Genomic DNA, 236825 nt, shown 5'->3' with positions numbered 1-236825 from the left:
TTGGTTATTTTTTTTAAAACACTGGACCATGTAAAACAGTTGAATCATACCTTCAAATACAACACAGTCAAATTCACTTAGAGCTTTCCAAGTTTTATTTCAAGTTTTAATTCCAAAATCTTAACATTAACTTAATGACTGCAGGGCAGCCAATAGAGGAAATAAATAAAAATGTGCCCTATTATTGTATAGCCCCTGTCAACTGCACACAAACTGACAGATTAAGAAATGTATGCCACTTAGGCTACTTTTAAACAATAAATAAAAGGTAAATTAAATAGAATGAATAAAAGTTTACTTAAAATATAAACTTTGAAATAAACAAAAAGTAGGCTAGGCTTCACTGTTGTTTGCATGTAGGCTATGCAAAGCTAGTGCTTGGGTATGTTTAGGGTCAACATGCTCTGGGGTGAGGTTGCTCCTCTGGGCAGTAACGACGCCCCCTGCAGTAGAGAACACGCGTCCGGCAGACACACTTGTCTTTGAATTCCTACCTAGCTACTACGTGTGAAGCTGCGCTTCTAGCCGGAAGGAAATCATGAACGAATAGATTGCATTGCGCCATCTGTAGGATTATAAGCGGCAACGTTTTTTTCCGCCCTGAATAACATAATTAAAAGTAGGCTACAGACAAAATATCGATTTGGGAGGCAGCGTGGCGATTTAAAAATCGTCACACACAAGAATTGTGAATTACGAATCGTTTTTTCCCCCCATCCCTACTGTGGAGTCTGATGACTTTGTATCATTCCGTCCTCCCTTTGTGCCTTTTAACCCTGCATCAGTTCTGCAACATTACAGCATGTGACAATTTAACATGAGCTATACTAGTCAGTTTAGTCAATTACCGACTTAATGTTGGGTACTTTGGGGAGTAGGCTCATTTTGGTGACACATGCTGTCAGCAGGTTTTCAGTCCAGCAGGTGATTTTACCATTATAAGTTTTTCCCTTCTTTAAAAGGGCACCAAGGCTCTCCATCGTGCTCGGTTGGACACCCGTGCCGTTAATTATGTTACTGACTGTTAGAAGAGAGGTTTAGTTGTGTGGCTTTGAATGTGAGGAGCATCAGAGAAAACACAGTAAAAGAGGAGCTGTTTGTTAAGTATTATAACTTTACTGAAAATTGTTGTCAGTGTATCAAAATGTGATATATTTTGTCCCTCTGCCATAGAGCCTCATTAAAAAACATCAATGACCCACACTGTTGCACTAGGTGACATGTTCATTCATTACCATGAACACACACACTGTCATGTATTTTGACTTAATCCCACATTCACCGTCCTGCTGCCACAAATACTCACTGAATTAATCTGCCGCCCAACAAAAAAACATTTCCTACTGTTTTAGTAACATTTGATCCAAAAAATGAAAATAAAAAACTACAGTGACCAGCTGTTTTAAGTATTTGCTTTTAAAAGTGAAACAATTTATTTGTGAGCTGACAGAGTAGGGAAGTCATAAAGTGTACCTACTTCCTTATACAGTAATCAGCCAGTTGGCTTTTACCAACTTGAGGTAGCAGAAAAGTTCACATCCAACATGAAAGCTTTACAGCTTGACCTCTAATCTCAATCTTTCAGATGGAACAGCTGGTTTAAATTCGGGAAAGGCTCAGTTTCTCAACGTACACTTTGATTCTGTAAGCTGCAGCTACTTCAGTGGAGTCTAATGAACTAAGTCTTTATATCACAGACTGTTGTTCGGTTTCCAAGTTAAAAGCTCAAAGAATCAGGATTTTCTGGATAAATCAGTTCAATACTGTAGTAAAAAAGTTAAAAGGCAAGAAGGAATGAGAAAGAGAATGCTTTGGACTCTTGTGTGTGTAATAAGTAATAAGATTGTTTACTTAAGTAAAAGTACAACAATGTACAAATACTCCATTACAAGTCCTGCATTCCAAATCCGTAAAGGAACAAAATAACTATCACCAAAATGTACTTAAATATCAAAAGAAAAAGTAATTGTTAATACTGATGCATCAATGCTACTTTATACACCGTTAGATAGTTCAGTCGAGTAGCTCCCAACTTTGGGGTCGGGCACCTCAAATGGGTAACCAGATAAATCTGTGGGGTCTGGTCCGGAAAAAATGAAGTGAGAAGAAACTAAGGGCTATCGCAATATACCAGTATTGACTGAAAAGACAGAACTCATAATAAACAAAGTTAAAGAGGAATTTGACAGTTAGAATAATAATAATTTAATTTGTTATCACAATAATTTTGTTACAGTGAATTATTTTGGCCCAGATAATTGCATAGTGAAACTCTATTCCTCTCATGTGTTCATATGTGTTTTTTTGGTACTTTTCTGTATATTCAAACTTTATCCTTTTTTAGCATGTTTGTTTGTCTCAGTGACTAATGACTAATTTCTCTTTTCCATAATGTTGTCAGACTTATAATAACAATCCGAGCCTGTCAGTGGAGAAAACAAGTAGTTTTAGTCGATGTACTGACGGTGAGGAGTTGCCCTGAGCGATTACCTTACAGCCTGTTAAGTGTCCGTCGGCTGCTGCATTCTCACTCAATATCGGACCGATTTCAGAAATTGTTGTCTCCTTTAGTCACTGTGACACAAAAACATGATCTAGGTTGAAAAAAAAAAAAAAAAAAAAAAGAGTGCAATATATTTCCCTCTGAAAATACACTGGAGTAAAAGTAGAACGTAGCAGTAAATACAAATACTCAAGTAACTCAAAATTGTACCTGTTTGAATGCTCTGAGTTACTTTCTATTCATCAGGGACAATCGTGATCAGTGCACCTTTTGTCTGGAATATAAAAGAAAAAGCATTGCTCTGTCAGATAGATAGCACACCGTTTTATTAGTATATTTAGCTTTGTGACATACAGCTTGGGAGAAAAAAAAAGAAAACAAACCAAATTGTCACAATTTTTTTAAGTCCAGAAACATTTCAGCCTTAGCAGTGACATCACACAAAAGAAAGCTCAGTTTTTCGATCATTGGTTTCTTTGTCATGGACCAGAGTGATATGTTCTCGTTGTTGGGCTAAAACAAACACACCCGTACCGCTCCAACGTAGTCAACAAACAAAAATAATAACCCTACATTTCTTTTATCAATTTTTTTTCCTCGATCGTTTAAGTTGCTTCACATTATCAACACTTTTCTAAAGAATCAAAATATATAGCCACAGGTACTGGAAAAAAGGTATCCACTGTTATATATAATAATAAACACAATAAATATAAAAAGAATTTTTGATATAATTTATATGGTATCAAAGAGAGAGGGAAATGGGCCTTCAGTTGGACGTGTTTCTACAAAAGTGATGTCCTTTTTTTTTTTCTTCCTGAGGTTGAGTTTTGTCTTCTGCAGTTTAAAGTTTTGCTAAATATACTAATAGACTAAGAGACCCGACACGCTGGGTCTGTAATGGCTTATCATTCACTGAGGAATCACCCCACCGGATCCTGGTCACATCAGTGGAGGTCATTGTGGCCCCTCTGGGATTTTGTGTGCTGTGGAGTTAGCCGAGAGGTCAAAGGTCACCCACCTCTGAGCCAAACAAACACACAGCTTGATCCCCCCACCCCCTCCCAAACAATCGGTTTCTTCACGGGGAAGCTTGCTTTTCAATTTCAGCCGTTTGACATTTCTTCACCAAAACACCAAAACAAAATTCTCCACTGTTTCCACTCAGTGAACTGATTATCACACACAAACTAGCTGTTGCATTTGTCAATGAAACATAGGTGCATCTTTAGCATAAATGCTAACTGAATGCTGACAAGGCATTTCTAAAAGGATGCTAGAAAAACTAAAAATCTAATCATGAGTCTGGTGAAGAAAAGTGACGACTGAAATTCAAAACGTCCGCGTGTCCCCTCATGTGATAGGCTTATGTGTTAAATGGTGATAATTGTGTTTGGACGCAGTCCCATTTCCCTTCAGTGTGTAAGGAAGGAGTCAGATAAACTGAAAACAGGGATGGGGGGGATAATAATAGAGAGATGAGAGGAAACAAAACAGAAACAAAACCCGAAAGAATCGCAAAAATCTGTACATGTAAACATCACACTTCCACTGAGTCAAATCATGAGGAGAATACAGGTTTCACATTGGTATTACTGGAGGTAAAAAGCCCCGGCAGAGGAAATCAAGACAATCAAGAGTCCAGTACAAAGTCAGGTGAAGACAGAAAGAGAAAAGACACAAATCAAATATCCTTCAAAAATTTGAAAATGAAGGAATCTAAAGCACCACTGTAAAGAAAGAGAAAAAAATTACAGTAAAACAAATCGGCCCAGAAAGCCATTTTTTGATTTTGACAGGTGCTGTACTGCCCTGATTAAAAAAAATTAAAAAAGGTACATTTATTTTCTAAATATGTGTGTGTTGAGCTATACATCTGACTGGACAGGCTCAAGAAGTGTGTGTGAACTTTAGGGACCTGACCGGCATCACAGCTCATCGGATGGTTTGAATCTAGAATCTTCCCTGCAGCACTTTCTGATTCCTCTCAATGGCTTTAAAAACTCTGCTGCATCAAAATTAGTCTGAAACTATGATATACAACTATGTATTCGGAAACTTAAAAAAATATGTAGCTACCATAGAGGATACTGAGGTTATATTTGTTTAAAATAATAGTTTGACATTCTGGGAAATGTGCTTATTTTATTTTCTACTAAATTTAGATGAGATGATCAATTATTGTTCTTCTCATTTAATGCTCGGCAAGTATGTGAGAATATGCGTATTTCCCCCTCCCTCCAATAATTCCATCATGTAGGGATGGAATCTAAGAAAATGAAACCAAACAGTTAAATTAATAAAATATAAAGTAACAGTCTATTTGGACTCCTGGGCTCAGTTACTGCGACGCTCATGGTAGTTAGAAATGAATGTCATTGTCCATTATTAAAGAGATCAGCTTCCTAGAATTGGTTTTAATATGTAAAAAAAAATCTCCAACAAAAGAACCTTCTTCAGGTCAATTTTCTTTGAAGGTTGTGGAGGTCATTTTGAGCAAAAACTATTTAATTTCAAGGCTCCACCTGGACAGACAAGCCAGTTTTTAGGACTTCAACTTGTCTTCAAAATGCACTGTTTTCCACTGAAGACGAAAAGCTCCACAGTCAACGCGCAGCAGGTTTTACAGAAGCGTTATATCAAAGCTTATCACAGCAGCTTGGGCCTTAAATTTAGAGCTGTTGTTAGAAAGGTGACATTTGCTCTCTTCTCAGCTGGAGCATCCTTGTGAAGTCTGAGAGGTCAGGAAGTCGCTGTGACCTTTTATCAAAGCTCTTTCTCAAGCCTAAAAAGATTTTGTCCTTTTTACGGAAGATCGCTGACGGATCGCAATCTTTAAACCACGTCGGTGTGTAAACATAACCTTTAAGGGACATTACACTCACTGAGGAGTGTGGTTGTTGGATAGTAAAGGTCAACATGTAGCTTGAATTCTTAAATCTTTCATAAAGCTGTTGCAGATTAAGACTTGACAGCTGAAAAAATATTGTTTTGTGGTGATGGCGGTCAGGTCCCTTGTTGGTTGACATCCATGTTTGGAATGTGCAGTATAGGCATACAGAAGTGAAGGTGTTGGAATATTGTAAAAAATCTTTTTTCATAAAAGACCACTTTACTTGCACTACAAAATATAGGTATAAAATAAAATTAAGAAGAATCAGAACATTGATAATATTAATAATAATATTTGTGTAAATCCAAAAAATTGAAATCAAATGTGTTGGCCATTTGCTCAGCCAGTGACGTTCACAACAAGAGGAGTTTTGGAGTATGAATGCTCTGATTACGGTTAAAGGTTAATCTCCCAGTCTGTCTGGATACAGCAGACAGACAAAGAGAATGGAAATCACACAGTGAGCAAATTACACCTGTCTAAAGATTGTCATTTGCCTTTTTTTTTTGTACAGTTTTTTTGTGGTGCTGTTCTGCAGCTGTCTGGCTTTGAAGTAAACTGGTACTCGTAGAAAACCTTAAGAACGTCTTTTTTGAGGCTGATGGAGAATTCTGACACTGAGGTAAAAGTCCCAAACACCCCCCCACCTGGGCGCCCAAAGTGACTGCTTGATTATCAGTCCAAATACTCTAAAATCAGTGAAGCAGTGTTTGCTACAACCTGACCAAGACTTTAACTCGGGCACTTTGTCTTGTGTCTTTTTTGGATGATCTCAGTGGTTCAGTTGCGTTTGTTAAAATGATTTATTCCTAAAAAAAATCCCAGATGCTATGTAAAATAAGCCGCTTTTCCCGGGGAAAGTTTTAAATGACAGTATCATAATTAAAGTCTAAGGAGGGTGGAGGTGGATGAACTGCTTCTTCGTTGTTTACACAGCATCTTAAACTGCTCTTATTTTTCATGACATGGAGACTTAACAGAATAAAACTATGTTTTTTTTTGTTAAGTTGTGTTGAATATTAAACCCAACTGTGGCTCTATTCCTTTTTTATTATGTTAAGTTTGATGTCATCCTGCAGATAATAAATCCACATTTGTCACTTTTAAAAGTGGTTGCCAGGCTGCCCACTCCCCAAGGTATCAGCTTTTGTTTGCCATAACAGAAAATATTGTTGCCCATTTTAAGTCACCTTGTATTTAAGTAATTAGGATATTATGCTGTTATAAGTCAAATTAATAATATAAATGTGATGTAATGTATATATGTCATGTTTTTGTTGTACATGCTTTGCAGTATAATTTTCCATCCAGCTCAAAGATGCCGTGATACTTCCCAAGATTTCACATTTCCTTTTTGCTTTTGGTCCAGATTCAGTTTTAAATGAGAGAAAATTTGAGAAAAACATTGGTTGTACCTCAGTGAATCTCACAACATGTTATATTGTGGGTTTTCCTCTATTTCAAAAGGCAAATTATCTTCGTCTAATGTGACTTTACCTCTAGGAGCATCGGTTAAAGGTTGTGGACATCAGTTTTGCTTCCTTCTCTCCTCCTCATCTAGTTGGGTCTTTTTGCATATTTCTCTCGTGTCATTTAGCGATCAGCACACTTCAAACAAGGATACCAGTTTTGTGAAAAGGAACAAAACAAGGAAAAACTTTTTCAATTCTACATCTACTCTGCCATAAATTAAATAATTTACATTTTAAACATTTCAAACTAATCTAAAATTGACGTGGTGGTTCCGACATTGCACGCAAATGTAAACCATTGAAAGTTTGGATGGAGGTTTTGTGTTAGTGAAAGGCTTTCACATGTCCTCTGCTCTGTGGCCCTGCAGCGCTCATCATCCAGCGCATGTGATACAGATTTTAACCGTCTGACCATCGCTGTGGGCCGCCAACACAAACCATCACCAGCGAATGCTATGATTATCAACTGCATTGCAAAAAACACACACCACATCTCTTTTACTGCTCTCGTCTGACTTCAGCAGTGCAAGTGGGGCTGGCAAACATGCATACATGCACAGAGAACCTCCCCCCTTCAAATCACAGATGACTGTTGCTTCGCTCAGTGTGCAAAAAAAGGAGCAAATCTCTGTGACATGACAGTCGAACTGAGAAGAAACCACAGTAGAAGCACAGTACACAGAGCAAAGCCTCGGGAGGATATAAGTCACGTTTGTCGTTTGTTAATTGTTGTTAACAATGTTCTGTCAAACAGGTGTTAATGGATAAACCAGAAGCTCTGGGCAACTCAAATCAGACAATTTTCCTTTTTTTGTTAGCAACTGTACCGAGAGACAAATCTGGTAAACAAAAAAAAGGAAACAATGTTTGGATGGTACGTATAGCTGGAACCAGGAGATGGTTAGAGTAGCTTAGCAAACAGACTGGAAACAGGGAAACCGCTAGCCTGGCTGTGTCCAAATGTAACAAAATCTGCCTACCAGCACCTTTAACGCTCACTCATTAACACATTATATATTGCTTGTTTAATTTTTAAAAGAGTTGTAAGTGTAAAATGACATGTTGTAATTGTATGGGGAGTTATGTGCTTCAATAACCTCAAAATAACTCCAAGAAGAAACTCCTCAGAGCCCAAAAATAGTTCTGTAAAAAACGTCCGTCAATCAATATTTTTTGTATGAATTAAAAAGTCGAGAAATAAGTTGTTGTTCAGTGAGCCTGATTAGTGCTAGTAGGTGGAATTTCTAAGTGATTGTACAGAGACAGGTAGCCGTATTTCTAAGTTTCCACTCATTAGCTAAAACGACTGCTCTCTCAAGCTTCAAATTTAAAATTCACATAAGAGGGTAGTATCCAATTCTCATCTAACTCTTGGACAAGGAACAACAAAGAGACTGTGGCTGAACACTGAGCAGGAAAACAGGTTCCCTGGAATATCATATAACTATAATGTTCAGCATGTACAACAGAAACAACCTTCATAAGGTGTAATATCAAAATAGCTGAAAGCCAAAAGATGAAGGATTTACTTTCTCTTTCAAAAGGTATCTGCAGAAATTGAGTGCCATCTCTTCTTTTTTTCCTTCAGAATCAAATTACCATTAATCGTAAAACAAATCAGTGTTACAAAATGGACTATTTTGTCCGTTGAGGGGTCTAAGTGTGTAATTGTTGGCCTGATATAGAGTACCACAGTGAAGGTGCAAGGCTCCACTAATACGTCCCTCCCCGTTTCCTCCAGAAGGTAAAAATATGGGAAGAAACTGAAAGAAACAAGTTTCTAAAGTATTCACAGTTAGAAAGTCACAAAACACAACATGAATCAAGCCCTATGAAGCACAAACAAAGAAACCAACCAACCGGTCTGAGACAGGACGGTGAGCGGATGAAGGTAGGAGTGTTTTCACGAAGTCCTCCTGTGAGTCTTTGTGTTGTTTTTGCTTTGTTGTGATCGAGTTGCAGTCGAGGTCGCAGGAGGTCGGTCGGGTTTTCACGGGGCACTGCGGCTAGCTAACGCCCGGCTTTGTTGAGGTTTCAGGTCTATGGCAGAAGGTCCGGTTTTTGTTTAGCAGCAGCAACATGAAAGTTCATCTTTATAATCAGAATAACAATAACAATAATAATAACAATGGCCATCTCAGAGTTTAACAGACAAACACAGTAAGAAACCTGGACCAGACCAGCGAGGGGAGGAGGAAGTGTATAGGTCCACGAAGAAGAGGTGAAGAGTAGGTCCAATGGAGAGAAGAAGAAGAAGAAGAAGAAGAAGAAGAAGAAGAAGAAGAAGAAGAAGAAGAAGAAGAAGAAGAAGAAGAAGAAGAGAGGGAGGCAAGGATTTTTAAACAGAATGATGCTGAGGTTTCGTTGGCGTTACAACTACATTTGTAAAAAAAAAAGTAGAAGCGGGAGGTAAAATTGCCACCAGTGTTCAACATTTAACCCCCCTTACATTTAAGAAAACCCCTCCCCTCCCTTCCACACACACTCCTCCCCTTTAAGGAGTAAGTCACCTCCCGGAGTAACACACTCCACTCAACTCGGATTCTTCTCAAGTTTCAAAGATGAACTAATTATTTACAGCAGCACACAAATAAACCTGCACAGATGAAAAGAAAAAAATTCAAAGATTTCAGTGTTTGTTTACGTCAGTTCTTGAAATGCTTCATCGTTTTTCCATATCGCAGGTCTTTTGAGCAATATAGTTTGATTCTCGCCCCAAAATATATAATCCTTGAAGACATCAGGTGGTCAAGTAGAAGTAAACTGGCTTCTGGTGGGAATGTTACCATTCATTTGCAGAGTGTGTGTGTGTGTATATGTGTTTGTGTATGTGTGTGTGAGGAACTGAAAATGGAATTGGCAGGTCTGATCTGAGGTATTTCCTGGTAGTCCACATGGCGTCTTGGATGCATAAGTAGCAAGTTGCTCCCTGGGTAAAAGGGGTGAGGAGAATGGGGGGGTTCAGGGTGAGGTTTTAGGTGAGGAAAAAGTGCTATAGGACAAAGAGAGCTTATATACAAGCGAGCACAAAAAGTTTCTCTCCTCCTTTTTTTTTTTTTTTAAGCAAAACATCTACTTTTTTTCTTTTGCAGTTTCCATCCTGTCACCCCTCAGGAGTCTTTTCCGTCTTTAGTGCTTTCTGTCAAGATAAGTCAAACCGCTTTGCTTTCTTTCAGTCACTTGGGAAGAGTAAAAAACAAAAACAACAATTAACCAAAAAATGCTAACTGGACTCCAAAAGAAAGAAAAAAAAAAATCATAAACACTCGTCATATGACAAACAGCTTCAGTAGTACTAATTTAGGGAGTCAATATTTATTATTTTTTAAAATTGTTATGATCGACGGCGTTGGCCATGAGGCTCCCGACAAACAAAAAGCAAAAACTTTACTTCTCGATCCAGAACGAGGCAAAGTCTTTTTCTTCTGAAACCACAGCAGCAGAATCAACAGCCCTGCAGTCATCTTTACTCTTCCTCCAAGCTTCACTCCTCTTTATCCTCCTCCTCCTCCTCTCTTTCTCTCCTCCACACTCCTTCGCTCGGAGTGTAGTGCTGATTGTGAGGAGCTTCCAGAGAGGAAAGGAAGAGATTCCTTCAGAGACCGTATGCTCCTTTTTTCTAATTTGTTCTCTTCCTCAGGCAGAATCAATGGAATGGATGCATTGAGGTTGTGGGGGATTGTTTCGGGGATGGTGGGGAGGGATTTGTCTCCCTCCCTGTATCCCAGTTTCCCACTTTTTTCCTCTAGAAAATGAAAACTGGCCACATTTTCTGAAGGAGGGAACAGCAAAAACAAGAGGTCTGGTGTTCAGCTTGATTTAGGAGAGACGGGGGACACAGACGGACACAAAACAAACATAATGGGAAATGTGTGTGTGTTTGTGTTTGAGTATGTGTGTGTGTGTGTGTTCTCCCACGTTTCCCCTGAATCAGTTCTGCTGCAGGATGAGGTTCTCCAACTCGTCTGCCGAGCGCAGCAGGAAGGCGGCTGACTCTCTGTAGCCGGCAATCAGCTGACGCACGGCGGTGATCTCCGGTTGGCTGAGCTGGGTGGACGCCCCGCCCCTCCTCCACCCCGCTGCCCCGCCCACCCAGGCAGTTGTTGGTGGAGGCTGAGGAGGTGGAGTTACTGATGTTGGTAGAGGAGAGAGATTTCATGCTGAGGTCTGTAGGGCCTGAAGGTGGACGGAGAGAGAGGAGGGAGAAACGGTGAGTTGGGGAGGAATGAGTGAGATGAAGGGGTTGATGAATGAAGAGAAGAACAGAGGAGAAAAGGGATTCATTAGTTAAAGGTTAAATGAAGAGATGGAGACAGGGAGAGGAGGTGAAAGAGCGAAAGATCAGTCAGTTCAAAATGAGAGAGGACTGCTGGAATATCATGTCTCTTATCACTTGTGGCCACCATTAAACCTTAAGCTTCGAGCTGACGATAGGAAAGAACCTTGTGAAGTAAATACTTCAGGCCACAAACTAAACTACAACACAGCCAAGAGGAGATGCAGAAGTCTAGTTTTTTTCTCAGACACTTTAGTTACAATTTGCTGAAAGGTAATTATGGAATTCTCGCCCTATTAATCCAAAATAAACTGTGTACCCCAGCTTTAGCCAGGCTGACATACATCAGTATCATGTGCTGCTTCACACTACCATCTGCTGCTCTGTCTCCTTTCACTGTCCTCTTTTCTTCTGCTGCTCCTTCATCCCCAAATTACCCATTATAACTCTCACATCTGTCGCCTGCCTGCTTCCTCTTTCCTTTTTTCTATCCTTCTTACTATGACGTCTTGTCCGTCTCCTCACTGTCTGCATTAAGATCCTCTTTTCTGTACCCCACTCCCATCCTCACCGTTGCTCTGAGCAGCAGCGCCTGTCGTCAGGGAAACAGGGTGTTGCATGGCAGCTCCCAGGCCCGGGTATCCACGGTAACCATAGCTAAGGCCAGCTCCGTTGATGTAGAGCTGGGTATCCTGGGAGGAGAAGGCGGATGCGGCCAAGGAGTAGGCGGAGTGAGCCAAGGTCGCCGGCTCCCTCAGACTCCCTCCACCACTGGACGGCTTGTCCAGAGAGATCTGGTCATCCTGGAAGAGGGAACAGGAAATTAGAGAGCTTTCTCTTCAAAGTACTATACAGCTAGCTGGGTGGATTAAGATGCAACTGGTATTAAAAGGAACCTGCAGCATAATAATTAAAATATTGCAAATACACATGTTAGCATGTTTGAAGTTTTCCATCAGCTTTTCACAACTTTAACATTTACTATCCACAGAATCCTTGTAATTTAGCTGTGTTAGTGGCCCATGTCGTAAACCCACTTTTCTATCAATTATTAGGCCGGGACCATTTATTTACCGTGCCGAGGAGGTTAAGTTATCGGGTTTGGTTTGTTTGTTTGTCTGTTTGTCAACAGGATTACTGAAACTTAGTGGAACTGTTGAGCATGGGCCAAAGAGGTAAACGTTACATTTTGGAGCGGATCCAATCACCTGGCGGATACACAAATTATTTTTCAGTTATGGAAACAGCCTTGGCTGAGGTCTGCGCTTTCCAACTGTCTAGAAAGCTTGTGATCCTAGTGATTTAAAAAAATCATCTTTTGTGTACACATATAAAATAAACAAGTATTTCTTCTGTGGTATAATAACTTAACAACTTGCTGGATCACATAGATGTATCAGTGTGGCTGGATTGTGTTTTGCATACGTCCTCTCTGTTTCATGTTACCTTTGTCTCTCAACTAACAATGCTCATTTAACCAGATTAACTGCATTCTTTGGCTTCACCCACTGATCATTAACTCTGTTTGCTTATCTGAAACTCAGGTCTGCAGGCACGTAACAACATTCTCTCATTATTACAGTGATTCTCAATTAACAGCTCATTACTGAACTGGCCAGACAGAGGGCAGCCTGCTAGGCTTCTATGTAGATTAATTAGTCAAATACAAAACATAAAAAAAAATGTTTTACCTTTTACATATGAATTAGGCTACACACACACACACACACACACACACACACACACACACACACACACACACACACACACACACACACACACACACACACACACACACACACACACACACACACACACACACTTACATGATAGGCATCGAGGCGCATCCTCTTTGCGGCGTTGCGTGATTCGCTCTCGCAGGCAGCAGCCAGGATGTTCTCAGCCATGGCTGAGGTAAGGTGAGGTGGAGTAGGACGGGTCTGCAGACAACACAATGATATCATGATAAAGGAATATCTATCATGGAATTAAATTATTGATTGAATTAGAGCGACAGGTGATTATGCATTTCTGTAAACAGACAGAACAACAACAAAACATCTTCAGCCATGATTGAAATGAGGACAAATGGATTTACATACAGGAGGATACTGACTGTGCTTCTTATGTTGTAGTTAAATAATGATTACATTACATGGGAATGAATGTGATTATTTACTAAACAGTGCATGACACATAACAAGTGTCGTCAGTTTGTTTGTGTATGGCAATAAAACTACATGAAGAAAAGAACTGTTAGAAACATCTGTTTTTTGACATTTGCATAAAGAAACAGTTTAAAGAGTTTCCAGTTTTAATTCTTAACAGTAAAGGTTTATTTTATAAAAGCTTTCTATTCATACGAGCACATCATTTTATTGTCATATCTTATCTGTTTAATTGTGTCGATTTTTGTTGTTTTTATTACTCTTGGGTATCGTATTTCTATTCTATTTCTATATCGTCGGTTTTTATTGTTGCAGTTCTAAAATATTTTTGTCCCTGGTTCAACCATGTTTTAAAACGTGCTGTATAAATAAAGCTATCATTATTATTATAACTAATACTGCTTTCAACCAAATATTATCCACATTGTGTATTCACAGTTTACAGTGCAGGACACCTCACTAGTGACTACAGTACTGTGTATGAATACATGGTGTAGCATTATTCTTCACCACTGGGAGGCAGCAGAGACATCTCAGTAACTGGCTCATCTTTACAGTAGCGGCGAAGCAGCCTGTTGCTTGTCATACAATTTCAGTAAAGGTGGCAGGGGGAAGAGGTTTGTTTTCAAGATAGTTGTATGTTTTAGGCGACGACACAAGACGGTTATTGCGAGACAATCTGCCAACAATGTCAACTACTGTTCATGAGAGAGAGAGAGAGAGAGAGAGAGAGAGAGAGAGAGAGAGAAAGAGAGAGAGAAAGAGAGCGTGTGTGATCGTGAATATGAAGTTAGTAGGAACGTTATAACGGTGAACGTAGCAGTGCAGTATGTGTTCACAGGGTTAGTATCCACAAAGTTACAGAAAACTTCGGCCAAGGCTCCCTTAAGGTGGCCTGACCTTTAAGGTGGACCAGCTATTCTCATTAAAACACTCCTCTGAGTTTTAATCCTTCCAAATTTCCTTTTTATATGGAGAATCCACTCCATAAACTTTGTTGGCCGAACACCATATGCCATTCTCTCACCATATGGTAATGACTCTCAGTGCCAGTGGAGGGAGACAAAAGTTCCACATTCCAGCTTTAAGTTCAGTACTTGAGTAAATGCACTGAGATACATCCCACCACTGGACTTAGTCAGACACATCTGCTAACTTTAGGCTCGTCTTCAGTCACTGGCACAGTATTAAGTTAATTGCTCCAAGAAGAATAGGAGGCGGAGACGACCTTTGACCTCGTAACATAAAGTATATTGGATGATTCAGATACTCAGCATTTAAGTGAGGAACAGTCGGTGTCAAGTTTAGCCATTTCCACCCTGCAAACAGCATGAGGGTCTTTGTCAAAGAGATAATAGTTTTAAGATTGCAGCGTTTTTATAATCTGTGTCACTGCACACAGCCTGCTGGTTCCTGAAGACGTCAGTTTGTCACTTGAAACGTGTCTCGAAATTCTGCACATCTGCAAACTTGATTAACTCTGACTACTGGGACAGTAAATATTGAAAGGAATAATCAAACATGTAGTCAAAGATAAAATAGAATTTGATTTTGGCCACCAATTTGGGATGGCAGAAATATTTTATAATGTAAATATACAAAAAAAATCAGCAACTAATGAAAGTCATATAAAGGGCAAAACTGCAAACAAATGCTTTTTTTGAGAGAACAATTTGTTTGGTATAATGCCAGTGGCAACATGGTAATCCAAACTACAGAGCCCTGATTATGGAATACGTCTCTAAACATGCTGCTGATCAAACACTATTCTTGTATACAAACTGTACACAAAAAAAAGATTACAACAGATAAAACTGTATGTTCAAGATTGTTGGCTGAATCACAGCCCCAGACTACCACAACAAGCTATATATTTATATTTATTTATCTACAGTCCGATTTATTCCCTTTGATTCTATTTGTAACATTATTTGTTCAGCCTAAAAGCTTTCTGAGATCAGGTATCACTTCTGCATCACAGAGCTGCTGAGACTGAATTTCTCAAACTAATACAACTTAAAAATGTTTCCATGTTAAGTTTGTTGACTTTTTAAAAACTAGCGCCAACTGATAAAAAAAATGATGCTATTACCACAATGACTACTACTATTCCAAACAAACTAAAAGCACATTACCTCCATGCCGCTCTTCTTCATGCGTCGGCAGGATTTGAGGTAGGTGCGGATGCGCTTGCGGGCGCGTTCCTGGAATTCTGGGAACTGTCTGCTGCAGGACTCGATGATGGCCTGGATCTTTTCCTTGGGCTGTTTAGAGATGGGAACCATCCGATCCAAGTTCTCGTCCACAAACAGACGCACAAACATCTGCAGGAAGACCACACAGCTGTTAGAGAAAATCATAGCCCCGGATAGCTTGCTTGTCTGTGTGCTCATTGACACAGTCCGGTGTTCAATATTTTTTCTTTATGAATACAATGAGACACCTAATTGATCCCAGCGGGACATCATGTGAGACCAAACACGCTGTATCTGACTCACATTAAAGGCCTTTAGTCTCTCTGGGTCGACTCCCTCTGTGTCGTTGATCTTGTCGTTGTCGTCGTGGTCATCATGGTCATCATCATCATCATCAGGGGTGACCTGGCGCCCTGTGGTCAGGTCCTCGGCACCCAGGTCCATCTTCACGCTGTCGTAGCTGCCACCCGAACTGTACTGGGGGGACTGAACACACACATTAGCCATCAGTTAAGTCTGTAAAATGACTGTTTTGACTTTTACAGTCAAAGCTTCTATCGGGATTTTTAAAAAGCTTAAGAGCAAACCATTTTTTTCACATCAGTGAAATGTGTGTTTTCGAAAGGCTAAACGCCAACAAATTCAGATTTAATCTGAATATTTTGTTAGATAAAAACATGTTGTGATTTTGGGAAATTATTACATTATTACTTTTTTCAATAACTGTTGACTTTTGGACCCAACAATGTTCTAAAGTAATGTTTGTATCACGAGAGTTGGAACAATCCTACAAAGCCACCAATAGTTCTACAAATAGTATAATAATAAAACATATGAGTGTAGCCTTATCTTCAATGAATGGACGTGCAATAAAAAAAGCCCCAAAGCATTCGAATGTAAATTTAGAATTGTAATGCCAACCTCATGAATGACACTTCAAAGCTATTCACAATCATTTTAAATGTTGTATTATTATTATTCTTTAAAAAAATATCCCTCTAATAACTAATCACCTGTATTGTATATGTATGCACAGTCTGTATGTGCGTGTTTGTCTGCTGAGTGAGCTCACCTTGCCCCCATAGTCCCTGCCATCTCGGTCCAATCGCAGCTCGGCAGTGTGTGTGTGGGACTGGGAGTGTGTGTTGGGAGTGTGTGCATTATGTGTGTGAGGGGTGTGTGTGTGCGGCAGAGGCAGGGCAGGGTGAGGAGCCAAGGGAGGTTTGGCAGCCAGTGGGTACTTCCTGCGGAGCTCCTCGGGCGCGCTGGGATGCAGAGCTCCGAGCAGCGCCGCAGCCGCAGCCGACACAGTGACGGGCAGATGTGAGGTGGACAGGGGCAGTCGCTGAGGGGGAGGGTCACTCAGGTTCATCGGCTGCTGGTCCTCAGACGAGGAGGAGGAGGAAGTAGGCGTGCTGAAGTCCAGTGGGGCTGGGCCACCGTTCCCATTGATGACCTCCGTTTCCCTGACTATTGTGCCGTCTGTTACAGCTGAGGAGGGCGGGGTCAGGGCAGGCAGGCCATTTCCACTGCCGCTCTCTGATGAGGAATCCTCTGAAAGGAGATGGAGAGGTTCAATTTCACAGATTGACAAACACATGATTATGTTGCTAAACTGTTGTTGCTTCTTATTTGTGGTGTTATTCCAGCAGCAGATGAGCACACAGCTGGAGCCGTGTGTTCAGTGGGATGTGAGAACGACGGACATTTCCTCACATTAACAACTGCTGAAGACACACTGACAACAAGGGACAAATATGCAGCTCATATTTATAACGTCTGAGTGCTACAGGTCAGACATAAATCTACCCATGAAAGTAAATCCGTCAACATGGACATTTAGGGCATGAGGCTCAGTCCTACTAAATCACACATTTCCCCAGTAACCCCTCGTGGTGTTTAGTCCATGCAGATAGGTGAGGTGTTACTGTGCCCATATTCACACATATCCGTCTCTCAGGCTTCTCCCAAAACATCACCATAGTGCAATGGGGGTGACTGGAATATTTGTTTCTGGTGCTCAAAGTATTAAAAAGAATGTAATTTAAATAATTGTTTACTAGGGCTGTACCAAATAGTCCTAAACTTCAAAGCTTCACTAATGACACTGACATTCAAATTCGAAAAATTTGTATACATTTTTTTATTTAATGAAATGTTCTGCTTTAATCCATATATGTGGGCATTTAGCCAACAATTTCACTGCAGTCAATAAAAGGTTTTAAATCTGTTACTTAATCTTGATTATCCACATTATCCTCAATGCTTTAAGAGCTCAAATGTGTTTGTTTTTGATTTGGGCAAAAAAACCCACTTAACAGTCTTGTAATATGTTCAATAAAAAAACTTTTTTTCTTCCAGTTTTTTACGATTCTTGTTACTTCTCTTTTCTATTTCTTTCTTTCTCTTCTTATTTGTAATTTCTGTTTTGCTATATAAACAAAGTTTGCTTGCTAATAAAAGGCATATTCATAGTTTTTTTCCTCCAGGCTTTTCATAAGCATAGAGCCAACTGAGGAAGCTTGTGATTCTGCACTCCCTCAGGCCAGATTTAGGTCATAATATGATCTTAAAGTTACATGAACATAAGAAAAAGAATCACACTCAGTCAAAAGAAAATGCTCTCAATAAATGAGACACTATAGATGTCATGTGTGATGTGTTTCCTGAATAGACACATTCATACTGTCATTTCATGGCTTTTTTTTAGCCCAGCAGATGGCAGGCTTCCTTCATGAAGCAGCCACATCTGTGTATGACTAGGTCTTAAAAACTTCTCTGCTTCTGTTCTGCTCTTCGATGGTTTATAAAAATATTATTTCTCCATGCTTTACTGTTGGATTGCATTACACTGTATTTATATAGAGAGGGGACGGTAAACATCATTAACCTATTGTCTAATGTAATCCACAATGACAACACAAACCATAGTCTCATAAATCATCATACACCACCTCTGACATGACTCTGACTTCACATTGATATTATGTGTAGAACAGTAATATTATGTGTACACACTCTATTTTACATTGCTTAAGTGATGTCATGTTATTGTGTACATCCCTGTATTCTTCATGGAAGGGAATTATGAAATTAATAATTTATCAGAACGTCTTCATAACAGACAAATCTGTCCCACAGCGGGAATGAAATTGGGGGACAGTTATTGTCTTCCTGTAACCAGCGGGACAGTGACAGCGATAACTATGACAAGAGGAGATAATCTCCAAACTGTCTGGTAGTGGGAGGAAAATAATGGGTCCTCCAATTATTAAAGTATTCTGAAGCCAAGGGCTGTGTACTGCTTACGCCCTCACAGATACCCGCAATTACATTGAGGGTGGACAAGATAACATTGTGCTAAAAAAATGGTTGGTTCAGCTTGGGTTGTTCCTCCAACGCACCAGAGATATGTATTGTGTTATGAGGGAAATGCAGAGCGATTCCTCAGAGAGAGAGAGAGAGAGAGAGAGAGAGAGAGAGAGACTGCATGCAGCTGCTGTGGAGGCAATAGTTACGGGTCGAGTGGAGCACTGTCTGTTTATTTGATTAAACCCATCCAGTCTGCAGCCTGACCAGACAATAACACAGTCAACACCCTGCATTATGACAGACGCCCCTCCCCCACCTCAACACACCACCGCCGCCTCATCATCATCATCATTACCAAGCTCGTCTTTCTCCCACTTTATCTGAATCACAGTAGCATCTTCTTAACCTCGTCATCGTTATTAATGCCACGCTTCTTTTACCATGGACAGTGAGAGGGGAAACATTTCAATTTAAAGCAACAACCAGAACAAAACTTCAGTCAAGTTCCTTCTCCAAAATGTAAATTCTAGACCAGTAGTTGTGGAGTCTACATAGGTGGAAGAAGTATTCACATCATTTACTCAAGTAAAAGTAAAGATACGACTATTTCAAAAAACATACTGAATTATCAAAAGTAGATATACTTGACTATATCATTAAATATAACATTAATAAATTGTTAATACTGCTTACACATAAATAAGTAATAGGGTTGTAAATTTGCAAGAATATGATGGGAGACGCATCATGATACAGGGGTTATGATTCACTGTATTGCAATACTGTAGCAAAGCAACGTATGGTGATTTTTTTACATCTAATTTTAGAAAGATTGTCAAAGGGTAATGAACACACCGCATTATGCATTAAATCTTGGTAAAAAAAGCTTACTATGCAATCAGAACAGTGGGAACTGCTTTTGCATTTATAAATGGCCCCGTAACATCCATCATCATAGCATTACTTTTTGTTCAATCAGAGCAACTGTCTGCCACAAACCTTTGCATGTAAACTATTAACTGAATTGATAAAGTGTTATTAGGAATTGATGATCCATGAAACACTAGAGAAAAGGGGTTTGAATAGTATTAAATGCTTCAGTATTTATTGCTGGAGCAGGTTCAATATCCCTTTCTCTCTCTATCTCGCTCTCTCTGTATCCCTTTTAAGACAGACAGGCTACTAAATAAGTGATCATGGAATAAATGGTCTGTGCCAAGCTGGCAGGCAGGAATGATGCTTGTCCGCCTGACTATTAGGTTTTATCATCTGAATAGACTACTGGTCCGTAGTCCTTGAACACATGACGCTTTTCTTCCTTCACAAAGACACAGAGAGGAAGGTTGGAGCTTGCATGCAACTTCCAATTTAGCCCGATGTGTGGGTCACTGTTTAATTAGAGCTGCATTTATCACTACAATATTACCAGCATCACAAACGTACAAAAGGATGGAAAAGGATGTTGAGGGGAGATTTTGACAGATGGACATAGAGGAAAAAGTGTGAACAGAGATTAGGTAAATGACTCACTGAGGAGTCTGTAAATGGTGATCGTCAAATGTTTCTATAGGTGTGCCTACCCTCTGCATCATTATTTTCTGTTAAACTTAAGCAGAAATTGCTACATGGATGACTTGGTTTTTGCTTGAATTACTTATTTTTTTTCAGCCCAGAAAGAGTGAATGACAAGAGAGCAGCTCCAATTGAGGATGATTGGAGGATAGAGAAGGGAAGGAAAAGGCAACAGAGGAAGAGGAGGTAATTTGAATGAGTCAACAGCACAAGACAAATGCAGAAGAGATGGAGAAAGAGAGTGGGGGCTGTGGATGGTATCGACTGTGTCATTCGTTCGTCGGGAGAGGGAGGGATGGAGGGAGGGGTGGAGCCCAAACCGCTGCATGGAGAGAGGGAGAGATGGGTAGAGAGGCACCAGAGTAAAAAGAGAGAGAGAGAGAGAGGGAGAGAGTGAAGAGGGCGATGCACTATCGAGGGAGGCATAGCCAGGCAGAAGGAAAGAGGTCAGGAGGGGGGTGGTAGGAGGAGGCGGAGGAGAGGCGAGGGAGAGGGTCATGGCTGGGGGGTGGGGGCAGCAGGAGGAGACAGAGTAGAGGATGAGGGAGGATTGAGATGGGGGATGGGACGGGGAAGGGTGAGGAGAGATTAAGTCAAAGGGATAGGCACATGGGAGAGATTTTTAGATGTTTTTACGATATCTTTTCTTTTTTGTCTCTCATCAGAATCATTATATTGTTAGAATATATTTCACTTTATCATATCATATCATCTAGTTGGATAAGTATATAGTACTATGTTGTCTAATAAAGAGTATTTCCATTAGTGTTGTAATGTGCAGATAATTTGTTGTTTTATATTCTGTAATATTTCCTTTACATCTTCTAGACAACCTGATTTGGCTATATTGTACTAAATCATGGTCGTGCTAATAAAGCAATGAATTTGAGAGATAGGGAGTGGAGTATGAATAGAAAGGGGAATGAGAGGGAGTGAGTCATGGGACCTGGAGGTAGAAAAGAATGGCTTGTATTTATGAGTGTGTAAGGACTATTCATGCATAGTGGCGAAGGCCAACCTAATTCCTGCCGCCTTGACACAAATCCCCCCGTCAGCTGCAAGACCTCTGTCACTGCCTCTCCATCCCTCCATGACAGTGAGGGATCCCTGCATCCTCCTCAGCTTCCCTCACCGTCTAGTCTTTCTATTATTCTCCTTCTATGTACACATTTGCTGAACAGGGAGCAGCATCTCTCTCCTTTTCATATTCTCTCTCTTTCAGACACAAACAAGATGCAGCCTTCCTCATCCTCTACTCCCCACGGTTTTGTGTCCTGCCTCTCTTTCTTCTCTGCTCTCACCTATTCTGCCGGTATCACACTACATGATATCAGAGACACAGCGGTCTGATTTGACAGAAACTGGGAGTTGAGAATGAAAGGTACAACATTTTTTTGTTTAATCCTCTGCGTGTTAAAGACTTAACAACCGGTCCAAAAAGTTTTTGCCAGGATATTCTTTTCTAAGATCCATGTTTATATTTTTCTCATCTGTGAAGCCGGTGAATCTTTGCTTGTAATAAAGAGCAAGGAGTGACACTAATCTAATCGAGTAGTTATGAAGTTATGAAAGACCATTGTTGGGAGACAGAAATAGTCGAATCCTTGAAATGTTTCTGAGAGCAAGATGGAACCATTGAACGAATAAGACACCAAGATTGCTGCAATGCTGAGTTAATGAATGAATACACAGATCCTTCATGTCAATGCAACTATATTTTGGTATCTAAAACGTTCTGGTTTCCATTTGTTGTCAGAGTAGTATTGACCAATCACTTTTGAGGTGGCTTTGCTTGCATAAAGGTAAAACAGCTCATGCAGAGAGCCAAAGAGGCGCAACACATTGGCTAAATAGGATAATCTCAGAACCCATCGGCTATCGTCGGACAATGATTTGCTTTTTATAAAGCTAAAAAATAAACTGAATGTAAACTGTAAACTTTCATGATTCAGCACTTGATGACAAGGTTCACTTCTCAAGGGCACACTGGAGCAGGGCTGAAGTGGGACCTTTCACTCTCGACCTACATGACCACCTGTCCCTCTTCACCTGCTGCCATCTTTCCTTCCCCTCCTCTCCTCCTCTTTTACTGTTTCTTCTCCAACATGTTTATCTCTGTCCATCTCCACCTCCTTGTCACACCCCTCCTTCACTCCCTCTCTTCCCTCACCACTCCCTCGTGTCCAGTCTCTGGGTAGGAGTGCAGTGACTGTGATGCATGGCAGTGTTTAGTGTTTTCCCTGCAGCCTTATGGGTACCAGGTGTGTTTAAGAGGTCAAATGTCTTCTTGCGTCAAGGACGCACACACACGCATACGTAGGGCTAAAAGACTGTGTGTCCCTTAAGATAAGCAGGACAAGTGGACCACGACTTTGACAGTCAATCATTGTTCAATCCATCGGGAGGAGGATGCTGCATCAGCTAACATGGCAACACACATATCCATCAATGTGTGTGTATAAGTCGCTGAGAGTGGAATATTAGTGTGTTCAAGAGCAGGTGTGTCGATGCATGTTGTGTGTTTTTGTGTGTACGCCGTTCAAACTGTGGTTTTAACTGTCAAGCTGTTAGCTCAAAGGGGTGCGGGGGGGGCTTTCACATGTCATAAATCACGCTTGTCTCTGCCTTTTCAATTCACTTCACTGTTGCTTTGTCACTCATACGAAGGGTGTAAAAAACACATCAAGGTTGAAAGGGGAACAAAAGTCATCAGCCTGCTGGCATTTAGTTCATTATGTGAACGTAAGGATGAAGACCAGGATGCAACCTTGTATATAACCAGACCGTGTTTGGTCAGTGTGCTAAATTGTGGTCACATTGTTGCTTTTTTTTTGGAATATTAAATATTTATCTGCAGTGGTCCCAGTCATTTTTTTTTTTAAGTGTACAGAAATATATGACATGGTTATGCGTCATTTGAGCCATATAATTGAGGACTTCTTTAATTCAATGACCTAAACGTCCCTATGTGACACTATCGGAGCCCAGTTCCACCGGTAATGATAGTTTGTAAAATGTCCTTTGGAGCAAAGCATCCACCAAATGGCACATGTTAAGTCAACTGGTAGTCATTTCTAATCAGCCAGAAGATATACGTCCTTGTGAACTTGAGACCAACGGCCCCTTAATTTAAAAAGGAGACATATATCACCTGAGTGTAGCTCTGCATGGGAGCAAAGCAGCATATTTCAATAGATGTGATTTAATAATTGTCACGATATAGTTTACATTTCAGCCATACACAGGGGAGAAGCAACAAATCAATGTCTCTATTGTAGTGATGGGGGCACTTGTGCATTGATTTACAAAGGGCGGATTAAAAACCTTGGCATTAATTAAGCAGATTGTTTCTTTAATGCGCTGGCCGTGTAAACAGAAGCCCGGGAGAGGGGGATCCTCTCCATTTATTTCTCCTTGTAACTTCTCTATCCGAGTTCTTTCACTTGTTTTTCAGGCTCAGAATCTTTGCCTTCACTCAGAAGCTTTATTTATCTATCTAAAGTCAACCTAAGGAATCACATGAGAGAAAATATGTTTTCAATCAGCACAAAACGGGTTTTAAATGGTAAATAACAACTCAAGGAAACAGACCCTACTTGACTCAATAGACAGCAGGTTGCCGGCAGCAAACATTTCATACACTAGCTTTGTGTGCATTTGATTTATTTTTGCAAATGTAAAAATTGTTGCCCTCAACACACAACGTGACCAGCCTTGTGTGTGTATGCCTCTTTTGTGCATATGAATAGAAAGGTTTGTCTGATTCTGCGTCTGTCACACAGGCCACATTTTATGACCCTGCCTTTTGCTCTGTGCATATGTGTGTTCATGTGGGTGTCTGTATGGAATCAGTGCGTCACACAGTCACATGGGGGAATGGTATAGGACGCAGCAATGACCTCAAGGAGAAGAGATCACCCTGACCTTGGTGAGCAGTGGGACATTGTACTGGACTTGTGTCCTGGATGAACCCCCAGTCTTTACAGTGTGAAATGTATTATTAAACGATTTCTCTCTGATACCATTACACTGCACTGGAGGACAATCTATTGAAGGTTTCATTGTGTTCAATGAAAAGTGTCAAACTAACTATTCACATGAATAAGTCTAAACATGTGGTTGAAATAAGAAGTTTTTCATTTTACTGTGTATTGATAAGGTCACAACAAGCTTCTGGAGCTCTCAGGAAGAATTTACAATGTTTTTAATACAACCTTGAACTGAACCAACGATGAGTGAAAAGCTTCAAAGCTTCCTTGAGTTTTTGTATTTCTTTTTTTTTTTTTGCTACATTAGTGGTATTGAGTTTTACAATGACACAAGACAACTTGTGTAAATTCGTTCACCAAGCTCTCGTAGGATAGATTATTATGTTAATGTAGTATATGTAGAGCGTTAACATTTGGCGTCTAGGCCGAATCACTCTCCGCATAGAAAACAGCCAGTTCAGCAGGGAGGAGTGGGGAGTAAAGAAAATAACTTCCATTCTAGGAAAAAGGCTCCCTGGAACAGGTTGCCTACCTTGCCTAAAGTCTAACCCTGGTGTTTTGCAGCAACATAGGCCAAACATTTAGCCCATTCTGAAATTTCAAAGGGCACTGCACTTGTATCTATAAGTAAGCAGACTGCTAATTATATGTGCATGCTAACAGAAACAGAAAAACCTATCAACTACATACATCATTACTTGGAAATTGTTCACTTCTCATGCAAAAAATCTGAGAAAATAATTGTGCTGTTATCTGAAGAAAACAGGATGTACACAAAAACATACATCCAACTCACCAAACACCTGATTTCGAGAAAAAATAAATAAACAACAACAGACCTGTGGTGCTTTTTACATTTCTACAATTATTTGTCAGCTATTAAGAGCAATGAATCGATTTCAGTGTTATTAGCTGGCTGGGCGTTGCTGAGTATACTGCAGAGGAGGAAAAAGAGGAGGAGGAGAAGAAGGTACAGGAGAAGCAGGAATGAGAGAAAGAGGAGAAAGACAAAACTAAGAGGATGAGTAGAGAAGGGCTGCAGGGGAAAGAAGCGGATGTATATGGGACTGAAGAGATGTCAGGAGATGAGGAAAAGTGGAAACCTGAGGAGGGGTACAATTCAGGAAGAGTTGAAATGCAAGTACAAATAAATGAGATGAAGTTGTTGAGGCAGAGAGGACAGTAAGAGGGGAAGGAAAAAAGAAAGAGAAAGAGAAGGGAGAGGAACATGATTCAGAGAGAAATTGAGGCAGAAAGGAGGGAGGAGGGTTAGAGGGAAGTACAAAAGAGCAGGGAGGAGTGGAAAGGGAAAGATGGAAGGATGGATGGAGGGATGTAGAGGGAGGGTGGAGGCTCTAATGGGTCATCCCCTGTCGTTTTTCATTTGTGGCTTCACTACGCAGTGACAGCTAGAGGCTTTCCTCCCGCCCCCCTTCCCTCTCCTCAAAGGAGCTAACCTGAGCGAGAGTGGTAACAGATGCTAATTCCTTCACTCCCCCTCCTTCTCCACCCTGGCCCCCTACCCCAAGGGATGGAGAGCCAAGGGGAGGCTGTGGCAGAGAAAGAGTAAAGAAGGAGGGGAGTTGGTGGTGGGGAGGAGGAGAAACAAGCCGGCGACTCCCCCGTGTGGGATTACAATGGATTATCCTGCTAAAATGCGGCACGAGCTGCTTGCTAGCTCTCAGATGCTACATTTCGCACCGTGCTGTATGGCCCTGCCCTGCCTGGCATCGTCATAGCAATGACCCACCTCTCTCTCTCTCACACCCACCTCTCTCTCTCTCTCACACACACACACACACACACACACACACACACACACACACACACACACACACACACACACACACACACACACACACACACACACACACACACACACACACACACACACACACACACACACACCATCTTTCCTCCGAAAAAGGCAGCTCTTTGTGTTTCCCTCCTCCACATGGTGGCGACCCCCTCACAGACAGGACCAGCTGGCACACATACGAACACGCACACACATCCTGGTTCATTGACATAAAATTCTGAGAAAGTTATTCCTTTCCAAGATTTGCTTTATTAATCTGTATTTTATCTTAAATGCATAAAGTGACTTTACCTCCTCTCAAAGCAACAATGGTTTGATCATTGATTATTCATTCAAAAAATTATTTTGAACATAAACACCAAAAATTCTCTGAAGCGTCTCAATATGAATATTAAATATATTTATTTTTACTTTATGATAGTAAACTGAAAATATATTTTAGTTCTGGACTGTAGAAATGGTCATAATTTGCATATGCATTAATAAATAAATCCCCAAATTGTGTTCTTTGAGGTCACAGTGACCTTGACCTTTTGACCAACAACTTTTAATCAGTTTCTCCTCGAATCCAGGTGAATGTAGGTGCCAGATTTTAAGAAATTCCGATTTCAGATTAAGAATATGAGAATCAGATGAACAACACACACACACATGGAGATGCTTGTGTTGTGCTGAGCATGCTGCTGAGGATCTTCAAAGACATCACTTTGGGCTCCGGGAGAGTGCGATGGGTATGTATTTCTGTATTAAAATGGTGAGATTTACAGATGATAATTGCAATATGATTGTAAAAGAGAGGAGAAGAGGAGGGACATGTTGGAAAGAAGGAATAGGTGTTAAGATGATCTATAAGCTTTATATGCATATTCATACTGGACCTGTACATTATCCAGTATACAGACAAGCTGTATGAATCCCCTAAACATCTACACAGAATAGAAAAGCGGGGGGGGGAGAGAAGAAGAGAGGGAGAGAGGAAAGCTGCCTCCTGCAGTGGGAGTGTGTGTGCTGCCTCCTGCAGTGTGTGTGTGTGTGTGTGTGTGTGTGTGTGTGTGTGTGTGTGTGTGTGTGTGTGTGTCCTCTAATGTCTTTGAGGTGTCCTGCCATCTCCAATGAGTCTCTGTTGATAGTCCACCAGCATGAAGCTTACAGAGGGCCATCTGGACACGACACACACACACGCTCATTATGCATGTGTTCAAGAGCACATGCATTTATTTAATGAAACGACCTACACACACCCAAACCAACCACCAGATTTCACTGGACACACACTTTAAGCATCAGTAAATCCGACAGATAATAATTTATTGCTATAAAGCCAAGTCGTGAGGAACAGACAATACCACATACATAAAATTGCTCCTTCTCTAGAAGCCACAGCCTTAGAAACCCTGACTCTGTTGCAGATCGATGATATCTCTGCAGAGAGGGCAAGTTTGCAAAGTGATAGCTAAAAGCCTGATCAATTTCAGAGAGCAAGATAGATAGTGAGAGATAAAGACAGAGGCCTGCTCTGATTGCTGTTTTCAAGGCAGCTGTAAACTGCAACTGCAGAAGAGAACCAGATGTGACAACATCTCCTAAAGTGAGGGCGGTAAGTCAGCCAATGCTGCGCCTTATGTAGCCCATGTGATGAATTATAGGAAGTGACACTGTTTTGAACTTGCCTCTGGAGCATAGATGTATGCGTTCCAAAAGTTGTAGAGGACAGGGGCGGAAAATGCAAAAGCAAACGCACGTTTATAGGTTCTAATATAAAAACAAACGTAACAGAGAGAAATACGTTTTCCTCATTCTGTATTTGATAATAATGTACTTTTTTTGAAAAGCTTTTTTTTATAAAAGAGATGAAGCGCAAAGTGCTTTCCAAAAGAAGCAACACATTAAAACAAGGGCAAATAGACAGTACTAAATAAGAAAGAAAAGTAAAGGCATTATACAAGAAGACGAAGAATCCTTTATATATATATACAAGTATAAAAAAGACAACGGTTTCCATCCAATCAATAATTGATCAATCAAAGTAATACTTTTAGTAATTATTTGATTGCTATAAACACATCACATAAGATAAGATGAGGATCACATAAAAAATGGAGAAGGCAGGAAGGAGTCAAGCACTACAAATGACCATCCATTACTCCGTCTGGTAGAGCCTGGTACTGTGTGTCTGTCTGTTACAGCTGCTAGAAGAGAGCTGGAGCTAACACTGAGGAGGAGGAGGAGAAAGGGGTAGAGGGCAGTAGTTTGGCACAAACTAAAAACTCTACAACTGCACCTTTACTGTGCCCACAGCTCTGTTCCCTGAAGTTACTCAGCTTCTCGTTCTCACAGAAATAAGCCAGTGTTACGGCAGTTAAACAATGCTGAGGCAGTATGAGTTGTTTGAGCAAAAAGTCTGACAGAAGATCTAAAATTGACTGAACTACTTTGACTTTGACTGCTTGACCTGCCTGGGTATTTCTTAACCGAGTTGCTCAACGTGTTGCTCTGCCTGTCACTGTCTCATCCTTTTAAAGCACAAAATGTCATGCAGCATTACATACCAATCTGTCTAAAAGCAATATGATAGATGAAGAAATATCACACTTTACTTTTCCATATTTCAGCAAACTGAGTGAGTCAACACTTTACTGCAGAAAGAGTCAGAAACTCTCCTTTTTGATCATCTGGGGTGAACTAAACATTGACTTGGTGCTTGTGTGTGTCTGTGGGTGTGTGTGTCTGTGGGTGTGTGTGTGTGTGTGTGTGTGGGGGGGGGGGGGGGGGGGGGCTTCTCAGTATAAAGAGAGTGCAGAAGGTCAACTGGGCAGAATAGGAGGATGGTACAGTTAGCAGAGGAGCAACAACGACACTGCTGTCACAGCCTGGCACCGCTTACAAAACCCGGCAAACACACACACACACACACACACACACACACACACACACACACACACACACACACACACACACACACACACACACACCACACACACACACACACACACACACACACACACACTCTTAAACCTCAACCCAACTCCTCCTCCTTAAATAATCATAGACATAGAAATCAATTAGCAAACTAAGAATAGAACACATACTGTATTGGGCCCTGTCCATTGATCAGATATTATCATTCATCGTCTTTCAGTGGAATTGCCTTGTGATGATACAATGTTATGATTAAAATTATGATGAGCATCAACATTATAATTTAATGTCATTTTGCACATATCTTTATATATATGTAGATATTAGAAAAACATTGTTATTTACAGTCAATCTCAATATAGATTTCAGTATAGCTAAAGCGATTACACAGTATCTAGTATTTAAACTCTTGGCAAGAATCCAAAGTGACGTTAAAACCATGTGGATGTACTATCACCGCGCTGAGTCAATTACACAAACCCAATGAGCCAATTGCTACGCTGCGCAACTTGCAGGGGAAGCCTGCGTCAGTTTTTCAAGCAATGATGAAATTCATCATCTCAGGTGAGGAGGATAATGAGGTGAAATAATAGCTGTCATGCAGTAATCCAGAGTCAGCGCTCTGTGCAGCAGAGTAATGCAGGATCCGGGCAGTCAGTCAACCAGCTAATAGGATGGGATGAGCACAACGCCAGCCAGCCACGATGCCAACATGACACAATGCAGCGCGCCATGGCTGCCCAAAGGGAACACACACACACACACACACACACACACACACACACACACACACACACACACACACACACACACACACACACACACACACACACACACACACACACACACACACACACACACTGCTTGTTTTCTTCTCTGTCATCCCTCTCTCTCTCTCTCTCCCCCACAGAAACCACACTCTCCATCCCTCTTTCTCTCCATCCCTGCATGCCCTTTCACCCACTTCTCTCTCTAATTCACTGCTGTCCTTCATCCCTGGTGGCTCTGGGCGAGCAGGCTCATGCAACGAACGAGACAGCTGATGGACGATGCAGCACCTCGTGGGTCAGATGGAAGAGCAGGCCTGGAGGGAAGGATGCCTCTCTCCCAAGACAGAGGGGACAGTGTTTCCCCGTAATCTAGAATATCTTCAACTGTGGGGGGGTTTTCTGACCCTAAGGGACAGCTGACCTCATCTCCAGGCTGGGAAACTACCACCAGCCACATGCTGGTGAAATACTGACAGTGATTTGTCAGCTTAACTGAAGATTCTGGCAAAAACACATTCTCACTTCCAACTCGTCAAATAACGCGGCTTGGTCAATGGCCCTCGGTATGAACTATGAAGCTCCAGGTTACCCTCTAGAGTCAGCTTTAGACTTTTCAGTGTGTCACTCTGCTTATTAAATGCATAGTGTCTTTACAAAATAACCTCTGCTTGTTATAAGCATTCAGGGTCTTCTAAAAATAAACTTCCAACGTAAGTTTGCTTAGTTTTTAGGTTTACGTATGCAAAAACAATTTGGTTAGGCTTCCGTAAAGCTTGTGGTTTGGGTCAAAATAAGTGTGTTGGTCACATGAAAAAAGTAGGCTTCTTAAGTAACTACCATATGCAGCGTTAGTGAGGTATGTTATTAACATATCAGTTTGTATAGGTCAACATTGACCTGGTGCAACATGGAACATGAATGGCGGTCTCCTCTGTGAAACTCCATGGTTGTTTGACCCATCCATCCACCCTGAAAAATTCCCTAAACAGAATTTTATGCTCTTTATACTAGATCCGTTGTTTTAATAATGACAAGGATGGGTTTACATCAGAGTAAGTTAAAAAGCCTGGTGCAAAAAAATCAGACACTGCCTCTCTGCATTTCAAAACATGTGAGCGACACAGACGGATAATACAAGATGACACATCTCTACCTGTGTCTGTTTTTCTTTTCTTTTTACATCGTAGTGCTGACAGTCTCAATTGTTTCAAATAAGACAAAAAAAGACCTTTAATAGGACAGTTTTAAGGTGATTTTTCATTTAATTTTCAAACCCTCTTTGTACTCGTCTTACATGCCCTGGTTGGATTGTAAAGGGGTAGAGAACTTTTGATCCTATTGCCCATTTTCATCGACTTATCTGGGGCCGGGTCATGAATAAAGCAGGCTAAGTCCCTCTCCCCAGCAACGTTTTCAAGCTCTTCCTGTTAGACCCCGAGGCGTTCCCTGGACGGACGAGATATCAATCCTCCAGCGTGTTCTGGGTCTACCCCGCCTGAGCTACTCTCCCTCTCCATCACTAAGGCTGAGCCCTGCCACCCTAATAGGGAAGATCATTTCGGCCACTTGTATCTGCAATCTCATTCTTTCAGTCACTACTCAAATGTCCTGACCATATGTGGGGTCAGAACTGGAAATAGACTGGTAAATGGAGCGCTTTCTCTTTCGGTTCAGCTTCCTTGTCATCACAATGGTCCGGTACAATGCCTGCATCATTGCTAACAGCGCACCCAACTGCCTGTCCATCTCACGCTCCACTTTATCCTAACTCGTCAACAAGACCCCCAGATACATGAAGTCTCTCGCATAAAGTGGTAACTCACTACCAACTCGGAGGTCGCAATCCCTTGTTTTCCTCCAGAGGCTTCGACAGACTTGGAGGTACTGACTCTCCTACCGACCGCTTCACACTCAGCTGCAAACCGCCCCAGTGCATGCTGGAGGTCACAGTCTGTCACCACGCAAATTTAAAATCTGAAGCACTGTCAACTTCTCCGTTAACATAGTAAATACACCAACAGTTCACACATGCCAAAAATCTGTGCTTTCAGAATTGTTGATGGGCTGAATTACAGAGTGAAATTACTATGCAGACAAAGAGTGCTATTCAAATTTCCTACATATTACATATTTATTTATTATAATCATTTATTATAGAGCAACAGAAAAGAATGGGGGTGGATGAGTGTGGGACAAAAGAAAAGAGCTTTACCCTTCTTGAATGGACATTATTGTTAAGGTTTAATAGGCAGAGACAATAGCCTATTTAATGGTCTGATGAGAAGAATAATGGATAGAAGGAGAGAGGAGAGGAGACATATATAGAGTAATAGAGAGGAGGAACAGTAAACAAGAGGAATGGAGGACAAAACCACAAGCTGTAAAGCTCAAAGCCTCACTCACACTGCGAGAGAAGGGACGACAGCAGCAGGAGAAAGGGAGGAAAAAGGGAGAGAGAGACATAATGAACTGAACTGAATGACTGCCTGTTTACTCTCATTTGCTCTAAAATCAGTCCACTGATTCTAGCCTTGTCAACAAAACACATATGTAAATGTGGAAAGTGCAAAGACTGTAATCATCTATATTAACAGCATCAATTTTCAGCAATTATGCTAATGATTAGCATTCACGTTCCCAGCTCCATTTGTTATTTAAATGTAGACCTGCAGTTCTCAACACTGTCCTGTTTCAGGATGGAAAACATGCTGGAAAACTGAATGGGAAGAAAACTGGAAAATCCATCAGATATAAGGACAGGACAATGACTTTTGAAGCACTGGTAACTTGTTTGTGTACAAACAAGACAACTCCACAGGATGCCTTTAATCTGGGCTCTGTTACACTTTTTGGTTTGTATTGCACTGATATCAGGCCTCTACTCTGTATCGGCAGATACTGTGATAAATTCAGATATTGGAAACGCTATCCGGAAGGATAAAATGGTATCGCAACATCTCTAAGTAGAACGGTTATTTTCACGTTTCCATTAGCAATAAAACCACTCCATTCTTAGTAACACCTCGGTAGAGGTACCAAGCCGATTCTTGAAGGTGGAGTTAAAAAACTGCAGACAACAGTCGTTGATGAGTCAATCATCAGTTTTTAAATAGCCAAGCTACCATCTATAGCGGCCGCAAATATTTACTCACTCAACCCAGATTTTTTTAAATGGAAGCACACAAAACTATGGGGTTCACACTACTTTCACTATGGCGTAAAATTGACGAGGTGAGAGCGCTCCTCTGTCTGGTTGCCGATGAAAGGAGAGAATATGGCAGAATATGGTGTAACAGCAGTTTCACGCAACGTTGCTTTGGCGATTGCTGAGAAACCCACCTACACTGAGGTGGTACTATTCACATTGGAAATGCTGCATAGGGGAAAGGACCTGGTACCAAAAGTGAGTCTATTTGAGTCGAGTTGAGCCGTAGGATCAGATCCATTGTCACTCATTATCAGCGGCAGAATTAATCCTGTTGATGGCAATCTCAAACTGAACAGATCAATCTCACTGTTAAATGAGATGTAATCCTCTCCACCATTTCCATCCTGTCACTCATGGGACTGAAAGCGACACCACAAACACAAAAACTACGAAATTTGCCTCCATCTACGTTACCTGCCTCCAGATCAGTCAATAATTAAGTACAATTGCAATTCTTTGCACTAAAATGTCAAGATTAGGATCTGAATCCATCAACAACACTACTAAATACCAATATTGCACCGAGGAAGAAGATATATCAGGCTTTGATACGCACAACACTTGTTAGTAGATACAGTCATTGTTAGTTTTGGTCTTTCCATGGGATTTGTTCACAAAAAGAAAAAAAAAGAATATCACATGACTTACGTAAAGTAGAATTTCCTCACTTCTAAAATATACAAACAATACTGTGTACTTCAAATGTTTCAGGAGATATTCCCACCAATTAAGTGTTGGGTAACCTGTTAAAGTACCTCAGCACATACAGCACAGACAAGAATTTAACAATGCTTGTGACGGGCTGCACCGTACTAACACACATAAACACGCATTATGACATGAAGCTGAGCTCAGGGATATGAGGAGGAGAGGAGGGGAAGAACAATGGGCCACTCCTCCTGGTTTGCATCAAAGAGAGAGAGAGAGAGAGAGAGAGAGAGAGAGAGAAAGAGAGAGAGAGAGTGAGAAAAGATGAGAGAGAGACAAAATTGAGGAGGGGGGCTATCATCTCTGATTCCCTCGCTGCAGATGTGAAAGAACAGAACACAGAGAAGAAGAAACAAGAAGTGTGAGAGATGAGGGAGAGAAAGCGAGAGCATGAATGTGAGTGAGAGAGATGCTGGACAAAGGAGGAACTGACAAAATGTAAGCAGGAAATAGAGAGGGGGGGATGGTTGGAGGGGATGAAGCGATGTATGAAGTGATGCAGGCTCACTGTGTCTGTGGTGGTACAGTATGTTTTCTTTTTTTCCCAGCTAAAAGCCTTGACTGGTTGTTGTGCACATGGAAACATACTTCCTATTCTCCACTGGCACTCAACACACACACACACACACACACACACACACACACACACACACACACACACACACACACACACACACACACACACACACACACACACACACACACACACACACACACACAGTACACAAACAAATTCACTAAACGCACTTTCATTACCACAAAAACCCACAACTGCTTGTATTATAGATGCATTAACACAACATTACCCTGCAAAAAAGCTGCAAACAGCACACAGACACAAATATGACAAAAGTATTTGAACTGCACATATGCAGATGCGGACTCTCACTGACATGCATCACATTTCATAAAAACACAGTGCACCCATGCAGACTTGTGTCACTATTCGTCACAATATTAATCCTAGTGAATCGTGTCTATGTCACATGTTCAATATACTGTTGTTCAACTAAGTTGCAGCCGTCAGTGCTGAGAAATGAAGCCAACCGAGAAGTGCTAAGAACTGCATAACTTTGAATGGCCATTTGAGGCTGGCTCCAAAAGAGAGTAAATCTCCATTGACCCCCATCTTATAATACCCAACTTTATAACAGGAATAAACATGTTTATTAAGGGGGTGGGGGTGGGGTTATATACTCAAACCCACATTGCAGTCCATGTTTGTTAACCTGCAAATGTAACACATATAAATAATTCTTCAATTATTTTTTAAAACACCGCAACACTTATATAGCATATGGAAATAATGCATTATGCTGAATGAATTTGAAGGTTTTTCCTGATATATGTAGGCTAGGAGCAGGCGTGCAAAACTCCCTTTCCTCCTGCAACATTCCAATTTTTATGCTTCTCCTGTTTTCGTGATTCCTCTGCCCTCTGGCTCTGCTCTTCACTTCACTTTCTCCCTCTCTTTCACCCACACTCTCCCTTCTCCTTTACTCTCCCTCTTTTTTGCTCTGCCTCGCCCTTCCTTATGCTCTTCCTTTCTCTACCCCCCTGTCCTTTTTTTTCTGCCTCTATCCTCTCCTTATTTTTTACTCCAGCTCTGCACTCCATCTGTTTCATTCTCATTTACCACAAATACCCCGCTCCATCTCTCTAATTTTTTTTTGGGGGGTGGGGGGGCTTGCCTTCAGCTCTGCTCTTTGCTCTCCCAATTTCCTCTACCGCCCATCCTCCTCATTTTCTCTCTCCTCTCACTCTGTCCTCTCTTCCTCTTCTTCTGCTCCGGTGCAACCTTGAAGAAAATGGATTACAGATGGAGAGGGAGGGAGGGATGGATGAAGCTGAATGTAGCTTTTGTGTTGAAACACTCTTCCACAATGAGGAAACTGCAAACATGTGCACTCTTTTTTATTCTTTTTTCCTCTTTCATCAAATGTTTAAGCTGCCGGGTTGTTACAGAATGCTGTCCAAAACATGAATATGCTATTCACAAGCTTTAGAGGAACAGGCTTTGTGCGAGAAAACCTTTACACACCAGGGGCGTCTTCCTTTTTTGAGCGATTAATTGCTGGTCAATATATTATTTGTTTTAAAATGTCGAAAAAGCAGCATACATTTTTTTTAGAACATGGTTAGTTTTTCTGCTTTTTCATCTTTCACAATAAAGGCATCAACAAATCAAATTTTTATAAAAAAGAACAAGGAGTTTCCATAATCCAAAGCATGGCGAACAAACCTTAACAAAGTCAGAACAGAGCAGATCCACTCCATTTCATTCATGCTAATCTGTGATGTAAAATGATGCTCCAAGGGAGGACATACTCAAATTGGGTTGTTAGCAATCAACAACCAGAATACAATATTGACATTGTGTTGGTCAAATGATTATACGTTTCTCTATTTTTATCAAGAAGTAGCTAGCTTCTTCTGTTAGCCAAAGCAACAGTTAATGTTGCAGTCCTGTGCTGGAATCCAGTCCCAGGTGAGCTTAGTGCAGTGTGGCACGTTGTGCCCAGCCTGCGGCTGCACTCCCCTCACACGGGAATGGATCACATTTTGTCCAACAGACTGCTGGCAGCAGTTTACTGACAGGTTTCTAGTGCCATATTACACACACAGAAGGTTCATTCCCACCCAGAAGCAGCAGGGATTGTTTTTAAAAGATCTTGCAAGCTAAGCTAAACTAAATAAAATAATATGACACTGTGATTGGTTCTCCTCCTGTCCTCCCCAATTATTTGATCACCAGCAACCACTGTTGCACACATATAGTTAATATATGTCAGCACTAGTGTTATGTTAAGTTATGCAGCCTTTATGATCTCCTGCCTGCTTGACATATGTGTGTGTTTGTGTGTGTGTGTGTGTGTATGTCTCTGTGTGTGTGTGTGTGTGTGTGTGTGTGTGTGTGTGTGTGTGTGTGTGTGTGTGTGTGTGTGTGTGTGTGTGTGTGTGTGTGTGTGTGTGTGTCTATTAATAGGGAGTGAGGTAAGCTGCTTGCCAGAGTCAGAGGCTGTAATGGTCAACACTGCCCTCATGACCTACTTAAAACAAACTGCAGCACCCCACACACAAGGCATCATGGTGTGTGTGTGTGTGTGTGTGTGTGTGTGTTGTGTGTGTGTGTGTGAGAGAGAGAGAGAGAGAGAGAGAGAGAGAGAGAGAGAGAGAGAGAGAGAGAGAGAGAGAGAGAAAGGGTGAGAGATATATTCAGATGAAGTACCATCTGCTGTGTACATCTCAGGTGCCACACACACTTTGTAAATTAAAATGTTGATATAACAACACAGACGACACAGGACTTTATTTGCTCTAGTGCAGAAAATCACTATTCAACACAACGTAGAAAAGACAGCGTTGGTATTTCTGGTACCAACGCTTTGGTTTTCTGGTGAGTACAGCTTGTCACAGTGTGGCAGACTGCAGAGTGTTGAACACACATCCCAGCAAGTTTCCAGTACAGTTTAACTCCACACTGAAAAAGGGCTGCAATGACCAAAGAGGATGGATGGCTTATTTTAGAGTCGTACTTCGCGGTTTGATTTACAAGTATGAAACTAAAACACTTTGAATGGATGATAAACTTTATTTCAGGCTTTTACTATTTTGCTTCAATATAATAAGCAACACAAGTTTTTCTGTTGCTTGACAAGATAAAGTAATTAAGAAGAAACGTGGCTCGAAATATCAGTACTGGAAACTGTTTATATTCTATTCAACCACAGCACAATCACACCACAACAACGCAGGGAAAAAACTAGGGTTTGGTATCGGTACATTTAAGGTATTGACCAAAATAACTTAGAGCCAAGTAGTAACACAACTTCTCTAGTCAAACGATACCTCTTTCTGTACCCAGATCTAGAGAAAAATGACCATTTGTATGTTTTTTCTCTCATTGCAAACGGTCTTTGATTTATTGCAATTCCTAATTGGCCCACTATTGCAGCAGCTACAACTCAGCCCATACAGTCTGTGGTGTGATGACGTCAAGCGTCATGTATTTGTCAGAGTTGGCAGTTCAGCGTGCCGAGATGGCACCAAAGTGTTAAAAAGTGTCTGTGTTTGTACAGTTATTTAATAAATATTTTAATAATTTGAACATTTTCTAATGTAATTTTCTAAGTAAGACAAAAAAAAGGGATCAAATAAAGTACTCTATTGGTATCTGTATTACTTTAAGGGGACGGTATTGGTCCTGGGTTTGTAATTTAGTCAAACTAGCTCTAGACAAAACCTATCTGCTCGTCTTAAGGTCAACAGCTACCACCACTAAACACGTCCTGTAGATATGAAATGGCTATAACCAACATTTTCTTACATTCATTATTTGCGGTTTGATAAGTAAATGATATCCATAGTCTGTTTATCTGTGTGTACAATGAAACACACACAAACATAAATGCATACAATATGGAGAACAGTGTTCTTCCCCTGGAGATATTTCCACGCTTTAACTTACTTAATGTGTCCGCGTGTGTAAAGTAAATCGTTTCATGTTTGATGCCTCAGGATGCAACACATGACATTAGTGCTGTGCATCACTGTTTTTTCTCTTCTTTTATGATTTTATCTTATCAGCGACATGAATGAATGAATGCAGTGGCAGCGCTTATAGGAAGTAGTTTGACATTACAAGATCTACCCTGTTTTCAGGTTCACAGAGGTCGAAAAAACATCTCAGTGAAATTGGGAAAACGAAATTGTGCCCTGATGTTTGTTTGAAGGACTGGCATATTTGGTTGGTTTTTAGATTCAAACTCTCTGTGACAACCTTTCCTTACCGACTGTTTGTGTTTGGATTTCGAGGAATATGGCAGTGAAATACTACAGAAACTGTGTCTCCCAATGTCACCAACATCCTGGGTTCATAGTTCATATCATATTCAAATATGAGGACTCTTTATAAGAAAATGACAAACCATCGCAGTCAAATTCACAAAGACCTTATATATAAATTGCGAGAAGAGCGAAATTGTGCGTAAATGGATGTTCTTGACCATATTATCTTCTCTTGAAAAAAAAAGAATTAGAACATCTTTACTTTGTTGTTGCATGCTTAATCTATAATAATACATCTTACATAAGGTATTATTGGATTATATTTTGTTTTAATGAACTAAATCTGCTAATAAATAGCTATTAAAGTAAAGTAACTAAAGCTATCAAATAACTGTAGTGGAGTAAAGAGTCAAATGTAAAATATTTCCTTAAGAAATGTAGTGCAGTAGAAGTATAAAGTAACATAAAAAATAAAAGGAGTGCCTCAGTTGGTACTTCAGGACTGTACATGAGTACCTTGTTATATTACACCTGTCTGAGAAAAACATTGACTTCTAAACTAGATGAGAACATATTTGTCTTTAGTTTGTGTATTTCTTGGGAGAAAAATAAAAAAGAGGCTTCTGTTTTGTCTTCTTATTTCTGTTCCCAGGGAGGGTGTGTGTGTGTTAACTCACGGTAAATTAGGTTTGCTCTATATTTTGGGGGTTAGCCTTAAAAGATTGATGGGGAGGTGAAGTGTATGTGGGCCACAGAGAGGGAGCTGCAGTTTTAATGTTCTTTAATGTACTCTGCTCTGCTGGGGGACAGCAGGGATCCTAACAGGGAGGGAAGATTGTCACATATGTTGGGAGGATTTGTTTTCTCTTGGCTCTCTTACTTCCTCTCTAATTGGCTTTCTTGTAGCGCAATATTGTTAATAGTTGTTTTTTTGGAGAGAGGCACAGATCCACTCTGTTCCAGTTATTCTCCCTACGGCTTAACTTATTTTCACGTTCATCTGCCCTCTCCCTTGGCATTCAATATATGAGGCTGTAAAGAGGCTGTTTTTTTTACTTTGTGGTAGCAGCAAATGAGAAAAAAAATAAAAGATTTCTTCAAGGTAGAAGTTACAATTAAAGGGTTTGAGCTGTTGGTCTCAAGGCTCCTGCAGTGGCCCTGATGTAAAATCTGAGTACTTCTACATGATTCAAATGTTATGGCTTCATTCCAAGTGAAAAATATTTCATACTATAATAAACCATCATCATCATCTTGCCTCATATTTACACGTGTGCAAATATGTGAGGGCACTGAAAAGCACATTGAATAAAGATATACATGTATGAACACACAACCCCAACTGTAGAGTAATTAAATCATGCACACAAATCAACAAAATTGAGTGGGTATACATATATACAAGTGTGTGTGTGTATGTGTGTGTGTGTATACACAAATGTGTGATTCCAACCAAAGCTTCCCTGTTCTTCATCTCTCATTATTTGTTTTGATTCAAAATTCACAATCCCTAGCACATTTTCTGATGGACTTGTTTCTACCATCTTTGTAGCTTGTATTGTATTGAATATCTGAATAGTCCCAACTGTTCCAGGACTATCCAAGCACTACCTATTTTAAGATGCCAATATCTACCTTCTTATACCCATGAAACCTAATGAGTGGGTCATTTCCTGTTGGTTTTGGTTACATTGAGTGCGCTTAAAAAGCAGACCAGCCCAGTGCTACTGTGGCCGTAGTTTCCATGATTTCTATTTTGACAAAGCACACAAAACAGCACATGAAGAAACAGCACATGAAGCTTGTTCAACTTGAAATTACATCTCTGCAGAAAGTAAAATAAATACCACATGTATTAACAGATAAACGCATGCCTTGTAGAGGTTGAATTCAAATGGATAAGGAACTGCAATATCTCTGCAAACACTTTAAAAACTGCAAAAAGATGGAATAAAAGTTTGTCACAGCATCTCTGCTACCTGCTTCAGGCTAATGATTCAGTATAACAGCTGCTGCCTCATGAGCCAACTGCCAACCATTTTAAGTGATGTATTCTGCCCTTGCCACAGCGTAACAATGAGCATATCGGCACGTCCAAAGGGAGTGCAGCCAGTGTAACTTTTATAATACCCTGTTGCAGTTCACTGGCAAAAGGACGGAGAGTTATTTTACCCGCATTGTGATGCCATGGACCATGGACCAAAATACCCATGCCTGATCAAAGTCCAAAAACCAAAGATATTCAATTCATATTGAACTGAGGAATGCAGCAAATATTTACGTTTAAGAAGCAGAAACCAGTGAAATAACTGATTAACCAAATCTCAAAGCTGTTCGTAGCCGTAGAGATACACATGTTTAATGAAAAACAGAGCACACTCCTCAAACAAGAAAGAACTGAACCAGAAAACAGAAATTCTGAAATAAAGGAATAGCTGTTCCAGAGGTCAAACAACAAGCTTCACATTACATGATGCAGCAGATACTGCACGAGTCCAGGTTGTTTTCATTTCACTACACGCTGACACCTGTGATATGTCTTTGGTGTACAGTACAGGCTTTCTCTGCATCCTTCTTAGAGGAAACATGCCACGATGCACATTATGCACAATTAAACTGCTACTTCATATTCACATCAGTATCTAAATCAAAGGTTCTTCAGCCAGCGGTGGGTGTATTCCTTTGACATCTCTCCACCTTTTCTCCCCCGTTCATCTTCTCTCATCATCATTCTGTTTGTGTTTCTATTCTCCACCCTTGCTGCTTTCACCCTCCCACAATCACTCTTTCTTATTCTCATCATCCCAACAATACGCCTGTTTTCTATACTTCTTTGGTTCCTTCACAAATAATACAGCGGACAGGCGAGTTGAGTAAGTAAAGTTTTTAGCATTTAATCTGAATTTAAATTATGGTTTGGTGCTGAAGGACGATCTCTTAGTTAAACAACAGAGATGCTTCTGCGCTTGAAAGGGTGTAGGGCTCTGTGACATTCATAATCCTGTCCTGCAAAAGTAGAAACAAGTAAAACATTTTATTAATTCTATTCAAAAAAAAAAATCAAATTGCAGATTTTTCTGCAAGTGCGATGCAGTTAATTTAAGGCTAACCTGTCTTTTAATATCCTTTTAGCTCCTTTTCTCACCAATATCACTGATGCTCAGTTAATGGGTGCCAATGATGTTCTGTTTGTGATGCTGATTCCAAGAAGCTTAAAGCTGCTAACCTGCTCCACCTCAGCTCCATTCATGTAGACAGTGGTGTGCATCTTTGCCTCCTTTTCTCTAAAATCAACAATCAGCTCCTTGGTTTTACTGACGTTGAGCAGTAGGTTGTTCTCTCAGTTCCACTCTGCAAGGTTGTTGATTTCCTCTCTATATGAAGTATCATTGATGTTTGTAATCCGGCCGAATACGATACTGTCATCTGCAAACTTCCCAACAGAGTTATCTTCATGTTTGGGGAAGCAGTCGTGGGTGTACAGGGTGAACCTCCTGTTCACCCTGTACACCCACGACACCTACACACTAGAGTGGAGGAGGTTGGGCTGCCAATCCAAACTGCCTGGGGTCTAGTTTGTGAGGAAGTCTAATAACCAGTTGCAGAGTGAGATACTCAAGCCCAGAGTGCCAAGTTTACCAATCAGTTTCATGGGGGAGATTGTGTTGAAGGCTGAGTTGAAATCAACAAACATCATTCTGATGTAGGTGTTGTTATTTTCCAGATGAGCGATGGCTGAGTGGAGAGCAGTGGAGACAGCATTATCTCTAGATATGTTGTTTGATTATGATTATGCTGTATGCAAACTGGTAAGGGTCCAGGCTGGCTGAGATGTTGTTTTTGTTGTGCCGGAGAACCAGTTTCTCAAAGCAGTTCTGGCAACGAGGCCTTACACATGATGGGGACACTCCTGCTCTTATAGCCTGTGACATTTTGGATCACCTGCCACATATCGTTAGGGTTGTTGGGGTTTCAGTCTCTTACCAGTCTCTCTTGATGCCTCCTCTTTGACTCCCTGATTCCTACTTACAGTCTTGGTCTGGTGATGCTTTTTGCTTTCTTGTCACATGACCGAAAAGCAACTTTTTTTGGCCATGGATAGTGCCATCACCGTCTTTCTTCTTCACTCTACCCCCTCTACAGCCATCCTACTTCTCCCCTTTTCAAAATCAGATGCCTCAAATTTCCTCCTTCCATCCGTCTTATCACTCTTTCTCACACCTTCTGTTCCCCTCTGTGTCATCGACTATGTATCCTCTTCGTCTCTCACTTATTTCTTTTCAGTCACTTGCTGCAGTGTGTGTGTGCATTCTGCAGCTTGCGGCTGTGTCTGTGGCCTTGAGAGGGGAAAGACAATGCAAGGAGCCCCTCCCTCTCTGTACTACCTCCCACACACACAAACACACACAGTACATGAGGAACACAAAGACCCAGACTATAAAGCTACTCTCCTCCTGGACCTCACTCTTTCACAACTCCCACATACACACACACACACACACACACACACACACACACACACACACACACACACACACACACACACACACACACACACACACACACACACACACACACACACACACACACACACACACACACACACACACACACACATTATTCCCACAATACCAGCTACAGAATCAAACACACTCTTAATGTAAACTCCAGCAACTGTCCGTTACCATTTGCACCTCCCTGGGTTCCTTCAACTACCCCCCTCTCTCCCCCAAGGAGTCCTGCATCTACTCAAAACTTCCCCCAGGAGCCCTATGTCTGTCACTTACACCACGATGATCCCTAATTCTTCCCTCCAAAACACAGGTAAAGATCTAAATCAACTCTCGTTTTACCTCAAGGGTGCAGTATCTAACCCTTACTACTACCCAGAGCCCAATATCTAGCCACACCTACCGCCCAAGCATGAGATTAGTTTATGTATTTATCCCCAATCTCAACCACATTTCTTTTCTTCCCCCAAGAAACTGTATCTATCACTAATGTCCTATAACCCTGACTGATATCTGTCACCAACCACCCTACAGAATATCTATATCTATCCATATCTCACCTCAAGGTCCTATATCTCACTCTGACACCCCTGCACACCCAATATCTATAGAGAACTCGGCCTCAACAGTCCTCTGCATTTTCCCTATCAATGCTACAGTATATCGGCCACCTTCCCAAAAACTCCTTGTATTGTTGAAACAAAAGTCAATTGACCAAAAATTACTGGCAGCAATTTTAACAATCAAGAAATCATTGATTACAAAATGATAAACAGCAAGATGAGACATCGGAAGTCATCACCTTGGACATTTTGCATGATTTTCTGACATTTTATTTATTTAATGTTTAATAGGGGAAATAGGTCCTAGAAATTGTTAACAAAATGAATCATTATTTGCAGGCTTATTTATTTGTTGTTCCCAATAAGATAAAGACAGGTAGTTTAAACTTTTAAATTTATCAAACTCCACATTTCACAATTTCCAACGTTTGATTGTTCACTTGTGTTCACTGTGTTTGACACATAGATGGAAACAGAGAGACAATCTATAGTCTAATATAGGATTAATAAAGGATTATTTTATAGTCAAATGATCAAATCAACAACCAAATAGATACTGCAACTCTGATGTGTAGGTTAATTGATACTGTTTATGTGGCAGATGATGTACTATTAAAACAAACGGATACGGTTAAGTCAGTGTTGTCTACCTCCATAACAATGACTTTGATACATTGCATATTTACTATTTACCAGATCGATACTAGCAGCAATGTGAAGCCTTTAAAATTATCAAATTGAATGCATGAATCTTTTATTGTTATTATTACATAATAGTGTAAATGCTGCTTCAAATGCATTCACATCCTGTGAATAATAAAATCTGGATATATAAGATATGGATTATCAACACAAAATATCAAGCTTCAGCGTACATTATCCGACTCTGACTACCTTCACATGGTCACACCGTTCTCACCTAATGAAGTCACTCAGGAGAGTGAGGGAGAGGTTTCCTTGACAACCATGTAGAGGTTATAGAGTACAGTGTACAGAGTAGTATAAGACATTATATACTGTTTATTTTCTGCTTGGGGAAAGAACATCTCTATAGATCTGGTTTATTCAACTGTAGTGGTGGATTTACACCGTCAATGCTGAAGTGGAGATTTATCAGAAATACTAGGCAGACTTTCCCTATGTTTGAATGAAAAATTCTAAATAACTATTCTATAGAAAGATAAGGAAGATGAAAGATACATTTAGAAGGAGTGGCTATCACAACTCATCTTAGGTCTTTATTAACCAGTTAAAGTCTTCCTTCTTTAAGTCCTTCTTTTTTCAAAAAACGAGATATATATGTTAAACATTTTGTTGTATTGTTTAAAACTACAAAGCAACCAATATGACCAGAAGTCTTTTTTTTTCCCAACATATTTGGGAATCTCTTGGGATCTCTCGAGTGTTTCTGCGTGTGTGACTCAGTGACTGAGTCTGCACCTCTGTGTTTGTCTACGGCTAATCTTGCATTCTTCTGCAGCAAACTGCATTATATTTTGCTATATTTTTTGTTGCATTTTAAAGGATCTATCAAGGTGGCAGTGACACACACTTCATCAAAAACACCTTATACTGTCATTGACTGACTGCTGACAGCTCACTCACTACTTGCAACCGGACGTCGGTCTGAGTGCATCCCAGCTGCTACTCTACGGCCAGACACACACACACACACACATGCACGCACACACACGCACACACAGGACCAAGGTTATGGGGTGCCGTTACTTCCTTCCTAACCGCCTTCAACAGACAAGTCCAAGGACTGCCATTCATAAAAGACGATGCCCACCCTCCTCCTGTATGTGTGTGTGTGTGTGCGTGTGTGTGTGTGTTTGCAGATCAAGGTTAAATAGCAACTAGCCTGGTGATGCTTTATTTTATCCTCCAAAACAAAGCAAAGACAACCACAGCAGGATGCTTCCTGTTTATCCTGGTTACTGCTGTCTGTACTCTCAACCTTTATCTTATGATCCCATGTAATGTGTTCATTTTTCCTTAGAGCTGTAGATTTATCCCAAAATGATTGCAAAACTCTAAATCAGCTGAGCATACTCCTTCTGCTGAGGAAGGCCGTGAGATGTCTGGAAAGGGGTAGTAAGTGTAGTTTATATTTTTTGACATTTTCTAAACCAAACGACAATTCAGTATATATATATATATATATATATATATATATATATATATAAAAAAAATAAAAAATAAAAAGCGAATATAATTGTTACCTGTAGCCACCCACAACAGTAAGAAAAGCTTTGTATGCTTGTCATAGACAGGCCATTCTTTTGTGTTGTTTTCAGAAAGTGTTAAAATATTTGACAGGACTAAACAATGTCTTCAAATTCTGACCTACAAGCAGGTCTCTGTGTGGGAGAGATAATAGCGAGTGAACTGAAGACCTGCGCTTCCTTTTTCCAAATATGTATAGATCTGGCTGTGAACCAACAACCAGGCATTAAAGAAGCAGAGAAAGAGGTTGAAGATAATACAAATGTTTTCTTGTCTTATATTCAGAAAATGACACTGAAGCTCTATGCAAGGTGACGAGCTGCCCATAACACTGCACTCTTCCATTCTCTCTCTCCTTTCAGATATGGAAAGCTCGACAAGCAAAAAAAGTGCAATTACTTTTTCTCATTCATCAGTAGAGGTGTGAATCTTTCAGAATCTCACGATTCAACACCATTCTTGATTGAAAATCAATTCTTGATTCAGAACATAGGGGTGCTAATTTCAGAATCTATTCCAGTCTGCTGTGCACTAATAGAGGCATTGTAGCAAGTTATGGCATGAAAGTAGAGTAAAGTGGGTATAATGTAATGTTTTATATTTTAAAACGTTTAATCAACTGATTGCAATAATGTAAAAACACATAGGCAATGGATAATATTTATTATTATAACACTTTTTGCTAAAAAGGCTTTAGCATGTCTCAGTTCTCTGTGACTTCAAGATTAACAAGTTAAAGTTAATCAAAAATGTAAATGGTCCCTGTTACATAAAAAAAATTTGTAGACGAGATGCCTTTTTATTTTTCAGAACTTGACAATTTTAAAAAATATGTTGTATTTTGTATACCGGTATCGTGTTATTTTTCAAAAGATCATAACATAAAAAGCTAAAATATAAAAAGAATTATAGATTTTTGGAAGTTGTGAATCAATTGAGAATCTTAGGAAATAAGAATCTCTATTCCTCTGTCAATCTATTTTTGTCTCAGCCCTATTCATCAGTGACAATAAATCAGAATTAGTATTGCGAAACAAAAGTGTACCCAACTGTGTGAAGAAGGAAGAAAAGGAAGCTGATAGCAGCGAGACAATAAACATATGCACAAATAAGAGAAAGTAACAACAGCTCTGATTTAATCACTGGAAAGACCCACCAAAGGAGGTTCATTAAAAAAATAATCATGTGTTTATTAATAAGAATCATATTATTTCTTTTTTTTTGTAGATTTTAATTCAAATTGGATCTTTGTCTGCAGTCGGATGATCAACTACTGCCTTATAATCCTCCAGAGAATGCACAACTAAATTCAATTTTACTCTCAGTTTAATTTTGTTGAAAATATTCATTTATTTCTACTTGTATATGTTTCCTCTGGATGCCCCTTCAGTCTAGTGAAAATTCTAATATTTAATCCTTGGAAGTAACAAACTTAAATGTGTTCAAAATATTGATTGATCTGTTGATTAACTCCATCTCTGACAGTCTGCAAATTACTTGTTCTGTCAGACCAACAGTTAAAAAACAATAATGATCACAAAATGTGATGCTAAATTTGAGGATTGGAATCAGCTGTCTTTTAAGATTACTTTCAGGTTCATCACTTTACAAGAGAATCTAATGGCAGGAATCTCGGAAGAAGATTACCACCTAGATACAAACAAACTGATACAGACATGATGTCTGAATAACTACAGCATCACACTGAGGTGATTCTGATTGCACACACCTGTTATCCCCTCATGTTCACTTTCCTCTCCGTGATTGACAGACGGGTTTCTCTGCGTCCTGTGGAAAGTGATTTACAACCCTGAGGCTAAGCTTTACTGTGGATAATGGAGCGCAAAAAGGTCAAGAAAAATTGATTCTCATCCTCTTTTTCAAATTTGAAAAGATAGCTTTTGGGAGATGAGAAGTTCCTGCTGGACAAACTGTAATTTGCAACATTCAAGTGTAGTTTTATGAAGTTCTTGTTAATAGTCAGTGTATTTTCTACCGGATATGGCGGTCAGCATACAAGCATGGGAACAAATCATGTTCAGCTGAACGGGGGCAGCAGCAAAAGGTATTTTAGACACTTAAAAATCAGTTTAAGTGTACGGTATATACACTGACTATGGATAAGCTTTTCATACAACCCCACTTCAAAATTCCCCAAATCCATTCAAAGATATTATAAAAAAAGAACACACTGCGTTACACATGTTTGAGTCTAGATACAGCTAATATCGTTAGACAAGGATTTGTCCACTGATGCTGCTAAAACCAACAGATGACAACTGTGTAGGAGGTTTGTATGTGTGTGTGCGCGTGTGTGTGTGTGTGCGTGTGTGTGTGTGTGATACAGGGGTAGCTACGGTATCTAAAATGCAGCATGTGCGGATGGTAATCCTTTATAAATCTGCATGTACGTGTTTGAGTGTGTGTATAAATGTTTGTGTGTCTGTATTGTACGTCAAGTGTGTAAAGGATGAAGTGCTTAAATCAGCCCCTTAAATCTGTGTGTGTGCGTGTGTGTGTGTGTGTGTGTGTGTGTGTGTGTGTGTGTGTGTGTGTGTGTGTGTGTGTGTGGATGAGTGTCTGTAGAATAGCAATGAAGATGATGATGATTATATTCAGGGCTGAATGGGTTTAGGTTGTGTGCGTGCGTGCGTGCGTGCGTGCGTGCGTGCGTGCGTGCGTGCGTGCGTGCGTGCGTGCGTGCGTGCGTGTGTTAACCCTTCCGGCTCATATGGAGGATTGAGGAAAGGAGGGATCAACGGACGGAGAAGGAGGAGGAGGAGAGAAAGGGATGGATTTGGCGGAAACAAAAGAAGGGAATAGAGAGGAAACAGGAGGAGAACAGATGCATACATTCAGGATGGTAAGGACTATGATGGATGGATGAATGGAGGGAAAGATGTTGATGTTCAGCGGGCCACAGTGATTTGTAGCTTTAACATCTGGGTGGTTTGGATCGGAGGGTTAGAGACCCATCAGCCCTTTCTTCTCTGTAACATCTGTCTCATCTTTTGCACCTCAAGGGCCAGCCACCACTTTTAACCTCCACCCTGTCTCCTCTATTTTCACCACTCATTCTCTCTATGTAACCCCCTGGTTCACTGCTGTTTCTCCATCATCATTCTCTGTGTACAACTCCGTATCTCATCACATCTCTGATTGATTCAGTGGATATGTTGTGTGCTGGATTGCTGTGCTAAGTGACAGTGATCATCAGTGAAGGAAAATTAGTTGTCATTGGACTGCTGTCTGAAATGACAACATTAAATGCCACTTTTTCCCTTAAAAAGGTAAATGTAACTTTTCTGCCTTACAATATCTAAAAACAACCATATGCATGTTATGAACCTTATTGAGTTATGAACTTACAAATGTTTCCCACCATTCTTAAACCTAAAGAAATCCACTATTTTTATCAAGTAATCGGCCCGTTTAATTTGGTCAGTTGTCAAACAACGTGTTCCTGTTCTTGTGTACATTCTATGGGATAGTAATGTTTTCAGGAACGTGAACACTAAAAATGATTCCCATCCCATTAGAAAGCGCCATAAGTTCCTAGTTAGTTGCATCCTAATGGAAGCCCAATGACTCCTTATCTGCAGTTAAGTGTATCCACTGAACAAGTTGTGTGTACATGTGTGCTTGTTAGAGTCCTTGAAGGTGCAGATTTCCTCTCATATTGAATTATTTTCCCTCATGACAAACATTGATCTCTCTCTGTTCCTCATGTTATCAGCTCTAAGTTGGTTAGGTCCAACTACAGCTGTCTTCCTGCTGGAGAGTGAGGTAGTCCCTCAGGTGCGTATCCGTCTCTTTATGTAACAGCACTGACTTACAAAGGCACTGCTCATGTGTGTGCATGTTTGAGCGTGTGTGCGATGCTTTATGTTCTTGGGGAGGGGGCCAGCTGATAACCACGGGTACAAATTTCAGATTGGGACATATTTTATGGAGCCAACCTTTGGCCCTCCTCAACCCTGTCAACCATAAAACAATAAGAAAACGCACACTGATACTCCCAAGGTCTTAAAAACACCCCCAAACACACCAACACACACATATGCACATGGACACCTTGAACCCTTCAGGGTTTGTTGAACTGGGTGAGGGGGACTATGGGGGTGGTTGTCAGGAAAAGGGAGGAGAGTGGAGGACATTGGGTCTGTGACATTCTGACACTGTGAAAGGGAAAAACAAGGAATGATGAGAGGGCCACATCATTCAGCTCAGTTCACTCTAGTGGACAAAAAATAATCCAATCATGTTGGATTTTAAAGTGAAATCCACACAAACCGATTCTTCAGCGATTTTATTTGACCATCTTGTGGTGCAGATACTATTACATTTCTATAAATTTGTCAATTCACACAGAAAAAATGCCTCTGATGCATGCTTACATGTTATCACCTGTTCTTTTACAGTCTGATTTATTTTTTACGTAAACTTCTGGCAGCCAATCAAATCATATAAATCTCCTACTTTCTACAACACGTTACTCTGTCTATTATCAACAATCCCTCAAGGCCTCCAACTTCCCCATGGGCGTAAAATGTAGTACACACTCTAGTGTACTTTTAAGCTTGTTTACATCTTATATCCGGCTTATATTTATCTAATGTGCTGCCCTATTTTTGTTTTTCCATTAAACAAACTGATAATTTTGTAATTTCAGGTGATTGTACACTGACGAAAAAATAATTATGAACATCATATTCCATTTCTGCTAATAGGCCACCCAAAATGCTACACACTGGCCATTAACATGCTGTTAAGTAATAATATTTGCCATGTTCACCCTCTAACTTTAGTTCATCTGACGGAAATGTCAATAGTTTAAACATTTAAACCAAAGTAATGACCTAATGGTGGAACTAGATGAAAAGTTCAATGAACACCAAAAGTATCAGATTTGATCCTGTGGTGGACATGATTTTTTTTAACAAAGTTATATTTCAATTTATAAAATAATTACCCAGACATTTCACCATCAATCTCAAGGTAGCACTAGAGGAAAAAGTCTGGGAATCACCAAAGCCATACGATACATGTACAAAGTTTTTTGGCAATCCATCTAATTGTTTTGGAGAAAGTTCAGTCAGGACAAAGTCAGACCGACAACATGACATTGCCATCCTTCCCAGTTCCATTATAGCCAATTGGATGATGACCAAAAAGTCTGGCGTACTTTTTTCTGAATACTTGCACTACACCAGTGAGCATCTGATACGCAGTAAAAGGCAGCGGCCGTGTTGATTCGAGAGCTTATCGAATTTAGTCAGACACTTGTGTAAAAGGCTGTAGAGGTTTCAGTCTCTCACAGCTCCAGATCTCATTACAGCCAGGCGGGAGGCTACTGCACTCTGCTCCTAGTCGACCGGCTAATTGCACTTACCAGAGGAACACACACACACACACACACACACACACACACACACACACACACACACACACACACACACACACACACACACACACACACACACACACACACACACACACACACACACACACACACACACACACGAGAATGTGAAAGATACACAATGATACTGCACATCATGGTGTGTGGACAAACAAACACACAAGAGAACCAACACACATGCACGCTGCACAAACATACCAGGACATAAGAGCAGAGGTGTGTGCATGTAAACACACACACACACGATAAAGACAATATAAATATGTCAACAGGTTGTGCTAAATCACAGCTGGTGTTCACTCCTGTAAGCAAAAATAATTGTTAGGCCAGTTACCAGCCTCACTCCCTGTGTGTGTGTGTGTGTGTGTGTGTGTGTGTGTGTGTGTGTGTGTGTGTGTGTGTGTGTGTGTGTGTGTGTGTGTGTGTGTGTAGTTGTTGAGGAGCAGTATAGTGGGTTTGTAATATTAATTGCATAGCTTCTTATTTTAGTTTGAGTCTTGGAGGGGGGTTGTAAATAATTAAGCAGTTACTGTACCCCACTCAGTGGAGAGGACCCCTTACCAACACACACACACACACACACACACACACACACACACACACACACACACACACACACACACACACACACACACACACACACACACACACACACACACACACACACACGCACAGTTGCATATGTAATGAGAGACTTAAGAGCATATATAAACATACAGTGGGCATTCATATGCATCTGAATGAGATGTAGCCTTGTGTAAAAACATAATGCTCCACATGCAGAGATGCAAATAATAATGAATGTGCATAATATCAATATCAGCAAAAATAAGAACATCCAAATACAATTGGTACAAACAAACCCCAAGGAAGAGTGTCAGGGTTGTAGCAAATATTACACAGAGGCCAAACTGTGGAATCACAACATCCAGGTCCCTTTGTCTCATTGAATTACATTGGGAAAGAGACATCTGTAACCCAGCAGTTTTAAGTAAACCAACTTCCCAGTTTGCACACATGCAAAGCCCATGTTCAAATCATTAAGTCCCTCAAGTTTTTAAATGTACAAATAGCCAAATCCAGAGTTATTTTCCTACGTCCATTCATGTGAATGAGCCCAAGACCCGAGGCTGGACCAAACGCTGGTAGGGAGGGTTAAAGAGAATGCTAGCATGCTCTATCAGGATGTGGAAGATTGCAGGAAGCTATTGGTAATTTCATAAAAATTGTATACTTGGAAGACAAACTTTGTTTTGATTTATGGGCCACTGATCAGCTTTGTTAGGGAGAGAAATGTCACATGTTGATACTTCTGTGCATTTTTAATGGTATTTCCATTAAGTTGGCCACTGGCTGACACCACAACGACCTATAGTCGCGCGTGTGTGTGTACATGTACGTGTATTTGCTTGAGAAACGATGCTTCAGGCATTAAAATTGGAAATATTCATGATACACACTGCTGTAATTTAAAGGTTAGTGGCATACAGATTTTTTATCCTAAGAGTCCTGCACTAGTGTGTCTCTTTCTGTTCAATGTGTTTTTTTAAAAACTCACAAAGACCTTTCAGTAATGCAACTTTAGTCCGTTTAGATCAGACTGTCTTACAAGATTCTGAACAGCTAATATGTAAAGTAAAAAGATTGAGATTTCACTTACAGATTTATTAAAGGTGTAAGATACGAGATTTGAGTGTTGACATGTGGCTTGTAGCTAACAGTGCTAACAGTACAAACTATGGCAAACCTGCTGACAGAATAATGGTGTTTAAGTGAAGGGGAACTGGAGGTTGGGTGCTACACTTCCACGACGTTGTTGGTCAGGGGGGGTTTTTTCAGCCGTAACCACCGTATGAGTGCAGTGCAGAGCGCCGGCCGCGAGCTAGCCAGTGGGGAATGCTCACATGCACCAACACACACTAAAAGCACACTCTGGCGGCCCGTCTATGTCAACAAGGGAAATGAGAAGCTTGGATTACACCCCACAAAAAGGGGGAGCCATATTTTTAACTCTTAAATGTACACTGATGTGAAGAGACATAACTACAGCATCAGGTTGTTGGTGCTGTATTTTGGCTGCTTGCCTCTACATATATTTGTAAAATGAATTTTTTTTTAAATCATTCGTGCCAGTGGCAAGACGTGTCAAAGTGCAGCAGCCGCTTCTATTGAAATGCCAATCACGTTATTCAATGATCTGTCAGAGGAGCTGTTCGAGAATAAGAAAAAAACAACATATTTACTTTTAATTTTGTCATTTTTCTTAATGCCTGCAAAAAGCTAATCCTATAAAACTATCTGAGAAGGGAACATCAAAACATGATGTTTAACAGGTGACAAGAGGTTGTGATCACAATCTAAAAAAGGTTTGGATTCATTGAACTGGAAGAATAGTATTGTTTTGACCAAATAAACTGTGACTTTTACTTAAATTACCCCATCCATTTACTATTGACATGCAGTGAGAGAGGATGATTTAATTTAACGCTGCATCTTTTCCTGCCTTTCTAATTCAGCTTGACCTCTATTCCTCCATCCATCCGGCAGTTCAGACCCTCTCCCTCCTTGCTGCCCCTCTTCATCACATCCTTTCCTCTATCACCCCCCACACACACACACACGCACAAACAAACACACGCACACACACGTTCGGCTTTGGGTAGCAGAGGTGAGGGGGGTTGGGGTAGGATGAGAAAGGGAAGAGGAGGATCAAAGTCATCCTGTCGTTTGTTTCCCATTGCCCTACTTTCCTCTACTGCGCCGCTACAACACATTAGACCATGTGGACCACTGGCCTACTGCACCAACATACGTGTGTGTGTGTTTACTGTGTTTACATGCTGTATATACACACAGTATATACATACGTGTGTGTATATGTAGCTGAAGAAGATTTCTAGATGTATAGCTTTTCTAGTGTGTGTGTGTGTGTGTGTGTGTGTGTGTGTGTGTGTGTGTGGTAGTGGCTCTGTCCCTGGGGGGAGTGTGATGCATACAGGGAGGTATACTCTGCCCTCTCTCTCTCCCTCTCTCTCATCCCTTATTGACTTCCGCCTGGCTTTATTTGCGGCTGTTTGGCTGACTGTTCACCTGACAGCATCTCTGCCAGACCGCTGCCTACTTGTCCATCTGCACTATTGTTTGCCTGTCTGTTTACCAGATATAACAATGTTTGGCTGTCTCTGGAAATTCTATTCTGACACTTCGTCTCCCTGCTCATGAAATTGAAAAATATACATCGCAAATACAGGTTTTAAGAGTAGAGATACCAATACCACAAATCTTGGCGACTATAGGTGGGCAATAGGATAAAATCATCCAATGATGTTCTGGCATCTAGTAATACCACCAGTACTGCAGTGGCAACTGGTGACTTTCAAAGTACCTTATATAAATGTAATACAGCTACCATTACCTTCCATTTCGAACAGACCAAGACTAAAAATGACATTTGTCATGATGACATGGGTTGGCCAAACGAACAAGCTATGGCGCAGTAAATAAACAGAGATGGGTATGTATTTGAATTTTATAAAGTAAAATTAGAGGCTTTTTCGAGGACACGGCTGCTATCACTACAATAAACCACAACTCGTTCTGCTGAGAGTCACCAGTTAAACATGGTAAGCAGGCACTATGAAACATCCATACTGGCTGCGTATTACATGCACTGTGATGAAAATGAATACTGAATTTATAAAATAATGCTGGTTAAAAGATGTGGATAGAAAATCTAAGGCCCCAAAACAGAGCCTTGAGGAACACCTCACAATGAGCCCGCCTGTCTTCATAAAATGCCTGCCTTTCTTTCTTGATCATTTCACTCCCAATCAAAGATATGGAGAAAAAACACAAGGTGACAGTGTTCCTTTCTTGTGCCGAGTGTATTCATCCATTCATTCATTCATTCATACCGTGTACACCTACGATCCCGGTTAAGGTTATATTTGGGATAAGCTGTGTGCATGTCATCGTATTCCAGATAATACCTCCAAATCCCACATATTTAATTCATTCTTTTTGTAATAGAGATGATCCGGCTTATTGTACTGTAAATGGGACATCATTTACATACTATGACATAAGAGGAATCCTAAATATGACCAAGATAATGATGTGCATCTAAGAGGAGGGATATTAAGTGGGGTCATGGATGAAAGGATGGAAAAAGTGAATTTCTGAGTAAGTTTGTACAAACAGATTTTTTGTGAGCTGTATGTGATCTGTTCACATGTTCAAAATACGGAGACATGTGTTGAAATCTACCTTGTTAAATGACGGATGGAGGGAGGTGAATGTAGGAGACTAGAGACATGCAAAGATATCTGGAAGAATCCAGTAATATACTTGACCCACTCGTCTTTTTCTCCTTTCATCTCCCTCTTAACTCCTCCATTAGAAAGAGGGAAGTTTTACCGGAACATCTGAAATATCAGTAGCTCAGTATGTAGGCTGATCAATACATTTGGCTTTTCTATCACCCACCATTCTGTTCTCGTTTCCATGCACTTCTCTCCTCTCCTCTGTCTCTTTCCTAGACAACGTCACCCTTCCTCCCTCTAGTCCTCCCTCTCGTCCTTTCTTAATTTCCCTTCCCCTCTCCACTCTGATTTTTCCTCCCTCTCTTCAGTTTATCCCCTGTGGAGAGGATCTGTAATGTCAGCTCAATCTTCTGACAAGCCCTCTCCATCACTCCCCATTTTCTTCAGAACAAGAGGTGCGGGGTGGAGGGGCCACTTCGACGGAGCTAGACAGAGTGATGTGGAGAAGCGTGGAGTGCACACTCACACCTCTCAGAAAGCTAAAGAACAGTGTCATGAAATGAGTCTATTGCAAGGGCAAGCAGATCTAGAGAGCCGGCTCACCTGCAGGCCAGTATGAGCTCTGTCCAAGGTTGGATCCTATAGCATTTGTGAAATAAATTCAGAGTGACAGCTCGAGTCAAGGTTATTCTTGCTGCAATGAACTGGTTTCCCAGTAGCACATCATTTTAGCTGGTGCTGTCGGATGAAAACCACATATCTTCCAGAGGAGAGGCTTTTAGTAAGAAACAGGGCTCGGATCGTTTTCCCAGTAATGCTAAACAACCAGGGTGTCATAAAAATGGCCTCATCAATCACAATGTAAAAAAAAATTAAAATCTACAGTTTTTGAAAGTTAAATGTTAAGCTGAATCATCTCTGCCTGGTTCAGGATCAGATTTCTAATTTGGTTTACTTGCTCGTATTTCCCTTGAAAGTCCAGTAATCTTCTGCTCATCAGACTGTGTGGCCACTAGCTCTTTTATGCAACTTTCAACCAAAAATGTTTGTTGGCCTTGAGTTTTCAAACTGCCAGTCACACGATAAGAGCTTTTTGCTTCAACCGTCACTGCTAAGTTGATGGGAGCAGAGAAAAAGAAAAGTGATGTGGCGGTCAGGAGCTCATAAATGTGATTTACTACAGTAGCTGCTTCTGAGCTGGACATAGGCATGTGTGTGTGTGTGTGTGGACCATCTGCTCTGTTGAAATTAGCTGCCTACTCCAGTTAAATGCCCTGACAGCTTGCTGGTTGGGAAAACACCCACCTGATATTAGCTCTGGGAGTCATATCAACCACAAGCTCTTTGGCTATCTGTTCAAAATCGAAGCAGCTCCTCGCTGTCAGAGGAAAGAGCTGCTGCTGGGGCTGCAAGTTCCCAAGAGCGCTAAGGGTTTAGTGGGCTTTCAGCAGTGGAAGAACAAGGTGAGAAAAGTTTAAAGTAGTTCAGCTTTTACTTTAAAATCGCAGCACTTTATACGGTTTATTATATGTCATAGCAACAGCAGAAGTTGTGATTATGATTATGATTTGCAGCATATTTGACTTTTCTTTTGCAAATTACAGATTTGGAAAATGACAAATATGACAGTTGTAGAATAAATGCAATCCTTTTTTTGATAAATGCAGAACACAGGAGGGCAATAAGGCGCAAACTTTTTTCTTCAGATGAGAGGCTTTCGATGCATCTGGTTGCAGAATATCTGTAGAGGTAAAAATGTTGGCACACAAGGTAGAGTCCTTGCTCTGGATGAAGGGAAGGCTGAAGCACATGGGGAAAGAAGATGGACTACAGTCTACGTTTATTAATTTCTCCTTCATTGGAGTTGTTGTTCTGCACTTGCACGATGTGACAGTTGGTCTTTGTGGCATTTGTCCCGGCCCTCTTCCAATTTGTCGGGTAAAAAGTTACTCTTTTTTATTTTACAGTGAGTAGAAAAAAAAACACGGAACGTGAAGCACTCAGCGACGAATAGAGGTCTATTATACGACTAAAAAGAAGACATGCCTAAAAAAGGTTATGCTTTGTAACAGTACCACAAGGGGAAAAAACGAGGCAAGGCTTTCCTTAGGGTGTGAGCTACTTTCATGGACATGTTTTCATTTTAAAAACAAACACAAAGAAAGCGTTGTTTTATAATTCTCACAAATCCACGAACACATTTTAAGACCCCTGGGAACCCAAAATGTTCCCCCCTTTCCTGATAGATCCATCTATCTGGCCAAGCAACACAACCCAAGTGTTTCATACATTACTAACACTCCTTTACATTAGAGAATAAGTGAAGGCTTTGCTGCCTGCCTGTTTCCTTGGATTGGAGTCTAATTGATCAGGAAAGGCACTTCAACTCGGCCTCTCAGCTCCTCTGAGTGTTGGCATTTGGACGCCTACAACCCTCTTCTGGCTTCCATATGAGGTGTAGGGAACAGAGTGACCTTTTAATGACAAGGCCTTATACACTCTGCCACCTACTGTAGCCTCACACACACACTGAGCTCACTCCCTCCACTTTCCGATGATGCAATCCTCTCAAACCTTCTCTTCTAATGTCACTTACTTTCCTTCAATCTCTTTTAAAAGCTTTTTTCTTCCCCCCCAGCAAACCTCCCCCCAATACGTCATCACTCCCTTTCCCCCTCCGGTCTTTCCGAACCTCATTCATATGTTTTTTGCACCCGTCATTATATTTAGCTTCTCTGGAAAGACCAAATTCCCCTGATACCTCTTACTAGTAACTGGGGGCTTTTTCATTAAAAAAGACAACAACTAATTTTGCAATTTTCCATCCCGATTGATCCGATTTTCAGTTCTTCTCCAGTCTGTCACTTACTGTATAAAGGCAGCACTTATGCCATGTTGTTTTCTCTGCATTCAAAACTCAAGATTTTTGGGACCTTTGGATGCCGGTCTTACTAAACAAGACATTTAAAGCAGCACTTCAGGCTCTGGTAAGCTGAGAAGGGCACTGATTGAGCAAATAATCAGCATATTCATTGAAATTGTAAATAATCGTTAGTTGCAGCTAGGGATGCTGAGATGGATTTTTATTTTCTGACCAATAGCTGACCCTCTTTAACGGAGCATTAACCGTTCATTTATAAGATTAGTGCTTTGTAAGCAGGCGCGCTGTGGTTAGTGCCTAACAAGCCGACCGGCTGCAATGAACAAAAACGTGATTCAACAGGCAAATCAGATTTGCTCCCCGTCCTTTGTCACTGGCAAGTTTATTAGAATATACTACTCACAGCTTGAGGTGCATCACATTTTTTTTTGCAAGCCATTTAGAAAAGACTGAGCTTTTTCTGGAGGGGTGCTTAAAAAACTGAAATCGAGCAGGTATACTCAATACATCTTTCACTACACTACTGCCATAATGTCTTTGCTCACAAAAACACAACTACATGCACACTCAGCACTGGGTACAGTGCATTGCAGTACCATTCAAATATGCATGGGCAATGTCTCACACACACATATACACACAAATATACACACAGCCCACTTGTTACAGTAGCAGATAATTGCTGTATCCTTGCAGCATTATGAACCAATACGGCTGCCTTCAAAGTGAGCGCTCCTCACCACAGGATGCCTTTCAGTGCAGAGAGAGAGAGAGCTGAGTGGTGTGACAGCAAGAAGCAGAGAGGAAAGTAAAAGAGAAGTATTAATAATAATGTGTGTGTGTGTGTGTGTGTGTGTGTGTGTGTGTGTGTGTGTGTGTGTGTGTGTGTGTGTGTGTACAGCGGGTAAAATAAGTATTGAACATGTCACCATTTTTCTCAGTAAATATATTTCTAAAGGTGCTATTGCCATGACATTTTCACCAGATGTCGGTAGCAACCCAAGTAATCCATACATACAAAGAAAACCAAACAAATAAGTTCAGAAATTAAGTTATGTGTAATAAAATGGAATGACACAGGGAAAAAGTATTGAACACGCTTACTGAAATTTGGCTAGCTGGCTATCTAATAATAAAGGATTGATTATTATTATTATTTATTATTATTATTATTATTATTATCTAGCAAGCTAAGTCTGCCATGCATCACAATAACTGCAGTTGGGGGTTCGTTGCTGACGAAAATTAAAATGCAATAGCCAGGGATCAACCAGTAGACGGTGCGACACTATTCATATTATAACACAAAATGCACTAAAATGTTAAGATTTGGACCGGAATCCATCAACAACACGACTAAATATCCATACACATTAACTTCCTGCTGGACCTTACCGTCGTCCTCCTTGCTGTGTGTGTTCTGGGGACTGTGGCGCATCCTCTCTCCTGGAGACGCTGCTCCCAAATCAGCTGCTAGCCATGTGGGCTCGCTCATTTCTGCCTCCTCCTCGCTGCTCACTGAACCGTCATCCTGACCAGAACAGACGAAACACAAACATTAGATTACACATATTTCCATATTAAGCCAAAAGAGACGACTGAACTTCATCAAATAAAACTATATTGACTTTAGCTTCCTGGTGCTGACGTGAAGTCATGTGACCTGACATTAGCTTTTTACTTCTGGCAATTGCATTTACGCTTCAAACATCAGGAAAAAGTGGAGTTCATTTATGAAGTTGCTGAAAAAAACCTGTAAGTATCATAATCTTTTGTTTGCAACAGAGTTTATTTTCTGCAATAATTCAAAAGTCCCTTTGGCTTTTCAACTAATGGAAAAAGGGCCCTTCTAACTTTTTGGTTGGCCTATACGTCTTCCCTGCAGCACTCTACTGAAAGGGGAGAGAGAGAGGAATATGTTCTGTTAAGTGTGTGTAGATGATGACATGAAATAAAAATGCTTCCTCACTAGGTTACTAAAATTATACAGCCTCATCAACCACTAAGAACAAGTAGACATGAGTGGAAGACACCTAAAGAAGAATTCATAGAAAAGGAGGGAAAGCCTAAATTACCAATACTCTCATTTCTATTAGAAGATAGGTTCTGTAAAGCCACCTAAACTCAGATTAACCGCCTTTTCATGAATGAAGCTGTTTTGAGCCATATTTAATCTCTCTTTTCTCTGCTTTGTCAGAGTCAGCATCCATGGGAGCAGCCATGACAGCTGCTACGCCGGTTTAACCCAAACATCAGAGGAAACAAGAAACACGAGGCAGAGAAACGGCAGGCAGGCAAATCAAACATAACATGCTGCTCAGTGTGCAGCACCTGCAGGCAGTGCAGGGAGCAGGAACATCACACTGAGATGTTTTACCACTAAACTCAGAGCCGTCTTCCTTCCTCCTCACACTCTTTTTCATCTGTTTAAAAAATACTGGCAAAAATTAATTTTGCCAGTCACAAGCTTCCAAAAGCTAAGCATGAAAGCGGTCATGAAATAGATTTAGTGACTAGTAGATCAGCTGCATTGAGTTTATCTTAGAGGTAAAATAAGACAATGGAAAAACCAGGCGACAACCTCCGCTTCTTAGAAGACAAGCCAATTTTGAAGTGCCTTAAATATCAGAACAAACCACAAACATGTATATAAGTCAGTACCGCACCAAGTCTTTTGAACTGTCTTTCAAAAAAATGGGAATTTTCAGTGTTCTTTGATGACATAAAAGAGTCAGAGTCCCATAACGTTTTAAAATATAACTTAGACACAAGTTCTTATCATTGTCCCTCAACACACCTCAAAACAAATACAGACACTCCATAACCCCCTCACTCCCAACGTGACTCAACTACAAAAAATCTGCATGTTATCTTGGACTGGGGCTTGAACCTGGAGTAGCAGTATATGGAAAGCATACGCACACACACACACACACACACAGAGACACAGACAGAGACACACACACACACACACACACACACACACACACACACACACACACACACAGAGACACACACACACACACACACACACACACACACACACAGAGACAGACACAGAGACAGACACACACACACACACACACACAGACACAGACAGACAGACAGACACAGACACACAGACACACACACACAGACACAGACAGACACACACACACACACACACACACACACACACACACACACACACACACACACACACACACACACACACACACACACACACACACACACACACACACATATATACCTCTATAGCTGTTATCAGCATCTAAGGAGACCTGCACTCTCGGTAATGAGGTCCTGAGTGCTAAAATCGTGTTTTATTACACACACGGGTACGCACACAAACACAGAAAAGATTAATGAATGAGCAAAGACCTCTATGACACCGGAGCTAAGATGCAGTAAAATGCTCTTGTCATGACTGCTGCTGCTCTGAAAGTTCTCACATAAAAAGAGAGATAGTTTAACAGACAGGTGGACTGACGGCCCTATTTTAAATACATGCGATGCATAATTCAACAGCCTACCTGTGACAGTGAGATAAATGTTGCAAATAATAATGAGACCTGCTCTGCAACAAGAGTGACTGAGAAACAGAGGTAATGAAAACAGACGCACATATGAAGCTAAATAAAAATAAATTTATATTCATGTATATTTACATAGTCTATATACATTTTACCCATATACCATTCAATACCTAATACATTACACAAATGGTTTCGGTGGGCATTTACATACAAGACAGAGGTGTGTTATTAGCTCTAATTTTCTACTTATATGCAAGGTTTTTCCTGCATAGAGACTTACAAGGTGGCCACCTGCGTCAAATTTCTTCCTGCCTCCAGCGAGCGTCAAAACTCAAGACGGAAAATACAATTTTCTAACAAGGTGGCGTTGCATCGTAATCAGCACAGTGCACCGGGAACACCGCTGCCAAAAGAGCAGTCTGTTTTTAACTGGACCCCAACAACGGCGAGCTAGCCATTTAAGATCAGAAGTCTGTCGCTGACACTGACCGAGTGATGATGAAGTTACATCATTTGTCTTTGTGAAGTTTTGTGAAGTGAAAAAGCGTCACGGAGTTTTCTATGATAACGTTTTTGCCACCACAACAAAATAACAAATAAAGAATCATTAAAGAAAACAGAATTTTCTGCGATCAATCATATCGAACATAGGGTCCTTATTGGTCTTTTATCCCATAGTTTTAAAGTAGTTTTATATTTCGACAGCTGGTGTTTATGAACATGTGTGCCTGAAGCTCATCACAACACTACTGTGCGTTTGTTTACAAATGGTGAAAAGTAAGGAAATAACGAAGTTGAATCTTTTTAAAGCCTATTTAAGCAACCCCCCCAACGAACCCACACATACACACAAACTTAAAACAAATACAATATTTCAAATAAAATTATTCAAATAAATTATCTTAAAACAGGATAGTCTATGTCTCATGAAAGTGTAAGAGAGGGGATTACATAAAATATAACTATTTTTTTTAATAATTTTGAAATACCTCAAAAGCAGAAGGAGATCTTAATGTGTGTAAATTTTATTCTGCAAGAAGAACCTAATTGTTTTACAAGACATTTAGTGTATCAGCATTTTGGTCATATTTTCAGTCTCAAACAGCTTAACCACGTCATGTGATATGCTACTTCTGTGAACTTTTGGAACAAACATCGTCCAGGACAGTACACATGCATGTGTGTGCACATAATCAGGATGGTATCACCTCTGCCACACTGAAAATGTCAAAACTATTCGCGCTAATAAAGAAAATTAGCAACGACAATATATCATGATCCCCAATGCAACATACTAATGTAGCACTGGGGATCATGGGAGCACAGTTTGGCAGGGAGGTGGGCAGGGGCATCTGGGAGGTCATTAGGTTCACGTAGAGGTTTGGGGGTGGGTTAGTTAATCTTTTCCCCTGAGCAGGGCCAGCTTTAAAATAAGAAGCTTTTTTACAATTAGGGTTAGGCATGCAGAGTAGCAACAGTGAGTTGCATTTTAACACTTGTAACCTTTGCGAAATTGCCTTAAAAAATGGCTAGTGACACAGACGACATTTGTTATATTTATCATTTTTTCTCCTGATCAGGAGTATTCAGTTTGATATGTTGCACCCTCCTTATTTAACAGTGTTTGGTGACACCTTTGTTAATGTGCATTTTTTTTCATTTGAAAAAACATGCTGTAAGAGTAAAGACAAAAAGGCAAAAGGTTGGCTGTGCAGAAATAAAACCATTTTTCCCCATGTTATGTAGAAAAGGGCTGTTGAGGCAGTTTTCATGTCAGTCTCGGACAACAATAACGTGATTTATAGGCACGCATCCTTTTCAGCTCTTAAGTTTCTGCTCTGCCATGAGATTTATTACCAGTGATGTCTACGGTACTCATCATTATATTTTATATGATAGGGTTGGGTGGTCTTTTCTCCAAGAGAGACGTGAAACTCACTTGGATCTTTTTATCACTAAAACCCTCTGTGGAAAATTACCATATTACCTTTCAGACTTGTTTCGTCACTAAGATGGGTTTTATCAGACAGGCTCTACTGTCTGTAAAAAAAGCTTTTCATTTTAGTACACCTGTCACCTTGAACAAAATACAGCAGCTCCTTAAAATCAAGTCACTAATACCATTTGGACATTTAAAAAATGTAATCTTATATATCCCAACTTCTACTTTATAATAGCCATCATTAATACATTATACATTGATAGTTGACTAAACTATATTGATAGTTGACTAAACTATAACAAACAATAAATAGATGATTAATAATGTTTACCAACCATTAATGATGCTACAATCTATATTACTTTGTCATCAAAATAATATAATTATTATAAATGATTGTGTAATATGAAATAATTAGTTTATACATCATATATTTTATTAAAGCTGATAAGAGACAATAACAATTACTTTCTGATTATGCAAGTAAACTATTTCTTAACAGTTTGTGGTTGCACAGATTATTAACATTTGATAAACAATATATTATAAGTTAATTATTAACAAATGATTTACAGATCTGTACATATTTTTAAACATTACATAAATAGACCTGAAACCAATTATTAACCATTGACCATATAAGTTTAAGCTATGTAAATAATGTTAATTTTAACATTTTAAAGAGTCATACTGTTTATAGATTCTTTACAAAAGTATTTATTTAGCATTTAACAAAAGTATCCTGATCCTGAGTTGCAACTTTATAATATTAATGTTTATAGATTGTTAACAAATGATCTCTTAAAGGTTTACAAATCATTTGGTAATTATTAACAAATATTTTTTTTTATAATTACTTAATGTTATGTCTTCTCTCTAAGCAACATAAACAGCTAAAATTGGATGTTTCTCTTTAAATCAACAGAAAACCTTTATCTGTGCTCTTATTGTTGCCACTGTACATTTTTATCTTTATTTTATTGTATAATATGTTTTATTTATTATCTTAATCTGTTTCTCTGTACTTGAGCTGCTGCAACACCCACATACTTCAATAAAGAGATATCTATCTATCTATCTATCTATCTATCTATCTATCTATCTATCTATCTATCTATCTATCTATCTATCTATCTATCTATAAGAATGAACTACTGCCGGGGATTCCAGCTTCCTGTTAAAGAAAAAAAAGACGGTTGTGTACATTCAACTCTTGCTGTATCTCCTGTAGTGAGTCCATGTGGCAGCACTGACCCATATCTGTCCATTAAAGAGAGTTGTCAGAGGAGGAGTTTCCCTGGGTTTGTCACACTGGATTAGCTTCCTTGTTGCATTCAGGCAGTATGAGACTTCACACACTGACAGTACCTGGTGGCATGAATGTAGGTCTGTGAACACCCAGGCTATTCAGAGAGCTGACATTTACTCAGTCCACATTGAACGTCACTGTGTCACCCACTTATTTGTGCCTCATCACGTTTTAATGTGAAAAAACGTCAGCTGCAGGTTTTAATGCGTTATTAGAATTCTTCAATTGAATCAGCCGATATTTAGCTTCAACAGTTCCCAGTATTTTTCTCTGAAACAATGTTCAGAGACCTAATGTGCCCAAGAAACAAAGCTGTGTTTTAGACTGTCGCTAATACTTCCTCAGAGCTAAATATAATTCCAGGACGAAAGAAAAGAGAAAAACTCAAGATTTCCAGGGCTCACATTCCGGTCCTGTTACAAAGACACAAGTTTATGAGCGAGTCCTTGAACTTACAGCTCGGCATGTTAATCAGCTTGGAGACTATTCTGAGGCTGTTAATTCACCACAGCCGAGCACATGAATCAACTCTGACAAATGATCAAATGAGACCTTATTTCAATCTACTCTTAATTCCTTTTCATTTACTATCATCAGCAGCTCACATTACCTCATTTTCAATTACCACATAATCTCAATGCCATAATCACTGGTTAGGTCTCATCTCTTTGTCCTGGTGCTGGAGGACTGAAGAACATAAGATTCATATTAGACCTGTGGAAGCTATCTAACGGTAAATCTTTCTGACTACACTTTTCATAAAGACTCTTGGAAAACGAGGGCTGATAAAGTCTTGAGGAGGCTCATCTTCTTTGGTGCTGTGAAAGAGAAAGTCAACTTTTCTGAGGTCATTTGCTGTGGCCAGAATCCAGCAGGAGATTTCTTTAAGCATAGAGGAATGTTTTGGCATGGTGAAGTTGTTCTCTTGTCACATTGTAGGGAAGTCATTTCTGATTTAAATTCATTTAAAGTACAAATTTTTTAGATTATTTATTATTATTATTATTTAATTATTTAGAGAATGTTGGTCATTTCTGGTAACTAAATTGAACAATTTTCAATACCCAGAGAAATGCGCCAAACTTGATAATTCTTATCAACTAAGTCTCTTATTTGCATGTTTAAAAGTAAAAGGGCACTCGGATAGTGCAAACCTAAGCTTAGGCAATTTAAAAAATAATGTGTGTATCCCCCCTATGATTCGGTAACGCTCAAAAATATAACCTGTACTCCCATGGACCCATGCTACACCATTCCGCCTAGTATTATTAAATTAGGCCAGTAGTCTTTTTCAGTTATCCTGCTGACAAACAGACAAACAAACCAACTAGAATGGCACTGGGAGAGCGCAGACCTCTGGCAAGGCCGTTTCCAACCGTGAAAAATATTGGGTGAAAGGATGCACCAGGGCCCCCTGGGCTGCGACCTTTTCAAGGCCCTACATCTGCTCCACCAAGCACCATCATGACTCAACTACTGCCTTGCCAAACCTGCACAAACATTTGATTAATTTTATTACAATAATGCATCAACAGTCGCTCCTCTTTACAAGCGTCAGTTGCCTCTCACCCTTAATCCTTTTTCTCTCTAGGCAGGTTGTGCCGAGGTTAAAAACCCTGCTGCTGTTGTGTCTTCACTTCAGAGCATCCCATTGATTAAGATCTCCTTAAAAATGTAATGGGTTCTTCCTTGGCCCATGCTAGACCCTCCCACCAAGTGTCATGAAAATCAGTAGTTTTGCTGTAATCCTAAAAAAAGGGGGTGAAGTGAGATTCATCACTCGCTGTGTTTCATCATCAGTGTGTTAGACGACAAGGCTGTTGGTTAGTGTTAACAAATCCCATGTTATATCCTCTTCCTATTTGCCGTAGAGCTCCGTTGCTGTCCAAATCAAAACACATCAGTGAGCCACATTGTTGCACTGTTGCATATGTTCCTTCATTAACGCAGACACACACACTGTGATCTATTTTGACTTTCTTAAGCAAATGAAACCGCAAAACAACTAAAATATTTAGCAGGGTGAAGTAACACCTATTCAGTAAGGCATTACTCTAACATCCTATTGGTTTCTGTTGGAAATCTTCTCTTCCAGCTCACCCCCTCTCTTTCTTGTCCTTTTCTATATTTTACCTCAGTCAGCTAAAGTCTTTTTAATGTGTGTGTGTGTTGTTTATTAATGGTCTTCGTAATGAGCGGTCCTAATCTGCATACAGATGAACAGCAGTGTTCCTGCTCGATAGATTATCTCAATAACACACTTTTTTCTCTCTCTCTCCCTCTCTCTCTCTCTCTCAAGAGAATCAGTGACAGAACGTACTTTATGTACACACTCCTCAAACAGTATTATGCAGTGAACACTGTTGAGAGAAGTGGCTTGGAAGTTTTTAGTCAACTTGACACGTACTTTGATAATTATTTTAAACCTGCAGTAACTGACCTTTTTAGTGGAAACAAGTTGTGAAGACAACATTGACACATCATCACCTTTTGAGTTATATGGTGAACATGTTAGCAAACAGTTGCAGCCACGCTAGCAGCTAGAAATAAACATAGATATCTGGTTTATTTTCTGGTTTAATTTTCTTTTTAGTGTTTACCATCATGGCTTACGCTAGCAGACTGGCCACTTGTTGTGTGAAGATGGTTACCCACAAGTTGCAAAATCATGTGCAAACTCTTTAGAGACTTGATGTCCCACAACCTATCCTAACCTTAACCATTCAATTCAGGTCAATGTCTAACAAATAATCATTCAAGGCGAGTGCCTTACCTTAATCATTTGATATCTATGCCTACCATCAACTATCTCGCAAGAGTTTCACTAATTGTGGGTTACGTTCTTGGCACAACCGTGGCTACTGTGCAAACCAAAGAAAAGAGATTTGAACTAGAAACCCCTTCGGTGCAATGAAAAGGCAGAGTAAAACTAGTTACAAAGAATTGAGCCCAGTGGCAGACAGAATTGCATTGTGAAAACGAGGCATATATGTAATGGTTAATGGTGAATGGACTTGTAGTTGTACAGTCTTTCTAGGCTTCTGACCACTCAAAGGGCTTTAACACTGCATGCCATTCACCCATTCAAACAGATAGCAGTTCAGCAGAGCATTAAAAGTCTACACATTACTGTAAGGCAGTGCATGTGCATTTTGTACATGTTTGTAACTGAGTATATATAAGTGCATCGATTGTTTGTGTTTCCAGAGCAGCCGGATCTGGTCCAATAGCATGGCTAAGCTAATCAGGTTAGCCACCGGATGGACGGAAGGAAACAGCTCTTTCCCTTTATGCTCATCTTTTTTCCAACGACAACTTACTTCTCCTATCTCCTTCCATTTGTCCTCCATCACCTACTCCACAATCACATCCTTCCACCTACTTCTTCTGTCCAAACTACCATCTTTCCACTACTTATTTTATGCTCTCCTCCCTGATCACCTTCTCCTTTTGCTGATTCATCCTCCTTCTGATGTCATCAACGCATTACTAGGGGGATTATGAGGAGATGAGTTCCGAAGACGTAAAACCTAATTTTAAGGTTCAACCACATTAAAGAAGATATATTCTTAGACTTTTCCTGACTTTATTTTTTGTTACCTTTTAGTCCTGTACAAGAGCTCCAGGCCAAGGCATTATTGCTAAGTGTAAGTATCAAACAAATGTAATATTTCTTCTATTTTCTGTCAAAAGTAATAAGCTCTCCAACTTGTTCCACCCACTCCTTCAACTTCTGCTTCCCCACAGATGGAGCCACTGGAGGGCCGTGAAGCCTCTTTGCCAATACAAATAACACACTGAGAGATGATGTTTTACTGGAGAAGCTCAGAGCAAACGTAACAAATCAGCCAACCATGATTATTTAGTATGTGGGGAAACTCAATAATAGAACAAAGGTACAGAGCTGATGATAACATACAATACAGGCTGTTTTCAGTTTCCAAAAAACATTTTTTGGTTAATTGTTAAGTCTATAAAATGTTCAAAACTAGTTTATTAATTCCTGTGTACTGAAGAATCCACTCATTTCAGTACAAAGGTTTTTTACGAACAGTCCATTTATTATTAAATAACTTAAAAAGCAGAGGTGTAATGCATGCTGACACTGATAATGCTTCAATTTGGAATCATTGTTGACTTAATATTATTATTTTTATTTTCTCAACATATTAGACAGTGCCAAAATGCTGGGGCGAAGCAGTAGAATAACATTCCTTAAAATGGAACATGTTTGCAACTTAATATTAACTTCGGTCTGAATACCAAGTTTCTTCTTTCAAATGGCAGAGCACCTTGGAGTTCCTCTGGACTGACTCCATTTTTAAAGACAACAACAATAATAATAAGTAATTTTAGACTAATTTCTCTCCTGTAACACTATAGACGTGCATCACATATTGTTTTTAGTGCTACTTTAGTATTCAAACTCTCATTCTGATCCTAGTGTGTCCTCAGTGCAGCATTGTGAAATGAATATCATTAAGAAAATCAATTAAAGTGCCCCCCTCCACAAAGGAGTTGGGGGGTTGGTGTGGTTCTTACTCTGCTCAGCCTCTTTGTTCTCTTTGTTTTACAGGCAGTGGTGGTGCAGAGCTGGACCCTGAAGCCTCCCTATAGCTGTCAAATTGGCATCCTTCCACCTACCTACCTCCCCCCACCCATCACTCTCCCACACCACCCCACCTCCACATTTATCCCCCTTTATTTCCACCTCCCTTCCCCCTCTCCTCTCCCCCCATCCCTTTACCCTGCCAACTACATCCCCGTCTTCTGCTGCCCTCTCCTCAGTCCATCATCAGCCTGCCATCTCTTCCAAACGCCCCCTCCTCTCAGCTCCTCCCACACCAACGCCTTCTTCCCACTCCACCCTGCCTGCACCCTCGCTGCAGCACTCTTAGATGTTTTTATTGTACACCCAACAGAAAGTAAGACCCGCTCCCTCTATACGCCTTTCTTTGACTTGCTCTCCCGGCCTCGCAATCATGTTTGTTGGTTTCCAAGGAAACTGATCCAGGATGGATGTTCATTATAATGATGTTGTTTCAGTGGAATTCTGATTCTTTAAATAGAATAGACTGGGACTACGGGTCACCATCACCATCATCACCATCATCTACCCAGAGTTATTCCCTCTGTTAGGTGCTGTGATTGACTGATGTGTGTGTATGTGTGTTGGAGTTGATGTGGAACCATTTTATGTCCTTTTTATGTGCAGCGAGAGACCTCTCATACAACAATCCTGCAAGTTAACGTGTTTTATTTGAAACCTACAAGTGCGTGTGAGGCATAAAAAAATCAGTTTCGACTTGTGAACGTAATTACATATTCACAACTGCATAAATGTATATATTAAATAAATACATATATAATGACATCCCTTCCAAACTGGCTTGTGAACCCTTAAAAGGCAAGGTGTTGTGAACAGTTCAACCAAAGAGTAAATCGACTTTCTCGGATTAGAATTTGAAGGACGGCCTTCGGAGGTGACAGGATCCAGTAAATAACAACAACAAAAAAAAGTAAAAAACAAAGGAACTAGAATTACCGCCTTGAAGAAAATCACTCAAGGCGTTCCTAAGATATTGCTTTCATAAGAATGGGTTGGATGGACGGACAGACAATCTAAAAACATAATACCTCCAGTCATGGCTTTTGTTGGCCAGAAAAAAAAGTGGACATTATTTTGTGTAATAGAATCAGATTTGTCTACAGTCTGAAGTGAGGATAATTACAATAAACGGACGATAAAAATGACCATCAGATATTTAGTCATCGTTTATACATGATATTTATCCCTTTCACTATCTCTCTATGTTTTAGGCCATTGTGGACAATATTGCAAATCAATGAGCAGAACTGCTTTATGCACAAATTTTTATGTTTATTATTGAAAGCATTTTTTCATTTAATCCATCAACTGTGTTTGAATAAAAAAAATACATAGAATGAAATGGAAGATATTCCATTTCACCCACTCCTTAAAGACAACCACTCACTCTCACACCTATGTGGTGTGCAATTAACCAAACCTACAAGTCTATGGTCTGTGGGAGGAAACTGAAACCCCCAGAGACAGAAGTAGAACATGCAAACCACTAGCACATTGAAGAAGTCTGTTCGAATGCAGCTTTATAGCGAGCCACTTGCACGCGTCAATCGTCACCGTAAAAATCAGTTTACCGTGACGCCGCCGTCACTGTTTGGCCACAATTATCACGGTTCAGTACTGTTATCTCCTGCTGTGAGGCAGCAATGAAAAAGCAATTGAGCATACCAGAACATAAAGAGGCTAAAGTGGGCAGTACTGAGCAGCAACATACAACCGCTGACATTTTTGAAACATGCATCAATCTGACCTACACTTGTTATCCCTGCAGGAAAAATTCAAAACGCTAACTGCCAGTCAGTCCACATGACAAAGCCACTCGGCATTCTGTCCAACAACAACGTCTTATATCTGATAGCATCCATCTCTCACAGAGATCAATGAGGGCTGGAGGGAAGAGGAGAAGATCATTTCTGAACACAGAGAGGTGAAGGTATTGATAAGAAGCAAGCGGGTCGGGGACACATACACACACACACATGCTGCAAGGATTAACAGGGTGCAGGCTGAGGAGCTCCACTGCAGAATATTGATTGCTGAGACAACCAGCCATGAGGAGGAGGTGTGTGTCTGTAAAAGGGTGGGGGGGGGATTCACCACTGAAACCCACATACAGTAATAATAATTGTTGCTGCACCATCGGTAGGCTGCAGACAAAGGCAATGAATTGGACGGCGAAATCGACAAGAAGATTTGGCTGACTGACGGATACAGTCAGGGTACAAAATGGTGAACAAATACGAAGAAAGAAAACCTGTGCAGGCAGGCAGCTATAAAGCCTGTCTGTCAGCGTCAGCAGGCTGTGGTCCTGTCTGTCTGTCAGGTTATAAAAAGCCTTGTACAGTATGCAGCACAGAGGAGACGGCTGGCCACAATCAATAAGCTCCCACTGACCTTCATTGAACAGAGACATATAGGAGGAAGACTAGTGGCTAGTCACATGACTGGAGGAGTTTTATAAACAATTATTGTTTTCCGTCTCCCTGCTCCACTTCTTGTTCTGTTTCTATGTTAAGAAAATTCTATTAGACACTCTGTCTAATAGAAACAAAAGAGGAGTCGAAAGGACATTTAACTGTTTTCAGTGGTCATTTAACAAGTTTAAAAGAAAATGGCGATTGTTGTTAGTTTTTTATCGTGACAACACACGTCAGTCGGGCCCCAGCTCGTGTGGTCGCAGTTCGTCAAGAGAGCGGTCGCAGCCCGGGAGATGGATGGCTAGTTAGCTAGGTAGCTTGTCTTTCAGCGGAGCGGTGGGGACTGAGGAGGAGGGGCCGTTAGCTAACTATCTAACCAGCTGTCCGCTAGTTAGCTTGCCAATCCCACCAAACGTTGATGCTAAACTGGTTACAGAAAATGAAAAAAGTTATCACTCTTGTGGCGATTGAAATGTGCTTCTACAGTGTGACAAGAGTGTATGGATGAAGCATCAAGTTGTAAAAGTTTCCTCATTTACTCTGTTTCTTAGGTTAGGTTTAGTTTATACGTAAGAAAGCCCGCTACATGGTCACAATGTCAACGGTTCACATAAAAATTGCTGCTGCTTTGAAAACCTGCTATTCTACCCTCTATGGTTCCCATCCTCAGACAGAACTTACATTGTGTCGGATACCAAGCCCGCTGCTGACTGTGTGTTATCCTGCACACACACACACACACACACACACACACACACACACACACACACACACACACACACACACACACACACACACACACACACACACACACACACACACACACACACACACACACACACACACACACACACTTATTGAGCTAGATGACTTCACCACACGACGGGCTGGGTGCCATCTCTCCGAATTCAGAAGCACTTTTATAGTTGAGCCTCTGGGTTCAATTGAACTCTTCAGATGGGGATCCATACAATCTGAGTTCTCCTTCGATTTTGTCTGCATCTCTGAATCTCTCCCTGCTGAGGAGTTTTATCATGGCATTACCCCCTGGCAGAAAATGATCAGCTCCCCTCTGCTTCATAGAGCTTTATAGTGAGTTTCTTCTGTTGTTTATCTGTACGGCTCACAAATGTACTGATCTGGTTCACTCTCGCCGCTCTCATAGCGTCATCTTCAGAGAAAAAGCTGTAAAAATATATTTCTTACAGGGATTGGTAGAGACCAGAAAAACAGAGCTAAAAGAGAGGGAATCTAAGAGTAACATTTAGCAGGTGAACGCATGACAAGACACCAAATGGAACATTAACATTTGGTAGCAATGCAAATGACAATAGCAATGAAAATGTGAGTCTCTGTCCTTATTGAAGACACCCACTAATTTAAAAGAAAATAAGTAGTTTATGGTATCAGGAGATGGAGGTTGAAAAGACAATGTGAACAAAATGAACCAAAGTTCAACTAAAGTCAGCGCTGAGACTCAGCTATTTCTTCATGTGTTTGGTGTAAACACCACAGACTAAGAAAACAGACTAGTCCACCATGCTCAGGATAAGAATCTGATTAAATTCGTTTTGCAATTAGTGAACTCAACATGACCAAAACTCTATCCAATAAACAAGCTACTTAAGTCTCTGGGACTTCAGTCAATAGACTGTATGAACCTAAAAACAAACCACAAATTCAATTCTACAAAGTTAAACTATAGGTCTACACTCTGGATCAGATTGAACTAAAGAGAAATCCAAACATTCAGATAATCCAATCATTTTAGGGCAATAAATAATAAATGTCTCATTGTAAATTAAATCTCAACTCTAAAGCCACAGAACATCTTATCTGTCCAGACTACAAGGAAGTGGAGGCCAGAAATACAACCACAGACAGCAGGGCACCACTACAGTTACACACAAACATGGACACACCATAAACAGTCCACCTCTTCTTCTTGTGGTTAAGAATAATCTGAATACGTTCAACGAGTGTGCATGTGTGCGTGCGTGTGTGTGGTCAGTGCTGAGCAGCCAGAAACAAAATGACCAGGAGGAAAGAAAGCTGATCCATAAATGTGGCACCATGTGTATAATCCTGAAACAGAGAGAGAGAGAGAGAGAGAGAGAGAGAGAGAGAGAGAGAGAGAGAGAGAGAGAGAGAGAGAGAGAGACTCCACTAAAATAATGTGTATATGCAGGTTTTTTTAACCACAGGAAAACGCGCTAATAGATAGAGACAGACTCTTTTCCCATTGCCGGTAGACAAATAGACTTTCTGTAGTTATACTAGTATATAATGTTTGACGTCAAAAAAAGGGTGAGTAAAAAAGTGAAAAGTGGTATATGATCTGTTTAAATATCAGCATTACTTTCAAGCTCTCAAAACAGGGTTGGTGATAGTTGGAACAGGGGAAAGACTAACTTTAGTCCCGTCAAGTTTAAATGAATGTGTTTTAAAATGATCAGTAACGTAAAATGACTGTTTCTGTCATGCCCCCATGGCTTTTGAGTAGCACATCTAACAGCTGTTTATTTTCATATCTAAAGGCCTTTACACACCGTGGACGTAACGAATAAATGCCACGAAATGCACAATACTCGCTTGCCAATATTATATGTCTGGACTTTTATTGTGAAAGGTGAGAATGGAAGGAGTGGATCTGGCCTGCATTGCCTATGTCAAGGTTGTAAGGAGTAATACAAGTCTGCCATCTTGGTTTGGACTAGGGAGCCTCTGTGTTGTTGTTTCATAAATATAGGCCCAATTCAACCTGTTCCACACAATGTGCCACAAAAGGGGCATAAATTAGCGTGTACACCCTGGGGTCAAGTTGCCGGTTGGAGCTGAAGCCGATAAAAACCTGCGACTACTGCAGAGACATTTATCCCGGGAATGACTGCCTGTTCCAACCTTCCCCGCTGAGGAAAAAATAACGATGTTAGTGTTTTTTTGTCCAGTGTGAGATGGGCTTTAGAGAGAGAGAGAGAGTGTGTCATGTAGAGAGCAGGATTGCTGTTCTATTCATCGCTACACAGACAGATCCTGACCTTGTCTTGATATTAGATAAGCACTTTGTGTTCTTGTGTGGGTATGTAGCTGTGACATCCTAACAATGTACAAGTATACACACAGACTTAGTGTGTCTGTGTGTATGTATGTGTGTGTGTTTGTGTGTGTGTTATCCTGTATATTGTGATATGTACTGTTGCAATATGAATCATTATTTACTGAAGGTTGAGGCTGATTGCTTGTTGAAGCCGGTGAAACACAAAAGTCTCTTACATGTTTCTTTAAACACAGCTAACAACTCCCTTGAAAAGTTCAGAAAAAAACATTTACAAATGTTAATCATATTGTTTTATTCAAGAAAAAGTAAGAGATCAAATAATGGACAAATGATATTAATATTCATGTTGAGTTTGTAATGTATTTGCAGAAATTATTTAATTAAGCCGATATTTTATAAAAGTTTCCATACAATTTTAGTATATAGCACAGTGTCTGACTGTGCTAGCATTCAGTCAGACAAAAAGTGGAAATTATTAATTTAAAAATCATGTTTATTTGGTAAACAGATTGCCCAGATATATAAACTGTTCTGCACGAATTCACCAGAATCGCTGTCAAGTGCAAGGACACATTTTAACACAAGGTTGAAAAATATACATTATTTTCAACAAAAATCTTAGTAGTAAAAAAGAAAGTACACAGACATGTGATTTCCTGTCAATAACAGTTCACTGATAATAAGAAACGAGATTTTAACAAAAATCAGAACACATGATTTGATATATAGAGATCCATATGATCATCAGTAAAAAAGTCCCAGACCCGAGGACATGGAGTTATAAATATCTCTCTCTGTCCTTGCCTTCCTCTTTCTGCTTATTAGCGTGAAATCAAATATCCACTCGAAGTAACCAAAATCTAATTTTACAGGTCAAAGAGTTCATCAGGAAGTCAGAGTTTGTGGAGGAGGAGCTCAACATCTATTCAGCCTTGTACAATTTATCATTGTCAGCCACTGATATCATGTTCTTTGCTGCTAATACCTATCAATCCATTTAACACTGTATCTGAGGATTAAACACCTTGCTAAGAGGCACTTTTGCAGCAGTTGAGAGTCGACCTAGTATCGAAGTATGTTTGAAAAGTTTGTACAGTAAAATGTTCTGTGTCAATGTTTTGGCTTTAATACTGATGATGTGCAAACCCGCCTAGGAATATGAACATCTTCCTGCACTACATGTGAGAGCTCAGTAATTCATCTCATTGCCTGTCGGTCGATGTGTGTCTAAGAGAGGTAGTGTTTTTAGCATGCATGTGTGTATACAAGCTTCCTGGTCTCTGTACGCGTGTGTTTGTGTATGTTGCTTCAGGCTATGAGCATGCCATCTCTCTGCAGAGCTCATTTGGTCGGATCCTGGATGCTCTGTGAGTAAACTCTGGTTTTAAAGATCTGATGGTTTCCCAGGTGGAACTCCCCTCATCATCCAGCAGCACATACAGCACGCACACGCACACGCACACACACACACACCTAGCTTTGTTGTAGTGTGTTGGTACAGCATTGCAAGCCAAGTGCTTGTCTGCGGATTGGTTTGTCTCGTGGCATCATTGACAAGATGGAAGAGCTTGCTAGTAGCTGTACACATTTACCGGGCACAATTAGTAAACAGCTTTAACTTATATGTAAAACATGGCATATTTATTTTTACATCAAAGTTTTTTTTTTGCTATTATCCAAGCTAGTGTTAAATGAGAGCCTGTGTACAGGGCAGATAAAAATATCCCTTTTCTAGATGTTTACGCTTGTTAAACAGGTGTATTGATAAAGTGTTGGCTTTTCACTCACAAAAGTTTTATGCACTCACAGTAGCTGGCATAGTGATGGGTTCACTTCACCTGGTTTCCTTCCCTGTCTCCACAGCGGCTTTGCTGCACTGCTGTTCGCTGATTTTGCTCCGTGTTTGTGTGTGTTGTGTGTGTGTGTGTGTGTGTGTGTGTGTGTGTGTGTGTGTGTGTGTGTGTGTGTGTGTGTTTGAAGGAGGTCAGCACCGACACAGCTGCAGCAAGATAATAAATTAGACCAAAACAATGAAAAGTACTGATAATTTTTGCCTTAGAACCCGTTTAATACTGGGTTTAGGTTCCCATCCCTACATATAATCCTGTCATAGCGGAGGAAATAGGAATTTCTGGCAGATGCCAATATTTAGTTTTAAAGCCATAAAACATGCCAAAATCATTGTGCATCCCTATTACATTTATCCTATCACCAGTTGGAGAATGCAACATATCTCTGATAAGATAAGATAAGATAAGATAATCCTTTATTAGTCCCGCAGCGGGGAAATTTGGAGTGATTCGAACTCCAATGTGAAGATCTGCTGCTCTTCTGGCTTTTGTGTCATTGTAGATGAAATATTGTTGGCTACTGAGCCTGGGAACATTTTGGTGGTCATTTTTCACTATTTTCAGACAACCTATAGACTTATGTGTTGGAACAATGCTTGTGTTTAGCTGACTGGCTCATATTTTGACTTTCTGGCTGCTCAGCGGCCTGTTTTTCCATCTGGTTGATGGGATGACACATGCTGAAGTGTTAAGTTGCACTAAAACACTGAAAACAAAGAGTGAGTGACAGTTACCACTGTGCTCGATTTTATGCAGGCAGACAAACGGCACAAAACAACTGATGTGAGGCTGTAGAGGTGTGTGTGTGTGTGTGTGTGTGTGTGTGTGTGTGTGTGTGTGTGTGTGTGTGTGTGTGTGTGTGTGTGTGTGTGTGTGTGTGTGTGTGTGTGTGTGTGTGTGTGTGTGTCTGGATCGACAACATATTCTGAATCATTACCATGGAAACAGAACTTTGACAGACCAGAAAATGTACAGTAATACAGTATAATCCACACAGTGGTGGAGGTCATATCATTGTGTAACCTCTCAATACTGTGAAAAATCCAACAAGCTGCCATTTTCAAAACACTAACACAAGGGGTTTTCTGCACACTGTACTATTTTAGACATCAGGGCTAATTTTTTTCTTAAGAAAAACATAAATTGTTCACTTCAGTATAAAAAAAGACCTTTCAAAGTTTGAGATTATCAAAAAAAAGCTGTAATGTAATATACTGTACTTCCTGTCAAAGGAAATAATCCTACAGAAAATGTTGCCTTATAAATCCATGTTTTTCTATGTTGTTTTATTTGTGTGGCTGAGCTGGATGGCAAATAATTTAAAGCTAAATAACCATTTACATTACAAACCATGTAGTACAAAGATAACTAAAGGTTCAATGAGTAGGAATTTCCTTAAAACAATGTAAAGACAAAAACTAGAAAGGTGTCAGGTCTCTGTCAGGTCTCTGTCAGGTGTGTCTGCTAAGACCACTGCTGTATTCTGTGACTGAACCCTTAATTGCCAAACACCCAGTCTTGATAGAAATGGGCTGTAAGGTGTTGTAAAACACACTTCATTAAATTTTAAAAAATTCAGAGGTCCAGCTCTACTTTGTACTGGTAGTTTTGTTACTCTTAGCCAAACACACCATCCAAAACACTGAAAATTAGCAAACTGTTTTCCTGACACTGTGTCTCTGGGCGGAGAGTAGCGGCTGGGGGTCGGTGTTATCACTAGTGGCCCCTACTGGCTGGGGTCCAGGTTAAGAGTAGTGAGTGAGGAGTCAGTAGGCAGTGATCAACAGCAATAATAGGTGTTTTGGGAAAGTGTGAATCACTGCAATCATGAGATGTACTTGAGCATGCAGCCATAACTGGCCACCCAAAACATTATGCCGTATGCTGCAGGAGAATGGGAAATCATCTGTCGAAAGAAACAGAGGTATACACACTGTCACGGATGCAGGCATGGACAAACGCTCACACGCGTGTTATCGCATGATTCTCCTGTCGGCGATAATAATTAAATCAGCTCTAAATCATCACCTATGATCGACTAGAAATGTGTGGCAGTTTCTGTATCTGCAGACACCATGTCGGCTAGAGTTGTTCTGAAACCAGTATGATAAATGCCTCAGATACTGCCTAAAATACTATACATATCTGATAAAATCTTATTATATAATTTATTAGCTCATTTATGCTACACATAAGTGGTATAGTATTATGCGTTCAAGCTCTATTCTGTAAAAATGACGATTGGGTGAAGGTAAATTAGAAAGTTATCATGATGTGTTCAAAGTAATCTTTTACAATGTAAGTTTTCACAGCAATATGATATATTAGAGAGAGAATTATGACGTATTTAACTTTTAATGCTCCACTGAGCAATATTTATAAACTAACATCACATGACATCCTATAAAGATTGCTAGTGCTCCCGATACAACAGGGAACCAACACACAACTGTGCAGCTTTCAGTCACTTTTAGCTCAAGCATTAATTCATCACTGCAGAAAGAGGAGCATGTGTGACAATGGGGAATTTAGCACTTTTAGGACTATCGGCTGTACCACGATAATGACAGATAACAAAACTAAGGAGGTGGAACCTTAGCTGCACTGCCACACAAAAAGCTTGTTGAGTTCATTCCAACACTGTGGGCTTAAAAACTACTGAGCGGTCTCAGCTAATCATTGACTTACAAAGTGGGACTAGGGAGTGGGAACTGTTGTAAAGTGTTAAATCAACACTAAATCAACAGTTTCTTCATAACGGGGAAGCGTGGAGAACAGAGTGCAACTCGACTCAAGGAGAGAAATACAGTGTGTATTCTATGTTTTCTCATTTGACATGGTGAGCAGTCCGTCAGCGGGAAACTCCCCCACTACATCATCATTGGATCAGTCGTTTGCTTGGGCAGTCAGGAAATAAGTCAGTCAGCCAGCCAACTCATCAGTCAGCCACAGAATAAGTCAGCCAGTCAGTCTGCCCTTCCCAAGAAGCCAGCAGGGGCATGGATACCAGAGATTAGTGGAGTGTCCAACACTCTGAGCTCCACTTAATCCAGTCAGTCACAAATCTGCCCCAAGCATGACGATTAACCCCTTTCCCCTGCAGGAAGCAATCCAAGGGAAACACAGCTTGGATTAGTACAGGCAAAGGTCACTGCTGGACCAAGCTAGTTTCACCCTGCAAACACATATGCAACACTGCTGAGCTGCTGTCAGTCACCACAACCCGAAATACTACTTTGAATCAGGCACATCAAGAAACCGACAACAGACGTCAACATGTGCACTAATGCAAAGCAATGCCTGAGAAACTGGCATACATGTATAATTAAACCTGCATCAATCAGTGTCCTCACTGCTGTATATGTCCAACATGTTACTGCAGTTTCTTTAAACACTTTCCCTTCTCATTACTCGCTCCATAACCATGTTTATCATTTTGGCTGTATTTCGACAGGTGAGAGCATCAGGAAACGTGGCAAGAGAGAGGGGTATGACATACGACAAAGATCCCCCTGCAGAGAGTTGAACAGTGGCTGTTTGACAAAATAAGTCAGTCTTTATTTTTGAGAAACTGTGAAATTTATAATAAACTAATCTAAGTGCAGAATTCAGACTGGCCTAACACTACAGACCAGTCTAAAATAGCTTTCTGAAACCGACCCCAGAGCTATGAGGATTATAGCCTGTTAGACGAACATTTATCAGATCGACAGAATGCCGACTAACATGGTGCTACAGTAAATGTGTTTGTAAATAGGCAACTGTACTGTTTGCTAACACGTTAGCCGTAGCATCTTTAGTAAGTGATAATATTTGGTTGCGTGTGGTCATCAGCTTGTTTTGGAGTTCCTCTGCTCCCTTGAAGTTAATAAATTACCTTTAAGCTATTTTTTCCCCAAAAGCACATTTGGCCACTGTTTTAATTTTTTACATGGCAGTATCAGAGTTCCTAAGACTACAATCCCCAGCAGAACCAAACTTAAAGGTGCATTCACACTAGGGATGTTTCTCAAAAATTTTGATTACTCATTTTAGTGGCCTGATCGACTTATGGTTCCACATGATCCAAACTCAGTTCAAGAGCTCTAGAGGGCAAAATTCAACAAACCTTAAAAGGTTGTTATTGTATTATCACTTTACCAAACAAGTGGTTCAGCGTTATTGTTGTAATTGCAAACCTTTTGCTTGAAAATCCTAGTAAATAACCATCTCTCTCTGTTTGCTGGAGCATTTACTGCTCACTTCCCCTGTGTATCCTTTATTTTCGAGGCAACTAGACTGCTCCCAGACTTCTAAGATCGGCAATGATCAGCACTCACCAGATTGAGTTGTCCATCTCTACTACAGCCAGGCTCCCTCGTGACCAAGGCAGGCTATCATTTTATAATATTAGAAGTCGGAAGAGAGCTGGAGGGGGTGAGTGCTTCGGGGGAGGCGCAGTAGTTCGGAGTTCGGATGCAGCTGTATTATATAGCTGATCTCTGCAGGGACTCTCTGGTTCCAGTGGATGAGCACTGAGCACACACAGCAGCATGGCCGCCAGGCAGCACTAGTCTAGCACAGACAGCCGAGGTAATTACATGGAAATGCTGCTGTTGTAACCCACTATGAAATAACAGACGTAACTATTTTAAATATTGTCTGCTGAGGATGTTATAATTGTATAATGTTTAGTTTTGGTTATCCGGCGGGAGGTGACCACTAGCTGGTTAAAGGCTGTAAAAAACAAGTTTTCTCAGTCAGCTCTTGACTATGAATGATGTGGCAGAACATGAACACACTGTTTTCTACCAAAGTTGGAACACTTTTAGTTATTGCTCTTGATGGTTTATTTGTTTGTGTCTGGTTTGAGATGGGCGGGGCTTAGCATAGACGAACGTGATGTCACGAATAGGGATGTCACGAGAACCGATGCGTCGGCACCAGGACGATGCCACAAATCTGGAAACACAACCGTACAATATCCTACTGTACTGCAGGAACCATGAGTACCGGGGGTTTGCAAATCTTCCGGAAGCATATAGGACTACAAGTGTTCTAGTCAGTCATTAAATGCCAAAGGTCTACCAGCACAGAAGAACAACACAATAAAAATGGTGATAAGTAGAACTGCAGCGGAAAAAGGCGGAAACACTTCAAACTTAACAATGCACCTCAAAGATGTAGCTACAACCATAAGTAACATTTAGTGCTGCATCAGACACGTGTATCAGTGTTTATACTGTATATGATTCAAAACCAGTGTCAGTACAAGAACCTTCAGCTGCAGAATGGTTTTATCCTCTGAGAGTTAGCTGTGAACTCTTAAAAGACTTTAACCCTTTGAACACTTAAACAAAACCCCACCTCTTTCAACCTAACCACCCACGTCTGCCTGAAGGTTTAGGTTCTGTTGAGCTTCTCTTAAACAAATAAAATGAAACCAAGAGAGGTTGAAAGTAATACAAACTGTGCAGGTAAGATAAAGAAACCAGTGAGCTTTGAAAAACATGCTTAACCAAGGGGGGGGGGATGAGAAAATATAACAGAAATATTAACCAAAGAAGTCCTTTGATCCATAACATTTTATTCACATTACATCAGTCTTTAAACAGAATGAGACTCTGCCAGGCTGATGTGGAATAGATGAGATCTAAATGTCAAGAAAGCTCATGGCTTTCAGAGAGCTTCCTGACTGTGCCATCATCCGTACACTTAACTAAAATGGTTTAAAACATGAGTGATCAAATCCTAACATGAAGTGTGTTGATCTGCAGTCAACCTAAAAAAAGGGTTCACATTCACAAGTGTTTATCTTGACCTCTCCTAGTTTTATTGTTCCGATATAAGGCACAGTGTGCTACAAAATGCCACAGGCAGGATAATCAAACACTGAGTTCGCACACAATAGGCTGAGCTAATCAAGCACAGAGGTTAAGTGAACCACCCGCCAGACAAAAGCAGACAGGAGTGAGATACTCTCACAGCAGAGAGGTGTCAAATGCCGTGACATTATCACCATGATGTATCAAACACAGACTAATAATAACTGTCATAGCAATGCCTTAATTACAGGAATCATTTTTGTGAAAACTTAAGATTTAGAATAAGGTTTGTCAAGCAGCAATGTAGCCGTTAGTTTGACCAAGGGGAAAAATTATACATTGTTGCATTTTAGTTGTGCTTTGATTCCTGTTCATACAGACTTTTTACAAACAAACCAAGAGGAGTAAAGATGATGTTATGCAGACTGACAGGTAACTCGTTATTTGGACAGTTTTGCCGATTGTCGTCCTGAATCATCAGGGTCCAAGTGGGGAAAATATCAGATTCCGGTTACTGACAAAAGTTTAAGCAGCACTTTAAAGGGTCTGATTTATGTTCTTTAGTGTCACAGGAGACAGGACTGTACAAAAGCCCCTTGGCGCGCTCCGAGATGACTGGTGAAAATGTCAAGGAGCGCACAGACGGGCATGAGGTGTCTTGTACAGTAACGATTCAGGGTTTATTACAGTTTGATCGCCATCACAAACTTTTAATAGAATGAAATAACTGACAAAGTGCACAGAGCTGGGCTACAAGCACTGCAGTTTCCACAGCTTTTGACCTATTAATCAGGGAAAATACCTGTGCTGACGTGCTGATGTGTTGATTTACATAATATTCATGGCCTTCTACAGACAGAATTGTAGGATCGCTTCCTGAACAGACTTCAAGAGCATCAAATGGATTTATGAGTAGTATCACGCTTAAATCACAAATCTGCTATCATAAAAACCTGTGGTTGGTTTATTTGCTTTCACACCACATGAAAACACACCACAGACCAACATATTAAGGCAGTCTCGGTTCAGATGTTTGGTCCACACCAGGGTTCAATAAACAGCTTTCACACCAGTGTAAACAAACTATATTAACGTAGCAAAAGGACCCGAGTTTGTTTTAACCGAACCAAACTGGTTAGCTGTGAAGCACCCTTAGACTGATCAGTATGCTTCAAATAAGACTCAAGACAAAGAAGTTCAACTTGAATCATCGCTCACAGCTCCACTGCATAAAATCCTTGCAGGGTTGACCCTAACGGTCCACCAAAGCAATAGACAATAGAAACTATACAGCTTTTTTTGGTAACTTAAAGACCAAGATAAGATGAATTCAGCTCTCTGCTGCTGCTTCGTGTGCTGCCATCAGGTCCTGTATAATTACCACCTAAAGGGAGCTCAGGTGAAGTCTGTCGTTTGGCTGGTGACTCATCTGCAGGGGAGTAAAAATATCAACTTTTGATCTTGAATTTTAATTTGCCTCTCACACACAAAGTTATGCTTCTACATCTTTGGTCCCTCTGATTAAAAAAAAAAAAGAGTACAGGATAAAAAAGGGGGAAATTGAGATAAATGATGGCATTTATCTTGTGTTAAGTCTGTCTGATATTTTTGTTTTTGAGTGTCGAATAACATCAATGGTCTGAAACCAGTTAAGAAGTAGTGGAAAATGTACATATATATTCAGAGTGATATGAAGTGTGGACCATCTCCCTATACTGTCTGACAGAACCACTCATTTATCCCTCTATGATGTGCGTCAGCATGTACTAATGTCATCATATTAGTCATGAATGTCCCTCTGACAATTTCACCGAGAAGAATTCCTCTGCATTTAACGGTTTTGGAAAGTAGAGTGTTTCTGCTTGTGATCACATCATCACAGGGAAATGTGTACAGGGTGGATTTAGGATGGATATCATACAAATGTCACGTAGTTCAAACGCAACAGTACAGCAGCGCTCACTGCAGCCATCAGCTCTCTGCGGAGGCATTTCACAAAGGCTACAGCTGAAGGTATGCCGCCTCTGGATGCAGATTTAAGTTTTTGAATTGAGTGCAAGACAGCATGAATGGTGATGTGGAACAGTAGAACACTTGTAGATTGTATTTGTAAGAAATAAAGATGTGTGGTAGCGAATGATGTATGAACAAAGACAATAATTGACAGAAAAAAAAGTGACAAGGACAGAGGAGAAAGGCATGCACATGATGAAAAATGAGGAAGAGAAGGATTGTTTCTTAGATATACTGTATGATTTTCCTTCCAGGAGCAACCTTCTGGTCTGTGGAATTTTCACACCTGTTATTTTGGTTTGTGTGAAAGGGCCCTGAAACAGGTCTTTGAAAGGTGTAAGAAATGTGACTTCTAGACTTTTGACATCAAATGTGACTATTCCTCCTGATGGTAAGAACTGACCTTGTGCATTGTTTTTTTTTTGTGACTACAATAATAAAGTTTCACTTCTCATCTAGATAGACGCTATTTAATTGTTTTAAGCCAGGCTATCAGTCTGCAAGTATTGAATAATGCCATGTGGAGCATTGAACGTTACATTCAGGTAGAAATCTGAACAGACTCAACTTTTTTCAGACCAAAGTTGTGTTGAAAAATGTTTCGATCTTCAAACGTTTACATTTGATGATTCATCACTTAAGTTAGAACATTTACTGGTTCCAGCATCTCAAATACCAGAATTTGCTGCTTTCTCTGTTTTACATTATCATGTAAATTGAATCCTTTTTTATTTCTGACTACTGGGCTGTCAAAACAAGCAATATGGAGGCGTAACTCTGGGAACATATGATTGATATTTATTATTGTAAATTTTACAGACTAAATGATTAATCCATTAATCAGAAAAGTAACGGATAGAGCTAGGGCTGAAAGCATTAGCTGAAGAAACAATGTGTTCTAGTAATCAATGATTCATAAGGATTTGTTATGCTTCAACTTCTCAGAGGTCAGGATTTGCTTATCGTCTTTTTCTTTATTATTTTTGACCACTGTTTGGACAAAACAAGATCTGTGAAGACATTGCCTTGACTCTGGGACACTGTGACACGTTTGCCGAGTTGATAATGTTTGTTAAGTAATAATATTTAGTTGCAGCCCTAGATTAAAGGCAGGTGTCTGACCCTCATGAGCTCTGACAAACACACCAACAAAACAGGCAGGAATGATATCAACCAAATGGAAACACACAATACAGGTAAAGAGAGAAATTACTAAAATCTACAAAGAGGCTTCCCAAGGTCCGTCAGACAGAGGCTCCAGAAATAGAAGGGACCCAACCCACCAAGAAGGGAGATGAAGAGGATGAGGAGGGAAAGGGGATTAGTAGGCAGCCGATCCTTCCTCCTCTGCGCCCCTGCCGTGCTCACAGCCAGGTCAGGGGGGAAACTGGAGTTATTTTGGAGCAGAGCGGAGCAGGCCCTCACAGGAGGATTTGTCCTGGGAGAGGCTCTTCTAGTCCTGCTGTCTGTTAGCAGAAGGCTAAGGGTGGAAGGGGGGGGGGATCTGTGAAAACCTTAACCCTTGAGACGCCAGAAAATAACAACAAATGCCTTTCAATGCGAGGTCTGTTGAAGCTCACCAGTTCGGTTGTACAACACAAATACAATAGGGCTGCAACGAACAATTATTTTAAATGTCTTTTAATTTGCCATCTATTTTTTTAAAAAAAACAATTGCTACATGTCCAAGGTGACGTCTCTTAATGCCTGGTTTTGTTGAACCAACACCAAAAGAAACCTACAATGATTTGATCTTAAACAGTGCTGAGTAACTGCTTCAAATCGTCATTGTGTTTCCATTCAATGGTCTTTTGAACTGTTTTGAAATGTTGCAAAAAAAAAAAGATGCAATTAGATGCATTTCCATTAAATGGTTTGAGCGAATTAACTAGGCTGCATGCATTTTGTGAGAAGTTGGCTCTATAGGCTACACTTTCCAAACGGAGTAGAGCAGAGCAGAAACGTTAGAAGCTGCAAACCGCAAGCTAAACAAGTTGCCTTGGTCATCTAACCATCTACGAGAGAAACATAGAAAGCGGCCATGCTTGATGCTGTCTGGAGACGAAGACAATATAAATATATATTCGGGAAGACGCCGACAGCAGAAATTAATTTGGCACAGGCTTTTCAATATCCAATTTAACTCATCAACCCTTTTCAACAAAGGCAAAAAACAACCTCAGCAACTGTAAACAAAAAATCAGTGTAGACTTGTCTTCGGTGCATCATCACAGGAATTGAACCCTCTGTCTGTGATGCCTTTATCCACTACAGTGACCCAGCAGGAAGAGGGGAAATTTCAATTAGATATTTAAATCTGATATCAAAAACTTGAAACCCTGTCAACAAACTGCCACAAAAATAAACATATTCTTCTTCTGATGGTGACAAATTCTAACGCAACTTTTTAAAACAACCAGGAGCAACTTTGGAAAAACTGACTGTTTCCCTGGAGATGCTGCCATGGAAACATGAACTGTGTATAGGTTACTTGATGCTGGAAGCAGATCTGTGCGGTGCTGTAAGAGTCTCTCCTTCAGCTGGAGGACCTCAGCTCGAGCCCCTCTGTTAGAGAGCCCCTGGCCCTGCTGAATGGCCCTTGTGCAAGGCACTGTAATCTTAGCAGCTCCTGGGCTGCTGTTCAGAATCCAGACTCCATCTCTGACACCTGACCTTCCTGTGGAGGCTCTCTCATTGACATAAGCAGACAATCATGGAATCCCTCAAGCCGTGTGGATTCTATATTATCAGTTGTTTGGTGCAGTGCTATGAAAGAAACTGTACTCATCACACAGTGAGAGACGTCTTCATCATTTGCACCAGGACGAGTGCCACGCTGCTGCGTTCTCATTACCTCCAATTCTGAAGCTTTCAGCACAGCTGGGACCCATAGAAACAGTTCAATATCAAACGAACAACAATACAAAGGGCAACAAACAGATGCATGTTTAGCAGCAGCGGGTCAGAACCGTGATCAATTAATACTACTAGAAATATTATTTAACTGCTTTCACAATTTCCAATAAAATACATTATGACAGGTCTATAAATCATTTTGTAACCATGTTAACATTACCTTGTATTTCGGCCCCTTTAAGTTGATTAGTATTTAGTTGGGTTACTTTATCATTTTTGTATTCTCTCTTTATGGGAAAGGGGCTATTAGATAACTAGACAATTACAAATATGCTTCTTTAACAAATGCTATACGTTAGGAGAACCGGAGCCAGACAGCATTCATAGAAGGTCAAAACTGATGTTTGGATTAAATCAGAAGTTATAAATATAAACAAATTCAATGATATATTACTAGTCAGCTGGGAATTACAGATATACAATTAAAAATCTATGTTTAATCATGTGTTTGTCCCCGATGGGCCATATGATGCCCTCCACCACAACACGTCATAATGGTCCATTCAAAGAAGAGGCCACTGTTTCAATGCTTGGCACGCGCTACCAATTGTTCCTCAGTGTTTGCGGGTGCTTGGTCATTCCGCACCACACACCACCCACACACCCACACCCCCGACACACGCGCGCACGCACAATCAGACGTAAACACACGCGCTCGCTCTTCACTCAATCCCGCACGCGCGCACACTCGGGCAGCGACTGAACAATGTGCGTCTGTCAGGAGCACGCTGGCCTGCTGCACTCTGCGTTACACCGGAGACACGGCCGAGAATGAGGATGACGTGCGCGTCGCAGGACGGGGCGTCTCGGCGGAACCGCGCGGTGACCGGCCCGCAGCAGCGCGAGTGTGAGGAGCAGGTCCGGTGTTTGAACGCGCTGCATGCCCGCTGACACGATACAACTTACTGAAGCGACTAACCGAATGCAAAGTGACTGTCACTGAGGCAAAAAGAAACAAACTGGGGGTTTTTTTTTTGGGGGGGGGGGGGGGGGGTTCTGTTATTTCTCTCGCATCGATAATCGATCCGCGCGTCTGTCAACAGAGCATCAGCAGCACGGTGTGATATGACCGCAGAGCTCTGCAGGCAGCCCCTCACCAGCATACATGAACAACACAGTAAAGAATAAAAAACACGCAGAAAACGCCTTCTTACCTTCACTTCTGCAAGATTACAAACATGAAAGTCGACCCACGTTTTTTTTTCCCCAGTCTTGTTTTCGCCGTTTGGTTTAATTGTTTATTCACTCGCCTGCAGGTTTTTTTTTTTTTTTTTTTTTTTTTTTAGTGTTTATTTGACACGGACAATATAACCTGCTATACGTATGAAGGGAGGGAGTGAGAGCAGAGCACACAACAGGACCCTCAAGACTCGACCGGAGGGGGCGGGGCCTCGGCTGCTTACATCAGAGATAGAGAGAGAGAGAGAGAGAGAGAGAGAGAGAGAATTACTACGCACCCATATTCCAGTTTATTAGGTTCACCAAGTTGTAACTAATGCCGTCAATAAGCATTAGATATTAGAATAGCATCAATGCACACATTTTCAGGTTTAGACTTGTATTTGAGAGATTCATCTATAACATTTCAATAGGCACTTTATTTTTCTCATACTGGCTGTTTCAATATACCTGTTTTTACAATAAAATATAGACATCTCCTGGCAAATCCAAAATTGGGCTTGAGAGAGAGGTGGAGCCCTCTGATACGCACCCGAGTGAAGAAGCAGAGGAGATTGGTGGTGGCGAGCGACCAGAGACGGCAACCGCGCTTGGTTCGTAGACTCTATGCAAGAAGTGGAAGTAGGCACCATGAAACCAGCCATTGGTGTGTGGACTGCTGTTTTTAAGCCTCAAGTTTAGCATTTTGGCCATCGCCATCTTGGTTTCTAAGTGACCAAGTGTGGAGCCACGTACAACGCACACTGAATAAGACATTTTTAGCTGACCAAAAAGGTTACAATTAATTTCCATGAACTTGAAACACAATGTAAAAGTGTTAAAATTCTGAATGGAAAAATTGGCCAACTCCCAGACTAGACAACATTGTGGCAGCATCCTGATAATCACAAGGTAGCCATGCCAAGAAAAGTACCCTGCTTTATCGTCTATTTTACTCTAAATTGGCCCATCATTTACTAAATGAACATAATGCTGTATTGAATAAGATTTGCAACTATTGATTAAGACCATAAACTCATTTTTACAATGTTTCCTGATAAATCAAGTGAGAGGCAGGGTCATTTTTATCATTGACTTCGGTATAATCTGACCTCTTTTTGCAACCAGATGAGTCGCCTCCTGCTGGCCATTTGAAAGATGGCAAATTCAAGGCACTTTCGCATTGGCTTCACTTTTCACTTGGCGTGCCCTCATCCATAAAGTAGCAGCATTCAATGGGAGCTAATCACAAGACCCAGATAATAACATGACAGATGAAACATATTGAAAATAATGAAAATATGAGATGAGATTGCACTAAAAGGTTTAAACAATCAGTCATCTCTTTTTCCACTTCTAATTATTTATTATATTTTAACCCTTTTTCTAACCTATACTTATTTTTGTCCATGTTCTGCTGCAACACCCAAATTCACCTTCTGGTGATCAATAAAAGCTTATCTTATCTTATTATACAGAGAGATGTTTCTGCTCTTTTGTCCATCCTTTATATCAATGAGAGTAGGCTAAATACCAGAAACACCTCTCTGTATAATACAAAATGATCACACAGTTGAAGCAAAACTCTGGCCATGTGCCACTGACCTATCTATTAAAAACAATACAAATGGATTCCTACCCTTCTTACATGCATGTACTCCCCTCCCTTCAGTTATCTGTCATCAGAGCAATCAGGGCAGATTTCATTATTACCCACAATACAAATCAGTCAACTGGATGATTTCAATTCAAACACTTAATTGGTAATTAAGTATCAGCAGCACTTAATTAACTTAATACACTTCTAGTTGTCTCTCCCATATTTTCAGTGGCCCTGCAGAAAAAAAAACATGTTACATAAACATAATTACTTTGGTTGAAGAAAAGTCAAAACAGAGCAGAGAGTCTTCAGAACAAACTACAGGGTATTTTTTTCAGTTCTGGCAGATGCTGTTGTCTATGGTGTTTATAAATGTTATGTGGAATTACTAATTACTAATTATTATTAGCAGGGATAATAAATCCAGACGGATGTGCACAAATGTGGCAACTGTGCTGGAATATATAAAGCTTTATTGAATCAAAACCAACTTGCAAAAGCAGACTAGCAGCTGTGACTTCAGATTTAAATAATACCCTCAGTGCATCTCAAATATAAATTCAGTATATTGGAAAGCTCATTCTGCTGCTGGAGATGTTGTTTTAATATATTTCTTAGACAAACACAAAGCTGTCACAGACACTTCCAGAAAAGACTGGGTATTAAATTTGTTTTGCACACTGACCTTTACACTGGATCACTCAAATAAAAAGTGTTTAAATACAAACTAACCACTATCCATACTCGTGTGTGTGTGTGTGTGTGTGCGTGTGTGTGTGTGTGTGTGTGTGTGTGTGTGTGTGTGTGTGTGTGTGTGACAGAGCAGCATGTTCCCTCTCATACATTTCCATGACGAACCTGCCACCTGTAGGCAGAGAGTGAAACTGCAGTGTAATTAGCCATGCATGCCCATGCACAGGACAGCGTGCTGAGGGAATTGCAGCCCAGTGTATGTGTTGATAAGGATGCTTATCACTTCCTGCAACACGGAAAACACAGAAAAGACCAAGTGGCCCAAAAGGAGACTGAAAACTCTCTAAAAGAGCTGAATTTCAACTGGTTTAACATTTAAGTGGAGTCAGACTCTCCAAAGAAGTGCAATTAAGTATCATTAGTTTGTTTGATAATGCTTTATAATAACTATCCAAAAAAATGTTTGCTACTTATTAGTAATGCTATCATTTGCATGATTTCATCACTAGTTTGTGTAATATGAAATAATGTGTTTATAAACTATATATTGTATGTAGACAATAAGAGACAAAAACAATTAAATTCCCATTAAATTAGTAATCTAATTAAATAACAGTTTGTTGTTGCACAAATATCCTTTTACAAAACTCTTGAGTATTTGTTAATGAATACCAAATAATTTGTAAACCTTTAAAAAACTATTTGTAAAACATTTTATTTTGTAGAACATTACTGATGTTTGTTGAAATATTTAACTCAGTTTAAATGGAAAATAATATCAATATATAAAAAGCTGTTTCTTTTATCCCTTTGAAATAACAAGGGAATTATTTTTTCACAAAAAATGTAAGATCTGCCTAGCATTTAATGTACAGAAAATAGTTCCATTTTTGTGTTGTTTTTCTTTCATAAAAAAACATCACTGGCATAATGAAACAGGCATTTAAAGGGATTTGCAAAAAATGAAATGAAGGCATATTTGGTAGTTGAACAGGACTGATGTTGATTAAAAGATTTAACTAAGAGGAAAATAATATTAATACATAATTTTATTTTATTAGTTTTAATTTCTTGTTTTGACCTCTATGGACATCAGCGCAACTTTTTTAAAAAGAGGGAAAAATGTTTAGGATTGGTAGTTTCAACAGAGATTTACAGCATTTGTTTGAGATTATGTCACTAGTATTGTTTTGAGTGTTTATGTCATGTAGTACAAGTTTCAAGGGGCTTTCCATCCCTCCGATCTGTTAGCTTTGTGTTGGTTTCAGTGCTCTTTCACTCTCATCTAACAGTTTCAGGGGAAGATTTAGTCTCACCTGTGCTGTCTCAGAGGGAGCATGAAAAGGAGTGAGGGAAACTGGGCTGTGACATGAGGCTTTCACCATACTTCACATACACTGTGCTGTGCACTTAAAAACCATCAAGGGGATTTTTCTTTCAGGCCTGTTTCCATGGCATTTCTACATTATTGGACAGTATACACTGGAGAGAGTCGGGGCAGATGGTGAGAGGATAAGACCTGATAAAGGTCGTGCCCCTGGTGTAAACCCACTCCGAGGGGCTTCAAGACCCACCAGCACTTTGTGTCTGATCTTGATATTAGCTAAAAGCTCTGCACCAGATGTATTCATGCAATCACACTATCATCAGGAGGAACCAACCGGACTGACGACCTAACAAGATGAATTATGGACTCTAAAGTGTGCTCAAAATCTAACCTGCTTGAAACACTTTTATCTTTTTAAGCAAGTGTAGACAAATGTCTATGGTGTTCTTTAAGTTATGTTAATCATTTACACCCATTTTTAAAAATAATATTTTCGCAATTATTTATATATTCCCATTTCAGTCACTTTGGATGTAATCCAATAATCAAACAATTAAAAACGTACAGTGACTGGGCAACCCCTAGGTAACACAAAGATGGTTAACGCAAATTAAAGGCCGACTCCCACGGGAGAATTACCAAACAGTCTGACCGGGCTCAGGGGCCACAAAGACAGATCTTCAGTGTGAAGTCACTGTTATTTACTTTGCATTTCTTGTTTCATAGTCTAAGGGCTCATTAAATAAGGTAAGAGAAGGTAACCTCTCTGTGCTGTTGAACAGCGTGAGGAATGTTACAAGACAAACCTGTACTGTATTCATGAACTGAAATGTTCATGAAGTCGCAGAAATTAGAAAAAAAAAATCTTACAATTGTGTGAACTAAAGGACGTGGTCTGTCTCTGCCCCTACATCATCATACCACCGGTGGCACAATGCATCATTTTTCACCCATTACCAATAGTGATCTATAAGAGGCTATAGAGCAGCTAAACTCCTCCATATGGTCCCTTGACTGTGTTCTCACACAATTATTTAAATGTGTATTCTACTCTCTGTCATGTATATAATATTGTGAACAGTTCTTCTCAATCAGGAGTCTTCCTGTCTTCCCTTTGCTGTGCTATTATTCCACCATTTCTGAAAAAGAACAACTTAAACCCATCTGTGATAGGCAACTACAGACCAATTTCCAATCTCCCTTTTCTTGGTAAACTACTTGAAAAGGGAGCTGCATAGCTGTCTATGACCACAGTCTGTATGTGTACTAATCAAGCTTCAGGAAAACCACAGCACTGAAACAGCTCTCATAAAACTAGTCAATGATTTAAATCAACAGTGCTGAAAACAAACCTTCCATCATAGTATAACTAGACCATTACTGGTTCTCACCATTTCTAACATTCTCTGACATTCTCTGTATCTTTTCACAACTTTAAAAAATGTTTTAAACTGGCAATTTCAACAACTTCTGTGGTGTCCTACAAGGCTGAGTTCTAGGCCCTTTACTGTTCAACCGATATTGCCGCCACTTGGTTCCATCATACAGACACACAATATATATACCATTCATATGCCTATCATATATTTCCCTTTAACATTACAACCTCATCCCTATAAATGACCTTGTCAACTGTATCAGTGACATAGACACTGGATGACCCAAACTTTCTGCACAAATACAATGAGAGTGAAATACAGGCTTTGTGAAGTGAATCATGGAGTTGTTGTGTTGAAATGAGGCATGTGAGATAAGAGCTATAAAGGTATTTAGCACAAACAAACTTTAGGTTATTCAAAGCTCATTTGGCTCAAAAACAGAATTAAACTATTTGCCACATGGATGAGTTAGTGTGTGAGGCCTTGAGATTATTTGCATTAGTTTCCCTTCCCTTTTGATTTCTAAGAAACTATCCTGATATGATGAAAATCTGAATTATTTCACAAATGTTTGACGTTGTTTAGATGCTTTGCACAGAACGTCACGTTTCCCAGTAAATCTGACTAAATTGAGTCCTGGGACCTGACTAAAGTTTACTTATAAAGACCCTTATACAGCTGACGTCATCAAAAACATGTGTGATAGTAGATAATAAACACAGATTAGTATAAGAACATTAGTAAGTAAAAGGGTCTATAGAGATTTGAAAAAGAAAACATGATTCTTGATCGGCTTTTATCTTTCAGCTTACAAACTGTGGACAAAAAGGTTTTGGTCACTTCTTCAAGGCTGTTCCCCCGACAAGCCTTTTATCTCCTAATTTATAATTTTTTTCCTCTGCTGTCTTTTAGTAATTATAATAGACCAACCCCCAACCTATCTCCTCTCTGTACACACTTACACACACACACACACACACACACACACACACACACACACACACACACACACACACACACACACACACACACACACACACACACACACACACACACACACACACACACACACACACACACACACCCCCACACACACACACACACCACACACCCCTCCTCCAAAAAATAATGAAATGTCTTTCCTCCAGAGGTAGCTGAAATAATGGGCAGTGAGAGGGAGAGGGGGAGACCATAAATGATAATGAACCACCTCATTCTGCTTTTTTAATTCCTTCTCGGATTCCTCCCCAACCCCCACCTCCTCCCCGTTGCATCCCACCATCACCTGCACATTTTTTCTCATTTTTTATTTTCACCCCGGCCGAAAACATCCACCTACTCCCATCCTCATTTTCACTCCTCCTCCTCTCCATCTTCAGACTTTCCCTCAGCCAGACAGGGCCACCGCCCTGCCACCTCTCCCCCCCCTTGTCTCCTCTCCTCTCACTCCTCACCCATTTCTACATTGTCTGTAGCAGCAGTCCCCCCCCACCACCACCACCTCCACCCCCTGCCAGGAAGCATCCTGGGTAATTTCCTCCTCTTATTGAATTGGGATGGGGGCGGATTGAGGGTAAGATAAAGGGATGGGCAGATGAACAGAGGCTTGGGATGAGTGCTAATGGAGGCAGTGGAGGATTCACACATCACAAATATGCTCGACATCCTCCTCTCTTCTTCTTCTGTCCTTCCTTTGGCTCTTGTTCTCTCTTGAGTAAAAGTACAGGTACCCTTCTCTGCCTATTTCCCTTCTCTTCCCTCTCAGATTCAGACCTTCTTTTCACATAATGCTATTGAACTATCCGGCACACGCACACGCACACGCACACACACACACACACACACACACACACACACACACACACTGAACCCAATGCTCTCTCATGTCTTATGTTATTTCTATAGGTGAGTGAGTCATTGTTCCTCTATTCCTGTCTTTACTTTTGCTCCTCTGGGCCGAACACTATAATCATTATGCTACACAGTATCGTCCTGACACACACACACACAAACACACATATATAAATATACACATTCTTTGCTAAAACGTCCGCTTAAATGAAGTGACAGGATTGAAAAGAGTCTGGTCAGACAAATACATGGTACATATGAGTACTTTGTTGGAGGTCGATGAGGTTGGAAGCTGAATGAACAGCACAAATTATGCAGCTTCTCTAAAGTTTACTTCAGAAATTAGCAGCAACTGAGAATTATTTTATACATTTACACTCTTTAGAAGAGCTAGACCAGTATATATGCGAATAATCTAGGGTACAATAAAGTAAAATTTATGGTATATAATAATAATAATAAAATGTGTAACAGTTTATTTTTCAACTATCGCATGTTCTGAACATATCTTGTTTACAATTCCCTAAAAAAGTAATACAATTTAAGGAATCATTATTATTAAAATGGCTTTTGGCCGACACATTGATTTCAATACTATATTTAAAAGCGCTGGTAACTCCTTACTTCAATCTCCTCTATTTAGGATTCATTAGCGCTCTTCATACATTTAATGATGGTTTATAACACACTCTATTTTACCCAGATACAAGAGCGTTTTTGAGTGTTTATTAACAAGTATAATATGTTACTTATCCATTATTTATCATTAACTTTTCCAAACACAACTAGACCTAAGTCGTATATTTTGTTGAGTTGTGTGCAAACATTATCCCAAATGTTTCCAACAATTTCACACCAAGAATTGTCTGGAATTTTAATCAAGGTAATAGTCTGTTTCATTTGGTCGCCTGTCAAAAGCATCATATCCTCTTTGGGTATGTGTCAGCATTGTGAATATCTGCCAGAAGTTGTCATAAAATGACTTTTTATCCAGTTTCAAGCCACATTTTGACAATACACTTTTTAGATGTTGGTTGTTTTTAACAATACATTTTAACCGGATTAAGGTTTTTAGTCATTGAACGTCTGGATCTTAAGCTATCAGAAAGCTAAACAAACTGAGCAAAGCTAGCAGCCCCTCAAGAATGTCCTGCGTTTAGCGAACAGAGTCGGAGAAAAAACGATTTTTAACGTGAAACTGCTTATTCAATGATTTTACAGGTTTTATTCACTGGGTCTGTTTGTTTTGGTGAGGAGAAGACCTCTAGATGAAGGAGGAGTTTCTAGTTGTTGGTAAATACATTAATAAACACTACTATCCGTTTACAAATGCATAAAAGCATGATATAAACCATGTATTACATGTTTTAATAATATTTATAAATGCTTAATAGTAAGGGTTAAAGTTAAGTGTTACTAAAACTGTCTTTTCAATATATACTGTATTGGCCTCAAAAATGAAAATTATATTTCAAATTTAAAAAAGTGCTGTCTCTATCTGACTTAATGATGAGTTGCCTATAGGGAGAAATCCATCCTGCCTTGATAGACCAGGAATCAAACCCCCAAGCATCAGGCTGCAAAACCTGTGGTGGAAGTTCATTTTCTTTGCAAATTGTTATATATTTTAAAAAGCTGCTTCAAAAGTTTTACCATGACTGACGTGAATCCTCCAAACCACCTAACAATTTGACCCGAGGTGAAAGATGCTGAATTTTGGCACACAGCCTCTGCCGCTGGAGGAGTAATATTGATCAAGATCCCACATCAGTCAGTCGTCTGTAGGCTGCGTACAGCACCAACATATTTTATTTATCATTTCACAGGCTGCTTCTGATGCCAATCAATAAAGTAACACTTCAGCTTATTTTACTACATTTAACATCTTAGACACATCTCTGATCCTGGAGCTTTACTTCCTTTATCATTGAACTACAAGCAACCATTAGCAGCGCTTTGACAAACATGAACTTTTCTTTCCCTCAATGATAATGTCACATAGAGAAAATTATGGTGGAGACATGAGAGAAAGAAAGGGTTACATTTTTTCTTTTTTAACAATGTCTGCTTTAAGTGAAAGCACACTAAGAAAAAACATGTTGGTTTTGTTCTTTGCTGGATTCTAACATGAGGGTGATAATGAGAACCTTGTCGATATGTCAGTGTGAACTAATTAGAACGGCTTTGACGTGGTGTCTCCAAACAAACCGGGACAACTGCAGGTGTGAGGGTGTGTGTGTTAGTGTGTCTTGGACAGATAGACTGACAGACACACAGACAGACAGACAGACAGAAAGACAGATTGGCATTCCAGTGTAAATTGGCACTTCAGTGTCTCTCTCTCCTCAGCTAATTAACTCGACGCTCAGGGGCCTGGCTTAATTGGAATGAGCTCAACCCTCTGCTCGCCCACCCGTTATCTAGACACACACACTCACACACACACAAACACACAGGGAATATGACTGACAGCTACTGTGTGGCACTGATAGTCACAATGGTACAGGGTGGTGTGGTGGTGGTGATGGTGTGTGAAAAATATGGAATATACCAATCATGACCCCCACCCACCCACCCACCCACCCACCCCCACCCCCACCCACACACACACACACACACACACACTGAACTGCTAAAGTACCAAGCAAAGCCAGTAAGAAGCCTCACAACTATTCCAGCTTTAGATTTCCAGGCCTGTACTACAACTCATGATACAAAACATCGACCATGTATTCTGTTTTTCTCATAATATGCTTTCTCCACACTCACCTACTCACAGACTTTGATTTGCGCACCCGTGAAGTCTGTGAGGGTTTAGGGCTGTCCCACTGTTAAATCATTTTTAACGTTTGTGGGCTCTCTTGCAGACATTTTGAGTCCTTTATGAACCCTTTCTGTAGGACCGCATTTCTGCAGACTTTGAACAACGGGATCACCCACATTTCAGAGCAATGTGACGTAAAACACTGGCTTACAAAGGGAGCAAAGAGACACATGGATGTCAGCCTGGCAAATTACATTTACTCAGGAACATTACGAATTAAAGATGTCACACAAAAAAACATCAAATAACATCTAATTTTGTCATTGAAGCTGTTTTGACAAAAACGAGTAACCATATTATTTGAAATTACCTCTCATTTTGTGAGGAAGTAGCCTGGAAGACGTTGAAATCAGGGAGTAAAAATAAATACCCACAATTGTTCACATCTTTTTTGACGTTGTCATGGTAACCTGATATGTTGCAGCAAAGTGCTGTCCTGTTCGTATTTACACCATTTCAAGCCTTTAAAGCTTCTTACACTCAACAATTCAGTAAGTCCCTGAGGGTTCAGGGTTTAAGGCCTAGGGGGGACATCAGGATTGGGCCTACCTGTTATCTCTTCACTTGATGGTTAATTGTTGTTACAGACGAAACTAGCAGGATTGATTAATGGAAATGTTAGATTCTGGTTTACATTCCAATGAGTGCCCTCTAGCGCTTGTAGCAATTAAGACCCTTGTCCGTCCAGAGCAAAGGAGGAAGAACTGTGACATTATAACAGAGCCTCAGAGTCCACTAAGAGGGAGGTCTGGGTGGATGAATGGGTCAACAAAACCAAAGTTGACTAAACTATGACTAAATATGTTCAGGAAATGTTGTCCCCTGACTAGGATGAAGAAATGACAAGACAACACCGACGTCTTTAAACACCAACTGTGACAATATCAAAATTCAATATTGTTGATCAAAAACATGAGACTAAAATGTTGTTAAAAAAATAAAATCTTATTTTCTGTTAGTTTTGTCATCCTGTATATAATGGTGTCATAAGAGAAAGCCCTTCTACGCGTTGTTATAAAAGCATTAGGGTAGTTGTTTTTAAGTTGTATATATGATAACATAAGTTAACTTTGAGTTATGGAGAAGGGGTAAGGTCATTGACATGTATAGTATAAAGTATATATTTCTTCCGACTCCTTTTTGGACACCTAATTATTTGTATTGTTTATTTATGTTGTTTGAGTTTGCTATATGTTAGCAGTTAATCTTACTTGTTATTCTTGCTTTTTTTTTATTATTGATCATTTTAAAACAATTAGTAAATCAATCAATTACTCGATTAACAGTACACTTGCTAATCAAGTCATTTTTCAAGTTATTTATCAAGCGAATCCAGTGAATATTGTAATATATCATTTTATAATGGTTTGGACTGTTTCAAAGGTAAAACAAGCTATTTGAAGACATGAACTTTTGTTGGGCATTATTACTTTTCTGGCATTTTATAGACTAAATTGATTCATATATAAAATTTTGGTAAATAAATTGATAATGAAGTAGTGTAGTCCTTGTAACTCTTTATCCATGAGTAACCTTTTTATTCTGAGAAATTTTTACAAATCATCCTACTTGTCTAACCATTTTCTCAGGTAATTTGTTCACATCTCGCATAACCAGAATAAACACAAACAACACTGTCTCATACTTAATAAGAAGACAGGGTTTTGGTCCACTGATCTTCATGACTGGCAGACTGAAAAACATATATTTTTTCTCATTAGTGTTTTAATTGCAAGACTGTGTGTGGGAGTTTTCTTTCCAGCAAGGCATTAGTGGGCCTCCTGGTTTCCTCCTACACGCCTGTACTCAATACTCAAGTGTACAAAAGAAACCTGCTGGTTTATCAAGATTTACTGTATGATCCCTCAAGGAAATTCCTGTTGTCTCGGGGGGCACAGAGACAGAGAAAGAGACAACAAGAGACAACAAATATTCTGTCTGGCAGCACAGACAGAAGCATTAATTCAGAACAAACATGGCACTGCAGTCTCACACCGGAGCCCAGATTCAGATCGTGCGTCTCCGTTGTTTTAAGATGCAGCTATGTAGCAGTGACCTCACGTACCTTGCTGTTGCTCATGCACTGCAGCTTCATGTGCTTCATGTAGGTGGTGGTGAGAGGCATGTTGTAGTCGATCACCTCCAACACCAGAGAGCTCGGCCTGTCGTTCTCTGGAGAGAAAGAGGAGAGGAGGAGAAATCATTAGGTGAGAAACATCAAACAGTGACAACAATCTGTCCCCTTTTCTACCTGTGATGCTGTATTCATGATGCAGTGGGAAAATGAAGCTCACTATGAATGGATAATTATTATAACCGTATATTACAAAAATTCAATGATCATCTAATTGACATTTGTGTATTTATTACATGAATATAAAGTAATAAAAAGACAACTTTGTTTAATTGAATTTTACTGAGTGTTTCAAAATACAGTACACCTGTTTCAAACGCGGCTTCAGCTGTTTCGAAGGCGGCTTCAACCACAGGTGCTTCCCCCATGCAAATTTGTTTTCCGTCTCCATCACGTCGTTTGAGCGGAAAACACAAAGGTAGCTTGAGTAACACCATGTTTCGCTGCTGCATCTCGTTGGCTTGTTTTTGGCAGTTTGTCATGAGCTTCAAGGAGACTACGCTGGGTTGGAAATTAGCACCAGCCACCATCTAAAGGCTGGCAAAATATTCAAGTGGCTGCTCGATTTGCTTCACTCACCAGTCAAAGAATCACTGGTAATCTTTTGAGTGGCTGGTAGGTTGACAGAAAAGTTCATTTGCAAAACTTGGGTTGAACAAATGTTTTTCCTTTAGACAATGTCTTTCTTTTCCCGTCATGACTCTATGCGCATGCAGCACCAGCAAAGTATCATGTATTAAAAAAAATGGAATTTCTGTAGTTTTTAAAACTTTATTTTTTTCTATATGTTGTCATGTATGAAAAGACCCAAAATGAACACTGTAAGCGACTCTATTGAATACAATAAATAAATTATCCAAACAGCATTAGTTTAGGAATAATTCTGTCATTCTGTTTTTTTTATCCATTAAGTGGTTATTCACTGTAACTGTGATCCCGGCTGTTTTACTATCTGAGTGATATTGCAGCTTAATTTCCAAGTCTTTCAGTCACTTAGGAACTACCTTTCTATTATTAAGACGTCAGTGTTTCATTGAGATATTGTTATATTATCTGTTACTTCCTGCAGGCAATAAAACACAATTGTATTGTATCAGTGGGAATATAACTGTAAGTAGTCATGTTTGTTTTCTTTAAGGTTGAGTAAATAAGAGAGAATAAAAAACTGAATAGTAAGCAAATCACAGTATGTAAACAAAGTAGTCACAAACATGATGGTGTCCTCCAAAGTTCAAATTTCCAGGCAAAACATTCAGTGTCCAGTTTATTATGTACTTCTAGCTAAAACTAATGCAGTCTGACACAACAGTCTTTGAACTGAATTTACTTCCTGGTGTTTTAACTATTTATTTATCCCATTCATATCAATGAGGTTAGGAAAAATAACAGAAACACTCCCATATAAGGCAATATATTTGAATTGTCCCATCACCAACACTGATTGAAAGATCATCTTGAAAAATGAGCATGGAGCTAATTCAAAAGCTTTGACAGCCCCAATAAAATTGGTGCTGCTGTATTGTAAGATAGTTAATTCATAATCATGAATATACTTAATTCTGAATTTCAGCTTTTCAAAATGTCACTCCATGATTTTACATTTTTAAGCAATATCGAAAACAGAATTTATAATATTACTGTACTCTATATAATCTCTGGCAGCTCTATATAATCTCTGGCAGCTGGTTGGTCTTCTCTTAAACCGACAGACTGCTGTCTATTAATAATGTCTATTATCATGCCTTGTCAGAAAGCCAACACTAGAGGACCCTCTAGAGCTGGAGGTAGAGCAACTCAGACTAAGAGAGGCAGTTGTTTATTCTTTGATTGTTTCAAAGAATAAACAACTAGATGTTTGGATCTTGACCTTCATCCTCCAGTAGGTTTGACCTTTCCTCTCGTCCCCCCCCTTTTCTGATCTATAATTTTATCATCCTGATCGTCCATACTGTACGTTCATCAGTATTTCAACATTGGTTATTTTCTACACACAACATCTTCTGCATGATTGTACGTACTGGGAGAGGGATCCCTCCTGAGCTTTCATTTCTTCCCTGTTAAAAATTAGTTTGGAGAGTTTTTTCTTATCTGAAGCAAGGGTCGAAAAGGACAGAGCATTTCTTATTCTTTATAGATAGTTAAGACACAGAGTGATGAGATGCTGAGTTATAACATAAACTAAAGGTCTCTTCCTCATGCAAATATGTTCACAACAAAAGCTTTTTTCTGCGTCAACAGGAAATAAAAGCAGATGACAAACCACACTATCTCCACCCAAACATCCCTCCTCTGCCTCTCCTTTCAGTCATTTATCTACTGACCTCGTAAAGGACGTGTCTAATGTCTGGAGCGTCTACAGAATGGGCACAAATACAGGAATCAATATGGTTTAGCAGAATAGACTGTCATCATTGATCGGTGATTGATAGTCTTGTACGAGGACGGGAGAAAGAGAGAGTATGTGTTATCCAGAAAAGGACGGACTGTGATAACTGATTGATTGTGTGACACAAAGCAGCCACGTGGTCTTCAACATGAGGCCCCGAACCGTTGGACAATGGATTCAAGATGTTTTGTATAAGTGTGAAAACTAAAGAAGGAAAAAAAATAAAAAGTGACACCATAAAACACCGTCAATCCTCTTCCTGTGTTCACACCACACGCCATACAGCACCATTCTATAAGTCATTTTCAATGAAAGCCGGTGACATAAATCTATAAAATTGACAACCTATTGTCGCTGTGTGATGATGTGAAGCGCTACAAATCAAAGTCCAGCTGGTCTCAAAAAATTTTCAGGGAGCCTATGACATGGCATCAACCAATCGTATGTTTTTCTTTCACCCTGCTCCGTTCCATCTAAAAAGGATATGTTCCCAGTGCTAATTAACCTCCTAACTATGTCAATAAGCTTGTAAGGAACACTTTAACGGCGCCTCAGCGACAATGTAGCTGGCCGTGCTTGGTTGTTTTGTTGCTCTTGTCGCTGGTAGTGTGCACATAGCATTAGACTATTTATTTGCATAAAGACAAATTCCCCCCACAAAACATTTACAGGTTAAAAAAAAGAAAAAAAAACCTAGAGAAGAGCAATATGAGAGTCTGTTAGGATAGTTGAACTCTGTGCTGTAAATGGAGACGCACTCTGGTCTGGCTGCAATTTAGTTCCATTTATCTACATGAACCAGAATTCGCCTCCTTGTTTAAACCTCTGCCAACTGGTCCATTTGTCGGTCACATCCATGTCATCACTTCATCATTTTATCCAATTACATATTTTGGGGAAATTATTGAGGTATGGCCAAAAACGTGTTTTATGTGGCAACAGTGACCTTTGACTACAAGATTGTAATCAGTTCACCCTTTCAAACCTACAAATGATCAGACAACCCAACCCAAAAACTAAATGCCTCCGAACACGGAAGCATAAAAAAGAAACCAACCCTCCGCTAACCGACACTCAGACACACACAGTGATCCTGCTGCCTGTGTCAATTAAACATGGCCCTGGTCCTGATTAATTGCATTTAATAATTCACAGCTGAACTTTAGTGGGAGTCACTTCACGGTAGCGATAAAGAGGGCTGAGGTTGTGTGTGTGTGTGTGTGTGTGTATCTGTGTGTGTATCTGTGTGTGTGTGTGTGTGTGTGTGTGTGTGTGTGTGTGTGTGTGTGTGTGTGTGTGTGTGTGTGTGTGTGTGTGTGTGTGTATGTCCGGGTTAGGCCGAACCCCCACAGGGAAGGAAGGCAATTAGCTGCTCTCTCTGAGTGGCACACAGTGATGGCACAACACACACACACTGAGCTGAAGTATCACAGCTGTTGTAATTAGTCTGTGTGTGTGTGTGTGTGTGTGTGTGTAATTGTTTACTCAGCTTATTTCATCTTCTAATAAAATAATTTATATTAAGTCCAGTGGAAACAACATATCTATTATTTTACTTTGTAGTTTTACCCTCCTTTTTTATCAATGATCAGCTGGTGTAAGCAAACATAGCAATGTTGTATTTTAATTCACATTTAATTTCACACAAAAAAAATCTTTCCAAAGACGCAGAAAATGTAAAAACATAAACAAACGGACAGCTTTCACATTTGTCAACATAATTGATGCTCTTGTCTGGATTTGGTTTTAGATAGATGCCAAAAAAGTGTAACAAAGAAGGGAATTTTTCGTCCTCTGTGCAGTCATTTCATATTTCTCTCCCCCCAGCAGTTCTGGTTCTTCCTCTCCCTCTCTCCCTCGAATCTGTGGAGAATGAGCTCGTTTCCTGGGCCATTTTCTTTGTTAAAAGCCGTTAATTAGGCTAATTGAGGAGAGAGACAGGACACTCCAATGACTCCTCTGTTTAATGAGGAAGCGAGTGAGGGAAGGATGGAGGGATGGATGGAGGGTATAGAGACGGGTAGGAGGAGGAGGCGGTAAAGTAGAGGAAATGAGGATGGGAGCAGTGAGGGATACAGGAATGGGACAGGAAGCTCGAAGCAGTGTAGAGGGGGATAATGGAAGGGAGAACTAGAAGAAGAGCTGGAAGCAGCGATGGTGGGTGGGAAGCTTGGAGGGAAGGATAAAGAAGGAGAGAGGAATAGAGATGGACAAGCTGGAGGGGGGATGGAGCAACGGGCAGCAGGAAGAGGGGGAATGGGAGAGGATGGAAATGTGCAGGGCCTTCAGGGTGCCACTAGATGTAGAAAACATAGAATGGGGGGTGGACAAAGGAGAAGATGGGGAGGAATGTAAAATGGATGGCAGCATATGGTCTTTCAGCTGGCAGCTACAACTGAGGTACTCTGATATCAGCGTTTAATGTTAGTGTTAAATGTTTTTCTTCAGAAATCTACTTGCCCAAAGCCAATTTCCACTTCACATAAAAAATACCAAAGTTAATTGTCATGTTTAATCTTAATTTAAAGACAGGGTTGGTAATCTTGAGAAACTAGCAAGAGTACATACTGACATACTAGTTTTGAAGATATCCTTTTCAAACATGCAAACACTGACAGAACATTGTCATTGGTTGCGTTGCATTGTGGGTGATGTAGGCACAATGTTTTGACAGAGCACAAGAATTTATGAAAATAAAAAAGACAAATATATAATTGGGATCTGCTGCATTGAATGCAATAATAAAACACTGCAGTACTCTTTAAGTATTGTCTGGCTTCTTTAAGTTCTGGCAACAAAAAGAGTGTTTTCTCCACGTTGAACTGTTTTAACTCTGTTTACCACATCTGCCTGTTTACATTATTTTTGCTTTTGAGTGGCGTACCATTTTTTGTGGAATAGAGGAAAGGCGTTAAAAGAGAACACAGTGAAGCTAAACATCTAAAACCAGTGATCATTAGTTTTATCTTTAATTGTCTCCTTGTTCAGATCCTTTGGAGACTTCACAGATGCTGGTCAGCTCGGCCACAGGCTGCTAATCAAGATGAGTGACAGGTGTGGTGGCGGGGACTTAACCAACGGGGCTCGAAGAAGGCGGCTTTTATCTCAGGGAAAATCAACTCTTCCCAGATATGAAAGGCATCTCCTAGGCCTATATGAAGGCATAGGCTACAGTATATTTATTCATTCATTTTTTATAGACTTACATATGTTTGTTTTGAAGTGCTTTTGCGGTTTTTTTAGATGATTAGTACACATTTGTGGCCGGAGGAACATACTAGGAAATAACGGTTGCAAGTTTGAGGAAAGTTTGATAGTTTGTTTAGTTATTGTCCCCACTTCCCACAGCTGTTTTAACGCACAGGCCCCCCAACAGGTGCTCCGCATGTAAAGACACAACGGCAGCATGAGCTTTGTACTCGGACACAGACTGCCATAAGAGGAAAAAACAACTTTTCTACCAGCTGTATATTTGACTGAGATCTGTTTCTCTTACTGACTAACTGACTGACTGACTGAGTAAAGGGTGAGAGGCGACTGATGCTTGTAAAGAGAAGGAGATTATCACTCTTCTCTCTCTTTTCCTCTGTGTGTGTTAGCGCGTATATGTGTGTGAGAGAGATTGATACAGTTGGCCCTCAGTGAGCCGGCCTGTACCTCTTTGTGCCAATAGCCTATGGACTTTTTGCTGCATAAAAAAAATGTCTCAAACTGAGATGAGAGGACTCACTGAATTGGACGTTTGCTGCAGTGTTGTGTTTGTACCTTTGTAGTCCTGTCCTGTGGTGCTAATGTGCATCCTCTTCTGACACTCTCCACAGCTCATCAGGAAACGAGTCACCGCCTCTCTGGGTAGGAAGGCGTACGTCTCGGCTATCTGAGAGAGAGACACCAACAGAGATAGAGAGACAGGTTGTTTAAATAGTTTGACAACTTTCTGAAAGCCTTAATGACAAAAATTCTTAAATAATTATATCTGGACAGAGGCAGAGTGCAGACAGGGCTGCACTTATCATGCTTTAATTTCACATTCTTGGTCTCCATGATTCATAATCAGTTAGCATTTAATATTGAAACATTTTTTCACAGATTTGTTGGGACTGCCTCATCAACAAAGAGTTAGGCCTACATTTAATTTTGAAAGCCAAGAAAGCCAAACCCCCATCAGGTGTTGAATCTAACTTATGTGTGAGATTTGGTTTAAACCACAACACTGGTGCCTCATTGGACGAGGGTCATGGAAACCCCCGGGAGTCCTTGTACCGCGGCCTTGACATCACCAAGGCTGTATAGATCAGCGCATTCCTTCACTCCGCACCGTTCCATGCCACTTTTGTTGTATGAAAGGAGGCAAAAAAAACGTTGGTGATAGTAAAGTCGGTAAACTGTACTTTATTAGGTAAAGGACCAGTGCGGCATCTACCGAACCTGAGTTTGGGTTAGGGTTTGAGTGCATGATGACTTTCATTTCACTACGTCGCTTTGCTCCCCCATCTCTTTCCCTCTGCCCTCCTCCATTGTTAAGTCGTGCGTGGTGTAATCACTTACGAGACTAGGACCGCCATCTTTCTCTTTTTCTCTCTCCTTTAACAGCTGTGAGAACCATATGAGTGAGACTGACTGTAATCTGAACTGTTAAATTCCTATAAACAAAAACATTACATAACACTAGTCTGATGGGTTGACGCTGAAATCTGTTTTATACAGCTGATTATTAAACCAATAAAACTTTTTCTGTCATAAATATTGATCATCCGAGTCATGTTGTCTACATTTCACCAAATAATAAAATTGCCCAAAATGGCATAATAGGATTGTGACTCAGTGTTTAAAGAATAACCTTTTTTAAAAGAGTGGACTATGCCGAATATGCGAGGTCTATATATTAGTGGGTGTGTTTGAATGTATGTATGTTTGCATAAATCAAGCATTTATTCTGGACGAGATGCACAAAGGCACAAAAGAGGAGAGGAGGAGGGGGTAGAAAATATCCAGCGTGGGTGGATGGGGGTTGCTGTGCAGCATGCGTGTGTGTGTGTGTGTGTGTGTGTGTGTGTGTGTGTGTGTGTGTGTGTGTGTGTGTGTGTGTGTGTGTGTGTGTGTGTGTGTGTGTGTGTGTGTGCAGGAAGGAGGGAGTAAAGCAAAGGCAAATGTCACTCAATGCCTTTGGTGGCACTAAGACCTGAAGCCATGTGGCATGGTGCACTAGCTGTAGGCTTCAACTACACTGTAGTACATGTTAAATATTATAAATATACTGGAGTAGGACACAAAGGACAGTCTCACAAATCAAACCCAATCTGTGGAAGAAAGTCGATAGTTAGGAAAGAGGACAAAAGGAAATAATACACATTTTTAAAGAAGATAAAAAGGAAGGAGAGGGAATTTAAGAAAAGTTAAAAAAAGAAGACTGACAGATGTCACAGCTTCATCCCTCTGCAAACAAATACATCTGTGAAAGGTACACTTCCCCCATTTCACCAAAAGAGGGCAGTGTCATCAGCTGAGACAGCAGAGCAGAAATGTACAGACTAACGCCAAAACTCAAAATCTCACAAAAGAAACATAAGAATAAAATCGTATTACTACCTCCTCCATTATGAGTAAAAGGTCTCCCCAATATTAACATGTTTAGGATAGTCAGCATTATTAGCTAGGGATTTATTGTAGTCCCATCACAGATAAAGGAAATGTGCAAATCCAAAGCCAGCTTGTAATGTTTCCAGTCAGGACACTTTCTATTGCTCCTCTGCAATATTTCAAAACAACTGCTGGGTTATGTTTCAGTCTGCCAGTTTAGTTTGAGAAAGAATCAGACTGAAATCCATCTGATCAGAAACTGAAACGATGCCGTCTATTTCTTTTCTATCTTTTTTTTAACCAGAGAGTAAAACAGGAATGAGGCCCAAAGAAGAGAAAGAGAGAGAGAGAGAGAGAGAGAGAGAGAGAGAGAGAGAGAGAGAGAGAGAGAGAGAGAGAGAGAGAGAGAGAGAGAGAGAGAGAGAGAGTTAAACAACAGACAACATAAGGTATGACAGGGATAATACACTCTGTAGGGGGGGATCGTGGGTGGTGTGAGACAGAGGAGACACAGAGGCGTGAAACCTTAAAGGAAAAGAGAGTTGACCAAGTGTTTGTTGGTCATCATCTTTCAGTCTGAAAGATGATGACCATCATAATCATAATTTCCTGATATTCTAAACATTAACGGTAGCATGATAGAATTCTTACAGCTTTGTAGGTCTTCTTCTGGCCGGCGTGTTTCGGGGATTTGCTGGGGTCGGTGCTGATCTCCACATGCATGGCATAGATGATGTCGAAGAAATCCTCCACCACCGCCACGCGCTTCAAGGACGAGTCCACACCTGACACTCCATCCACACACTGGAAAAAGAGGGGGATAAACTTTCATTTTTTGAATGGTTTTTTATTCATTTTTTTAGGTGTTCATTCAAAAATTCAAGGTAGAGACGGATAGTAGACATGAAGGCGGAATGGCGAGTAACAAAGATTAAGGTTTGGCAATTTAATGAATATATCAGCTATCTATCTATTTTCTGATGTCACTCTTTTAGTTCAGTGAAAGAGAGACACTTGAATTCAGAAGGTATACGGTTGTATAACAGGGAAATGCAAAAAAAAAAATGATTAAAGAAAGAATTTATAATAAAGAATATATTTCCTTTCTTGACATTTCATGAGATTAATTAGATTTTTTATTAGACAAAGAAAGCTAAGACAGCTTGTTAAACATGGTGAACTTGCAGCTTGAACAAACAAAACCCAAGCAAAAGGTAATAAAAAAACACAAATTGAAAGTATTGGCAAACATCAACTCCATCATCCTCTCACATCCTACTCATGTAATCTCTTCATAGAGCTTCACGGTCTTGAGATTGTGAGAACTGGAGGCTGGCACTGCAGGATTCCTCTCTGACTACCACCATCAGAAAATGAAAACAGGAACGTTTATTTCAATCAAAGATTCTGTTATTAACTCCCGTCTTTACTCATTACTATCAAAAGCTCATTTACACCTTTCTGTTTAAGTTATCAGTCTTCTGTAGTTTACATTTACTCTGTTCATGAAGCGTCGCTGTTGAACTTCATGTAACAAAAAAATCTCCCTTGATGGCACCTTGGCCAAGTTTAAAAAACCTTGTTGGGCGATTTTGACGATATTTTGGTGGTTCCAATCAGGGCTTCCACTTTTTTATGCGAAAATTGAAAATGTACATGAAAACAGATGGATGGAAAACGCACCTATTGATTGCGTTGGTGACGGTTTTGAAAGTAAAGATTAATAACCTGTACTTTTTGTCAAACCTAATGGCAGCATAAACATCTTGCTTGTCTTTAGCTGCTGAATATATTAAAAGCTTAATGAAATGTTTCCAACATGCCAATTTCCTCAGATGATTAATGGTGTGAAATAAATTCATGATGTATAATTATACTTAAGTGACTGAGCAACCCCATATTAGACAAAGACTTCTGCACCTGCTGCATGTTAACCAAACTTCCCAGAGGACAGAGCACACTCTCTTTCTCTCTGCGTTTGTCTCTCACGATCACACAAACATGGGAATAACAGGAAGTCTTGGGAACCTCCCTTTTTCCCACATGGCTGTGTGAATCTGTACAACTGAGGAAAGAGGAACGCGAAAGGGTGGGAAAAGTGAGTGTGTATTTGTTTGTTAGACAAAGACAAATAAAAGATAGAGAAGCGAGAAAAAGGAATAGGGGAGAAAGAGGAAGACTAATAGAGGGACGGATGGAGGGAAGAAGAGGGCTTCACTACCTGCTCAGAGGACTCGATATGTGTCAGTGGATAACAACAGGTGGTACGTCTCACACACACTGACACACACACATACACACACACACACACAACCTCCTCCCCAGCCGCAAACTAGTAGCACATGGTAAAGCCTGCTATTGCCATGGTAACCAATGAGTGCTGTGCCTCACAGGGAAGGTAAGTGTGTGTTTGTATGCTTCTATGAGTGGGATGGGGAGAGTTTATGTGTGTGTGTGTGTGTGTGTGTGTGTGTGTGTGTGTGTGTGTGTGTGTGTGTGTGTGTGTGTGTGTGTGTGTGTGTGTGTGTGTGTGTGTGTGTACAGCATATTTTCTGCAACAGTTGTGTGTTTGTGCAGAAAAGGGTTTTCTTACAATAATTGAGTCACAGAATGTGAGGACAGACAAACACACACACACTCACAAGAAAATAATTTGTAGTAAAATCAGGAGGTGAAAAACGTTCATGTACAGTCAGTCTGTCTGGTTACACGTACCTGCAGACAGTCCAGAAGAACCTACAGTGTGTATAGAAGTTGCACAGCGGACCGTAGTGGATCAGTGATCCGAACGTTTCCAAACACCCCTGAGAAAATATTGTGCTCCACTACAAGATGCCCAAACTGGTCGCTATTTTGTCTGTCTGAACCAACTGACCTAAACATTATTGGATTAATAATCGCTCTCTGCTGCCTGCTGCTTGAAATGAGGTTGATGGGAGCGCTGAGACTGAACAATGCAGTAAATGTGCTCTAAATCTATACCAATGAACTAAAAGTGGTTAAAAAGATCTGCAGAGCCACAGAGCTGATGATAATTATCTGCAGGTTTCTCTCATTCAATCAAAAGTTCATATACAAATATTTATAATAGGAGCTCTATTTTGTAGACACAAAAAATAATGCATCCACATACAAATGGAGACGCACAGCTGATGCTAGAAAGTGTGGAGACACCGGGAGCATCAAAGGCCACGGCTGCCTAAAAGAATATTTCATTTCCACGTCAGATGACACCACTTGTTAGGTGTGTGAAAAGTGTTAAATTTCCAGTCGACAGGAAGCGGGACGCCTGTCTACCAGTGTGTGTGTGTGTGTGTGTGTGTGTGTGTGTGTGTGTGTCTGAGGGAGACCATGGTGACAGGTGTGTGTGTGTCTCATTATTCTGAAGCAGTGCTCCCTGTGCGGCCTTTACCAGATGTAGAGTATCTAATGAAGAACCAATGAACTGAAAACACACACACACACACACACACACACACACACACACACACACACACACACACACACACACACACACACACACACACACACACACACACACACACACACACACACACACACACACACACACACACACACACACACACACACCCACTACCCTCTTGACTTTCTCTCACCACCATCCCTCCCCCTCCTCTCCGTCTCAGGGTGCAGGTACTGTAGAAGGGGTTGCTATGGTAACCAGCTGCATCTTATCACAGAAGGGATGCTTCTAATGACCCCCCACCCCCACCCTCCCAACCCTCACATCCCCAATGCCATTACAATTGCCAGGCAGAGGAGCAGGAGCAGGAGGAGGAGCAAGAGCAGGAGGAGGAGGGGGGGGAGGGAGGAAGAAGAAGAGGGTGTGAAAGAGGAAAAAAGACAGGAAGACATTAGTATTGTTACTGGCAGCTGCAGTTGGTAGGACAGAGGAGAGATGACCCACACCTTTTACCTTTCTGGAAGGATTAAACTCTGTACAAACTGTATTTATAGTCAGTGTGTTCAGAAAAACTGAGGCATGTTGAGAATAACATAAATGTGAATTAATTGTGTTGTCATTTTTGTGATGCACATTCTTTTGTGTTGATGGGTTTCTGTAGGTAGTTTGCTACTTTATCTGCTCAGGCATGGTGGCAATCGCTGTTAATGATAACCAATACTAATTTTTGTGCACTTCAACCCAAACAAACCAGTAGATAAACAGGCATCTTTTTTAGAAGACTTTTCTTCCTGGTGGGGAGCGTTTGAAGCGTTTATCAACTAATATTAAAAAAAAATGTTGGTCATAGGTGTGTAGGTTTGGTTTTAGTAGTGAGGTAGACAAAACTAAGTCAGTGAAAGTGAAAGGCAGAATAATTGTCACCAACATAACTACTGTAAGGTAATGTCAAGGTCTGTCAGACAGTATTTAGTTTGTTGCCATGGTAATGCTAAAACAAGATTACTTTCTAAAACAAGATTAATTAAAAATACGGCATGAATAAACCATTGCAATAAAAATTTTTACTGACTTCACATCTAATTGAAAAATACTCCCACTGTGACCCAGGACCTTGAACGTGATTCAGTTTGTTTCTTTTCTCTGACGCGTGTTTATAACGTGCCAGGCCAGCAGTGGCCTTTCCCTTTCATTGGCACATCACAGGAGGGCCGGGCCACCGTACAACAGAGCACTAGTGCACACACACACACACACCCACACACACACACACACACACAAAGAACGGAGAGGACATGTTTGTCCTTAACTGTCTGCTCCCATGCTCGTTGTCCCCGATGTGGACCGAATGTGACGTAAAACCACCACACACAATTTACCACGCAAAAAACTTCCACGTGGAAGGAAAGAAATTGCAAAAATATACATATATCCAATTACACACACAGATACAGAGCATCACACACACACACACACACACACACACACACACACACACACACACACACACACACACACACACACACACACACACACACACACACACACACACACACACACACACACACACACACACACACACACACACACACACACACACACACCTGAGGTTGTAGGGCACATCACTGGCCCGGGACTGTAGCTTATGTGACAGCATGCAAACACACACACACACACTATGTGGGCCACGGGGTGTGTGTGTGTGTGTGTGTGTGTGTGTGTGTGTGTGTGTGTGTGTGTGTGTGTGTGTGTGTGTGTGTGTGTGTGTGTGTGTGTGTTGAGGGAGCACCTTAAGGCACAGCACACAGGACAGCACAGCATGCAACCGACCGACCGACACAAACAGAAACCCCCCACTTCCTACTGGACGAGCAGAAGGGTCAAAGTCAGAGAGAGACAGAGAGAGAGAGAGAGAGAGATGTGAGGGCAGAGCTGCCCGACTGCAGGACACACTTGAGTGAAAATACAAATAAACACAGTAAAAACACAGTAACACACAGGACTGCATGCGCATCTCCTGTGTACACACATGTTCCTTCTGTGCAGCAGCCATGACAAAGTATCGTCCAGTAAAATACTGAAAACCAGACTACTTATAGGCTTTTTTCCCTTCCAACCAGAAACCCAGTGAGACATGTGGCTTCTCTCTCGCTCTCTCTCTGTCTCTCTCTCTCTCTCTCTCTTGGGGTCTGACTCATTAAAACATATAGTTTTCTCTGCTCCACAGCAACAGACCCATGACCCATTTTCCGAGCTGGTGCCACAGTGTGAGGAGGTATTCCCCCATTTTATTTCAGCTCATGAGGACAGGTTGGGTGGATGGGTGAATCAAACACAGGACTTTCACCCAGGAGATTGCTGTTTGTGTCTCATGTGGAACCATGTTATAAGTGGCTTATTTTACGATACTTGTTACGTAGCTTACATTCTGAATTGCGTGAGTTTAAAAGTGTGACGATTCTCCTATTTAAACTACATCAACTATGCATGTTAGACGATGGAGTGTTGATTTATTAAGAGCAGCAGATTGTATATATATATATATATATATATATATATATATATATATTACATGGAAAATGTTATTTAATTATGTGGCATTTCGGAAGCTTATGTAAAATGTTCTTGTTATTTATTCATACGTATCAATTTAATCTCCACCTCATCAAACTCACCTTTCTATGTGACCCTCCTCCACCTTTCTCCTCTGACCTGCTGCATCTCCATTGCCTCCATCCACACATTATTAGCAACCTCTCTCTCTCTCTCTCTCTCCCTCCCTCCCTTTCTCTCATTTCCTCTCATTTTTTTTGTGGGCACTCTCCCTCCCATTTCCAAACCAGCCTGTTGCTAGGATACACGTGGGGTCCATTCAGTGTAAGCTAACTGTCCCCTCCCCATCCCCTCTCCACCCCCACCATCTTACTTCTTCTCCACCCCTCTTCATCCAATAGAATGGGACACACACACACACACACACACACACACACACACACACACACACACACACACACACACACACACACACACACACACACACACACACACACACACACACACACACACACACACACACACACACACACACACACACCAGCAGGATAAAGTGTGTGCTGAGCACAGGTCCAGCAGATAGCAGCAGCAGCAGCAGCAGCCAACCTGTATCACGACATACACGCACACATACCCTGACACACATACAGTGTATACAATGTGTCGACACACTTAATGTATAAACATATGCATGCAAAGCATATATGATTAGACACACTGTGACATGAGCATTCCGACCGTGCATTCTGGTATACACAAATGCTGACTAACACAAACACACAAAAGGAGTCCAGAAACACACACACACCACTTCAGCCCTGAGGTACCATAATGCAATGCAGTAGAAAAAGCTCCAATTCCAACTTCAACAACACAATCAGACCAGGAAAACCAACAGTCAGTCCAGGCAGCATTCATATTTCATAGGTGTGTCGTATAAGGAACATTTTAAGCCATAACACATGATGAAACAACTTCTGAATATCCAAAGTATTCCCCAGTTTGACTTCATACATAAACAGGATAATACACTGGAAAATTACTGTACAAAGAAGACCAAAAAAAAGTAGCCCAAGCTACTGTAAGCCATTTTATTGAGTTTCCTTTTCGCAGAATGGTCTGAGTGAATTTAAGTTCCCTCTGGTAAACAGTAACACAGTGCACTGTATATGTCTAAGGCTTTTATTGTGAAAGGTAAGAACGGAACGAGTGGATCTGGTAGGAGATGCCTTTGTCGAGGTTGAAAGGAGAAATAACGTTTGCCGTCTTAAATATGAATGGCATCTTCTTCAAAAAAAATAGGGCTAAAGCTTTCATAATTCAAGCAGCTCTGTAACGCAACAATAACACTGCCATGAAATGAATCAACGTCCCGCATAACAGAAAGGGTACAAGAGGAAAAAATTGTCAATGGTATGAAAATAAGTTTCAATTACTTTTATTTATACCTTATACCTGTACTTTCACTATTGGGTCACGTCTTGCAGGATATACTTAAGTAAGTACAATTTCCAATGATGCCCTATTCTCTTTTCATTGTTGAGCATGGAGTGTGTTTGGAGTAAGAGACTAGAGACGGCTTCAACCAGCCGTTAAAAAATGTTTTTAAAAAAGTAGTTACTGTCTGACAGTCGTTGATAATCCTGTTGACAGTCTTCAAATTCAGTAGCGGGCAGGAGAGGCAGCAGCTAAATGGGCCATGACACAAACCATCCCTCCTTTCACCTCTCCTCTCTTCCCTCCATCCATCCATCCTGTCATCACTGTAACCTGCTTCTATCCCTCTCTCTATAAACATCAGCATCCCATCGCTCTGTCTTATTCTATCCCTTCATCCATTATCGCCATCTCTCTCTGGAGGATTTGATACCACAGTCCAAACACTCCTTCCCTGATGTTGCACATCTTCTCTCCTTTATTGGCCATATAGTCCTGCCTTCCTTCCATTTCTATTAATTAAGGGGCAGGCAACCTTAGGCACGTGAGCCACCTTTGGTATGGTGTACATATTGGTCTGGTATGCCTGACTCATTGATCCCGACCATGGCACTGAAATAGATCAACACTAGCCTAACTGTGCTGTGAATTGATATAGCCGTGGTGCTGTCCGTGGTGCTGAAGTAGCAGAGGGATTTGTGTGACTTTTCTGAGTCCCACCCTTCTGTCAGTTTTGATATGATCTATAATATTCTCTAAACTATAAACCTTCTCTTCAAGTCTTGTTGAGAAAGAGATGTTTCGCTAGTTGCTTGTGAACAAAATGAACCAGCCGACAGAAAAGTGTTGCTCTGCATCGCCAAGATTTTCTATACAATGAGTTTTGTAGTTCGTTAATTAGACTTGGTTTGTACAGGTTTACTCTCTGGTGTGCTGTTATCCTGAATTGCGCAGCTAGGAAAAAAAAAAAGAGATTAGACTCCGAGGCTTCTCAACTGATAATTCAATGTGTCCAGTGAGCTCAGTTTAACCTTTGCCAGCTAAACCTATAGGACTTTTGTATTGCATAATTGCTACATGTTTTGTTTCAACCTTTTACCACCTAAAAGTTACTAAAAACATTTGAAATGCTTGAAAGCACACTCAAAACTTCTAATAAAAAAGATATTAAGTTCTCTCTCAAAGCCGACACGAGCCTTTCAGATCAGAAATATAATAGTGACTATCATACTAATGATTATCATTATTATGACGATACTAATGATAGGGATAATGATGACTGCAATAACGGTGATGTTGATGATGGTGTTGATTTTGACGACTGCAGAAGTAAGCACAAACACTCACGCGTACGAGCGAACACACACACACACACACACACACACACACACACACACACACACACACACACACACACACACACACACACACACACACACACACACACACACACACACACACACACACACACACACACACACACACACACACACACACTCTAAGAAGGATTTAGCTAATTATCCAGCAGTGTTTGCAGCAGGGCTGAGAAAGGGGCATTGTGGGAGAAGAGGAAGGGTACTGGGGGGATGGAAGGGGAGGGAGAGAAGCTGAACAGGGAAGAGGGATGGGGGAGACAAGGAGGAGCTGGTAGGGTGTCTGTGGGGAGACAGTGAGAATGGAAGAGGAGGGATGCTGGAGGGAGGTGAAGTGTGTGTTTTGGAGGAGGAGGAGGGGGAGGTACAAGAACGGAGAGGAAAAGGAGGAGGGGGAAGACGTGATAATGAGAAGCCTGTTGTCCCACAAGAACATCTCCCTCCTCCTCCCTCCAGACACCAGTCTGGTCTACACCAGTGTGCTAACCAGCAGGAAAGTGTATTCTTTCTTCCATATAACTGAACAGGTGTAAAATATTTTCCATTTCACACATCAACTCCTTCTGCAAAAAATAATTGATTTTCATCAGTCCATCATTTGTAACTGCTCATCTGTTTTAGAGGGCTGAGGCGGGCTGATGCTGATCCTAGCTGACATTGGGCAAGAGGCGGCGTACACCCTGGAAGGGTTGCCAGTCAATCACAGAGCTCACGCTCACACTGACATTCACACCCACAGGCCATTTTTAGAGTCACCACCAAACCTGCATGTTTCTGGACTGTGGGAGGAAATCGGAGGACAGTTCATCTGCTGGGACAATGAGTATGTGCAAACAAGTCAGCCGGTGATGAAATGTAATGTAAAAAATCAGGTGCAACTCAATATCAATAAGGTTTCTTATTAGTGTTACACTGGTGCTGAAAAAAGGTATCTGTGTGGAAAAACAGAAGTATTTGTCAGCAGTGGTTTTGCAAACACAGCACGCCTTACATCAACCACAATTTGTACTCAGAAACAGGAGGATGTCATGTTTTTGATCTTTAGTCTTCACTGTACTTAAAAAAGGGACAGTTCCAATTATTTAAGTTATTGTGTGACTTTGGTGAATCTGAATTTATCCTTTAAAACACCAAAGTCACACAATAACACAAATAAATATATTGATAGAGGTAGCGGTAGACCAGCAGCTTGCGTCTTCTGTTAGGTAAAATTACTTTCGTTGACAATAGAGTTTGATGGCTTTGATGAGAGCTTAGATAAAAAGATAAAGCCCTGATAGGGCCCTGATCCCCAGCAAGGGCTGTCTGACGGTGAAAATATTCTAAATATATATAACTTAAACAGACATATTCAAATTTTTGAGGTCTCTAAAATACATTTAGCTGCTGCCCTCGTCCACAACAGTTCATTGCTTTTCTCCCGTACCGGTACTCCTGTCTGTTTCCTCAAACTGGGCTACTGTAGGTAATACACAGACTATGCACAAGTATCTCATAAAACCTGACTTCCAAACTATCCCAATTGTCTTATTTGTGGGGCAGTGGAAGGGCTTGGCCTGTAGTACCTGGCTGCCACAGATGGGCAAAGCTTCAGGGAGGAGATGGACACAAACAAGAAAAACTACAACTACTTACTTTGACTTGAAAACACTACATGTTTTTCTCAAAATAAAGGTAAAAGCTTGCAAGTATCCCCTTTTAAAATGTAACAAATTGAACACTTGCATCTTTAAATCTACTGTCTGAATAGAAAATCAGAGTCAAAAAATCGAACAAAATAAAAGCAGGACAAAACGGGAAGATTGAGGCTGTTCTAATAAGTCTCTTGAGACCCTCCAGTTGACCCAGTATGCTGCAGCACACTTACTGAGAATAACTAAGCAAAGACATAAAATGACTCTTGTATTAGCTTCTCTGCAATGCATTGTAAGTACTTTGTCAAAGCATCATTGGTCTACCGGAGAATATTGTTGTATTATCAATGGAGGTTTTTTGATCAAAAATATTGTGATATTTGATTTTTCCCAAATAGCCGTGCATTAGCTCCAGGAGTATATTTGAGTGACCAAAAGGAAAACTTTTGACAAGACTTTAACTTTCCACTGAACTGCCAACACTTTGCATATTGTCGAGCAAACACCACAGTGAACACAGTTATAAAAATCCCATATTGAATGAATGAAAGCAATTACGAATATGGTTGATTAAGTATCTGGTTTTATGACTTGTGGGGTCACTAAAGCAGGCTGACTGTAGATATATGACCTACAGTCACAGAACAATGTGAAACAGATAATAACAGTGTATATCGGCAATGTGACCAACTACTGGTTGCTTGGAGTAAAGATAAACTGAAGTGTTTGTTGACATGCTTTATATTTGATACGTTAATCTTAAATGTGTAATCTGATTCTCAGCAAAAGACTGATATTAAAACTTCTCTTTCAAACAGACTGATCTCCAAACTGACCAAAATGATCAAACTTTCAGACTAGATTTTTGCATAATGTTTCCTGAAGCTGAAACTGATAGTCATTTTGCCACTTGGAACTGTTCATAATCTCAGAGGGGCAACTGTGACTGACTGGTCTCATTAATTATGCCTGGTGGCTGGTGTTAATATGCCAGCCTGCCTTTCAGGTGGGTGAGGGGAGTGATGAGGGGGAGGAGAAGGTCAGGAGAGGAGGAGGAGGAGGAGGAGAAGGTCAGGAGAGGAAGAGGAGGAGGCAGGAGAGACGAAGGTGGAAATGGAAGCCTTGCAGTCTAATTAAGATGGGTGTTCATTTCTTTTCACCATCACAGCGCCCAAAAGGATCTGTTCACCATGGCAACTGGAGAACACGTTGTGGGAGGTGAGCCCGGTTTAAATAGATACCAGCACCGTAACTAACTCAATATAACCGACTCAAGATCCATTTGTATTTTTTACAGCAGCACTTCACAACAAATGCATGTCTTTAAATTGCAACTCCCATCTTTGACCCAAATAATATTACCAGCAGCCAAGTATTTCACAGTAGCTCCCTTCTACTGCAGCTGCTCTTTGCCAATTAGAAGCTAGATTGTCTTTGTTCACTGAAAAACTTTACTTCTCCACTTTTGGGGGTGTTTTACAACAAAAAACAAAGGATTACATGAGCTTCTACAGGATGAATACTACAGTATAAAACCCTTTTAGATGTACAGAACTAATTAAAAAATCTAGAATTGAAGAAATTACTAAAACAAAAAAAAATCTGATTCTGCATTTATACAAATAACCAGCAACTATTATAATAAAGTAAATTACAGTAGAATAGAAAACTAGCGTTTCCAAGTGGTATTATTGTTGGTGCCACTGTCCCAATCACAACAACATTGCTTTCTTTTTTCCACAGAGCTTAACTGCTACCAAAAAAAACAGGACCAATTTTGCCAAACTGCAGACTTTTTTCAGCAAATAAGCAACTTTTCAGGCCCTTTTAGCAACTTTATTTCAAAACAATTATTAGCAATAATATTAGCAACTTCCAAGTAAAGCAGGAAATAGATTCAAATTAGGGTGATAATTAAATATGCTAGTTGAGCTTCTTTTAATTGAATCATATCGAATGAAATCAAGATAGTACCCCTGGCAAACAAAATTGCATAGTGAAAGCAAGTCTTAGAGGGAAACAATCTCAACGCCAACAGTGCCAATTATTCTACGTTGTTTAATTAACATTTACTATATAAATCTTATTACAGAGACTGGAGCATCTAATAGGCATTAAAGGAAACGCACTTAGCTGGTAAGTCGTATTTATCAGACGGATCTCAGTTTGTATATGTAAACGATTAAACCTCGATGAAAACCAAAGTCAGTCACGGAGTTCCACAAGGGTCTGTTCTTGGACCAATTTTTTCACCTTATATATGCTTCCTTTAGGGAATATTATCAGATTCCGGGACAGAGGATGTCGCATGTGTACAGATTGCAATTTGTGATTCTGGGCTATACAAAATAAACTGAATTATATTGAACTATATGATGATAAGTTAAAGCAAAAAAAAACTGTCTATTGCCACTTTAAATTGAATAAAACCAGATTTCTCAGCACAGAAGTGTGATTAAGTCAAACTTCTCACAAAAATGTGGATGTGCTGAATGAAATTGAAGTTGAGTTAAACTTTAACACCTCTTTACAGCTAAGGCTTTACACTAAAAGATGTTATATATTTATGTTTTTGTAATGAAATACTTTTTAATCTAATGTCTCAGTTGACAATTTACCATTCAAACTTAACATTTTCATACCACCTCATAACACATTCATTAAACTTTATTCCACTCCTCATGAAAATGCAAAACCACAACGAAACAAAGCGAAAGAAGTGAAACAAATGTATTTATATACAAATGTCAAAGTGTAATACTTTAATTAGTTCTAGGTACAAAACGAGTGACTGAGTTCATTATTTTAAACACAGTGGAGCTCAGACTATTTACAGAGTAGAGAGTGAGCCTTGTTTCTTACTGCTAAATCTTTGAAGGCATGGCAACCATCTAAATTCAGCCTAACCAATTAAGAATTCAAGCACAATCTGTAGAAGTAATCAAGAACTGTTTCTTATCTCTTACAACCAATTAAAAGAGAACACTTTTTTCTGTTTTTACTTACTTTGTTAGCTGGAGTTTGAGAAGACAGAGGCGTGTGTGTGCAGATGTCACAGGCTGATGTCTAAACATTATGTCATTGTAAAGTCAATGTGTATGTCAAGTTATAAAGCCTATGAAGAAGTGGGGGTGGTGAAAATGTAAGACAGCTATCGCTCATTATAAGACATCAGCTTGTCCTTCATGTATTTAAAGTAGATATGCATGAAACATTACTTTATCTAGCTCATGAAACAACAAGAAAAAAGGAGGCAGAAAAGAGCCACAAGAAGCTAATGTGAATATCATACAAACAAGAAATATTTACCACCAATTCTGAGTAATTATTAAAAAAGATTGTCAATATCATGACTTTTGGTCACTAATATTCAGAATATGACAATAATAATCTAGAGGAATATTAATATGCATAAACCATGAAACAGCTTGGTAGGAATATGTTTTGTTTTCAAAAAAGGGAAAAAACAGAGCATTTCTTGGACATCGGACACATTTCAATAAAATCTCAATTTGATCAGTCAAAAATATTGGAAAAAAGCTTTATGGTCTCATTTCTCCCCGCCAGTCAACAAGCAATTCTGCGCCTCTTTAACTTATTTTACGATACTTGTTACATAGCTTACGTTCTGAATTGCGTGAGTTTAAAAGTGTGACGATTCTCCTATTTAAACTACATCAACTATGCTTGTTAGACGATGGAGTGTTGATTTATTAAGAGTTATTGTGTTTTCTTGCCAGATTTGCTTGCCTGACCTGTAATTATTCCTGAACTGCAGCCTTAGCTTGTTTATGCAGGGCAGGCAGAACACACTGACTACAACGCACACGCAAGTCCATGGACATTTGTGTCGCAGTCCTATCTTGCTTTCAGAAGTATTACACTCTCCAATATATATATAACTTCAATACATTTGTGCAGGTTAGAAGTCAGCCATGCTCATCCTAGACACTAATGGACATGATGATTATCGTGGCAGAAATATGAAGACAAGAGGTTTTTGGTGTATGTACATGAGCAGATTTATTGGAATGGATGGGTCGCCATATTTGAATACTTCATCTCGTGTTTAATATAATATCCACTTAAGGATACACGTACGGATTTCACCTGTGACATTTGGATTTCACTTCATACTCAAACATTGTTTCAAATATCATGTTGTTTAGTGGTATGTCCCTTTAATGGAGTCTCTTGCTTCACTAACAATCCCCATCACACACACACACTCTCTGGCCTCTCAGTAACATAATTACAGCACCAGTAGACAGCATACAGCTGCTCAGCAAGAGTTTAACTGTGCACAACACGCACACACACACACACACACACACACACACACACACACACACACACACACACACACACACACACACACACACACACACACACACACACACACACACACACACACACACACACACACACACACACACACACACACACAAACCGAGACACACACTCCATCACCCCTTCTGTCTTTGAGCAGCGACACACACTCTCAAACAGCGGGGTTTGCCTCCATTGTGCTCCAAGACATCTGACACTTGCACTGATCCACCATACAAAGACAATGGCTAGGTGTGTGTGCCTATGTGTGTGTGTGTGTTTTACTTTGAGTTGCACACACACACACACACACACACACACACACACACACACACACACACACACACACACACACACACACACACACACACACACACACACACACACACACACACACACACACACACACACACACACACACACACACACACACAGAAGTGCAAATCAACAGCAGTCACTTTCCAAGACCTCACTGTTGCTGACACAAAGAGGGAATCCTCCTCTATATGACCACTGAATGTCACAAGGATAACGAGTTTCTATGTACTGTAGTTAATTATCTCTGCTTTATGTTTTTTGTTTTTCGTCACCACCGAGGAAACAAATGCCAAACAAGTCATAACAAAAGGGAAGTGCCTTGGATTTAGCAGAATCACCTTTTTAAGAGGCCAAAGATACAGCGTCACACATCATCTAGAAAATCCAGGACAGTGTGTGTGAGAGAGAGTCCATGTTAACTGGTAGTGAACGCCCCCGTGTGTATCCTCACGCTCTCAAAAGTGTGAGCAGCTGTAAACCAGGATGAAGAGAGTCAAATCATGAAAGTACATTAGATAAGTTAGCTGTCCACTTGTAGGGTATAAATTAGTCCAGAAGATTGTAGATTTAAAAATCTAAATATTACACTGCATTAGTCAGAATATCGTTCAGCCTATATTTAGGGTTAGAATCACAGCTGAATGAGGGCTTAAACTAATGATTATTTTCACTATTGATTAATCTGCTGCTTATTTTTTTCCATAAATCAGTTTATCAGTTGATCAATACTTTAAGATATTAAGCTTAATATAACATAAAACAAAGTAAATATGACATTTTGGCTTTAAGAAAATGCTTTACCTATTAATCAATTATGAAAAAAAGCTAAATAAGTTTTCCCTTAATCAATAATCTGACTAATCATTTCAGCTCTGAGCTGAATCAGCGATCAAATCTGCCGTACACGGCATCTCTATCACTGCCAACAACCAGCCATCTTTCAGAGAGATTGCTGTTTGTTCCACAAGAAGGTGCAGATGTAACTTGCGTAATGTAGTTACAGCAAATCCGTGGTTATTTTAACCCAAACAATGATCTTTTAAACCTAACTATGTAGTTTTGTTGCCGAAACTCAAATAAGTAGTATCCTGTGAAGACGGAAGTTTATTTTGAAAATACTGTATGTATGTTAATGGACACATTTTGTTGGCTTTCGTAGGAAAATATTAAAATGTGGAGCAACTTTTCGTAAGATATCATACAAACGGTTGTATGAGGATGGGTTGCTTAAAGACATCACAGAGTTGTTTTTTGTGTCTCAATTGTTTTCCAGCAGTGTGCCCGCTGCTTCACCCGCTGCTTGGCCCTCACATAACCTCTGGCACAGATGAACAGTTGCTTACTCACACATACACACATGTGTATGATAGGTTAGGGTCAGAGGGAGGGTAACACACACACACACACACACACACACACACACACACACACACACACACACACACACACACACACACACACACACACACACACACACACACACACACACACACACACACACACACACACACACACACACACACACACACACACACACACACACACACACAATTCCTGTCAATTTGGTTTTTTTATAATGACAGAATAAGGGGCTCTTTGAGATAGCAGAGATCATAGAGGCCTGATAGAGGAGGCCACCCCAATTAAGCCGTGCCTCCTTTAACAGACACACACAGACTGTCAGACCCCCAGATGCACAGGACAGCACTCTTATAGAAAGTCCCTCCTCCTCCCCTCATGGTTCTACATTGGGACAAATTGTCTCTGTTGCTGCTAATAGGAGAACAGAGGACGGACACACACACACACACACACAGACACACACACAGAGTTTCATTCATCCATCTGTTTACCTAAACATACCATTTCCCATCCCACTACGGTGTTGATAAGAGTGCAGGCAACCCTGGTTTATCGGAGTCATATCCAAGTCAAGACATCTCTGTGTATCTGATTCTCCTTGAATAAGACAGCAGCCGTTTGGGTATTGTCCTCATGGGGAAAAACTAATCATGTAGCAAGGGAATACACTAAGCATCAATTATTGTGTACTCATGTACGCATTAATTGCATATTTAAGAACGTTTTATAATGTCTGCTGTGGCAGTCTGCAAAACCACAGTTGTTTAAACTGTTTTTCAGGCCAACAGGGGGGTTGAGCGTCCCAAATTAGTGAAAAAAACGTAAAGGTAAAACAAGAAATAAAACTATTTTGTTTGTAGGTCTGTATTTTGGCCTCTGAGGCCTGTTGAACACCAACAGCTTTATCCTCCACTTAAACATTTCAGTATGTGGACGGAGAAATTTTTGTTTAAAAATCAGACAGGAATTACCACTTAATTCTCATTTTCCATATATTATTCAGTCTGCCGTCATGTTGATGTCAGCTGTTTTCTGTCTGGGAGTCATTCTCCCCTAACCAATCAGAAGTGATAGATGTATCTAACCAGTCAGCATCGTCTTCAGAAAACACAAAACTTGCAGTAGCTGTGGCTTGTTGTTATTTCAGCAAGTTGACTTACAACAACCTGTACCACTGTGTTCATTATTTTACTGGCTCTGATACAGGACAAATACGGCCCCATTCATAATAATAAATAACAAAAACATCAGACCTATTTGAATCGCTGCAAATCTCAGATATGTGATCCAGAATTCAAAAGATGTGGATTTAGATAAGATAAGATAAGATAATCCTTTATTAGTCCCGCAGTGGGGAAATTTACTGGATTTGTCCTGTCCTCTAGTTTTTAAAATCAAAGTTCACCATACATTGGAGAGTCAACACAGAGGACAGTAAGTCAAAGGTTAAGCAGTGTTTTCTCGTCAAAAGAGTTGTATCTATTGTGCACCGATTGACACACACACACACACACACACACCACAAAACACAGTCACACACCAATGATCCACGGAGCAACTGATACAACTCGTGGCACATAAGGCTGTGTTCAAACTGTCAAACCCTCTGTCTACGACTCTAGTTGAGGCCAGTAAAGGGAAGGGGAAGCTGTCATCACATGTACTTGACACCACTGTCTAGATAGGAACTATTATTAGACCCAACAAACCACTCAGTGCTTCCTTCTTTAGCTGGAGCTTCAGATTCCATTGGCACCAGAGAAACTGATGCTTTCTTTTTCACTGGCTCCAATAGAAGCTTTTAAATCGTCGGACATTACTGTAATAATCATAACAGCTGGGAATATCACTGCAAAGTTGCCTTGATCTTGCAGCTTAAATCACTGTACTAGATTTGGATAGATTCACATTACACATAAAAAACAGTTTACTGTCCTCAGTGAAGACATCAGAGGGACAAAAATGCTGCAGAGTGATGACAGACAATTCAACGAGTAATAACATCCTCTCATAAAGCAGAAGGGTTCATGGGAAATGTGGTTAAGGATCCTGACCTAAACAATAACTGGACTATTTCAATGAATAAAGACTCATATGTATGATTATGCTTTGACAATTACCTTACTTTGATTTAGATACATCCTGTTTACAAATTTATATCACATTTAAAGTATTGTCTTATGCTACTTTATACAACTACTCACTATATCCATCCATTATCTTTAACTGCCAATCCTATCCAAGGTTGTGTGGTAGCATAAGAAACTTTCAAGATTACAGTTTGTCATCACCTTCCTGTCCAGTGAAACCATGTATCTCCAGATGTGTTGATGATGAATGTTTGTTATAAACTGTAAGACGAAATGTTAATTTACGTGTTATGAAAATGATATTACTTCTTAAAAAGCATCTTGGGTCAGCTGGATACAGCATCATCACAAAGCAGTTAACAGGGCTGTTTTTCTGAGCTCATGAAAAGTTGACTTTTTAGTAATACGTCGTTAAGTAATATTAATCCAGAAACATCATATACGATAGTAAAATCATATTTTACTGCACAATACATTTTGCTGATGATACTCACATACTTTTACTTAAAGCGACTGCAAGGAACTTTAAGTTTCTGTTTATTTTGGCAGACCCAGTAGAGAAAAGCGTCTCCAGCAACATGGTGTTGGCAACCAACGGGGAACCGGTGGAGCAGCAAAAGCTTTCCTCTGATTTTGTGCGAAATCCGGTACAGTGTCATCAATGAAAATCATTAACAATAATCATATAAAAAAAGACAATCTTATGTTGATGGTGTTGTTTACTTATGTAGGTCACATAGAATCATTAGTATTTAATTGAGACTGTTTCAAAACAAAAGTTCCTCACAGTAACTTAAAGTAAGGTTTCGAATGCACTACTCTGAGTATATTCACATTGTGGTAATAGTACTTTGACTTAAGTGAAGGATCTGAGTACTTCTTCCACCACTGTCATACACCAAAGATCAGCTTGAATATGGTTTTGTTTGTTAATATTTATTTCTTCCACGGCATCACTTCTGATGTTTATAGATGCTATAAAAATCTAGCTGTAATAATTAACCTGCTTGGAGTCATCAACCGGTGCCAAATAGAGGGAGGCAAGAGGGCGTGGGTTTTATTATGCTATGAAAATCTTGAGGCAGAGCTCCTAATGTGAAGATGAGGAGCTAAAGGTATTAAGTATTTTATCTACATTGTATATTTTATATTTGTATTTTTTGGGACAATGCATGTGAAAGATACCAGATTGTTTTAAGAATAGAGACACACAATTATGACTACAATGACCTGTATTCATTGTGTATTGATGGGGCCAAATGTATTAGCAGGATATTTTTTTCATTTTCTAACAGCTTTTGATTGCAAGAGACTTTCAGAATAAAAGTTTAATATCACTGATATTGAACAAAAGAAAAAAAACATGATAGGTAGTGATTATCAAGACATGAATAGTCCCAAAGCAAAAAACACACACACATACACACACATAAATATACATTCAAAGCTCTGATGTGCTAAATTATTTTTACATTAATGAGGGCTGTACATGTGTACCTCATGGCCAGATTCTCTTCCAAGTCTTAAACCAAAGACCCCCGCCAGCAAAATGGGCGGTTTCACTACTAATTAAGCTAATTAAAAAGTGCCCTTTTGAATTAACCACAAGCCAGTTGGGTGATCTTGCATTACACATTCTCATTTTATTCACTTACACTTTCTGTTAGCAACAAAAAGGACAAAACTGCACTGGAGAGGATGATGAAATATAGCACAAGTCCCTTGCTGGATTTGGAAAAAACACAACAGAACAGACTCCTGTTCCCTGAGGTGGACTCTATAACACTACTGTGATCTTATTAAAAAAATGTGTAGAGGTGTCAAGACATTTGCGCATCAAAGAAGCCAAGACTGACTCATCGAGTCCAACAATCCAACACTTTTGAGACCAACCGTCACATGATAAAAACTCAATGAAACTTCAACTGAACTGCAGGCTGCTGAACATAGTACAGAGAGGAGAGACAAGAGAGGTTTTAAGAAAAATATAAATGGTTAAATATGTACATCACGAAGAGCCCCCTGGGAAGACAAACGTTGGATATTTAGATTCGATTTTTAGTTAAATATATCATTTAAGAAATTCAACTTGCGTTTTTTCTTTTTTTTTATGATATAGGAATTATAACTGTGTTAAACTGCACAAAATACATTTTTGTGTTCTCCCAACCTATAACCATGATTGTGCTGTTTCCATGAAGGTGCAAGACATATACAGAATATTGCAGTGAAATACGAGGCCACAGTGAGTGATATGGGACAGGATCAAAAACTGAGCCTAAAACTGCTTTGGGTGAAGAGGGTAAAGACCTTGTGTATGATACTAACAAAGAGGAATGAACGCAAATGAACGGAAAGGAATTAGTGTCAGTTCTTTGTCACTTAAATTCAGTAATATTCCTTGTCAGTCTTCTGACATGGTCCCTCAATCAGTTTCGATTACTTGCATGCTGTCATGTGTCTCACCTGTGAGTTTTACCTATGTAAGTGTTGGCTGCAAAGTAAACCTAAGAGCCCCCAGGAGAGAAATAGTTCCTATATGCAATATGACCTCAACCTTTTTGTCGTCAATTCTTCCATTCCAACATCGTTTCATACCTCAGAGATCAGCTGAGCAATATCATCTCTTTGTATCAGTGTCAGTGTATAAACACGGTCGCTGACTGATCAGCCGTTGCTGCAGTCAGGTCATACCCCTCTCAGCACGAGGCAGACAGAAAACAAGCAGGATGCTGTTTGGAGCCATAAACACAGCATTTAGATGCTGTGGAGCTCTACACATCCAGGCGTGTGTTTCTCACTTCACTCAACAGGTAGGAGATGAGACAAAGACATAGGTACTCGAAACGTTTAGGTATTAATAGAATAACCCAGTATCAGATAGTTTAAATACTACTGACATCCGATCTACAAGATCCATCTTGATCTATCGAGAAGATCTACAAAATGTCTGTCTGTATGGTTTTGCTTGCAGCCAATTACAGCAAGCAGTCTTCGATTTAATGCAACATGTGATTGGCACATTTACTGCAGCAGCAACACGCATACAGGTGTGATTGCCTGCATGCAAGCTATGAGCCAAGGGAGCTAGCAGCTAGCAGCAAGCTAATGGTGGCTAGCAGCAAGCCAACTATAATGACAGCAGCAACAGTGCTGACAGAGCTAACAATGTTAATCTAGTGGGAACCAGAGGATGTTCCTTAAACTTCCGCAACATCGCAGTCCTGCCACAGTGGATCGGGGGATGGTGTCATCAGCAGTAAAAGCGTGAGTAATAAGCGCTGTGCAGTGCTGCAGCAATGAATGTTAGCTAGCCAGCGGGACACACTTAGCTTCAATTCACATGACGGGTATCGAATGAGTATGCTATTGGTATAGGTATTACTTTAAAAGGTACTGGTATTGACAAAGACAAGACTAGTGGTTTGATATGCACAAGGGAAAAAAATAACATGCTGGCAGTTCTAAAAAAAACAAATGTTATTCTTTCCTGTTGTCGCTATCATTTCCCAACATCTAATGTTCACTTCCTGAGTTGCTCAAGGCATAAATAGTCTAAACTATTTTATCTATAAGTTCTGTTTTTACAGGGAAAGTTGAAGAGAATGACAAGTTGCTGAATGTGTTACCAAAGACAAGAAAGGAGCCACCATATTTAGAATCAGTTTCCTGTATCTGTGTAACGTGGGCTTCGCCATTGCCCTGCTCCTTTAGGGGCCTAACACCAACGGGAGAATGGCCGATTCCTTTGCTGCATAGTCACCTAAGTAAATATTGGACCAATTTTCCATGAGCTTCATATCTCCTGAACATTCTGACATTGATTTGGCATTTTTCAGACAGACAAATTCAGAGAAAATGTTCTATGTTCGAGACCATTCTCTGTCTCAGCAACAAATGAACATTGCCACATATATGCATGTATCACATACAGTATGTTTGAAAAGTCGGAACATAGGGGGGTGGAAAAATTTTGTTTTTCAAACTAGACCTTTGTTTTAATATCGTATGGTGGACCAGGTAGTGTTTATATTTTTTCAGCAAAATGTTTTGAAGATCTGCTCAATCTTCCTAGTATGACATGACATAATGCTGGTGCTATGTTTGCTAGTCACTCTAAATCCCGCCTCCAAGTATTATATATTATATATATATATATATATATATATATATAACATACACAATTAGAACTTACAAGACTTCACAACTCATTGGCATTCCTGAATAAAAGCTGGTGGCCGAAACAAAGGATTTAAAATAACTAAATAGTAACTGACCATTTTAAAACAAATGTCCGAGTTATTCAGGGCAATTCCTAGACCTTCAAGACAATCACCAGACCAGGCTATGTTGTCTACAGTGAGTTTTCATTGGAACTAAGCTATAAAAAAAAAAGGATTAACAGAAAATGCTTTCCCTCTTTTCTAGCTGCCCCAATTGGGGGGTGGATGGAAGACTGTTTTAGTCTCAACCCTTATCAAGAGTGCTATGTCTCAAGGATTTATAACATCATTCAAAACATCTCTAGCCCCCCTCTTAACCATCTGAAAAGTGCCTGGGAAGAAGAATTGAGCATTGAACTAACTGATGAGACCTGGCTGTCTGCAACTGAGAGAATACACAAATGATCCTGCCTGCCTTAGGTGCCAATGTGCCCCCACTATCCTATATCATTTTTTCCTGCATTCACTTGGCCCTCGGTCCTCTATATTTGGAACTTTTTCACAGATGTACAATACCCCCAAACCAGGCAGATACCTCTGGATCGTAAAACGAAAGCCAATGCGAAGATGTCTGGGGGCAAAACCTGTGGTTGAAAAATGAAATCCAATTGTATGGAAGTCTATGAGAAAATGACCCTACTTGATTATTACCTTGGTAAACATTTTAAACATGAGTTTATGGTCTCAATTGCTAATTTCAAGTCTTCTTCAAAACAGAATGATGTTCATTTAGTAAAATTATGTCCCATGCTTTTGGTTGTGTCTCCCCTGTGATTGACAGGTTGCTAACGCAGCATTTTCTGGTCTGTGAGTTGTCTGTGTTTTTATCTTAAAACTTTAACCTTTTCACATTGTGTTTTCAGTTCATGAAAAACAATCATCATGAAAGTCTTAAACTACTGCATTGTTTATGTAAAATTATGTTATGCTTGAGTTTTTAAAATATAACCAGAAATCAAGTTACATTCACCTCCACTGTATTGGGGTGTGGTCAGAAACTAACTGCTAGAGACCACTAGAGGGGAAGTGAAAGTTATGCTTTTTGTGATTTGGCTGAACCAACCTGGTTACACTAATCCATGTGAGGACAGACTAAAACGTCGTCACCCATCGTGAATTTTCCTCATCTTTCCAACATCGGTCCAGCTATGTTTAGAAATAAAACACAGACACGCACCCAGAAGGGATCTTTGTTTCTCTCTCTCTGCAGTCTAAACAGCCCGAACCTCAGAGACAAAACAGACTCAACAGACCTGCTGCTGAAAAGAGATAGACACACAGAGAGGGATTACAGAAGACACACTCTGGGAGAGGATTCCCAGTCCTGACTGCAATACTCCTGATATTAATCTGAAGATGAAATAATAACAGGACAGGGTGAAAAATAGCCAAACGGTAACCATGCCAACCAGCGTCTCAAACCCTTCTCCATCTCCAAAGCAATCCTGCATTACATTGACCTGTCTGCTCAGCCATTTGAACAACCTGTGATTTGAGTCTAAAGATACAAAAAGGATCATTCAGGTGTAGCTTTCCACAGATGATTGAGATAACACATTTTGATTATATTAATAATCTGTGTTGCATTATTATGTATAGTTCTGCCACATCGCTAGCGAGTAAAACTTGAGGAAATGCAATCTGCTTTTAATGAATTTAGACTTGAGTACTAAATGTTAACAAAACTAAAATGATGTGCTTGTCGAGGATAAAGATGATGATGTGTATCAGATTGGTACTGTAAATAATAGGATGATTGAAAAAGTCCCAAATTATAAATACCTGGGTTTTTTTCCTAGAATATATCTGTCTTTTAAACATCATATTGAGTATTTTAAAAGCTCAGGAAAAAGGTTTCAACTCTAGAAATCTTTCGTACCCCGTTAAAAGGTTTTTTTGGGAAAGTTTTTCCTTTTCCGATGCAAAGGTCCTATGACAGAGGAAGTCATATGCTGGACAGATTGTAAAGCCGTCTGAGGCAAATTGGTAATTTTGGCCAATACAAATACATTTTATTGAACAGAAACAAATGCAGATTTTCCTTTGCTGCAAGAGAAGGAAAAAAAATGAAAGCAATGCTTCAATCAGCAATTGATTACGGTGATATATATATATATATATATATATATATATATATATATATATATATATATATATATATATATATGCATGCAAGTTCATCTTTGTTGAAAATGTTAAACTCAGTAATTCATGCTGCTTTAAGATTTGTCTCTGATTTAGGTCTCCGCACACATCATTGAAGCTTGTATGATAAGGTCAGTTTGTTTTCTTTATACACCTGTAAGAGGCCATATTACATGAACGTTGTGTTAATCTATGCTCTCTATTGAAGCCGAAAAGTAGCTGCAACCTCAGGTCAAGTGGACAAATAAGGTACGTCATTCACAGGTTTTTGGATAAAGTAATTAAAAACAAATTCTAGGTGTTAGCTGCAGAGACATTTTAAACTACATTATTTTGTAAGCATGCAAGATTTTAAAAACAGGATTAAGGATCGTTGAATGCTGAATGTACTTGTCCCGACACTGAATGACAATTCTTTGGTTGATGCAAGTCTGTCGTCTCTTTTATGAGATTTTCTTTAATGTTTTTATGTTGTTTTGTAAATACATTGCAGTGTTTTACAATCACAGAAACAACCCCATTTTTATTTCCTCTCATTCATATCTATGTGTCATCCCACTCACACTGCACTCCGCTGTCAACAAGTGCTCTCCGGTTTGAAAATACCAACAACATGTGGGCCATGGCTGCTCCCAGACACTCACACAATCCTAAACAAAGACGATAGAAAAATGAAGAGTAAAGCTTGAAGGGTTTGAATCCTTCGCTGCAACATCTTTTGTACAATAACTCCATAAATTTGACGAGCTCATATCTGTAAAACAAAGATGATTCTGCTTAGAAACGCAGCAAAGATTTGATGTGGAAACAGACAGCTGACCAGACAGAAAGGAGGACAAACTGAACAACTGAATGAATACAGAGGACAACACACTGAACAACAGGTAAGTTCAGTTACAGTTTTGTCACCAAACACCATTTTACATTACTGTACCTCGACATAAGTGGACACACAACAATCAACAATAAGTGATTATTTTTTAAAAAGCCAAATCTGGGTGAAATGGTGGATGATGGGAGACAAAGGCAACAGGGACTTCACATTCTTTTTTCAGTTGTATCTCCCAAATCTACTGCCTCAACTAACAATATTTATATTACTCAATAATCGTTCAGTCTATTAAGTGTCAGAATATCATATAAAACTAATCACACATTCTTATTTTCTGCATCCGCCAGTCGAAAAACCAAAAGATCTTCAATTTCCAAAGATATAAAGCAGACAAGCAGACAAGACAAGCAAACATCTGTGAGGCTGGAACCAGAAAAATATTTGTCATTCTTGCATGATCCATAACGTGATCGGTTAACTGACTAAATTGTAGATGATTCATATCTATAATAAGCCCAATAATTAACACTATTACTATTTGGTAAGATTATGAGTTGGTGTTTTAATGATGACATATTTTGTTGGATTCAACCTTAACAAAGACTTGAATAAGAAACCACAAAATGTTTGCTGTGGTGAGTAAATAGCTAACTGATGATTCATAACGGAGATCAAGCCAACATCAACTTTAAAAAACATCGGACTGTAAGAAAACTTCTAGACTTGTGGATGCAATAAACATCATTATTATAGGATTTTAGTTTTCTCAACTAATTATCACAACTAACATCTGTTGGTTTAAATGAGCATATTCGAGACATCAACTATCATTTCTGAATTTCCTAGATGGTAAATGTATGCAACACAAATTAGTTTACGTGACGACATGAATAAAGACATTTGCATATTTACACACCATTTGCATATTTAAACGTATAAACAAAACAATGTAACTAATCAGTTTTGGTAAAAATGCTTATCCTTTTCAGCCATAGAGTCTTGTTAAGTGTGTGGAATTTTACAATAAATATCTTTAAAGGCATTTTTCTCAGATTGTGAATATATTTTTGCAGAGGGGTTTGTTCATATATCATTATTAGCCTGTATTACAAGAAAACTTGCAATACAAAAAAAAAACATTTGCCTTAATATAAGTCATCAATTGGGAACGTTTCATGGTGATTTTTGTACTTTATTCACCTGGGATTTTTTCCTTTTTTTAAATATGAAATGAGCAAAATATAAAGTAAGCAAAATGCTGGAATACCAACAGGAACACAAGGAACATTTTACTTATATTTTAAACAGTATAGCTACACATTTTTTGGGATACAAGTCATTTACAAGTATACCTTCTAAAAATGCAGTCACGCTTAATGAAAACAATATTTATCCTGAGTTAAAGCAAGAATGGTTAGTTTTTAATTATTCAAATTGGGGTCATGTGGAAAAAAGTAAAACTCCGGGTCAAAGGTCATTGCGGTACTGACAGGAGGGCAAAGGTATAAGTGAGACCGATAAACTGGACAGTTTCTCATAAAGTGATGTAGCTTAATTATGTTGAAAAAATTTGAGTTGTACCAGCAGTGATGAATTTAACTGTACTACAGACACAAAAACTGCAAGTTACTTGTTACTGTCAATCATATTCAGCAGTAATAGCTGAAACTTCATTTTTAGTCAATTGTAGATATTTATGGAGTTACGGGTATAGCATGTGAAATGCCAATTGGTTTAATCTCATTATAAATAAAATACTGGTGTCTTGTAGTTACACAAGCGATTTGACAACATAATGTTTGGCTTTGGTTAACTGTGTTAGGCACCTGTCATTTATTTTATCAACTGACTGATTACAAAATGAATACAAGAGCCAGTTAAGAAAACCCATTTCTTATTCAGCATAACTTGTGTGAGTAGCCTACATCTTTGTGTGCAGCTTTCCCAGTATACTGCCCGACAGTCAACTGGGACAGGCTGTTAAAATAAAGATTGTGGGTATAAAAAAAAAAGCACCAGTGCAAAACCACTAACAGGCTCAGCTCTGTATTGGAACAGGTGTTTGCTGTAGCCATGGCACCGAGCCAGGGAAAGTTATGCTGTACACACACACACACACACACACACACACACACACACACACACACACACACACACACACACACACACACTTATTTCTTTAGACAAATAAGGGAAGCCCAATAGTGATGGACACGCACCGATAGTGACAACGGGACACACATGCACACACACACACAGTCACAGTCATGAAAGAGGAAGACGCACTAACCGTCGCCTTGATGGGGACGTACAGCACCGGTCTGTCCGGTGACCCGGTCTTGCCGTCCTGCAGCGTCCCGACCCTGAAGCCTTTGGACTTGACCCAGAATTTGAATTTGGCGTTGATGTGGTTGTTGCTCTTCTCGTGCACGAACCCCCCGTTGTTGCTGTTCTCCTCGTCCCCCTGGATCAGCGTCTGGAGGATTTTGTGGTACTTACGCCGGGTCACGGTCTTGGTCTTGCCGGAGTCCCCGTACGTCCGCAAGCACCAGTCCTGAAACTCAGCGAACATCTCCGCCCCTCCGCCCGCCGCCTCGGACGCCTGCACGCCGCCGGTGGGACTCCCGCTCCTCGACCGGCTCTGGCTCTGGCTCCTGGCGGGGGAGGTAGTCACCGTGTCCGGCGCACTGCTGGCTTTCCTCGTTGCCATGATGAAACAAGAGAGAAACCAATGTGTTGTGGCGTTAAATTAGGAATAAATGTGGGTCCGGTTTGTCTGGAAAACGTCACCGAAACCAGAGGGGGCGAAACGAGTCCAAACCTTTCAAACCTGGTGAAAGAAAATCTACCAAAATCTCGCCTTCAGCCCTTTAAACTGTCTCCATTCCTACAACAAAGTCCCACTCCCAGTGTTTTAATTAACGTGTGGTAATTAGCCGTTTGGGTGCCCTCCTCCTCCTCCTCCTCCTCCTCTCTCGGCTGTTACGCACAAACGGGTCGCTGCATACAGACAGAATAAGCCCACACTGGGATGCCAAAACCAGACAAATTAAACTCAGAGCCCCCCCCCTCCTCCTTGTTTTGGATGCAATTTCTCCAGGAACAATGAGACACGAGAAGGGGACAGTGAGACAGTGGGGGAGACAGTGGGGGAGGCAGGAGACAGGATGAGGGCGCAGATTGGAGCGCGCTGCCCTCTTCAGACACACCTGTTAGCAGCGTGGGTCGGCCGGGCCTGTCCCGTGGGGGATGTCAGTCACCGCCTCCCCCCCCCCCTTCTCCTACCACCTCCTCTTTCTCCGCAGAATAGGAAAGAAATGAGCTGCACGGCTGGTTATCCGTCTTTAACAACCACGTATCTCCGATGTTAAAAGCAGGCTTTCTCCGTGATGTCGCGTCTCCATCGCCGTTGAAGCCGAAGAAGCGTCGGGGTTTACGGAAAGAAACGACACGTCCTCAAATTGGCGGATTGATTTGCCCATTAATAGCGCTTTAAATGCTCAATAAAAGCAATACTGCCCGTCCGTTTTGTCACCTTTTCTCTCTCTTCCTTCTCCGGTCTACGGCTGATGGGACACAGCCGGACACCTGTTTGAATCCGGGTTGTCTTTTCCTCTCTTTGCACCCTTAAAGCGCAACACCACCGCTCATTTCCTCCTTCCTCAAATAAACGATTAGGTACAGTGGAGGGGGCAATAACACACGATATCTCTTTCCAAAAGGCAGCTGTAGTCCTGAATATGTTCAGTTACACTGCTAGGACATACCACCTGCCCAGGATGTTAACCCGGGTTAAGTCAACTGGACATGCACGTTGCAGCTCGAGCTCAAAAAGCAGGAAGTGTCCAAAAAAAACGACCAAAACGCGCAACGCAGTCAACCAGACGGTCCCGAGATGTCAAAGGGGGTGTAACAGAGAGAGAAGTGAGGACTAGAGAGTACAGCCCCCAGAGTGTGACTACATGTTTCGAGATCTTCTATAAAAAAAATGGAAAAACAAACATTTAAGAGGTTAACATGACTGGTTAGTGTCCTGCAGTCCTGATCTATAATTTATCACATTTTCCAAAATAACATCGGATTAGTTTTAGTCTTAATAAGTCTTGTATGAAAACTGACTTTTATTAGTTTGTTGGTAAAAAAAAAAAAAATCGGAAAATGATGTTTGGTGGCACAGACTAGTAGTCAGTGTTCAGGTTTAGGGACATTTCCTACCTTTTTTAAGGGGAGACACTTCAGGTGAATAAAACAATCACTATCATAGATGCTGTCATGAAACTTCCCTAGTTGATTATTAACACTAAGACAGTTTTTGCGTCACAATTTTTTTGACAATGTATGTGTAAGTAAAGAAATTAGGCAGTTTTCTTTTTTAATATGTGCACATTTGCATAAATGTCCAAAACAGAAATCTTTGCATTGGATAAAGCCAGGTTCAAAATTCTGTTCTATAAATCAGGCGATGAATGGTATATGAACAAACCCCTCGGTAAAAACCTTCAATATTGATAAAGATGTTTTGCTCAGGGTAAGGGACACATAAGTTGGCATTGGCAACCCACTGGTTCATCTACCGACTAGGCTGGTCATTAACTTCCGAGACTGGGAACTAGAGTACCTCTCAGGTGTGCGGGACAAACCTGCTTACTCTCCCTTGGGACAAAATTAAACAGATTTTTATGCAACACATTTACAGAAAACATGAGGTTTGCTAAAGGCTTACAACTTTTGTCTGCTGAGTCTTTATTCACATCTCAAGCTGTGTTTGTTTATTCTTCGGCTGGTATCATTATTCACCTAAAGTTTATTGTGATTACCTTTATCATTGCATTCTTTTAAAATCTTATTTAAAAAAATCTTATTTATATGTGTCTTTTGCCATTTACTGTCTTAAGTAAAGCTCTTTGAATGCAGCATTGTTGAAAGATGTTTTGTACAAAGAAACCTGCCTTGCATATCATTTTAATTAATAAAGAAAAACACAGTCAAGACAAGATCTATGCAGCCCATGATATTAGACGATTGATTAACACACTAAACATTTTTAGATGATCAGAATAAAGAAACTCTTTTTGAGGATGATTCTCAGCTGAGGTGTCTAACCATCCGACAGTCAGATGCAACCTTGTAATCACTGGAGCAAGCAGAGATACAAACAGGCCAGTAACCCGCTGTACAAACAGCTACAGTACTCATATCAAAATATTTAAGCTGGCACTTAACCAGGCTGCTGAAAATACTCCCCCAACACACAGCATCCTCTTCCAGCCTGAAAGAGGAACGCTCTGTTGAACTGACAGTTTACATCTTGTTCGTTCATACTTATTTATGGAAAGAAGTGTATTCCCTTTACAGTGTACATCCTGGGACGCATCAGAAGATGAATAGAAGTTTAAGTGTAGCTAAGCTCATGTTACTGTTTGCTAGTCTTGCTCAGGTGTCTTCACTGACGCTGACAGTCACATTGATTTTGTATAAGCTATAAGATCTGAATGTGAATGCGACTCAGTCCTACCACAAGATGAGAGACAACACTCAAAAATGTTCAGATGTGAAATTTGGAGCTGTTTTATTGGAAGAGAAAAGGATAATTTGCGGAACCACAATTGTTTTCACACATTAATATGTGAAAGGTTAGTGTTGCTTTGAACGAATCTGAAGGAACCCTTAATGCTCAGGGGTTAGCGACCTTATTTATATGAAGTGCCATTTAAAAACAAAATCTTAAAGAGCACTGACAATCCTCAAAACAAATTCATAAAAACATTTGGCATTACCTTTGGCACCTTTTGTCCAAAGTTATATAATAGTTTATAGAACAAAATGCATTTTGGAGCAATCTGAGATCTAGAGATGGTGCTCATAAATACATGAGCGTACATCTCTGTCACAGTGTGTATGTGTAAATATGTTCAGTCACCTTAATTATGTGCAGGCAGGCCGGTAAGGGAGGACAGTAGCTAGCAATCTTCTTCCAGAGCAGACAGAAACAGGCACACCTGAAAGGAATAAAATAATAATGATTATTTTAGCAGAGTGCTGTAGCTTAACTCAACTCTTCAGTCAGAACAGTCTAATGGAGAAGGTAATTTACCGAACACACCAAAATGAGCCACCATTAAAGCTTCTACACATCAAGGGCGTGATGAATTAATGGCAAGAAAATGCGGATTACTCGCCTGTGAACTTTTTTTTTTTGCAGATATGCAAATTTGAGTCAGTTGCAACACTTTTTCAATAAAATATTTGAATAGATTCCCGCAGGCAGTGTACTAGATGCCAGAATCCTATTGACCCAGAGCAGCCTCAGTCAATCCCTCTGAGGTAAATTGTTGTTAAGCCTAAAATACTGCAGGCTATTTTATTGAGTTTCCTTTTAGCGAAATGCTCTGAGTGAATTTGAATTCCCTCTGGTAAACACTTATACGTCTAGGGCTTTTATTGTGAAAGGTAGCCTACAATTTGTATTGCAGAGTCAATTGGGATAATTCTAAGTGTCGACATAACTATGAAGTGTGATTTATCAAGGGTTTTCAAACTCAAACTTCAAAGTAATGAAATATACAATTAAATAGTGAAACTTAAATCATTGGTTCAAGCTACTTAAAAACGAATCTGTTCACGTGACTGGTTCTTGCATGATTCCTGCCCATTGTTCTAAACACACTGGGTGTCAGCAAAAACAAAAACATGTTACATATTTGGTACTTTTGCTACATTGAGACGAACCAGAGATAAGCAAGCTTCCCGTGTCGAACTGACAAACCCAGCAGTGTATCAGCACCATGACAACACAGAGTGACAACCACCTGAAACAGTCAACCGTTCCGTTTGTCTCCTCTTGTCAGCCTGAGCCTTTAGATGCAGAGTAATGCTCATCTCTGCTCATCCAGCAGCCCTGGAATGCAGCAACAGATGAAAAAGGAGACACTTGTAAGGTAATTGGTAGCACAACATGAATCCAACCTGTTTGAACTTCATTCTTTGATCTGCAATTTTATTAGAATTATACAGCAGGACACTCAACTGATACTGATACTACTGATACTGCTTTTGTCTCTGAATCATATTTGTGATAAAGTAGAAATTTAGTTAGAAGGTGATGTCTGCCTTGTTTCCTTTTCTGAGAGGTCAACAGCTTATAACGAATCCCTCAACACAAACAAGGGTTTTTACAACATAAAGCGATCTCTGGAGAAAACTGTTCTTGTTTTAATTTGTCTATCACATTGAGGACTTTAAGAGACGTTTGTACTGCGCTAAGCAACTTCAGCCCAATAACTGAAATAACTATTTGAAGAAAGTTTCACATTTACTCTATTTCATTATGAAAGCAAGATTACAAAAAAATTAATTTTCTTTTTCATAAAAGTTCTACATAAAAATTGGATGGACAACATTTCCAGCAAACTGAACCAGTGCTTTTTTAATAAAAGAAAATATCTGCTGCGAAAAAGGCCTACTGTAGGATATCTATATTAAAATCTTTATATTTCTTGTTTAATTTTTGAACTATCAGTCAATTTGAGATAGATAATTGGAATTCCTGATATGTAATTTACTCCTTTAAAATATGTTTTGCTAAACGATTGCAATTATGATTTTATTCTGAAATACACACAGGTTATGATATGTTGACAGATATTATCTAAGATCAAAATGAGAGAAAATATACAGGTTTGTCTGTTTTTTAAAGACAACTGAAGTTCATTGGAGTCCAAAATGGGCCGTTATGTTTGTGTCTGTGTGTCTTATCTGAAAGAACCTGCGTTTCCCCGTAGGAATAAGACGGAGAGAAAAAAAGAGAGAAACTCGACCAAGCGGATGAAAATAACTTTCCACCATGGGAAGTGAAAGTGTGTTTCAAAACACTCGAGTTTCTCCTCCCGCTCCCCCTTTTTTTTTCTCTGTGCCGTTGTCCGGGAGGCCAACATTCGCCCGTCGAGGTCAGCTGGTGGGAAACCAACTGCTGATTGAGAGGAATTAGACTGATTACAACTATGTAAGAAGTTTATCCGTGAATCACGTGTCCTAAATTCTGTTTTATAAAACATACTGAGCCTGTTCACTTAGGTTAGCAGATAACGAGCACTAAGTATGCATCCTTTCAGATGTCCTCAGATTTTTAATATATGAAAATAATTGATCTTTTTTTACTGTTTATTGGCAATAGAGCAATATATTCCAAAATAATTTCCATACACATTATTATATAATGTATGTATTTCAATTAAATACTGTATGTTGCCACTGAAGGAGGGTGAGTTATTTGTCAGACCAGGAGGTCCTAATGCAGCTTCACATACAGACTCTGCTGTGTGATATATATCGTGACTGTTACTGTCTAGTTGTTTTTTCCGTCCATATTGTTTTTATTCCCTCCGGGCAGGTTTTTTTTTTTTTTTTTTTTTTTCAGCCGTGTCTGAGGCCATCTCGGGTTGGGCCTTTTTGGATTTCCTTCTCTGTGAAACTGTCCTCTTCTCCTTTTTCTTCCTCTTTCTCTTCTACTGTTTAATACACTCACACACATAAGACCTATGAGTGTTGAAATCTCCACTGTCAGTTTGCCGAGGCCCTGCACAGGGCGTGGAACTGTCCCAAACCAGGATGAGACTGAAGAGTGGTTTGAAACCTGCAGTTCTTCTTCTTTCAGACATTGAGTGGTTTCAGAGGAGCAGCTGCAAAGACCTGTGCCTTGCACAATAACTTTCTGTCCACTATAAGAGGTATGAAGAATATGGACAGTTTTTCACTCCCATATCTCACCCCTGACCTGGGAGTGAAACTATTATTCTCCTTTTGGTACCCACTGATCCCTATTACTACTACTAGTACACATTCACAGTGACATTGGTAACCTTTATGTTACCTAAAGACAAAGCCATGATAGTTGTATGAAGTCTTTATAGTGGGTTTCTGCAGGGTTCACTTAGTTATATTCAAGACTTTTTAAGACCTTTTTACTACCTGATCAAATTCTGTCATATGAGAGTGATGGATAGCAGTGACACTGGGACGCATTCTGACGCCTCTGTTCATCAATATAGTGGGAAAGCAAGTGTATTTGGACATGTCCACGGTTCATGGATGAAAGAGATAACTGCGCACACTCTGAAGTTAGATGCCAGAAAATCTGAGTTTCTGAAAATTTTCACCCTGGCTGCAGAATTACGAAAGCTCAATTTTCAGTGACCTAAAATGCTGTTTGGGTGGGAGTTCTGTTTCTTTTTGTACCTTTGTTGGCAATGTATTTGGTCTTTGTTACAGTCAGAGATAGTTATGTTTCCCAATGCTAATAAAGAGATGACAGTATTCAAGGTTGAGGAGAGCCTCTCACAGCCCTGATCCTTTTCCAGCTGCATCCATGGAAAATGAAACTCTTAATTCTGACCCAGCAGACAGCCAAACAACACTACCCATCCACACACACACTCTCACAAACACACACACATGCCTACAGACACACACACACACACACAGCTATGCAGCAATACGCCTGCATGCCTAAATGAACATTCAACATGCACACAAATGCCTATGTGCTCACTCTCATTCAAATAAACACATGTATGTATGTATGCATGAGCTGACACGTGTACGACATAGCTGGGAATGAATGCACACATATGTAAATGCTCACAGTGCACACACAAAATACACAAACAAAAACTATAGAGACAAACACGTACGACACACCTTAACACACAGAAATGGTCACAAGAGTGCGCGTGCACACACACACTCACACACAAGGCCCTGGCCTGCTCGGCTGGCTGGATCTCTCGGTTGCCATGGTGCCAGTCAGCTGGAGGGAGTGTGAGTGGGCGTCGAGGACGAGGTCTGCTGCTGACTCCTGGCTGGGACACACACACACACAAACACAGAGTGGCACAGTAATGTATGCAGATATATGAACAAACATTGATGTACAAGCATTTATACAAACACATAAAGCCTGCCACATAGAACACACACACACATAGCGCACACACACACATAAGAAAGCAGAAGACTGTGCGACTAAACTGCACAAAAACACGCAGATATGTGCACACATGCTTGCATTCACCAAACCAAACACAAGAAGTCACAAAAGGCAATATGCGCGTGCGCGCACACACACACACACACACACACACACACATATATATATATATATATATATACCAGGATTTCCAAAGATGAATAAGAGTAATAATGGAAACATTCCACACAGTGAACAAAGCTGCCTCCCTGCTGTGCGTCAAAGCCACCAGATATTTCAGTGTTGGTCCTACTGTACTTGTGAGGACTTTTCAAGGATTTAAGGATCCCTTATTCTCATTCTGCAACAAAGGGTTTGCACAGCAAAATGCAGTTGTAGTCCATTTATGCTTCACAAGAAAATCATAATAAAACAGTAGTCGTTTTTTGAATTTGCATTAGGAGTAGAGCTGTTCTGATACAGATTCTGGTTTCATTATCAGAAATGCCTCTGATGCAGCCTAAAAGTACTAGATTGGGTATCTGCAAATGTAAAAGTCTATGCACTGATATCACATTATAGTATTATTCATCAGTTTATAACGCTATACAGGAACATCAACAACACATCTCTCTCTACCAGGTTTGTACATAAATCCCAAACATTACTGCACATGTGCATACTAGTACTACACACATGGTTAAACACTCTCCTTCACCCTATTTTTTTCCACAATGCTACATTAAACAACAGATTTGAGTAGAGCTAGTTAAAACCAGCTATTAGCTGTTAGCACTGTCTGACCTGGCTTGTTGTGCTGATAGACAGATAATCCCATCAAGCAAATCAGCCAAAACAACACCTCATGCCGAAACCCGGGATCGAACCAGGGACCTTTAGATCTTCAGTCTAACGCTCTCCCAACTGAGCTATTTCGGCATGGAAGAGTCAGGTCAAAGTTCAAACTTCAACATGTCGGCAGCTGAGGTCAGACCGATGTTAGTTAATAGTTACAAGGTTACATGTTTCGCTCCACCGGACAAATAATTTTTGGTTATTTATTTATATATATAACTGGTGAAAACGTAATGGAAATATAGCAATATATTAAAATGTTTTGGTAAAAACTAGACAGAGAGAGGGCCTCGAGTCTGCGTGTTGGACTCGAGTTGCACTTAGGTCGCACAGACAATGCCTGGAGGTTTAACGTGAGGTTCGCCCTTCAGAGACTCGAGACTTTATATTTGGTGCTCAAAAACAATCGTTCGTCATTACACCAGTTGATACACACTATCAAACAACGTTACCAGCTGTAATTTCTCCCTCTCTTCTGCTGCAGTGCCCACTTGGCCCCGCCTCCTCGCACTCACTAACATACATACATATAGAAGAGGGTCACACAGTATGGAAATATATACAAGTGACAAAAGAGATTAATGTAATTTAACACTTCAACAGGCAAGCAGGAGTAAAGGTAATTAGTCAATTAAATAGCACTCGACCGCTCAAATGGAAAAAATTATGTATATGTAAAAACAATTACTGAATTTTTCTAAACTAATGCTTTAAAATGATCATTACATTTTATCAGAGGTCAAGAAGATTTACATTGGCAACTTGAGGATTTTTAATAATTTTGCTTGAAAATATATTCAATTAAAATATATTCAATTATGTTTCTGCCAATCAGCAACTTATATTTCAGCTCTAAATCAATGCAAGAACTAACACTATCAGTGTGTCTTCAACATGCTTTTACACAACATAAGCTTTTGTTTTCATTCCTAGTCACTCATCCAACATGGTCATGTGACATTTATGATAAAGGTATGATTCTCACTCAGTTCCCAATCTCTTTCATTAATGTCAGTCTTGTATTTCTTTCCTCCTCTACATAAAAACATCAGAGAACAGACAAAAACCAACCATCTGGCTATGTTCAGATAAGCCCTGTAGATGTGGAGTTGTGGTCTACAGCTTGAAGTACACATTCAGTATACTTGCACAGCCTACACATCTTTTTAGAAAATCTAACAGCTCTCAAGCAAAAACTTCAAATTCCCAAAAAGGAGCCGGCCTCTGAGGAATTAAGTTTAATAAGTTTATTTTTCACATCATACTTTGGGTTTTCTCACATGAAACATGCAATATCTGTACACCAAAAGAGCAGCTTTCAAACACTGAGTTGTATCTCCTTTGGTACTATATCTATTTTTCCAAATATATCATGGCTTTAAAATCTATGAAGAAGCTGTCTCTTCCAAGTCATCTGCATATTTCCTTCATGGCTGAAGTGTAGTAAAGTGGAAGAATCAATAAAGGCTGGAAGCTTTAAGCTGAATTCACCTGCCATTCCCAGCTGACATGGGGCGAAGGCAGGGTAGACCCTGGACGGGTGACCAGACTATCACAGGAATATATATATATACAGTATATACACACACACATATTATACATATGTATTTCCAACAAGCTTAAAACAAATCTGCTGCCACTTGCATGTTTAGTGCCGCAGGTTTGAGTCAGCATTTCTGCACTTCCGATCTCCTTGTCTCAAAGTAAATGGGTTTTATTATGGGTTTAGAGTTAGAACAGTTAGAGAGACTAACCTGTAACATTAAGTCTCAGGCTGAACACCAACTGTATGTGGCCTTATCAAAGAAGAGAGTCCAATGCATTGACTGCAAGTTGCTGCTTTTACAATAGTTAAACTAGGCTTTGCGCTATATGCATGGCATGTTTACCGCCGTGCTGCAGAACGCACACACAAATGTACTACATTTCTTCTGAGTTTATAATGTGGACAGCTCCAACTAGCACACACACTGACTTTCTCTCTCACACACACACACACACACACACACACACACACACACACACACACACACACACACACACACACACACACACACACACACACACACACACACACTAAGATACAGCATACATACATATTAATCATGAGCCGCTGTATGTTAAGCATGTTTCTAAATCCTGTGGAGACCGCTTGTGTCCACAAACGCAGCCTACTGTTGAAGTCTGATTGGCCTGCAGTCAATATAAAAGTAGTATGCTGAATGATAAACAGGCAAATAACCAAAACATACACTGTGTCATATTCAACCCCTTAATCACCTGTTAGAGCACGTTACCTTCATTAAACTGAACTCTCTCTACTGTCATTCTGTCATTGTAGAGTGCACACACACTTAAAAATACCTTTACACGGATTTCCATTCATATATAGTACACACACCCTCCCACACACATGCACAAACACACACCTTAATGAGCCGCCGTATGTAAAGCATGTTTATTCACCCTATGGAGACAGCATTGAGTTCATGAATGCAGCCTGCTGGTTCAGCGTGACCTGAAAGGATTCCCGACAGCACGCAACATGCAGAAGGCCCACAAACACAAATAGAACAGACTCAACATGTCTACAGTACAAAGCATTGTTAGTCTAATCTTTTGAATGTTTTTTGTCATTCATCTAAATATATTATTTAATTGTAATTCCAACACATCTAGGGACATGGCAGTACTAGATTAGATAAGATAACACTTTATTTATAGAGAAAGTTGTATTTCTTAAAATTCCTAAGAAAACTAGACAGGATTCTAAATTTAAAAGTTTAATCATATATATGCAGACTACTTATTTGGAAGTGACAATTCAGGGGATTTCACCCCAAATACTGGTTATAGTTGTCTGTTGGACTTATAAGATTGCATGCAATTCCATCACAGGTATGACAGGTCACAGTAGAACCATGAGGCAAAAACTGTAATGGACATTCAAAATGAACAATTTGGGGAAGAATTTTTACAATCCAATTTGTTTTTACATAAAATAGAATTTATTTTGGGATTTCGGAAAATGATAAATAGTGTTTTTCACAACTTTCTGACATCTAATGAACCAAATAATTAACCAATTATTGTAAATGTCCAGCAGATTTAGAGTGAAAGTTATTGTTGCAGCCCCTAGTATATTACGAATACAACACAGTCATTCTTTTTGTGGCAGTAACACCTGTTATCTTATTCACATTTTACGAAACATTTTGTAGGGATTGAATTTCAATGGCACATTACTACAGTACAGTTAGTTGCTGTTGTTTTTTTTATAAAGTCAAACTGGCTTGGTAGAAAATTGACCAACATGCCAATTCGACCATATTAAAAGTGGATAAGAGGATCTGAAACCGTAAAAACAATAGTGAACATAATCAAAAAACTGTTGCACACTGTATCTCTATACAACTTTAACCAGCCTAACTTGTTATTGTTTTAACATTTTATGATCACGATGTTCTTTTTATGTTAATAATTGACTCAGCATTGACTCCCTGTGGTTACAGTGTTATTTGTTGCCAGTTAATTACCGTTATGTTTTTTACAGTAAGTAAGCTGTGAATTGCTGCCAGGCAAATCCTGTGAATTTCACTATAAGTTTCTTACAATGTAACAGTGTAGCTATTTTTGTATTTTATTTTTTATTTAGTGAGTTATGTGTCATTTTTCCTTTCAGGTCTTAGTTTCTGTGTTCTTCAACTACTGTATTTGACTGTTTCTCATTAATCAGCAGCACCATCTAGTGTTTAGATGAATGATGTGTCTCAACTGAAAACCTGTTGAGCCTGTATTCATTCATCTCAGTTTGTGAGTGACTTTCATTTTATTTTACTGGGAAATTTTGCATAATTTAAAAAGTTTAAATCATGTGTAAAGTATTCCTTTTGGTTTTATCTCTTCCAGCTCTTCAAAGCTCTCTTTTTTAAAAGGGTGGATGCTTGAATGAATAATGACTCGCCTCTATTTAATGAGTGTCTAATCCCTCTCTGTTTACCTCCTGCTGACGGGGGAGCAGCGAGTGTTTACGTTCACATGAAAATGAACAGGTCATTTTCTGATTATTCATTCTGAGTTTGTATAAAACAGTATGTGGTTCTGACTGAAAGAGTGTCAGTGTTTATGTTAGCGGGTTTTCAGTGAATACATTATCACCGTAGCTGACCGCATGACACACACACACACACACACACACACACACACACACACACACACACACACACACACACACACGTATCCTGAATCAAAGCAGTATTTCTTCAGATACTGATTGCACTTAGTCACAATTGAGTGAATTTCTTTGTTTTTTACAAATGAGAAACTGAATCAGAGAGTGGAAGAAACACGGAGAGGGAGGAGTGATTAAAGCGTCGTGGGTGGGTTGGAAACAGGTTTGATTATTAATGAGGTATTAATACCTCTCTCTCTCACACACACACACACACACACACAGCAGTATTCTCCACAGGTGAAGTAAAGGCGTAAAGGCACACACAACAGTTAATATATAACTGTTAACTCACCAAAAGTTGAAAGATAGTACACATTGAATATGTGGTGCATAGTATGCAATTTCAGACGCAGCATGTGTGTGTGTGTGTGTGTGTGTGTGTGTGTGTGTGTGTGTGTGTGTGTGTGTGTGTGTGTGTGTGTGTGTGTGTGTGTGTGCGTGTGTGTATCATTGTGCCAAGGCTCAACTGCTTCCTCCCCACCAGGAGCTGCTGCTGTGTGCTAAGTGTAATAGTGTGTGTGTGTGTGTGTGTGTGTGTGTGTGTGTGTGTGTGTGTGTGTGTGTGTGTGTGTGTGTGTGTGTGTGTGTGTGCTGGGGAGGCATGTAGCGTTGGACACTGAAAAGGGGAGGGGGCTGCATTGAGATAACGTTATCCATGTGTGTGTGTTTGCATGTGTGTATCCCTGTGTGTGTGTGTGTGTGTGTGTGTGTGTGTGTGTGTGTGTGTGTGTGTGTGTGTGTGTGTGTGTGTGTGTGTGTGTGTGTGTGTGTGTGTATCCTTGGGATAGGCCCACTGTGGCTGCATTGCCACACAATGGGATAGGTATGGTTGCCAGGGTAACCCCGTCAGCCCAAGCAACCGTGGCAACTGGTAGCTAAGTAACAGAAGCCCAGCAACAAAATGTAGAGGGAGTGGGGGGTTATATAGGTACATCTGAAGGGGTGAAATTATGGGCTGCCAAGTGCGTGTGTTTGAGTGGGAAGGAAGGGAACGGGGTTATTAAGCTCTGGTTACATTCACATTCTGAATGTTCCTCTGAACACAGGGAGAGGTTGTTCGGCGAAACAAAATTTACGTTTTTATTCATTTAAAAAAAGCTTTTGTCCAAAGCGATGTACAAATGTGGTATAAGCAAAGTCACGGCAGTTCAAGGAGAAGCCTTCAGTTGATAATAAATGTCTCAACACTTCCTCCCTTCCCTGTTTCACCTCAGACAAGTGCCACATACAGTAAGTGTAAGACAAATGAATTTCCTTTTTGAGGGAGAGGGTTGGAGAGGGAGAGAGAGAGAGAGAGAGAGAGAAAGAGAGCCTGAGAGATAAAGAGCGAGAGAGAGAGAGAAAGAGAGAGAAGAAAAAAACAATTTGAACTCAAATATTGTCCCATTATGAAGGGTCATTAAAAATATAATTGTGATTTCAGGGGATGATATTATGTTGTTTCATCATATTTTTAAAGTATTTGTTATGCTTTCAATATTGTAATAATATTTTTTATATGACCTAGGAGTCCACTAAGTAATAGGCGTGTGACTATAGAGCCAGAACAAGATACAGATTCACAGTTCCTTTCAATCTGTATTTTAGGAGTGCAACAATCCAATACTGATATCGGATAACCACCGAAACTGACAGAAATAGCTGGATAGGGTATCAGTGACAATGAGGCCGATATATTCAATTCCTTTTATGTCTACAACTTATTACAATTGTAATTCCTCTTCATTTTGAAGACTTATTTAGGAAGTTACTAAAGCAGATGTTATTATATTAATAATAAATAAAAAATCTATGAATTTATATTACTGCTCAAGTCCGGTCTGATGCTGCCTAACACATAAAATAATGATCCCAGTCACTTCCACACAGTGAGACATACAGCATATTATTAAACACTGGCATCGTAGCTGGTTCTGCCACTGTATTATGAATTCGGTATTAATAATGTGGTCAACTCCTTATTTATTTCTACTTATGCATAAAATGTGCCCGAACCACTTGGTTAACCCAGCACAAAGAAATGTTCCTGTGTGAAATACAAAATAGATTTGATTAGCTTGTTGGACAAGTAGATCTTTTTTTAAGACTTCTCCTAAACACCTCCTAACGCTGCAGACATGTAAACAAGCCCGGTTGAGTAGCGGGTAACTGTATTATGATCTAAAGTAAACACACTTAGCAACGGCCAGGGCAGCAATTCAGAAGATGCTTAATCAACAGGGCAGGTACTGTAATCACAAATCTGAAGTCAACGGCCTTTTAAGCAGACAAGAACATCACTGACACATAAGTTGCAACAAAAAGTATATTACTTGTATCATTGCCCTAAAGGTATCCTCTTTGACATATACAAATTGATAATGAGTAATCCGAAAGGACATTTTTGAAATCAAGGAAATTTAAAATGGCTTTCATTTGCCTCAATGATAATAGAAATTTCATATTTTATAGCTATAATAGTTTTTGTCTGTACATATAATATTTCAGTTATTGTGGATTTTTTTACTGTTTTTTATTGCTTATTTATAATACTTGTTTTTATTTCATTTTATTTTTATCTTTACTATGTCTCTTGTGTGCACTTTACCCTATGCTGCTGTAATCCTGCAAATGTCCCTGCTGCGGGACTAATAAAGGATTATCTTATTTTATCTCTTATCTTATCTTTACAATTTCTTCTGTTAATTGTACTTGAAATTAAATTGTTTTGAGTTTTATTGGTATTTAAAAAGGGTTTCAAATTTCAAACTTTTTTCTACAACACAATCTTGTATTGCTTTTTAGCACCTCAACTCTGTCAATTTGAGCATCTTTATCCATAAATGATTGTGTATGGAATTGGAGCCCCTTCCTTCAGGGCAGAAGGGTGTGTGTCATGCCCAGATAATAACTTCTCTGTCTGGCTGGGCCAACAGCTTGGTGGCCCATTGGTCCCCCCTCCCACAAACACCCAGAGTCTGTTTCCGTGTGTCAATATTTGTGTGACAGTTTCCCTGTTTTCGCACAGTTTGGGGCAGGAAGACATTAATTACTACCGTCAGAGAGAGAAAAAAACACTTTCTCAGTGAATCCACATGAAGAAAGAACTGTATGAGTTCAAGGCATGAGACAAGGGTACTCTTATCGACAAAATGCACACATGTTCAGACACACACACCACACACTTGACAAAGCCATTTCCTTACTGTCACTCTTAACAGGCCAGTGGCTCATCCCCTGTACAGCAGAGGGTGGTCTACATCAGGTGCTCCCCACTACCTGATCATATGATAATAGTATTAATGTGGCATTAATCTGTGATGTTCACTGTGCCAAAAAATAAGGGGTAGGCTGGGAATCAATGTTTTACAAATACCTACAAGCAGAGTACTGACCAAGTACAGAAGATGTATTCAAATCCATTAATAGGTAAAAGTAGCAATGCCACCCTGTGAAAACACTCAACTTCAAATAAAAGTCCTGCATCCAAAACTTTACTTTGGTAAAACGATGTAAGTATTATTCAGAACAATTTGCTTAGAGTATAAAAAGGGCGTATTGATTTTGAAGTAAACTTACTTACCACATATTTCAAAAAATTCATTTTTTTATCAGCCCAGACAGCTCTCTGGCCATGCATATTCAAGCTTATCCAAGAGGCTTTTCAAATAGTTTAAGTAGCTTATGAAGTAGGATCATTTTCCAATCCATAAAGGAAACACTTCATCCTTCAGTTCATCACAAACATTTAAAATCAACACATCTAGAGTTTTCACTGGAAAGGGGATCAAGAACTGTGATCTCACAAGATACACAGCAGATAAAATATATATTAAGTAAATAAAATAAGCTTCATCTTTACAAAGATCAACATTATTTCAAGTTGATAAACACATTATCATCACAATCATCATTATCATCAATAATTATAATCCAATAATTAAATACACATTCTGAAATGGGCCCCTCTGTACAATGAGTAGCCTACTTTTACTTTTTTATCGTCATGAAATTCGACAATGTTACAATCCAGATTTTTTAAACCCTTGATAATAATACAAATAGATATTTAGCTGAATCTAGCCCCTGTCAGTCAATATCAGTGGATCAGATCCAGGAAAAGCGGCCTGGTTTGTCTCAAGTGAAAGAGCTGAATTCAAACCTTTTCCTCTACTTCTCACACACTTTCGGTGAACCGGCTCCAGGGTTTTGCCTTGTGATGCTGATAACGCTTAAAGTCTTGTTCCTCTGGTTTCTATCTGTGGGAAAGAGGCATTCAGGTACATAGATAATAACAACCGGATTTGGGTCGTGCTGGTGGTTTGGAAGTAATGTGTGAAACAACAGAGAGCATATAGATACGGAACAGGTTTAACCAGTACAAGGGTATACACGGGCCCCGTAAAACACTGCAACTATACCGTGAAAATGATGTTCATCACAAACAATAGGCCTAATTCACCAACCGTTCTTAAGAAGGCATTTATTCTTATTGTGTTTTCTTCAATTCTAAAGGTGTATAACATATGACATTTATATATACAGTATAGCTCTATTCCACACTGTCCCACAAAGTTACATATACATGGATTCTAAAACATAATAAGGGTGCTTTGCGCGGTTTTTAAGGGATGCTTGTACCCTTTTGACTAATTCAAAAACAAATACTTCTGCTTAACTACTTTAGCTTGTAAAACATGTTCAGGCACAGGTCTCTGCTTACCATGTGGCAAAAATGTAGACCCTTGACACAAAGGCTCTGAAGAACTCCACTGACAATAGGGAACCCATCACTCTGTCATTCTCTTCCATCTCTGGGTTTTGTCATTCTGCACCTGGACTGAATACACACACACACACACACACACACACACACACACACACACACACACACACACACACACACACACAAACACACTTTTATTTGACAGCTGTGAGCTATTGCATAAACGCATAAACTTCCTCTTCCCACTGTAGGTCCAACGGTTATGCACACACAAACACACACACACACACTTCTCCTTTGACTTCAAATCTCTTTGTCCAAACACTCTTTCCTTGAAAAGTATGTGGTTATTCCCCACTGGGAAACTACAGACACATCGACACAAAGAAAAAGCTAAAAAAGGGGTTGGAGAGGGTAAGATTCTCCTCTCATTTAAAAAACAAAACAAAAACCCAAACCCCTTTTTTATCAATGTATATGGGTATTTAGTTGTGTTGTTGATGCATTCAGGTCCAAATCTTGACATTTAAGTGCATATATTTGAATTCTACATATTGCGTTATAAATATCCATAGCAACTGCTTTCCACTGTATGAAGCCCGACTATTGACATTTAGTTTGGCTGATTTGGCTGATCTGGTGGCAGGAGACGTAGATGCAGGTAGCTTTCATTATAAACCCAACTTTCCCTCCCATCCTCTGTCCCTCCTGTAAAACCAAATGTCTTTTAACATAGATATAAAACTTGTCAACTTTGTTGTGTCTAATCACGTATATTATTGACTCATTTGATTTGAGAAATATTTGATTGACAGGATTTGTATTCAACCATCATTAGGGAGAAGGGTCAACCCTACTTACCCCGACGTCATCATCTTTGACATTGACATTTGTGGGTTGTGGTAGCCTTTGTAACATTTTATCTTTGGTTATTTGATGCAGATATGAAGCTTTCTATGCTCATGATGTGTTTTCTATTTCCCACGTAATGGTTTTACAATTAGCGGTAGCAATTAGTATAAGCTTATTGAAAAGGTAAGAGCTATCATTAAAGGGAATTTTAAAATAGCTAATTTCCGGCTATTTATGTTAGTTAACGTCGACCAAGCCCATGCATTTGATTTGCTGCTTATTATGTTCTGTAACTGAGAGGTCTGCCTTCTCTCGGATATAATGGGACAATATGAAACTCGGCTTGTGGTACTCAAAGAAAAACTCAACAGCAACGTCTTTTTCCAGAAATCCTGGTCTGTGGATTATCTTGAGTAACCTGGTCATGATTTCATGTTGTAACATGTTGGGCCACTGGATGAGAGGAAGGAGAGGCAGCATGAACACAGATAAATAGTGAGAGAGAGAGAGAGAGAGAGAGAGAGAGAGAGAGAGTGAGAGAGAGGAGGAGGAGGAGGAGAGTCATACTCCAGGAGAAAGTGAAAGAATGTGAAGGTCAAGATAAGAGTTTGACAAGATCTTTGACAAAGATCTTGCTCCTGAATAATTATGTTAAAATGCGTATATCAGGAAATATGCTGGGCGTTCTAGAAGAGAGACAGACACATCACTCACTCATCACAAAACATCGAGCACTTAATAAAGAATAAGAAGCAAATTGTATGTGGTATTCTTGAGTTCTTGAATGTACTATAATGGTTACATTCCATCACTGAGTATCAAGTCTTACTTATCATCAAACTATTTATTATTGAGATGTAGAAAAATATCCAACAGGCCCCATAACCCTCATATAAGTGCTGAGCTAATAACTGTCATTATCAGAAAAAAGAAAAGATATGTTGATGTTGACGAGTAGACACATGAAAAACCGAGCCATTCACTCTTCTGAAATCTGCCTCGAGCTTCAGAAGTATCAGCGTGTGGTATTTATCACCTTTACAGCTTTCATTGCCACTTATCTACAGTGTTGGAATGTAACTAAGTACATTTTGATAGTGAAATTGTATCATTATTCTCCCATTAATTATAACATTATTTTGTTATAGGCCTGAGCTTGATGAAAGAGCAACAAGATGAACAATTTCGTAAACAAATTAGTAAAATATAAAACAAAAAACGAATGAAATAGAACAAGGGCGAAAGCAATAAAGAAATAATAAAAAGGGGGGTGATGCCTTTAGTCAGGAAACGGAAACATTAATCATAGAAAGACACATTTTACACACATAGGCTCCCTTGTGGTTTCACATAATAGTCGACTTTAGTCTTAAGAACTCAACTAAATGCAAACAACTGAAATGCATAAATGTTTTAACTATAATTATTGTATAGCACAGGCAATATGGTAGTACCAGTACTACGCACATACAGTAGGCTATATACTGTCCATATCATGTAGATCAAAGTAGATTTATTGTTTATCAAAAAGGTTTGGGTATGGGTTGAATAAACTTTTGCAAGTTTTTGTTGGCTATCAAGATGCCAAACTTTACCCACAGGGCACGTTGAAGTTTTTTCTGAGTGACAGATAAAGAGGAAGCATCAATGAACCCTAAGACTTAATTCTCACCTCAGTTCTCAAAACAGACTTCCTCTGCATACACAATTAAAAGAAACCCAATGATAGGAATGTCCCACATAAATCAAAGTTGAGAGAAGTGCTCAGAGTGCCAGTGTTTTCTTCTTTTATTCATGTTTATTTGAGTAGAAATGTCTGACAGTGAAGAGAATGTGTTTAGCTTGAGTCAGTGCCACACACAGACACAGATGATGTCATACATAACACACACTGCCCTGCAGTTATATGAACACACACAGTCTAACATTCTCACACTCTCTCACGCACGCACACGCACGCACCCCCCCCCCCCACACACACACACACACACACACACACACACACACACACACGCACGCACACTCAGCTGAAACACTCCATGCTGGCCTTGGCTCTCTCCATTTCATGTAGGAAGTTGTAAAACTGTGGGAGCGTCAATTCTGGAAGAGATGAGGGAAGAAAACAGGAAATAGTTAGTGGATTACACAAACTGAGTGTATCAGACTACAAAAATAATAAATAAAAAAGATAGTTTTAAGACTCCCTTTTACACATTGGTATAAACAACAAGGTTTCAAACTATCTTAATTCTGCTTGAAGACATTTTCTTTTCTTTTGCTGTTGTAGAAGGTGGTCTGGTATGAAATTTAAGGGAATACTTCTCTGGACATAACTGGAGAAATTCTGAATAGTTACCCTTTGTAGTGATCTCCACAATATATATATAACAAATGTATTTGTATAGGACCTTTCTTAAAAGAAATGCAGCACAAAGTGCTTTACATTAAGGGAAAATGGACAAGGAATGAACATAAAAAATGGGATAGAATACGACAATTACTGGACAATTATTATTATTGTTATAAAACTATTTTTTAAGGACAGCTCACATTGATATATATATATATATACACAAAAGTTCCCTCATAGACAACAGGATTTAATAAGTATTGTTTTTCAGCTGCAGGGGGTGTTTTTCTATCTCTGTGCTCCAAACGTGCATCAAACAGATCACCGAAGCATTGAAAACTGAATTTAATTAGGGAATTTGAGCAGCTTGGTTTCCTTCTCCGGATAACAAACATTTACCATGCATTACTTTTTTACACGGTGTGTGTTGATCTCCTCTAAAGCTCCTAGTCATCCTGTTTTTGTCCACCCACATTATCTATTTGTATGCACTGTATTGCTGCTATGTTAGTAAACATGATGAGGGCATGGTGTAGTGGTTAGCACTGTCGCCCTCACAGATTCTTCTGTGGTGTTGTGGCTCTAAATTGTCTGTAGGTGTGAATATGAGCGTGAAAGTGTCTCTCTATGTGTCAGCTCTGTGATAGCCTGCCCCCCCCGATCTGACATTTCAAGATCCAGTAAGGCCAGAGGAAATTTCCCAATACAAGATATGACATGAACAAACGTTTTCAGAGCAGTTTTTGTTATAAACAGCACACAGTCGCTCACCCATGTAGACGTTTTCAGTGGAAATCCCCTTTCTGACCACCAGCTTCAGCTGCAGGAGGACAAATAAAACTGTGTTCAACAAAACTGAACAAAGAGCTGCAATACTGTGTGTTTGTTTGTGTGTTTGTGGCAGTGTGTGTGTACACAGCTTTCAAACCTGCAGAAAGATGTTGCCCACTTTCTGTACCTCACTGGTTCCCACAGTCACTGTGAGGGTCAGAAAACACATCATGATACTTGGATTCATACAAAGTGATCAATGAAATCACAAACAAGAATACATTATTGTTTTTTCAGCTTTAAAGGCAAAATTGAAGGTTGATTCTTAAAAATGTGCTTGACAATTGCATGGAAACAAGACTACTCAAGGGCTCATGGATTGATATTTGTTAAAAATATTTTAAAAAGTAATAAAAATACAGAGGATGTAGAACTGAATAATGCTTAGTGATAATGTATATTTAAAATGACAATAAAAGTTGTTTTTTTTTCGTAGAATGCCAAGGATTTTTGTTTCCCCGTACTTTCCTGTAATTTCTCAACTGTTGTGTGTCAGAGGAAAGTATAAAAAGGTAATATTGAATCAGACTATGTGTAACGTGAAATGTGACAAACCCACAGATAATTATCATTGCCTCTGTAGCTCTGCAGAACTTTTTTGCGTATTTTAGCACATTGTTTGGGTTTTAAGGCACATGTACTGTAGAGTTGGGCCTCTTCACAGTTCAAGAAGAAGCTCGGATAACGCCGCTGTACTCTACCTGCTCAGCACCAAACAGCAGACAGACACAGTTAGAGACCAATTGCTGATGAAAGTGGAGCATGAAGCGGCTAAGGAGACAGATTTTTTTCTCAGGAGGCCAAACGTGATAATAAATTGACCAGTATTCATCAAATAGCTACAAACTCCAAAGGGACAATTGTGTTGCTGAATGTGTCAATAGGCAGTTACTTGCAAACTCATTAGCCGTAACAACTTCATGGTGTGATAACACGCCAGCCTGGTTTTAAAGGAATCTGCCCTGTAGAGGCCAAACGTTGTCTAATGCAGCCTTAAAACTCACTTTTACGGTGTAAGGATTCCACTTTAATTTTTTTTCCCTTTTTGAACTAGGGCCACTTTACCTTGATTTCACACTCCTTTCATTCTATTCTTGATTCACCTATACTTATTGGGTGACATAAAGCTAAAACGCTGCTACTGTAAAAACATTATACAGGGCTTTTGTTTTGGTATTGTGATATATCACAAACATTATTTTCTCTTAATTCAGAGGTTGCATTACAATTACTAGCAATATTTTCTCTCTCTGCTTTATCATCATCTGTGCATTACTTATGGGGGTTTCTCAAACATACATACTGTGTGTTAATGTCTTTTGAGTTCGACAATTATCTTCTAAAAAACAGAGTTAGCCCATGGACTATGAAGCGGTTTGGTATTTTGCAGCGAGGCCACAATAAAATATGCAAGAACTCAAAGGTCCTGGACTCTTTCTAATGCACTTTATACACATTAAAAAACGTACAAGATGGTCTGTTTGAATAGCAGCCGGTGAGACAAGCAGTGTACATATTGGCTCTCAGAATTGTCAAGTCTCCACAGAGGCCCGACTGTTTACAGCCGACTCATAGGCAACATGCAGAGACACAGTCTGTTCGCCTGGCTGAGGGTTTTGCATTTCAATGACAGCACAGTAAAGAAAACTACAGACGAGTGCAGCATGAACAGGCACTCCCCGTCCACTCCCCTCATAAACTGGAGCACGGTGTCTTTTAACATGAAGATCGGCTCAACAATAGCTCAACATAATGCTAATGACTCTCCGGCTCAGTGTATTAGCATCTCTATTACCTGTGAGTCTAAAGAAGTCAATAGGTTGTATGCATTAACAATGATGCCTGATAGAGACCCATGAGCTGTACACATCTGAGCTGTTTTAATGAGCCAGAACAGAGAATTAGAGGACATAAGCTATGCTAATAGATACGTTAGACTAGAGCCTCTGTGTTCATGAACATGTGCTGGAAGTTTGAGCTGCAGGGCTCCTAAGTGTGCTCAGAAATAGATCATTTTGTTGAGAGCTAAATTTGATGGGATGTCATTTTACCTCCAAACTTCCACTCCATGTCCACTAACTGGTTGACCATCAGAGTCTGTCCCACAGCGAGTCTGGACAGCGCTGCATAGTGCTCCCCCCACTGCAAAACACAGGAAAAAAGACTCCTGTGTTCATAAAATGATATCTGGTTTGATAAAAAGGCATTTTACTGACTTTACAAAGAACAGAAGGCAAGAAGAATAATGTGACACTAAACAATTTATGTACTGGATCATCTCCAGGTTATAAATGCTGAATTTCAGGGGATCTCAACCCCCCCAAAATGTATCAAGTTTATCAATGTTAATAACTTTTTCTATCAAGGAGGGTGGTAGAATGCCCCTTAAAAGGATAGTTTGGATGTTTTGAAGTGGGATTGTATGCCATACTTCGTCAATACTATTCATAGCCAGTGTATTGCCTACAGTAGATTGCGTTTAGTATGATCCAAGTTTGGAGGAACAGACAAGAGTACAAGCACAGGAGTAAAACAATGTACTGCTTTACCTTGCTGTGAGCTCTTTCTGATGGGGAACTGAAGCCTTTACATCGATCTATTCTCTCTCACAGAACACAGGAGTTGCTGGTCTACCGCTGCCTTGATCGGTTTGTTTATTGTGTGACTGTGTGACTGTGGAATTTTTAAAAGGTTAGTTTGAACTCACCAAAGCCCCACGGTAAAATTATTGTTATGACTATGAAGAGAGCATAGATAGATATGATGGCTTCAGGTCATCGTCAGAAAGGGCTAACAGATGGCAGGGTAATATTCTAAATATAGCTGTTCATATACACTTGAACAGATTTCTTCAGGTGGCTCAAACATGTTTTGCTGCTGCTCCCGTCCACGGCAATACACTGCTTTGTTCCCGTGCTTGTACTCCTGTCTGTTTCTCCAAACTGGTTGCGTGCCGACCTCCATCTACTGCAGGTAATACACTGACTATGTTTAACTACCTCATACAACCTCACTTCAAAAAAATCTAAACTATCTATTTAACCCTTTTATTATGTTTTCAAATGGAAGTGAAAGTTACCTGCTGTGAAAAGTGAGCCGCCTTCTCTTCACTTAGTCCTGAGTCAACAGAAAAAGCAGATTTTGTTTCCTGTGTAAAATGTTCACAATAATGAGTAGAAAAGCGGTAAGAGGTGCCATCTGCATAGCATGCATAAGAGGATTCTATCCAGCAGCTTTACCTAACTTCTATTTAAAATTCACCCTCTTTATGAGCGACTCCTGTGATAAAGGATTTGGATGTGTACCTAATGTCAAAAGGTCTTCTTTGATCTGGTCAGCTGTCAGGTTTTTCTTCAAAGCGCCTGAGGAGAGAACAGACAGAATAATCGTCAATGAGAGGAAAAAACCTTCTTGCAGCTGCAGCATTTCTGTAACCTAGTGTCCTCATCTAACTTTAAGAGATTGTCTGAGGCTATTATCTTATCCTTAGTCAGTGTATTACCTACCAGACTCCTTCAACAAAAACACTAAATGGACCTCCCAGTACACGGGAGTTGCTGCTGCATCGATGGCTCGATGGGTTAGTTTGTATGTGTTATGGATTATGGTGAATCAAAACTAACCCTTTAAAAACACCAAAGTCACACCATAACACAAACAAACTAACTGATCAAGGCACAGGTAGACCAGCACCTCTTGTGTTCTGAGAGGTAAAATTACTGTTTTTGTCAAAGAAGTCTGGTGACTATGAAGAAAGCATAGATAAGGGATTAATTTCCCCGTCGGAAAGTGCTGTCTGAAGGTTCTCTGGTTAACGTAATGTATTCTGGGTAATGTAGGTTATGACTAAAAGATGTAGAAATATATAAGGGAGGCAGACAACAAAATTATTATTTATTATGGTTGTATGGATGTGTGTGTTTCCCACCCTGTGGCACCAGGAGGACGCTCTTCATGAGGTTTTTCAGAGGACCGGCACTCATCCCATGTTCCCCTGCAAACTCACCGAGCAGCTGCATGAACCTCTCCGTCTACTCACACACGCACAGACACACACACAGAAATGTATGCATTAATTTGCACACACTTACAATAGGACAGGCAATGTTTTGCCTCGGTTCAGTTGCCATGGCTAATCACTGAGTCCAAAGTCCCATTAACATCAGAAATGTGTGAATGTGCGTGCGTGTGTGCTTACCTCTTTAGGCTCCAGCAGGAACTGGAACAGAATTTCAATCAGACGAAGAAATTGCTGCACAAAATGAAAACATAAAAATGTATTTTTTTAATGTCTGAATCTGTGTTTGGTTTGTTGGAGAAAATTAGCTTTGATCATCTCTTTATTTGAAAAAATGCATCGTTTCAACATCAAGAATATCAAGTTGGGACATTCTGTCCATTGCTGTGTGGTGATTTTTTTTGTATTTCCTTGTGTATTTCAAGCCAAAAGTTTTTTTGAAACTATGTATAAGACTTTTAAATCATGTGCATGCCATCTAATCAATATGTAGAAATTGTTAAGTATTCCAAACCACTCTAAAAATGCAGTCTGAAAGTCCTTCTGTAAATTTGTACACCTGAGGTATATACAGTATATACATATACAGGTATACACGGTATATGTTGAATGCACTTATTTTAAGTTAGTTTAAGACTCGTTACTGTAGTATTTTCTTATTACAGCTTCATGTATCATGATGTGTTTTTTTAAGATATGTAATGAAGCTAGACTGATGTACTGGAGTAATATATAAGTCGTTAAGTAACAAAAAAATTGAAGTGCATAAAGAAGTCTTGAGGTAATTTAGAAAACCTGTCACTGTTAAAACGTTTGTGGAATCTGTACCAATATTGTTGTTTATGTAAAAAAAAAAAACAAAAAAAAAAAAAAAAAGAATTATACATTTTATAATCCTTGATAATTAAATTTTAGTGACAAAAAATATCTTAATGGCTGATTGGAGGGAAACATTACATTACAGTCATTTAGCAGACGTTTTTATCCAAAGCGACTTACAATCAGTAGTATATTACATATCATTCACCCATTCACACACTGATGACAGGCTACCATGCAAGGTGCCACCATCAGACTCTAACTAACATTCATGCAACATCCAGTCCACACCGATGGCAAGCCTTCGGGAGCAACTTGGGGTTAAGTATCTTGCCCAAGGACACATCAACTGACGAAGCCGGGTATCGAACCACCGATCCTCTGATTGGAGAACTACCTTGCCCTCCACTACGCCACAGCCGCCCATCAACAAACAAATACAGAGTTTAACTTTTTTTATTTTACAACTAAAGTTTACAGTAAAATAATCACACTCCATTTTTAGTAGAGGGCTAGTTTGAAAAAGTTAAACAGCAGCCATAGTATGCTAGAGGTCTAGTCTACTATTGACTTCAATACTGGTGGAAAAGTACATTTACTCAAGTACTGTACTGAACAGTTTTAAAAGGTACTAGTGCTTTGCTTGAGTATTTTCCTTTTATGTTAATACATACCTATGCTCAATTAAATCTCAGAGGAAAATATTGTACTGTTTGCTGCACTACATTTATTTGATAACATGAGTTACTTTGCAGATTTAGATTATTGATACAAACTATAAATCAATAATCCCAAATGAGGATGTATTATTATAGGTTAAGCTAACCAGCTGTATAAAGTAATTAAGAGTATCTACACCTTTACCATGAGCAATATACAAGTGATAAACACATACCATAGATTACAATTTATAATATTTTGAATAATATGATAATTATTTTGTACTTTTACTAAAGGAAAGTTTGGTATCACTACTTTTACTCAAGTAAATGATCTGAATACTTCTTCAGCCACTGACACGGTCGGTTGTCACGTGATTCACCAGCGCTATGAATTGGTGTGTTTACTGTCAGCCATGGATAACGAGATAAATCCCGCCAATGAACAACCACGCATCCTTTTTATTCATCTTTGAAGCTTTACAAACTATGACAGCTGTTCACAAATCCCCTCTAAGGAGAATGAAACCTCAGAAACGAAATACAGCTCATTATCTAACATGAACGTTAACTAAACTGATGCTCTTTGGTTTATCCCTGTCAGTAAACATATAAGCTGCTGTTTATACCTGCTCGTTGAGTTTGTTTAGGTTCTGAAAGTCGGTGCTGACAGAATCCGGTAAACCGTCTTTAACGGAGTGAAGCTGCATCTTTCTTTTCTGTAGAACCGTCAGAGCTGCTTGGCTGTTCCGCTCCACTTCCGGGTTCATTTGTGCGCATGCGTGGCCAAGTGCGCTGTGTTTATTAAATCACACTTGATGGAAATTGAAGAAGAAACATCGATATGTGATATACATCATAACAATTTGGTCGGTGAACAATCAGATAAACTTTGAGTACAAGGTTATTACTATTAATAAATAAAACTATCAATGTTTATATATTACTATGTATTAAACTACCCAGCAGCATATAAAGTAATTATAGTAATGAGCTCCATCTTTACCAGCTGCAATATTAAAGCATTAATACATCAATCATTTTAATCCAGTTATATAATATACATTATTCTGAAATGGGCCATTTTGCATAATGATCACTTTTACTTTGGTTAAGTATATTTGTCTTTACTCAAAATTTGAAATGCAGGCTTTTTACATGTAACAGAGACTTTAAGTTAAATATTTGAGTACTTCTACTATCACCGATCATTCATCCTCATTGCTAAATGTGTAAAGCATTTGAATTAAGTGCTTTGTGTAGTTTCTGTTCAGCAACAGTTCGTTTCACCACCCCGAGGTAAAAAAAAAAAGAGGAGAAAGTCTCTTTGGGAATATGGTGAAGAGGTTATCTGAGACCTCACAGAGACAGAGTGAGCTGAAAGTTGGTGGTGGATACGGGAGTTGTTGTAAAAAATTTTAAAAAAAGTAGTTCCTGTTCACATGTTTAACTTGCGGGGACAGAGAATGGGGAGTTGACATTCTCACCTGGGGAAAGCCTCAGCGCCCAATCTGCTGTCACCTCTCCTCCCTGGTGGTCGACTATAATAACACGAGCCAACCCACCGCCAGGCTCAGTCAGTCTACAGTGGGACACACGCAGTGAGCACGAGAGAGAGAGAGAGAGAGAGAGAGAGAGAGAGAGAGAGAGAGAGAGAGAGAGCAGCATGCTTCAACAGAGTGAACAACTCATGCGAGAGGACTCGACCGACTCCTGATCAGTGTTTCAAGTTCAAGGTTTTTTCCAGCCTACTTGTCTGCACACCTTTCACTCTCCAGGCAGCAACTCATCTTCCGTGTCATTTTCCAGCCGTGGATACGTGTAAGAAGCGTGGATGGTTATGTAAGTGTCACACCGGGGAGGGCGTTTTTTTTTTTTTGCAGGAATTTACCAAGCAAATAATTAACACTTCACATAGAAACACGCTTTTTTTTAAAATTTGTAACCATATTTGAAACATTTCTGAAGCTGTTTGTGGAGGCTGGCTCGCTTTTGATGGTGTGCCTTCCCTTTATTTCATCGTGCACTTGTAAAGTTTTGTAGCTCGGTAGTGTTGTTGCCCATGTGCAGCCAACAGAGCTGCATACATGTTGAACCTGAGGCTGTTCAACCAAATGTCTTTAAAATGATCATGTAGACGCTAGTGGTGCGTTCCTAGTGCGTTTATAACGCGTTTATTACAGCATTCCTATAATAATCTTTGAAGAATTGAATAAATCTGTAGTGCACATTGTGTTTATCGCCTTGTAATTCATCAATAGTGCATCTCTCCTCCAAATATAGAGGTTTTTTTTTTAACTTCACAGTACTTATCACATAGTTTGTATTTCTCCAAGGATTTCCTGAGCTCCTGGCTCCGAGTTGTGAGTTTGAAGCGAATGTTCGTGCGTAATATCTTCTTATAGTGCTTTTATTACCACTTGGAACAGTGTGTGTTGGTGCAGAATAGAGGTTTTACACAAACTATATGTGATGTCCCTGCACGGCTGACTGGGGACTTAGGTTACACCTGGTTTAGTTGCATGTCTTTTGCACGATGGGTTTACTGCGTGTTTCCTGGTTTTGAACGCGCTCCGGTGTTTGAACCGTTTGAACATGTTCTGACGGCGCAGGTTTACCGGATGAACTTCCTTCTTCAGTGATTATTGCTCTCAAGTCCCTCGGTGATTTATTAATAGAGCTTGCAGCCTGTTGTTGGACTGGCAGGGACAAATGTGTGTGCAGACAAATACAATTCATTTCATTCAATTCAATTCATTCATGTTTGAGTCACGATAAAAAGAAGAAAGAAGCCACGCGGTGGACAGTGGAGGGGAGGAGTCACTCAGAAGTGAATGATAGGGTTAATCCAGGGGGATATTGACATCACTTAGATTGAACATATATATATATATATATATATATGTGTATGTGTGTGTGTGTGTGTGTGTGTGTGTGTGTGTGTGTGTGTGTGTGCATTTATTCTAGCATCAATTTACTTTAACCAACACTCTTTGTTTACACTCTAAAAACTGTAAGAGTTTAACTGGCTTCAGATTTAACATTAAAGACATTTCTAATATTCAAAGAATACGTGTCAGTATGTCGATCAGAGCTGCCAAACTTGATACATCTTTATTGTAATTGTGCCGAAAAAAATGAAAGTCTGTTATGCAGCTCTTAACAAGTAAATGAGTAAAGGTAGTGGGGGAAAAGCACCCATTACAATTCTCTAGGGTCACAAGTGATGTATCTAAATGTCTTGTTTGGTCTGACCAACGGCCCCAAACCCAAAGGTATTCAATTTACAATGATATAAAACAAAGACAACAATAACTCCATTCCGTTGTTATGAGACTTTAACTGATTAAGTTAGATTTAACGGTAATGGACAGGATCTGACATGTTCTGATAACATTGTCTGAATTTAACTGGAAAAGATTGTTGTGGTGCTGTGATTTACTAAAAACCTGTTGTCAACAGTTAGTTTGCTGCAGGGGTTTAAACTATGTGGTTCTAACTATTGAGTTTTATAGCTGAGTCGGTTTCACACTGTGTTCCTCTGGTTACTCATTTATCATTTTAATATCTAATGTTGTTTTCAGGAGAATTTAAGATTTTGAAACATCTTGAGCCGCCATTCAGTCTGTGGCTTCTCTTGATAGCCTGGTCTGATTCCTGTGCTCTGTTTTCCTTAAATTTAAAATGTTTCACAGTCGATGGCCCGCCATGAATCAATGGAACTGAACCACTGACAAACCCACTTAAAAGGGGTTGGTATCAGCTCCGATACGGATCAATGCATCCAAATACACCTAAATACGATCTCTTCCTGCAGTGGACATCACCATATTTCTCCTCTCTTATTATAGTTCAGTTAGTTGCCTTTAGCTGTAGTGCACTGAAGGAGTCAGATCTGTTTATTAGCATTATTAGCTTGGTAAGAAAATATATCAAGATATTCTTATACAATAAATTGAATCTCTAATCTATTAACATTTATGGTTTTGGTGTTGTATTTCAAAATTGTTTTTTTCTTATCCATACCGTTGAGTGAGTGGATGATATACTGTATGAGTGCAGTCTGTACAATAGGCAACAAAGTAGACAATGTATAAACTGTAGGACTGGATCTGAGCCCGAAGGGGCCATAAAGTACATGACAGACAAGGAATGCAGCCCCCAGAGAGAGACCCTGAGGAGCATACCCTTTGGGGAGTGAACAATCCCCTCTTGCAATGCGGTCCCTAATCTCTCGCCACCAGACAGAACTTTGATGTGAAGGCCCCCCCTCATACTTTGTGTCCCCTTTTCCTGGGCCCCCTTACAACTCTCTGCCCTCAGCAGTTCCTCAGTTCTTCTAATTCATTCTAACTTTAAGCAGAAATATGTTTCTGAAAAGATACAGCAATGAACACTTAAATGCAAAGATATGGACACAGAATATGTCAACCTAAATTTTAAATCAAAAAGCTGATTGGATGAGCAAGAAGGGAAAACATCAAACAACTTTCAGTTAACAGTAACGCTTCAAGATGTTAAGATGGTAAAAGCATTCAGCATTCATTCATATAGTGTTGCGTTTATTTTATTTACTTTTTGTAATTTAAGGTGTATGGTTTTAGGGAGAATTATGTATATATTCATACCACAGCATTTAAAGCCTAACCTTAAGCCTAAGAAATAACCCTATCCAACCCTAAGGAATGGTACCGCAGTGCCTAAAATTGATATCAAATCCTCTATCACAATTATGTCATTTTTTAATATTGATATGAATTTCTGGAAAATCTATTTAAAATCTCTTAATGGATAAAAAAACAAAAACGTTTTAAGCATTAAAAGTGAATTAAATACACAACATACAAAATCTGCTGCAAAAATCATATAAATACATGTGGCAACCAGATCTGAAAAGTGAGTCCAATGTGGAAGTGCCTTAATCTTGCATTCTTTTGAATAACCAGCAGGGTGTGGCTCCTCTGGTTGCAAAAAGAAGTGTGATTGTATAGAAGTCAATGATAAAATGACCCTACTTTTATCATTTTATTACCTCAGTTAAAATGAGTTGATGGTCTCAATAAGTAGTTACAAGACTTCTTCAATACAGAATGATGTTTATTTACTAAATCACAAACATTGTGATTCATAGTTTGTTACCAAACTGTTGTCTGGCCCTGGTTTTCATCTAACTTGAAACCTTCTGTTCATGAAAGTTAATTGTAACATTTTGGTCGCCTTGTTCAGTGTTCGGTTGTACTTAGCTCCAACCTCTTGTGTTAATACTACTACTTCCAAAAAATAAGACGTTCAAAATGTTGAAATCAAGGCTACAAAGCCATCAAAAGAAAATATTTGCACTTCCTGTCAGTCTAAAATGCAATGTTTTTTTTAAATGGGTTTTTGATTAGATGACTGAAATTGTGGTTAACAAAAGCTTAGGAGATTTATCGTTTTGTTCTACAAAATGAGTTTGTGGTTTGTTTGTTTGTAGCCTAAGGTTAAGCTTTGACTCACTCAATTCTGTCAAGAAGGCAAGCAGTGATCACCTGGGTGGTCGTCACATCATATTTTGTTAGCCTTTTTTTTATAAGTAAGTGCTAGCAAGAGTTACTTTACCAAATCTACAAATGCCACCAGTGGAAACAAATCCAGACCTGAATGATTGTTAGCAGCAGGCACCTGTTTTGTCTGCTTGTTGTGTGTAGGTGAAAGGTCAAAGGCGGGGGGAGAAGGAGTGGGCGTCAACTTCCTTTTTGAGTGATGAACTCTTTCACCTCTGCAGCCGGGTGAAGGGAGATTCCCTGATCTCACATGATTAATATGGAGCCTATAGATGTCAGAGACGGTTTGTGTCAGTCAGAGGGCACCAACCTCTGCACACAGAACAACATGACTTATTCCTGCCAGCCACCAGAGACTGTGTGAACATGTGCAGAAAGCTGCTCCTCACAACATAGAACCATAACATTTTAAGGGCAAGAATGGATAAATGTCAAGCAAGTTATGTGTTGCTGTAAACAGTCCTCCCGTCCTGTCCAAACATGCCATGAAGAGGTAACAAAGGATAATTTAGAGCCTCCTAGGGAATAAAGTCAGTTGTTAATTTTTTTTATTGCCGAATGCTTTGAGTTTGTGTTTAGGGCTGCAGCTTGTTTACAATTTATTTTCATTCGAGTGAAAAAAAATACTACAATATCACAATTCCCTAGGGTCCAAAATAACTTTGTCAGATGCCCTGCTGTCTGACCAAGAGCCCAAACTTCAAAATATAGTTTGATACCGAGAAAAGCAGCAAATCCTCACATTTAAAAAAACAAAAAACTACTAAATGGTTTAATGACAGTCAGTAGGAGGACTAATCGCTAAATGGTTTCCATGTTATATACCAAATGACCAAAAGAAAATAGAAACCTCTAACATTGTAATATTGTATGTATTTATATTTATGTATGTATTGGTTTAATTCTGCTAATTTTTTAGGCTTTAAACTGCAAAAAGAGTGAGTGAGATAATATTTTGGATTGGATTAAGTAGTGCTGACTATGCTAGGATTTATTGAACATGCCGGTGTTTCTACTTATTTTCTCTTGCACAATCACCTTCTTTTACCCTTCTAAGAGTTTTCTTTTTTTTGTTTTACAATTGCATTTTTCTTTGTTATTATGGGATTTGTTTCAGTGGATCTCCAGGCAGTTTAACGTTAGTAAAACTAAAACAGACAGTCGGCTGGCTACCTGAGTTCGGCAGGTCTCTCTGTCCAGGCTTGTCTGACATGAAGGTGGCAAGTAATGTGCTGTCACACAATGCAAAGAAGAATCCATGAGTACTGCATCCATAATGCATGTACAAACGCATACACATTTTCTTATTTTGTTCACTCCCTCACGCACGCACACAGACACACACACAGCCACAGACACACACACAGCCACAGACACACACACAGCCACAGACACACAGACAGGCTTGTGTATCTGTATACCTCAGAATTGTATGGGCATGTCAGATCTGCTCCTACCCACTCATTGAGAACATCTTCTCCTCTCCAAGTCTTTCTCTTTCTGTTCCTGCCTGAACCTCTCCACTTTTTCACAGTCACTTTTTCTCTCTTGAGATAAGAGAGAAAATACTATGCACGTTTTGTGTCATTGTATAGTGAAACATACAGGAGCAGAAAATATATATTTTTAGATTTAATTTAATTTGTTTCCCTGTCAGGTGATTTTCAAAAGAACAACAGAGAAGCATACAAACATTTAATGACGATGCTGTGATATTGACTGTGTTGATGATCCACGACACCAGGTCATAAGTCCTGTTAATACATTTTCTGACCGTTTCCTTGTTTTGTGTCTGGTCCAGGTTTGAAAAGGAGTCAGGACAGCCTCTGGACCAGTCGACTGCAACAGTGATGCCTTCAAACAAATACTCTGCTGCTACTATGGATGATAGCAACAACATGACAGCCACAGTGAGTTTCACACACACACAGCACACTTGTGTTACTCTTCCCTTTCTGTATATGGGTATAAGTGAGTTAAACCACAGTCCCGCATTAAGACCCATGTACGAACACAAACACGTGCACACACACACACACACACACACACAAACAAACACTCCCTGAACCTTTCTCTCAGCCAGCTGTGGTTTTAAAAGAGTGTGTGTGTCGATGCCAGGGCAGATGCCCAAATAAGAGTGCCAGCATGTTATATGGGACTAATTGAGAATGCATGTTGGCTGTGATGGTGTGTGCACGTGCCACAAACACACACACACACAACACACACACACACACACACACACACACACACACACACACACGTACATGCACAAACACGGCACAGCTGCATCAACACAAAGAGGATATGTGGGTTGATAGAAAGATGGAGGCAGTAAAGGAGGGAGGAAGGAAGGAGGCAAGAAAAAGGATTTAAAGAAGGATGGAGGACAGTAGCGTCTTTATATTGGTTCACGCGTGCACAAATACACACACACATGTGTTTACTGTTTCACATGCTGCCTTCAAATGGGTCGTGTTTAGTGTGCTAACGAGAAGAGTCCGTATGAGCGCTCCCCTCTTGTCGTATTCACAACCTGGGAAGTGGAAATTTTCTGAAAGCTCAGTTTTCACGAGTTATGACGCGTTTGCTGACATCAGGAACGGTAAAGTTCTTTGGAAGCTAATTTTTTTATCGATGTTTAGTTTTATAATGTATTGTAGTGCCCCCGTGCCAATTGCCCATAATTGATTATTCATATTGGCAGATACAGATCCCTTTTTTTGTTTGATTATAGCAGCTGGCCTACAAGGCTCCAGACTATTTAAAAAAAAATTGCCACCGTCCCAAAAATTATTTTAACCGTTCTGAAGTTCTGTGTAAACCATTCAAAATTATGAATGTTATCCTTTTACTTTGTACAAATCATTTATAGTGTTTATTTTCTTCATAAAAACACACAATTCAAATGAAATTTTATTTGAATAAAACACATCTTGTCATTGGTAGTTTTAATGATATATTCTAATCTGCTAAAAGCTAGTGTTAGGAAGTTAAACAGGTCATAATTCTTCTCTATTATCTGTTTATGTTGTTGTGAAAACATCTGCTTCAAACACCTGTATTTATTTAAGTTTCTCACCAAAACTACATTTTATGAGATTACATTTGAACTCATCATAACTTTAAAATTTACCTAATTTTTCTTATTTTCCGTTAACAGAGGCTGAACGCATCACAATGTAACTGACGGAACCTTCGTCCGTTAGCTGTTAGCTATGCTGCCACCTTCCTGTCAATATAAACACAAATTAGTTGTTTACAATGTAACACTAGAAAAACATAAATGCAAATGGCTTGATCGCATATTCTACTTAATATTGACAGATAATGATCAATGTGTAATGTGTAATTAATCCGCGGTTCACATGCTTGACGAACCATGTTTGGAGATCCGTACAGTCGGTTACACCACTTATATATTAACATTTTAGTCATATTGTGTTTTTCTTCGTAATTTTATAATTAGTCTGGGGAAAATCTTGATTGATTTTTTACGATCTCTTGAATGCCATATCGTGGACACGATTTTCCATTTAGTTACAACGAGCTCACATGTACCATTCGAAGGCGGCAACACAGAAACTTTCACAATCTGTACACACACTTTTACTCTCTGTTCCACATTTACACACAAACACACACTTTCACCCTCATACTTTCATAACTTGTGTACACACACACTTACAATCACAGCCCCACACACACACTTAATGAGGCTCCTGTCGTACGTTACTGCTGGTTCCTCTTTTTCAGTCTCATATATCACTCCATCTGAGAGGGACACTTCCTGCTCTCCGCCATCTGCCTTCCTTTTCTTTCCTTCTCTCTTTTCTCTCCATCTGTCCTCTCTTTTTTTCTTGATCCCCCTCTCCTCTGTGTATTGTTTGCCCATCTCAATGTTAACCAGTTTATGTGATATTAGGATTGGATGAATTCAATTCAAGTTTAGACAGCTAGATGGCAGGCAGGTAATTTCTTTGAGCTACTGTTTTATTGAGGAGAAATCCTTAAAGAGTAACTAAACCCCCAAACCACTTTTGTCCACCTGACAAAAACAGATTATGGATACTAAGTGGTGATCCAATTAGATTCAGGTCCTAATCTTGACATTTAAGTGCAAAGTTAATGAATTCTACATATAGTGTTAAAATATGCGAGTGACTGCCCTCTATTGGTTGAAACCTTGCTATTGCAATTGACTTTAGCTGATCAGCTGATCTCGAGTCAGGTGATGAGTATGGAGGCAGCTTTCGTCACCAACAAACCCCCCCTTACCTGCTTGCACCTATAAAACCAATGCCTCCCCTGTCTCTCGGAAGGATGTGTGCATCTACACCCGCTATTGCCACCCAGCTAGCTAACGTTACAGCTCAGCCGAGGAGGACTGCAATCATGTTTTACATCTTGCGCTGTCACAAGAATGAGCCTCTCGTCCACAAGTTCATGCGCGGTTTCAGTAGAAAGAAAGTAGTTCCTACATTAAACTGCTTATAACAAAAGGTCTGTGGACTATCATGATTTCTGGAAAGACACATTGCTGTTGAGGTTTTCAAATGTAATTTTGGCGCTTCGAGGACCACAAGTCAAATGCCATATAGTCCCATTATACTGGAGAAAAGGCAGCCCATTTCTACAGCCAGGACTTGGCAAGTCACACCAAAACAGTCTAGATTGATAAATAGCACATGTAAGAGGACCAATATGAATTCAAGATTTGGGGGTTAACTGTCTCGTAAAGGAAAACAAACTCCTGCACAAATTTCAGTCTTGAAAAAAAGTCAATTTCGTCTGGAAGTATTGAGGACAACGGGAGATTTGGGCTTCAGTCAACTCTACTTGTGGTAAACTTTGCAACCTTGCATTTTTGAAGTTGTTTACAGCATCACGGACAAAAAACTTAAAACAACTTTATTTTCTTTGTCAAAAAAAGATTACACTTTCAGGGACTTAACAGTTTACAGCCCCCTGCGTTTTGGGGCAGTCCTGCCGAGTGTTAGCAGTGGACCGCTTCAAATCATTTAGGCCTCGCTAAGGTGTTTCGACAGCGCAGTCGCCGGAGCGCCGCAGGGCAGATTGTTGCTCGGTGTGGAATGTGTGTGTGACGTAGGTTGTTGAAATCTGCACAATGCAAGACTTAACATACTGCTGTACCAAACACACACACAGAGTCATGGAGAGGGCAGGATGCATGAGACACATCTTCCACACACCTGACACTGTAGTGGTGGTGATAGAAATAGTTGTAGTTGCAGTTTTTGTACTAAAAAGGAGAGAAGAGAGGGAGGCAGAGGGGAGAGTAGAGGATAATTTGTCTTACTTTAATGCTTCATTGGGCATGTTCATGTCTGCCAGCAGAGGAGTGATGGATACCCAGGAAGGCAGGTTAATAGAGGATAATGATGATGATAATAGTCACACAGCCACCTGGCCCACATCAAATCCCATTATATGTTCAGGTCTTGAACTAGAGGGTTTAGAATGAGCAGTTAACCATTTCAGACAACTCTGATTTAACTTTTTAACTCTCTTATCCAGAGAAAGGAGAGGAGAGGATTAAATTCTTAAAAGACGAGGGGATGTGAAGACAACTTGTGACCAAAGATGTCATGAAACAAACTTATCTTAGCATGTTTTTCAGCTTTTACTCTCCAAGAATGTGTAGCTGCAATGCTGCCGTCTCCGCTTCTTTTCTCTGTGTATTAACAGAAGTTTTTCCCCCCCTCAACTTTTACAAAAGCAGACCTGGTCTGGTTTAGTCCGGACCAAGAGAGAGAGAAAGAGAGAGTGAGAGAGAGAGTTAAAAGAGACGGGGCAGTAAAGATTTAAACAAAATGAGTTGAAAAGAGAAAATAAGAGAGGAGGGGTAACACGAAAGTTTGGATAATGTAGAAAGAGAAAAGGATCAAGAGGCTTTTGTGGCAATCCAACAGCCCATTTGGGATTTTTAAGTGAAGTGTATATTGTTGCAAAGAGTAATATTCAGTCTGGTTGGAGCAAATAAAATAAATTTTTATGTAAGAAATAGTTGCTACAGTTTTTTGCTGTGTCAAAACAAAATTCACAGTTTTAGAATCTTTTATTTACTAATTATTGAAATTATGTATTTTTATGCACTACTATAGATGACATTAACCAAGAAAAAGGATAACATTTAGAATTTATGACATTTTACCCTGACTTTTTGGAAGGTAGAAATTATTTTTTGGGACGTTCCGTGATGGTGTTGAAAAGTTGATCTGTAGACTTGCTGCCAATTATAGTTCTTCGAACGAAAATAAGAATCTGCAAAATTTTGAATTGGCTGGTCAAATTTGTTTCTCTACTTGCAAATGTATTATTTTTTCTACATACATTTGATAGTGCGGGTAGAAATAGAAGCAGACATTTATGTGGTGCTAAAAAGATAAATGCCTTAGAGGAAGCAGAAACAGGTCATCAAATTGTCAGTCTGTTCGAGCAGCTCAGAGGAGGGTTGAGTAAAAACGCTGTGTGTATCCTTTAGCTGTTGCAAAACACACACACACATACACAGAGCGGTCGTACTGATCATCCAGGTGTGAATGTGTATGACCCTAGTCTGCCACTCATCCCTGCAGGCCGCTACTATAAATATGTTTCTTGCCTGGTTTAATGTAACAGATGTTTTGTGTGAACATGTGCCGACCAGGAGGAATCTACAGCGCTATATAAGGATTTTCCGATTCATGATTAAATCAGATTTTAATTTGAATATTCATACTTTAATGTGATTTAAATAGCTAAAATAAATGCTTTCTTCTACATACAACATTGGGATTTGTTTGTATGAGTAAACAGGGGTTAAAGCATTTGTAAACATTTGGTTAAATTACCAAAGAAAATCATCAAATAACTCAGACATGGCCACACAAATGTACATGTGTACTTGTACACACTTGGATAATCTTAACACATGTTAAAACTATAGATTAGCCGTGGTGTCTCCTAACCTGTTGTGGTTGTTATCTTTATATATTTTATGTTTTTATGACACCTTTTTATGATAAACATTTATGATACATTTTTTTTGTTGTTTTCGTCGTCGGTTTGTAAGTTGGATATTTCATCAGAGCTGGCTCCTACTGGTTCCACAATATATCGTCATAAATAATTTACGTCTGCCTCTGCATTTCTCTCGATCATTTTAAAGAAGATTCCAAATATGCTTACACTTTTACTGTATTCTCTTTTACATTGTTTTCTAGTGCTCCTTGAATTTATCTTCTCTTACCTTAAATAAACAGTGGCGTTTTTATATGTAAAAAAAAAAAATGGTCGGGCACCAACCACAACAGATTGGCCTAGTCTTGTACACATACAAATAGAGAGAGAGAGAATGTGTGACTGAGTGGGTAAGAGAGAGAAAAAGCAATTACACAACTTACAAAACTACAAGCCTGAATTAGGATACTTTATTCACTCACGTAAGCCTACAGCTGAACCGAATAGTTCAAAGTTTTGATGCGTCATGCTTAACATATCTTCCCCTCTCTCTCTCTCTCTCTCTCTCTCTGCGTAATTGTCTCAAAACCTCATTCAAGCTTCGCATGTAAAAAAAAACCATTTGGTACAGCCCTAGAGCTTGAAGCTCAGAACAAATGAGCCTGAATGGCTACAAGTGAACAGCAAAGACCTCAAGTTAACACCAACTGACAGGCATAACGAAGCACACGGACAACTTTTTAGATAATGCCTCTGAAAATTCCTAAATTTCGGGGATTCCGCCAACTTGTTGTGGCCACATCTTACACACAGTTAAACACATGTTATAATCCGACTGAGCAGGGACCTTCTTTCCTTCACAATTGTCTGTTATGCCTCTCAATATAGCGCCTGTATGTTATGTCGATTTGCAGTGACATTTACCCGTCCCAGTAAACCCAATTTCACAGCATTATCCAGATGACTCCCACTGCTCTCATTTTTCAGGATCCTCTTAAAAAGGTGTTCGAAATCTTTATAACCCGTCCTCCACCAAGTACCATCTCCACTAAAAAGCAGACATGGAAAACAAGAGTGCCTTTATTTGTATGCTAGCTTCTAGACACTTTTTCCTCAAAACCCACACGTAAAAAAACGCTTTTAACCCACGATTTATTTTACCGGCAGTTTGAGTGATGATAGTATCCAGTGGCTGGTGGACATCGAGGCTCTCTAATTCCAATTTCTCCTCCACATTAAGGCTTTCAAACCTTGTGTATACAAGCCACTTCATTCATGTTCTCGAGTTCGCTGGCGGTCGCAAAGAAAGTCTCCCCTCTTCTTGCCAAGCAGTCTATTCAAGCTAGTGTTGGCGTCGACAGATAGCCAATAAAATTTGAAATATGAACTGACGCTGTAGTGGGGCTACGGGCTGTCAGACCCACTAATCATCAAATCTGTGTTATCTACATTAAATACAGACTAAATCTGAGCATGTGCCAAACACAGGCCACCGTAGACCTACTGCTGACACCAGGAATCTGGTGAACATGATGACCACATTAAATCCTCACACAAATCATATGCAATTTAGGATAATTCATAGATGATAATTTATAGCAGATAGTAAGCTTTGAGAATTGATAATAACATAATATGTATGCACAGTTCTCTCCGATGATGACAGGTGGGGCTATGCCACCTGCCCCTAATGACCAGTCACCACTGTAAACAAAGATTGTCTGAGTTTAAAAATTGTATAACAGAGTTTGTGGCAGAGACTTGCAGCCTATAAAGTAGTGTCTCATATCTTTATTGGCGTGCTTGATTAGTCATTATGTGCCTGAGTCAAAACATCACTCGAAGCACTTTTCTACCTGAAGCCAACAATGAAGGGCTCCGTCTTGCTGTGTAGGTTCACTCTCACTGCGTCTTTGTGTCTTGGCTTTCTTTCTGCTTCAGATGTGGAGTACCCTCTTTCACTGGCTTGCCATTGGTTGGATTAAATGTCTTCACGGACTATGCATTAATACAAAAGGTCTGAAAAAGTTGAAACAAAAAAAAAGAGAGCCAAGCCAAACCAATCAAAATCAAATGTTCAGGGGGGATTATGTTGAATTTGAAGATCTAGAAATAGAGCTTGAGATCAGCTCATGCGTTAAGCAACTATTGATGATGTTTGTTGATAATTTTAAGCTGGATGAAAAAGTTACAAATGAAGGTAGATGCATGTTTAAGTCCGAAAAGTTTCGGGGGATGTTATCGGTCCCAAGTTTTCCTGCAGAGCCATTTTTCTGTCAACATCAGAAAAAACATCAGTCCTTACTGCCAGGTGTTAATATATGAATGAGAAACAGTAAGCTACTAAATTGAGCCCCAAGGTCAGTCTATCTCCCATGAAGTCATAATGTTTTATGTTTCAATGTGTTTGTTAATGTTAGAGGATTGTGCATGTGGCAGCCGAGGCCACTGAAGTACAGCTTTGCTGCAGGAACTCAGATTTCCTCCAGCTGTGATCTTTCATCCATGGCTGTTAAATATCAGAAAAGTCATGGAGGTCAGTTTACTTTATCCCCATTTGTATTAAACAAAGTCCAGTCAAGAAGAGACTGGGTGAACAAGAAAAACTTGTCCAAATGTATACACTGAAAAGCAGCTTCAATTACTGCAAAATGGGAAGATTTTTAAAAGCTGAATAAATAAATTGGCTGAAAGCAACACACAGACTGCCCCAATTTCCCCGGGATTGCTACTTTATTCTACAAATGAAAATTACTTAAAAATCAAAACATAGTGAGCTCCATCTGGCCTGAAAACACTGCCTACTGTTTGAACCGAAAGACTTGGACACTCTGCAGCTCCATTCTGTGTATCTGTCTGGGCAGATGGAAAGATAACGACTCGACACAGTAGTCAATGCAGTATAAACATCTGTGATGGCTTCTTCAAACAGCTGTTCATATCCCTCCTCAGCTAGAAGTGCTGCTCTACCTTCTTTCATCACTCATTCCTCCCAAACTGTCTTCCTGCTCGCTCTGCAGTCACTCCTCACACCTATCCAGAACCTCTCCCTCCCTCTTCTGCTGTCAATCCTCCAGTGCTGAGATATAAAAAGAGGACACACTTTCACATACAGGAGCCAATATAAATAGTTTTATCCTCTTATGTAAACTAACATACTTCAACAGTAGATTTTAATGGATTTGGATTTCGTCATCTTCTCAAACAAAATAATATTTGAAGATATTTTATACTGTTAAAGAGGATCTTCCGCCTCAAAAAGAAGATTTTGACTTGATTAGTGCTGAAATGGTCTATTGGTCAATTAAACAGTTAGTTGTTTTTAAGTCATTTATCAAATGAAAATGCCAAATTGTCATCTGATTTCAGCTTTTCACATGTAAGGATTCGATGCATTTCCCTGTTTTCTATCAAAGTAAATTGAATTTGGTTGTATTTTGGTACGTTGGTTGGACAAAACATACAATTTGAAGAAATCACATAGGACTCTGCATGTGATGGACATTGCAATCAATCAATCATGTTAAATGTGGCATGTATTATATAAGGTACAATTCCATGGGTTTGTATTGCTAGAGGTATTTATGGTCTGTGCTCTGACCTTTTGTCTAGAGCACCCATCAGGTCAGACTCTTTCCTCGACCAATGCTTCTGTCTAGAACAAGTTGCTGCATGGTTTTCTAAACATGTTCATGTCCCTAAAGAATTTTTCAGAATGCTTTTGGTGACCCTGATGACCTTTTCCCTCTCCCTTTTTGTCAGTCTCTCTCCCTCCTCTCGGTCGTGCCAGCAGTTTCACTGTCGACCATCTGGAGCACACACTTTATGCACAGGTTCACTGGGTTCATTTATTATTGGGGAGATTTGGCATTGCAGCGACGCTCACACACCACACGCATTCCCTGTTTTACAACGTTTAAAAATCACAAACAGCCTCATTTACGCGTAGCTGGGATTTTCCTTAAAAAGTCAGCACAATCTCACAATTTCTCCATCTGTTGCACAGCTGCTCTGTCTCTCCTCCTCTCTCTGCTATGTTCAATCTTTTACTCTTTTGCAAATACAAATACATTTTTTTTGTAAATTAAAGAGTCAGTAAATAAACAAAAATCCCGTTTTCAGTTACAATTGTAATCAACAGTTTAATGTGACCAACCACATAATGGTAACAAAATTAACTTGTTTGCATCGTCCAAATGGCTAGTGAATTTAAATTTTTCCAGCCACTTAATGTATCACCATTGTTTTTTTGTTTTCTTTTTTGGCTGGCGATTAAAGCAAATCTACAACCCTGTTGCATATTTTACCAACATACAGTTATGGCTTAAATCAAAACAAAAGAAGAAAAGCAAAAAAACAAAAAAACATTTTGGATACATAAGTGCCCATAAGTGTTAACAATATTGAATAAAATATTGAGGCGATACATTTCGAACTATGTACATTTTTACAGCGTCTCAGGTTTTGGTGTCCGGAGGGTTAACTATAGTTTCCAACCCTTAGAATTTATTATATCTCTATCTCTCTCTCTCTCTCTCTCTCTCTCTCTCTCTCTCTCTATATATATATATATATATATATATATATATATATATACACACGTACATAAGCACACACATACACATATTAGCTGGAATCAGTACTTTCAAGCACAAGTCCAAACAAGAGCTGAGTTGAGCCAGGTTGCCACGGATACGCACACGGCAGGTTCACTCCTTCACTGCCGTCGAGGTGAGAGATGAAGTGATGAGAGAAATAGTAATATAAAGCTTTTTATGCTCACCTTCAAGCAACCTTTGCTGATCTCTCTCTCTAAACAAATGACTCACCTCCACTGGAAGCTAAGGCCTCTCACAGATTCATCAACTCCTGTGTTATTCTTCTGCAGTCTCTGCAGCGTTTGTGTTGAGTCAGATGGTTAACCTCAGGTTGACATGCGGGCACGCCTGACAGTGTTGGACATGTCAATTGTCAAAATATATACTGGCTCCATTGATAGTGCTAGTGTTTGATTTCCACAGCTTTTTCTGTGGCTTTTATAAGGGCAGAGCAAGAATGTGTTTCATTAATGAAAACAATACCCCCAGCGGAAGGGAGGGTTTGTCTCCATGTTGCAAAAAACATTCATGCCACAGAGCTTTAGGTAAATTATGCCAGTACGATAGTTGGAATGCCCCTAAAGGGGTTTTTGGAAACAAGTGACCCAGTTGGAAAGCCATCAAAAGTGTCTAACAATGTTCCGTCCATTGTGCTTCAAGGTTTAGAAGATTTGGATGTTCAGCAGTCCGAGTCATGATTCAACAGGTTTCAGACGTAGCTCAGTGTCATGCTTGTAGAACTACAGGGATATCATGTGACAGTTTAACTGCATGCATCAGGTGAAGGCTATGTGAATGTAAAGTATGAAATAGACAGGTTCTTTTTTTCTAAGGGCTCACTTAGGATTATGCTTTGCAGTTTTTTGTCACTGCATTTCGGGCGGTACATTCAGGTGAACGGCCATATTAGGATTGGCAGAGTTTCCTTATGTGACCAGGTAGTGTCAATCTACTGGACTTCAAAACCACAGGTGCTTTCCCCATGCGCATTTGTTTGTCATTGAAAGAAAATGACTTTCCATTTCCCCGTCATGATTTCAATATGCATGTAGATCCAGCCTCAGGTAGCCAGCCGGAAAGCAGTCTGGTTACCACGAGGCAAAGTATCAAGGGAGTAAAATAAAGTGAAATTTAAAAATGTAAAAAACACGACACATTCAATGTTTCAATTGACAACCTAAATAAAAGCTTTTAATGTAAAAAAAAAAAGGCATTTGGTACAGCCTTAATTTCAGCGTGATCCCTGAGATTTTTATTTTTTGTCAATTGAAAATTTTTAAAGCATTCATTTTGGATGGCTTTTGGATGTTTCTCCAAACAAAGAATGGCGTTTGGATGTTTCTCTCTGAAATGCACCCTGGGAGTAGTAGTTATTCTCCTCTCATCACTTTTCTCCCCGTATTTTTTTCACTCTTCACATCCTTGGCTAATTTAACCGTCATTCTCTTCCTCACTTCAATCAGTGAATCAATAAATCTAATAATCAGGTTAAAGTCTGTGAGTCACCTTCCCTCTGTCTCTGTCCCTAGGCGCCGTTAAACGGAGACACGCCTCCAGCCAAAGGCCTATCAGAGAACGACAGAGGCGTGGAGCTAACCAATGAGAACAGCCCTCTGACGGCAGCTGAACCGCCCTCCCCTTTCAGCCCCAAGCAGAATGGAGACGCCGCCTCACCTCAAGGTAACACACACACACAAACACACACACATACACACAATTAGATTCTAGATTCTAATTTTGATCTTTAAATCTATAGTTCGCAAAACTCTAATATTTTAAAGTTTCCATAGTTTCCTATAATTTTTGAAAAGTAACTGATTGATTTAGAAGTTTACTGGAAAGAGCAATCAAAACATTATTAAAGTTCACTTTTGTATGCCTATCATAAAGCAATCTCATATCTTCCACTATAAATGTATTTCTGGAGAAGTGACTGTCCTGCTACTTGCACATTATCTCTTGAAAGTGTAGAGTTACTCTTCGAGCCATCTGTCGAACCTTCTGTTGATCTCCTGCTTTTTCTCTTTGCAGATGGTAACCAGTGTTCAGGGGGAAGTAGGAAGAGGAGCAGGAAGAAGTCAGAGGAAGAGGAAACTACCTGGGACTCCTACAGCGAGGTATGACCACAGACATACAAACTATAATTTATTAAAGCTTCTTTTGGGAGACATCAATTCAACCCTCTGAGTGTGTGTTTATGTGGTTTTGTTTACAGGAGAAGACTTCAGGAGCGCCTCAGCTGGGTTTGAGAAAGACACCTCGACCTAGAACCATCTTCCAGGCCGGTCTGACGCCGCACACAAACAACAAACCTCGCAGACAGAGCCGCAAACATGAGCCCAACATGTTACTGGTAAACACACACATATCACTAGCTTTTTTTACCCCATGTTAAAGAACATGATATTTTCCATTTACAAATGCTGTGGTGTTTATTTTAAAGTACATTTTAGTCAACCAACTTCCTTCAATGTTTATGCTTCCTTATTTGAATTTCTTACTTCAGTTCGTATTCACCAAATGTCAGTATAATCTAAATCGGGCCCTGACCCTCGGCTAGGATAAGCTGTTCTTTTGACCCTCTATGCTTACTGTAGTTTCTGGTGCAACAGTTTTTTAATGCAGTGGAACAGTTCAGTCAGTTCAACAATTTTTTTTCCCACATCCTGGTGTCTCCATAAAAGGCCTGTGGTTAACAGTATTGATGTCCACATCTATGACAATGTGGTTTTTTCGATGCATGTTTAACCTTTTGAAAACATCAGAGAATAAGTAGGATTTGTCTATTCTTTTTTGTTTTGTTTGTCTCTCTTAACTTTCTGGTTTCCAACTAATTGTCGTGAAAATCAAAAGCAATTTTCCCAAAACTGCTGGAAAGTAAATGCAAATTTATGTTTTTTTCACGTGTTCATGTTTTCACTATATGTAAAAATTAAATGGAAACTAGAATAGAACATTGAACTGTGTAAAGAGTGATTGGCTTTCCATGTGTATAACACAAAAAATGTCCACTAGCTCTAAAGGATGGAGGGAATTCAGTTGAGTCTAATTAACCTCCCTCTTTATCTTCATCTGTCTTTCTCCATCAGTCTTGTGTTACTGGTCCTCGTGTGGCTGTGGTTACATCCGGCGGGGTCCCAGAGACCCCCGCCTGGAGCTGATTGAGCAAGACTCCAAGGACTCGGCCCAGAGCATCAGCACCTCATCCAGCTCTGAGATCCAGCAGGAGTACAATGTAAGATGTGTGTTTGGAGGAGGAAGCATGGAGGGGCGTGAATCAGATATCAGGGCTGGAGACTAGACCTCCATCCACTCATGGGGGCAGGTTGATGGAAGGTTGGAGAAACAAAAACGTTTGACTGCAGCTGCTGAACATAATATTATATTTATCAGTAACTTTCCAAATCGGCATAAATTAGATCCACTTATTTAAAAAGAAAATATGTCCCTTTTAAAGCTGGTTCCCTTTTTACTTACGGTATTTACTTTGGAAACAGTGTTGAAGAAAACCAGGAGCAAATGCCAGGAGTTGGTTTTTCATAAAACAACATTATGACTGGTGTGTTAACTGCATTCTAAATTAATCAGAGCACACAAGGCCAAACTCCTCCTAATTTACCATATGACTGGTTGCTCACAATTTAGTCAATGTGACATTTAAAAAGCTATTTATTAAACAGGGTCCATTGAAGTGTTCATCTACATGAAGAGGCACCGGGGCTGCATTACATCACTTCCAGCAAACTTCACAGAGAAGGCAAAAACAGCATTACTGATCAGTTTTAACTGAATATTCTCTGGTCCAGCTCAGCTAAAGATACCAAAAAACTGAATCCATCAGCATGTTAGCAGGACGTTCGTTTGTGACCGGTACCGACAACGCTATCTTTACTTCACCTCCATCTTCCGCTCCATGAACCTAAATGGTGGCAGTGTCTTGTGGTGTTTGATCCATTATCCTCGCTTGTTCTCGACTATGGCCGCTTAAAGTAGAGATAGCAAGTTTATTGCGTTAGGAGGGATTTTTTTTTTTTCAGCAACGTCATCATTTAGCAGCTGTATGCAGGCGAAACACAGGAGCCATAGAAGCGATATATAGCCCGATACTAACAATCTCTCTTTGAAGGCATATTGTGGAGACATTTTAAGAATTCACAAACAAACATTGTCCTATTAGACACCCCTACCTTTAAAGCACTCTTGGAGAAGGGTTAAAGGATGTTCAAAGGGAAAGAAAAAGAGAGAGGCAGCTGTTTCAATGCAGGAGAGGCCGCTCATTAGGAAAGGGGAAGTGAAGGTTTGGCAGTGACAAAAAAGAGAAGGAGGGTAACTCCCTTCACAAACCACAGAACCTCCTCCACCTGGCCTTGTGTTAGTGCAGGTGGCCACAAAGACACACACACACACACACACACACACACACACACACACACACACACACACACACACACTCTCACACACTCTCACAGACTGGCTGTGTTTGCTCTGTATCAATAGTTTCATTTAGGTCATGACGACCACCAGGGCCTGTGTGTGTGTGTGTGTGTGTGTGTGTGTGTGTGTGTGTGTGTGTGTGTGTGTGTGTGTGTGTGTGTGTGTGTGTGTGTGTGTGTGTGTGTGTGTGTGTGTGTGTGTGTGTGTGTGTGTGTCTTTGTGTGTGAGGTGCATACTCACACAGAGTTCTGCATGTCTCGGGTCTGCGTGCACTGCATCTCATAGTTCATAGTTTTTTGTGAATGCTGATGCGTCTCGTTGTGCTGGCGTGTTTTCAAAGTCGTCCCAGGCTGAAGTCAGTGGAGCATAGCATCCTTTCAAAGCCTAATGGGTTTTTTATCTTAAGGTGATCACATATCCTGGGCTCAACTGGGATTTGTTTGCTCGCATAGAAGTCACACCGGCTCAAAAATTAGCACACCTTATTTGCAAAAGAAAGAAAGAAAAATGGGTCAATTATGGTTTTATCAAGGATGTTTGGTGTCTTTTTAAAGTGCAAAGCTAACAGCAGAGATAAAGAAACACCTGAGCAAATGAGGAAATCAGACTACAATGTGTTTTCATACAGGTGTAAAGTGATGCCAAGGTGGATAAACACTATTCTGTTTATGTTGTGATGCTTTAAAAATCTTGACATTTAATCTCGATACATAACGGTTTTATTAATCCATGCTGGGCAATCTCTGTTTTACGTCTGTTTTAAAACTGTCATACTTAAAGGACACTACTTAATATTAAAGACACGGTACGGGATTTGTTTTCTTTCCTAAAACGCCATCTAAACCTTCTCCTCTAGACCATCTCTATGTCCTCCCTCCAACAAAAAATGTGGCTTTATGATTTAGTACAGTGAAGAGGAGGATTTTATCTAAATCTTTCATTGTGATATTACATCTATCTTCTCAACACTTCTCTGAGTAAACAAAAGTGTTTTTGCACAATTTGTGTTTGTTACTTTGTTCCCTTCCTGTCACCTTTCCTCCTTTCAGCCTTAGCTTTAACTTTAATCTTTAAAACCATTAAACTGGTCTTGAAGATGCAAATAGTTATTTTCTATCTTTTATTCTATCCACAGAGTTTTAGTTATAGTTTTAGGAGAAAGTTGAACCATAAAGGTTTTAGGAATCGGCAAACCTGCCTAAAATGCCAAGGAAGGTTTTCAGCTTTTACAGATATCTTAAATATTACAGATATCTTGTCAGCTTTCTGCCAAACCATCAATCTAAATGTCTTTCCATTATCTTCATTCTTCCTCTCTTTTGCCACCCACTCATATTTCCTTTATACCTTTTTTTTCATCAGTAAAGTGGTATTAAGTTCAAGATCATGACCTTATATCCCTCTGCACTCTGCCTCCTCCATCCAGGACAACAAGGGTTTTGGCATTGGCGAGCTGGTGTGGGGAAAGATCAAGGGCTTTTCCTGGTGGCCCGGCATCGTGGTGACGTGGCGCGCAACTGGCAAACGGCAGGCCAGCAACGGCATGAGGTGGCTGCAGTGGTTTGGAGATGGAAAGTTCTCTGAGGTGAGGAGAGAAGGAGCAAATCAGACAGACTGAAGGAGGGAGGGAGAGGGAAATCATATAATAGCTGCACACGCTGACTTTGTTTGACACCATGGGATCTTTTCCAGGTTTCAGCAGACAAACTGGACTCCATCACCGCCTTCGCCAAGTTCTTCAGCCAGGTTTCCTACACCAAACTGGCCTCCTATCGCAGGGCTATCTTCCAAGCACTGGAGGTAAGCGTAAATGTGGATTAGGTGCAACTTTTTGAAATTAACCACCTTTATTCCTAGTTGCTGGGCAGGGTTAAGCTGCCCTCTTCCTCCTCTTCAGTGCAGGTGTCTCAAATGACATTGACTGTGTGTAGGAGTGTGTGTGTGTGTGTGTGTGTGTGTGTGTGTGTGTGTGTGTGTGTGTGTGTGTGTGTGTGTGTGTGTGTGTGTGTGTGTGTTGGGCAATCGCCTACAAGCTTCCATCGTCCGATAGTGCCCCCCTAGCGATCGCCGATAGTCGATGCTAGCCGATAGTGGGGGGTTGCGAGCGCACGCAACTTCAAAAAAGCGCAGGAGTGTGTGTGTGTGTGTGTGTGTGTGTGTTTAGTTTAAGGTCAGCTGCTGACAATATTTCACATCTGACGCCTGCTGTAAAAACATGCTGCTGTGGCGACCCGTGCAAGAACACCGTTCACTGGAATGGTAGTTATGCGTGTTTAGACCGCATCATATGTGTGTTTAAGTGTAAAAAAAGTGTGTGTGTGTGTGTGTGTGTGTGTGTCCCTAGTGTGTGTGTGTGTGTGTGTGTGTGTGTGTGTGTGTTTAAGGTCAGCTGTGTGTGTATGTGTGCACCAGATGCCAAGGAAAACAAACAGATGGATGTCTGAAACTCCTCCTAACTATCATTGTCTCATCCTGGCCATAAAAAAGAGGTTAATGAGAGAGGAACAATGGGCTGTCTCTCTCTCTTTTAAACTGCCTGTCCTTCCCCTACTCGCACATCTCTCTTTCTTTTTCTCTCTTTTTTAAAATGAGTCAGGAAGCCGAGAGCAAAGCCTTACCTTTGATGCTTTTAAATATCTTCCTTCAAGGAATGTTGACATTTAACAAGCTCTAATCTCACTTAAAGGTGAAAATCTAAGGACTCAATAAGTCTCAAATTTGGATTTACTGAAACCAATAAATCAGTGATAAAAAACTGTGATACCAATACCACTTGTAGTACGCAAGCTCTGATCTGGTGGTACGTAAAGGCCTTACTGAAAGACTTAACAATTGCACTTCAACTGTCCCAAGTCCTGAACTTAAAGCCAGAAAAAAACATTTAATTTAATTTAATTACAGCCAACAGTTGTTTATTGCAAATCACATTACAATGATGTAAAATATTAGTTGTTAATCATTTCAATATTTTAGAAATAATATTTGGTTCGACGGGACGCGGTCCGACTCGGACTCCTCAGTTGTTAATTAAAGCAGAATGATGGCAACGCCCAAAATGCCGAACTTGAAGCTTCAAAACCGTAGTCCAAAAATGAATGGGTGACTTCACGGTGACCACGTCCCCTTTATATATGCAGGCTATGCTTCTAAGTTTTTTTTTGTTGATCTCTTTACAAGTAAAGTTGACATCTCTTTATCACAGATGGCCAGTATCCGGGCGGAGAATAACTTTCCTCCCTGTGAGTCGGACAATCCAGAGGACCAGGTCAAACCCATGCTGGACTGGGCCAACGGCGGCTTCCTGCCCAAAGGAGAGGAGGGACTCAAACCGACACACACTGCCGGTGAGCAAGGCAGCAGCACCAGACCAGTTGCATAATGTTCATCATTAAACAAACTGCCTCCAAATGCGCCACTCACTGACTGTTCTTGTGTCTCTCTGCAGACAGTAACCCTCTGGACCACCAGGTCCTCGATGTTGCCCTGCCAGAGTATTTCCCTAGCGCCAAGCGGCCCAGAGGCAGCCTCTGTAAGAGCAAGGCCGCCCCCGAGGAGTCCTACAGCAGAGGTACATTTACACAATGCTGCGTATATGTTATGCAAGTATGTTTTTTATCATTTGGATTATTATTTCAATTTTTTGGCACTTCAACGTTTTAGTTTTCCTGCTTTTTGTCGGTTTAAGGTTTAAAAAGGAACTAAAATGTTAAGTTTGGTATTTGTTTTGTGGTCCAGATTAGTCAATGTTTGTTACGTTATTATTTTTGCATCAGTTTCATTTGGTTTAGTGTACTTTAGTGTAAAGTAGAGTATTTTGTTTGAGGTTGGCTGCAGCAAAAATATGAAGCTTTTAAAGGGCTTAAGACAAAAATAGTCCCGTTGTCTCTGGAAGGATAGTAAATGGGTTTGAATTATCCCTAAATGGATTTTTTAAAATATATATACTTTATAAAATTGTCCTTCTTTTCCTCTCAGAACAAATGGTGAATGAAGTTCTGAAGAATAAAAGAAGTATAGAAGGTAAGGACTCACACTTTCACATTGTGTGTTTCTGTGTGAATTCATCTGTAAATTATTAATCGTGTTATTTCATTTTTACAGAGTTCTGTCTCTCTTGTGGAAAGATGAGAGCAGCAACCTACCACCCGCTGTTTGAAGGAGGCCTTTGCCAAACATGCAAGGTAGAGCAACAAAACTATTGGTCATGTTTGTGTTGCATTCAGGGGTCCTTGTCAATTGACCTTTTTCATGGCACACATGCTGGCTCTGGCACTTGGACACCAACTGTAAAATTTAATTGAGCCATCTTTAAGTCAAGATGTCCGTAAAGACTTATTTTAAACTTCAGATAATTGCACATTGAGCATGCAGTAATTGCACTCAAACATGTTAAAAAACTGAAGCCTCCAAAATGATCCTGCAGCTGAATCCACACAACACAAACTGCACATTATAACCTTCATGAAGGTTATAATTAACTGGTAACTGAGTGCATATTTGAAGATGTTTTCTTTAAATTGTTGCCAATGTGCTGCAATGTCAGTGTGGAAGTGTGACAAAGCCAGATGTATTTATGTTAATTTATTTTCTGTGTGTGTGTTTTCAGGACGTGTACCTGGAGATTTCCTACATGTACGATGATGACGGTTACCAGTCCTACTGCACCGTTTGCTGCGGAGGTCGAGAGGTTCTGCTCTGCGGCAACGCCAACTGCTGCAGGTCCGACACACACACACAAACACACACACACACACACACACACACACACACACACACACACACACACACACACACACACACACACACACACACAAAGTAACAGTTCACCCAATACATTACCTACTAGCTCCCCCACCAAGGTGTCTATCTGTCCGCTCACCTCCTCTCCTCTCGTCCTTACAGGTGTTTCTGTGTGGACTGTCTGGACATCCTGGTGGATCCCGGAGCGTCTAACAATGCTCGCTATCTGGACCCGTGGCGATGCTACATGTGTCAGCCAATGCTGCAGTACGGCGTCCTGAAGAGACGGCATGACTGGAGCCTCAAGCTGCAATGTTTCTTCACCAGCGACAGTGGACAGGAGTTTGTGAGTCACAAATCTATATTTATCTATATCTGTGAATATTTCTGTGTAAACTCTATGTCAGTGTTTCCCAACCAAGATACATCTGTGGGGTATTAATATGATTAACAATCTAAAAAAAATTCTTACAATTTTTTTTAAGATTTTCAGTGAAAATGCAGTGAAATGTATTCTTCCTTGTTGAGGAATCTTTAACTTCTGTAATATTGACATTCAACTGAAATAATGTAACTTATTGAAACACTATCTTTTCAAACATTTAGCCGCCAAGATGAGAATTATCCTCCTAGGTGCCTCAAATATGATTTGCCTTAATTTCTCTCTTCCAGGAGAAACCAAAGATTTTCCCAGCAGTCCCTGCAGAGCAGAGACGACCAATCAGAGTCCTCTCCTTGTTTGACGGCATCGCCACTGGTGAGGATGAGTGTTTGGATGACAAGAGACAGACAGTGAATGAATATATAAGGACTGATGTCTTGACCATTTGAGGTTTAATTCACCTAAAACGCAGCAGGTCATCATGCAAACTGTGTCTGTGCTTTCAGGCTACCTGGTTTTAAGGGACCTGGGTTTTAAGGTGGACCAGTACGTGGCGTCAGAGGTGTGCGAGGACTCCATCTCGGTGGGTGTTGTCAGACATGAAGGAAAGATCCAGTACGTCCATGATGTCAGGAACATCACCAAGAAAAACGTAAGGAAGAAACTTTTTAAAGTGTCAGGAACTTACACACAGAACATACCTGTTGAAAATGATCAAGTTCAAGAAACAAATCCATTCTTTGTCTCTCTTGAGCCGTACGTTGCTTTTTTCTATCAGTTTTTAGAGACACACAAAATAATTCTCAACACCTGGCCTAGGCAGCTAATCGTTTAAGCATTCCTGTTTTGATAACGTGAGATTAGATTGAAACATAAGGACAAAAGCAATTACTTATTTACTTATTTAAAATAACTGTTTTGATTTTGTTTTTTACTATGTATCTTCTCTGCTGCTGTATTCCTGCAAATTTCCCCGCTGTGGACTAATGAAGGATTATCTTATTTTATCTTATCTTAATTACAGACGAAAGATTTAATTATGATGAACTATTTAATTATTTTGTTCTTTTTCAATTAGTTTGTGTATTACAAAAATGAATTTATTTATCTACCTGTACCAAATATTTGCAGCGCAGCAGTTAATAAATAGTTCATCATTTTGGGAAATATCTTTAAAAAAAATTCTTACGCTTGTGTCTGTGTGTTGATGTCCAGATGAAATGAGAAATGTCTTTTAAACCCTTTTACATCATCTCAATATAACTCTCAGAAAGAAAGCTGCCACTTCCTCAGTCTAACACTTGGTTGTGCTGTTGTCTCTCTTAGCTTCTGGATTGGGGTCCATTTGACCTGGTGATAGGAGGAAGTCCCTGCAACGACCTGTCAATCGTCAATCCTGCCAGGAAAGGGCTTTATGGTAGGTACCTGCCAGAGGAAGTCACCTCAGAGACTTTGTTTCAGTAAACGTTGTTTTGCACTAATCCAAGAGTTTATCTAAAGGGTGTTTCTGATGCTTTCCTGCTCCTCAATCCTAAAAATACGAAATGTTTTTATTTTTATGACAAAAAATTTCAGTCTGTACTCACGGTGCTTTGTTTCTGCAGAAGGCACAGGGAGGCTGTTCTTTGAGTTTTACCGTCTGCTGAGCGAGGCCAAACCCAAAGAAGGAGAGGACAGGCCGTTCTTCTGGATGTTCGAGAACGTGGTCGCCATGGGCGTCAATGACAAGAGGGACATCTCACGATTCCTAGAGGTGAGTTACATGGACTTGGGAATGTAAACAGCTATAAAACATCAAAAACATAAACCAAAGATGTCCGTGAACTAAAGATAGTTATTTCATTTTTTTCATGTGTAGCAAAAAATGTAATTCAAGACCTCAACCTCAACCCTAATTTTAGACCTAATCCTGAGGTGGAGGATATAACAAAAATATCACATCCCAAATCTTTTTAGGCAGAAACATAATCCACGATCTTATCACTATTTTTTTCGTGTTCGTTTTTAAGATTATTTTGTGAATTACTGCACAGACAACCAGACCAATTTCCCTATTTAAAGAAAAATAGCACTAGTGGTAACAAAACATCACACCAAACTCCATTCTCAAATTGAACACTTAAAAGTTGCTTTAAAGTCTCTTTGAATATTCATTTCAATTTATTTTCTTCAATAAATTCAAACCACCTCAAAGTATTTACTGAAAAAGATTCATATATCACTTTTAAAGCAAGATACATTTATTTTTAGAGAGCAGTGGGGCTAATCATTTAGCAGCAGCAATGCTCTGCTGAATGCAGCATAAACACTGCAGCCATAAAAACCACAGCTGATGTGCACTGTAGCACGACACTAATGATTTCTATGTAAAGGCTAATATCGTCCTACCGCACACCCCTATTTAAGCCCTCGATTTGTACATTGTAAGCTAGAGTGATTTGACCTTTGATCCACTGGATTTAATAACAGGAAAGAGCTTGTGGATCATTTTAAGCACCTTATATTTATCATTACCATGAGTTTCATGAGTAATCAATGTGTGTCTTTGTGGGTTTTTTTGTTGCAGTGTAACCCTGTGATGATTGATGCTATTGAGGTCTCTGCTGCTCACCGTGCCCGATACTTCTGGGGAAACCTGCCGGGCATGAACAGGTAGGAAAAAAAACTCGTCATCATTATCATCATCTCAGAAACACTTTGAGTTCCAATTTTTCAAAGAAAAAACATTGGTAACTTTTTCATTGGAATCAACATGTTGCAAGAGCTGCAACGATAATTTAAATTATCGATAAGTAGATTGACAGTTAAAGTAATCTTTCCTGCAAAAATTACAGAAAATTCATTATATAATAATGAATTGAATATCTTTGGGTTTTGGACTGTCAAAAAAACACCTTTAAAGATGTCACCTTTGAGTAACCGGGATGGAAATGTTTAACTATTTTCTGACATTTTATTGACCCAACAATTAATCATTTAATTTAGAAAATAATCATCAGATGAATGGATAATGAAAATAATTGTTAGTTGCTGCCCTACATGTTACACCACAGTATCTACTGTAAGGCTAAAATTGTTACTGTGATCTACACAAAAGAGATATTTTATGTGGATTTTGCTTATGATGTATACAATATATATAAATATATGTGTGTGTGATTACTCCTCTCCGTTTCAGGCCTCTGTGTGCCTCTGGGATGGACAAGCTGGAGCTGCAGGACTGTCTGGATCATGGCAGAGTTGCAAAGGTTTGATATATCTACAGATTACAGAACAAAGTCACTCTTCACAGTTTACACTTTTAAAATGGCTACTAGGTCTCCTGTTTGACCGTGTATTTGTTGTTTTGTAGTTTGGGAAGGTGCGTACCATCACTACCCGCTCCAACTCCATCAAACAAGGGAAGGATCAACACTTCCCTGTCCTGATGAACGGGAAGGAGGACATACTTTGGTGCACTGAGCTGGAGAGGTTAGCAGGAAACACACACACACACACACACACACACACACACACACACACACACACACACACACACACACACACACACACACACACACACACACACACAGAAAGACCTTTCAGAAGTTCAAATATGTGAGTCATTTAGTTGGATTTAACACTTTTATTTAAGCCGATGATACAAATCCTGAGTGTCATACTTATATGACTCTTGTCATATACAGTATTTGTCTGTGTGCTCAAGTGCAGTCTGCCTGCAAAATAACCAACTCGGAAAGTTTCTCTGCCAGCTATTGTATATTGCTATTTGGCCATCTTAATGTGATATTTTATATCAGCATTTCCACTCTGCAAGACCAAAAATGTAAGCTACTCTTGCAGTGCATGCAAAATGCTAAATTTTGGTTGCAGAGTATTTCACAAAGAAAGGAATAAGCCTGAGGGAGCACTTAAGAAAAGACAGACTAACCCTTGGCGTAGCATCATAGAAAAAAAGCCTTGACGACAACAAATACATTAATTGACACATATTTGGACAAATTCATTGAGTGCTTTTAAGATATTTTTCAAACTCGGGACACCCAGCTTGCAACTGAGACAAACCTGCACGAACTGGGATGTCTGGTCAGTGAGTTAGTGACTTGCCATTAGTCGGTTTAGTTTATATGTAAGGTAGCCCGTTACAATAGTTGCAATGGCATCGGTACACATAAAAATGGTCGCTGCTCTGACCATCCTGCTACGTTGTTTTGAATGGGAAGGTTCATTCTACTCCTATTCTTTTTTTATGGTCATACAGCTTAAGCACCATTGTGATACTGATTGTAATAGTGGTTGTTTATTTCTTACCCTGAAGGATCTTCGGATTCCCCGTCCACTACACAGACGTGTCCAACATGGGTCGCGGTGCCAGACAGAAGCTCCTGGGCCGGTCCTGGAGCGTCCCCGTCATCAGGCATCTGTTCGCTCCACTCAAAGACTACTTCGCCTGTGAATAGACGTCAGCCATCGGCAGCAAACAGACGCAACTTATAATTACAAACCAGCTCTTCCATTGTGATACTGGCTCCAAGGAACATCAGCTGCCGGCCACATTTATGTAAAGAGCTGGAAGTTTCTCTCCACTCTTGCAGGAGAATAACCAGTTTCATTACAAATCAGTGTAGCTGGAAAAAAAAGTGAAAATAATGTCCAGCCCTTTTGGGATCCTGGTGATAATGCACTGCAGCCTTAAACACACATAACACACACTAACTCAGAGATAAACAGATAAAGCATATTCTGTGTTTCACCCCATAGTATCACTGATTATGTCATCCATAACCGAGGCCATGAGAGTGCTTCGCCTCTCTGGAGGTTCAGCTGAGTTAAAAGGGAAAGATGCCAAAACCTGACTCTTTTTGTTGAGTAACATTAGACCTGTACAGTGATCTTAACCAGATTTTCTTTCATTTAAAATGCCCTTAGAAGGTATTGATTTAAGTTGACAACACTTAGTAGTTGTAGAAAATATAGACCAACATGGCACCAAAGGTACAGCTTTTTAAGGCACTGTATCAAACTTTTTATTTTTAGGTCGTGTAAAAAATTCAGAGGATGTTTATGCCTCCATTTAGCTGATGATCAAAATATGTGTAAACAGACTGTAAATCAAAAAAAACAGACAACAAAAAAACTTGAACCAAAGTCTTTAGATGGACAGATTTTGGCCTACATGCTGTTCCACTAGAATCGGGCATGAATGTATTTTCTCAAAAAAAGGGGCTTCTCTAGAAAAGCCAAAACATGATATTAGGTTTATTTCCTGAATTCTAAGATAACAAATATCCACAACTGTACTTAATTATTACAAATAAATTGATAAATAAAACAGAAATAGCACTCAAGAAAAACATATCCCACAAGTCTAATTGCTCCATAGGAAAATACATTCAGCAATGGAAGCTAGTGCACTGCAGGCTAACCGGGAGATGAAGCAGGGTTTGTCTTTATATTTAGTTCATATTCATAGTTGTTTTGTTGTTTATTGTTGTAAAAGAAAACCAACAATTTAGCTTGTGGACTTCATATGAGCAAAATAGCTTAGAAAGAAAAAAAACCTTTTATTAAAGATTATGTAAACATGTTTTTTGTATAGATAGTGTGAAACTTAGGTTATAATGTCACAGAGACATCTCCCTGATAGCTACATACAAATACTTGAAACAAGCCAATGCAAAAACACAGATATAGAGATTGTCTTTTGGGAACGATTCCAGACAGCTAAGAATTTATGAGTTATGGCATTTATCCTGCTGTAGAAGTTTAGATTTTATCATTATAATATGACATTGTTTTAGCTCACTGTAAAGGCTGGATGCCAGTGATGTCATCAACATTTGAGTGATCCTGGTTAAAAGAAGTTAATGTGAATCCAGGAAAGAGCGAGTGTCACTGTGTGTAATGTGGATTTAAAAAGCAAAAAGGTGGGAAACACTGGCAAACACACAATAATTATTGTAAACTACCACTGACTGCTCTTGGTTCCAATGCGTTTCTTTGTTTCCGAAACATTTGACCAGAGGAATGCCATGAAAATCATCTCTATGGGGCTAGTTGATACTCTGCTTTGTTCCGTGTGGTGCACATGCTTTGGTATACAGTATGTATAAGTAATTACAAGTAACCTAACTGTCTGATGTGGTGCGCATTTGTTGCCAGAAGAACAGTTTTCCTGTGAGATTTCAAACACCAAGTTATTGCAATAACCTAGATTTTTAATACTCCTTAACAATTATACAAATTGTTATTTTATTGCCTACCATTACATGTCATTCTGTATGCTTAAGCTTTAGCAGGTTCACTAGAAAGAGGGAATTACTGGACAGTTTATTTTGGTACCAATTCTCTTTATGTGAACAAACTAAACTCACAAAAGAAATGGTATTTTCCTTTGAAATATCTTTTTGTTTAGTTTTGATAACTGGAGGAAGATTTCGATGTTGTCGACTGTCACCAAATCGTACTAAATGGGCATTACCTCAGACAAAGGGGCAACTGTACATCACTCCTCCTGTAGGATCTCTGTTCTGTGAATATATACATTAGCTTTATGCTCCCATATGCCCTGTGTATATATAGATAGCTTGTATTTTATCACTGGAACTTACATTTTTACACAATGTTTTGCATACTGTATTGTTAGAAAGGTTTACAAGTGTTTTAACTCCCTTGTTTGACCAAGAACTACATTTTTCTTTAACACAAAATGCACAAGCCTTTTTTATTTCTTTTATGTTTAAATGACCAGTTCATTAAAAAATGTATAACTCCTCTATGGTGCTCAAAATGCCCCTTAAAGTGCCACCAGGAGCCTTTTTAGTCTAATTTTAAGTGCTTGAAAAAAAAGTTATTGTTTACATTCTTCATAAGACTGTCGAGCTTGTTGAATGTTTTGCTTGAAAACAGTACGCAAAAAAATCTATAGAGTTTTTCTTTTTCTTTTTGTTCATACAGTATATATTAACAGTATAAAGCTTCTTTAACTGTATAATGTCATAGCACGATATAGAGCATATTAATCAATAGGTTTTTGATATCTTGTGTTATGTAGATGTAAAACCATTTGAGTGCAAATCTCTACTTTTTTATACTACAACCTTTTAGTGCTTTATCTTTTATCAGGATTCCATTTGAGGATTTTTTTATTTTATTTTGCTGAAAGCTTTTTTATGGATCTAAAGTGCAAAAGCATTTCAAAGAACAGATTCTGTGCTATTTTTATACTTCTTTTGATAAGTGTTGCTGTATTTTTTTATGTTTATGTACTTCCTTTAGCAACCGTTATATAATTCTTACTCAATAAAAAGCAAAAAACACTTCCATGAGTCTTGTGTGAAATCTTAAATCATTTTTGTGCAAGGTCTGTAAATGTCAATAAAGTTGCAAGTCAGGATTATATTCATTATTGGTTAATCCCCTAATTATTTTGTATTGAACCCATTCATTATTCAGGGTATAAAATAATAAAATTTATGACAGATTGCTTGAAAAATAAAATTGCTTGTTTGATCCCAAAAATGTATTTAAAAAAGACTTGACAATGGTTTGGATTTTACATGATAATTAAATAAGATGATTTATCAGTTAATATTTCTTTGTTTATCAATGAAACAATGAATTGTTTCAGGAGTAGTTTAATCATGAGATAACTTGTGCTATAAAGATTTAATTAACATCTGAACACTTCTAAGAATGGGTTCAGAACAGGAAGCAAGCAGGTATGTTTATCTTTATCTTAATTGCAAAATCACAACGGTCTCATTGCTCTTAACAAATGATTTACAATTTAAAATTAACAAATGCAAAAATGTTGTTGAACGCCGAGCTGATGTCCACAAACAGAACCGTTGTGTATGACCCTGGTGAGTCGAGGTGTTGCAGCAAGTAGTGCAGTGCCATGTTAACTACATCATCCACCGACCTGTTTGCCCGGTAGGCAAACTGCAGGGGGTCCAGCAAGGGGCCTGTGATGGCCTTCAGGTGGGTCAACAGCAGTTTCTCAAAGGATTTCATGACCACAGAGGTCAGGGCGACAGGCCTGTAGTCATTTAATCCTGAGACGGAGGATTAGTGTTCTGCCAAAAAATTGTAAATACAATCATAGGAATACAATATTAGTGATACTAACATATTGCCAGACACTGTTGTTGTGGTCAGTAGTATCACGAAGACACTCAGCAGAACAAGAATTGAAGAAATCATTGCTACCTTGAGTAGTTTGGTAGAATTTGTGGCAAAATCAGAAGAAGAGTCCGTAATTAAGGAACTAGCTTGATAGTTCAAATTCGGATCGGAACAATAAGTACTAAGGAAGTCTGTCAGCTGACTGCAATTACTCTCTCTTTTGTAATTTAGAGGGAGGTGAGATTGGAAATTGATGTAGTCAGTTATTACCTACATCCTGATGTGCTCTGATTATGGCCATGTCAAAGACAGAAAACATGCAGAAGTGAAGTATTAGAAGTATGAAGTAAGATCTCCGAGAAGTTTAGTTAGTATAGAGACTATGCGACAGGTTGATGTGGAGGAGTGAAGCCTCAGATGACAGAAACGAACCAAATTCATTCTGTCATTTGAGGCCAAGTGATAGAATAAATTTATTGTAAATTACAAATAACAATTCCTTCAACTTTCAGCATAAATTAAAATTATAATTTACTGTCATCATTTACTAGCTAGTATTTTATTTACTATGCCAACCCCCTTTTTTCGGTGTATCGTGTGTTATAACGTTTGACGTCCAATGTTGGTGAGGACAGGGCGGTGTTTGTTGGGTTACAGCCTACAGCAATGTTTTCGCTTTGGTGTAGCAGAAATGTGAAACTCATCATTGCCGCCCGAATGGTTCTGGGTATCTTTGTGCTAACTCAATCCCCTAAATAAACGAACGTTCTTGCTGACCAAGGCCAACTTAGCTCTGAATGTGACTTTCACGCTGTATTGTTGTTAACAAAGGATTTATGTTCGCTACTAAGTGACTTTATTTTCTGACAACTGTTAAATTAACGAACGTTGACTCGTAATAGTGTTATATTTGCTTTTTATGACAAAGAGTATCGAGTTAAGGTGCTTTGATTAGCTATATTGCCAATCACCCATTTTGAAAACACTGAACTGGCAGCATGGTTGCGAGGGCTGGGTTTAGGGCCTGGAGGGCCGGGTTTAGGGTCTGAAGGGGCGGGTTTAGGGTCTAGAGGGCCGGGTTTAGGGCCTGGAGGGGGGGTTTAGGGTCTGGAGAGGCTGGTAGTTTAAACACCCACCAGGGACTAAGCAGAGAGGGTGAGTAGACAAGTCTTCACATATGTTTCCCAAAGATTAAGGCTTAAAGTGATCACTCAAAAGTACAGTTTTTTAGAGAAAACAAAGTTCGTGAACGCAACTGTACGTCAAAACAAGGCACGCGCTACAAACATTTAACGTTGCAGTGCCGTAAAGTCGTTACAGTGCCGTAAAGTTATGAGCTAACGTCGTAGCGTCCGTTGTTAAACCGCACCGGTTTACGTCTTTGCTTGTTTCAGCAGATGCATGTTAAGCAAACTTATTTCCCCAAATAAACGTATTTAGTCATTTCGCGGGGATTGAAAGTAAACTAACTAGGTTTTCTCTATCACATGCTTATGGACTGTAGGCTCTTGGTTCACTGTTTATCTGGAAGTGGTGAAGTTATTGTTTCGACCCTCATCGCCCGTATGCGTAGTTGCTATGGCTACTCCGTTGGCCAATGCTGTAGGGCCTGAGGACCGTGGTGTAAACGGCTGACCTGAGATCCGTTTTTTTCTCCACATCTCTGTGAAGCCAGTTACTATTCTGACCCCGTGTCAGTTTCTATTGATCCTATTGGTCAGAATTATACCCCCTCTAATGTGATTGACGCTCAATAATACACAGAAACAGACAAATAACAAAAAAAAGGATAAACATTAACTATTTTGTACACAGAAATAGAAAAATGCAAAAGTACATGTATATGAACATAATGTTTAAATTCATAACTTTAAATTCTAATTGTTTACATATTTATTCAAGCAGCCTTGCACTCTGCATATTTGCACTTTTATCTACACTTCATTGTCGTTGTTTTTTGTGTTTTTATGTTCATATATATACTTTTGCATTTTTCTATTTCTGTGTACAAAATAGTTAATGTTATCCTTTTTTTCTTCTTGGACCTCCTTGATTTTTTTTGTTATTTGTCTGTTTCTGTGTATTATTGAGCGTCAATCACATTAGAGGGGGTAGTAATGCCACATTGGACCTCTATGCATTGATTGGACCAACACACAAGGTTGGATTCATGTTCACACAGAGAACTAAAGTTGGCCATCAAAATAAAGTTAATTGGTCTTATTTGTAAACGCAGTTTGCTCAGATGTGTCATGCTTAGTTAGAACAACGCAAATATTTAATTGTCAGCTAAGATTGCTATGTAGTAGTTGCTTCCTTGGTTATTTGTAAAAGGGAGTAAAATACATTTTAACAGGACTTGTATGCAAGCATTTTATCAAGAAAATCCCCAAACAGTTGTTGACATGCGCAGGAGGTACTAAACGATATATTTTATGAAAATGTTTTAAATGTAAGTAGAACAGTTTGTTATAAATATCAGGACTTATCAATGGAAAATGTAATATCACATTTGGGAATTTGTTGAAAAAGGCATCAAGGAAAGTACACAATCTCCTAATTCAATCAGGTTGCACAACCAGCTCTGCTCCCAGTAGACCACATGACACTAAAAACCTCTGCAATACAAATACACTGTGCAATACAATAGTTATAATAGTTTCTGTCTGTATATATAATATTTCAGTTACTCTGGATTCTTTACTGTTTATTTATTGCTCATTTGCTTATTTATAATACTTATTTTTGATCTTGTTTTTTTACTATGTCTCTTGTTTGCACTATCCTCTATGCTGCTGTAATCCTGTAAATTTCCCCGCTGCGGGACTAATAAAGGATGATCTTATTTTATCTTATTTTAACAGATGGAGATAATTCAGTTGTTTTTCCCTGTTAAACTCCAGTCCGGTAGGGGGCGCTAATGCACATTTAGGATGGTTTACCTACCGCCAACAAACACCAACGAAGAAGAACAGTTTGTTATGGTAGAGTAAACATGGCTGATTCTGCTTCGTTTTTCGCGTTCAGAGAGAGGCCAGTGTGCAAAAGTAACTGGTGTTTGAAGTAACTGGTGGAAGGAGTAGCCTTTCGCGACCAACGACAACTAACCAGGAAATAAACATATCTCAGCCTCTCTATTATTATTCTTTGTCGGTATCGTTTAAAAGATTATAAAAGGAACTCTGCTAGAAACTTAATCACACGTGCGTGAGGTTGTGGTTGTGACTCTGAAGATGCTCAGCGAGGACACCAGTGAATGACAAAGTAGGTGGTGGTTGTCGATGCCTGTTCACTACTTGTTGGATCATTAATAATCATCATTACTGTCTTGCCGTCTGTCACAGCGACATTAATGAGTAACATTACGTTTAGCTACTATGTGACACAGAGCTTTCATTGACTTTAAGGATTTGTTTTGGGGAATTTTATGAATATAAATATGTACAGGAGTCACATTCTTGTAAATGCACAATGTCATTTTACGTTGTGTTCTTGCAGGTCCGTCCCTTCAGAAGATGGACGTGGCAGTGAATGTATATTTGATTAGCTCTCAGCGACCCATCTGCTTTGAGCTGCTGGCTTGGCTCAATGAAACTTTACAGACGGGCTTCACCAAGATGGAGCAGGTATGCACAGGTAGGTCATTGCATGTTTGTAATGTGTGGATGAAACCTCAACAAAAAGTCATGAGCTATGCTGTTAAAGTGTATATTTTGTAAATACTCAAGATCGGTTGAGGGTGGACTGAGCTCTCAGCATCACATGACTGCATATTATTGATCACTTTTGTGTGTTTGTATGAATACCCAGGTGCAGCCTTTTGCCAGCTGATGCACTGGTTGTTTCCCAAGTCGATGGACCTCTCCAGGGTCCGGTTCCAAAGCAACAACACGATGGATGCTATCCAAAACTACAGTTTACTGCAAGCTTCATTCAGAAAAGTTGGAGTTATGCGAGTGAGTATTGTTACAAAAGTGGTGAACAAATGACCAGTTATATAAAATATTTCAAATTGAGTTAGGAGATAACACAGTTTTCCACTCTATAGCTCACCTTAACACAGTTTACTAGTATGATGGAGAGCTACGTGGCCTTGAAAAATGTGAAAGGCTCTCACTTAAGCCACTGTTTGGTTTCTCCAATCTGGGTCACTGAAACATTGTGGTTCAACACGGTGGACTCCAGGAAGAGGACCTGCTCCCTGGCTGCGGTGGAAAAGCCTTTTTTAATTATAGGAAGGATCCTAACTGGGTGAAATGAGCCAGAAGTATCTAAGTGGCCGCCTTGATAAGAGCTGGTCGAATTCTCTAAATGTTAAGGAAAGTGCGCCAAAGCTTCCTTTCTAATCAGTACAGCTGACCACCCCTTAATAAAGGAGAGGAGAAAATGCCAGCCCACAATTCCTTGCGGCAGCAACATTTAAAACGGCGCTCAATTCGCCCGTATATGAAAACAAATGATATGCCTATATTTTCTTACAGTCATAAACTAATGGGATTCATGTTGATAATATGAGTGGATCGTGATAACCATTGAATTTAATTTGTATATATATGTACAAAAATGATCAGTAAATAAAGCAAACTTTGATAAACACATTCTCATAAACAACATAAATGATCTACATAAATGAATGTTATATTTCCCCAAAAGTAATAGAAAGAATAGCTCACATACCCCTTCTTCCTTCCTTTTTTAATTTCAATTCCAACCATGGTAATGAAGTAATATTTCCTCCCCCCGGGTGTCCATGTTTAAGATAAGATAATCCTTTATTAGTCCCACTGCAAGGTCACTTGCAGTCTACAGTTGTTACAGAGCAGTGTTGATTGTATAGTGTGCCAGCAGCAGAGCAGAAGGACCTGCAGGAACTGTCCGCACAACGCGGCTGAAGCAGGCTGACACTGAAGACGCTGTTTAGAAAGCCGGCATGACCATAATGGCGAGAATATACTAATGATTAGTTTCAGGTGATTAAATACTTATTTAAACATAGTTGAGAATATTATATTCCATTTCTGGTAATAGATCCCCGTGATGCTACACACTGTTCCTTTACATTTTTGTTTACTGATGGATTTGATCACAAGTATAAAACTTAAACTGACCTCTTTCCTCTCTCAAGTGCATTCCCACCGGGGCGCTGTTAAAGAAAGACTCTGACACGGCTCTCACCTTCCTGCACTGGTTTAAGGCATTCTTTGACAAGAATGTGAACCAGGACAGGAAGTACCATCCCTTGGAGGCCAGAGGTGGACAGAGTATGGTTCCTGCTTACTCAGGTTGGAACAGTGTTGGTCATTGGATATGTCACACAGTTGTTACAAAGATCGCCTACATAGCAAAGGTGTCGATGATGGAAATCTATACATGCACACTGTGAGGTGCAGACCAGCGTGAACTTCAATGCGAATCCATCAAATTAAAACACATAAATCAAATTTTTCCTAGTTTATTCTAAAGCTTTGAGAGAACTTTATATATCACCAGAATGTTTAACAAGACAATCAACTTGTTACATTATTACTTAACAAATTCCTTTTTCATCCTAAGCCATTCACAGTTGCTCCTCGTTTAGAAATATTTGCACATTCAATATTTTACTATTTACAATCTCTTTCAGACATGCAGCGCACTATGTAAAAGTGATGTCAGTTTTACATGTTGAACTTGAATAAGCACTTTTTTATATAGATGTCACCACAACAATCAACAACATTTTGAACATTCCACAAGTATGTTTGAATGCCATTGCATTAACATAAGGGTTAAATACTTGCAGAGAGTGATAAAATGCACATCTTTTTGCCTTAAAAAAGGCCTTTACACATCATGTGGTGCTAAGTATTAGACAGAAAAATGCGAAATACTTGGTTTTGAATATTTCGTATCAAAAATATTCAGCAATGCAAATTTGGGACAATTAGAACACCTTTTCAAAGGCCTTAAGAGTACTGTAATAAATGTACCACTTAACTTTATTTTTCATCTCTTGTGCACAAAGAAGATTAATCAATAATATTGTTCAAGCATCGTAGCGCTTTTTGTAACACTCTTTTAATATCTGATGAAAGCTAAAATGTTGTTATCTGGAGTATTCTATGTATGAAAGTACTCATACTGTCTTTTCTCTCCCATTGTAGATGATCCTTCTTCCCAGGCCCCTCCTCTGAAACAGGAGATTATTGTAAAGAAGGAGTGCAACACAGCAGAAGAACCAGAAATGGAAAAACCCACAGAAAATTTGAACAAGAATGCTCATGTGATAGTACTAATATCCGATGATGATGATGATGATGATGATGTGACGATGGAGCTGGAAACAGATAAAATGGAGACAACAGTGAAAGAAGAGCTGCAAGTAACAAAGGTGGAGCAATCAGGAGCAGCAGTGGACGAAGGTAGCAGGGATACTTTGTCGCGTTTCATCAGAAGATACAGTAGTGACAATGGACATACGAATTTAGATACAAGTACAGACACCAAGGTTTCTGGCCCTTCAGTTTCTGCCATCTTGAGCCCAACCCACCCCGCCGACATCATTAAGGCCTGCTCTGGCACGCCGTACTGCCTCTACCTGTATGTGGGCGTGGAGCTGGGTGGAGGGGAGAACACGAGTGTCGTCCTGGTTGGCTATTTCGACCAGACCTCCGGTGTCAGTGTGGTGAGGCCGCTGCTCACACTGCAGATGAGTGTTGAGGCTGTTGATCCACAAACCTTAGAGGACACGGACACTGACACCATCACTAAATCATCCATTGCAGACACTGACGCATGTCTTCTGATTGAGACGCTGAAGAAATGTGGCTTTCTTCTGTCCAAAGTTGCTGCATTTTACTGTAACGCTCCACACCCAGGGGTGAGCGGGGTGTTTGTATCCATGCTCCAGGCTTACAACCCAAAGTTAATCTCACTCTGCGGCCTCCCTGGCTTGGCAACAAGAGCATGCCAGGCCGGACTCTTGGCCTCCTTTAGTTGCGTGGTTGAGCTGGTTAGAGACATCCACTATCACTACTACACCCACCCACCCGTTAGTGAGAGTCTGAAAACGCTATTTTCTGAGCCTTTTAACCCATCCCATCCTATCTATGAGCAGTGTTTGTTTATCACCCACGCTGTGCAGAAGATTGTATGCAGCTGGAGGCCTTTAGTGGACTACTTTAAGTCAATGAAGCAAGCAGAGGATGCTGACCGGATCAGAACCCAGCTCATGGAGCATAAAGTTAAACTTCGCTTCATTTTCCTCTCCCACATGTTGGAGCCGCTCCAAGCTCTCCAAGAATTGCAGCAATGTGGCACTGCCTTGGCCGCAGAGCTCCAGCTGGCCTCCGTACTGGTCCACTCCTACGCAGCCAATCTCCTCCGGCCCTCTGTCGCAGAGCGCTTTTTCAGCAAGCGAGACCCGAGTGTCCTCGATAATTGGACGAAGCTGCTCCCCACAACAGAGGTGCACGTAGGTGCTCGCGCCAGAGAATTCCTGTGGGCCACCGCTGTCGTAGATCTGGGAGAAGAGGAGAGGAGGAACTTCTTGAACGACGCTGCAAATTTCTATAAAGCAGCACTCAAGTGTCTAGTGGAGAGTCTTCCTGGGCGTCTTGGAGAAGTTGCACTGACAAATATAAGCACATTGTTGAAACATTCTGAAAATATCAGTGTAAGAAGATTTTTGTTCTCTTATACTTAGTGAGACAAGATGTATTTGTTTATTGAACCTGCATTAGGCTGATTTTAATCTAATGTTTTAATGCTTTGTTACAGGACATAAAAGTTGTAGTTAAAGATGTAAACATCTGTGTCTCTACGTTTGACTTAATACAATCTCTATATTGCTTTTTTTTTTTATCTCTTGTGTTTTCCCTTTAGGGTAATAAATTGTCTGGGACTACCCTGTCAGAGTTGGGGATTCAGCTGGGTCTGTTTAGATGTGGGATTGCAGAAAAACATCAACTGGCATACGACTACTTCAAATTCATCAAGACAGTGAAAATGGAGCATTGCTGGACAAAGGTAAACTGACATCACAATGGATCAATGTTGCCTAAGAGTTGGTGAATGACATTTGTAACTGTCTGGTTATAGGAATGGATTCCTGTTGTCTGAAGGTTCGCTGCATGCTCATGAACCATTTTTCTCTGTGCGTTTACAATAATAGAAATGTACCTACCTATTCTCTGACCATAGGCGCCAACAAATTTCATCATTTGTTTTAATGTTTTTCTGTTTTACTCCCATTATATTGTTTTAATAGTGAAGATAAAGTTCAAGTTCAGTAGCTTTTAAATGTCATTACAAGAGTTGCCTGTGTTGTCTTTACAGATGATGGATGCCACCAGACCATACTCTGCTCTGCGTAGACTCCTCCTGACCATCCTGGCCCTGCCAAGCTCTCTGGGCAGGACCCACGTGTTTGCTAAAGTGAGTGTGAAAAGCTGAACCTGGTCAGGAAACTGACTGGATGGTTTACCAATAAAATCATTCATAAAGGATCTTATTTCATTACTAAAATTCCTTCTAAACTAATCATAAAACTTGGATGTAATAACAGTTGGTGACTTTTTGTTGTGGTCTGAAGAGCACAGATCTGGTTTAATGAATAATTTACAAACATCTGCGGCTGAGTTCATCTGAGTTCATCAGTGCCACAAACTGTATTTGACTGGTGTCCCAGTAGCATCTCCGTCGTCAACAGCCATAGCTTTCTAAACATTTTGGTAAACTTTGATATGGATCTTCATACTCATATTTTCATGTTTACAGACGTTTCAGAAAATTGTCCTCGATTTCATAGATATTTATTGGTAAATATGTGTAAGTTAGTCTTCTCACCAGTAAGGAGCTACTTTTAACCTGTGCATTTTTCAAATTAGAAGACCATGCTGAATACAGATTGAAGAATATTCTTCATGAGAATTTGAATTGGAACAGATGATCACAGTTCAGATATTTGCTTTTTGGATTTCAAATTTAAAGTTACATCTTTAGCACCTATAAGTGAAGATAAACAGATTTCTCTGTGTTTCTTTGCTCCTTTCTCAAGGTGTTCAACAAGGCTCTTCCTCCCAGCAAGGAAACACCAAAAGCCTCACGTCAACTATGCAGTTGGGCCGATAAACCCCGCATCAGTAAACTAAGGAAATCTGTCCAGGCAAGTAATAGTGACAAGAAGTACAAAGGGACTTCATCAGATGATGGTGACAGGGTTGAGGCCAAACCCAACCTACTTCCATCCAAATGCTCCAGCAGTATGGAGGACTCAGACTACACAGACAATTCCTCTGGTAAGACTGTCAGCCAGGTGTGCACTTTGAGAGTATAGCACACAACGTTGGTAGTTTATGTTTCTGCGCCAGCTTCATCAACATGAACATGTAAAAATGTTGTTGATGATGATAACTAACGTGACTGTGTCTCCTTTTTTCATCAGATGTGGTTGATGTCACAGAACAGTCCAAAATAAGTCGGACCAGCACACTGATGAAAACAAAAAGTAAGAAATGTGGAATGTTGTTTATAATATAGTTAAAGAATCTTAACAGGTTTTTAAAGGGGTGGTCGCCCGCTGCTGCATTGGCTCATGTGTTCAACCAATAACGTCATGCCACTCCTCTTGTGCTGGGATGGCACCTACTCAGAAATAGAAGCTAAAAAAAGTCCCTGAAAATGGTGTTCTAAGAACAACATAATTACAAGTTCTTGTGGTATGGACACAATAAAAAGCCGGGTTCTTAGAACTATGAAAACGTTCCTCTGTTCTGAAAACCCCAAATTTTAGACACCTAAAAAAAGAATGTAAAGTGCAAACTATATTTAGAATATTTTCACCGCTTTACCTTGCCATCAGACAGCCTATTCTAATGAGGAACTATTCCTTAAAGATGCATTAAAGCAGCTCTGTAGATGCTGCAACCTGTAATACGATACAATTAAATTTTGTATGAAATTTACACATGGTCTTTATTCATTTGAGAATAGTCATGCCTAGAGTTTCTTCAATATGAACAGAAGGAGCGCCATCATTTTACCTATGGAATATGATCATTTGTGTATGAAGACATATTCAGTCGGTGATTGTCACTGTTATGCAGGTGAAAAAACTCCACAGTCAGCATTCGTTGAGATCTGTGATGATGATGATGATGACGATGACGATGACCACTGCGTGACTTCAACAAGCACACCACCCAACTCTATAGAATTGCTGGTAAAAACATTTTACATAGTTAATAATCAGTCATTTTTAGTACAAATAGCCTACTTTATACATACATCATATGTATTATATTTTGAAAATAATCCTTTATTCTGCTTTTTTTAAATGTTTCTTTGGAAAATATTTTTTATACATTTTTTGAAAATATCAGTCTTTGTGCTTTTAAATCTTGTGTTTGTGTTACACAGGATGTGATGGGGGAGCTGGTCTGGGGTCAAGCGGAGGGTTTCTCTCCCTGGCCAGCAGTCATCATACCCTGCAGGGGAGTGAAAGACCTTCCAGAGAGTAGGATGGTGGAGTGGTACGGACAAAACATGTCTTCTCAGGTGAGTCGGATGTGAGAGTTGAGTCCAGTACATAATCATGTACATAAATGCTTCTTATTCATAGTGACAGTACGGTAATATTGCCACATTTCACCACTGGATACCTTTGGTACCCAAAAGGTTGCACACACTGACTATTTAATAACAATTGAAGGCCTGAAGCACTGTTGAAAACATGGTCAGATTGACAGATCTTTAATTTGACAGTTTTTTTAAATCCATATCATCTTTCTGAATCAATTTGTCATTATGTAGTTGTGAAATATCTTTCTGAAATTTGTCCAACACCTACACATTGCCATCCATAATTTTAAGTCCCTGATAATATTATTCTTTGTCCATTTCCATTCTCTGCTCTAATTTATTTTCTCTGATTCCAGGTCAGTTTACAGGCTCTGAAACCATTCGCTGCCTTCGCCCAGCACTTCTGTTCCAACTCCTTCACCATCCTCGTCACCTACCGAGAAGCCGTCTTCTTGTCTCTACAGGTTTGAGAGTCCCTCGTGTATTTATTGATAAATATAAACAGGACTTGATAGAAAAGTGGATGTTTTGGTAACTGCTCAGACAACATAAACTCTCTTTAGGGTCAAATTTACAACAAATTAGAACCTGAACTTAAAAGTGATGAATTTGTGCACCTGTTTACATGTTTTATATCCGTGATTTTTCAGGAAGCAGCTCTACGTTGTAAGAAGCATTTTTTTGAATGCGTCGGGGACCGAGATGAGCTGCTGAAACAGATGTTGGACTGGGCTTTGGGAGGTTTTCAACCAACGGGGCCAGACGAACTCAAACCAACAGCTTTCCCAAATGGTATGAACATTTGATTTATGAAGAGCCTGAATAGATTTACTCAACACCTACACATGCAGCCACTTTCCCAGGAAGTCTCCCCGGCATCAATTAGTTTAGCTGCAAGGTTGTTGCAGCTGTGTGTCTGCCTGGCATACTCTGTCGTTATATCTGTGAACCTAGCAGTGCAGTGTGTGTACAGTTTATTTGTTGGTGAATAAATGCTACAACTCCTCATGACCCAGGCCAAGTTCCCGTGTCTTGCCAAGGCTGTTGCAAGAAGTCTGGGACACGGTGTTGAGCTGCGATATTGGAGGGTTACAGCAGGCGTCACCAGAAATCAATGGACGATATCTGCTCAAGTGCTCTTTGTGTGTGCTCTGCCAGACAGAACTTTTTGGGTACATTTGAATGGATGGCAAATTTAAAATAAGACGTTTCCAAATAGGAAGGATTTATTTATGGTCTTTTGTGAATTGCAGAATTATAACTTATTAGTCATCCCAATGTTCTATCATCCTGCGCTAGCTAGTGAGCCTTTCAGACAATGACATTTCTTCTTACCATCTTAGCATTAATAATTTAAAAATGAATAATTTGTCCCATGTATGATTGTCTTCTGTCCAGGTGTAACTAAAACAAACATCAGACCAAAGGTGAAGCCGAAACCTTTCCTGAAGGCCAACTCCTGTCGTCCGTTGCTCAGCTCCTCCAGCCCAATGAGCAGAAACAGCAGCACTATCGGCACTGCACCAGAAGAAGAACCAACCTCTGTTAGCAAACTGTTGTGCAATGTCACAGAGAAGTCGTCTCACAGGGGTGGAGGTGGAAAAAGGGCATTAGAGGAAGAATTTGATTCTGCTGAAAAAAGCACTAAAGGAGTCATGAAGGAGAAAGAATCCAGGGAAGGATTTGCAACAGAGATGGGGAAACAAGCAGAGGGAGGGTGGGGGGGAGAGAGAGAGGACTGGGAAGGACGATGGGAGAAGGGGAAAGGAAAGGGTAAGGCTCAGAAGAAGAAAAGCAGTCTGTTTGATGGATTTGATGATGACACGTCACCAGACTTTTTGCCGTACAAGAAGAGGGCCTTCACCAAATCTTATAAAAAGGTCAACCAGGCGACCAGCACTTACAGCCAGCCGGACCAAAAACTCAGAGGTACCAAACCCGATTTAGGACTGTTGACTGACTGAAAAACGCTTCAAATCACTCGATTGTTAACAAGGTGTACAGTAGATGGCGGTCAGTACTCCCCCAGTTTGGAGAAACCGACAGGAGTACCAGTACTGGAGCAAAGCAATGTACTACTGTTGACAAGGGCAGCAAAATGTATTTTAAAACCTACAAAAAATTGTTTATGTGTGCACTATATTTAGAATGTTTTCACCGATTTACCCTGCCATCAGACAGCCCTTCAGATGGGGAACTGGAGCTATTAATGCTCTCTTCAAAGCCACGAACCTCCTTTGACAATAACAGTCATTTTATCCTGCAGAACACGGGTGTTGATGGTCTAACGTTGCTTCAATCAGTTAGTTTGTGTTACTGTGTGACTTTGGTTAATTCAAACTAACCCTTTAAAACAACAAAGTCAGAAAAGGGCTGTGTAACGACGAGGTAAAACGGAAAAAAATCGCTTAATACGGCATGACAAGCTGTAACATGACTTCAGAAAAATAAGAGTTTTGGGAGCCTAATAACACATTGAACTGAATTGTTTTATTTACATATGCATACAGTGCCTTGCAACAGTATTCACTCCCCTTGGCCTGTTTCATATTCACTTTTGCATTATAACCTGGAATCCCCTCCCAAAAAATATTCTATGTAATAGACCGTCACAATATATTTGTAGTCATTGGTAAAGTGAAATTAAAAAAAGTCTGAAAAATAAACAATAAAAAAGTGGTGTGTTTGTATGTATCCACCCCCTTTGCTCTGAAGCCTCTAAATAAGATCTGGTGCTACCAGTTACATTCAGAAATCACATAATTAGGTAAATACATTCCAGTTGTGTTCAATACAAGTATCACATAATCTAACAGCGCCCCATTAAATATGTTATTTATAAAATGGGAAGAATATGGTACCACAGCAAACCTGCAAATAGAGTACTAAAACCCATGGACCAGTCAAAGAGCACATTACTCAGAAAGGCAACAAACTGAACTACAAACCAGCTTGTGCAACAGGCTGGATTGTGCCAAATAAAATGCTCAATTGAAAATTTACAATGTCAAGTTATAAACAATAAGCCATAATTATAAATTTGTAAAGAACGCTCCCTGCATTGAATGCAGCTTAAAGTTCTTTACATTAAAGAAGTAGTCAGTTATTGTTTTCTTTCCCTGCAGAGAATACCATCCGTAGAATCATGGACATGAAGCTGGACATCGAAGGTGAGTGTTTAGGCATATTGTATATTTTCAGTTATAAATTCATTCCCTTTTTATTTACAAATGTTCAATTTGTTTTAGTGTTGAAATGATGGGTCGGTTGATTGGTGGCCCTGTTTATCGCTTGCTCTTCAGTGAATCTCTAATTTTAAATAAAATGTCTTAAAGTTATTGTGAGGAACTTACAACTGGTTCTGAAACAGTCTCACTATTATACTGATGCTTCTATATGACTCCTATAAGACCCATGCCGTATTGCTGGGCCAGCTGGGGCGAAGGTGGCTTGGGAGAGCCAGAACCAGGACTGTACAGAGCAGACTGTCAGAGCAGACTGTCAGAGCAGGGTGCAGTTAAATGAGAGGTTATCTGATGGGAATCTGGTGATCAGGAACACTACTACTTTTGTCCACAGGGATTGCCCGAAATTCACACAAAATGACAGTCCCTTGTAGTAGCTTTAAGTACTGAACTAACATTTTTTATGGTAAAACGATATAAATATGTAACTGCACTACTATGCATCTGTAGGGATAATTTCCCATCCTTAGTCAGCCATTTGTAACTGTGTTTGTGTTTTGTTGGCAGGCTTCTGTTTGTGTTGTGGAACCGAAGACGTTGAGATATTGCACCCTCTGTTTAAAGGCAGCCTCTGCTCCGAGTGTAAAGTAAGTAATCATTAGCTTAGTTACAGTGCAGTTACCAACAGGAAGTGTTCCTCCGTGTACTGTGACTGTGAGTTACTTAACAGTGTAGGACTGGGGCAATTCTTTGTAGTAATGAACATTGATTTTAAAAAAAAATACGTTGATTGCATAACCTGCTTCCATGCTGCAGCCAAAACAAAACTGCATATTGCTCTAGATATGTAATACATCCATACCATAAGCACTTTATGTTTTTAGTCAGGTACTGATTCTTCATTTCAGTTAAAAGTTTGCAATGACATGCAATGATTTAATGAATCTGTGTTACAGCAGTCCTTTTGAATTTGAGCAAAATATTGAAATATTAATCACACAACTTTTGATGTTTATTAAGAGTAAATTATTTTTTATAATAATCAGGAATTTAGAAAATAATCTTTAGAAAACGGAAAATGAGTTGTTAGATAAATCAACTTATCTAATAAATATTCACTGGATTAATCAATAAAAAAATAATCGCAGCCCTACAACACTGTATTTTCTCAGGTGGTATCAGTCTGTTGAACTTTCAGTCTGTTTGTGTCCCTGTAGGATAACTTAACAGAAACTCTGTATCGTTATGATGAAGATGGATATCAATCCTATTGTACCATCTGCTGCTATGGACTGGAGGTCATACTGTGTGGCAATGACGGCTGCTGCAGGTTGTTCATCTTTTCCTCTACAATTCAATCTAGCTTGAGAAACTAGTTTTTTCCTTTGTTTAATATTTTTTTCTACCTCCATCCTCCTCCTCCTTCTCCTCCTCAACATTTGCAGATCTTATTGCACAGACTGTCTTAACATCCTTATGGGTCCGGGGACGTTTGATTCATTGACGCTGCTGGATCCGTGGATCTGCTACTTGTGTCAGCCTCATCAACACCACGGTGCTCTGATTCCCAGAGAAGACTGGAGCATTCGTGTTCAGGAGATGTTCGCCAACAACAGTGCCATGGAGTTTGTGAGTGATCAACATTTTATCTTTGCAAACTAAGGCTGCACCCCTATATTACTTCAGCATAGACATTTCATAATGGGTTGGGTCCACGCCTAGAGGGTGAAAAATCCAATAGGCTAATTTTTCAAATTGCAATAAATATCCCAGATTTAAAAAAAAAAAAAAAAAAAAAAAAAAGTAACTACAAATCATTGTTTCCGTTCTAATCTGCTTTATTTCACATAGACTACTGGTACTCTTATTTTGTTCTTTTCTTAGTTTTTTTTTAATGTCCAGAAATCTGAAAAAATATCGTTTTAACAGCATTGATAATAAATTAGATTTTTGCATTTTTCATAGTACATTAGTAATAGGGTACATGTTGGATAAATATTTTAAAAATGTATTTATAAAGTGTTTTACTATTCGCTTTGCAGAAAACTAAAAAATACACAGTTTTATTTGTTATTATATATTTAACGATAAACTTGGCTCATTCCAAGAATGATGCAAAGTATAGATAGTAACTTTAAATAACTAGAATACTGTATACATTACATAGCATCCTGTGTATACAAACCTAATCTTTAAGATAAGAAAATAAGAAGCTATTAAACTGAACAAGAATTAAACCACATAATGTATTTAACCAAAAGGTCAAAAAATAAGTGACGGAATTAGGAAATTGCAATAAATGTTTTAATACAAACAATAATCTCAGTCTTATTAGACAATCTTATTAATCCTTCTAAAATACAGGTTTCCATTCATATAGAATCACAAGGACTCAGTTACAACATTGTTAATTTTTTTTTTTACTTCATAGGAGCCTCACCGTGTTTACCCGTCCATCCCTGCAAACCTGCGCAGACCTGTCCGAGTTCTGGCACTGTTCGATGGCATAGCAACAGGTGAGTACTGAGGCTGTCAAAATGCTGTGGTACTGGAACACCCCTATTTTTCTCTTTTAAATATTATCACTCAGTTTACATCAAACATTACTTAAAATGAACATTAGTCCCCATGCTAAGAGTATACACAATGAATGAAAACAATACAAACTGAAATCAAATGTGGTTTTTTGGTCCTCCTGCAGGTTCTGGAGCTTCTTGAAATGCTCTTAGCATTAAATCGTTAATCTACAATCATTTCTGTTTTCAGTTACGATGCTTTTAGGAAACGCCTCTTAAACCAAGTAAGGTTTGTAAGATGGATTTTAACATCATCTTGGTCTTAAGAGGCTTTTGGGGAAAAAGGGCCTTTTGGGATCTTATTAATCAGAGTTTGATAATCAGATTGTTTGATTTTTACTTTATTGTTGTTAAAAGGATTCATTCCTGTCTCTGTTTAGAGGTTTACAGTATATATATATATATATATATATATATATATGTGTGTCTGTATGCATTATTTTCAGGCTACCTGGTGCTGAAGGATCTTGGCTTTAAAGTAGAGAAATATGTGGCCTCGGAGGTCTGCGAAGATTCGCTTGCCGTAGCGGCCATCAACCACGATGGGAAGATCATCCACGTTGGTGACGCCTGCCTCATTACCCAGGAACATGTATGTTGTTTTTCCGTAGATTCACATCCTTACACACAGTAAACAATATTTATGTTGGTCCTCCTTACTAGCATATTTTCTGAACTTGTGCGTTTGACCCATTTGAATTTTAACTTCAATTAGAAAATCTCAATTTCTTTGTTTTGAGTCATTTGTAGCTCAACTGACGTAGCTGAAATGACAGTTGGCTGGCCATTGAACTAATCCAGCTCCTTTTTCCTCTTTGATAATCCAGATCGAGCAGTGGGGTCCGTTTGATTTGCTGATCGGTGGCAGCCCCTGTAACGACCTCTCAATCGTCAACCCCTACAGAAAAGGCATTTATGGTGCGTAACTTGTATGCATGTCAGCTTTAAATTCATTGATTGTCAAACATTTTAAATCAAGATATCAAACTGTCAGTGCTACATCCACATATTTCTTGAACTGTTGTTCAGACAAAGTGTGCGTTTTGGGCTCTTGGAACTTGCATTGCAATGCATTTAACATTATTATTAGATTTTTTTCAAGACAATTGACAATTACTCAATTGATCAAATAAAATAACCAAAAAGGGTAATCATTAGTTACAGAGCTGATTAATCGCAAACAGATGACATCATGGTAAAGAATATTTTCAGCATCTGCAAGGCCTTCATCATCATCATCATTATCTAACTTTATTTATTGTTAGTTATGCATTCAACCTTTATTTATACTCGAAAGATCATTGAGAGGCAACCCTCATTTACAATGACATCACAGAAACAAGGAAAAGGGTAAACAAAACAACAAAGAGATATTCAAGAATAAAATATGCAATACCATTAATAGAAAAACACTGAAATACCAAAGCCAATTCACTGTATGTGAAAACTTACTGGGCAAAAAACTATTTATGATTCTAATAATATTGGTCATTTTGTAAAATGCTGTTATTATTATGACATTATTCCTCTCTGCTGTAATTCCCTTCTCTCTCCAACAGAGGGCACAGGCAGGCTGTTCTTTGATTACTACCGCATCCTTCAGCTGCTGAAGCCCAAAGAGGGAGACCCCAGGCCTTTCTTCTGGCTGTTTGAGAACGTGGTCTTCATGAACACACATGACAAAGTCAACATCTGTCGCTTCCTCGAGGTTTGTCCTGCTCTTTTGTGTTTGGTGTCCAATGGATCCTTTTTTCCCCCTAAGGGCTCTCCCCCTCTTCTTCTATCCTTCCCTGTTATATTTCCACCCCTTCATTCTTTCTTTCCTTAATCGTTGCACTGCTGTTTATCTCTATCCAACATGTTTTACACTCAGTGAGAATGACTGTTGCTGGTATCTGATTCTTCAACAGTGCAACCCTGTGCTGGTGAATGCAGTCAAAGTCAGCCCTGCTCACAGAGCGCGTTACTTCTGGGGAAACATCCCGGGGATGAGCAGGTGAGACGTCCAGTTGAGAACCATGAATTATAAGGGATAAATTACTGTAAACTAGTGGATTTAAACTATGTGTTTGACTGGAGTAACATCTTATTGTTGTCAAGTATTGTTGTAGTTTTTTATAGTTTTTGCTCATTATCTATGTCTTTTTTTGCCTGCTGTTATAGTATAATTTCCCTCTAGGGGTCTGTCTGTCTTTAAGACTAGCAGTAGTGGTGCCTTCCTGCTTTTCTATATGGTTTTCTCTCTTTCTTATTTCCATATTTTCTTGTTTCTGTATCTTGTAAAGCATTTTGTTACTTCTGTTTTTGTTTTAAGTAGAAAATAAATTTTGTTTGCTGCTTATTTCCCATCAGGCCCATTACAGCGTCCCAGAACGACAAGCTGAATCTCCAGGACTGTTTAGAGATCGGCAGAAAAGCCATGGTCAGTAACTGAACCTGCACATTCAAATTTATTTAATTATAAATTGAATAAAAATGTATTTGAGATCATTTGTGTTTTTTATTATTATGATTACGATTTTCATTTAGGTATAGATAATCAATCACCGTATGTTGTTTTTGTTCCAGGTCTCTAAGGTGAGGACGATCACCACCAATCCAAACTCTCTGAAGCAGGGCAAAGGTGGCTCTTCTCTGCTGCCTGTCCTCCAGAATGGCAAAGAGGACAACCTCTGGATCACTGAGCTAGAAAGGTAGGCATCATAATAGTTATGTTTAAGAGTGTGTGGCTGTGTGTAGAGTACTCGCATGCATTATCCTGTTCATTAGGACGGTCAGATCCCCTGTGATCATCCTACTGACCAGGATGGACAAACTGAGCTTATCTGCGTTCATTTTCATCTATGAACTTCTCCCAACTTGCTGTACTGGAACTAGCTAACAATAACCAGATTCACACTGTGGAGGAGCTGATGTTAATCAACTTAAAAGAAAGACTAAAAACTATATGAACTCTTGAAGTGACAAACCTGTATATTTAACTGCGTAGCCTATTGGTAGAAGCACAAATATCGAGGAAAAATGACATGGCACTGCCTCGCCGAGTTGAATCAAGAGACTTCAGCTAACACATACTGTATGACCTTCCCCTTTCTTTTTCACCAGGATTTTTGGGTTCCCCAAACATTATACCGACGTGAGAAACATGAACCGGCAGCAGAGGCAGAAGGTACTGGGGAAGGCCTGGAGCGTGCCAGTCATCCGTCACCTCTTTGCTCCCCTGAAGGACTATTTTAGCTGTGAGGAGCTGCCTCCTTTGACCACCTCCAACTCCACACCCTCTCCGTCCCCCCCCTGCATCTCCAGAACTGCAGCAGCTGAGATTGAGGGGGGGTTGGTAATGTTGTGTACAGTATAGTATGTATGTGTGGGTTTGTGTGGAGGGTTTTTTCCCCACCACTTGTTATAAATGAACTATGCAGCCTTCATATAATCATCTAAATTATTTGATTGTATAGTCAGTATTTACAGTGAATATTGATCTTGTATCTTCAGGTTTACATGCTTCCACATATGGCATAAACTCTTTATGCATATTTAAAAATAGATAAGAAATATTGTTCACATGTTGGATGTTTAGTCTGTCATACGGCACCTCTACATTTCAATTATAATTTAAAAGAGTGAATCATGTTGAAATGAGAGCTGCCTCGCAACTTTACTGTGAGATTTGAATGATGTTTGTTGTTTCCAGGAGAAAGCAGAACTGTGTATTCATTCAACAAAGTCACACAGTAAAATTACTTTTTGTCAAAGGACGGTTGTGGCTTTGAAGAGAGTATAGTAGACATAACAGCCACAGTTCACAGTCTGAAAGGGCTGTCTGACAGCAAGGTAAAGCGGTGAAAATATTCTAATTACAACGAACACTTAAACTGATGTTGATTTAATTTAGGTGTCTGAAATACGTTTTGCTGCTGTCCCCGTCCACAGCAGTACATTGCTTTGCTCCAGTGCTGGTACTCCTGCCTATTTCTCCAAACTGTGTGCATATCGAACATCTTCTACTGTAGGTGATGCCCTGACCAACTACCCTGACCTTGCTAAAACCAACTGAGTTGTCAGTTTCGTTAGTAAAGAAAGCCTTCAGATATTTGAACAGAATTTTTTTTACTGTCGGGGTTCAGACTTTTTACAATCTTTTTAATCAGTATAACTTTTTTAATCCTATTACTTCTGTCTTTGTTTCTCTTATCTTTTTAGTTTTTAGTTTTTTTTTAACTCAGGGAAGTAGAAAATACTAGATTTTAACCTTTCTAATGTGTATTTAGAAGGGCACAATGTTGACCTGTATTGATTGTTGGTTACCTGTGTGTCCGTGTGTGTGCACTGCCACTTTTCACTAACAAAACTGTGATGGACTGAAGAGCCTTTATGCTGCTATGTTGCTAAAAACAAAACAAAGCCCCATCAGTGATTACAGTTAGCTGCTGTTTAATATTAGTCAACTGTTTTGTTTTATACTTTAATGTTATTTCACAAATAGACACAAAAAACGTCACTGCATTTTACCCAAATTTGATCATTCTGTATTATGATGCTTACGATCCATCCACAAATTATCCTTTTTTTTCTTTTTCTTTTTTTACTACCATCAGCTTATTTGAAAAGTAGTGTTGTTTTATTTTATTTATCAGGGGTACTGAAATGAGGGGTTCTTTCAACAGAATCATTACTGTTCCTTTTTATTGTTAATGTCTTATGGTCTTTATATACTACCATTTTTTCTTCAGCCGTAACAGACAATATTGTTCAATACTTACAAATAACCAATTATATTATATATTTTTTGGGTGTGTAAGATCATCCTCGACCACTCAGGACTAATTGACAGATTATTGTATGGAATACTAATACAGAGAGCTGAGATCTATTTTGATTGATGATTGTATCATGAATTTGGGTGAAGGGGTGTAAGTGGGCTGTACAGTATTTTTGCACATAAGTCCAGGGGGATGGATTCAGAGTTGTGAAGGTGTGAATGTCCACTCTGTAAGGCTCCATCCTATTATCTCTGTACTGTACCAGATACTCTTTTTTTTAATGTACATTTTTTTAAATGTTTGAGGACACACTGTGTATTTGGACAAGTGAATGTGTGAATGATAAGTGTGAATACAAATATGGATTTTTTTTACTGTTGACCAGACAAATAAAAAATGAAAAATATCACAATGATGGACTCTTTATTCACTTTTATTATTGAGGTTTTTTTTTACACTTAACTTTTAGTTTGAGTTCAGGGCTAAAAACTTTGGTTGTGCAGTAGTTTAAGGGTCACCATGTTTAACTACTTTTAAACATAATGCAGTTAGGGCCAACATGCACGATCCATTTTTAAGTGAAAACCTTTTCCCTGGTGCCAGCAATATACCCATTCAATATTTGCAATACCTTTTGAGATACAGTGTAAAAATATGGTTTTGAAATTGAATAGTATAAGTGTTAACTGCCTGCAATGCAATATTTCTTTCTTTCCAGTAAAGCTGTATGTTATGGCATTCCCAAAAACATGCAGTGGTTTACGGCTTGACGGCCAACACTGACGATTTCCATTACCAATATCATAGTATGCCATCATAATGCGAGGGATAAAAAATGTAGTTCATCTTTCCAGCAAAATACTTTTTTAATATTCCTTAGTATTTCTAAAATTGTGCCTATTGCCATGTTAACACACCCCAAATTACCAGACTTTTCCAATTCAAGTCACAAAAATACATGACCAGAGGATCATATTCCGGGAATAATGTTCACTTTTCACACTTATCACTTATTAATAAATTCAGGTGTGGTATACACTGAGGTACATTTTCTTAACTCTGTACTTACAATTTTGAGGTACTTGAACTCCACTTGAGTATTTCCATTTTCTGCTACTTTATACTTCTACTCCACTACACCTCAGAGGGCAATATGGTACTTTTTACTCCATTAAATCTGTCTGACAATATTAGTTAGTTACTTTGCAGATTCAGATTATTAATATAAAATATAAATAGATATATTATTATAGATTAAGATCCCTGGCAAAATATAAAGTAATTCAAATAAGTTATTAAAAAAGTAGTAGTAAATAGTTTTTTTCAACTTTTATTTAATTGTGGTGATGGAATATATTTCGTTTGAATGTTGAATTATTTTGTGTTTCCTTGTGTTTATTTTGTCTTCTAACATCTTCAGACAATGTTAAAAAAAAGGGCTTTCACTTTGACATGTTACCCTTTTGATTTCTGTTTCTTTGAAATCATCAATAAAATCTATTCCTGTGTTGTAATTTCATGTTTACATGAATTGTTTTTAATATTTGACAGTCCTAATTTATCTATCAATGAAAAATTACTTAATAACCAAATTTGACATTTATAAAATGAAATGGTTGGAGGAAATACCATTTTATTTTACATCTAAACAAACAGATCTAAGCATATACTGAATCTTCGAACACTACCACATTTAAAGACCTGCAATAAAACCCCTCAGTTGTATACTTGATAATATATAGTGTGTATATATAGTGTGTGTATATATATATATATATATATATATATATATATATATATATATATATATAGTATATAGTCAAAAGTTTGGACACACTTTCTCATTCAACTACTTTGAAGAATCTAAAATATAAAACATATTCTGGTTTGTTGAGTATTTGTTTGTTTCCCACATAATTCCATATGTGTTCCTTCAGGTCCTTCCTTCCTACTGCTTTCAGGTTGCACAACCAGCTCTGCTCCTAGTAGACCACATGACACTAAAAACCTCTGCAATACAAATACACTGTGCAATACAATAATTACAATAGTTATAATAGTTTCTGTCTGTATATATAATATTTCAGTTACTGTGGATTCTTTACTACTGTTTTTTAATTGCTCATTTGCTTATTTATAATACTTATTTTTGATCTTGTTTTTTTACTATGTCTCTTGTTTGCACTATCCTCTATGCTGCTGTAATCCTGTAAATTAGTCCCGCTGCGGGACTAATAAAGGATTATCTTATTTTATCTTATCTTCATAGTTTGGATGTCTTCAATATTAATCTACAATGTAGAAAAAAAAAACCCAAAAAAAAAAAGAAAAACCATTGAATGAGAAGGTGTGTCCAAACTTTTGACTGGTACTATATATATATATATATATATATATATATATATATATATATATATTATTTTGACATATGATATATATATATATAAAGGTTATGTAGTTCAATGATGTGCATAAAGATAAAAATAACATATATTATATATATGTTATTTTTATTTAAGATAAAAATCTTTATTAAGATAAAAATAAAAAATAACATATATGTTATTTTTATTTTTATCTTTATGCACATCATTGCACTACATAACCTTTATTTTTATATATTTTTATTGTGTTTCTAACTCTTTATCTATATTGTCCTACATTCATTAAAGACGTATGTTCTAATCACGCTCCACCTCTACGTCACGCCGTTCTTACGTTTAGGCGTTACCTCCTGGTTACCCAGCTCAACCCTGACGTCAACAAATCGGTTCTTCCGCTGCCGGTAGAGAGAACGTGATCTGCCAAGAAGAAGAAGAAGAAAAGCAGAAGTAGCTGTAACATCGCATCAATTACAGATAACAGATTTACAGGCGAGTCAAATAATCAAATCATCGTGTCCAAGATCTTTGAAAGCAAACCCCCTCCAGGTATGTCTAATGGCGCTGGAACACGGTGTCGTATAGCGTCGTTAGCCGGCATGTGAAACGGCAGCCGGCGGAGGAGGCAGCTAAGCTCTGCTAGCAAAGGTGCTAGCTTGTGGCCAGCAGTCACAAGCTAGCAGTTCGATTGCCAAGGAAACGGTTCGATTGCCAAGGAAACCAGCCAGGGCGAGGGTTCGAATGTGTAACCGTTGGTTTGTTGCGCTGTTCGATGAAGCGACGGCAAGGCACGCGCCCCCCCTCCCCCGTTCTGAAAGCCAACCGCTCCAGCAGTGACAGGCTAACGTGATCTAGCGGGCTGCCCGGTGCGTACAGGGCGGGGGAAACGTCCCAATACCGAGCCCACTACAGCCGCTGACACACACTTGGCGAACTTGTAGCTACACGTTAGTCGCCAAATTAAACTAAACGGCAAATTATGTCATCAAATGTCTTGTTTGAGCAGTTAACTATACATATACCACCAGTCTGCTGGGCAGCTAAGCTAGCTATGTAGCGAGCTAGCTTAGCTGGTCAGTCGGCTAACTGCAGCTACCGTTATGTTGGAGCGTCGCACCGGGCCTGGTGGAGCTAACAGGGGTGTGAGCTAAATGTGAGCTAACAGGGATGTGAGCTAAATCAAGATTAAGATTGTTTTGTTATTGACACAAACAAATGAGCCTCATTTCATTTAACCTAAGACTTTTAAAAATCTAAATTCAAGAGACTAGCTAGATAAACCACCTGCTCTTATTACTGTAATATACATATTAATGCATTGTGTTTGTCACCTTAATGTTGGAGCTCATTTGAATGACATTATACATACAGTACCAGTCAAAATAATAACACACATATATATATATATTAGTACCAGTCAAAAGTTTTGACACACCTTCTCATTCAATGGTTTTTCTTTATTTAAAAAAAAAAAAAAAAAAAAAAATTCTACATTGTAGATTAATATTGAAGACATCCAAACTATGAAGGAACACATATTGAATTATGTGGTAAACAAACAAATGCTCAACAAACCAGAATATGTTTTATATTTTAGATTCTTCAAAGTAGTTGAATGAGAAGGTGTGTCCAAACTTTTGACTGGTACTGTATTGCTTGGTAGATTATTCTGTAATAATACATAGTTTTTGAATTTATTTACAATTTGGTTGATTAAAAGTTCAACATTTGCCTCAAAAAATACAAGGCATAGTAAAAGTATAAAGTAGTATAACATTGAAATACTAATGTAAAACACAAGTACCTCACAATTGTACATAAATACAGTAGTTGAGTAAATGTACTTGGTTACATATTAAACCAAGAAAATTATCCACTGTGAAAAATAACAAACAGATTGACTACCTACGATATGTTTTATCTCTAGTACATTATGAATAGTGTTGGCCTAGATTATTTACTGGTCTGCTTTGAATCCACTCGGTACATTTTGAATGAAAGTGTTTGGTGTTTTTTGTTTCTCTACATCTGACAACTGTATGCTCATGTAGAAGCCATTATTTTGGCCATTAAATATGTGAAACGGAGGCAAAAAGGTAACTAAGAGTCATGAAACCTAATATGGTCATTCATATGGTTGAATATGTTTGCCAACACATGACAGCATGATTGCTTACTTAAAGTGTAATTTACATGTAAAGTCATCTACCACGATCAGATTCTTTGTTCATCCAAATACAAGAGTTGACGACATCTGAAGAGAAACTGAATTACTACAAGGTCCCAGCTAGTACTTTCAGCTGTGGAGGAAACAACTGGCCTGGTCTCACCTGGAAATGAGCCACAGCGGGGGCGGATGAGGGTTGCTGCTGCAACCAGAGACCTTTTTTGGGATGTACATGTTTGTGGTTAGTGGTGCAACGGATCGTAAAACTCCCGGTTCGGATTGCATCATGGATCAGATCTCAGATAGGATCAGTACAAGGGAAAAAAAGTGAGGAAATATAAGGTTTAAGGATCCCTTATCAGTTGTTTTTTTTGCCGCTGATGCTAATTGCAGATCACTGATGATACAGATCCCTTAGTTGTTTGAGTATAGCAGCTGTTCTTCAAGGCTCCAGACTTAATATATTTCAGTCAGGAAACCATCAGGAAACCATTAAATATTCTTAATGTTATCCTTTTACTTTTTTTTTGTGTGTTTTTTTCTACATAAAAAAACACAATTCAAATGATAATAAAATAAAAGGTTATAAGTTATTTAAGTTTCTCACCAACACTACATTTTATGAGATTACATTTGCACACATCATAACCTCATAATTTACCTTAGCCCAATATTCATTTTCACTAAACAGAGCCTGAACGCATCATAACGTAACTGTACAGAACCTCAGTTCTCCTCCTGTCAATTTAAACACGGATTGGTTATTTACAATGTAACATCAGAGATTGGAGACTAGAGCAGCCTTACCCCCGATGTCCTGATCGCATATTTTACTGAATATTGGAAGATAACGATCATCAGTAAAACTATTCATCTAAATGACTTGTGTTTAATATTATGATGTTACCTAGAGCTGTAATGATTAGTTGATTAATCGATTAGTCGATTCATTTAGATAATTATTGCTTAAGTGCCAGTAAATTACTGGTTCCGGCATTACACATGTGAATATTCGCTGCTCCTTGTTATGATAATGAACTAAATATTACAAAAAGATCATTTTTGCTTTGAGAAATTGTGAATGCCATTTTTTGTACTATATTCTTAAATTTCATAGCTTGGATAATTAGTCGAGAAAATATGCTGTTAATGAAAGTAATCGTTATTTAAAGCCCCAGTGTTGCCACAAAATAAATTGTTACTTATTACTTTTTTATTTTTTTATTCCATTGTTTATCTGAGAATTGTGTCTCCACAAATAATTTCTGAACTAATAACCACAGTTGCTTTGCAGAAAAATGTGCATTTGGCAGTTGTTAATCATGCTATTTACAAACCAGTTTATAGTGAAACATTCCTCATAATGATGACACGGCATCAAGGATGCATTTGAACTCTCTGGTCACCAGCTATGTGCTGGTACATTTGGATGCGACCACTTAGTTTGTCTGCTCTACCATCCACTGAGAGATAAATCAGTCCTCATGTAAATTAGTCTCACACTTGTTCTCTCTTCTCTGTCAGCAGGTGACCGACAATGGCTGTGAACGTGTACTCAACCTCAGTGACCAGTGACAACTTAAGTCGTCATGACATGTTGGTCTGGATCAATGACTCTCTACAGATGAACCTCACCAAGATAGAAATGTTGTGTACAGGTAAGAAATGTCTTTATTAAAATCGTACTCTTTTTATTGGAGGATGTTTCTTTACCAAACAGTTTTCAGATAAACAAGAACATTTTAATTTTCACAGGTTGCAAACTAAACACAGTGTGCTTATGTTTACTGTCTTAATAGGTTTCATTTTTTGTTTTACCAAATTGATGATAGATGTCCTGATTTTATTACATGAGCATTAGAAGCCTTGCCCCTTTTTATTAGATACAATATTTGACCTCCATCCTCAATTGCAGCCCTTTTAAGAAGTGGATAAAACCACCTGCATCGCCCTTGCTGCCAGATACATTGACTGACTTAGGTTCAAAGAGCGATGGAGGCCAATAAGAAAATGTTTCCTATTGCTTCAACCCCATGAACCGATATTTCTCTCTCCTTCGTTTCACACCCATCTGCCTGTGCATACATGTGTTGTACTTCTGCAGATTGTCTGTCTGGACTGTAAATATCCAAGCAACCAGTTCTGATGTGTAATTGAAAGGCATGTCAGAACAGCATGTGCAGGCACAGCTTGCTTTAATCCCATGTGGACAGATACATAAGTGACTACTGTTTGCTCTCTCTGTTGAGCTCTATTACCATAATTTTAATTTCATAAGTTCCTCACTCTACATGTTGCTCTTTTATTTTTCTCCCTTATTTTGAATATTCGGCGCACACTGAGTCCTTTTTATTTTGCTCTATTATGCATTAAGTGGACTATTGATGTAATCTTTTTTTGTTTTATTATTTTAATTGTCAAGGTGCCGCATATTGCCAGTTCATGGACATGCTGTTTCCCAACTCTGTGCCTCTGAAGAAAGTTAAATTTGCTGCCAAGCTGGAGCATGAATACATCCACAACTACAAGCTTCTGCAGGTTTCCTTCAAAAAGATGGGAGTCGACAAAGTAAGTAACATCACACACAGTTATTGTACTGCATTCACATGTCAGTTATGAATGACATGATGCATCCTACGTAAGTGCATGAGATCTGAATATATATTAAAGAATTTCTGATATTAGACCTAAGGGCACTTGTTGTTGGTTGACTTCACTTTTGAGGGCTTTGGGGCAAAAATGTAATTTAAAAAAACAAATATTTGAATGTATTTCATAATATGCAGCCCACGTATGCGAAATGTTCATACAGCCTGAAACCTGTGTAGATGCCATGAGCAACAGTGATAAGAGCCTGTGATGCAGGAACTGTACAAGTGGTTTTCAAAACAACAGGATCAGGATCTGTCTATGGTTTTGTTTGCCTCTAACATGATGTGCACCTGTTTTCTGCATCTCTTGATCTGACCAGCTCACTGTGGATGCATTTATTACCATTTTACCTTTTAAAATATTTAAAATGAGTCCAAACAATTTGTTGATGATTAGTTTGCATTTGGTCTAAGTTAATTGGAAACCCGCACACTTTTTCCTTTGGTCGGGAAAACGCTACAATTATACTCACTATACTCCCCCATCTTCTCACACACCCTTTTTTCACCGTAAAAAATAATCAATAAAGGCAACATTGCAATAGTGTATTAAGAATGGTACAACACTAAATATTTCTTTTTTATCTTATTTTAACTGTCAAAACTGTGCTACTGAGAGAACAGGAACCAAAATGTTCTGACTGTTTATCACCCTGGCTGATTGTTAGATCGGACTATTACTACCTTTTTTCCGAGCAGTTTCATCAGTCGTCCCTTACTGGTATGAAACTCTTGTAGATACTGTCATCCTTTCCCAACCAGCTGAGCTGCCTCTGCTGATCTGGTCATGAGTCATATTGTTGCAGAACTACACATTGAAATTAGCAAGAAAATTAGTATATTTTCTGAGCCCTGTTTTGTCCACTGGAAACAAATACTCAAGGTTCAGTTGACCTGATAAAAGCATACGAGTTATATTTCTATTTAACACATACTGCAGCTGCTGCCTTGTGAAAAGGCATGTATGTTTCCTTTGTTTCCATTTTATTCTTCACTATCAGAAGAGCAAGTGAAACTATTGTCATTTCTTTGAGAACACACCTGGACACTTCATAAAGCCTTGATATTAACAACAAAGATTGAAAAGGGCAGGGCAGATCCTTCTTAGTCATCATTTGTGTTTGGACTGTACATGCAGCAGCTTGCAAGTCTATTGACAAAGCTGCCATCATTAATTCATGTTTCAACTTCCTTTCTTCTTGCCGTCCATTTGTTTTAAGTCGTCATTCTATATCTGTGCTGTGTTTGAAATGCCTGGACAGTCTCGACTCGTTGATCCGTGTAACAGAAGCTTGAGCATGTAAAGCACATCAGTGTATTCATAGCTGCTCGGTTATAATCCCCAGCATTGTGGCTGCATCATGGACTTTGCCCTCCTGCATGCTTTTGTGTATTGTCTCATGATGTGCTTTTCCTCTATTGCTGAGTAACTGGGTTTACTGCTGACATCATTTATTTTTTGCTGCTGCTCTCCTCTCTTCGGCTTTGTGTTAAATGTACGTGCCAGTACTGAAGACATTTTTGGGGGCCTTGATTCCTACACAGTCCATACATTCTTTGTACTTCATTTTATTCAAGAAGTTCAGTAGCTGCCCTGAGTCAGTGTCGCAGTAAAGGATGTCTCTGTGCAGCTGAAAGAAAAAAAATGTTACGTTTTCTCTACCTGATCTGACACTTATCAGATGAACTACTTAAGTGTCATTTTTTTTGTATGTCTGTAATGAGTGGCATAGCTTATTGTTTTTCAAAATATAACAAATACTAAATAATATTTAAATTCTACAAGATCGGAAATGGCATTGTCCATAGAAATTAGGCCTTACCTTGAAAAGCTGTTAAATCTTAATCCTTGAAATGAAATGTTATTTAGCTAGAAGCAAGCATGCAGGCGCCTGTCCAAACACCCTGGTTCTTAGTCTCTCCTTTTGCTTCCAGATCATTCCAGTAGACAAACTGGTGAAGGGGAAGTTCCAGGACAACTTTGAGTTTGTCCAGTGGTTTAAGAAGTTCTTTGATGCCAACTACGATGGGAAGGAGTACGACCCAGTCGAGGCGAGGCAGGGCCAGGATGCCATGCCCATCCCCAACACTGCCATGTCTGCTCTCACCAAAACCCCTAAAAAGGCCCTAAGTCAAGGTCAGAGCTCTGATTGGTCTAGTGGTTCAAACTGTTTGAAATCAAATAGAGAAATACTGGTAAGTTCTAAGTTTTTCTCTTGTTCAAAGACTTCTTTTTCTTCCGTCTTCAGCTCCTCAGAGGCCACCTGTTGCCAAGGTAGCGCCCAAGTTGGCCCATGTCAGTGCAAGGAAGCCAGGGATGGGAGGAGGCGACGAGGAGAGGGCGGAGCTCATTAATGAGGTCGGCACTACAGCAACAAACAAAAAAAACAGCTCTGTTCAATCATTATTCAAATGTGAAATAATGTTACTTCTACAAGTGATTAAACTTAAATGAGCTTTATTTGTGTCTTCGAAAAGGACATGTAAATGGAGTCACCTGATAAGTAGAAACTAAACTTAATGTTGTGTTGGTCTTTTTTCCCCCAACAGATGGAGGGCCTGAGATCTACCATTCAGGACATGGAGAAGGAGAGAGACTTTTATTTTGGTAAGCTGCGGAACATTGAGCTGATTTGCCAGGAGAAGGAAGGAGAGGGCGACCCCACGCTGCAGAGAATCATCGACATCCTCTACGCCACAGACGTGAGTTGTCATCCCATTTAAGAAATGAAGCTCAGTGATGTGGTCATTTCTGAATGGCCAAAAAGTCTTTAGAAATTAAAATGTCAGTATTTTGTCAGACAAGTAATTGAGTTCTGTTTTTGTTATTTTATTTGTCAATAAATGCCACAAAAGACCCAAACCGACACTGAATCAACTACTAACAGGTGTATGTGCATCACAGCCTGTCAGATCTTGGTGACATGTTCCTTCCTTACCATGATCACACATGCACTGCAGTGTATTTTGACTCAATCCCACATTCACCGCCCTGCTGCCCCAAATAATCACGCCGCTGAAAATAGAGAAGTGTTTTGTAAAGAAACATGTCTTCTGTAAGAACCAGTGAGCTTGGAGCTGAAAACCACAGACAGGAGGTTAGACAATGTTGAGGGACGGACTAAGACATTGTTGGTTCTGGTCATTTCCTGTGATTTATTGACATCATAAAAACACTAAAACATCTCCCTCCTTATTTTTCTTTCCTCAAAAATAAACTAATAAATTCAATACATGTGAGTTCAACACCAGATTAAAGCCCATTTGCTCTGCTGTTAACTGCTGATGCCGTTGTGAATTCCTGCAGAGGAATGGCATGCAGCTCGCTGGCTGAGGCTGAAAGTTTCAGTGGTACTCGACTGACTGGCTGCTATTTACCACACCCTTATGTCACTTGAGACCTGCACTATTGGTTGAATGATCTGAATGTATAATGCTTATCTTGTTATTTTGGCTTTCATTGCTCTCGTATCGTGTTTTTTTTTTAATATTCTAATATTTTTTTAATCAATACTTCTCTGTCTTTTTGCCACTTTAACACCCGATTTGTAGTAGAGACCAGAAATGTTATATAGAAATCATAATTAGAAACATGTTTATTGCCAAGTAGGTTTTCACATACAAGGAATATGCCTTGGTGTTGAACATTGTGAGAGAAGAATAAACAATTCCTGCCAAACTCATGAGACATGAATATAAAATGGAAATTTACAATAAGAGATTAATAAAAAGATTAAACTTTTTAAGGTGAAAACAGCTGTGCAGTGTTTTTGAAGCAATACATTCCTCAGTGTGGCTTGATCGCTGAGCCACACTGGAAGCTGGAAGTGACTACATTTACCAGAATGCCTTGAGTGCAAGTTTCTGACCCCCCCCCCCCCCTTCCATCTCTCTCTCTCTCTTTTCTCTAGGAGGGTTTTGTGATACCAGACCCAGATACTGAAGAGCCGGAGGAGTTTTAATCAAAACTGCAAGCAACTTTTCACTTAGATGCTCTGGTATACAAACCCACCTCGAGATCTTCTTCAAGCCAAGACAGCCAGTTTGGTTTTATATCCAGCACCAAACCTGACCTCGACTTGTGCCCCACCCCATCCCAAACACCTAACATCTCCTGAACCTGCCGTACTTCTTATTCTAGCCTTCCGCTGCCGTACAGCTCAGCTACATTTTTCAAGAAACATCCTCTACCAATAATCATCAAAGCCTCGGTCACGGCCTCTTCAGTCTCCACACCTGTCAGTCTGCGAGAGCTTCAGGCCCCCACCCCTCACCTGTAATCCCATCCTTCCCAAAACCAGATCGTGCAGTACATATCTGGTTTTTGTAATGGACTTGAGTGTGAAAAACACGGTGATGTTCTCTCTCTGTGTGTGTGTGTGTGTGTGTGTGTGTGTGTGTGTGTGAGTGTGTGTGTGTATATGTGTGTGGTTGTATGTGTTTAAAAATCAAATTGAAACAAATCAAACGTGAAGAACCTCCTCTGAAGGACCCGGCTGTCAGAACTGCAATCACTTTGTCCCAAACTAACCCGGATAGTTTGTTTTTTGCCTGATGGCCCTGCAGCCATTTGTGCCTCTCCTGTTGACACTGAATTTTATTTGGAGTGAAATGCTTGCACAGAAGTGAAGGAAATGTAAAAAGGAAAAAAAAATGCACACACATTCCCATCTAGAGCACGAAGTAGGCGTAAGATTTGGTATGTTTGCTAGCTGGTCCCAATTTTAGTTATGCTAACATAGAGTTTGGGGTTTTGAAATGGTAAAAAAAAAGTTAAACTTCATCGAGCCAGAAAGCTTTCAGATCCATCATTTGCTAGTTTGATGTAGCCGATATGGTTTTAAGCAAAATTAAATGAGGAACAAAAACTTGTGGGCCGCACACGTCGACACTGAAGGGCTCAGGGTTTAGTCTGGGACAAGGCAACAGTCAGGGCTTCTTTTGGCCTTTTTTCCACCAAGGATGCATCCTGATTTTGTTCTGTTAAGCTTCAGAAGAGCTTTTGTAAATGTATGCTACTGTTTTATCACATTTCTCCCCCTCACTCCATTTCACCTTTTTTTTTTTTTTTTTTGTTGGTTTCCTCTGTTGTATGTTTTGAAAAGGGTTTTTGGGCACCTGTCAGTCATGATCTCAACTTTTTCTATTTCTTTTCGACCCGCTCACTCAACCATCACTCTGTTGGAACGATTTGACTTGTTTCGCATATGTAGAAGTGTTGCTGTTTTTTGTAGCAGATCAGTCTTTTCTGTTTCCACCTCCCACATGCGTCCACTCGACCTCGTTGTTCACGTTTCAGGCTTCTTAAATGTGCAATTATTAACTCCGGGAAAGTGTCTTTCTCTTCGTGTGGATGTGAGATGGCGGCCTTTTGAGCAACATGCCAATTTTTAGTAAAAAGTACAACAACAAAAAGATTTACAGTGATTGTTTTTGAATGTTTTGACTTTTTGGAGATCCTATTTTGTAAGGCCATGCACTGTTTTTTATACCAGTGGTCCTTACTCAGGCTCCATCCAATAAGAATAATTCTTGATCCAGAGCAGCCACATTACAAACACTGTGAGCTCTGACTGTGGCTGATCAGTGTGTGTGTGTGTGTGTTCACTAAATGTAGCCGACCAGCGTCGCAACCATCGGCTTATCTTGGCAAAGCATATTCTTTTTTTGGGAACGCAAGACAGGTGTCTTTTTCCTCTTTCTGTCCCATTTCCACTCCCCGAATGACCAATTTTAATACTAATATTGTATATTGTGGATCTGATTTGAGACCATTTGTTTTCCACTGTATATTTGTACCTTATTTGAAATAACACAGTTATGGTGATTCTACACAAACTGTTAACAGCAAAGGTGTTGTTATTGGAATACATAACTTTATCAATGGCCTTATTCATAGCATTTTTCTTTTCATAAGAAAAACATTTTTCATAACTTTTTTTTATTTTACATTAATGTAAGTCTGCTGTTTTGGGCAAATGTGTGTAATGTTAGTCCTATTTTAATGTGTTCTAAAATAATAAAAAACATTGGAGGTATTTTGGACATAAACTGAGATGTGTCAGGGTGCAGCAGACCGCTTGTCTTCCATCTAATGCCTATGAAGCAAAAGAAAATAATATATATTGGACATTATTTAAATTGATTTTAAGGATTTCTGTTGAATTATTTGGTTTTCTTGCCACGAGTTGAGGTGAAAAATTCGAATGTGTTTTCCCAGTGACATAAATGTAACACAGCTGCAGACTTGCTAAATATATTCTGCAGAGTGAAATCAACAATCAGTCAGGTTGCTGAGTTGAGCATATTCCTCATTGGACAAACATATCAGAGCTGCTCTCCTTCAGTGAATCAGACGTGCAGTTATTTAGTTTTTAAGTGTTTCAGTGACTTGACTGAGCAAACACTGCCATGAGGGTTGAATGTTGAACGAACACAATCAGAGGGTGCCTGAATTATTATTTTTTTGTTTTCTGGTCGTTGCCTTCAGTAAGACCACATCGGAAACAAATCTACTCTGACCTTAAGAAATTATTTCCAAACCTTACCTTTTTTCAGAATGTATTCTTACTCTTACTTGACACTCCAAAGAATAATTTGAAGGATATTCTTGTTTCTAAATTTTTAAAATATGGTGATGTGCAGTTACCTATTTTTTTTGTCTCTGCACTGCAGCACACAGGGGTTCAAACCAGCAATGAACTTTAGGTCAAAGGTCTACTTGACTTTCAGAGGTTTTACATCCATTTTGGGTGGACAGTAGGACAGGTTGCCTGTTTTACTCGCAGCCAGCCTGTGTTTTGACAATGCAGGAGGAAAACCCCCCAAAAAATAAGCTGCAAGTGAATCTGGCTGAAGTTTAGGCCTGATACACATTATCAATGTGTCTGTTAATGCCCGAGGGACTTCAGAGGGTCTTAGGACTGAATTTGACCAAATATTAAAAATGATTGTTGGTCATGTAAAACTGGGGATCTGTGAACAAATAAAACTCCCTTTCCTCTGCTGTTCATCTTAACATGGAAGTAGCCTCACAAGAAATTTAAGCTGAAACAGAACAAGTCCTTAATTTCAAATCTTATGTGCTGTAGTACAGAGACGAAACAACAAAAAATGAGATGACAAATGACAAAAGCAGGGTTTCCCAAAATACTTCTTGCTGTCAGGATGTTTTGCCCTCATTAAAGCTTGTGAAAAGAAAATTTACTGTAAATTAAAAGCTACAATTGTGGTTATTAGGTCTTTAATGAGTAGCGCAACTAATGAACATTTTCATCACAATTAATCTTTTGACTATTTTCCTGATTAATCGATTGTTTCCTCTATTTTCAGTAAATGGGGTTTCACGAAGTAGTGACAATAATTCTTCAAATTCAAATTTAGGCACAAAGTAACTCCTTATTAACCTTTTTTTGTTTTTGTTTTAAGGTATTCTGGTAGACAAACCTGTTGATGTTTGTTAGGTGAGTCAATGCCAAGACAAATCGTAGCAAACCAAGGACAAACACACTGCAGGACGTTAACATTTCCCTCTCTCTGTTCACTGTGAGCCCTCTGTCGACAGAACAGCAGCTTTCTAGCGTTTCGAGCAGTTCTGACTAGTGTGTGCTGTCGAGCCTCAGTGGAGAAGTGCTTTTTGTTATGCAATGTTAAAGCGGGAGCAGATGTCCCCCTTTACATAGTGGCCTCTGTGCTGAACCCAGTGCCAATGTATCCTCCTCCTCCCTCCTCTAACAGTCTGTGTTTATTACAACTGTCATCACTTGGGTCAGTTGTCAGGTGGGATTTGTTACAAAATTAGATTTTTCATCATGTCAGAGGTTTTTGTCAATTGTCTGGTTTTCCTGAAAAGTCACTGGAGGTATTTGTGTGTTGACTCCTCTCTGGTTTAATGGTGGTGGTAAAATGTGTTATTTTGAGTGTTACTGAGGAGGACTGTGTTGTGTGTTTGATATCAAACTCTGGTACAAGAAGTTTTCTTGGACCTCAAAGAGTTAATGTTCAGCAGGTTTTTTGCCACTCTGGGGATCCATAACTATCTCTCAAGTAATCATGACTGGTTTAAATCCTCATGTTTCCTTTATTGATCCCCAGTTTGTCTTAAGTGATAAAGCACCATGCAGGGGTGTGTTTTTGTTTTATGAAAAAGGCGGAGCAAAGTGAAATAATGGCTTTAAAGGTAACGGTGGTACTTGTGTGACCTCTAACCTTTTCCCTGTCAACAATCAGTGCTGATTAAGCGATTACCCCGTGAGTCTCTCTCCTCTCTGTCTCCTGTTTCTGCTGGACTTTAATGTGTTTGTTATACTCCAAAAAAAAACCGTTTTTCTTCAATCAAGTTTGGTACAGACAATAAAACAGTATTTCAACTTCAGCTCTGGACTGTTTGTTTGTCCTGATTAAATCTCCAAGTTTCTGTAAATGTTTTATAGACACCAGCAGTGTGTCATAAACGTGAGGTTTCAAGTATTCAGATCCTTTGGTTTAAGTACTAATACCACACTGAAAATACTCAAAGACAGGAACAAGTCCTGTACACAAAACTTTACTTAACTTAAAGTATGCATCAGAAAAATGCCGTGAAAGTACTTACAGTAAAAGTATTGATTTTGTGGTAAAATGTTCCCTGTCCATGTTTTACTATTATATATATATAAAGTTTCTGGATTAATATTATTGCTGCATAATGTGTATGTCGTATTTTACTGCTGTATATGTTTTAAATCCTTTATTTACTGTTGGGTAGTTAAATCTAAAGCAATGCATCATATCCTATAAGATCATCATATGTTTGTAGAGACGCTCTACAGGGAGAACCACAAAGCTCAGAAAAACAGCCATGTTTTCAGCTTTGTGATGATGCTTTTTCCTGCTGATCCAAGAGGCTAAATATTAATAATTTATTCTGCTTAAGAATTAAGAAAATGTTCTCAACACTGCAGACATCCTTCACTATATCACAAAAATTCAACATCGACACATCTGGAGATACATGGTTTTCACTGCACAGGAAGGAGATGAACTGTAAATCTGAAAAATAACTAAACATGTCAAAAAATGGAGTGGAGTAAAAAGTAAAATATTTGCCTCTGAGATATAGTGAGTAGAGGTATTAAGCTGCATAAAATGGAAATACACAAATAAAGTACTGGTACCATGAATTTGTGGACAAGTACATTATAGTCGCAGCCATGTGAGGCGTAACTTGGCCTTAATGTTTAAGTCAACATGCTCACAATGATGATATCAGCTGTACGTAAACTGTGTTAACCATCTTAGTCCAGTTGGTTAGATACGTTTTGCAGGTATTTGGTCATAAACTGAAGTAAAATTTGACTGGAGGATGACGCAAGATGAAAAGTCAGAGAATCATCAAGGGTAATACAATTTGTCTTTGGGGAGACATGAACGTTTGCATCAAATCACATAGCAATCCATCCAATAATTAAAGAGACCTGGCACTCAAAACGTGTCACATAGTTGTAGTAAAGTGTTTCCCTCTTTTAATGCAGAGGGGTAAAAGCGCAATGTACAAAAATGTGTGTGAGTGTTCTACTTGAGTAAATACCTACTTCAGGTATGCTTAAATGTTCATGCTATGTTGTATTATTTACTGTTTGGTTGATGGTCATCCCCTTTTTAATATTTGTCACTGTACCTCCTAAACAGGCAGCAAATGAGTGGAACATGATCACATGAAGGAAACAGCAGATGAAAGTTGAACACGAGGAAAACAAAGCAGTCTTTGTGAAATGCACGTGATCAGTCAGTCCAGGCCTAAGGATGACCTTTGACCCTCAGCGCTCCAGAGCAGTGACATAAGAATGGGTTGGACAGGCTTTCATAGTGTCACAACTTAGATAAGGCGCTCAGATCCTTTACTGAAGAAAAAAGTACAAATACCA

General features: G+C 39.5%; 5 protein-coding genes and 1 non-coding gene across 8 annotated transcripts; 3 read left to right on the top strand and 3 right to left on the bottom strand.

Moving 5' to 3' along the window:
* Nucleotides 1-10166: 10166 nt before the first annotated feature.
* On the bottom strand, nt 10167-137502 carry LOC129099774 (nucleolar protein 4-like). Its single transcript, XM_054609144.1, is given in 12 exon segments — nt 10167-10937; nt 10939-11044; nt 11716-11947; nt 12971-13084; nt 15448-15636; nt 15811-15993; nt 16580-17061; nt 59856-59991; nt 100809-100915; nt 107029-107140; nt 109495-109647; nt 136854-137502. Coding segments are annotated over 12 exon segments (2373 nt in total). The 5' UTR covers nt 137274-137502; the 3' UTR covers nt 10167-10798.
* Nucleotides 137503-145393: 7891 nt separating this feature from the next.
* trnaf-gaa (transfer RNA phenylalanine (anticodon GAA)) lies at nt 145394-145466 on the bottom strand. The gene has a single exon. It is a non-coding gene; the product is annotated as a tRNA-Phe (tRNA).
* An 11674-nt stretch (nt 145467-157140) lies between these two features.
* On the bottom strand, nt 157141-164635 carry commd7 (COMM domain containing 7). The gene is made up of 9 exons (XM_054609254.1): nt 164480-164635; nt 162553-162606; nt 162283-162385; nt 161660-161716; nt 161434-161471; nt 160406-160496; nt 158452-158501; nt 158295-158343; nt 157141-157273 (listed from the first exon to the last, which is right to left on the bottom strand). Exons 1-9 carry the CDS (start codon nt 164618-164620, stop codon nt 157197-157199), a joined length of 660 nt encoding a protein of 219 aa, XP_054465229.1. The 5' UTR covers nt 164621-164635; the 3' UTR covers nt 157141-157196.
* An 875-nt stretch (nt 164636-165510) lies between these two features.
* Nucleotides 165511-197814, top strand: LOC129099266 (DNA (cytosine-5)-methyltransferase 3B-like). Its single transcript, XM_054608439.1, is given in 23 exon segments — nt 165511-165692; nt 171195-171303; nt 182484-182634; nt 182986-183071; nt 183170-183307; nt 184044-184095; nt 184098-184189; nt 186815-186973; nt 187081-187188; nt 188591-188732; nt 188834-188956; nt 189364-189408; nt 189490-189569; nt 189995-190107; nt 190291-190474; nt 190801-190885; nt 191017-191162; nt 191837-191927; nt 192115-192263; nt 193077-193162; nt 193689-193758; nt 193863-193981; nt 194829-197814. Coding segments are annotated over 23 exon segments (2478 nt in total). The 5' UTR covers nt 165511-165684; the 3' UTR covers nt 194971-197814.
* Nucleotides 197815-201664: 3850 nt separating this feature from the next.
* On the top strand, nt 201665-218401 carry LOC129100411 (uncharacterized). The gene is given in 27 exon segments (XM_054610030.1): nt 201665-201901; nt 202136-202273; nt 202448-202593; nt 203763-203919; nt 204781-206291; nt 206501-206644; nt 206954-207052; nt 207675-207915; nt 208062-208124; nt 208723-208838; nt 209036-209173; nt 209554-209661; nt 209848-209989; nt 210596-211126; nt 212323-212367; nt 212950-213029; nt 213600-213712; nt 213828-214011; nt 214814-214898; nt 215405-215550; nt 215786-215876; nt 216518-216666; nt 216869-216954; nt 217311-217380; nt 217527-217651; nt 218064-218250; nt 218252-218401. Coding segments are annotated over 26 exon segments (4926 nt in total). The 5' UTR covers nt 201665-201901; nt 202136-202152; the 3' UTR covers nt 218300-218401.
* Nucleotides 218402-222431: 4030 nt separating this feature from the next.
* Nucleotides 222432-235432, top strand: mapre1b (microtubule-associated protein, RP/EB family, member 1b). Of its 3 annotated transcripts, none has more exons than XM_054609335.1 (7): nt 222432-222651; nt 225797-225927; nt 226692-226837; nt 228856-229057; nt 229170-229279; nt 229471-229623; nt 230832-235432. In XM_054609335.1, the coding sequence occupies exons 2-7, from the start codon at nt 225807-225809 to the stop codon at nt 230880-230882; spliced, it is 783 nt and encodes a 260-aa protein (XP_054465310.1). In that variant the 5' UTR covers nt 222432-222651; nt 225797-225806; the 3' UTR covers nt 230883-235432. The 3 variants fall into 3 exon arrangements, with proteins under 3 accessions (XP_054465310.1, XP_054465309.1, XP_054465307.1); XM_054609334.1 differs by having other exon boundaries at nt 225794-225927; XM_054609332.1 differs by having other exon boundaries at nt 222432-222594; nt 230832-235431.
* The last annotated feature ends 1393 nt before the right edge of the window (nt 235433-236825 follow it).

This window comes from Anoplopoma fimbria, chromosome 12 (genome assembly GCF_027596085.1).
Source record: "Anoplopoma fimbria isolate UVic2021 breed Golden Eagle Sablefish chromosome 12, Afim_UVic_2022, whole genome shotgun sequence".
In the NCBI taxonomy this organism is placed as follows: domain Eukaryota; kingdom Metazoa; phylum Chordata; class Actinopteri; order Perciformes; family Anoplopomatidae; genus Anoplopoma; species Anoplopoma fimbria.
The sequence above is the reverse complement of the archived record's forward strand: the minus strand, read 5'-3'. Positions and strand labels throughout refer to the sequence as shown.

Coding starts and splice junctions, on each gene's coding strand:
- commd7 (XM_054609254.1), bottom strand. CDS start 164,620: ATGAACCCGGAAGTGGAGCGGAACAGCCAAGCAGCTCTGACGGTTCTA. Junction 160,497..161,433: donor CGGCTCACTTTTCACAGCAG/GTAACTTTCACT, acceptor TGTGTTTTGCAG/TGGGGGGAGCACTATGCAGC. Junction 158,344..158,451: donor TGGGCAACATCTTTCTGCAG/GTTTGAAAGCTG, acceptor GTCCTCCTGCAG/CTGAAGCTGGTGGTCAGAAA.
- mapre1b (XM_054609335.1), top strand. CDS start 225,807: ATGGCTGTGAACGTGTACTCAACCTCAGTGACCAGTGACAACTTAAGT. Junction 229,058..229,169: donor TAAAAAGGCCCTAAGTCAAG/GTCAGAGCTCTG, acceptor TTCCGTCTTCAG/CTCCTCAGAGGCCACCTGTT. Junction 229,624..230,831: donor ACATCCTCTACGCCACAGAC/GTGAGTTGTCAT, acceptor TCTTTTCTCTAG/GAGGGTTTTGTGATACCAGA.